At 39.8% G+C, this 288,358-nt stretch overlaps 1 protein-coding gene across 1 annotated transcript; it reads right to left on the bottom strand.

The window, feature by feature from the left end:
* Positions 1 to 240,209: 240,209 nt before the first annotated feature.
* Positions 240,210 to 251,428, bottom strand: INHBA (inhibin subunit beta A). The gene is made up of 2 exons (XM_052639129.1): positions 251,041 to 251,428; positions 240,210 to 241,154 (listed from the first exon to the last, which is right to left on the bottom strand). Exons 1-2 carry the CDS (start codon positions 251,426 to 251,428, stop codon positions 240,265 to 240,267), a joined length of 1,278 nt encoding a protein of 425 aa, XP_052495089.1. The 3' UTR covers positions 240,210 to 240,264.
* Positions 251,429 to 288,358: the final 36,930 nt, after the last annotated feature.

The following is a 288,358-nucleotide window of genomic DNA, read 5'->3' as shown; positions in this document are numbered from 1 at the left end:
GTGAGTGATCACACCATCGTGATTATCTTGGTCATGACGATTTTTTTGTACAGTTCTTCTGTGCATTCTTGCCACCTCTTCTTAATATCTTCTGCTCCTGTTAGGTCCATACCATTTCTGTCCTTTATCGAGCCCATCTTTGCATGAAATATTCCCTTGATATCTCTAATTTTCTTGAAGAGATCTCTAGCCTTTCCCATCCTGTTGTTTCCCTCCATTTCTTTGCATTGATCACTGAGGAAGGCTTTCTTTTCTCTTCTTGCTATTCTTTGGAACTCTGCATTCAAATGCTATTTCTTTCCTTTTCTCCTTTGCTTTTTGCTTCTCTTCTTTTCACAGCTATTTGTAAGGCCTCCCCAGACAGCCATTTTGCTTTTTTGCATTTCTCTTCCATGGGAATGGTCTTGATCCCTGTCTCCTGTACAATGTTACGAACCTCCATCCATAGTTCATCAGGCACTCTATCTATCAGATCTAGGCCCTTAAATCTATTTCTCACTTCCACTGTATAATCATAAGGGATTTGATTTAGGTCATACCTAAATGGTCTAGCGGTTTTCCATACTTTCTTCAACTTAAGTCTGAATTTGGCAATAAAGAGCTCATGATCTGAGCCACAGTCAGCTCCTGGTCTTGTTTTTGTTGACTGTATAGAGCTTCTCCATCTTTGGCTGCAAAGAATGTAATCAATCTGATTTTGATGTTGACCATCTGGTGATGTCCATGTGTAGAGTCTTCTCCTGTGTTGTTGGAAGAAGGTGTTTGCTATGATCAGTGCATTTTTTTGGCAAAACTCTATTAGTCTTTGCCCTGCTTCATTCCATATTCCAAGGCCAAATTTGCCTGTTACTCCAGGTGTTTCTTGACTTCCTGCTTTTGCATTCCAGTCCCCTATAATGAAAAGGACATCTTTTTTGAGTGTTAGTTCTACAAAGTCTTGTAGGTCTCCCTTACTACAGACAAACTTCTGTCCTAGGAAAGGGGCAGGTGCTCTCTGCCTTTATTCATCTATATCTGAGACAAGTCCACCCTGGACTTCTGTCATAGACACGGTTTCTGGAAACCTTCATTTGGAGGTACATGAGACACTTTTGGTCCTGGGTTTGTATCTGAGGAATAAACTCAGACGTCTAGGCCAGCATAGATCTAAAAAGAATGTAGCAGAGTTCTGAGGCCTATGAAGATGAAAATAAGAGTGTCTCTAAGAGCAGTGGAGCTGGGGAGAATTTAAGTGAAGATACATTTAACTTCTGTGAAAAATGAACTGTAGCAAAATCAGAAATTCCATAGGAAAACAGGAAAATAGTTAGGTTCAAGGTAGAGGCCATTTTCTGATGGCCAGGAAAGGATGGAATAGCACTGAGGTACAGATAGCTTTCCTAGTGGCTCAGCTGGTAAAGAATCTGCCTGCAATGCACAAGACTGGGGTTTGATCCCTGGGTTGGGAAGATACTCTGGAGGAGGTAATGGCAACCCACTCCAGTATTCTTGCCTAGAGAATCCCCATGGACAGTGGAGCCTGGCAGGCTACAGGCCAAGGGGTCGCAAAGAGTTGGACATGACTTAGCGACTAAGCACGCACAGGTAATAGCCCTGTGGCCCTCATATAAAGTGATAGTCCTGATTGCATTCTGCCCCACCAGGCTTGCCTGGTGGTTCAGACAAAAGAGAATCTGCCTGTAACGCAGGAGACCCAGGTTTGAACACTGGTTTGGGAAGATCTCCTAGAGAAGGGAATGGCTACCCACTCCAGTAATCTTGCCTGGAGAATTCCAAGTCAAGAGGAGTCTGGCAGACTATAGTCCAAGGGATTGCAAAGAGTTGGACATGACTGAGCGACTAACACCACCACCATCTGTAAAGGATACATCAATCAGGGCAGGCACATCTTCTCGGCCCCAGGGAGCCATGATATGCACTGTGGACCAAAATGCAGTTATAACTAATGATCAGGGAGCAGAGTGTCCCTCTGGTGGGGAGAGATTAGCCAGTTAGGTTGACCACAAGCCAGTGGCTTCAATGGTACCATTCTGTAACCAGAGACATTTTGTAAAGTGAAAATAAACTACCATTGGAACAAGGGAATTGGTAAGCATATGGATTCTTGAGAAAGATAGCCTGGTGGGTTCATTTCCTGCCTGCACCATCATGTGACTGAGGCAAAGTCCTCAACATGTCTGGGTTCTGGGATCCTCATTTCTCAAATGGGGCCATGTCACAACCTTCTTTCACAGTTGATATGAGAAATATCAAATTATGATACGAGAAATATATGAAATTATGTATATCAAGACTTTGGCGCAGCGATTGGCATTTAACAAATACTCTTCAGGTATAAGCCACCACCATATATAATTAATCGTAACATTAGAGAAGAATGGATGCTTTTCTGCTAAGCCCAGGGACTGCACATATATGGTATCTAAGATACTTATGATAATCAAGTTCCTTCCTGGAGTTATAAGAAAGTGCTTTGGCCCTTCTGTGGGCACAGTTTAACTCTCTGCTTCTATGGCTTAAGATGTCATCAGCCTGCCTCCAAAGAAATTTAGTAGGGAGACCTTTATTATCTCAGGGAATTTTCCATGGTTCCAGGTCTAGCCCAAACCTAGGCAGAGACACCTGATTTTGTAAACACTGTGGTCATGTATTCACTTCTTTTGGGCAAAATCACCTGAAACCAGATAAGACTGACCTAAATATCAGAATGTCATGAAGAGAGGTACTCAGAATCTCTCTGACTCCATGTATTTATTATTTATCTAACTGTAATCACACAGCAATATGAAGAGAATGCCAACATAGTGATCTGCAATGCAAATGATGCCACAAACATTTCCGTGTTCAAAGTCTGTAGGGCCAGTGCACAGTGACACTGTGGGCTGAGTTTCACAGGAAAAAAAAGAAATCATCAGAGAGAGATTTGGGATAAACATGGAACTAAACAAAGAAGAGTAATTTGAATGGAATGTTTGAAAGGATCAAGCTAATCCATTTCACCACAGGGCTGGGCTTCCCTGAGGCACAGTGATTATTGGTTACAGTGCTCTGCTTCTGTCTCACGTGAAGGGTCATCTTGCCAATAGGTCTGAAATCTTTGAAAGTCTCTGGTTACTACTCCCTGCCCCCACACATTCCTCCAGTGGGCACTGGATATGTTTTCTAGTAACTCATTCTTTCTTGGCTAGTAAGTTGCCTCATCACCCCCTCTGGATGGACTTGTCTTCTCTTTGTTGTTATTGTTCAGTCCCCAAGTCGTGTCCAACTCTTTGTGATCCCAGGGACTGTAGCACACCAGGCTTCTCTGTCCCTCACCATCTCCTGGAATTTACCCAAGTTCATGTCCACTGAATCGGTGATGCCATCCAACCATCTCATCCTCTGTTGTCTTCTTCCAATATCATGAGTCAGGTGAAGAGTTCATGAGGATGAGGGCATGCAACATCTTTTTCTTTAAGATATTCATATCATCTCTGAATTATTCTACATTCTTAATTCCAATGATTTCCAAGTTATTACAAGAAAATCTGTAGAACCCTTCAAGTGCTGACAATAAAAACTAATCTGTTTGGAGTCTTCATTCATTTTTCCCTCATTTCCTCTCAATTTCCTCTTTATTGTTTGTTCAAATCTCATGTACCACAAGGTCACACTTCTCAACAGAGCAACTTTGGGCCAGAAGTGGAAAAGAAATCTTTGCCCTTCCTTAAACCCTTTCTCACCCAACGTGGGCTGCAACGACTCCCAAGGGGATCTGATGCAGAAAAGAGCAGATAATATTCCTCAAAGCAGCAAATATCGTTTAAAGTTTTGTTTTTGAAAAGAGTTAACGTAGAACTGAGACACTAGCCTTATGCTAACACACTTTAAATTTTATCAAGTTAATAAATGAATTTCTCAGGTAAAAGTCAGTCATGGCTCTGACGGTAAAGAGTCTGCCTGCAATGTGGGAGACCAGAATTTGATCCCTGGGTTGGGAAGATCCCTTGGAGAAGGAAATGGCAACCTACTCCCGTATTCTTGCCTGAAGAATTCCATGGGCAGAGGAGCCTGGGAGGCTACAATCCTTGGGGTCGCAAAGAGTTGGACATGACTGAGCCACTAACACTTTGTCATGGAAGAATGGAAGAATGTAACAAAGGTATCTGTCCATGTCAGTAAAGGTTCTGCTGATCTCAAAAGAGAATGTGGTTCCTGTCAGAGGACATGCAAAGTCATCACAAATATGCTTCACATTTGTGTTTCTAGCTTAATTGCTCACGGTTAAATTGAAAATAATAGAAATGAGGTTTTGTTTACATAAAGCATGAAACTTTGTCCTGGGAACTTTTGTCCTCCAAAGAATTCCCAGCAATGTAGACTTTGGAAGGTGCCCGACTGTGTGGAGTTTTAACAGAAAGAGCAAAGAGAATCAATGTAGAGGTTAAGAAAATGTCACAATGCCAGTGGGTATGAGTGATTTCCGCTATTTAATATCAAAGGGGGAGGAGATGTAACCGCTCCAGTGAAGAAACAGATGCACTTTCCCATTGTTAATATCTTTCCTTTTGAAAGATTTTGTTGTTCTGGTAAATCCAGTCAAAGACTCCATTGCTCAACACTATAGTTTCAAGGACCACTGTCTACTGAAAAACGGGGTCTTCCAGAAAACTCCATTTCACAGTACTGTACTATCAGTTTTGAAATTGATGTAATAAATTTACTGAAAAAAACACTCTCTGCCTAAGTAATTGTGTCTATAAAATCATCTAACTGTGCTTTTCTTACTAATGAACATAAACTTTGGGCCATGCTCATTAAAGGCAAAGTTACTAGGAGGGTATTTAGAGCTGTCTTCAGGTCAGACCTATGGCTGCCTGTTTTCCTCATCGTCCTCTGACGTACTGGATCACTTTCTCTCCCATATACTCTTAATTGTCTTGGCTGTCTTTAGGTTCTGCTTCCAACTTGCTTGAAACTGCTTGGGACATTTTCATGTCCTCTCTTTCTCAATAAACCTCCCCAAGCTCCTTTTCCCATTGCTTCTCTCTCAGTTAACCCCTTGTCCACTTTCCTCTTCCACCAATTACCACAATTTTCTGCCCTCCCAGTAACCCAGATTGACTATCTTCTAATCACTAGGGCACAAAAGTGCTTTCCTCATGTTGTCAGAGACTTAGCTTCCCAGGCAATCCCACCCTTCCTCATCTACCTAGAGTTCACAAAAAAGGATTTCAAAATAAGGCTTTAGAATCTAAGCACAGTAAGATGTACAGGGGGTTGAGATCAGTCAGAAATGTCTTCTTAAAAGGAACAGAGGCAAAATAAACATTTGAAGAATTTATGAATGAGTCAATAAAGAATGTGGCACATATATATAGTGGAATATTACTCAGACATAAAAGGAAAGAAACTGGGTCATTTGTAGTGATGTGGATGAACCTAGACTCTGTCATACAGAATGAAGTAGGTGAGAAAGAAAAATAAATATCATATTTTAATGCATATACATGGCACCTAGAAAAATGGTACTGATGAACCTATTTGCAGGGCAGGAATAGCGACACAGATGTAAAGAGGAAGGGGGGAAGAGGACAGTGGGGTGAATTGAAAGAGTAGCATTGTCTTATGTACACTAGCATGAGTAACCCACCCTATCTAGTGTGACACTGCTGTATAACACAGAGGGGTCAGTTTGGTATACTTATAGCTGATTCACTTTGTTGTATGGCAGAAACTAACACAACGTGATGGAGCAACTATACCCTGATTTTTAAAAGTTTATTTGAGCAACAAACTAGATGTTGGTAAGTGTTCCATTGACAGGAGCTGGGGAAAGACTTTTATAGAGAAGAGGCAAAAGCAAAATGAAGAAAGTATGTGATTGGCTATAGCTGAAACGTCACTCTCTTTAGGAAAGCTTAATTGGATATTTGTGATTGGTAGTCTTAGGGTTTTGATTTCTTAATCTTGAAGCATTCAAACTTAGTTTTGGATTTGCCTGCTTGCTCCCAGGGCATTAGAGCCACCTCAGTTTCATGGCCTCCATGTTTAAGTAACTTAACAATTCGCCTCTTTTTGTCATCCAATCATATGTAACAGAGAGAAGAGGCAAGTAGTGAAAAAGCAAAAGAAAATAAAGCTTTCATATTGTGGTAAAGAACCCCTCTGCCAATGCAAGAGACGTAAGAGATGCAGGTTGGATCCCTGGGTCTGGAAGATCCCCTGGAGGAGGAAATGGAAACCAGCCCCAATATTCTTGCCTGGAAAATTCCATGGACAGAGGAGCTTGATGGGCAACAGTCCATGGGGCTGCTGAGAGTCAGGCAAAACTGAACAACTGAGCACATAGACACACACACATTACTGAAGGTGAGGCTCCTGGTCTGTGATCTTGGGGGTGCTGTCCCTTTCAAGATGTCGTTTGCTTTGGAAGAGGGACCTCCCTGGTCCATTTTAATTTTAGATCTCTAGCTGGTGTGCAGTTCCAAGACTGCGGAGGAGAACTTTTTGGCAAGCATATGTGGATGAAGGTTCAAGGCCCTCAAAGTTTGGCTGCCATCTGAGTAGTCCCCTTGGTATGGTCCCTTCCAAAGAGGTTCAAGAGCAGTCTTTGTTCTTTGTGATTCCAAGTCAGAAGGGTGGGAGAGATTTGGATATATTATTATAGAGAGTTGTAGCCAGATATTTGAGAAAACAAGAAGATTTCAAGATTCAGTCCAATTTACAAGCAGATAACAAAAATCTCAAGTCCTCAGTGAATAGGACTTGAATTTAATACCCACAAGAGTTGCTATATTCTTCCATCAAAATACAATATTTTTCTTGATAGTTTCTTCTATTTTTATAAAGGTTAATTGAAGTTAGACTAGTTTGTTTGCAAAATAAGTCTAGTTTTATTAAACTTGATTATTTACACAAGTGCAGCAAGAACAGCAATTGACCATACAGGCTCTTTTAAAGTTAGTTTTGCTGGACCTTTTCATAAGGAATCCCTCATGGGCTTTCAAAGGGTTCTCTCGGCTAGGAAGCCAAGCTCAAAACACCATCAGATTTTGCTAGGAATTTCTATAGATCTGGGTGAATTCCTTTCTTTTGGAGGGCCCCAAATTTCCTCATGCTCCTCAGGGTGTCAGGAAGTGACCTTGTTACCTGGTAAGGCTTGGAAACTTTTCAACAAGGTATCAGGTGATTTTTCCAAGAGGCTTTATTGATTCTGTAAAGTCAAGCTTAGCGCTTTTAAAACTATCTGATCAGATGTGATTTTATGCACATGACTCAAACATGACATTCCAGTCAAAGACTTGGTATGTAACCGATGCTTCCAATTGTGTCCTGTTATAAGAACAGATTCTTATTGAACTTATGCCAACAATTATATTGCCATGAAAATAAGAATGCTCAATAGGTTTTCAAATTCTGGAGGGATCAGGTTGGGAGAAAAAGAAAATGTTTCAATTCTGTTTACAAAGACATACTTTATTAAAGTGCCGTAGGTCACAGATAGCTTCAGGGAAAACTTCCTTAAACATGGAAAATCAAAATGTTAAAGAATCAGCAAAAAAGTCATTAAAAACTATAATTATTCTCATCAGTTTATTCAATCTTGCATTATTAATTCTTATTTTGCTTGAATCCAGATTTTCCATTAGAGCTTTGGAAATTCTTACCCAGTTTAGGGATCCAATCTAAAATTATCAGAAAGCTATATTCTAGAGTACTTGTCACAGTCTTTTCCACGATTCTCTCTGAAAACACTTGCAAGCATCAAAGTAAAAACAGCAATTATCTATGAATTACAAAAAGTTTAAAAATGGCTGTAAAGATTTGATAAAAGTTTATTTGGTAAGAAAATTTAGTTATTTCTGTGGCATATACTAACAAGATAATAATTGGACAATAAAAAAACTGATAAATGTACATTAGCTTCAATTTCTGGAATAACTATATAAGTAACATATCCACCTATATAACCTAAGAAGATTTTATCATCACTTCTTATTTGATATGCTTCCCACATAATTTAGCATGAATATCTATCATGTAACTTAATTTAGTAGAACTGTATGCTTTTAAGTTGCGAAAAAGATTTTGGTGACTATTTTTAAGGTGACATAAAACCTAATTATTGTTGAAGTTCATAAACTTTTATCTTGCTTACAACTATTTGTTCTTAAAAATTATGTTTAGCTAATTCATGAAGATTTCCCTATACATTACATAGCCCACCATCATCTTAAGTTCTTTTTCTTGCTGACAGATTTTGAAATAGAGATTACATGAGTTTATTTGACTTTTAGTAAACCCGGAAGAATAAAATGTGTATGCCTGAATTATGTAATATTGATAAATCTAAAGTGCTTATTTTAACTAAACCAACAAATCTTGCACTGTTTTTATTTACCAAATATTATCCAAGACCATCCGAACTTGAAAAACATCTGGGTTAGTTTCTATAATTTCTGAAAGAATATATAACTTACATAAGCACTTATTTTTCTTTCAGCCATTTAAAAAGAGGTTTTTTTACAAATGAAGTTTGGCAATACCATTTGGTGGTAGAAAAAGTCACACATCTATAACACACATATATAGACATACATAAATGTACAGACAGATGCAAGCAAATATAATAGCTTTCATTTTTTAAAATTTTAGCCATGAGACTGACAAGATAGTACAAAACTTACTAGGGTATAAAAGAACAGATGAATCCAAATTGTGTTTCTGGCAAATGACTTCTGGAATAAGTTAAGTTTACCTGTGTAGATGACTTAAAACTTTTACTGATTGTATAGAAGACTTTGAGGGTTTAAGATCCTTGTTTCCAGGAAGTTTCCCCACCCTGCCGCACCCCCCCCCCCCCCCCATCTTCTAATAAGAATTATCTCCCTGAAGTTTGCATTTCAAAGAGATTGTCTCTTTGGGTTCCAGGAGAAGACTAGGAAAGCATATGTACATCTCAAAGTCACAGGATGTAAGTTTTCTCCCAAGTTTTGTTTCTACTGTCCTGATCTTTTATAGTATCTGCAAGCATTTGAGATGGTATAGGAGTTCTGGGGATTACTTTAAAAAAAAAAAAAAAGGGGGTGAGCTTTGAGTTGCTTCTGGAGCCACATATCTGTTCTTATAAGGACTAGATTTCTTAAGCCACTACAAAATGACAAGTGTTAGTCGCTCAGTTGTGCTCGATGCTTTGCGATCCCGTGGACTGCAGCCCACCAGGCTCCTCTGTCCATGGGATTTTTCCAGGCAAGGTTACTGGAGTGGGTTGCCATTTCCTTCTCCAGGAAGGAGAAGATCCAGATTCTTGGATCTTCCTGATCCAGGAATCGAACCTGGGTCTCCTGCACTGCAGGCAGATTCTTTACCATCTGAGCTACCAGGGAAGCCACCAAGACACTACTGTTATTTTTAATTTCTCAAAGGATTGGGTTGAAACCAGAATGCTATCCAGAGGCTGACTCATCCATCTGACTTTGTTGCAGGAAGGGGGACCCCTTCCAGGGCCCGAAACTGGGCTCTTGTCTAACACTCGGAAATGAATTGTCTGAGGAGACACATGTGCTGGCAAAGCAAGAGATTTTATTGGGAAAGGGCACCCAGGTGGAGAGCAGTAGGGTAAGGGAACCCAGGAGAACTGCTCTGTCATATGGCATGCAGTCTCGGGTTTTATGGTGATGGGATTAGTTTCCGGGTTGTCCTTAGCCAATCATTCTGACTCAGAGTCCTTCCTGGTGGTACACGCCTTGATCAACCAAGATGGATGCCAGAGAGAAGGATTCTGGGAGGTGGTCGGACAGGTAGTGTCTCCTTTTGACCTTTCCCGAACTCCTCTGGTTGGTGGAGGCTTATTAGTTCCATGTTCCTTACCAGGACCTCCTGTCATAAAACAGCTCATGAAAATGGTTACTATGGTGCCTGGCCAGGGCAGGCGTTTTCAATCAGTGTGCTTCCCCTAACATGACTACACTGTATTCAGTTTGCTTCTTCATATCAGGGAGAAGATTTCCAGTGAAGATGGAAATCAATAGACTCTTATGTTCATTTTATTTTAGAGGAGGAGACCTATTTTTTTTTTTTCTATCAGCTTCTCAATAGCAATTTCCAATTTAGTCAACTTTTGACCACAGAGCTCATTTTAAAAAGTCTTTTCAGGGATCCCCCTAGTGGTTTAGTATTTAAGACTCCTGAGCTTCCATTGCTGGGATGTGGGGGACTCAGGATCAGGGAACTAAGCTCCCAAGTGTCCCGTGCAGCCAAAGAGTAAAAAAAAAGGGGGGGGGGGGGAATAAAAGCTAAAATAATCCTTTCAAACATCTTATTATCAGAGTTTAGCCTGAACAAAAATAATATAGGTACTGCCCACTTTTCAAAAGTTCACCTCACACCATTTTGCTTTCACAAAAGACTGACATTAGTACCTGTTTTTGCTAGCTAAAAGAAATATGAAGAAGAGTTCCACTTTTATGAAAAAAGCAAAAAGCAGAAATAATGTCCAGCATGTGTTTTGCATCTAGCCAGTACAGAGGCAGCACACACCCTGATCAGTGAGACTGGCACGGCCAAGTTCTTCCCCCAGAGCTACGCTCAGCACTTCAGCGTCAAGCCGCCATAGCTTAAAACTGTGTCTGTGAGCTTCAGCGGCTTTATCGAGATGGATTTTGGGCAGCCATTAGCAAGTTGCAGCTTAAGGTAATTACTTCTTCACCTTCTGCCATTTTAGCTCACGAAAGGTTTCCTAGAAAAACCTCTACTTTCAGATACCAGGGGAAAGCTGTATTCCTGCCAGTATTGAACTCCTTTCCCCCCCCCCCCCCCCCCCCTCTTTTAAACCAAAGAAATGCCTATGAAATGACTCAAACCCAAAAAGCCTTTTATGGCTTACAGACACGAGAGGCATCCCCAGGAAGGGTGCAGAAGATACAGCCCTGCCAAGATCCAGAGCAACTCCCAAAGAGAGCCAACAGAAAGAAAGATTTAGACAATTCCCATGGGAGCTGCCAACCTTCAGCAGCTGCTAGCTGAAAATGGGTGCAACTCACGTTTCTATCCGGTCATATTTCAGGGTCTCCAGCATGATGGTTGAGATGCCTGGACTTGTAAGAACTGACAGCCAGTGTGCTCCGAGCAGGCAGTCAAGCCAATCCCCAGGACAAGCAATGAGACAAACAAGAAAACAATAGCTGTCTCTGGGAGGGGAAGATCCACAATCAGTGAGTATCCCAGAACCAAAACTCACAGTCTTCACTGGGAAAGGAAAGGATAATGTGAAATTTTACCTTTATCTCTTGGCTGGGCACAACAGATACAGATCTTTTTTAGAAAAAAAATTCTCACCCTTCCCCAGCTTCTATCAGTTTTCCCAGGATCCTGACTGTAGGCTCCAGTGTGAGTGGGGTATCCCAATGGGTCCCATCTGTATTACCAGAAATTGTGAGAGGAAAAATTACTTTCCCTTTACATAACTGGGACTTTTTTTTCTCTCTAGGACACCTCTCATCAATGGATAAGCTTATCAGGGCTAAACGTCTCCCACTGTGGCCTCTGTAATTCAAGATTATCTTTGGTAAAGTTAATCTAATTATTCAGACAAGGTCTGGGCCCATAAATGTTACACAGCTAGTTAGCCAGAGTCCAAGATGGAAGACTCCCAGCTCTTTGCACTCAGAGGAACCCATTTCTCTTTTTCTCTTTTTTATTTTTTAACAAAAATTTAACTGAGATCTCACCCTGGACCCCGTCCAGTTTATGTCAGACTCAGTTCAGCTCTGGACTGAGGTAAAATGAATGCTCAAATAAAATCTAAGAATGCATAAATGCAAAACCTGTGGAACTGGGACATCTGAGAAGGGTTTACCTGGGACTTCTGGATGCAGTGAAAATCGTGAGTACAATAGGTCGAAAGGTACCTTTCATTTGCTCATTGCTTGCTATTCCCAGGGGCCATCAGGGTTTCCTTTGGATCCCTCTTCTGACACTAGAACTGTTTTGTGATAAATAGAGACATATTAATATATTTAAGTTTTTGGAGACAAAATTGATTTGAATTGGGCAGTGCCTAACCAGAAGTGGTTAGGAACACTTAACCAGCAGGAGTGAGGGGAAAGACTTTTAGAGAAGATGAAGTAAAGCAAGGAAATTATTTGACTGATTTAGCATAAGGGGTTGACTTACTTAGGAAAGCCAAGTTGGTTGTTGGTGATGGGAGGTCCTTATGTTTTTTTTGTTTTAGTATAATTGCTTTAGAATGTTGTGCTAGTTTCTGATGTACAACCAAGTGAATCAGCTATATGTTTACATATATTCCCTCTCTCTCGGACCCCCACCCCATCCCACCCATCTAGGTCATCACAGAGCACTGAGCTGAGTTTCTTGTACTATACAGCAGGTTCCCACTAGCTATCTATTTTACACATGATAGTGTATGTATGGGGCTTCCCAGGTAGCTCAAATGGTAAAGAATCTGCCTACAATGTAAGAGACCTGGGTTCGATCCCTGGGTCTGGAAGATCCCTTGGAGAAGTATGGCTACCCACTTCAGTATTCTTGCTTGGAGAATTCCATGGACAGAAGAGCCTGGTGGGTTACAGTTCATGGACTCACAAAGAGGCGGACATGATTGAGCAGCTAACACACAATCCTAGCCATTTGCTACTTTCTAGTTTGCCTCTCCCTCCCCTTCCTCCACTGTGCACACAAGTCTGATGTCTACCGCTGCATTCCTCCCCTGGAAATAAGTCCATCTGTACCATTTTTTTAGATTCCACATACATGTGCCAATATATATTTGTTTTTCTCTTTATGACTTATTTCACTCTATTTGAGGGAATTTAGGTCCATCTACATCTCTACAAATGACCCAATTTTGTTTCTTTTTATGGCTGACTAATATTCCATTGTTTTGATTTATTAACCTTGAGAGTTCAGGCTTAGACTTTAGCTTGCTTATATAGGCTGATAAGGTATTAGAATAGCTTCAGTCCAATGCCCTCTTTTAAATCAATTTAACAATCTGAATCTTTGGTAAATCTGTTCCTTCATAAAAACAATAAAGGTGAAAAGGAAAAAATGGGTTTGGCAATAAGGACCTCAGAGTGGTGATGGTTAACACTACGTTTATAAACTTGTCTAGTTCGTCATTGACACTCAGCAAATGCTCAGCGAATATTTGTTTTCTCCCTTTTAATGTTAGTCACTAAACTTTGAAGCAGACCTTTGCTTCTTCTCATTTATTATAACTTTTTCATCTCCTGCTACTGTGTATGTACATCTTTTCAGTTCAGTTCAGTCGCTCAGTCATGTCCGACTCCTTGTGACCCCATGAATTGTAGCATGCCAGGCCTAGACTCATGTGCATTGAGTCGGTGATGCCATCCAGCCATCTCATCTTCTGTCATCCCCTTCTCCGCCTGCCCCCAATCCCTCCCAGCATCAGAGTCTTTTCCAATGAGTCAACTCTTCGCATGAGGTGGCCAAAGTACTAGAGTTTCAGCTTTGGCATCATTCCTTCCAAAGAACACCCAGGACTGATCTCCTTTAGAATGGACTGGTTGGAACTCCTTGCAGTCCAGGACTCTCAAGAGCCTTCTCCAACACCACATGTTCAAAACCATAAATTCTTCAGCGCTCAGCTTTCTTCACAGTCCAACTCTCACATCCATACATGACTACTGGAAAAACCATAGCCTTGAGTAGATGGACCTTTGTTGGCAAAGTAATGTCTCTGCTTTTTAATATGCTATCTAGGTTGGTCATAACTTTCCTTCCAAGGAGTAAGCATCTTTTAGCAAATCCATTTTCCCTTATTTTAAAGAGTTTTGTGCCTTCTCCCAAGTATCCACTCATTGTGCAGTGCATTCAATAAATACTTCACATGTCTAAACTGCTGAGTATATGACTCATAAGTCCTTTTTGGTATTTCTTGGTCCAACAGATGCATAAAATTAGTCATATGGTTTCAAAGAAAGCTGTAACTTCCTAGGAAAAGCAGTGAGAACCCTGTGTCTGGGCTGAGTGGGAACATACCTGGCATCCTCTCCCATTGGTGCTCACCCCCATCTCCAGCTCCCACTGCATCTGGCTTTATTCAGGGGAAAAATGGGTTGGGGAGATTAGGAGTTTCTTGGGAAATAATTTAAACCTTGGGCTTCCCACATATCTTAGTAGTAAAGAATCCACCTGCCAATGAAAGAGATGCAGATTCGATCCCAGGGTCAGGAAGTTTCCCCTGGAGAAAGAAATGGCAACCCACTCCATTATTCTTGCCTGGAAAATGCCATGGACAGAGGAGCCTGGCAGGCTACAGTCTGTGGGGTCTCAAAGAGTCAGACACGACTGAGTGACTGAGAAATTTAAACCTTGCTCATAGGTAGACTTCAGACCATTCATGATCATTTTTAATTTGTCATTCACTTACTCCTGCCAGGCCCTTTTCCAAGACTGTAATGGTCCATTTCATCTTGTGACCACCACCACCTGAGAGGCAGGTACTCCAAGATTATTAGGTAGAAAATAGAAGCAAGTCAGACAAAATGGCCCTTGGTGGGACTTAAGCTCAGGCAGTCAGGGTTGAGAGTTCCTGCCTTACTCTCTTTTGTTTCTGTTAATTTTTATTTTATATTGGACTATGGTTGATTTATAATGTTGTGTTAGTTTCAGGTGTACAACAAAGTAATTCAGTTTACATATACATGTATCTATCCTTTCACAAATTCTTTTCCCATTTAGGTTATTATAGGATATTGAGCAGCGTTCCCTGTGCTATATAGTAGGTCCTTATATACAGTAGAATATTACTCAGCCAGTAAAATGAATGAATGAATAATGCCATTGGCAACAACATATATAGACCTGGAGATTATCAGATTATCAAACTAAGTGAAGGCAGACAGGGAAAGACAAATATTAGGTGATATCACTTATATGCAGAGTCTAAAAGAAAATAATACTAATGCACTTATTTGCATAACAGAAACAGATTCACAGGCCTAGTAAACAAACTTATGGTTACAAAAGGAAAAAGGTGGGGGTGAGGGAGAATGAACTAAGGGTTTCAGAATTTACATATACACACTACAGTATATAAAGTAGGTAACAAACAAGGCGCTACTGGCTTTCTCTCTTGAACTGTCAGGGAAGGAGTGGAGTCAGAGAGCGGTGCACAGAAGCTAAATCATGAGGGACTCCAGAGGAATCTGGAGATCAATTCTATCCTGGGGGGAAGGAATGAGGAGTGATTAGCTATGGCCAGCAGGGCTAAAGGTTGAGAGGAGAGCAGGTGTCCCAGGTGGTAGAGGGATGTTTGATACCTGCCTCTGTACTGATCCAGGCTCACTGCCCCCCACCCAGCCCCAGCCTGGCAGGGGACATGGATATGGAAGGAGCTGTGACTCCGTGGCCAGTTGGCTTCCTAGGTCCTTGGGGGTCATATTTAAAATGCAGCATTTTGTCTAGCTGTGCTCCTACCAGGAGGGTTTGAGAAAACCTTCTTTCTTCTATCTACCATAGAGACCATTAGGAGTTTTCATTTCTGACAAGTTAGTGTAGGAAATTTTTGGAGAAGGGAATGGTAACCCACTCCAGTATTCTTGCCTGGAGAATCCCATGGACAAAGGGGCCTGGTGGGCTACAGTCCATGGGGTTGCAAAGAGTCAGACACAACTGAGCAGCTAACACACACACACACAGTGTAGGAAAAGTGTTCTCTTATGGTTTGACTTTGTAGATCCTTTTTTTGCTGGGAAGGGAGAATATTTTTCTATATGATCACTGCTTTTTTTCCCCTCTTCTCTGAATTGCCTTTCCACAACCTCTGCCCATTTTCCCCCCTTTTATTCTCTTGTCCTTTTGCCTTTTCCTTGTCATTCTGGAGGAGTTTTTTATATAATCCTGGATCATAATCCAGAAACATGCCATATGTTACACCTTGTTATATAGGTTGCAAGGATTTTCTCCCTGATGATCATTTATATTTCAGTTCAAGGTGTCCTGTGGTGGGGGGAGGTGGTTAAACAACTTAAACTTTTCCTTCAACAAAGAGAGGAGAGTCCAAATAAATTGTATGACCTGCATTCTGTGGGCTGCTCAGCAGCGGATCCAAGGAGTGAAGTGGGTCTATTTTTGCGAATATGGAAGCATACCTAAAATTTATTATTGCTTGAGAAAGCAGGTTACAGAATGAGAGCTCAATATTTACTGTTTATTAAAAATATATATGGACCTTCCCTGGTAGCACAGCTGGTAAAGAATCCACCTGCAATACAGGAGACCCTGGTTTTATTCCTGGGTTGAGAAGATCCCCTGGAGAAGGGATGATCTACTCACTCCAGTATTCATGGGCTTTCCTGGTGGCTCAGACAGTAAGGAATCCACCTGCAATGCAGGAGCCCTGGATTTGATCCCTGGGTTGGGAAGATCTGCTGGAGGTAGGGCATGGCACCCATTCTTAGTATTCCTGCCTGGAGAATCCCCAGGGACAGAGGAGCCTGGCAGGCTTCAGTCCATGGGGTCACAAAGAGTACGACAGGATTGAGTGACTCAGCACAGCACACCAAAAATACATATACACAAATAACAATATCACACATTTCCTATGAGTGTGTGTATATAGAGAGAGACAAAGAGTCAGATATAGACACAGAGAGTCACATTGTATAAGTTAGAGCTCTCTTAGATGACAGACTTACTTCCTTGGGCTCCAAAATCACTGCAGATGGTAACTGCAGTCATGAAATTAAAAGACACTTGATCCTTGGAAGAAAAGCTATGACAAACCTAGACAGTGTATTAAAAAGCAGAGGTATTACTTTGTCAACAAAGCTATGGTTTTTCCAGTAGTCATGTATGGGTGTGAGAGTAGGACTATAAAGAAAACTGGGTGTCAAAGAATTGATGCTTTTGAACTGTGGTGTTGGAGAAGACTCTTGAGAGCCCCTTGGAATGCAAGATCAAGTTAGTCAATCCTAAAGGAAATCAATTCTGAATATTCATTGGAAGGACTGATACTGAAGCTGAAGCTCCAATACTTTGGCCCCCTGGTGCCAAGAGCCAACTCATTAGAAAAGACCCTGATGCTGGAAAAGACTGAAGGCAGGAGAAGAGGATGATGGAGGACGAGACAGTTGGATGGCATCACCTAGTCAATGGACATGAGTTTGAGCAAGCTCTCGGAGATGGTGAAGGACAGGGAAGCCTGGCGTGCTGCAATCCATGAGATCTTAAAGGGCCAGACACACCTGAATGACTGAACAACAACAACTAATAGTCTCTACTCTTGGTTTCCAGATGATGAAATTAGGGGGAAATGACTTAAATTACATTCCCACTATTCATGGTGCATCACCTGTTACGGATCCTTGCCTCCCTCTGTTGATATTGCCAAGGGTCTGGGTTTCAAAATTTGCTTTGTGGACCTTCCTTAGTTCGGGGAGCAAAGTGACTGCTGGAGAGTGGATAGCAACCTTGTTTCCAACTAGGAGTACCCTGATCAACTTCCTTAGATCTTTATGATAGGTAGAACTCTATTTGAGTCGCTGTGTTTTATATACCACAGGTTACAGAAATGAAGGAAAGGAAAAGAATATTTCCAAGGTTGTCTTCCAGGATTGGAGGAACAGCAGAAATGAGAGTAACAAAAAGAGAAAGGATGTGTCTGGCTGTGGGTCCCTGATGACTAGGATGACAATGGGGCTGAAGATCTGTGGAAGGAACAGTCTGTGAATTAAGACAGACTTAGTTCACAAGAACCAGCTCTTTTAGGAGCTGTCTGAGTGTTCTTAGGTGAGTTATTTCACCTTTCTGAACTTTTGCTTCCTCATTTGAAAAATGGTGATGATATTAACCCAAAGCACAGACTTGTAAGAGTTTTACATGAGACGCTTGCATATGAAACCTTGTTCTATTCTGTCAGGAAGCAGGATCTCAGTAAATATCTTCCACTATTTCCTCCCCACAGAAGTTTGAAAACTGATAAGAAGTCTTATGAAGAAAGTGATCACAGAGTCTATCATCCAAGCCAATATTTTTGAGACTAAAAGGGACCACTGTCAGTAACCACATTAGGACAATAGGCATAAACGGAAATTGTCCCTGGAGAACAAGTCACTCTTCTAATAGAAGTGTATGGGAAACAGGGAAACCTCTGGTCCAGGAAAATCATATAGCCATGCTGCCATATACATCCAGGAGCTTCTAAGAAAGGATTTGGAAGGGAAAAGAAGTTCACAGACTCGGAAAAACAGACAGGCTTCCTTAGAGCTAAATAGAGGCTAAACAAGAAAATAATTGACTTTGGGCCTGCGCACTCACTGAATTCACACGAAGAAGAGATACTGGAGACAGAGAGAAGGAAAGGCCTGAAGGACAAAGATACGAACTGAAAGTACATAGCTCCCATTTTCCTCTCTGCGACTTGGAGCTCATCATAATGTAATAACTCGTGTTCTTACATTCCAGACAGCTGGTTATATTTTATTCTGTGGATGACTCATTTTTAAAGGGGAGTAGGGGGTGTGAGGCAGAATCATTATGAAATCAAGGTCTGCAAACCCAGGATAAGTTCAAGAAGCCCCACTCACTCAGCAGCAAGTAGCAGGCTCTGTTAAGATCCTCAAAACTTTCGTCCTAGAGATTCCTGCAATGTGGCCTAGAGAGGGTGAGCAATGGGGGGCGGGGGTGCCGGGGCGTTGCTCTTGATATTGTAATACAGCAATCCTCCACCATCAGTGGTTTTCCCTGGCAGTTTGCGGTCTAGCAGTTTTATATTTGAGCACTCTTTGCATGATGCAGTCCAGTCCTCTTAATCAAAAGGAGCGTTCAATAACCATCCCCCCTATAGTGTCCATGTGGGCAGATGGAGGGCTTAGAGGGAGAAGAAAGCAGAGCGGGTTCTACCCTCTCAGCGAAGAGGGCCCTGAAGTATGCCCATAATTTTTGAAAAGGTCAGAGAGACAGAACTCACTTTATATGCAATCATTGTTTTTTTTTTCCAAGACAAGGCACAATGGAGCAAGGGAAAATACATTCTAAAACACACTCAATTTCAAGTAGTTGGGGCCAGTTCAGAAAGCTAAAATGAGGTATCAGCTAAATAAAGAAAAATTATGGAGGAGAATCTTCCCCAGCCAACCTTGGTGTCAATGCAGTCAGATTTTCTAAAAATAGAAAGGTTGATTTTTGGTGGATTGTCTATTGGGGTAACATTTTATCATCAATATATTTAGTTTAAAATCAGTTCCTTCTAAAAGTTTTGTTTAATGTCTTTTAAAAATGTCTTTTTAAAATCCTGTGTATCCAATGTCATATTTATTATTTTTATTCCAAATTTCTATTTTCTTCAGTCTAATTTGTTGTTTTGTCAAGCATGGAGCTTTTCTGGAAAAGAAAACTCCTCCCATATTGTCGAGAGCTGACATCAGTATTGTTAAAATAAGCCTTTTGTGGTTTTAATGCTGAATCCTTGGTGCTATTTTTCACTGATATACACATGTGCACTCATATACCCAGAAGAGTCCTTCTTTCTAATAATTCTTATTCACTGTTTGGTCTCTTCCTTTATATTTACCTACAACTACAGTTCACTGGGTCCCTGCTATGCCAGGCAGTGTGCTAGGGATTTCATATATATTCTTCACTTTTTAATGAGAATTCTAAAAGTTATTATAAACCATTTTCCAGTTGGAAAAACCAAAATTTTGAGATTTTCCTTTATGTTCACACTCTCTTCCATGCTCCTGAACCACCCAATTACCACATTTTATTGGTTCATTTTCCAAATCATTTTGTACCTCCATCCCATCCTCTCCATCTCATCCTCTCTCTCAACCACTCTACCCTTGAAGTAGGAAGCCCCACGTAGGCTGTCACAGTTGCAGTGAACTTCTAACTGGTCTGGGCCTTACCTTTCTCAGGAACCTTACCTACCTTAGGAACCACTAACCTAAATCTACAGACAACTATCACTTTCTGTTTGAGCCATCTGATAGTGTCCCAGCAGTAGAAGAACAGCTATAGATACCACTTCAACTTTCAGCACTTACTCTTCATCTGACTGTGAAAGAAATCTTCAATCTCTGTTGCCTTGTCTGTAAACTGGGGATAAAGAGTGAGGGTGACACTTCCGCAGAGGAGGAACCTGTGTCGTTGAGAGGTGAAGTAATATCCCCAGTTCATGCATCTTTTTCCTGGTGGTCCTGCTCTAGGACTTGTAAGCCTACCCACTACACCATGCTATTCTCTGTAAGCACATCTTACATCATGCACTTCTTGGAGCTGTGATGAACACTAGAAAAGCTAATGTATGTGAAAATTTAACCAGAATCTGCAGTATAATCTTTACTTAACCAATCCGTGTTTTCTCTGTTTATTGAACCCAATAGGTAATTCCCAGCCCTGGAAACCATGTGGTTCTGAGCTACCTCCTAGAATCAGGGAGGGTGGTAGACAGCTCGGCTTTGACTGTATGGAAAAGGTAAAGATTAATTAAGACAGGGTGATGAATAGAGACAAAGTGGTACCTTCTTCTTCAGAATTCTTTTCCACTTCACATATTCAAGCTCTCCATCTTTGGAAGTGTCCTCAAGGCCCTACTACTTCAGAATCCTTTCTACCACAGCAATTCCTCTGCAAACTGGGTACCAGTTCAACCAGAAGGGGGAGCCACCTGTGTTGTCTCCCAGCGAAGGAAGCCTGAGGATGGAATGAGAATTGATTTTGTGAAAAGCAAAACTAGAAAGCAGAATATAGGGTCATCTATGCTGAACACAGGAAATGTTTTATGCAAGTTTGACTTTGGTTAAATCACTCAACACAGGCAGTCGATGTTGATAACTGACCAAGTGAAAAATATTTCAGCGTAACTTTAGAAACCTTTTCAATATTTTAACCTCGCTCCAAATTTGTTTTTCACTAATCTTTTTCTTCTAATTTACTGTGACGCTGTGGCAAAAAGTTCCAGTTTTGACATACAGAAAACTACGTGTGCATTTTAAATGCTCACATTGTGTTACTCATTACAGATGAGACATTGTGACCCTTTGTCACAGAGCTACTTCCTCTTCAACAAGATGGTTCCAGGCCTGGAAGGGGGAGGGATGGAGGTTCGGATGTCTGGAGCCAATAAGATGTCTCTGGAATTAGCCAAGCTTGCAGACAATCATACCCTTCTTGGATTTCATTATCTGGGGACATGTTATCTAGTTCTGCCATTCATGGGACTGTTGATGTAGAATTATGAAAGATGGGCATCTGAAGGTGCTACTGAAGACTTAAGAGGAATTACAGAATGACCTCAAATGATGGCAGCAATTTCCATTCAGAGGTTTTAGAATTACCACATGGTGTGATCTCGGAAATAAGTGACAATTGCAAAAGTGAGATGGTTTAACTGCTCTTTCACTCACTGAAGGTTCTCAGTAAAAGACTTTAGTTGTCACCCTAGGGGGAAATATGGTTCCAGAATAGTCAGCTTTTGACATGCTGAGGAAACTGTTTACTTCTCTTTCCCTTCCTTTGTGTCTCAAAGCTCACAAATTCCACAGAGACTCAAGAAAGAATGGTTAAAATGAAAGTAAATATTTTCACACATGTGGACCTTTGGGAAAAAAGCAGTAATACACTGTTCAGCTGCTACTATACTCATGGTCTTTTAAACTGTTTAATGTCATTCCAGTGTTTGATTAGTTCAAAATATCCCCATCTGCGATGCTAAAAGGAGTTTGAATGGTTATATTGTGAAAGGCAAAAATCCCTACTTTGAAAATTCTAAAATATGCTGATTTATTTATTTTCAATGAAGCTCATAACTGTAAAGACAAAACATCTTTAAACAGGTTCAAGACTGTTCCACAATGCTGGCTTGATAACCAAGTGTTTGTGGCCAGGAAAGACCCATTGGTCAGTGAAATTTTTAGTGACAAAATTTAGCCCTGATATGATTTCCAAGGGTGAAGATTTTCAACAATTAGTAGGACTAATGGGCCTCCTTAGTCATCATTAGGGGAGCAAATAGACAATATGTGGTGTTTCAGTTGCTAAGCCGTGTCCAATTCTTGCTACCCTTTCTCCAGAGGATCTTCCCAGGGATCGAACCTGGGTCTCTAATATTGGAGTGGGTTGCCATTTCCTTCTCAAGAGGATCTTCCCAGGGATTAAACTTGGACCTCTTGCTTTGCAGGCAGTCTCCTGCATCACAGGTGGACTCTTAACCAGGAAAGGCTAAATAGACAGTATTGGAGGAATTAAAATAGAGCAAAAGAATAAATTAAGAAAACTGGAGGGGGGGAGGCAAAGAGAACAGGTAAGAAATTTTATAGCATCATTCCTTGGTAACATGCTCTAATGGTAATTTTAGGTTTCCCATGCTTAGTAACAAGTCATAACCCAGTGTATTATTTATGGAACCACTTTCAGAGCAGAACCTGACTCTAAACTATAGTAAGTTGCCTTAGTATATGATCCTTCAGTCAGTTCAGTCTCTCAGTCATGTCCGACTCTTTGCAACTCCATGGACTGCAACACGCCAGGCTTCCCTGTCCATCACCAACTCCTCGAGCCTACTCAAAATCATGTCTATTGCATCAGTAATGCCATCCAACCATCTCATGCTCTGTCATCCCCTTCTCCTCCTGCCTTCAATCTTTCCCAGCATCAGGGTCTTTTCCAATGAGTCAGTTCTTCGCATTAGGTGGCTAAAGTATTGGAGTTTCAGCTTCCGCATCAGTCCTTCCAATGAATATTCAGGACTGATTTCCTTTAGGATGGACTGTTTGGATCTCCTTGCAGTCCAAGGGACTCTCAAGAGTCTTCTGCAACACCACAGTTCAAAAGCATCAAATTCTTTGGCACTCAGCTTTCTTTATAATCCAACTCTCACATCCATACATGACTACTGGAAAAATGATAGCTTTGACCTGATGGACCTTTGTTGGTAAAATAATGTCTCTGCTTTTTAATATGCTGACTATGTTGGTCATAGCTTTTCTTCCAAGGAGCAAGAGTCTTTAATTTCATGGCTGCAGTCGCCATCTGCAGTGATTTTGGAGCCCCCCAAAATAAAGTCTGTCACTGTTTCCACATCTATTTGCCATAATCTAGAAGCTTAACTTTGTGGGCAGCACATGGTCTAAGAAGACCAAATCAGAAGCATTAGATTCAGGTCTGGGGAGTTCCCAGTTTTAGGAAGGATATTGACAAGTAATAGTTAATCTTACGGAAGGCAGCTAGCATAATTAGGAGGGTGGAAAAAACTGAAGGAAGCTAGAAATATTTGTAGTGGAGAGGGTATGGAGAGGCACCATGAGAGCTGTCCATACAGGGCAACTGCAGTGGACAAAAGAGAAGAGCCCGGGTTTATGTTGCTCAGAATGAAAGAACTAGAAACAGCAATCTATACTACAGGGACTGAGTTTTCAGCTCCACCCACAGAGTCATTTTCAGACAATCAAAAGGATCTTTGGACCCTTTGTGTTAGTATATTTTCTGTAAGCATACAACCTTAGCTTATCAATGTTATAATAATAGCTGAAAACTCTAAAATATTTTATACTTCTTTTTAAACTACAGTTTAAGTTTTTTTGCATAGAAAATATCTTCAGAGTACATTCTCTGGTATGAAGGTTAGATATTTTGAGACTTTCTGGAATCTGGATTTTTCACAAGAATGTCTCACAATTTTCAAGAGATTTGGTAGTCTGGTGGACTTTTGCTATCAGAATTTCAGCTTTTGGCCTTCAAGTCAAGCCCTGTTTTTAATTCATAACAATATTCCATTAACTACAGTGGTGTCACTGAAACAAAACAAAGCAAAACTTGGCAGAACTTTTAAAAGGCGGCCAGAAACATTGTGTAAAATGAACCTGCCATTGACACCTTGGGAATATTTGAACTCTCATTCCAAATAGATCAGAGAAAGATAAGAGGTTGCTTTTTGTATATCCAGTGTATTGTCCAGAACTCATCCTTGGCAAAACCTGAGCCAGATAACCAGTGACCAGTTGTCATCATGGAGTGGTTCTTTACAAGTGGGCAATGAGCTGTGCCAATCCATTGTGAGGCAGATATTACAGAAAAAGCAAACTTTGAACTGATCTACTTTCCATTGTCTTGGCTGTGACATTTTCTTCATAATATCCAAGGACTTAAAAGGAAATGTTGTACAAATATCAAATGCATGTATGTGTCCTAGGTCATGTCAAACTTTTTGTGACCCCATGGACTGTAACCTGCTGGGCTCCTCTGTCCATGGGATTGTCCAGGCAAGAATATTGGAGTCGGTTGTCATTTCTTCCTCCAGGGGCACCTTCCTGACCCAGGGATTGAACCTGCCTCTCCTCTGTCTCCTTCATTGGCAGACAGATTCTTTATCAACAAGCCACCTGGGAAACCCTACAAAGATCAAATAGACGGCTGCAAAATTGGATGACATTTAACCTTTTCCTTCCCTATCCCAAAATAAACCATTTCCCAAAGAGCTTTTACAATGAGGGAAAAGTAAAATCATCATCATTAACATCATCATAGTTGTTTCAGTGGTGTAAATTATGTGAGTCCCTCCAAGTGATGGAACATTCCACGAACTTCTACTAGATGTCTTACAGGTGGGATCAAGTTTTGAAAGGATACCCAAGGCTGATATGAACCACCTCCCCCAGAAAGCCAAGAAAAGCAACAAGGCTTGTCAAGAAAATGGCAGAGAAAATCATGGACCCTACGACTAGCTTAAAGTTTAAAGAATTTGATATGGTATTGGGGTCAGATACTGACAGAATCCCATGGACAGAGGAGCCTGGCAGGCTACAGTCCACAGGGTTAGGCAGAGTTGGACATGACTGAAGTGACTTAGCACACACACAGTGATATAGATATTTAGAAATATACATATGAGTGTATCTTAGTAATAATAGTAGTTGAAAGTTGGCCTGTGTGCATTCTTATTGATAGGCAATGGATTCTTTTTTTTTATTTTTATTTTTATTTTTACTTTATTTTACTTTACAGTGCTGTATTGGTTTTGCCATACACTGACATGAATCCACCACGGGTGTACATGCGATCCCAAACATGAACCCCCCTCCCACCTCCCTCCCCACAACATCCCTCTGGGTCATCCCCGTGCACCAGCCCCAAGCATGCTGTATCCTGCATCGGACATAGACTGGTGATTCGATTCTTACATGATAGTATACATGTTTCAATGCCATTCTCCCAATCTTTAAGTATTCAAATTCAGGTCCTTCTCTAGGACAGGAGAGTGCTTTTTCTTTGATACCTCTGCTTTATTTCTGTTCTATTTTATATGGGCCATTTTCCCCCCATGAGATCTCTCCTGCCTATCCTTTTAAATAGTCAAATTCTCTTAGTTTTTCAACCTGGTCCTCCACATTACTGATTATATTTTCCAATTCCACTGATATTCTAAAGACCTTCCATATGGGTTCACTTGGTCAAGTCTCAAGCTTCCTAGAACAGTTTCTCCCCCATCTAGCTGGTTCCTTCTAAGTGATGCTTCCCATTGTGTCAAGAAAGTTTCTGTCCTTCCTCATCCTCTGTCAAAGAAATGCTGCCAAAGCCCTTCTGTTCCATTCAATGGGTGAATACTGAATTCTGACCCTGTTGTCATCAGCTCTTCCAGTTATGTAGAAAATCCAAAAGATTGGCCAAAGAGCTCCTGCTATTACACATGATCATAGCACCATTGCAGTATACAAAGCTAATATTAAAAAATCTTCTCTTTCCTATGTACCAGCAAGGAACACATGGAATTTAAAATTAAAAGCACAGTACCATTTACCTCAGCACCTCCCTTCCAAAATGAAACACTAATGTATAGGTCTAACAGAATATGTGCCAGACCTATGAGAAAACCTCAAAATTCTGATGATAAAAAACTAAATAGAAAGATATTGCATGTCCATGAATAGGACACCTCCATATTATCAAAATATTAGTTCTTCACAAGTTGATCTATAGGTTCAATATTTCACTTAAAATCCCAGCAAATTATTCTGTGGATATTGATAAATTGATTCTAAAATTTTTGTGAAGACGCAAAAGCCTCAGAATAGTCAATACCTGTTGAGGGAGAAGTAGTAGGGTTGACACTACCCAAATTCAAGATTCACTATAAACAGTAATCAAGACAGTGCCTGAAACAATATTTCTTTTTATTCTTACTCTTTTATAAGGGTAAGTCTCTAAACTCCTCATGAATGGAAAATTTCTCATTATGACTACTTAAAGGAGCTCAAATCACAATTTCCCACTGTACTTCTTCCCTGCTTTCTATCTTTGGCAACATCTATTGTCCCTCTGCTTCAGCCCCCAAAACAATTACTGACTTCTAAGTCAAGGTCAACAGTATCTCTTTTGTTGCTTGTGTGGTCCCACTGTTTTGTGTCTATGTATTTGGCTGCACAGAAATCTTTGCATCACAGTAATGGCCTGTGATGGCTATGTGGCTAGCTGTAACTTGTTATACTGTACAAACATCGTGTACTGAAAGGACTGTTCCACACTGATAATGACTTATTGGTTGGAAAGATGCATAGATATTCCATGTTCCTGGGTAGGAAGAATCAATACTGTGAAAATGACTAAACTACCTAATGCAATCTACAGATTCAGTGCAATCCCTATCAAACCACCAATGACATTTTTCACAGAACTAGAACAAAAAATTTCACAATTCATATGGAAACACAAAGACTCTGAATAGCTAAAGCAGTCTTGAGAAAGAAGAATGGAGCTGAAGGAATCAACCTTCCTGACTTCAGATTATACTGCAAAGCTACAGTCATCAAGACAGTATGGTACTGTTATGAAAACAGAAATATAGACCAATGGAACAAGATAGAAAACCCAGAAATAAACCCATGCACCTATGGGTACCTTATTTTTGACAAATGAGGCAAGAATATATAGTGGGGCAAAGAGAGTCTCTTCAATAAATGGTGCTGGGAAAACTGGACAGCTACATGCAAAAGAATAAAATTAGAACACTTCCTAACACCATACACAAAGATAAATTCAAAATGGATTAAAGATCTAAATGTAAGACAAGAAACTATAAAACTATTAGAGGAAAACATAGGCAGACCACTCAAAGACATAAATCAAAGCAAAATCCTCTATGACCCACCTCCTAGAGTAATGGAAATAAAAACAAAAATAAACAAGTGGGACTTAATTAAACTTAAAAGCTTTTGCACAGCAAAAGAAACTATAAGCAAGGTGAAAATACAACTGTCAGAATGGGAGAAGACAATAGCAAATGAAACAATTGACAAAGGATTAATTTCCAACATATACAAGCAGCTCATACAACTCAATACCAGAAAAACAAACTAACCAATCAAAAAGGACCTAAACAAACATTTAGGGAAAAAGACCTAAACAGATGTTTCTCCAAAGAAGACATGCAAATGGCTAACAAACACATGAAAAGGTGCTCAACATCACTCATTATTAAAGAAATGCAAATCAAAATTACTATGAGATATCATCTCACACTGGTCAGAATGGTAATCATTAAAAAGTCTACAAAAATAAATGCTGGAGAGAGCGTGGAGAAAAGGGAACACTCTTGTACTGTTGGTGGGAATGTAAATTGATACAGCCACTATGGAAGAATGTATGGGGCTTCCTTAAAAAACTAGGAATAAAACCACCATATCACCCAGCAATCCTTCTCCTAGGCATATTACCCTGAGGAAACCAAAACTGAAAAAGACACATATATCCCATTGTTCATTGCAGCACTCTTTACAGTATCTAGAACATGGAAGCAACCTAGATGTCCAGCAACAGATGAATGGATAAAGAAGGTGTGGTGCATATACACAATGGAATATTACTCAGCCATAAAAAGGAATGCCTTTGAGCCAGCTTTAATGAGGTGGATGAACCTAGAACCTATTATACAGAGTGAAGTAAGTCAGAAAAAGAAAGATAAATATTATATTCTAATGCATATATAGACTCTAGAAAAATGGTACTGAAGAATTTATTCATAGCACAGCAATGGAGAAACAGAGAGAGAATAGACTTATGGACATGGGGAGAGGGGAGGAGAGGGTGAGATGTATGGAAAGAGTAACTTGGAAACTTACACTACCATGTGTAAAATAGATGCCAACGAGAATTTGCTGTATGCCTCAGGAAATTCAAACAGGGCTCTGCATCAACTTGGAGGCGTAATATGGGGAGGGAGATGGGAGTGGGGTTCAGGAAGGAGGGGATATATGTATTCTTATGGCTGATTCATGTTGAGGTTTGATAAAAAAACAACAAAATTCTGTAAAGCAATTATCCTTCAATAGAAATATAAATAAATTTTAAAAAATAAAAAATAAACCATGCATATGATAATGTGAATAATGGCACTCCTCCTTTTCACATAGATCTATAAATCTATATCACCTTGCTTACTTCTGGATTTAGTTATACGATTGATCAACACCAGATTGGTAAATCTTCAAAATAGGTTATATTAAGATTTCATTATTTATCACAAGTGATAAAAGCAGGCTAATTTTAAGAGCTACCTAAATTAAAATTAGACTTAGCATTTATGTGTTTAACTGATAAAATCTATTTGGGGCATATGTCTCCTGTGATGAGATTCAAATGTAAGTTTCCTATGTCGGCAATTTACTGATTAACCAATTAGAAGTTTTTAAAATCCACTATCTATAGCAAATAGGAGTGATTGGAAATGCTGATTAATGTCTGACTTATCTTCAAAATAATTTCTCTTTATTCCAGTGTATCCTTTCTGGCAATATGGTGGAGAATTTCTGAAGAGAAAATCTCAAGTTATGCCACTGTTAAGCAGGTTTTGGTCCGATGCTAATGCCCAACTTTTATTGCACTGTCAGACAGTAACAGTTACACTGTCTGAGAACATTGTGAACTTGCTCTTTTAGCCTTTGGAGAGCTTTCTGTGCTGCAGACACCATTTATAGGGTTTTCCTTTGGTAAGGCTTGGTTTAGCTAATTTTCAACCACAAGTAAGGAGGAATTTTTAGTAATAATGCACTATAAATGGCATGACTTATGTTCCCTATTTCAATACGGTAGGAACTAGTTGTAGGTCAGGCCAGCCTCGTCCTTGGATCGCTCAAATATCTTGAACTGCTGCTCAAATGTGTTGGGTTTGGCACAACCTGCAAGACCCTGGGCCAGGCAGTTTCCTCTTTGATTTTTAAGCCCCTGTGTATTTCAAGGGAAACTTAATCCATATGTTTCTGATTCATTTACACTTAACTCATCAAAATGTTGTCTTGAAGGAGCTATTTGATATCCAACAAATCTTTGGAGCCCTTTTCTAGAGGACTTTGAAAATCTTTATTTTGATCCCCATAGAACAGAAAGTTAGAGTTACTCTTTTGGTGTGTGCGTGTGCATGAGTGTGCTTCAGCAAGCAGTTTCAGCCACCCTCAGGCATGAGTTCAATGTAAAACTAACAAATAAGATGTCAGCCAGAATTTTAACATGGTCTAATGTCCTACCTACTAATTAGAGCCTCTTGTTGGGGGAGGGAAAGATTCTCACTCTGATCTAAACTGGTCCCAAGTCCATGAAAATGTTCACCATCTGTTAGCAATACAGGACCTAGCCGTGGCTGACAGTCATTGCCCTGTTCTTGGGTTCCAATCCATACTGAACTAGTTAGAATTATTTTATTGTTATCATGGGTTCTTTTTTAAACTTCTAAAGTCTTGGTTAAATTTTTATTTCCTAACCTTAGAGGAGGATAAAGAAATGAAACTGCCAGAGTCTGATAGTTATCTTGCCAATATCCTGGGTTAAGACTGCTTAACTAGCTTAATTTATACCCTTAGAATCGACCAGATTGTTGGTTTTAAATTCTTTCACTAAACCCTTTCGCTGTTCATGGAAGTGGTTCATTTTTCCTTTCTCCAAAAATATACAGTATGACAAGTTGAGATGGTATTTTCTGCCATTCAAATCAGCCAAAGGGAGGCTGATGTCAGAAAGGAAAAAGCACTTATGTTACAATCTCCTAAGTGACAAGCACTTTATGGATTTATTCATTTAATATTCAATAAGATTTTAATAAGGACCCATTAAATCTCAGTGTTGGAGGCACTGTGATAGGTGAGGGGGAAACAGATGAATGAGATGAAGGTCTCCATGTGCCAGAGACCTGTGAGACGGATGGTGTTGCTGATAAGCACAGTGAAAGGGGAACAGAAAGAGTGGTACCACCTAGTAATGATACCTGCCAGTTACTGGATGTGAACTTTGCATGAGATACTGTAGGAAATACTTCATAAGCATAATCTCAGTACTCTTTACAAGAATATTGTTACTTGCCCTGTTTTAAAGGTGAGAAAGCTGGCCACCCCAGGCTTTGGGAACAGGCTCTGTGAGCCTGTGCTCTTATTCTTCATATGTGACTGCCATGCCCATGTTACTTATTGAGTCAACTCTATGAAGCCAGCCACAGTACTTGTCCATCTTTACTCATCATACTTATATTTTCTCATTATCTGTTTTATTATCTGTGAGCTAAGTTAATTCTAAATAGGTTAAAAAAGCTGAGATTCAACAGCTAAGAAACTTGTTCAGGGTCATCTACTGGTGGGTGGCAGAACCAACATTTTAACCCTCATCTGCCAGGCTGTAAATCTGGGAAACTTTCTCTACTACATCACGTTATCTTGCCTACTGTACTCAAATCACCATCAAATGTATCAATTTTGCTCTTGAAAGGAGTGATTTCCAGCCATAATGGGTGGGTAAACATACCCTTCCTTTTGCTAGCCAGTTTCACAATTCACAAAATAAAAGACAAGCTGTTGCAAACATTTTCATCTTTTGTTTTCATTTAACTCACTTGCCAAGACCTCAAGAGGGACTCGCGCAGCGCTTCTAAGGACCCGTTCTTTCTGAGTCTGTTAGTCATCTGTCTGGTGTCCCTGGTCAGCCGTGTTTGGATTGGGAGGTGTCTTTTTCGGTTCATTTCATTTTGCATTCCTATCACCTGAACACAGAACTTTCCAGAGTCCCTTAAAAAATGCACATCAGTACGTCTTGAGACTTCATGGAGGTTATTAAATAGCACAAGTGCAATTCTGCCTTTGGGGTATGGGGTCTGTCAAGGGGGACATGGTAAGCTGAGGTACCTGAGCAAGGGCGATGACAAGCTCTGGGGGAAAGCCCAGTATTTCATCCCATCCAGTCTTGAGTAATCCTGGAATGCTTTGACATATTCCTGGCTCCAGCTCAGGGAGCCTTCCCCCCTACCTTGACATGCTTATGTGCAAATAAATGCAAGCATTGCCCAAGTATAATAATCACAGAGAGTTCTGTGTAATGAGGAAAATTGCCTGTAAATATCTGACAGCTGATTTAGGCTCCATTTGAAGTGCATGAAAATCAACATGTTCCATGAGCTTAGCCTTGCGTCAGAATCTCCTAGAGTAAAAGCTATTCCCAAGGTAGAAGCGAGGCACTTTTGGGAAGCTCTGTTAACCACTTCAGGGCCCAGAGATGAATGAAAAAGTTAGCTAGATACATAGAGACGTGGCATTCCAGGGGCTCCCTCCAGGGCACCTTTTCAAGGCACCAGGCTATCATATTCTCTTTTCCTGTGGGCCACAGAGTCACTAATAAAAATCAAGCCTTTTCAATAAAACTCTGACGGTAGGAATGAGTCAAATATAGCCTTTTTCTTTCCCTCCCCAGACACTCCTCAGGCTGTCTAGAAGCTTGCCCAGAAGCAACAAGGAACACGCTTTAAAAGCAATAATTAGCAATAATTGCAGCACATCTTTTGGAGAAGGCAATGGCACCCCACTCCAGTACTCTTGCCTGGAAAATCCCATGGACAGAGGAGCCTGGTGGGGTACAGCCCATGGGGTCGCTAGGAGTCGGATACAACTAAGCGACTTCCCTTTCACTTTTCACTTTCATGCACTGGAGAAGGAAATGGCAACCCACTCCGGTGTTCTTGCCTGGAGAATCCCAGGGACGGGGGAACCTGGTGGGCTGCCGTCTATGGGGTCACACAGAGTCAGACACGACTGAAGTGACTTAGCAGCAGCAGCACCAGCAGCAGCCACACATCTTTACATTTTGAGTCTCAGACCCTATCCTCTTTTTCCTAAAGGTTTCAGAAGGCTGGAGGAAATTGCTCCTTTTCTTGTCCATCCTTTCTCCCCACCATGGTACAGACACTTCTTCCTGCCTAAGTTCTTCTTCCTGAAAGAGCTGTGCATCTTTGCCCCACCCAACCCCGCCCCCTGTCTGTGTGTTCTTAACTCTGAAGTTCAAAACTTTTCAGGAACATTGTTTAAACCCTTCATTTTTTACCACCTTTCATGGAAAAACAAAAACCATTGATCTCAATCTTTTCCTTCCTCCCATCTAGCTGTTCTTATTTTTGCCTTATCTCTGCTTTTTCTTTCAGACCTGCTTCTTGAAATGATCAGAACGTTAAATGAGTTCTCTGCTCCCTCCCCCACTCCCAGCCCCCACTGCTCAGCTGAACCTGCATGGCCAGAGTTACTGTGAATCTCTCTCTAGCTGAATCCAAGGAAAGATTTTCCCCTTAAAAAAATTAATTTGTTTTGGAATATAGTTGCTTTACAATGTTGTGTTAGTTTCTGCTACATATATATATATATGTCCCCTCTTTTGTGGATTTACTTCTCATTTAGGTCACCACAGAGCATTGAGTAGAGTTCCTTGTGCTATACAGTAGATTCTCATTAGTTATCTATTTTAGACATAGTATCAATAATGTGTAAGTATCGATCCCAATGTCCCAGTTTATCCCATCCACATTTTCCCTCCGTGCTGTCTGTCCATACATTTGTTCTCTACATCTGTGTCTCTTGTCTGTTTTGCAAATATGCTCATCTTTACCATTTCTCTATATCCCACACATAAGCAATATTATTCAATTTTTTTTGTCTTTCTGACTTCACTTCACTCTGTATGACAGTCTCTAGGTCCATTCACCTCTCTGAAAATGACACTGTTTTGTTCCTTTTTATGGCTGAGTAATAGTCCCTGGTGACTTAGTGGTAAAGAATCTGCCTGCCAATACAGGAGACACAAGTTTGATCCCTGGGTCAGGAATATCCCCTGGGGAAGGAAATGGCAACTCACTCCACTGTTCTTGCCTGTGAAATCCCATGGACAGAGGAGCCTGGTGGGCTACAGTCCGTGGGGACGCAAAAGGACTAGACTTAGCAACTAAACAACAGCAGTGTTCCATTGTATATATGTACTACGTCTTCTTTATACATGCATCTGTTGATTTAGGACATTTAGGTTGTTACCATGTCCTGGCTATTGTAGATAGTGCTACAATGAACATAGGGGTGTGTATATCATTTTGAATGATGTTTTTATCTGGATATATGCTCAGGAATGGGGATGAAGGATCATGCAGTAGCTCCATTTTTATTTTTTTAAGGAGCCTCCATACTGTTCATGATAGTGACTGTGCCCACCTTTCCAGCTTTGATTGCCATCCTGGTGGCATGTCATCCTTCCACCCACTCCCTTGAGAAAGGTCTGATTCAGTGAATTCTGTCACATTCACTCTCCTTGTTTTTCCTTCATCCTTCTAGACATATTTTCCATATTTCTTCTGTGGATATGAAACCCCTTCTTAAGGGACCTCCATCATTGGTGTTTTAGGTCTTGTAAACCCCCCAGGTACAGATTCTCTGTCTTTTTCTCAGACTCTTACTGGATATATCTGGACTTAAGCATTATATATACAATCAAATGTATATTTGGAAAGATAAATACACCCACACAATTTTGGAGGCTTGCCCAGGACCATGCTTTCTAAACAAGCACTCCAGTTAATTGTGATACTGGTGACCTGAGGGTCACACTTAAGCAAACTCTGCTTGAAAACTGAAGCCCCTTATTTCATCTTTGGTCCATGCTCCTCCTGGGAGTAACTGACCAATGGATTAAACACCTACCTACCCACTGATGCCTCTTCAATCTTTATTTAGACCTCTCTGTCTCTCCACCTCTCTCTTTCTCAATTTATAGATTCAACTTCCTACTTGGTATTTCTAAATGGATGTTACACAAGATACTGAAACTTAATATAACCAAAACTGGTCTCACTGCCTTTCGACCCAAACAACCAAAATAAACACACACACACACACACACACACACTCATACAGAAATAAAACCAAAGACTGTGTTCCTAACTTTTATTAATGCCTCAAGCATTGGTCAATGACCATCTTCACTCTATGAGCCTATGAACTTAACATGAAGACTTTTAGTCCCACAGCCAGTGGATTTCAAGATCTCTTGATTCTATTTCTGTGTTAACTCTAAAATCAACCTCCTATGCTACTGTATTAATGCCTCATTTTTAGGTAATTGCATATTTATAGTGCTTTCCTCATTTTCTGCTCTACCTTGGCCCTTCCATCCATTCTTCATGGTTCATCAAAGTGCCCTTTTTAAATGGAAATCTGATCACATCATACCTTTACTAAAGTAGAGGCTGCTGCAGGCTGATGGCAAAATTCCTTAGGTACCTGGGGTCCTTTCTGATGTATGTAGCCTGTTCACCTTTCTCAATCCTATCACACACCCCAAAACTTGGAACTTGCAGTTCCTTTGGAGCACTCTTACCTTTCCCTATTTTCCTCACATCTGTTTCCTTAAGTTATTGAATAAAATGACATTTTCTACTATTTCCCCCTCCCCAGGACCTCTCTTGTTAACTAGTAATAATAATGATGAAATAACATCATTTCATAACAATGAAATAATAAGTAATATTTAATGATTGCTTACTCAGTGAAAATCAATATTCTATACATACATACATCTTACTTACCCCTCACAATCTTTGAGTTAAAAATTACTACTATCCTGTTTTTACTGTAAGGACATTTATCACTGAGAAACCAATTAATTAGCCTAAAATCACACAATTGATAAATGGTGAAGTAAGAGTTAAAACCCCAGTAGATGAATCTAGAGCCAATCCACTTAACTATGGCCTTAGATCTGGGATCATTTCCTCCAAGGAGTTTTTCCTTATTATTTTCCTGTCCTAGCCCCAAAGTACCTTTCTCTCTGTCTCTCTGCTCCTGTGATACTCTGCTGTTAGCTAGTAGACAAATCCACCTTCTCCTATTAATTTCCTTGAAAGCAGAGCCTCTGTCATTTATTTTTATATCCCCAAAGCCTAGCACAGGTTGCGTGTATCACAGAGGCTTAAATAAAAATTATGGGGTGGGAGAGAGATAAATTAAGAGTATTAACCTACACACACTACTGTTTATAAAATAGATAAACAGGCACCTACTGTATAGTGCAGGGAACTATATTCAATATCCTGTAATAACCTATAATGATAAAAATAAGTTAGAATGAAAAAGTATATATATATGTATATATATGTGTGTATGCATATATATACATACTTTTATATATGTGTGTATATAAACACATATACATAATTGAATCATTTTGCTGTATACCTGAAACTAACACATTTTAAATCAACTTTATTTCAGTTCAGTTCAGTTCAATTAGTCACTCAGTCCTGTCCAACTCTTTGTGACCCCATTAATTGCAGCACGCCAGGGCTCCCTGTCCATCACCAATTCCCGGAGTTCACTCAAACTAACATCCATTGAGTCACTGATGCCAGCCAGCCATCTCATCCTCTGCCATCCCCTTCTCCTCCTGCCCCCAATCCCTCCCAGCATCAGAGTCTTTTCCAATGAGTCAACTCTTCTCATGAGTACTGGAATTTCACTTTTAGCGTCATTCCTTCCAAAGAACACCCAGGACTGATCTCCTTTAGAACGGACTGGTTCGATATCCTTGCAGTCCAAGGGACTCTCAAGAGTCTTCTCCAGCACCACAGTTCAAAAGCATCAGTTCTTCAGGACTCAGCTTTCTTCACAGTCCAACTCTCACATCCATACATGACTACTGGAAAAATCATAGCCTTGATTAGATAGACCTTTGCTGGCAAAGTAATGTCTCTGCTTTTCAATATGCTATTTAGGTTGGTCATAACTTTCCTTCCAAGGAGTAAGCGTCTTTTAATTTCATGGCTGCAGTCACCATCTGCAGTGATTTTGGAGCCCCCCAAAATAAAAAGTCTGACAGTGGTTTCCACTGTTTCCCCATCTATTTTCCATGAAGTGATGGAACCAGATGCCATGATCTTCGTTTTCTGAATGTTGAGCTTGAAGCCAACTTTTTCACTCTCCTCTTTCACTTTCATCAAGAGGCTTTTTAGTTCCTCTTCACGTTCTGCCATAAGGGTGGTGTCATCTGCATATCTGAGGTTATTGATATTTCTCCCGGCAATCTTGATTCCAGCTGGTGCTTCTTCCAGTCCAGCGTTTCTCATGATGTACTCTGCATAGAAGTTAAATAAGCAGGGTGACAATATACAGCCTTGAAGTACTCCTTTTCCTATTTGGAACCAGTCTGTTGTTTCATGTCCAGTTCTAACTGTTGCTTCCTGACCTGCATACAGATTTCTCAAGAGGCAGGTCAGGTGGTCTGGTATTCCCATCTCTTTCAGAATTTTCCACTGTTTATTGTGATCCACACAGTCAAAGGCTTTGGCATAGTCAATAAGCAGAAATAGATGTTTTTCTGGAACTCTCTTGCTTTTTCCATGATCCAGCGGATGTTGGCAATTTGATCTCTTGTTCCTCTGCCTTTTCTAAAGCCAGCTTGAGCCTCTGGAAGTTCACGGTTCATGTATTGCTGAAGCCTGGCTTGGAGAATTTTGAGCATTACTTTACTAGCATGTGAGACGAGTGCAATTGTGCGGTAGTTTGAGCATTCTTTGGCATTGTCTTTGGGATTGGAATGAAAACTAACCTTTTCCAGTCCTGTGGCCACTGCTGAGTTTTCCAAATTTGCTGGTATATTGGGTGCAGCACTTTCACAACATCGTCTTTCAGGATTTGAAATAGCTCAACTGGAATTCCATCACCTCCACTAACTTTGTTCGTAGTACTGCTTTCTAAGGCCCACTTGACTTCACATTCCAGGATATCTGGCTCTAGGCGAGTGATCACACCATCATGATTATCTTGGTCGTGAAGATCTTTTTTGTACAGTTCTTCTGTGTATTCTTGCCACCTCTTCTTAATATCTTCTGCTTCTGTTAGGTCCATATCATTTCTGTCCTTTATCGAGCCCATGTTTGCATGAAATATTCCCTTGGTATCTCTAATTTTCTTGAAGAGATCTCTAGTCTTTCCCATTCCATTCTTTTCCTCCATTTCTTTGCATTGATCACTGAGGAAGGCTTTCTTATCTCTTCTTGCTATTCTTTGGAACTCTGCATTCAGATGCTTATATCTTCCTTTTCCCCTTTGCTTTTTGCTTCTCTTCTTTTCACAGCTATTTGTAAGGCCTCCCCAGACAGCCATTTTGCTTTTTTGCATTTCTCTTCCATGGGGATGGTCTTGATCCCTGTCTCCTGTACAATGTCACAAACCTCCGTCCATAGTTCATCAGGCATGCTATCAGATCTAGTCCCTTAAATCTATTTCTCACTTCCACTGTATAATCATAAGGGATTTGATTTAGGTCCTACCTTAATGGTGTAGTGGTTTTCCCTACTTTCTTCAATTTATGTCTGAATTTGGCAGTAAGGTATTCATGAGCTGAGCCACAGTCAGCTCCCGGTCTTGTTTTTGCTGGCTATATACAGGTTCTCCATCTTTGGCTGCAAAGAATATAATCAATCTGATGTAAGTAAAAATTAAAAGTTGTTTTAAAAATTGAAAAATATATTGGATTTAAAAAGACTATGACTGAACAAATAAGACTGAGAAAGAAAAAGAGAGAAAGAGAATTCCGCAACAGATCTATTCGTCTTCGCACCCTCATAGTGCTCCATGCACAATGTTGCCTTGCAAAGATATGCACAAGTCTCTTGACTTCTTGCAATAGGATGATGCTGATAATTTGATTTTGTTTCAGTGATTTCTTTCCTTAGGTCTTCCCTAAGGAAAGACAGAAAGTGGGGAGCAAGGCCTCATGCCTTATTTATCTTTCTACTTGCACAGTATTGCTCACTAAGCTGCATACAATATCTCCTCAAACAATTGAAAATAACTTTAAAACCATTGTGCTTACATTTAAATGCACTATATTAACTACACACAAATGTTCTTTTTAGTGGGAATTCATTTATTCAAACATGATTTTTTTGGAGGGGGCAAATACCTTTATTTGAAAATCAGTCCTAAAGTAGATGTAGCAGTCTAGTCTTAAAGTTCTAAAGAGATAAATATATGGGATGGAAAAGTTGGAATATATGGCAAAGTATATGAGGCAAAGTGCATATATCTATCTATCTATATATATATGTATGTATATGATGAATGTTCCAGAAAAGAGTGGCTTATATAAAATTTTTCTTATATGGGAGACATGGAAAATCTTCGACCAAAAGCATGATGTTTCTTATGCTGAAGCTCTATGCTTTCACCATGTATTTTTGATTACCACTTCCATTTTTAAACATCTCTTCCATTAGTTAATTAAATCTTTTATCTATTTCATCAATAAACATGTGCTGAGTACACCCTCTAGGCCAAGTATCATGAATACATTGTTGAGTGAACTAGGTTTGATATCTTCAAAGGGTTTCCGCTTTATGGTATACTAAGGGAGGAACATAAAAAGCAGACAATAAATAAATATCTCAATATACATAATTTGCCTTTCTCTGATTTACTTCATTTAATATGACTATCTCAAGGCCCACCCATTTGCTACAAAAGGCATTATTTTGTTCTTTTTATGGCTCAGTAACATCCCACAGTATATATGCACAGCATCTTCTTTCTCTATTCATCTGTTGATGGACATTGAGGTTGCTTCAATGTCTTGGATGTTCTACATAGTACAAGAATGAATATTGGGGTGCATGTATCTTTTCAAACTATTGTTTTTATCTTTTCCAGATATAGTCCCAGACAAATACAAATATCATATAATATAACTTCAGTCAGTTCAGTCACTCAGTCGTGTCCGACTCTTCGCGACCCGATGAATTGCAGCACGCCAGGCCTCCCTGTCCATCACCAACTCCTGGAGTTTACCCAAACTCATGTCCATCGAGTCAGTAATGCCATCCAGCCATCTCATCCTCTGTCATCCCCTTTTCCTCCTGCCCTCAATCCCTCCCAGTATCAGAGTCTTTTCCAATGAGTCAACTCTTTGCATGAGGTGGCCAAAGTACTGGAGTTTCACTTTTAGCATCATTCCTTCCAAAGAAATCCCAGGGCTGATCTCCTTTAGAGTGGACTGGTTGGATCTCCTTGCAGTCCAAGGGACTCTCAAGAGTCTTCTCTAACACCACAGTTCAAAAGCATCTATTCTTCGGCGCTCAGCTTTCTTCACAGTCCAACTCTCACATCCATACATGACTACTGGAAAAACCATAGCCTTGACTAGACAGACCTTTGCTGGCAAAGTAATGTCTCTGCTTTTCTATATGCTATCTAGGTTGGTCATAACTTTTCTTCCAAGGAGTAAGTGTCTTTTAATTTCATGGCTGTAGTTGCCATCTGCAGTGGTTTTGGAGCCCAAAAAAATAAACTCTGTCACTGTTTCCACTGTTTCCCCATCTATTTCCTATGAAGTGATGGGCCCAGATCCCAAGATCTTAGTTTTCTGAATGTTGAGCTTTAAGCCAACTTTTTCACCCTCCTCTTTTACTTTCATCAAGAGGCTTTTTAATTCCTCTTCACTTTCTGCCATAAGGGTGGTGTCATTTGCATATCTGAGGTTATTGATATTTCTCCCAGCAATCTTGATTCACGACCAAAATAATCATGATGGTATGATCACTCACCTAGAGCCAGACATCCTGGAATGTGAAGTCAAGTGGGCCTTAGAAAGCAGCACTACAAACAAAGCTAGTGGAGGTGATGGAATTCCAGTTGAGCTATTTCAAATCCTGAAGGATGATGCTGTGAAAGTGCAGCACTCAATATGCCAGCACATTTGGAAAACTCAGCAGTGGCCACAGGACTGGAAAAGGTTAGTTTTCATTCCAATCCCAAAGAAAGGCAATGCCAAAGAATGCTCAAACTACCACACAATTGCACTCATCTCACATGCTAGTAAAGTAATGCTCAAAATTTTCCAAGCCAGGCTTCAGCAATACGTGAACCATGAACTTCCAGAGGCTCAAGCTGGTTTTAGAAAAGGCAGAGGAACCAGAGATCAAATTGCCAACATCTGCTGGATCATTGAAAAAGCAAGAGAGTTCCAGAAAAACATCTATTTCTGCTTATTGACTATGCCAAAGCCTTTGACTGTGTGGATCACAATAAACAGTGGAAAATTCTGAAAGAGATGGGAATACCAGACCACCTGACCTGCCTCTTGAGAAATCTGTATGCAGGTCAGGAAGCAACAGTTAGAACTGGACATGGAACAACAGACTGGTTCCAAATAGGAAAAGGAGTACTTCAAGGCTATATACTGTCACCCTGCTTATTTAACTTATATTTAATATAACTTATATGTGGAATATTAAAACTAATACAAATGAACATATTTACAAGACAGAAAGACTCATAGACATGGAAAACAAACTTATGGTTACCAAAGGGGAAAGTGGGGATAGGGATAAATAAGGAATGTGGGATTAACAGATACATACTACTATATGTGAAATAGATAAACATGGAAGTACTGTCCAGCACAGGGAACTGTATTCAGTATCTTGTGATAATCTCTAATGGAAAAGAATCTGAAAAGTATATATATGTATATATGTATATATGTATATATATATATATATATATATATATATATATAATCAGCAGCACAAGAAACGCCCCCTGGACGCAGAGTCAGAGTTGACCCCAGCAACTAAAATACTCCCCTTTCACCAAATTTCACTCTTAGTCTTTGGGCAACTCCTGCGCAATTCAAGTCCTCATGCTCTAATACTTTTCAAAAGGGTTTATACAAAAAGTTTCATAAATGAATTTAAATATGAGTCTAACACAGAATAGGCAGGTATTTACTCAGATGAATATTTGGGTTCATCTCTATGGCACAAAAACTTAAAGAGAGTTCCTTAATGTAAGAATATAATAAGATTAGGATCGACTTCCTTGGGTTGGTGCTATGGCTCTGTGGTGTCATCAGGATCCCCAGTTCCTTCTATCATTCTGCTACCTCATCCTTAGCACGAAGTTATCATCGACATGCTTGTGGCCCCATGTTTATATGATCACTGGATCATTGTTCCATGTCCAGCTTCCCATCTGCACTCCAGAAAGAAAAAGAGAAAATGGAACAATGAATGAAACTCTAAGGACACTCTAGCTGCCACGGAATCTGAGAAGTTGCACATTGCCTGGGCACATTCCCTCAGCAAATAAAACTGAGCTTCTGTTACTAAAACATAAAACGGTAGATATTGAGTAAACAACTAAGAGAGTCTAGGAGAGACCCATTCAATCATTTACTCAGCATGGGGATATGATGGCAGGCAAAACAGACATGATGCTTATTTTCAAGAGGCAACCTCCTGGGGGAAAGCTAAGTGCATTAATAAATACAGAATAATTTACTGAAAGAAATGTCCCAGGAAAAGAATATGGTCATATAAGTGTGCATGTTCATAGGGTTATTAAGAAATTTCATTGAGAATGGATTTAATAAACTGAAATCTAAAAAATCAGAAAAGTTGGAACATATGGCAAAGTATATGAGGCAAAGCACATATATATATATATATATATATATACATGTATATATACATATATATATATGATGAATGTTCCAGAAAAGGGTGGGTTATGTATAAGTTTTCTTATATGGGAGACATGGCAAATCTAAGAAATGAAGTATATTTATATATATAGATACAGGTCAGAGGGGGAGTAGACAATGGTATGAGAAGGTGTTACAAGGCCTCACATGGGAAACTAGAGGTATGGAGCATCATCATGTTTGCAGCGTGAAAGATCACTCTGCCTGTGGAGCAAAGGATGCATCAATGACTGATACTGAGGAGTTATGGGGTCCAGGTGAGAGGAAATGGTGACTTGGACTAAGGTGCTGGCGGTAGAGAAAGGGAAAAATTCTATAGAGCTTTATAAGGTATCAGGAGGCAAAATGAGTAGAACATGTTGCTAATTACAAAAGAAAACTTCAAAAGAAAAATATAGTAGAAAATATTGGGATCCACGGAACATGAAGGGAGTTTATTTTTTAAAGGAGGAGAAAAAGATTCAGAAAATAAGAAAGCTCTTGGAGCTTGAGAATATGATAACAGATACTAAAACATTCAAAGGAAGTATCAAATATAAAGTTGAGAAAAATCGCTGCAAAAAGGTAGCAATGCAAAGCAAGAGAGAAAAGGAGAAAAGAAAAAGAGGCTGTGATGGTTAATTTTAGGTGTTAACATAACTGAACCAAAGGATACCCAGATGTTGGGTCAAATATTATTTTGAGTATGTCTGCAAAAGTATTTCTGAATGAAATTAATATTTGAATGCGTAGACTGAGGAAATCAGATTGTCCTCCATAATGTGGGTGGGACCCACTCAACCAATTAAAGACATAAGTAGAACCAAAAGGCTGTGTAAGAGGGAACTTGTCTTGCTTGACTACTTTGAGCTGGGACACTGGTATTTTCTTGCGTTCAGATTCCAAATGAAATATCGGCTGTTCTTGAATTTTGAGATTACCTGCTTTTGGATTAATACTTACATCATTTGATTTCCTGGTTCTCAGGCTTCTGGACTTGGACTGGAACCACACCATCCATCAACCCTCCTGAGTCTACAGTTTGCTGACTATAAGTCTTGGAACTTCTCAGCCTCTATAATCACTAAAGCCAATTCCTTATTATATATGTGTGTGCGTGAGTACGTGCATGCGTGCGTGTATATGTGAACATCTGTACATAATCTTTATTATCCTATTGGTTTTGTTTCTGTGGAGAATGCTGACTAACACAGAGGCCATAGTTGCATCATCTGAATAGCAAAAGGTCTAAAAAAAGAGAGACTACAAACATATTGAGAAGAAAATTGTCGAAGAAGTTAATATAAGAAAAATTCCCAGAAACCAAACATGAGTTTCTAAATTTAAAGAACCCAATGGAGACCAACAATATGAACGAAAGCAAAATCACACTAAGACCCTTTGGGAATATTCAAAACACCGGGAATTAAGAGATGATCTTAAAGCTTCCAGAGAGGGGGAGAAAAGAAAAAGATAAGAAAAAAAAAGGCCCCATACAAAGAGTCAGAATGATGCCAGATTTGTCAGCAGTCAGCATAAATTTGAAATCAGTGTATCTGTACCTTATAAAAATGGTGCTTTCTAGGACAAGTTGACATTTAAAGCAGACTCAGGAATTGCTTTGAGAATTTTTTTTTTATAAATAAATTGAAACAATTGTATCATTATTGAAATTAGGGACATGGATATCATACATGTCCTCAGCAAGAGCTGTTTCACCAGTGTTGGGTGGGACTAATCCAGATTAGAATGAGTTGAGAAATGAGTAGGAGGTGAGGAAATATAACCCACAATTATAGACAAGGGAGGGTAAATTAATTAGCTAATGAGTAGGGAACTAATGAAAAACATTTTAACTAATGAGAAAACAAATCTGAGCATGTTTCATGCTAATAGAAATAACCTAGTGGAGAATGGCAGCTGAACACACTGGAGGGAGCAGAAGTTATTGAGTAGCATCCAGGCTAAGACAAATGATAGTCCCACCTAAGAGAGAAGGGAAAACATGGAGTCCAGAACAGACCTTGATTGATTTCAGTTTGGGCAACATGCTGAAGCATTTCTACTGGAGTAAGAAAAGTCTGAAATACTCCTGTAGAAAGTGAGGGAACAAGAAGACTAAGAAAGAGAAGGTGAACATCTTTCCACAGGCTTTACTTCACTCTTGAACTTGGCCTATAGCCATAAAGCAGTAATTTTTTCCCACTAACCTTTTGTGAGCAGGATTTAAAGCCAGGGCCTCCTCTTAATAGAGCAGAAAGTGAAGTGAAAGTCGTTCAGTTGTGTCTGACTCTCTGTAACCCCATGGACTATGCAGTCCATGGAATTCTCCAGCCCAGAATACTGGAGTGGGTAGCCTTTCGCTTCTCCAGGGGATCTCTCCGGTCCAGGAATTGAACCGGGATCTCCTTCACTGAAGGTGGATTGTTCACCGACTGAGCTATCAGGGAAGCTGCAAAGCAGAAAAGAGTTATCTAAAATGCTGAGCCTTTCTCTATTTTGATTCATGAGAGAGAATTTGAACATATACAGCAAACTTTGAATGATGGTGAGCTTTTTCAGGGCAAGTACCATGTCCTGTATTTCTGTGTATTGAACACCTACTGTTCTATAAGGTAACTGCTTAATTTATCTTGCGTGAATAAGGGAATGAATGATTAGATGAATAGCTTTTTTGTCTCCTTTTTGGCAAAGTCTCAGGGTCTTTCTTAATTTGGATAACTGAACATTTGGCTAAGTATTACTAAAGGCAGTGGGTGAATGGAGACTTGGAGATAAATACCTCTACAAATTTAAGACAGAGACAGAGATTTTCAGCATGCCAAGAGAGATTCCTTGTCACACTAAACACATATCAAACACATTAACCATGCTGCTGAACATCCCAGAGTCACAACTGCTTATGTTTAGTCCTGTTCATTTAGTTTTCAGTTAAACAGGGTGAAAAATATTTATTACAGCGGCTAAAGATTTAGTAAGCAGTCATTTCCGGGTTTTTTAAGGCAACAGAATAGAGCAATGGTGCAAATATTTAAATAGATAATTTATTTTTTTTAAATCACTATAATCTTGATTTAGAAAATATTACTGGTTATTCTACTGATTTCCTCCCAAGTTGAAATTAACCTATATTCTCCTACCCCCCACCACTGAAAGTACATTGAATGTCAAGAAGAATCCAGGCTGGAAGTAGATACACCTTTTGAAATATATATTGTAGAATTCCAAACTAACATCCGTAGCTAAGTGATTCCAACAGTTCAAAGAATTCAGTTGACTTTTTTTCTCTCTCACATCCAATTTTCTGTAGCAAACTGTTGTCAGACATCTGATCTGAAACAAGTTTGAGTTCCTCATCAAAAGGAAGTATCTCTCAAAAGGGGTCACTAAAATTAAGAAAGAGGTATGTGGGGCATGGTAGGAGTGAGAGGGAGAACAGACAAGCAAGAAGGAGAAGACTCAGATGCTTCTAACACCACAGGGATGGGAGAAGATACCTGACGGTAGCCTCAAAAGGCCAGTGAAGAATGAGCAAAAGTGTGGTCTGGCATGGGGGCTGAAAGAGATTCTTGTCTAAGTCTTTGCCCGATACTAAGAGAAGTGAAAGTGAAAATGTTCGTCGCTTGGTCAGGTCTGGCTCTTTGTGAACCCATGGACTATAGCCCACCAGGCTCCTCTCTCAGTGGAATTCTCCAGGCAATAATACTGGGGTAGGTACCTAATACCTCCTCCAGGGGATCTTTCTGACCAAGGGCTTGAACTCAGGTCTCCTGCATTGCTGATAGATTCTTTGCCATCAGAGCCACCAGAGAAGCATGCCTGATACAGAAGTACCAGTTAAATCTCACTAAAAATTCTCTGAAGATATTTCAACATGATGGAGGGAGAGGGAAAGTGTTGTTCCAGGGCGTTGACATCAGGGTGAGGCTAGCGTTGGGAGAATGTGATGTGAGTGAGTGAAGCTGAAATAGGAAGGACCAGCCTAATGGAACATGACTGTCCAGTTACTGGCTTTGGGGACAATTCCATGGAATGCAAGGCGGGTGGTCACAAGAAACCCAAGCTAAATAGACTCCAGAGGCTTTCAGTGGAAGGAGAGAACCTGGCAAGCCTGAAACCCACGTTGTCACATTCACCCTCTGGCATTAATTACCATCAAAGAAGTGTGTCTGCAAGAGTGGTACTAGTTTTACACTCGCCATATTTACCACAGTGCCTCACCATGGGCCGTGGGACTGGGGCTCTGAAGGAGATTCCTGTCTAAGTCTTTGAGCTTTAATGTTCTTTGCTTTATTTCTTGCCAGCCTGGAACTGAAGATGTGTTGAAGATGACTGTCTTGCTACAGAAAAATGACTCTGTGAAGAGGAATTCACTGCTCTGGGCCAAACCCAAAAGGCCATTAATTTATACCATAAAACGGACAACCAGAGAAGGCAAGAAGTGGCACTGCTCTGCTCAGAAGCTTTTCGCAAGTGTAAACAAAGCCCTGGGTTGTTGCTGGTGACTGCCTTTTTGTGTGTTTTTTTCCAGAATCTGACCATGTTTTAGAATGGAAAAAATTGAACACTGCTGTCAATGTCCCCATGGGGTCTAAACATCTTTTCTAACCTTGTTTCCACCCATCACTTGGCTCTATCTATATAACGGAGTATAGCTTGATTTCTGAGAAAACAAGTGAAACAAAGTTCAAAGGCATTTGCACCATAATTGATAAAAAATGGAGTAAATAGTTGGTATATGTGTGTGTCTTAACTCTCTACTATGCTGCAAAGGCCCATGCCTTGGTGGAAATTTTTCAGAAATAATCCTTGCTTTGTGTCCCATGATCTCACAAAGGTCCTCCAGAGCCACCCATATGCTCATGAAGCTTACAACCCATAGCCCTTTTTCCAGAGTTCTCTGCCCTGACTTCTTGTCACTGACCATGAAGCCTGTATTACAGAAAACTAAAATTGTGCCTATTCTCATGTGTCATTGGAAAGAAAATGGAAAAATAGCCTTTGACCTTTAAATAGAAAGTTATACACACAAACCTAAGAAAGAGTAGGATAGTGGAATATTCTTGAAAGGAATGGTATCCTAGAAACCAATAACCACTTTAAAAGCCATCAAGAAGGGCAGATTATTGCAACTGAATTTTCTTAATGTTCAAAGATCTCCACTGGCTAATGTCTCCTTCTTTGATTGTTGTACCCTTCAGTGGGATGGCATTTTGTAGGACCCCTCATGCAGCTGCAAGAAGCAGAGAACATGCTAGACACACGAGCAGATGTACATCTTTATATTGGGTTGACCAAAAAGTTCATTCAGATTTTTCCATAAGCTGTTAATGGAAAAACCCAAGTGAACTTTTTGACCGACACAATATTTCAAACAGAGCACACTCGACATGTCATGGGGGTGACCAGACATCTCAGTTTTACTCCATCAGTCCCACTTAATATCTTTTGTCCCAGGATCCCAGGCACCTGGATTTCCCAGGCAAGAATACTGGAATGGGTTGCCATTTCCTTCTCCAGGGGATCATCCTGACCCAGGGATAGAAGCCACGGCTCCTGCCACATCTCCTGCATTCTAGGCAGACTCTTGACCGCTGAGCCACTGGGGAAGTCTGTGTATCCTGCTGCTGCTGCTGCTGCTGCTAAGCTGCTTCAGTTGTGTCCGACTCTGTGTTACCCAATAGACAGCAGCCCACCGGACTCCTCTGTCCCTAGGATTCTCCAGGCAAGAACACTGGAGTGGGTCGCCATTTTCTTCTCCACCTGTGTATCCTGGTTTAGATGATAAATAATATGGGCACTCTCCTTCATCACCACACTGATTTTCTTCCAAAGCCTCAAGTCTCTGTGCTCTGGAGAAGGATATCATGGTGCAAGACAACATGAGCTGACCATGAACTGTCCCAAATGCCTGAATACTACAGTCGCAATCAATCATGAGAAGTAGCTTGCTATCAATCATGATAGCAGCTTGCTATCAATCATGATAGCAGCTTGCTATCAATCATGATAGCAGCTTGCTATCAATCATGATAGCAGCTTGCTATCAAGAAAAGAAAAGTGGTATCAATAAGACCTGATCCAAAATCGAAAAAGGCTCACCTATGAGGCAGTGAGGGAGCATCTCACTTGAAAGCACTCAAGCAGGAGGCTATCTGTTGGGGATGCCTTTGAGGGATGCCCAGCAGTGGTTGAGAGTTTGTGGCACATCATTGGCTACCAAATTATTTTAAGTCTATAAGAATCCATTGAAGGGCTTAAATAAACAGGCCTCATATACAGAGATTCTGCCTTGCTGGGCTAGTGTGGGGCCAGGAATATGCATTTTTTCCACAGTCATAAAAATCAAATATGGAAAATATTTTAAAATAGAAGGAAGCTAACATGATCTGAAATCTCATATACCACCAGTGTTCAGCAGCCACCCTGTCATATATTGCTACACATATATTTATGTTTTACACTATTTATAATACTTTTACATCAACTCAATCATACCAAGGGAAATGGGTTTACTGTCACTGATATTAATATATGTGCTTTTTTTATCACTTACTTCTTCCCCTTTCTACCTAAGTGTAATCAGGATTGCCCACCTGATATATATTCTTTTATAAATCTACATCCATGTACTCATACACAAAAGTATACACATATATATGTGTATGAATAATGGATTTGTCTATTTTTCAAAATGGAATCATATTATACACACTTCTTAGCTTTTTGCTTTTTGTTCACTTATGTATGGAAACCTGCCAAATCAACTGGTATTGATCTCACTCAATTTAATGTCTTAAAAGTGTTCTCTGGTGTGAATATCCCCAAGTTATTGATTAATATCCTATTTTTGAGCACTCACTTCGAAGTTTTTTAGCATTACCCACAATTCTGCAATTAATGTCTTTGTAACTAATTTTTTAAATATCTGCATTAGTTTCTATGGAATAGAGCGTCAGGGTTGGAATTACTGGATCAAAGACTGCATGTGCTTTTACCCGTAGTAGATTTTTACCAACCTTCACTGTATGAATGGGCCCCCTTTTCTACATCCCAACCAATACTATGGGTTCCCACCCTTCTTCATGTTTTCCAGTTTGGTAGATGAGCAATGGTGTTTTAGTGTTACCCTAATTTCCATTTTTCGGAACTGCAAAGAAGTTGAGCATCTTTTCATATGTTTATTGACACTTAGATTTGCTATTTGTAAAGAGCCTATTTATATTCTTTGCCTACTTTGGGGTTGTTTGTAAGAGTTCTTTGTATATTATAGACATAAATCCTTTATCTGCCACATGTTTGGAAAATAATTTTCTCAGTTTATAGTTTATATTTTAACTTTGTTTATGGTTTCTTTTAAAATTTATTTATATTTAACTATGTTTACTTTTTTAAAAATGGACTCTGTTTGCTTTCTTAGTCATAACTTGACAGTGAGTTTTGTCACTGTGATGGAGGACCATTCGTCTAGATGATCTCAAAGTTCCCTTCACACTCAGGATGGTCAGTCTGAGACACCATGGAGTTTTTCCATCTCTCAAGTTCCAGTGCTGTGGAGTGAGATTTTAAGGTAGACAATTAAAGTCTAACGAGAAGGTACTTAACTCATGACTTAGCAGGATATCTGTAAAACTTTAATATAATTTTCAGAGCCTAGTTATGTACCATATTATCAGAATTCTATGGGACATTTGACCTATAGAGTTGCCTTACATTCTTGGGGGTATTCATGACCTGGCACTCTATTTTCTAGAACTTTCTTTAGGCCTGCTAGGGCCAAGTTGGTAACCAAAGAGGTGGGGTTTCTTTGGCTCATAGCACCCAATACTCAGCCAAGAGGGTGTTTACCTCCAAAGGAAAGTCTGATGTGAACCAACAACCAGCAAATGAAATCCTAGTTCTGGATATGATTTTTTTTCCTTAAAGAAGTCTAAAAGATTATTTCTTGCTAGTTTTTCACCTCTGGCAGAAAATATACAGGGCTTAATTGATTCCTGCAGAATCTCTTAAGCTGATGAAAGGAATACATCTCAGAGAAACGAACTTGTTGGCTGTTTGACATGCATGTGCCCACACACACACACAGGGCCACATCTCTGCCCAAGACTTAACAGCCAGGCTCCCAAGCTCATGGATGTACTAAACCAAGTATGAGTCATCAGTTTTCCAGACTCTGGTCCCTCAGGGTAATTGAGATACCAGTTGGCCACCTCTTGGCTATCTGTCTAGCCTATCCTCAAAGTGATCTGTTTACTTTAACAAGTGCAGTGAAATTGAAAAGCAACACTCTTCTGCTAAAGTTATTTAGTGGTTTGCTTTGGGAACCTGATTTTTCTCTCTCTCCCTCTTTTTTTTTTTTTTTTTCCTTAAGTGTGAATTTGCCTACGGGAACTTACGCGGGGTAAAGACTTTCTAAACACTATGCCAATGTCTGCTCCCAGTTCATGAACTTTTATCTGATGTATCCCCATATCTAAATCTGTGTTTCCTACAAACAGATAGTAAGGCCTCACTCCATAAGGTGCCCCAGTCTCAGAGTTCCTGAATACAGAAGAAATTCCACTCAGTTTGAAATAGTCCAAAACCCCTGTCTTGCTTCCTCTCCTAAGGAAGCAACTAAATATTTTCTTAGGAATTTACAACCCCGTGTTCATCGAAGTCACTACAGCCTCAGGATTCTCTGGGTCTGCAGTCCTTCTCAGCCATCCTCTTCCACAATCAACTTTATATTTCATACTCACATCCCCCTTTCCAAGGGTCCAGCACTGTCCTCAATTAACCTCTCAGACATGGACACGCTCAGGGTTATGACCCCCACAAATTATAAACAAATCAGTAACTTCATTGAATGCTTTCCTCACTGCCTCAAGGAAGGACGTACCCCATCTCTTCACCGAAACTCTTCACTCTGTCTGTGCTCTAGACTTCCCATCACCACCACTACCATAACCTAGTAACTGATTGAATATCTCTACTGCTCCTATATCTTGAATCTGTCCAGTCCCCTATCAGTCCTTTTCAATCACTGATTAACAAGGGCTGGTCTCTCCCATGTGTTGAAAGCTCATTTTGTTTCCCTCTTGCATCCCCTCTCTGTTTACCTTGGAAGAACAGATTGCTCCTGCTACTGCCCTTTTATCTCCCCATTAACAGTCCCTCCTTATTCATTTCTGTCCTTAGGAGAGTAATTTGTTTACTCAAGAACTTCTGTCACATCTCGAGTATTTTTCTGGTCCTCATCTTACTTGACCCATCTCACCATTTTATTCAGGAATTGCTTTTTTGTTTTTCTCTTCTAGGATATCTTTCTTTCCCTTGGATTCCCTGCTAGCTCTCTTGGTTTTGTTTTTTGTTTTTTTTTGTTTGTTTGTTTGTTTTGTTTTTAGGATCCTGCCTAGAGGCTTCTTTCCTTAACAGCCCTAAAGCATAGTATCTCATAGAGTTCTGTCTTCAGACTTGAATCCTAGTTTTTCTCTGGGTAACTTAGTTCAATACACAAGGTGTCAACTGTTACATGTATGTTTGGTCTCCAAATGTATGGCACGTAAGTGCATGTATGTGTATATGTGCTAAGTTGCTTCATGTCCAACTCTTCGCTACCCTATGAACTGTAACCCCCAGATTCTGTCCATGGGATTCTCCAAGTAAGGATACTGGAGTGGATTTCCATGCCCTCCTCCAGGGATCTTCCTGACCCAGAGACTGAGCCTGCATCTCTTATGTCTCCTGCACTGGCAGGCAGGTTCTTTACCACTAGCGCCACCTGGGAAGCCCACTTAAGTGTGTAGGTTACTTCGAAGTTCCTGTCCAGGAAGGAATTATTATTTCTCCTCTGACAAAATGGACATCTCCCTATATTTTTCCCATTTGATCAGTTGGTAGTATAGTTTGTCTAGTTATCCCGAGTCAACCTGGACAACTCTTGCTTTCTCAGCCACCACCCTCACATAGCTCTTACTCTCCCCCCGACCTCTGTTTGGTCACTACATCCAAATCCCTCCCACTGTTGCCACCTTGGTTAAGATTGAATGGTCCACTCCTGACTCTGCAAAGGATCTCCATGTCTCCATAGTCAGCACCCTCCAAGCATGCCCAGCTCCCTGTATAAGGTCATCATCTTAAAACAGAGATCTTATCATGTGACCTGGCCTCTTGGATGCCTTCAGAAAAACCTGACTCTACAGGATCTTCTTTTGAGGTAGCAGACCTAAGAGAAGACTCACTCCGTGTCCCTTGCTGGCCTGTCCCTTATGCTTCAGCCACAAAAATCTGCTGCTAATTTACAACCATTCATGATCTTTCTCCTCTATGTGACTTTGAATAGAATATTCTAAACCCTGGTATATCCTTTGAATTTTTTTTTTTGCAGAGTGATTGAATGAATGTGAAAGTGAAAGTCACTCAGTTGCATCCGACTCTTTGCGACCCCATGGACTATACAGTCCATGGAATTCTCCAGGCTAGTATCCTGCCTTTCCCTTCTAGAACCAGAGGATCTTCCCAACCCAGGGATTGAACCCAGGTCCCCTACATTGCAAGTGGATTCTTTACCAGCTGAGCCACAAGGGGAAGCCCTGAATGAATGTATACATAAGCAATTGTGTATTTATGTATACAAAGTAGATTTATTTTCCCTTCAGACCTTTGTTATTTTTCTTCCCATAGGTAGAAGTAGGTTTTCTGGACCTCTGGGACCTTGAAATTCTGGTCATGCTTAGAGATCAGTGTCATCAAAGCAGATTTTGGGCTCTTGAAATTCTGATCATGCTTAGGGATCAGTGTCATCGAAGCAGATTTTTTTTTTAATCATCTAGTCTTTTTTCTTACGTATGTATATTGTTAGATATGGATGTGGTGAATTTACGTACAATTTTGGAACTTTCTCCTCTATCGTGGTGTTAAAAGGTGACATTAACGGATAGTTCTATGAGGTACTTTTGTGTGTAGTGGCAGGACATGAGGGAGAAAAGGGACATACCTGTTACTCCCATTTTATATATATATATTTTGGTTCCCACTAGTTATCCATTTTATTCGTAGCACTGTATATGTCAATCCCAGTCTCCCGATTTATCCCACCTTCCTTCCCCCCATTAGTGTCCATACGTTTGTTTTCTATGTTCTGTCTCTATTTCTGCTTTGCAAATAGGTTCATCTGTACCAGCAGTTTTTTTTTTTACTTTCCCCTAAGAAGCTTGAAAAGATGTACCAAATGGTAAGTTATAGTGAGTCGCTTAGAGTGCTTTTTAAAACATTGACCATCCAGCAAACCCATATCTCTTCTCCAACTCCCTGTGGCATCCTCTGTCCCGCTTTGGGTTTCTGTCTTCCACTCCTTTTCTTCCTCCCTCCTTCTTTCCTCCTATCACCACCCAATCTTAGCTGGAAGATGCATTCAGTTTGTAAGTAAATTTAGCTGTTTCACATTTTCCAAATAAACTTTAGAAAATTTTTTCGTGTATTGTCATGAAGAAATGCCCTTTAAAAGTACTTTGCTCGCTTGCACAACATCCCCATCTTTAGCAAATGACAGCGTACCTTCCCTGCCTCTGCCGAATTTTCTCATCTTCCTTTGCCCACTCAGCCACCCCCACCGTACAGCTCCTCACCCGTCCTCCCAAGATGTAAAAAGAAAGATTTCCAGCTCCTAACAATAAGATCAGTGATTTGCAAGGTTTTAAAGCTCCTTGTAAATGCAGGACTTAGAAAGCTGCCTTGGGTGATACTCCTATTCAGCTCCCCAGGAAGCAGAGTCCAAGGGAGATTCTATAGGACAGATGGACAAGCGTAAGCATGGCTTAGAGCCAGAACAAGGACCAGTAAGAAGGAAAAAGCTTTGGCTTTCCTAAAAAGTTGAATGGGCTCCAAGAAAACCTGGAGGGGCTCTGCAACTCCTGTGCCCTGATTATAAATAAGGGCTGCTAAAACGTGTGTACCCCCAATGTGCCAGGTAGTGGTCAGAATCATATATACACTGTAGGATTTAGGATACCAGCTTCCTTGGAAAAAAAGAAAAAGTAATATTGGAGTAAGAAAGAAACTGAAAGTGACTGTGGAAATCCTTCAATGGGACCCCACCATCTCCAAGACAAAGGCCAAATTCTCATCTCTTCAAATTGCCCCTCTCAGATACCCAGATCCTCATCACAGTGAGTCACTGGCACGTGTACTCACCTCGTATTTCTGGATCTTTTCACATACCTTTCTCAATGCCTGGCATTTCCTACCAATGCCTATTCATCCTCCAAGACAAGAAAAAAAAATTGTCCCTTATTTTGAAGCATAGACTCACTCTGCAGTTGAACGTTTGTCCTCCCTCCCTGTGGACCTCACTCTGTTCCTAGCTCTATAGTGTCAGTGGCCCTATTGCACGGTACTCAGATCACTGCCTTCACATCTTCCCAGCCAGGTCTCATACTCATTAAGTCCAGGAATGTGTCTTCTTACCTAGTAGGCAAGTGTCCAATAAATATTTATTGAAAGAATGAACAAACAAGTGAATAAACAGATGTTCCTTGGGAGCAGAGCTTTTCACACACAGCTCTCATTTTTGTGTCCCACAGTGGGTGTTCCATGCTGGTCCTGTCCTCTGGAGGGATTTCCAGCTGGACTTGCACTAAGCAAACCTGGGGTGTCATGGCCACCTTAGATCAAGCTTGCTGTTGACATACAAAGCTATGGCAGCTTGTTCCATTCCCAAGAGCAAGAGATGGCAAGACTGATCAATGTCTTTGTCAAGGGAAACTGCTGAAGGGGAAAGATTGGATCAGTGGTAACACACCCCTAGACCACAGACTCAGCTGCATTTCACCTGCTGGAGAGAGTGAAGTCTGATGGACCCTAATGAAGAATGGGACTATACCCTACTTGTTTTAAAACTACCAATGGGGAATCCCCAGTTCTCAGTTTCATGGGGAAACTAACCAAGAGAAAATTTTACTGAAAGGATATTGTGTGCCTCCCAGAAACACTGGAAAAATCAAAGAACAGCCTCAAAAACCTGGACACTAAGAAAAAACAGTTAGGCACTGGAACTAGAAAAGGCCACTGAACTGTGATGGCTTCCTCAAAATGAGGGCAGCTATAGCTTGCACCATCCCGATCCCTGATGACTGACCCCACAGACCACTTCTGCTCTTGGAAACTGGAAGTGGCTGCTACACTGTTGCTCCCTCATCGTGTCAAAATACTAGAGATGTGTCCAGTTTGCATACCCATATCCTGATTGCAAGGCAAAGTGAGGGAGGGTCAGGCTGCCTTTGCAGCTTCTAGAGCAGAAGGTCAATTCAACTTTATAAATTAGGAGTCTCTCACAAAAAAAGGGAGAGCCAAAATGATGACAAATAACCACGACACACACCAAGCCTGTCTTCCCATGTTAATGATTTCATGAAAGAAGTAAGATTATTTCCTGTTTACATTGTTTCATGTCACCTCACATCATAAAAATAAAAAATAGACCATTAAAAATTATGAGATGATTTTATGGAGCATATACTTCTGTAAAGCACAGGATGGGTTAGACTTCAGCCTTGCATACTAAAATCTTATTGAAGCAAGAAAATTAAAGACTTACACAAAAAATTAGGAATCCATTGTTAAGTGCCATTGGAGTGGGGCAGCTTAGGGCAAAAAGCCATCTTCCTGGTGAGGAATGATCAGGGAAGACATAGCAAGATACAGTAGCTAGAGGAAATAATAACTAGGTAGGAGGAAGACATAGCTAGAGGAAGTAATAACGTGAGCTGGATTTCTAGTTATTTTTCTATTTTCCTTATTTTACCTTTCTTCTCCTTATTTTGTGACCTTCAGATCTTTGTTGATGTCAGCCACTGTACTTAGAGTGTCCTCCATGACTTCTCTGCTTCTGAATTCTAAGACACTTTTGGTTTTTATATTTGTTTGTTTCTTTCTTGTTTTTTTTAAATTTTTATTGAAGTATAGTTGCCTTACAATGTTGTATCAGTTTCTGCTGTATAGCAGAAGTGAATAAGCCATCCATACATATACATATATCCCCTATTTTTTGGATTTCCTTCCTATTTAGGTCACCACAGAGCACTGAGTTCCTGAGCTATACAGTAAGTTCTCATTAGTTCTCTATTTTATGCATAGTATCAGTAGTATATATATGTCAACTCTGCTCTCCCAATTAATCCCACCCTCTTTCCCCCTTGATATCCATACATTTGTTCTTTACTTCTGTCTCTATTTATGCTTTACAAATAGGTTCATCTGTACCATTTTTCTAGATTCCACATATATGTGTTAATATATGATATTTGTTTTTCTCTTTCTGACTTGCTTCACTCTTCTTGAAAGTCCCTTTCTGACTTACTTCACTCTTCTTGACAGTCTCTAGGTCCATCCATATCCCTGCAAATGGCACAATTTTGTCCTTTATATGGCTGAGTAATATTCCATTGTGTATATATGTGCCAATAGACACTGCATAAAGGAGTGTGTGTCTATGTGGCTTTGTACCTGTTAGAAAACAAATAGGAAGGATTTTTATGCAAAACATAAATATCTTAATTGCAAGGGAAGCCTTCTAGCAGGGAGGGGTTTATCTATACATGCAAGCAGGTAATGATAAACCTGAAACACTTTGAGCTATTACCCGAATTATAATTCCACATTGCCAATGATTTACTGTGACTTTTAAATAAATTTCCTTAAACTTGTGATACCATATTCATCACCTTCCTTGCTTTGCAATTACCTGTTAACTGAAGCTCCTGCCCTTAGTCTTAAAACCTTTAAATGATCCTTGACTTACTCTCCCCACCAGTTCCCTGGGACTAATGAGTGATCACATTCTACTTTCTTCATGACACTTCATGTCCTTCCTCTCTCTCCCTCCCACCTCCATTGTGCATTCATGGTCCACACTAGGGAGCTCAAACTGGTTTGTAGTGGCTTCCCTGATTCCCAGTCTCTGTTTTCTTGTACACACTTCACAGGATTTCACAGGTTAATCTTCCCTAAATATTTATTTCAAAGACTTACTCTTCTGCTGAAGGAACCTACTGACTTGCTATTTCCTGCCTAATTAGGCTGAATTCCTTGGCCATGCTTCTAGAGAGTCACTGTTGTGAAATCACGCAAACCCTCCAATGTCAAGGTCATGAAACTCTCCAAATGCCAATTCTAATGGAGTTCTGCTGATCTCATCATGCTCTTGTTTAATTTTCCTTTTAGAATTGAGAGTACTTAATGACCAAAAATTCAGCCTGTATCTCATTTCTACTCATCTAGGTCATTCTCAAAGCCTCTCTTCACAGTGCACTTTCCTCCACTTGGAATAATTTCCCATCTCTGTGGATGCTGAAGCATACCCATCCTGGAAGGTTCTGAACCAGGGCCTACTGACTGATAACTTCCTTCTTGGAATGACTATAACATTGACAATTTATACTACAGAGTTGAGCATTTCAATATTTTTCTACTTCATCATTCTGGTTATCAACTCAAAACATGTTAGTCTTGGCTCCCTACCTAAAATTTATATTGCTTGAGTTTAGAGATCATGCCTTCTATTTGAATATCACTTCCAGTGTTCCATTTAGCACCAACTGAGAACATTGTAGATGATCAAGAAATATCAGTGTCAGATTCTATATAGAGCTCAGTTTTTATAGTGTCTAAATTATGAGACTGAATCAATTCACCTTTTAAGTGATCGTGAGTGTAGCGGTCTTTAATATTAATACATTCTGATACATTCCTGGATTTTGCAGGAGTACTGGCAGCAGCAGGTGTCCCGGCATAAGTTCTCTTATGAGGAGGTCAGCATTATCTTAACATAAAGCCAATATCTTACCTTAGAGATTGCAGACTCTAGGACCGGGCTGCCTCAGGCTAAACTACAGGAAGGGAGCACAGCCCCACCCATCAGCATAAATTTGGATTAAAGATTTAATGAGCATGCCCCTGCCCACCAGAGAAAGACCCGTTTCTCCCCACAGCCAGTCCTCCCATCAGGAATCTTGCATGAGCCTCTTACCCTCATCTATCAGCGGGCAGAAAGAATGAAAACCACAATCACAGAAAACTAACCAAAGTGATGACATGGATCAAAGTCCTGTGTAACTCAATGAAACTATGAGCCATGCTGCGTAGGGCCACCCAAGATGGACAAGTCATGGTGGAGACAAAATGTAGTCCAATGAGGAAGGGAATAGCAAACCACTTTTCTTGCCCTGAGAACCCCATGAACAGTATAAAAAGACAAAAAGATGTCACACTGAAAGATGAACCCCCCCAGGTTGGTAGGTATCCAATATGCCACTGGAAAAGAGCAGAGAAATAGCTGCAGAAGGAATGAAGAGGCTGAGGCAAAGTGGAAATGATGCCCAATTGTGGCTGTGTCTGCTGGTAAAAATAAAGACCAATGCTTCAAAGAACAATGTTGCACAGGAACCTTGAATGTTAGGTCCATGAATCATGTTAGGTCCACTTCCATAAATAGGACGTGGTCAAACAGAAGATGGCAAGAGTGAACATCGACATTTTAGGAATCAGTTAACTAAAATTGTTGGGAAAGGGCAAATCTAATTCAGATGACTGTTACATCTACTACTGTGGTCAAGAATCCCTTAGAAGAAATGGAGTAGCCCTCATAGTTAACAAAAGTCCAGAATGTAGTACTTGGGTACAATATCAAAAACAACAGAATGACCTTGGTTCATTTTCAAGGCAAACCATTCAACATCACAGCAATCCAAGTCTATGCCCCAACTATCACTGACGAAGAAGATGAAGTTGAACAACTCTATGAAGACCTACAAGATCTAGAACTAACACCAAAAACAGATGTCCTCCTCATCATAGGGGGCTAACAGAGTTTTTCCAAGAGAACACATTGATCATCACAAATACCCTCTTCCAACAGCACATGAGATAACTCTACACATGAACATCACCAAGTGATCAATACTGAAATCAGATTGATTATATTATTTGCAGCAAAAGATAGAGAAGCTCTATAGAATCAGCCAAAAAAGACCGGGAGCTGACTATGGCTCCAATCGTGAACTCCTTATTGGCAAATTCAGACTTAAATTGAAGAAAGTAGGGAAAACCACTAGACCATTCAGGTATGACCTAAATCAAATCCTTGACAATTATACAGTGGAGGTGACAAATAGATCTGATAGACAGAGTGCCTGAAGAACTATGGACAGAGGTTCATAACATTGTGCAGGAGGCCATGACCAAAACAATCCCTAAGAAAAAGAAATGAAAGAAGACAAAGTGGTTGTCTGAGGAAGCCTTACAAATAGTTGAGAAAAGAAGCGAAAGGCAAAGGAGAAAAGGAAAGATATACCCATCTGAATGCAGAGTTCCAAAGAATAGCAGGCAGAGATAAGAAAGCCTTCTTAAGTGAATAATGCAAAGAAATAGAGGAAAACAATAGACTGGGAAAGACTAGAAATCTCTTCAAGAAAATTAGAGATACCAAGGGGACATTTCATGCAAAGATGGGCACAGTAAAGGAGAGAAATGGTAAAGACCTAACAAAGCAGAAGAGATTAAGAAGAGGTAGCAAGGATATACAGAAGAACTGTTCAAAAAAGATCTTAATGACCCAGATAACCATGATGGTGTGATCACTCACCTAGAGCCAGACATCCTGGAGTGTGAAGTTAAGTGGGCCTTAGGAAGCTTTGTTACAAACAAAGCTAGTGGACTTAATGGAATTCTAGCTGAGCTATTTCAAATCCTAAAAGATGATGCTGTGAAAGTGTTGCACTCAATATACCAGCAATTTGGAAAACTGAGCAGTGGCCACAGGACTGGAAAAGGTCAGTTTTAATTGCAATCCCAAAGTAAGGCGATGCTGAATAACATTCAAATTACTATACAATTGCACTCATTTCACATGCTAACAAGGTTATGGGCAAAATCCTTCAATCAAGTCTTCAACAGTATGTGAACCAAGAGCTTCCACATGTACAAGTTGAATTTTGAAAAGGCAGAGGAACAAAAGATCAAATTGCCAACATCTGTTGGATCATAGAAAAAGCAAGAGAATTCCAGAAAATCTTCTACTTCTGGTTCATTGACTATGCTGAAGCCTTTGATAGTGTGAATTACAACAAACTGTGGAAAAATCTTAAAGAGATGGGAATACAAAACCACCTTAACTGCCTCCTGAGAAACTTGTATGCAGGTCATGAAGCAACAATTAGAATAGGACATGAAACAACAGACTGGTTCAAAATTGGGAAAAGAGTATGTCAAGGCTGTATATTGTCATCCTGCTTATTTAACTTACATGCAAAGTACGTCATGAGAAATGCCAGGCTGGATGAAGCACAAACTGGACTCAAGATTTCCAGGAGAAATATCAATAACTCCAGATATGCAGATGATACCACCCTACTGGCAGAAAGTGAACAGGAACTAAAAAAGCTCTTGATGAAGGTGAAAAAAGGGAATGAAAAAGCTGGCTTAAAGCTCAATATTCAAAAAGCTAAGATCATGGCATCAGGTCCCATCACTTCATGGCAAATAGATGGGGAAAAAATGGAAACAGTGACAGATTCTTTTTTTTCCCCTTGGGCTCCAAATTATTCCAGACAGTGATTGCAGGCATATAATTAAAAGATGTTGCTCCTGGGAAGGAAAGCTATGACAAACCTAGACAGCGTATTAAAAAACAGAGACATCACTTTGCTGACAATGTCCATATAGTCAAAGCTATGATTTTTTCCTATAGTCATGTATGAATGTGAGAGTTGAACTATAAAGCAGGCTGAGTGCCAAAGAATTGATCCTTTTGAACTTTGGTGTTGGAGAATACTTGAGTGTCCCTTGGACAGCAAGAATATCAAACCAATCAACCCTAAAGTAAATCAATTTTCATTGGAAAATTGGAATTTTCATTGGAAGAACTGATACTGAAGCTGAAGCTCCATACTTTGGATACTTGATGAGAAGAGCTGACTCACTGGAAAAGACCCTGATACTGGGAGATATTGAGGGCAGGAGGAAAAGTGGATGGCAGAGGATTATATGGTTGGATGGTATCATCAGCTCAATGGACATGAATTTGAGCAAACTCCTGGAGATAGTATAGGACAGGGAAGCCTGGTGTGCTATAGTCCATGAGGTTGCAAAGAGTTGGACATGACTCAGTGGCTGCTCAACAACAAGAACAAGATTAAGATGTTTTCCCCCTTGTTTTCTATCACTAACAGCATTTGTCATTTTAGCTTTCACAAAGTTCCGTTCAGTTCAGTTGCTCAGTCATGTCCAACTCTTTGTGACCCCATGAATTGCAGCACACCAGGCCTCCCTGTTCATCACCAACTCCCGGAGTTCACTCAGACTCACGTCCATCAGGTCGGTGATGCCATCCAGCCATCTCATCCTCTTTCATCCCCTTCTCCTCCTGCCCCCAATGCCTACCAGCATCATGGTCTTTTCCAATGAGTCAACTCAACACATGAGGTGGCCAAAGTACTGGAGTTTTAGCTTCAGCATCAGTCCATCCAATGAACACCCAGGACTGGTCTCCTTTAGGATAGACTGGTTGGCTCTCCTTGCAGTCCAAGAGACTCTCAAGAGTCTTCTCCAACACCACAGTTCAAAAGCATCAATTCTTCAGTGCTCAGCTCTCTTCACAGTCCAATTCTCACATCCATACATGACCACAGGAAAAACCATAGCCTTGACTAGATGGACCTTTGTTGGCAAAGTAATGTCTCTGCTTTTCAATATGCTATCTAGGTTGGTCATAACTTCCCTTCCAAGGAGTAAGCATCTTTTAAGTTCATGGCTGAAGTCACCATCTGCAGTGATTTTGGAGCCCCCCAAAATAAAGTCTGCCACTGTTTCCACTGTTTCCCCATCTATTTGCCGTGAAGTGATGGGACCAGACACCATGATCTTTGTTTTCAAAATGTTGAGCTATAAGCCAACTTTTTCACTCTCCATTTTCACTTTCATCAAGAGGCTTTTTAGTTCCTCTTTACTTTCTGCCATAAGGGTTGTGTCATCTGCATATCTGAGATTATTGATATTTTTCCCAGCAATCTTGATTCCAGCTTGTGCTTCTTCCAGCACAGCATTTCTCATGATGTACTCTGCATGTAAGTTAAATAAGCAGGGTGATAATATACAGCCTTGACATACTCCTTTTCCTATTTAGAACGAGGCATCCCTAATTATTTATTGGCAGTCTAATTATTTAGTGCTTAAATGGTGTCTAGGAAAAATTTAGTCAATTGCTACTGTTTCTTAACAATTTCATGGTAGTTACTGAGAGAAAAAAATACATGATTTTATACCTCACTAATCACAGTATATTAGATACGTAGAGAGGCCATTGTTCTGTTGGACTCAAAACTGTCAAATCTATAATTCTAATCCATTAATCTTATAAATAGTCACAAAGTAAAAGAAAGGAAGAAACAAGATGGCAGAATTGTTGAACTATTGGATGAGACACAAAGAAGGGACCTTTTAAGGAGGAGATGGAAAATGGCCAAAGATAATTTTCTGCTGAAGACGATTTTAAGTCTTCCATAGGGAAAAGGGACTAGACATTACTGATGTGGATCCGAAGGTACTCGATATTGGAATGAGCTATGTAAGCCAGAGAGATTCAAAGGACAATGAATCAGTCTTCACAGGAAACATTGGAAAGAATTTTCACACTGTCTCTGTGGAAGGATAAGTGGCCACCAGGTTATCCTCAATCAAATCCTTCTTTAGAGGGAGGATTTTGCAAAGCTGTGGGTAGCTGACAGAAGTTACTTCTTAGTGTTTATAGTAGCCTTTACAAGTGCTGAATTTACTTTGAAACTCTAGGTGAAAGAGCTCAAATTCTCGAGGGAGAAAAAAAAGGAAAGAAAGACACCTCATTTTAGGATAGCAGCACAGGAAAGCAAGAAGAATCATTTAGCCAAGATCTAGCAGGCTGGGCTGGCTAGAAAAGAAAAGCCAGATTTTTCAATGTGTCGGTGATGCATCCATTTTCCTCACGTATTTGAATAATGGTGAGTCCATTTCCCAGCCAGTTGTACATTTTCATGAGATTTCAGAAAAGCACAACTGGTTCTGCTTTTGCATGAGTATAGTTTTATTCAACTATCAGATAAATAAGAGACTCTTAGACCAGTGCTTACCATAGTAGTATAAGCACAAAGACTCTTCCAAATACTTTGCACATACAATAAAATTTAATCAGTGCCCCAGTGTTCATTGTAGCACTATTTACAACTGCCAAGACATGGAAACAACCTAAATGTTCATTGACCAATAAATGGATAAAGAAGATGTGGTATGAATACACAATGGAATATTACTCGGTCATTAAAAAAAAGAATAAAAGAATGCCATCTGCAGTCACATGGATGGACCTAGAGATTATCACACTAAGTGAAGGGAATCATAAAATGACAAGTATCTTATGATATAGCTTATATGTGCTATCTAAAAAGATATAAGTGAACTTATATGCAAAACAGAAATAGACCCACAGACACAGAAAACAAACTTAGTTACCAAAGGGCAAAGGTGAAAGAAAGGGATACCTTAGGAGTTTGGCATTAATTGATTCACACTGGCGGTGCTGCTGCTGCTGCTGCTAAGTCACTTCAGTCATGTCCGACTCTGTGCGACCCCATAGACGGCAGCCCACCAGACTCCCCCGTCCCTGAGATTCTCCAGGCAAGAACGCTGGAGTTGGTTGCCACCTCCTTCTCCCATGCCTGAAAGTGAAAAGTGAAAGTGAAGTCCCTCAGTTGTGTCCGATTCTTCGCGACCCCATGGACTGCAGCCTACCAGGCTGCTCCGTCCATGGGATTCTCCAGGCAGAGTACTGGAGTGGGGTGCCATTGCCTTCTCCTACACACTATTATATATAAAACAGATAACCAACAAAGACCTATGGTGTAACACAGGGTACTATACTGAATGTTTTGTAATGACCTACAAAAGAAATGAATCTGAACATACACACACACACATGCACACACACAAATACACACACACACATATAATTAAATCACTTTGCTGTACAACCGAGACTAACACAACTTTGAAAGTCAGGATACTTCAGTTAAAATTTTTAATCAGAAGCCCTCAGAATTGTTTTTCTTAAAACAAAAGGAAAATCAAGGCAAGGCAATTATTCATAAAGAAAATTCAATGGAGCCACATTAAAATAGTTATATCTAAACATAAAAACCTTATAGTTCTTTAATATTGGTATATTTACAAGTAGTATAAAACAGGCATATCAACTCTTTAAGCCCTGAAGTGCATGCCCTGGATCATCCAAAGGAGATAACATTTTAAAGACTTGTGGGCTTTCCCAGTAGCTCAGCAGCAAGGAATCTGCCTGAAATGCAGGAGACGTGGGTTGAACCCTGGGTAGAGAAGATGCCCTGGAGGAGGGCATGGCAAGCCACTCCAGTATTCTTGGCTGGAAAATCCATGGACTATGGTCCACAGGGCCTCAAAGACTCAGACATGACTGAAACGAGTGAACACAGCATTCTGCTATAGATCCGAGGAACTGGGGTCAGACAGTCAGAGAGGTCAAAGAGTTCAAGCAAGGTCACATAACTGAGTGGCAGGCTTGGACTCTATACCCAAGGCTGCTGCTCTCTTGTCCCAACCTCACCCACCGCCATGTTGCTTTTGAGGGCAGCTCCACATATAGGGATGTGGTGCAGTGACGGCAAGTGGAGGAATCACTTGGCATTTCCAGGCCTGCTCCTGACGTTAGCCCTGTTTTCCACAAGGTGAGATGGTTTTCAAAGGTGCCAGAGCCAGTCAGCTCCCCACGGTCTTGTGCCCCTCGCATACGTTGGAGATCAACGTATATTCCTTTTGTCCACCAGAGAGGACTGCCAAGCTGTCTCTCTCTATTCCCTTGGCAGAATGATAACATAATTTATTTTTCAAACCAGCACACGTTTTCAAAGGGCTGGAATAAGAGGTCGAAACACAGAACCATCTCAGGTATATGGGAATATACAGTCACAATACCACTGGCTTTGGTTTGTCCTCCTGATGCTGGGATCACCTTTTCTGAACAGCTTTGCATCAAAGAGCTACTCACAAGCACATCAATCATATTTGATTATTCAGCTTTATCTTAAAAAATACAAAATTGAACTGCCCTTAAAAAAATTTTTTTTTTCTGGAAAATTGTTTTTGAAGTATTCTGTTTCTATAGTATTTATTCACATTTTCCCCTGAGTTTAATAGATGTTATCACATTGATTTATTAGAGATTTAAACATTGTACTTTTCCATCCTTTTTTTTAAATTTCAAATTATCTTTTACATTTGGGGGAAATCTGGGTTGTTGAAACAAATTATTTTGTGCCTGCTTTCAGTACGCAGAAGATTTCTCAGATTCTCTACTTGATCCAATTCCTATGGTTTGATTTTCTAAAAGGATTCATTTTCCTCCTGCATAATCAGATCCTGAGTTTCACTTTGGATATCCTAACATGGCAATATATTAAATATGAAAATAAAGTATGAGGAGCAATCATTGTAAGAAGTAATAGTAGTCCTGGAATGGACATGACCTATGGTACTAGGGTAGCTGACATGGTTGGTTACTTCCCAGCACCCATATCCCTTCATCCCTTCCTCCTTCTAACTCTGTGCCTACTGGAAATCATTCTTGAGTCCTCAATCCTGCTCATCCCTCCATGCAGTGGGTAATTCATATTTCCTGGCTGACTTTCTAAATACCTCTCAAATCTATTGCCTCCCTCCAGCTTTCCTGCTGCTATTTTGGTTCATCTGGACGGTTACACTGCCTCTTAAAAGATCTTACTGACAAACATATAAATCCCCCACACTAGAACACACCTTCTAAAACCTGTATCTGATTACATTATTCCTCAGATAAGCCTATTAACCCTCTGTGGCCAGCATAAGCCATTTTTAAACCTTGAGTCTCACCCAAGAAGCCCTGCTTACCTCACCCCCCTACACCTCCGGTCTTCTTTCCCACCTTCCTGGTCACTCATAAGGCTGCAGGAATGCATGATCTTTCACTGTCTTGCTTCTCTGTGTACCATCCACTCTGTCTGAAATCCCCTCCTGTCTTGTCCATTCACATGGGGCTTCCCACCTCTCCATCAAGAGTCGGCTAACGAAGGCTGAGTTCCCCTCTCCCTGGCAAGCTGATCACACTCACTACAATCCTGTTTCACTTCCTGTGGCCTCTTGTCAGTCTCTTTAATAGGACAAACATTCCATGAAGCCAAAGGTCATCTTTTATTTTTATTTATTTTATATCGATCTTTTTTTACATGTTTTTGGTGTGGACTATTTTTAAAGTCTTTATTGAATTTGTTACAACATTGCTTCTGTTTTATGTTTTGGATTTTCTTTTTTTTTTTTTACCACGAAGCAGGTGAAAGTCCCTCAACACTTACCTTTTAGGATCCTACATGTGACTCCCTTCCTTAACACTGCAACCAGCCCTCTATCCTCTTTCCCTTGTCTGATAATGCTTAGCACCTTCTCACATCCTACATAATTTTATTACGTCTTACATTTAGTGTTTATGGTTTGTCTCCTTCATGAGGACAGTGATCTTTGTTTATTTCATCCACTACTGTATCTCAAGTCCCTAGATGAGTGTCTGGCACAAAGTATGTGCTCAGTAAACATCTGTTGAGTAAAAGAACACACGTTTGTATCTTTGAAATGTGGCATAGTTCCTGGAAAATACCAAGTTCTCAAATAAATATTTAATACTATCCTATAGGGATAGGTGGAGAAGGAAATGGCAACCCACTCCAGTATTCTTGCCTGGAGAATCCCATGGACAGAGGAGTCCGGTGGGCTAGAGTCCATGTGGTTGCAAAGAGTAGGATACGACTGAGCGACTACAATTACTTACTCACTCACTTATAGGGATAGGTAATATTTACTGAGCTCTTGCCATGTGTTAAATGATTTAAACACGTCATCTCATTAAATCTTCACAACAACCCTATCAGATAGGTTACTCTATTTAGGAGAAATCTGAGGCTTGGGGGAACTAAGGAAACTTGTCCAAGGTAAATAAGCAGTAAAGCTGAGATTCAAATACAAAGTGTGATGCCAGTGCCCACAATCTTAACAAGTATATTGTTCCACCTCAAATAATAAATCACATGTTTATTTTTATTGCCATTATATACACTTCCAGTCTAGTACCATTTTAACTTCAAACCTCAGGTATATAAGACAATAACAAGGTGATTTGTGTTGGAACTGTGTTGTTAGACATATTTTATAGTTTAATATTTTGGATGAAAGTAAAAACAATGCCAGTGGACAGGGTGTTTACTTGTCTGGAAGGAGTAAAACTCTTAGGTGGACATTACCCTCACAGGCCCAGCACCATCCCTAAAATAATGTTCAACACAGACGTTGAGTTTAACATTCATGTGCTCTTCAGGGGCATGTGGCAGAGAACAAGTATGATTATATATCATTATATATTATGCCCATTATATATCAGCAGTTGGCAGTGACAACTCCATACTCCTACACACACACACACACACACACACATAATGCATAACTGCACAGTTACCAGGGTTTCATATTCTACCCCAAAAATCCTACAGGAGCAAATTTCATCTCCCAACATTATTTTATTTTTTGGTTTCTCTGCACTCACCTTACTGAAATAATTTGTACCCTTCTCGGGTCTAGTGAGTTTTTGCAGAGGATGAGTGACCAAATCCAGAATCATGAATGCAGTAAATATTTTGCTATCCTAGTTATCTTTTCCTTTTTATCCTGTTCATGCCTTTTTACACTGTCCAAAAGAAGAGGAGAGCAGCAAAGGATGAGATGGTTGGATGACATCATCAATTCAGTGGCCATAAACTTGGGTGAACTCTGGGAGATGGTGAAGGACAGGAAGGCCTGGCGGAGAGTTGGGCACAATTTAGTAACTGAACAACAACAAAGTCATCTTTGATTTCACAGAATGTTCTCAAAAATAAAATTTGGACTGTACATCTTTCATAGAAAATAAAATGCATTTTGCATATTTTCAACTAATAACATCATATTTTCTCTTAACACATCATTAGGATTTTTTCCATCTTAGTCACTGTCCTTCAAAAATTCCAGCTTTGATGGGTACTCTATGTGTCATCTTAAGGATTTACCATTTAATCATTTTTGGTGTGTTGGAATTTGAAATTTTTCCATCTTTTTTATTACAAATAATTTTCTAATGAATATCTTTACATATAAATTTTTCTTGCGCTGTTTGTTAGAAGAGATTTCCAGAAAGGCAATGGGTCTAAGAGCAGGGTTTTTTAAAGACTTATATATAACATATTGCCAAATGCTTTCCAAAACATTTATGTTAATCTAAATTCCCACCAACTGACATGAGAAAGATCATTGCAAGACCCTCTTACAAACATTGAACAGTAACATTTGAAAAAAGAAATGCTAGATAATAGATGAGAGAAATCTGATTATAGTTTTATTTGCATTTTTGTCATTAATGATGGGCTTGAAGTTGTTGCTCGTGTGTAAATCATTTGTATTTTATGTTTGATATATCATTAGTTTATATATTTTACTCAGTTTTAGCAGCATTTGTATGAGTATTTTTTAATTAAAGATATCTTTGTGTAATTGAAATGTCAGCTCTTATATTTGCTGCCAGTGTTCTTTTTTTCTGTTTGCATTTAATATTTAATTGAATTTATGGGGTTTTTGTCATAAAAATCATTTAAGTTCATGTCATTAAACACACTGATTTTATGATTTGAAAGTATTATTTAAACATATAGATCTTTTTTCTTTCCAAGATCAGTATTTGGATTTTTAAGAACATTGAGAAGTAGTATATAATCTATGAATTATAGTGACTCATTTTGGAGTAGTTTCCAAATTACTGATCATCTAAAACCCAAACTGATACCTTTTCCATAATTGTAAGTTGAATATAGCCATTTATTTTGCAGGCATTGAAAGCAGATTTATTACATCCCTTATACCCATTAATGACATTACTCTTGCTGCGAATCAGAACAGGAAGGGACCATGGATTCTGAGGTGCCAGCCTCAGCTTCTAGTGAGCCCTCTCTGGGGCTGTCCCCTCCCTCCCTTTCACTTTTAAAGATGTTGGATGTGAAGTGACCTTCAAGGCTCTGGCTTCCATCCCACCAGAGCCCTTAAGCCTTTTTTAATAGCACAGGTCACAACATCACAGTCTCCTGAGATCTGAAAGTCTCGTGATTGGGTTGAATCATTTTCAGAGTTATCAGAAAGAAAAGGTCTAATTAGCTGGCAGAGCCTGCTGCGAAGCTCCTGCTAACCAGCTGTGAAATTCTGCACAGGCGGTGTCAGAGCCCCAAAAGCAGGGCTGATGTCCCCAGTAGGACTTCTGTTCAGCATGTCAGCCCCCAGATGGGTCAAGGTCAGGTAGAGTGGGCTTCCGGAGGAGATGTTGGATCAGGCCTATTTGCAGATAATAATTTTGAGGGTTCATGGAAGTGTGGTTATATAAATGCACACATGCAGATAGCCAGACAAAACTAGAGAGGCATGGAGGACTTTAAGAATTTTACTTCCAATGCAGGGCTTGCAGGTTCGATCCCTGGTTGGGAAGCTAAGATCCCATATGCCACAGAGTCAAAAAACCCAAAACATGAAACAGAAGCAATATTGTAACAAATTCAATAAAGACTTTAAAAATGGTCCACACTAAAAAATCTTAAAAAAAAATAAGTAAAAGGAAGAGCTCATTCTTGTGGCAATTTGGTTTGAACACATAACAGCTGCTCATTTTAAATATCTACATGCCTTGCCACTTTGGAATGTGGACAAATGGGGCTCAGCTTTCATAGATAAGAGTAATTAAAGAGCCCAAGAATCAGGCATTTTTGTACTTTGCCCTTCTTAGCTTCAAGGTCATGCACTCACACATAGAACCTTGGGCAAGATGATGCCTGACACTGGGAACAGGCAGGGCAGTGCAGACATGTATTTATATCTGTGCCCTCCACCTGGCTGAAATGTTCTCCTGGGTGAGCATTTAATCTCTCAGTCCAGAAGCTTCCTTATCTACTTAAAACAGAATGATCACACCCACATTTAAATTATATGAGGATGAATTCAGATCAATAAGATGTCTATCACATACTTAATATGAGTTGATTGGTCCTTAATAAATATTAATTTCTCTAATATTCTTAGCCCTTTCTAAAGACCAGTTCTTCTGCTTTGTTTCGACTTTATCTGGTGAGTGGCTCTGGCAGATGGAGAGGTGAGGAGGACTTTGGGAGTCTTGTCCAGTTGAGTCCCACTAAAGAGAGGAATAGAACCCTGTAGTGGCACCGGCTGACTTCACATTCTGATCAAGAGCATAGCTACCACTTGTGGCCAGGGTTTTGGCTTTGTGTCAACCTGGGTTTGGAGCCTGCTCCCCAAGCAAATCCTTTACAATCTCTTAAAAGATGGAAAAAAGTCCTTTCGTGAGATCCATCAAAAATAGTGAGCTCCCTTTGAGATTAACAGGAAAAATTTTGTTACTAGATTTCTGGTGAACACTTCCTGCTCTGGAAGCCTCTGCCCACATTTTACGAGGTGGGCACAGTACAGAAGAAATTCAAGAGTCTTTGAAGTCTTAAGTGGGCGCTTCTTGAAACCCTGAGCTCCCAAGAACTTTCTCAGACTCAGTGCCTAATACGGCATGCTCATTGTATGAGCTCGAGAAAGTATGACAAAGGAATGAAGCAAGGGGAAAATCAGGGAGGGAGGAAGAGAGGAAAGGTTAAATGGGTGACAGAGAGGAGAAGAAAAGGAGCAGGAAGGGGAAGAGGATGAGGGAGGGACAGAAGAAATGAGGGAGGAAGGAGTAGGGAGGAAAGGAAGGAGAAAACTAAACAGTAGATGCATGCTCTCAAGAACAGTCTTACACTGAAATGAAGCTGGAGTGTGACAAAATTAACTAAATTCTACAGCAAAGCCTCTTGAATGTCCCTGAAAAATGATGTTTACCCCAGGGACTGAATTTCTGTTTCAGAAGAGGTATATGAGGAAAGAGGAAAGCAACACAGCTAGACTAAGGGGTGTCTTTTATAGGGAATTCGAACTCAGCAGATATAGGATCTGATCCTTCCCCCCACCCAACAAACCCATAATTCTTATTCCCAGCAATTGATCCTTTCAATACATCCATCACTCTTCTCTGATGAGGTTTTTAGTTTGTCTATCTCCTTTAATGTCTTCACTGGGTCCTCCTCTGAAAGCATTATAAATTTTCCTTGCCCTCTCAGTGCCACAGAGGAGCAGAGGAAGTTAGAAAAGGAGGACATGGAACAGGTTCAAGGGAATTGAAAATGAGGAAAGAAAGTACAAAAAGTATTCTCTGCAGAATGCCCTGTCATATAGGAGGCATCTGTCACCTTGGCAACCCCAGCCAGGCATAAACATAGGGGTACCCTCTGTGGGGTTATTAAATGTGAGACCTTCCAACCAGGGCTTCTTTCCAAAGATACTGCAGATGGAGAGTCCCTCAGAATGTTCTAGGATAATACTGGGCTCACAACAATGCTCAGTAAATACTGACTTTTGCACTTTTCACAATAGCCAAGACCAGAAAGCAACCTAAGGGTCCATCAACCAATGAATGGTTAAAGAAGAGGTAGTACATATATACAATAGAATATTACTAAGTTATGCAAAAATGAAATAACGCCATTTGGAGCAAAGTGGATGGACTTAGAGATGATCATATTGCGTGAAGTAAGTCAGACAAAGAAAGACAAAGATTATAAGATATCACATGTAAAATCTTAAAAAATAGTACAAATGAATTTACAAGTAACATAAATGAATTTACAAAACAGAAACAGACTCACTGACATAGAAAATTAATTTAAGATTACCAAAAGGGAAAGGGGAGAAGGATAAATTAGGATTATGGAATAAATAGATACCCCAGTATATATAAAGAAGGTAAACAACAAGGATTTACTGTATAGCACAGGGAACAATGTTCAATATGTTGTAATACCTATAATGAAAAAGAATCTGAAAGAGTATAGCTAGCTAGATAGATGGGCTTCCCTGATGGCTCAGGGATAAAGAAGCCGCCTGCAATGCAGGAGGTGCAGATTTGATTCCTGGGTCAGGAAGATCCCCTCCAAAAGGAAATGGCAACCCACTCCAGTGTTCTTTCCTGGGAAACTGCATGGACAGAGGAGCCTGGCAGGCTATAGTCCATGGGGTCACAAAAGAGTTGGACACAACTTAGTGACTAAACAACAATAACAAGATAGATAGATTTTTTTTTTTTTTAAGTAGTGGGACACAAATCCATTATAAACAATAGTGACTGTTTTTGAAGGCATGCTCTCCCTTCCTGCCTGGCTCCAAATCTCCACAGGTAAATAGAGGAGAGTTGCCAAGACTGTGAGTTCACAATCTCTGGAGAATTTACTTGCTCCTTTGAAACCTTGAGTCGTCATCTCTAAAATGGGGCTACTCATTGTCCTCCCCTCTCGGAGGTGGCCTTGACTGTTACATGAGGCCAGACAGGCAAGGCCTTTAGTCTGGAGCCTGGAACACCCAGTCACTGAGTTGTCACCAGCTTTGTTCCCATCTACCTTCTCAGACCCACACAAATCTCTCCCTCCCAGAAAAGTGCCCACAGCCCCAGAGCCCAGCTTCCTGGGCATCACCGTTTGACCCTTAGTTACTCTTTCACTTATTTTTTCCTGACTTGGTGCCCTTGGGATAAGTCACAGCCTCTCAGCATTCTAATCATACTTCTTGGTGAACCCATGACAGATTTCCAACCAGAGTTTTCAGAACTGGCTTGTTACAGCTCGTGGCCCAGAAATGAAACATCCAGGTGGCCCCTGACCTCCTTCCCACATCTGTACTCTGGTACCATGTGCATCCTCTCCCACGGATCCCGCTTTAACCAAAACCAAGATTTTCCCTAAGAGGATTTTTCTGACAATCTTGGCTTCCACCCCCATACTCTTTTTCTTCAGTAATTGCCAAATTGTGCAGGCTAGAGTTGGCCACCCTGCTCTCTCCATTGTTTTCACTATGGCATGGTTTGAGGGTGGACCAATTTCAGAAAATTATTCCTTTTTCTACCCTAAAGCCTCTGAAACAGCAATGTAAACAAGGGATTTTATTTATATACAAAAATAACAACGTCAAAAGAACAAAGAACCGTATAGAATCGCTGAGAACATTCAGAACAATTTGTATACAGGAAACGTGACGCAAATATTATTTTTGCTCTAGCAAAAAATTAACCCTGCACCTACTTTTTGGCAGTAATAGATAATTAAGTTTTCTTGTAAGGTTGGTTCAGCTAGTTTTCACTTTTCCGATATATGATTTCTGACACTTCCTGCGTTCCCGTAAGTCACGCATTCACAAGCAGCGGGAACTAGCGTTCTTGGCTTGAAACCCATCTTAAAAGTGAAAGTGAAGTCGCTCAGTCGTGTCCGACTCTTTGCAACTCATGAACTGTAGCTTACCAGGCTCCTCCATCCATGGAATTTTCCAGGCAAGAGTCCTGGAGTGGGTTGCCATTTCCTTCTCCAGGGGACCTTCCCAACCCAGGGATCGAATTGAGTGCAGGCACACGCTTTACCATCTGAGCCACCAGGGATTCTTGAAAAATTCTAGGATAAATTTTGTGATGACATCTTGAAGAGAAAACCTATTCTAGTAGCATGTCTTGTTGGGCCAAGGCAGCAATGCGTCATTTAGAGCAGGAAGATCTGAGATCAAGCCTCAGATTTTCATTCCCCAGCTGTAGACCCTGGGAAAGATGTTTATTTCTCTAAATTTTGGTTTCCTCATCAAAACACGAAGCATACCTAACCTACTTTGAAGAGTTCTACGGAAATTGAATAACATCATATAGGTAAAGCATTTATCTTAGACCCAGCACATAATAAGCATAAAATTACTGCTAGTTGTTATTTTTAAGTCTGTGCAGTATAATTTTTGCATGGAGACCTTGCTAAATAAGACAAAGATAGTGGGGATAATTTATCTTAAGTTTAATGAGCATCCTTTTGTAGGTAACATTCATCACCACCTCCAATGGATTTACTCTCTTTGTCTTTGACATTGTGGTATATGTTCCACAGGGGAAAAGAAGATTCTTTTTACCTTTACCTACATATATGTGCCCAGGAAACCCTGGGCTCCACTAACATGAAATATGTCTCATGGTTCTTTCTAATTGGAACATTCTGCTATCTTCCTCATTTCGTCCTGGGGCACCTGCCTTGGAGGAAGCTGGTCATCTCATGCCAGCCTAAACTGTGCCAGCCTAAACTGTGTCAGAAGCATCACTAGGGTTGCCCTTATGCATTTTTACAATGATGTTCCTTTCTAGCTGACGTTACCACATACCACATCTCAGAACTTGGCCAGATTAACTAGAAGAGACAGTGTAGGTCAGGTGGGTCACAATACAGTCTCTGAGTTAGAACAGTACTGATCTGAATGAAGCCACAACATAGATCCTAGGAGGAAGTCCCCTGTAACAAGCAGAAGCAAGCATATAAAGGAAATGGCCATAGGAAGCAGGCAAAATCAGTGTTATTGAGCCTATTGGAGAAAAGGGGTGTCCTTAGAAGTTGGACATACCCAGAATCAAGAGTCTGGGAGTAGGTGGCACTCAGAAAAATGGGCAACCTCAGCAGGTTCTATGATGGGAAGCACAGCCCAAAGCATGGTAATGGGGACTCGGGGGCAGACCTCCAGTCTGGCAAGGTCTGGTTCCTCCCACTTGGCAAGGACCATCAATGATCAGGACCCAAGGCATAGAAGGCCTTGACATGAGCATAGGTGCATATTTACTACCAGGATTGGGAAAATGGGTGGTGATCAGGCCTCAAGAATCAAGGCAAAAGGCCAGAAATCCATACACAGACTGAATGTCCAACGTTGGCTCAGTTTCTCTAAATCCATTTCACTGAGGTTAAGGTTTTGTCTTAAAGGTAGGGTGAGGTCTAGCTTCCAGGCTAAGAGTCCTGGCAAGACAGACACGAAGATAGTGGACAGGGAGAAAAGCAAGATCTGATGGGTGGAAATCGTTGGGCATTCAACTATGCTATAGTGGTGAAGAACTAACTCAAATGACAAAGTGAAATCAATATCAATATGATTGTTAAAAGTGAATGATTCTATGTGTTCTGTCTTTCTGAATATATGAAAAAATTAGGTTGGTGCAAAAGTAATTGTGGTTTTGCATTGTTGAACTTTGCCTTTTGATACTGGAATACATTCTGAAATAAAAGTGGTCATGTTATACTTCATTTTAATGCATGTTTCTTGCTTTATATATTTTCTGTTAATTATTTATTACTTGCTATTTATTTTATATGTATTTTAGACTATGGAAATGATATTAGACAAAAAGCAAATTTGAGCAATTTTTGTATTCAAGTTTAAAATGGGTCATAAAGCAGTGGAGACAACTCACAACATCAACAACGCATTTGGCTTGGGAACTGCTAACAAATGTACAGTGCAGTGATGGTTCAAAAAGTTTTATGAAGGAGACGAGAGCCTTGTAGATGAGGAGCGTAGTGACCTGCCATCAGAAATTGACAATGATCAATTGAGACCCATCATCGAAGTTGATCCTCTTACAACGCTATGAGAAGTTCTGAAGAACTCAGCATCGATCATTCTAGTCATTTGGCATTTGAAGCATATTGGAAAGGTGAAAAAGCTCAATAAGTGGGTGCTTCATGAGCTGACAAAAAAAATCAAACAAAATTGTCATTTTGAAGTGTTGCTGTCTCTTATTCTATGCAACAACAGTTGATCATTTCTTTATGGGACTCTGATATGCAATGAAAAGTGGATTGTATATGACAACTGGTGATGACTAGCTCAGTGGCTGGACCAAGAAGAAGCTCCAAAGCATTTCCGAAAGGCAAATGTGCACCTAAAAAACGTCAAGGTTGCAGTTCGGTGGCCTGCTGCCAGTCTGATCCACTACAGCTTTCTGAATCCCAGAAGATTCAGTAGATCTGAGAAGTATGCTCATAAAATTGAAGAAATGCACTGACAACTGCAGTGTCTGCAACTGGCATTGGTCAACAGAAATGGCACATTTCTCCATGACAATGCCTAACTGCACACTGCACCATCAATGATTCGAAAGTTGAATGAATTGGCTATGAAGTTTTGTCTCTTCCTCTATCTTCACCTGACCCCTCCCTAACCAACTACCACTTCTTCAAGCATCTCAACAAGTTTCTGCCAGGAAAATGCTTCCACAACCAGTAAGATGCAAAAAAAAAAAAAAAAAAAAAAAGCTTTCAAAAGTTTGTCAAATCCCTCCCAAGGCATGGATATTTACGCTACAGGAATAAACAAACTTCCTGGAGAAGGGAGTGGCTACCAACTCCAGTACTCTTGCCTGGAGAATCCCATGGACAGAGGAGCCTGGCAGGTTACAGTCCATAGGGTCGCATAGAGTTGGACACAACAGAGCAACTAACACACCACACAATAAACAAACTTACTTCTTATTAGCAAAATTGTGTTGATTGTAATGGTTTCTATTTTGAGTAATAAAGATATGTTTGAGCCTAGTTATAATGATTTAAAATTCATGGTCCAAAACCACTATTACATTTGCATAAACCTAATGCTTGTCACCCTGCTTATTTAACTTATATGCAGAAAACATCATGAGAAACGCTGGACTGGGAGAAACACAAGCTGGAATCAAGATTGCCGGGAGAAATCTCAGTAACCTCAGATATGCAGATGACACCACCCTTATGGCAGAAAGTGAAGAGGAACTAAAAAGCCTCTTGATGAAAGTGAAAGAGGAGAGTGAAAAAGTTGGCTTAAAGGTCAACATTCAGAAAACGAAGATCATGGCATCCGGTCCCATCACTTCATGGGAAATAGATGGGGAAACAGTGGAACAGTATCAGACTTTATTTTTTGGGGCTCCAAAATCACCGCAGATAGTGACTGCAGCCATGAAATTAAAAGACACTTACTCCTTGGAAGAAAAGTTATGACCAACCTAGATAGCATATTCAAAAGCAGGGACATTACTTTGCCGACTAAGGTCCATCTAGTCAAGGCTATGGTTTTTCCTGTGGTCATGTATGGATGTGAAAGTTGAACTGTGAAGAAGGCTGAGCACCGAAGAATTGATGCTTTTGAACTGTGGTGTTGGAGAAGACTCTTGAGAGTCCCTTGGACTGCAAGGAGATCCAACCAGTCCATTCTGAAGGAGATCAACCCTGGGATTTCTTTGGAGGGATCATGCTGAAGCTGAAACTTCCGTACTTTGGCCACCTCGTGCGAAGGGTTGACTCATTGGAAAAGACTCTGATGCTGGGAGGGGTTGTGGGCAGGAGGAGAAGGGGACGACAGAGGATGAGATGGCTGGATGGCATCACAGACTCGATGGACGTGAGTCTGAGTGAACTCTGGGAGATGGTGATGAACAGGGAGTCCTGGCGTGCTGCGATTCATGGGGTCGCAAAGAGTCGGACACGACTGAGCGACTGAACTGAACTGAACTGAATGCTTATTAGGTTCATGATAATCTAAACTCTCTTCCTTCTGTCTGGTATTATTCAGGGCAGTTAAGCCAAAGAGCCTATTTCAGTTGGGAACTGTGTTCTGACAACCATGTGTCCCCAAACATTCTTTTCTTATACTGTAGACCAAGGGATAAACCAAACACCTGTCGTGCTGTGAGGCTCTTAGGTATCACCTTATTTGGTGACTATTGGGAATTATACCTTCAGGGAATTCCCTCCCCAACTATCAGTGAGAGAACACAGTTTCTTAACATGAATCCAAAGGATTCCCTGACCTCAGAAAGCCTAGAACACAGCCTCCAAGGACACGCAGAAATCCTAAACCTTCCAATAAGGAACAAAAGCTTTCTACTAAGGCATTTCTGTTTGGCATCGGTTTATGTGTGTGTGTGTGTGTTTTTTTTTTTTTTTTCTTTTTGCGGGAGGGGGAAGGCTACATGATGAAATTTAACCCATTTCACTTGTGGAATCTTTCACAGAAGTAGACAAGACCATAAATGGAACCACTGACAGTGATAATTAAACTCTTCCCTATGGAAGGCTGTTCTCTCACACATTTTGCTGGCCACGAGACCTCTTTGACAAATGGGTAGAGAAAACCTCTTCTGCATGAGTGGCTGGCTGAACAAGCCTCCTATCACGAATCATGCATCTGTGTCTGCATCTCTGGGGACACTGGATGTTCCCCTCTGAGGTCAGGAGGGAGGGGGGCAGGATGAAGCGTTTGGGAGCTAACTGCCATCCCTCACCTCTGGTTCATCAGGGGTGAATTCCATTTCAGACCATACCCAGATGGCATAGCTGAGTGCTTGCTGGCATCTTATTTTACATTCTTTCAGAAAAAAAAAAAAAAACCCAAAGGCTGTACATAAAAAGAAGGAGAAAAGAAACAACAGAAGAATAAACCAGGGACCGATGGGACATGAGGTAAGTCTTGCATTTGTGATGAGTGGATTGAATAAGACATGAGCAATTACCAAGTTGCGATCAGCAAAATGTTTTTGAAAAGTTCCAGCAAAGCTGTGTGTGAGAGAAAGCAACTAATGCTACTCAGCTAAACATGCCCACGTGAACTATAATTGGGCAATAAATGGAGTCACACAACATGCTATTATGCTCAGTTTATAAGACATAGTCTCCACAAAAAGTAGCACTAATTACCATGATTTCTATTCTACCAGACCCTTGGGTGGGTAAGTTATGAGAAGAGCTTAATATATAGGACTACTAACCAAAGCATTGAAAAAGACTGATTGAATTTTACTCAGCACTCCTAGATTTGGGATAATTCTTTCCTTTAGGAGAAAATGAATGGGTATATTCTGGTACTTTCGCCTGGAGCTGGAATAGAGGACATTATTTGGGGATTTTACCAACCCTTCGGTTCTTAGACCTTATACATCTGCCTTCTGCCGTCAATCCCAAACCACAAGCTTTTAATTTTCCCTGAAGATTAAACCAATATTTACTAGTAAGCCTGCATTTATCCTAAAAACTCTTTACTGGAAACTATTGGTTTCAAGTAAATGTTAGATCTTGTTTAAGAATAGTTGCTCCTCCTTAGTGAGAAAGGCAACAGGAAAATGTTTGATGAGAAAATGAATAAGAAAATGTCCTTTCACTTCTATCAATGGAGCAGACTTTTCAGTTGGTTCATTTGTGACTTGTTTTCCAGGATTTCTCACCAGTTATCTAACCCAGGAAGGCCTTAATGTTGGCAAAGACTCACTTCTGGTGGAGGAATGGCAGTAGCATCAGATATAAAGTTGCAAGGAATTCAAGAAAAGATTAAAAAGACACACATATGGGAAAGAATCTAAAAAAGAGTGGATATACCTTGTTGCATAGTAGAAACTAACATAATATTGTAAATCAGCTATGTTTTAATAATTTTTTTAGAAAGCTAATTCTGATGTAGATATGCAAATAAATGAGGTTTAATAGAAATGCAGTACTTCAATGCAATCTAAAAAATGACAGAATGATCTCTGTTCATTTCCAAGGCAAACCATTCAATATCACAGTAATCCAAGTCTATGCCCCGACCAGTAATGCTGAAGAAGTTGAAGTTGAACGGTTCTATGAAGACCTACAAAACCTTCTAGAACTAACACCCAAAAAAGATACCCTTTTCATTGTAGGGGGCTGGAAAGCAAAAGTAGGAAGTCAAGAAATAACTGGAGTACCAGGCATTTTGGCCTTGCAGTACAGAATGAAGCAGGGCAAAGGGTAATAGAGTTTTGCCAAGAGAATACACTGGTCATAGCAAACACCCTCTTCCAACAACACAAGAGAAGACTACACATGGACATCACCAGATGGTCAATATTGAAATCAGATTGATTATATTCTTTGCAGGCAAAGATGAAGAAGCTCTATACAGTCAGCAAAAACAAGAACCAGAGCTGACTGTGGCTCAGATCATGAACTCCTTCTTGCTAAATTCAGACTTAAATTGAAGAAAGTAGGGAAAACCACCAGACCATTCAGGTATGACCTAAATCAAATTCTTTATGATTATACAGTGGAAGTAACAAATAGATTCAAGGGATTAGATATGATAGACAAGAGTGTCTGAAGAATTATGGATGGAGGTTTGTGACATTGTACAGGAGGCAGTGATCAAGATCATCCCCAAGAAAAAAAAATGCAAAAAGGCAAGATGGTTGTCAGAGGAGGCCTTACAAATAGCTATGAAGAGAAGAGAAGCAAAAGGAAAAGGAGAAAAGGAAAAATATACCCATTTGAATGCAGAGTTCCAAGGAATAGCAAGGAGAGATAAGAAAGCCTATCTCAGTGATCAGTGCAAAGAAATAGAGGAAAACAGTAGAATGGGAAAAACTAGAGATCTCTTCAAGAAAATTAGAGATACCAAGGGAACATTTCATGCAAAGATGGGCTCAATAAAGGACAGAAATAGTATGGACCTAACAGAAGCAGAAGATATTAAGAAGAGGTGACAAGAATACACAGAAGAACTAAAAAAAAAGATGTTTGTGACCCAGATAATCATGATTGCATGATTACTCACCTAGAGCCAGACATCCTGGAATGTGAAATCAAGTGGGCCTTAGGAAGCATCACTACAAACAAAGCTAGTGGAGGTGATGGAATTCCAGTTGAGTTGTTTCAAATCCTGAAAGATGATGCTGTAAAAGTGCTGCACTCAATATGCCAGCAAATGTGGAAAACTCAGCAGTGGCCACAGGACTGGAAAAGGTCCGTTTTCATTCCAATCCCAAAGAAAGGCAATGCCAAAGAATGCTCAAACCACTGCACAATTGCACTCATCTCACACACTAGCAAGTAAAGCTCAAAATTCTCCAAGTCAGGCTTCAACAGTACACGAACCATGAACTTCCAGAGGCTCAAGCTGGAAAAGGTAGAGGAACCAGAGATCAAGTTGACAACATCCGTTAGATCATGGAAAAACCAAGAGAGTTCCAGAAAAAACATCTATTTCTGCTTTATTGACTATGCCAAAGCCTTTGACTGTGTGAATCACAAGAAACTGTGGAAAATTCTCAAGAGATGGGAATACCAGACCACCTGACCTTCCTCCGGAGAAATTTGTATGCAGGTCAAGAGGCAACAGTTCGAGCTGGACGTGGAACAACAGACTGGTTCCAAATCAGGAAAGGAGTATGTAAATGTTGTATATTGTCACCCTGCTTATTTAACTTATATGCAGAGTGCATCATGAGAAATACTCGACTGGATGAAGCACAAGTTGGAATCAAGATTGCTGGGAGAAATATCTATAACCTCAGGTATGTAGATGACACTACCCTTATGACAGAAAGTGAAGAGGAACTCAAAAGCCTCTTGATGAAAGTGAAAGAGGAGAGTGAAAATGTTGGCTTAAAACTCAACATTCAGAAAACTAAGATCATGGCATCAGGTCCCATCACTTCATGGCAAATAGATGGGGAAACAATGGAAACAGTGACAGGCTTTATTTTGGGGGGCACCAATACAGATGGTGACTGCAGCCATGAAATTAAAAGACACTTGCTCCTTTTAAGAAAAGTTATGACCAACCTAGACAGCATATTAAAAAGCAGAGACTTTACTTTGCCCAACAAATGTCTGCCTAGACAAATGTCTGTCAAACCTTTGGTTTTTCCAGTAGCCATGTATGGATGTGAGAGTTGGACTGTAAAGAAAGCTGAATGCTGAAGAATTGATGCTTTTGAACTGTGGTGTTGGAGAAGACTCTTGAGAGACCCTTGGACTGCAAGGAGATCCAACCAGTCCATCCTAAAGGAAATCAATCCTGAATATTCATTGGAAGGACTGATGCTAAAGCTGAAACTCTAATACTTTGGCCACCTTTTGGGAAAAGACCCTGATGCTAGGAAAGATTGAAGGCAGGAAGAAAAGGGGAATACAGAGGATGAGATTTTTGGATGGCATCACTGACTCCATGGACATGAGTTAGAGTAAACTCTGGGAGTTAGTGATGGACAGGGAAGCCTGGCATGCTGCAGTCCATGGTGTCGCAAAGAGTTGGACATGAATAAGCAACTGAACTGAACTGAATAGAAAGTAACCTCAGTATCAAAATGCATATTGTTTCCAAGACAACTTGCTAGAAATTTTGTGCTTGCCTTTTATTGCTCATCATTGGAGTAAACAGATGTTCTTCACCTCTTGCAGGCTAGCATCCTTCAACTCCCAATCACAGAAATCTTGCAGAATATCCTCACTAATTCTTAATGAGGTTTTATCTCTTATTTGGTAAGAAATTTTGATAACCAGTGGAGTCTTTCATTGGTATGATCCAAATAATTTCAATAGGTAGAAATTATAGACAATATAGGTAGAAATAGGTAGAAATATAGGTAGAAATAGGTAGAAATCAATAGACTATATATGATGTCTAAGATGTATGGGAAAAAACCATGTCATGGATTATCAATACAGATCATGCTAAGACAGTCCAAATGAGACCATATGAAGTCATTAAGGTTTCTTTAGCATTTCTCAGAAGAGGTGGAGTATATTAGCCAAATTCTAAGTGAGCAGCATACATGAGGCCTACCATAATAAAAGCTGCCTGCTCTATTGCTGGGCCTTTCTTTTTCTTAAGGTAGCTATAAAACAACCCTTCAAAATGAGGAAGCAGGGTGGAGAAGTGTCTGTTCTCTTTGCTGATCTCTTGGTGCAGTTCTGAAACTAGCTAGCAATAATGATAAATTGTGGGGCACAGAGAAGACCAATTCAAGTATTTTGATTGGAAAGTGAAGTCACTCAGTCATGTCCGACTCTTTGCAACCCCATGGATTTTAGCCTACCACGCTCCTCCATCCGTGAGATTTTCCAGGCAAGAATACTGGAGTGGGTTGCCATTTCCTTCTCCAGGAGATCTTCCCGACCCAAGGATTGAACTTGATTGGAAGGCTGCTCAATTAATGAAATAGGGTTGACCCCATAATTCCATAAAAGCCTAGTTTAGGGCAATGGAAGGAAAACTCTGCAGAGCTTCCCACAGACTTCACTGTCTACTTTTCTGGGTAAAAATCAGCCAAGCCTAACATTGAAGATTGGGCCAGAATACACAGACTCCAGAGGCCAATATGACACTCTGTCTCTCAACCAGGCCTAATGCTTCTCGACTGTGGGTAGGGATAAGTAAAAGGCAATTAGTAAAACCTCATCCACTGACTTTGGGGACCCATTCCCTAAGGGCGTAAGAGGCCTGGTAGACCATGTAGTGAGGTCTGGGAGAGCAGAGTCTGAGGTTCAGTCCTGACTCTGCTCAGATGCACTGTGTTAGATTCGAAGTTGGGTATGTGGGTTTTCCTCGTGGCTCAGACAATAAAGAATCTGGAATGTGGGAGATCTGGGTTCAGTCCCTGGGTTGGCAAGATCCCCTGGAGGAAAGCATGGCACTCACTCCAGTATTCTTGCCTGGAGAATCCCCATAGACAGAGGAGCTGGGCGGATTATAGTCCACAGGGTGGCAAACGGTCGGACATGACTGAGCAACTAAGCATACATGTGGGTTTCAGATTATCTGATTGTGCTGCATTTTGTTTTGTTTGTATTGTGAGAGTTGGCTCTTTTCTTGAAATAAGGTTTTAGGAGGATCCATGTGATACAAAAGAGATAAAGTCAATACAGTTTTGGATGAAACTGGGAGAAGGACCCACATCCATCCATTCCAATGGTTCCAGTGTTCCTTTGCAGCCACAAGAAGTGATTTCTCACAGGCCTCAAACCAGAACCAGCTGATCTTCAAACATCCTTTATCCTCTACTCTGTTTTTCCAACTTTATTACCTTCTGAATTTCCATGTGATGAACTGCCTCTCAGAATTTATTTCCTCATGAGCAAAAATGAGGTCCCTCATGCCAATAGGAAAAAGTGATAATAAAAAATAAACATGAAGTTATAAGAACTGTTCCAATCCCAAGATTGCCATTTAATGAGTGTGAGACCTGGAGAAAGTCACTTACTGTCTCTGAAGCTGAATTTTATTTATCTTACAATGTGAACTCGACAAGGCACTAGTAAAACGCTAGATAAGGTAATGCAGTTATCTCTCACTAGCCAAACTCTCACTCACGAATCTCGGGAGCAAACAAATTTGGAGAGATATTTGTAATCCAAAGATTCCTTGTAAAATTTGAGGAGATAATTTTATCTTTTAATAGCAAAGAATTATTATACTGCCTCAAACAATTTTTACAATGGCTTGATGAACAAAAAGATGTGAATGTGCTATGCCATTATTGAAGGAAGCTGATACAAAATTACAACCTCTAAGCTACTCTGTTGTAACTTCTGTTGTAATACAGGTCAGGCTCTGTTATAAAATCACACCAGTTTATCAAATGGCCCTGACTCCAAGTCTTGGTAATTTTTTTTCAAATGACCTATGGCCTTTCATGAGAATTGGCTTTGTATTCAGGGAATAATTCATGAAAACCAATTGCCTACAATCAAACATTTAATTACTTATCAAACAAAACTAAAACGAAACAAACAAAAATCTTAGAGCTAACCCAAGGAAATACAGGGGCTTCCCTGGTGGCTCAATGCTGGAGACATGTGTTCAGTCCCTGGGTTGGGAAGATACCTTGGAGAGGAAAAGGGCAACCCTCTCTAGTACTCTTGTCTGGAAAATCCCATGGACAGAGGGGCCTACAGTCCACAGGGCCGCAAAGAGTAAGACACAACTGAGTGACAACGCACATAGGCACACACAAGGCAAACCAGAGAAGAATAAACTATGATTCTCTGTAGTCAAGGAGCTTAAAATGCAATGTTGCAAAATAAGATTAATATAATATCTATGAGGTACCATAACAAGAAAACTTCCCAGGTGGCTCAATGGTAAAGAATCTGTCCACCAATGCAGGAGACTCAGGAGATGTGGGGGTTCAATCTGTGGGTCAGGAAGAGCCCCTGGAGTAGGAAATGGCAACCCAGTCCAGTATTCTTGCCTGGAAAATTCCATGGACAGAGGAACCTGTCAGGCTACAGTCCATGAGTTTGCAAAGAGTTGGACGCAACTGAGCCTGGCAGCACCACCATGAGAGGACAGTAGAAGCTGCTATGAAATGTGCTGTGTAACACTTTCTTCAAGCTTGTGTGTCTGGAGAATCATCTTTCCAATTACATAGGTTACCCTTGAACTCACGTGTGTGTACATGTAGCTGAGAATCAGCCATCTAATTTGTCAGTGATTCCCAAGTTGCTTGTCATGCAGCAGTCTCAGTAATCAGCCTCCTGATGCTTATAGTTTAACAGGGAAGATATAGCCTTCTGGCTGTATCAGCTTCCTAGGGCTGCCATGGAACAAATTACCACATACTCAGAGGCTCAAAAGCAATATAAATTATTCTCTCAGTTTTGGAGACCAAAAGTCCAAAACCATGGGCTCAACAGAGCTGTAGGCTCTGTAGGCTCCAGAGAAGACTCCTTCACAGCCTCTTCCAGCTTCTGGGGACCCATGGACCTTCCCTAGCTTGGACTACATCACTCTAAACTCTGCCTCTGCTTCCATGTGACCTTATTCTTTGTGTCTTTGGCTCAAATCTTTTTCCGCTTCTCTTTTTTAAGGACTCTTGTCATTGGACTTATGGAAACCCCTGCTGTCCAAAGGACAGCAAGAAAATCAAACCAGTCCATCTTAAGGGAAATCAATTCTGAATACTAGTTGGAAGGACTGATGCTGAAGTTGAAACTCCAGTATTTTGGTCATCTCATGCAAACAGCTGGCTCATTGGAAAAGTCCCTGATGCTGGGAAAGATTGAGGAAAGAAGGAGAAGAGGGCATCAGAGGATGAGATGGCTGGATGGCATCACTGATGTAATAGACATGAACTTGGGCAAACTTAGGGAGACGATGAGAGACAGAGGCCTAGAATGCTGCAGTGCATGGGCTTGCAGAGGCACAACTGTGCGACTGAACAACAGCAACAGTTTCAGGATGAGTTCATCTTGAGATCTTTTTTAACTTTAGGTCTACAAAGACTGTTCTTCCAAATAAGGTCACATTCACAGATTCTGGGGACTAAGACTTGGGCATATCTTTTGGGGGGCCACCATTCAACCCATCACACTTGTCTTGAAAGAAGTAAGTACAGTTGTGCTAAGTACTGAGATGAAGTATGGAATATGGAAGCATCTCAGGAAGTGACTGGCCTGGAGTTGGGGATCAAGAGAAACTTTTCTGAGGTCATTGTGGTTAAGACCTGAAGGATGGCAAAAGGGGGAGGGGAAGGGAAAATCACCCCAGGCTTAAGGAGCATCATGGGCTCAGATAGAGCAGGGAGATGTGAGGGATGCAGGAATTTAGAAGAATCTAGGGTGGATGGAACAGAGAGAGTAGAGCAAGTAGATTCTAATATTTTTCTGAAGCGCAATGTGAGTTCAATATAACAGTTTGATAAGGGAATTTGTGTTGTCTAAGGATTATTCTTTGCTAAAGAATACTATATAAGGAATAATCTTTGCTAAGTTGTTTCTATGTCACAATCTTTTTCTCATGTCTGCATTTTGAGCTGTTTCCTGTTGCTACCTCTTCAGTTCATTCTAAGAACTGTTACTCTGATCATTCACTTGTAAAACTTCTCTTGATATTTTACCAATTCTCTTCACTGAAAATCAGATCAACATCTTCTACAAAAAAAAAAAAAAAAAGACAATAACAATATCTGATTCATCTTCAAAATATATGGGGCCCTGGATCAAGGAAATGACATGTTTGAAGTCGATTCTTAGCCAGTGAAAGCAAATCTATTTCTAATTCTTCTCTCCCAATAGGTCTAATCATAATCTTATCCTGAAGTGACAAAATTTCTAGAGAGTGTTACCATTCTTCATTTTTCTGTCTGGGGCCTGCCATAGTTCTTACATACCAATGATTTTTATAACAAAACGTGTTTATCCTCTAAGATTCCGTCATAAAGAATACTCTGCTTGCAAATATGACCAGAATTAGAAAAAAAAAACAACAACACAGGGGTTAGGGAGGGTTTACAGGCTAAATTTAAGGAAGTATTACTTTATCTTCAGAGAAAGCTTTGATTACTCAGCTAGTTATTGTCACCATGCTTTAAAATCATTTGTCTTGCTATTTGGTGCTAAGCTTTGTTTTAAGAGGGCTCTGCTAAGAATCTGGGTGGTAGTGACTCTGTCCAGAACACCAAGACTTATAATTTTGTAAATTCCTGAAGCCACGGCTATATAAAAATATGTCTTGTATTTAGATTCATATCTTGATGGCCTTTATAACTTTAGTAATAGTTTCTTGGTTTCCATAATATAAGGCGGACAAGGGTAAGATGACCTAGAACAGCTTTTAAACCAAATTGTTTGGATTGCCAGATCATTACCAAAAACACAGGAAGATTTTAAAATTATACAATGCCTTACAAGCTGTGGGCTATGAGCTCTGCCTTCACTTGGCCTGTACAGTCAGGGAGCATTACTAATACATAAACCAGACATAGGACTGCTTTGGGCTATAAATTTCCCTCCATCCCAGCCAGAGCAGTGGGAGAACACTAGGATGAAGGCAAGAGAATGACTATACAACTCTCATGTTTTGAAATAAGCCCACTTATGCTAACATTACTTCCTCCTACACAAAATCAAACAAACAAACAAAAAGTCTTGGGGAGAGAATGAAGTAGAATTTTCTGTTTTGGTTTATTACAGAACGAGCAGGATTCCCATAAGCTACATATGGCCAAAGAATAAATATGATCTTTGAAATAACACTATAGAGTAATATCAAAGATTCTAACTGGAACTATTTCTTGACCTAATGCCAATTATATTTCTGTCCTCATAGCCTACCTCATCACTGAACTAGAGTTAAAAGGTGCTGCAGCGACTTTAGACATGTTCCTGCTAATGACCATGTCTCCTCCATGGCACCATATAAGACTGCCACATTCACATTTTTTCCAGGTTCCCTGACTCCAGTTCCCTGCTCCCCACCAAGACAGATAGGATGCCAAGATGGAAATTGAAATAAAGCCCGTTTCACTTTCTTCTCTTACAGATTGGAAGCTATTTTGACCTTAAGGCCTATTCTTTCATTGTATTCTTATTATTATAAACTACAAGCGTTAAGCCAGAAATTAACTAGCCACTAGGCCCCAACTTTGATGGACTAGAAAAGACCCTTTGTAGGAGCCAGTCTTGTAGGGAGGGTGCGGGGAGGGGGAGGAAAGGGGAAGAAGAAGATATAAACATGCACTCGTCGATGGCCTCATTTTACCCTCTGTGTCCTTCCTATTATGACATCTCACATGGAAGTCATGGAAAAAAGGACAGTGTTGAAAGAGTTTTTGTCAGTACTTGGCCCCCTGCTTAGTTGCAAGATACATAAGAAGACACTGGAGCCAGGCTGTAACATTATCTCACTTGAAATGGCTTGGATTCATGCAAATGGATCTAGATACCAGTTCAGAATGTGCAAAAAGGTCTGAAACCCCTGTAAAGGCAGGAAGAGAAACAGAAGCTTCTGGAGGAGCATGCTGGTAGAGCTTTTCCCCAGAGCCTGCTTGGTCCATGTTTATAATGCCAACCATTGGCAGGTTGGGGGGGGCTGGAGGAAGGCAGTCTAAAGGTACACTTGTCCAGTCATAAGATAAACAAATACTAGAGATGTATTGTACAACCTGATAAATGTAATCAATACTGCTGCATGTTATCTTGTTCAAGGAGTAAATCCTGAGTGTCTTGTCACAAGAAAAAACTTTTTTTTATTTCTTTAATTTTGTATCAGTATGAGATGATGGCTCTTCACAAAACTTACTGTGATAATCATTTTACAATGTCTGTAAGTCAAATCACCTTAAACTTATACAGCTCTGTATAACAATTTGTCTCAGTATAAGTGGAGAAAAAAAACAAACCTGATGCATAGAAAAATCAAGAAAGCCCCAGAATTAGCAATTAGAGCCAGGATTTGAACCTGACTGAATGAATTACGTCGTGCTCTTAAATGTTGATATAGCATCGTCTTCTTCACAAAAATAATTATTGAATGATATCAAAAACATATTTTTCTAAACATGCCAAATCAGACACTGTCTAATCTGTTTAACTATTTATACCCCAAGATGGCCAGTGTACAAATGAAAAAGTAGTGTGTAACCAGAGCCTGTGTTGCCCTCAACAGCTTGCTTTACATGATTGTGTGAAATTAAATAAGTGCAATAATTTTTTTTAAAAAATGAGAGAGTGCCAACTCAGGTAACTTCCTGGGACAGTAGTCTCAAAATGCGGCTGCCCAATGAACAGCATCAGCAGCACTTGGACATTTATTGGAAAAGCAAATTCTCAAGCTTCACCCCAGACCTACTAAAGGAGCAGCCCAGAGTGGGGTTAGCAATCTATGTTGAAACCAGTCTCCCAGGACATTCTGATACACACACAATTCTGGTACCCTGGACCAGAAAATTAAACTAGGGATTCTGCTTTTCATTCTCTTTCTCCCTGTCCACCTCCCATCTTTCACCCATCATCACCTAATCCCAATGACTGGAGCTTCTACAGCTTATCCGGGGAGCAGCATGCAAGGCATTTTACCTCTCTGCTCATGTTTCCTCTTCTGCGACATAAGGAGAAAAATACATCACCTCATGGGGTCATCTTAAGGATGAAATGTCTAAATAGTTGGGAAGTTTTTAGAACAGTGCCTAACATGTAAACGCATCATATTGTTATTACAGTTGGCCCTCAGTATTTACATCTTCCCTATCCATAGATTTGACCAACCGAAGATCAAAAATATTCTGTAAAAATGATTCCATAAGTTTCCAAAAATCAGCACTTGAATTTGCCATATGTTGGCAACTACTGACACAGCATTTACACTCTACCAGGTATTATAAATAATCTACAGATGATTTAAAGCATATGAGAGGAGATGCACAAGTTAGCTGCAAATGCCATCATCTTATATAAGGGACTTGGGCATCCATGATTTGGGTATCTGCAGGAATCTTGGAACCAATTCCCCTCAGATACCGAGGGACAACTGTACTAAGATCTAAGAGCATCATCGTTTAAAATCAGGCAACATCATTAACTGACATCATCCACTCAATATCCACCTAGTTATATATAAGTGGGTATCTAAGATCCTTCTTACAATTTCCCTAAGGTTCTCTTTGGAGAGCAGTGGCACTCTGTGCCCAGCAAGCACAAAGGAGGAAACAAAAATCATAGGGCAGCCATTTAGGGTGAGAATAGGGAAGCTGGGTGATCAAAGTCTGTGTGGCCCTGGGAAGTCCTCTGCCAGACTGTCCATTTCTAAGTGTCTCACTCAAGAAATGCAGAAGGGGAGGGGCTGAAGGAAGAAACAGGAGGAGGCTAGAGCTTGGAGTAGAGTGGCTGTGGTCCAGGCCGTCTTCAGAGGGGAGCCGCTGCTTTTTTGTCTGGACAATGCCAACTGCAGGGCTGTAACCTGAGTGGGAACAGGGCAGGGGTGGGGTGGGGGGACACAGTCAAAGGACTGAGGCTCTGCTAGGGCTGTTCCTTTCAGCATCAGCTTACCGTGTGGCTCCCTTGGGCCCTGCCAGAGGAGTCAGATGGAAGGAAAAGAGGCAATGGAGACAGATTTTTGGAAACTTAGGTTTCTAATTAATTGTTCTAAATTACCTGACTAGGACTCAGAATTTGCTCTGACATCCCAAATTTTCTTAAAAAATGCAAGAATGTCTTCTCAGTGGAGATTTCTCCTTAGGCCTTTGCTTCTTCCTCCCTGTCTTTCTGGTTGCCTTGTCCATTCAGCTTGAGATTTGGACGTTGGGACAAGTTCCATTTTAGACAAACTCAGCAGCAAACCCAACACTTTTGGTTTCCTCTCCATGGAGATATACATTGCAGAAATATTTTATTTTATTCTTCCTCTTCAAATAGTTCTTTCAAGATTTTTGAGACATCTTAATTAAATAAGAGCAAAGAGTTGAAACGGAATAAAGAGTTTTGTGAAAAGGCTACAAACATGAATTCTGGATTTCCAGAATAGTCTGAGGCAAACCATGCATTATACCCTCTGACTGGCGAACACATCACTAAGTATCTCGGTTGGGCTTCCTTTGTATCAGATTTTCTTGGCATATATACCAAACTATGCCTTTTTAGCTAAAACTGTTTAATAAATGGAAAGGCAGTTGGCTCCCCTTTCTCCAATCCTCTACTAAATATGCATTTTATAGCCTGCCTAATTTCATTTATTTTGTTATGGTTCTGGCAGGGGTTATTAGTGTCTGGAAAAATAAATAAATTTAAAGATAAGTCTAAGATGGACTGATTCAAAATTGGGAAAGGAGTATGTCAAAGCTGTATATTGTCATCCTGCTTATTTAAGCTATATGCAGAGTACATCATGCAAAATGCCAGGCTGGATGAAGCATAAACTGGAGTCAAGATTTCAAGGAGAAATATCAATAGTCTCAGATATGCAGATGACACCATCCTTATGGCAGAAAGCAAAGAGGAACTAAAGAGCCTCTTGATGAAGGTGAAAGAGACGAGTGAAAAAACTGGCTTAAAACTCAGCATTCAAAAAACTAAAATCCCATCGCTTCATGGCAAATAGATGGGGAAACAATGGAAACAGTGACAGAATTTATTTTGGGGGGCTCCGAAATCACTACAGATGGTGACTGCAGACATGAAATTAAAAGACTCCTTGGAAGAAAAGCTATGACCAACCTAGACAGCATATTAAAAAGCAGAGACTTTACTTTGCCCAACAAAGGTCCATCTAGTCAAGGCTATGGTTTTTCCAGTAGTCATGTATGGATGTGAGAGCTGGACTATAAAGAAAGCTGAGCCCTGAAGAATTGATGCTTTTGAACTGTGGTGTTAGAAAAGACTCTTGAGAGCCCCTTGCACTGCAAGGAGATCAAACCAGTCAATCCTAAAAGAAATCAGTCCTAAATATCCTGATGCTGAAGCTGAAATTCCAATACCTTGGCCATGTCATGCAAAGAGCTAACTCATTAGAAAAGACCCTGATGCTGGGAAAGATTGAAGGCAGGAGGAGAAGGGGACAACAGAGGATGAGATGGTTTGACGGCATTGCCGACTCAATGGACATGAGTTTGAGAAAGTTCCAGGAGATGGTGAAGGACAGGGAAGCCTCTCGTGCTACAGTCCATGGGGCTGCAAAGATTCAGACATGGCTGGGAGACTGAACAACATGATGAAGACTGAATCACTGCAGTGTCCAAATCACCTAAAAGTATGTCACTGTTTTTGCACGGTTTAAACAATTTGCTTAGAATTGTATATGTCAAACAACTCAATTTCCCTCTCATTTCTATACGTTGATAGGTGGATCAATTTACCTTATCTCACTTTGGTTCTGAAAATGAATGTCGTGAGAACTTTGAAGTCCATTAGAAGTCTCTAGGATATCAGTGAATTGGTGCAATAGTTCTCCCCAAAGACAGAAGCAAGTCGGTTTAGTTGTGTCCGACTCTGTACGACCCTATGGACAGCAGCCCACCAGGTTCCTCTGTCCATGGAATTCTCTAGGCAAGAAGAAAGCATCTCAGAAGCGGCTATATCATCTGTACACCAGAGTGGAAAATGCCCTCTCATTATTGATTCTTTCTTCTGCCTCTCCCCTTTCCTCTCCCCCACCATTTCCCTGACAAGGCAGATGAATTTTACTGCCAAATTTCTCCACAGTCCAGTGGTTTCTCATCTTACCCACTGGACCACCATCTTCTCTCTCTGGAATCACTGCTTAATTATTTGTGTGTCCAGCTGGAGCATGAACTCTATGTAAGCTGGGCCCATATTTTTCTTATGGATTTTTGTTTCCCTCCCTCCAATTCTCCACAAGGGCCTTTTGGAAATGTGCTACACACCAGGGGAACCAGTCAAGTGCACAGCAAATTGTTGAAGTCACTATGTGTGATGTCTCAGCCCAGCTTTTCCTTATTACTGAATCTAGAGACAAATGTATCACCTTCTGGCTCCAGAACAGCCTGTGTTCAACATGTCTTCAGTGTCTGCTGCAGAAAGGGGGCTTAAGACAATCCCAGAACTATTATTACAGCTCCCTTGAATCCCCAAAGGGGGCCAAGATTGGATGACAGATTTTATGGTCACCATATGTATAGTTCAGGTATGTTCCTCAAATATTCAGGCAAGTTTCAACCTTCCCGTGAAGCAGTGATATGAAGGAAATCAGTTAAAGAAATGTGTGCGTGCTAAGTCACTTCGGTCATGTCCAACTCTTTGCAACCCCATGGACCACATCCTGTCAGGCTCCTCTATCCATGGAATTCTCCAAGCAAGAATACTGTAGTAGGTTGACAAGCCCTTCTCCAAAGGATCTTCCAGATCCAGGGATCAAACCCATGTCTTTTAAGTCTCCTACAATGGCAGACAGATTCTTTACCACAGCACCATCTGGGAATCTGAAACAATTAAGCTTCTTAAATTAATTAATTTTCTAGGGCACCCCTCAGAGTAGCCTTCTGAGGGACAATTTACACACTTATCTTTTGATAAAATGCGCATATTTCAGTCTAACTATAAATGCTTATTTCAAACTCTTTTTCAATTGCCTTGGATCTTTTAAAGAACATAGAACAATCTAGTGAAACAAGTATAGGATCAGAATATGCTGACCATATAAATGCATATCCAAAAGATTTCAGAATTGTCCTAACTCTCAGTTCCTCTTACTTACCTTTGATGCAGGGCCCAGGAGACTTCTGGTTTTGTGTATGTGAGTTTTGTTATTGTTACTCCTATTTCAGGAGATTTTCCCCTTTGTTTTAGCTCCCCTGACACCACCACCTTTGTCCAAGAAACCCACTCCAACCACTACCCCACCCTCATAGACTGCAACTGAGGGAAAAATCTTTTAAAACAATTATCAAGATTGGCTGCTTACTGTGATCAAATTCATTTACATAATAGCTAAATGCTACATTTCACTTGGTGCACAATGTTTTACTCTTTTTTCCTCTGCCTTTCTTTCTCCAGTATTCACAGGGAAATAATGCCATAGTTGTCTTGGGATAAATTTGAGGTGCTCTCTGAGGACCTGACTTATTTCGGCAAGCACAGGCAGAGGGTGGATAGGTGTCTGGCTGCAAAAGAGATAGGAAAAAAGAAGACAGTAACTCTTTTTTAAAAAAATCTTTAAAAAAATGAATATTACCACTAGTGATTATTACTAAGGACTATTCATAAAGAAGACTTAGAAATACTGAAAAAGTATAAACAGCATTTAAAAAATAAATATACATATTATACTATATGTTCTACAAAATTAAAATTCTAGCAAGTAAATACATTTGTATTTTAAATTTCACAGTACACTGAGAGTAATTTCCAATGGTGTTGAATATTATTTTAAAACAGTGTTTTGAAAGAGAGAGTTTTCATCAGCTTCCACTGGAGATTTATGTAAAAACTTTGACTCCCAAGTCCTATACCGGGTTTGAAAATTCAGAGAGATTCTTTGGGACATAAGAAGAGGAACACAAAGAGTTGTGTATTTTTAAAGATCATCTTGGGTCTCAGACTGTAAATAATCTGCCTGCAATGCAGGAGATTCAGTTTCAATCCCTGGGTCGTGAAGATTCCCTGGAGAAGAGAATGGCTACGCACTCCAGTATTCTTGCCTGGGAATACTCTATGGAAAGAGTTGACTGGTGGGTACAGTCCATGGGGTCACAAAGAGTTGGACATGACTTAGCCACCAAAAAGAAAGCTGAGTGCTGAAGAACTGATGCTGTTGAATTGTGGTATTAGTCCCTGGGACTGCAAGATCAAACCAGTCCATCCTAAAGGAAATCAGTCCTGAATATTCATTGGAAGGACTGATGCTGAAGCTGAAACTCCAATACTTTGGCCACCTGATGTGAAGAACTGACTCATTGGAAAAGACCCTGTTGCTGGGAAAGATTGAAGGCAGGAGGAGAAGGGGACGACAGAGGATGAGATGGCTGGATGGCATCACCGACTCGAAGGACATGAGTTGAGTAAGCTCTGGGAGTTGGTGATGGACAGGAAGCCTGGTGTGCTGCAGTCCATGGGGTCACAAGAAGTGGGACATGACTGAGCGACTGAACTGGCTGACTGAGCCACTAACACTTTCACTTGATGGATGACACATTTTCCCATTTTAAGAACTGTTAGAAGCCATGCCTGATAGTGACATAATATTTCACACATGATACAAAAATTTACCTAATTTCCTACTGCTAGTCATTTGGGTTGTTGTATTTACTGGGCCTTAGAATTTTAGGATTTTTAAAGCTACTGATTTACTGCATTCCAGAAGATTTCAATGAGTTGAACAGTGTATGGGACTATCCATCTCATTAACTTCTTTATACTTTTAAACTATGAAAACCTTTTGTCAATGCAAAAGATGAATAATGATTTTTCACTCTCTATTTTAACTGATTTTTGTTTTGTTTTCCACTAAGTTATTTAATTTCCAAGTGTTTATTGAACATTTATGTTTTAACCTCTCGTTCTGTTGAGAGTTCATGCTTATAAGATCTCTACATTTGTTGAAAGTATTAACATTCATTTTTTTCACATTTTGGTGAAAAAAAATTTTTTTTAACCTTTTAATTTTGTCAGCTTGTTTTGATATGAGGAAGTATAGATTGCATATAATCAGATATAACACTACTCTTTTCCTACTCTTTTCATTATTTCTTCCTTATGGACATCTCCTCTTGTAAGAGTCAGTTAAAACTCCTTTTTTTTTTCTTCTCACTTCTATAGATTAATTCTATAATCCATCTGAAATCTATTTTCATGTATAACTTGAGCTAAGAGTTCTTGCTTATTTTCTTCCAAAATATTTATCAACCTTTCTAGCAGCACATTAATAAATAACCCATTTTATTCTCATTACTTTAAAATGCCACAATTATCATAATAGAATGTTTAGATACTGAAGTCTTTTTTCATTGTTTTCTGTTCCTTTGAAACTTTATGCCACATTTTATATTTTAAAAATGCACCATTTTACTATTAGTTTTGTTACTCAAAAATTTCTCAATCACTTTTTCAATTTCAAGTACATTTTGATTCCAATTCCAATTGAAATTGAGTGAAATTTAAGGAGAAATCATATTTTTCAATAACTGGTATTCCTATCAAAGAAATTGTATGTTTTCATTTAGTTAAATTATGTTTTATGCCACTAAGTAAGATTTTTTGCTTTTTTATCACATCAGGCAGTTCAGTTCAGTTCAGTCGCTCAGTCGTGTCCGACTCTTTGCGACGCCGTGAATCGCAGCACGCCAGGACTCCCTGTCCATCACCAACTCCCGGAGTTCACTCAGACTCATGTCCATCGAGTCAGTGATGCCATCCAGCCATCTCATCCTCTGTCGTCCCCTTCACCTCTTGCCCCCAATCCCTCCCAGCATCAGAGTCTTTTCCAATGAGTCAACTCTTTGCATGAGGTGGCCAAAGTACTGGAGTTTCAGCTTTAGCATCATTCCTTCCAAAGAAATCCCAGGGCTGATCTCTTTCAGAATGGACTGGTTGGATCTCCTTGCAGTCCAAGGGACTCTCAAGAGTCTTCTCCAACACCACAGTTCAAAAGCATCAATTCTTCGGTGCTCAGCCTTCTTCACAGTCCAACTCTCACATCCATACATGACCACTGGAAAAACCATAGCCTTGGGTAGATGGACCTTAGTCATCAAAGTAATGTCTCTGCTTTTCAATATGCTATCTAGGTTGGTCATAACTTTCCTTCCAAACAGTAAGCGTCTTTTCATTTCATGGCTGCAGTCACCATCTGCAGTGATTCTGGAGCCCAGAAAAATAAAGACTGACACTGTTTCCACTGTTTCCCCATCTATTTCCTATGAAATGATGGGACTGAAGGCCATGATCTTCATTTTCTGAATGTTAAGCTTTAAGCCAACTTTTTCACTCTCCTCTTTCACTTTCATCAAGAGGCTTTTTAGCTCCTCTTCACTTTCTGCCATAAGGGTGGTATCATCTGCATATCTGAGGTGATTGATATTTCTCCCGGCAATCTTGATTCCAGCTTGTGTCTTCCAGCCCAGCGTTTCTCATGATGTTCTCTGCATATAAGTTAAATAAGCAGGGTGACAATATACAGCGTTGATGTACTCCTTTTCCTATTTGGAACCAGTCTGTTGTTCCATGTCCAGTTCTAACTGTTGCTTCCTGACCTGCATACAGATTTTTCAAGAGGCAGGTCAGGTGGTCTGATATTCCCATCTCTTTCATAATTTTCCACAGTTTATTGTGATCCACACAGTCAAAGGCTTTGGCACAGTCAAAGGCTTTGGCGTAGTCAATAAAGCAGAAATAGGTGTTTTTCTGGAACTCTCTTGCTTTTTCCATGATCCAGTGGATGTTGGTGAATAACTTTATTAATCATTGATATATGGTTTATATTTTGTCCAGTACTACTAAGTTCATCTCATTCAATACAATTTTAAAGTGAAGAATAGAAAAATAATTGATTTTTGTGTGTTTCTTTTGTAACTCACCACCTACCTAAATCATTATTTATTCTAAGACTTTTCTATTTATTTACTTATACTTTAGAGGTTGCAAACTATATCATCTATGAAGTGAAGTGAAGTGAAAGTCACTCAATCATGTCTGACTCTGAACCCCATGGACTATACAGTCCATAACAACAATCTATCTCCTCCTTCCAAAGATATATATTTCTTAGGACTTTTTATTGGTTCACAATCATTAGATCTTTTATAAAAACTATGAGTAATAGTGGTGATGGAAGATGTCCTTTTCTGAATTTTAATGTCTTTGGTGTTTCACCATAAGCACGTGATTGGCCTTTGGTTTGTGATAGCTATAGTATTTTTAAAAATCTGATTAAGGAAATACCCCATATCAAACTGAGGAAATCACTATATTCAAAAAAAACCCCTCACCCTGCATTTCTTTTGTAACTGTATTTTGAACTACTTTTAGGCTTAATAGAAAAGCTGAAAAATAACACAGACTTTCCATATATTCCTCTCGCAGTCTCCTTCAATGTTAACATGTTACAAAACCATAAAATACAGATCAGAGCCAGGAAATTAATACTGGCACAAAAAAATGCCAGGAACTCAAGACTTATACAGATTCCATCAGTTTTGTTTTGTTTAACTAATGCCTTTGTTGTTGCTGTTGTTCCATAATCTAATTCAGAAATTTATGTTACTTTAATCTCAAGCAGTTTGTAATAGTTTCTCAATCTTTCTTTGGCTTTCTTAACCATGACATCATTGAGAATCCATTGAAGAATCTATTTACTAGTAGAGGAGCTAAATGTTGCTCCTCTTGAGTTTGTCTAGCATTTTCACATAATTGTGATTACGTATGTTTGGTGAGAATTTCACAGGAATGATGTGGTGTCCTCCATGCCTTGTATCATTTTGCATCACAGGGATCACAAGGGCTCACAAAGCTCGTGCCAGGCTTTCTCCACCAGAAACTGTCTTTCCTTCTATAGCTAGCATAACTTGGGGAAGCTACTGTGAGACTGTACATCCTTTTTTTCTCAACCTTTCTCCCACTAATGCTAGCTTCCATCAGTGAATTTTGACTATTTTTAATTAGAAATGAATTTTGAACTTTGCCAAATGCCTTTTGGAGATTGATCAAGATAAGCACGTGCTTTGTCAAGTGTAAAACATGTTGCCATTGAAATTTGTGTTAGAATTGCATTACATTTTAGGAAGACTTTTTATTAATTTGTGCTTAGGAGTAATCGATTTCTTCTTTTTAAATTATTCCTTAAATACACTCTACTGGTTAGTTTTCCTTTAAGATTCTGTTGATCTAATTTGTCAGCATTTATTTTGACCTGTAGAATTGTGGTTTTGTGTTATTTATTTATTTCAAATTGCTAAATGCTTCATTCTCAATAAGCCAAAATCTTGAAAATTGAGAGAAATTATGATAATGCAGGGAGTGTATGAAGATTTTCCAAGGGCTGCCCAGACTTTTGGCAAATGGAGACTTCTGAATGGACTCAATGCAATCAATGGCTACATTCTTAATTTCTCCATGATATTTTTCCTACAATTGATCTACCTGAGAATGGGTCTGGGGTCGATGTCAACTTTCGTACTAAATCCTTCCTTACCTAACTTTCACAATTGCCCTTTTCTCACTTTTCATAAGAAAGTTCTCCCACCCCAGCTGGAATCTTACTAATCCCATTGCCTCAAGGAATAGGAATCTCTAAAGAAATTCAAATCTTTAATTTCTAAGTAAGATTCAAAATATTGCTGTAGGTGTTGAGAAAATTAATAAAGCTGATGACTGAGTAACAAATTTCTGTACATGTCAGGTGGCTTCCAAGTCTTTGCTGTCAACAGAAATGAAGGAGAATCTAATGCAATTATTGATATTAAATCATTAAAAATATAACTTGGAAGGCCTTCAAAAAATTAAGTGACATTTCCACAACAAAACTCCTTCCATTCTGAAATACGCTTTCTGTGATCCAACTTTGTCAGAAATACCAACTATCACAAAAGAAAATCAGGAATAGAAATTACAGTCAACCCTTGTCACATTCTAATAATAAGTATTACTCATCCACAGGCACATGAACTCATAATTCCATCCATCTGCTTAAGAGAGGCAACTTCAATAAGATTCTGTTTTTTTATACTTAATAATTATCAATATGTCTTTGTGATTGTTCATCCACTTTGACTATAATTATAACTGCAGAATTTTTACATTCAAAATAGCATTTAAAATTTTTAAATAATAGGCATTTTTTGCAATGATGTATGACGAAAGTGAAAGCCAGCAAACTGGACAACTCAGCAGTGGCCACAGGACTGGAAAAGGTCAGTTTTCATTCCAATCCCAAAGAAAGGCAAGGCCAAAGAATGCTCAAACTACGGCACAATTGCACTCATCTCACACACTAGTCAAGTAATGCTCAAAATTCTCCAAACCAGGCTGCAGCAATACGTGAATTGTGAAATTCCAGATGTTCAGGCTGGTTTTAGAAAAGGCAGAGGAACCAGAGATCAAATTGCCAACATCCACTGGATCATCGAAAAAGGAAGAGAGTTCCAGAAAAACACCTATTTCTGCTTTATTGACTACGCCAAAGCCTTTGACTGTGTGGATCACAATAAACTGTGGAAAATTATGAGAGATGGGAATGCCAGACCGCCTGACCTGTCTCTTCAGAAACCTATATATATGCAGGCCAGGAAGCAACAATTAGAATTGGACATGGAACAACAGACTGGTTCCAAATAGGAAAAGGAGTACATCAAGGCTGTATATTGTCACCCTGCTTATTTAACTTATATGCAGAGTACATCATGAGAAACGCTGGACTGGAAGAAGCACAAGCTGGGATCAAGATTGCTGGGAGAAATATCAATAACCTCAGATATGCAGATGACACCACCCTTATTGGCAGAAAGTAAAGAGGAACTAAAAAGCCTCTTGATGAAAGTGAAAATGGAGAGTGAAAAACTGGCTTAAACCTTAACATTCAGAAAACGAAGATCATGGCATCTGGTCCCATCACTTCATGGGAAATAGATGGGGAAACAGTGGAAACAGTGGAAGACTTTATTTTTGGGGGGCTCCAAAATCACTGCAGATAGTGATTGCAGCCATGAAATTAAGACACTTGCTCCTTGGAAAGAAATTTATGACCAACCTAGATAGCATATTGAAAAGCAGAGATATTACTTTGCCAACAAAGGTCCATCTAGTCAAGGCTATGGTTTTTCCAGTGGTCATGTATGAATGTGAGAGTTGGACTGTGAAGAAGGCTAAGTGCCGAAGAATTGATGCTTTTGAACTGTGGTGTTGGAGAAGACTCTTGAGAGTCCCTTGGACTGCAAGGAGATCCAACCAGTCCATTCTGAAGGAGATCAGTCCTGAGTGTTCTTTGGAAGGGATGATGCTAAAGCTGAAACTCCAGTACTTTGGCCACCTCATGTGAAGAGTTGACTCATTGGAAAAGACTCTGATGCTGGGAGGGATTGGGGGGAGGAGGAGAAGGGGACGACAGAGGATGAGATGGCTGGATGGCATCACTGACTCGATGGACATGAGTTTGGGTGAAATTCGGGAGTTGGTGATAGACAGGCAGGCCTGGTGTGCTGCAATTAATGGAGTCGCAAAGAGTTGGACACGACTGAGCAACTGAACTAACTGATGATGAAAGTGAAAGTTGCTCAGTCGTGTCCAGCTCTCTGCGACCCCATGGACTATACTGTCCATGGAATTCTCCAGGCCAGAATACCTGGCCTTCTCCAGGGATCTTCCCAACTGAGGCATCGAACCATGTCTCCCACATTGCAGGTGGATTCTTTACCAGTGAACTGCAAGGGAAGCCCAAGGATAGGTGATGAATAAAAACTTTCAAACATGAGAAACAGTATATTGCAATAAAACATATAGGGAACAGAAATATACAATTAGAGGGAAAAAGGAAAGATGTAGAATTTTGAAATTTACAATAAAAGTTATATTTCTTTATTTTTAAATGATTGATAATGGTTATCAAATTGCTATGATACTTCATTGAATAATCTCAATGATAAATTTGTTTTAAAATTACAGCATTTCAGAAATTAGATTTTTTAAGTTATATCAAGCCTGATGAAAATCATCTAATTCGAATTTAGATGTCAACTTTGAAATAAATAAAGATGTATAATCATATATATACATTTCTTTTATGGGCATACAAGCAAAAATTTGATAACCATTGAAAATCATCTACACTGTAAAGATTAAAATTTATTCAAATGTGAAACACTCTATCAGTTCACTAGAAACACTAATCAAATGGGTTGCTTGCAAAGATTATTTAAATGAACAAATCCATCTATTCAGGGAAAAGTGTTTATCTATACCCCACATACCAGCCTAATTTTAATTTGTTTAAACAATTGCAAAGGCTGCCTGTGTATAAACCATGCCTCAATTCATGTAAGCTATATTTAATGCATGTCATTACGTGAGCTATAAGCTCTGATTTCTGTAAAAAGAAAAAAAATCTATGTTTCTCAATTACAAGGTATTGAATAACCTCAGCTAATGAGCAGGAGCCTGAGATGTTTAGTTAGCATTTTATTCTGGAAGGCAGTTTTCATGATGTACATTTTGATTTGTGTTATACATTTTCAACCACGAATACGAAATCTTGGATTTACTTTGCATCCATAGAAAAGAAGATATCAGCACTTATTTTTTAAAAAAGTAGTTTTGCAAAAATAAAATAACAATATTAAAAATACACAGTGGACTTCTGGTCCAGCATATAAAGAGCTTATAAGGCACCACTCCCATTTTCACCCTGGTGGCTCAGATGGTAAAGCATCTGCCTGCTATGTGGGAGACCCGGGTTCAATCCCTGGGTCAGGAAGATCCCCTGTAGAAGGAAATGGCAACCCACTCCAGTACTCTTGCCTGGAAAATTCCACGGATGGAGAGGCCTGGTGGGCTATAGTCCATGGGGTCAAAAAGAGTCAGACACAACTGAGTGACTTCACTTTCACTTTTCACTTTCCCATCTTCACAACAAGAAAAAAGCTGAACAAAATGAAATCCAACAGCTCCTTCTAGATCCCTCATAGAATTGAGGTCACAGGATGAACTGCATGGAGAACATGCAGGTGAATCACAACCTACTTGAGCAGTGGCCTGGGAGCCATTATAGCTGGCATATGAGTAGGGAAACTTTGTCAACTGCACTTGACAAATTACTACCAATGTGGTGTGGACAGACTTAACAGTTAAAAACTCCAGAGAGGGGCCAGTCCTAAGGGGATTCTCAAAATATCATGAGTGTCACCCCCAGAAGCTCCACCGGATTCCAACAGTGAAAATCAGAGAAAAATCTCCTTGTGTTTCTGGCAAGGGAGGGTGAAAAGTGCCATTTCAAATATATCCTGAGTGTTCTGTTCTTCTTAACAAGACCTACCCTCAGGAAAGTAGTAGTCATAGGCTAGTCACTAAGTCGTGTCCAACTCTTGCGACCCCATGGACAGTAGCTTGCCAGGCTCCTCTGTCCGTGGGATTTTACAGGCATGAATACTGGAGTGGCTTGCCATTTCCTTCTCCAATCCTCAGGAAAACCAGACCCTGATCCACTATGGCTTTGCCAGAGGCTAATGGGAAATAGATGGGGAAACAGTGGAAACAGTGTCAGACTTTATTTTTGGGGGGCTCCAAAATCACTGCAGATGGTGATTGCAGCCATGAAATTAAAAGATGCTTACTCCTTGGAGGAAAAGTTATGACCAACCTAGACAGCATATTGAAAAGCAGAGACATTACTTTGCCAACAAAAGTCTGTTTAGTCAAGGCTATGGTTTTTCCAGTGGTCATGTATGGATGCGAGAGTTGGACTGTGAAGAAAGCTGAGCACTGAAGAATTGATGCTTTGGAACTGTGGTGTTGGATAAAACTCTTGAGAGTCCTTTGGACTGCAAGGAGATCCAACCAGTCCATTCTAAAGGAGATCAGCCCTGGGTGTCCTTTGGAAGGGATGATGCTAAAGCTGAAACTCCAGTACTTTGGCCACCTCATGGGAAGAGTCGACTCATTGGAAAAGACTCTGATGCTGGGAGGGGTTGGGGCAGGAGGAGAAGGGGACGACAAAGGATGAGATGGCTGGATGGCATCACCGACTTGATGGACACGAGTTTGAGTGAACTCAGGGAGTTGGTGATGGACAGGGAGGCCTGGTGTGCTGCGATTCATGGGGTCGCAAAGAGTCGGACACGACTGAGCGACTGAATTGAACTGGACTGAATGGACCTATGGGAAAGGAAATACTCAAGTCCGACTTCTTCTAGACTTCCTGTCTCACCTGGGGGAAAACAAATAAAAAACCTGAGGAGCACTTGTGAAAGTCACAGTCCAGTGACACAGATGCAGTAAAAATCTGAGACTGAATCTTGGGACTATACAATTCTTACCCTCCCCACACGCAACTCACCACCATGTCAATAGGGTTCCTGTGTAATTGTAGGGATTACAACTGAAGTGCCTGCCTTAAACTACCTACCAAGTCTCTAAGGAAACTCAAAAACAACAGGAGAGCCAAACAACGGAGACCAATGGAGATTTTAGTCTCTGGCACTTAACATCTACAGCATATAATGAACACTGTCTAACTCACAGCCGGATAAACATAAAACCTCATAGGAAAACCCTATCTACCTCTGTTCTTACTAACCAGGATGTCATATCAAGCATCTAGCAATACATTACAAGACATACTAAAGGTGAAAAATACAATTTGAAGAAACAAGAGTCTTTTGTAGAGACATGGATAGACCTAGAGACTGTCATACAGACTAAAGTAAGTCAGAAAGAGAAAAACAAATGGTCTATTAACATGTATATGTGGAATCTAGAAAAATGATACAGATGAACTTGCTTGCAAGGCAGAAATAGAGACACAGACAGAACAAATGCATGGACACTAAGGAGGGGAGGAGGTGGGATCAACTGGGAGACGGGAATTGACATGTATACACTAATATGTTTAAAACAGATAAATAATGAGAGTCTGCTCTATAATACAGGGAACTTTACTGAATGCTCTATGGTGACCTAAAATGGGAAGGAAATCCAAAAAACAGGGGATATATGTGCACATATAGCTGATTCACTTTGCTGTACAGCAGAGACTAACACAACATTATAAAACAACTATAGCCCAACTTTTGGAAATCCTTCAAAAGTGAAGGAGAAATCAAGACTTTCTTAGATAAAAATGGAGGGAATTTGTTTCCAAGAAACCTGACTTATAAGAACTGTTAAAAGTCTCTCAGAAGAAATGTGGTAGAGGTCAGAAAACTAGACCTAGTTACAAAAAGGAACAGTTTTATATAAGAAATAAATGAATGCAAAATAGAATCTTGTAGTTTTAAAAATTCTTAATTGGCTTAACCAGTAACAGTTTGTTCTACATAATAGTTGCAACATGTATTTAGCAGTTGTCAGTTCAGTTCAGTCATTCAGTCATGTCTGACTCTTTGCCACCCCATGGACTGCAGCACACCAGGCTTCCTTGTCCATTACCAAATCCCGGAGCTTGCTCAGATGCATGTCCATCAAGTCGATGATGCCATCCAACCATTTCATCCTCTGTCATCTCCTTCTCCTGCCTTCAATCTTTCCCAGCGTCAGGGTCTTTTCAAATGAGTCAGTTCTTCGCATCAGGTGGCCAAAGTATTGGAGTTTCCGCTTCATTATTAGTCTTTCCAATGAATATTCAGAACTAATTTCCTTTAGGATTGACTGGTTTGATCTCCTTGCAGTCTAAGGGACTCTTCAGAGCCTTCTCCAACACCGCAGTTTAAAAGCATCAATTCTTCGGCACTCAGCTATCTGTATGGCCTAACTTTCACATCCGTACATGACTACTGGAAAAACTATAGCTTTGACTATATGGAGCATAGTTAAAAGTGAAATGAGTAATGTTATAAAAAGTGGACGGGAGGAATTTGAATTATTCTCTTATAGATATCTGTGAAGCTACTATTGAAAGTGGATTTGGCTTAGTTGTAAATATATATTGTAAATTCTAGGGCAATCACTTTAAAAGTCTTTTAAGTATATATGACATGCAAAGAGAAGAGAGAAAATGAATCATATATAAAACACTGAAGAGCAGAAAAGGCCAAAAAAGAATGAAAAACAACAATAACAAAAGAAAGGCAAAGAAATAAAGAATAGGGTAACTAATAGAAAACAGTAATAAATAAACCAGATATGAGTTCAACTATATCAATAGTCACTTTAAACATTAGTGATCTAAAGAGGTCAGTTAAAAAGCTGGAGATTGTCAGACTAGACCAAAAAGCAAAATGCAATTATGAGTTATCTACAAAAAAGCCATTTAAAATATAGAGATACATAGATTCAAACTAAAGTTCCACAGAAAGATGTACTGTGCTAATGCTAATGAAAAGAAAGCTGGAGTTAGAGAGTCAGACACAGTTGAGCAACTAAGCATGAGCACAGCTACAACTAAAAGTAAGAAAATGGAAACTCTAAAGCCAAATCATTATAATTTATAGTCACCTTTCACTAAAACACCTAGTAGGTCTTTTCGGTCTTTTTCTTCATCAAACTAAGCGTGTTTATGCCCTTTATGATTTAACCTATCAATAGTTATGATACAGTGTTTAGAATGTTCTAGAGTTATAAGTACATGCTATAGGTGAGGAAAGTATCTGATAGGAGGGTAATCAAGATCAGGAGGGCTGAACGAGCAGATAAATGTAGTAAAACCTGATCAGTAAGTACAGACAATTTTCTGTTTCAGTTATCATGGGCCAGTCAATATACTAACTAGAAGGCTTTTCTTAAAAAATAAAATGAAATAAAAATTTTATCAATTGCATGTCAAAAATTACAATTTTTACCTTTGGGAAATATTTTTGGATTTGGATTTGATTGAAAAAACAGTTCTGCTCTTCAGTTTCCTTTAGTTAGTTTATGAGAAGCAGTGTTTTTGCCAACTGGAAGGAATTAAAGGTACTGGTAGGTCCCCCAGTACTTCTGGGCTCCCTCTAAAAGATGCACATGAGGGATCTAGATAATCCCAAGAGTTGGGGAACCACTGCTCAAGATTTGAGCTCTCTATTTAGAATGGATGCCCACGACTTTCAGTTTAGGGAATGGATATCTAAACATCATACGTAAATACTTAGGGCTTGACAAAATCAATGTCAAACACATTTTTCTTTGATTTTTCAATTCATGAGTATTTTGATATAAATAAATTAATCATAATCTATGTGCTTTTAATTAATTTATAAATAATTCATCCAAAGGCTATGAGCAAGAAAAACTTTAGGTCCAAGAAGCTTATTTGGCTTTTTGGTCTGTTAAAGTTTTCAAATTATCTTTTTTTTTTTTTTTTTTAAATTTTGCTTTTGGAACAAAAAGTTGGCCAAGGCTAAAAGGCTAAACTCTAACTTCAAAGGGTTGGAATTGTGTTTAAAACCCAGACTCTTAGAAACATTTCTCTCTCTCGTTTGAGTCCTAGTGTCCACCCTCTTTTTTGTTATAATGTCTGATTCTGGTCAGGGAGACAAACAGGGAGTCTTTGATCAACTCCTAGATCAGGATTGGAGGCTCGACTGCAGGCTCTCCATTGAATTTCATTCATGCTGTGGCTTCTGAGCAGAGGTAAGCCTGAGAATGTGATCAAGAGACCTAGGGTTGGAACAATTGTTTTTCTCCCCAAGCACTGGAGACAGAAATTATTTCTCTTGCATCCGAAAACTACAGTTAGCAGTGGTTGACTTTCAATAAAAATCCATAACTGTTTTCATCAGAGAAGTAATTGACAAGGCCCCAATCAGTGTTGGTTTAGGAATCGCCTTTGTGGTCTTTACCTACCTGTTGCTGCAGCATTTAAATGCTAGGCTCCCTCAGGCTTATGCACTGCCTGTCCTTCTTCCCAATCTATAGCTTGTAAATTCTGCCTCAACATTTATATTTCAGTTCAAAGGGTACTTCCTCCTGGAAACAGGCTTGGTGCCTTCTACCACATGACTATTCTCAGTCAATATCAATAGCTTCTCATTGTACTTGTTTGCCTCTCTCTTCTCTAAAATGTAAGTCCTTGAGACTTTTGCCTCTTATGCCTCCAAGGCCTCTCAACATGTTTGGGATAAATATATGAGTAATCATGTCCATATACTAATAAATGAAAAAAATGAAGATTTATACCTTATATAACTCATTGCTTTCTTCACACACACACAAACACAATCTCAGATGTGGCCACAATAATCTCCCAATATATTTCTTCTGAAACCATACCAAGGAACAAATCACTTATCTACTAAACAGTTTTTATTAAGCACCTCCTTGGTGCTGCTGATGCTGTACTATAGAAGACAGGTGTGACTCTCATGTCAAAGACCACATTCTTGGCCATATCTTCCTGGGAAACTCAGGAATTTCCTGGGTGTCTGGAATTCTTAAGATGAAAATTTCTCTTGTAATTTTCCACGTAACTTTCCTGTAGTTATCTCATTCTATTATGGTTCAATTATAACTTTTATCATTATTCCTGACATAACTTGAGCACTCTCTAGATTTTCCTGGCAACTGCCTGGCATTGACATTTTAATAGCAAGATTGAGCACTCCACATCTGAGGAAAAGTGGAAGAGGTTCATAGCTGGCCATGAGCTAGGAAATCCCTGCCACTGGCTTTTGACTTTGTTGGCTCGGAATTTACCTCTTCCTTCCCTGAAACGATGGATCATCCTCTTGCAGTGCTGCTTCTGAGCTGTTTGTAGGAGGAAAGAAGAAAGAGTCTGGGAAAGCAAATACTGACTCCTCAGATGATGCCTAGACCCATTTCAATCAGCCAGTGAGGCCGCTGGGTCACACAACAGTGGTACTGAGACAGCCAAGTAGTATGTGTCTGGCTCTTGGACTTTGCAACAGGTTATGGATGGACTGCTTCCTCTTGTCTGGGAATTTTAAGTAAAGCCTCAAGCTTAGTTTAATGGCTTTTTAAGTACCACTGCATTCCAAAGGGAGGCACTAGATTAGCTACTCCCCACAGGGCTTGCTAAACAGTATCTAAACTATCCTAAATCACCCTGATAGTCTCTTAAAGAAAACAGTAGGGTTTCAGTAGAGAGGAGGAGAAGCCATTTCTTTGAAGAGAATCCAGAAGAATGCAGAGCACTCTGACATCTTGCTTTTCCCCCTTGCATCCTATGTGCTTTCATCCAAGCAGCAGGCTCCTGGAGGTACAGCCATTGGGTGGTCTGTGAGAGCAGAGATTTGTTTCTCTGTTGGCTAGATACCAGCTTAGCACTGATATCTATAGGTCTTCTGCCAGAGCAGTGTGAGATTAAAGAGAGATGGACTCCTATCCCAGGATTGGGTGTCTATGTGAGGATAAAGACTGGTCTCTCCCCCTCCTTTATGGACGGTGAGTCAGAGGTGAGTTATACCTTTCTTGGGAGCAGTGGATGGCAGAGTTTGGTGGGGTGAGGATTCCCCTAGACATAGATGGTGTAGGCTCAAGGCATCTTGGAAAATGTTCAAGAAGGCTTTCTGCTGAAAACCAAGGATACCCTGAGGAAGGCATGACTTCAGAAATCAATAGCAGCTGTGTGGGAGGTGGTAGGAGCAGATCAGAGGAAACTACCAATAAACCTCTGTAAAAAAATGGTGCCACCATCCCAGTAGCATCCAAAGGCCTCCTCCTCACGGGAGGGGGACAGAGAATCCTGGGTAATTATAAAAAAAGAAAGCACTTTGGCCCATTTGCCCTAACTACCCTCCTTCTCTCTCCCTTCCTCTCCCTCAGAAGGGTAGTGATCGAAGTCAAGAACCACAGGTGAAAAGAATTTCAACTCAAGCCTGAATCATGGAGACAGATGACATTGGAAATGGAATGTGAGGTTAATTTATAAAATTTTAGTTTGTACTGGATTTATAAAACTTGAAAGTAATGGGCGAGTGTCAGCTTTCTACAATGCTGCCAAATTGACATGAACAACTAGGGGCTGAGGGAAGCAGGCTTTGTAGTATCAAGAGGGTGAAGTGTCCCCTGGTTCCCACAGAATTATGCAATTGGCCTATTTGGATAATTCTGTAGACTGACATGCAGTTGAAACCCACTCCTTAGGGTAAAGTAGAAATCATCCCTGGTCCCCTCTACTTTACCCTGAGTGGGTTTCAGTTCTTTGCCAGTCTACAGAATTATCCAAACGGGCTCTGTGGCAACCAGGGTGTACTACACCCTCTTGATACTACAAAGCCTGCTTCCCACAGCCCGTGGTTGTTCACTTGTTACTGAGGGCAAACCTTGTGTGGCCCAGTGTGCTGTGCAGTGTCTCCTCCCCTGGGCTGTGAGTATATGTGATTAATAAACTGCTACGAATCTCATCTGCCCAGAGCCCATCCTTACAGCTCTAGAGTAAGAATCACTTCCTCACCTATAGGGTGAACAGGAAGCGATTAAAACAGCGAGATGTACAATCCACAGGCAGTATTTGAAACTCGATAAGAAGGAGAATAATTCAAAGAATAAAACATAAGTTTATTTCAACAACTTAGAATAGTGCATACTGCATAGCCTAGCTTTAGTAAACTAAAGAGGACTGGACAAATCGCACCCAAGCAGAATGATTTAAACTATGTGTTTCGGTGTCAGACAGAAAGGAATTGACATCTCAGCTGTGTCACTAAGTAATTGAATGGATTCTGACAAGTTACTTAAGCTCTCTCAGCCTCACTTTCAACAACTGTACAATGGGAGAAATAATAACACCCATGTCACAGAGGTATGAAGAATAAACAATGCCAGGTAAAGCACCTAGCAAGTAACACAGCATATAATGATAAAAGCTCAATAAATGATAACTGGCTGTTGTTTGTCTTTCTAAATGTTAAAAAAAAATTCTTATAGAAAAAAGAATATCTCTGTAAGAAGTAACCATGATACCATCATTTGTTTTAAATCAACACGTGAATTAATTCATCAAAGCTCTCTCCTATGGTTGGCACACCTAATAAACATGGATTCTCTCATTTGGGGAAGAGAACAACAAATAAGGAGGAATGATATGCCTCTATATGAAAGCATATTCCACCTACTGATACAGATATAAATATAGACTTGCATATAAATGTAGGTATAAAGATAGACATTAGTTGTTCCAGGTGGGACCTAAATGAACTCTTGTTGTTCGAGTTCTTGTAGGATACTGATTTAACTGGCATCTTCAGGGCAAAGAAACTAGAAGCCTAGGTATTAGTTCACTGTGTGAAAGAAAGCAGAGCTGTGAGAAAGAGGATGGGAAAATATCCAGGTGCTAGCAGAAAGATCTTCAGAAATCATGTTAATGAGTGTGAGGGAGTAAAACTAATCCAGCTTATGCTACTTCTTAGGAAGTTTCTAGAATTGGAGTACAGGTTCCAGAAGCAGAGGGTTGTGAAGGTAAAAAGGGGCAAATATGACAGGATCAGATACATTCCTGGTGGATACTTTAGAATGGACAGCACTAGCTTACTTGAGCATGTTCAGGGTCAAGACTTCAAAAGAGTGAGACAGTAACTACAGTCTGAGAATGAATAGAAACATGAAAGGTAGCCAAGGTAGGAAAATGAATTTTCTTTTTAACTAAGAATCACCATTTGATAAAATAAACAGAACTTTTATGAAAGAAAGAGATAAATAATACCACTTCCAAGAGAGATGGGAGGGAAGGTGAAATTGGAATGACATGGGGGAATATTATGAACTATTGTGATCTAATAAAAAAGAATTAATACAATTATTTCCAGTGTTCAAACAATCTTTCTAACTGATGGAGCTCAGATTTGCTCATCTCAAAGTTCTTCTGTTTAATTATAGGACATCTGGACTGGTCACACTGCTCTCCTTTAATAGTTAATGATGTTATTGATAAACAGAACTGAAGTTTAAGATGGCTATGAGAAATTTCTGTCTGCTTCTATACAGAACATCCATGTGAGATTTGCTATTCAAATCACAGGTAGTTTTCTGTAGGGCACACCAAACCCTGTATTTCTGAACTATTGATCTGCTTGGTTTGTTAGTTTTCTGGAAAAAGACAGAGCTGTTTCTTTATAGAATCCATTTATCAGCTGTGTTCCCTATAATATATTCAGAATAGGACAGTGGAAACTAACATGTTCTTGGGTCACTGCTATACTGATTATGATAAATGTTAGAGTTTTGTAATTCCTTCTGTTTTGTTATATCAACTTTTCAGTATTCATTTGCGTATTTTTTAAAAATTATGACAGTCATAAAAAGAAATCATTTCTCATAGCAGATGAAAATTAAGAAGTGAAAAGAGTAGTTTTGTAGTTTTTCTAAATTTTTTTGTAATTCCTTTTATGGAGATTAATTCATACCAGTTTTATCTCATTATTAAAGACATTAAGTACAATAAAACAAAGTTTGAACACATTACAAATTTTAAGAGTTCTGGAATCCCTACAGACTTCAAAATCTAGTATATTAAATAAAATCTGATCATTGAATTTAGACTATTTCTTTAAAATTACATGCCTTGAGTTTAAAATCTTGTCATGAGACTTCCAACTTTAGACTTGGGTAATGATGCATTTTGTTACTAATTCACAAAATGGTGACGTAGAAACTTTGGAGGAATTGATTTATCTTTCAGAACACAAAACACAATCTGAACAATAACCTGGCTGTGATGTTTCCCTAATCTGAAGTGTTTATACAACATTATACATTATATCCTTCCTCACCTCCTTTTTTATCAAGGATCCAAAGGAGTAAGAGGTCATTCATTCATTTGATCATTCTTTCACTCAAAAGACATCTATCAAAGACCTACTGGATACAGGGCATAGGAATAGGTATAGGTATCTGATACCCCTCTCACCCCAGCAAAGTATTCTCATTGCCTGAGATAGTCGCTATTTCATTAGGAAAGGCAGTTCAGCGTGATGGGCATACCATTAGGAACCCAGGAAAAGAGTGGCTAACTCTGTGTAGAAGAGCCTAAGAGGACGGCTCAGAGGGGACAGCATCTAAATTGGAGGAGAAATTCACTTGTCAGCAAACAAGGGAAAAACTACCCATTCCAAGCAGAGAAATCTGCATGTAGACTGCCCAGAAGTTTGAAGAGCCAAACATTTCAGAGTGAATGGAACACAGGGTGCTTGTGAAAAGAGGGAGGTGGAAAAAAAGGTGGCGGGTATATTGCAAATGATTTGCAACAGATTTCCTCTCAAGGATTTTAAGCACGGAAGTGACAAGATTAGATCTGTCTTTTGGAAAGATAATATTTGAAGGAAGTTGAAGTACAGACTAACATAGTAGCAAGTAGAAATAGGAAGGCAAAGAGGCTGTTACAATATTCTAGATTAAAGATAGAAAGTATTGCTGAACTAAGCTCTGGCAGAGGGATAGAGAGGAGGGAATGTATTTGAAAGTTTCAGGACATAGACTTATGTCTTAATGATCTATTGGATGTGGGGGCTGAGGGATGGTAATTTTGACAGCTGTGAAAATACGAATATCCTTAACGGCACCCCACTCCAGTACTCTTGCCTGGGAGGTCCCATGGACAGGGGAGCCTGGTGGGCTGCAGTCCATGGGGTCGCTAAGTCGGACATGACTGAGCAACTTCACTTTCAGTTTTCACTTTCATGCATTGGAGAAGGAAATGGCAGCTCACTCCAGCATTCTTGCCTGGAGAATCCCAGGGACGGGGGAGCCTGGTGGGCTGCCATCTATGGGGTTACACAGAGTCGGACACGACTGAAGCGACTTAGTAGCAGCAGCAACTACATATATACTATCAGAAAAACAGATTAGGGGAGAACCAAAAGTTTGCGAACTGAGGAGAGCTTTATTGGACTTGAAATTCAGGTGATAAGTTGAGTTTCAGATGATAAAAAATTACATCCAATAGCTCTGTGCAATGAAGAAGAAGATCCAGGAACAGAAAGAATTATGGATGCCGAATTAGGGATTCATTCAGACCAATAGAAACTGACATAGTGAACGAGGTCACCCATAACGAGTCCATCACGTTTGAAGATGGTAGGACCAAGGATGCAACTCATTAATTCCAAAATCTAGGTCATCTGGTTTACAATCGTGAATTTGGGAGCAAATTATATTTCAATGGCCTAAACCATTGTCTAGTCAATCATTGATATTTGATATTACTATTAACAAGATTGATATCACTAATACTAGTGAAATATGTTCATAATAGCTTCACTAAAGATAACCTAATTCTCTTCTGTTTGTAACAGGAATTTTGTTAATGTCAGTTAAATTTTCAAATGATGTGTTAATGGCAGAAACAATAAAATCTAGCAAAATGAACAGAGAGATAAAGATACAGCAGATGTGAGTATGTACACACAGATATAGGTGGACTATAGAGATAAAATCCAATGTTTGTATCCATGAAGTGTATCCCCGTTCTAAGGTCTTAGCTCACCTTTCAGTCTTTGTGCTTTTAACCCAAAGAGATGAAGTTTACCACCATCAGGTAAGTCCCTTACACGTTCACCTCGGTATTTCTAGCTTTGTTTATCCAGTGAGTGTGACTCGTGTGATTGACAGAATCTTTTAGTTGCAAGTGTATGTGGGCACTGTAACAATGTCATTTTGACAAAACGTGTTAAAATGACCCATAGCAGAATTCCCAAATGCATCTGAGACTAGAACATGGAAAACCTTTCAGCATCATTCTTTGGTTAGACTTATGCCAAATTAGAGTTAACTTGGGTCTCCACAGTCGGTTGCCCTGCAGTTTCCATTAACTGTGCCATTTTGGATGATTTTATAGCTCTGACCCCAAACTGAAAATGGAACAGATTTTATTTTACTTCTCTCTTCGCCCTACAGTGCAGTACAAGTTCATGCAATGACATCCCCATGCACACAGCCTAGGCAGATGTATATATGAGCCGTCACATAAAATCCCTGCACATTTACACAATGTAGTTGGATAACATACACACATAATAAAGCTTTCCATAGATACTTTTTCATTCGACGTCCTCACTTGTAAGTGAAATGAAAATCAATGTGAGCGATCACTAGAATGTTTCAGCTAGATGACATTATTGTCATATGTGCCATACCATCATTCATACATTAATATGTAAAAATGACATTTTTTTAATAAAATGTGTCACTTTAATTTAGAGCTGAAGGAGAAGACATAGGAAAATATTTTCCAATTCATTAGGCCACAGGCCCAAAGAAATAAATCCTTCTGATGAATCCTGTCATCACATTGTAATTCCAACACTTCAATATTCTGAAATTAACCAGACCCATGCCACCCTCGACTTTACTATTTCAGCCTAAAATGCTTCCAGAAAGTTCCCCAAGCACTAGCTGTGAAATTACATTGTATACTAATGGAAGTCACCAGGCAGGGGGTAAAAGAGGGTGTTTTGCAGTGTGTAACAGATTTCAGATAAGTGGTGAGCTCATGTATCAGGAAAATGACTTGTTTCCTTTTCCCATTTTACATTGTGAAGCAGCCAAGGTAATTGTACAAGCAAGGAATTTGCTTTAGCTGTTGTGACTGTAAATGTGCATAAGCAAAGGTCCGAGGGTTTATTTATTGTCTTTGGTGGGGTTCTTCTCCCTTAGGATGCCTTCTGGCAGAGGTGTTTAAGAAAGCTGTGGATCCAGTCTCCATTGCAAGAAAACAATGAATCAGTCAGGTGGCTGCCATTTTTCTGAAATTTTGATTCCTCAGCACTTCAGATTCTATCTGTCTCCTCTTTGGCTCAGCGGGAAAGAATCCGTCTGCAATGCAGAAGACCAACGTTTGATCCCTGGGTCAGGAAGATCCCCTGATGGAGGGCATGGCTATCCACTCCATTATTCTTGCCTGGACACTCCCATGGATAGAGGAGCCTGGCAGGCTACAGCCCATAGGGTCACAAAGAGTCAGAAACGACTGAAACAACTGAGCAAGTACATCTGCTCTGGCCAGCAAAATGCTGTAAGAGACTTAAGGTCTTTTCGTATAAAGCAGTGGACTTCTGGAACCTGCCTGCTAACGATGTTCAAGACAGTGTCAGCTTCTTAAAACTAAAGAACGCTTGATCCTGCTATGTGTCAGAGAATGTTCATTATTGACAGAATATGTTCTTCCAAACATCTTACAAACATGGGGCTTGGTCCAAAATTTGATTCATTTGTAAAGCTTTGGTTTCTGCTCAGTTGTGTCCAACTCTTTGCGACCTCATGGACTATAGACCACCAGGCTCCTCTGTCCATGGGATTTTACAGACTAGAATACTAGAGTGGGTTACTATTTCCTCCTCCAGGCAATCTTCCCGACCCAGGGACCAGACTGTGTCTCCTATGTCTCCTGCACTGGCAGGTGGATTCTTTACCACTGAGCTTCCTGAGAAGCCCTGGTTTGATTTCTAGAGAAAATCAAAGTCAGCACAAGCATGCTTTCATCTCCTGGACACTCTCCTAGGTATTCTTCCTAAAGGCATCCAACAATATTTCCAGAGCATCTGCTATATGCTAGTGATTGGGTTATATCTGTGAATCAAATGAATATCCTCCTTGTTCTCAGATTGTATGACGAAATAGGTTGAGAAACCCTATGTGGAAACACTTAGAAATATTTCTTCTCTACAGAGAATTATCAGAGGTGTTAATATGTTAATGAGCATTGTCTATATCTAAAAGAAGGAAAATCTGTAGATTTCCCTACATTTATCTTATCAAGGGGCCTTTTTTAATTTGTTTTGTTTTCTTTTAATGGGAGCATCCATCAGAACTAGTTGTTTGGAACAAATTGTTCAGTGTTGATAATGGTTTTCATTCCAATATATCTCTAGGTCTTTACCTTGTCCCTTTAACTGATTATTCTACATTAAATCCATCAGCCCAGAGGCTAAGATGTTGTCTGACATTAATATTTAAGAGGCCTAATTAACAATGGGCATTCTGAATTTCACATAGCATAAAACAGACTAAAACTGTCATTAGTATTTTCAGTGCTTCACTATTACAAAAATAAAATGAGATGATGTTGACCTTGAGATGTGTCTTAACACATATGTTAGACACTCTGGTGAGTACTTTTTGTGAAAGGCCAGATTCAAATCTTAAAACAACCATGAGGGCAGCAACTACTATTATCTTCACTTTTTTAGACAAGGAAAGTGTAATACAGCTAAGTAACATGCCCAAGGCCACATAGCTATGAAAAAGTGGAGCTGAGATTCCCCCACACTTAGGCTTCCTGGTGTCCTGATTCTCCCAATGAGGAAAAGTCCCCTTCCAAGACACCATGTTTGCTATTTGTTGGTGTTCAGTCGCCAAGTTGTGTCCGACCTTTCATGACCCCATGGACTGTCCCTCACCGTCTCCCAGAATGTGCCCAAGTTCATGTCCATTGAGTTGATGATGCCATACAACCATCTCATCCTCTGTCACCCTCTTCTCCTTCTGCCTTCTATCTTTCTCAGAATCAGGGTCTTTTTTAATGAGTAAGCTGTTCACATCAGGTGGCCAAAGTATTGGAGCTTCAGCTTTAGCATCAGTCCTTCCAAAGAGTATTCAGGGTTGATTTCCTTTTAGATTGACTGGTTTGATCTCCTTTCTTTCCAAGAGACTCTCAAGAGTCTTCTACAGCACCAGAGTTTGAAAACATCAATTCTTTGGTTTGCTGTTTATTCCATAAGTTTGTAGATGACTCCCCACCCTACCCCACCCTTCCAGTCAATTAAATTGTTCTCATTTGGTCAAAGACATTCTTGTCTTTTAGGAATAGGCTGTTCTGTGTGTTTTTCTAGTATTAAATTAGTGAGTATATAAACACTTTTGTGCTTATCAATGATATAGCATATATAGCTCTTACTGTCCTGGACTTTATTCCTTTTTATTTATTATATCTATGAAAGCAGACAGCTGAGTAAAAAAGATGGCAGAGATCATAGCAGAGAAAGGTGAGTGCACAGATGGAGGGTAAAATTGAGTTCTTGTTTGTTTTGTTTTTAAATATAGTGATTGAGGATGGAATGCATAGATATATTAAGGACTGAGAGAAGGAGATACCACAAGGCATCAACAAGGGCAGGAAAAAAAAACATGCTCCCAAGTATCTATGTGCTCATCTTTCCTTCCCAGCATCCCTTATGTTTAAGTTAGAGCCATGTGACCAGTGCCAGCAGGTGAACTGTGAGAAGCCAGAGGTGTAGCTTTTAAGCCCCAAGAAGTGTGTCTCCTCCATATTTCTGTTTCCCGCTTGTGACAACCTCAGGAGCCACATGCTCCAGATACTGTCACTACAAGGTGGAGGCAAGACCACCGGACCTCACATGGGACTTAATGAGAGCAAGCCCCTGGTTGAGCTAAGTCACTATAATTTAGAGAGTGATCTGTTATGGCCACTGGTATTATTTATGGCAAGTCACATACCAGCCTAGAGGATCCTGATGTTTGAGAATGAATAAGCTGTTCTTGAGAAGTTAAGAGAGCGTTGACAAGCAGGGCAAAGTTTCCATAAGGGAGGATAATCCGCCTTGCCTCAACCCCAAACATGCTCCCTCAAAACTGGTATCTTGTTGGGCCTTCACCCTCAAGTCACGAAGATACCTTGAAATACTTTAATAAATACATTTCTTTTTTTTAAGGTATGTTATCTTTGGAACACAAGATGAGGCAATCTAGGCAGGGACAGGGTACTACCCCAGCTCATGCCCTGTTAACCCATCCCTTGCAGTAAGAAAACAGCAGATATTTCTTGTTTCAAATTCTGCTGTGCCCTCTGAAATACATGTAACAACACTGAAGAAATTTTACCTGCAAATGTTATTTTGAGGGTCTCATGTTGACTGCAATGTATGTGCACACTACAACAATAATTCTGTTTTTCCACTCCATTATATGGACACCAAATACTTCTCAGATAAAATTCAATACTTCAGTATGTGGAGGACTTCTTTTGTTTTAAATGCTACTTTTTTTTTTTCTGATGGTAAGTTATTGATGGAGATTTTTCTATGCATACATATGTTCTCCATAGAAACAGTTCTTTTCTTAAGGGGAGTAAATATTGAGGAGAGAGGAATTATTTAGAGGTTTGAAGTCAGGAATGTCTGTTTGGAGTTAATCATATTTTCTTTCCCAACCCCCATAAATAGCTGAGGTTGCATAAGCAATGTGTGGTGTGATTAGGGTTTACTGAGCAAAAGGCATACGATATTTACAAAGTTTTGGCATGAAATATACTCTATGCTAACATTCTATACTTTTTCCCACACAAATCTGGGGGAAATGGCATCTGGTTCCTTGTTTTGTTTGTGGATGGGCCCTTTGCTAGTCTGTGGAATTCTTACTCTGTTACAAGTCAGAGTTCAAAGATACAACACACAAAAAGCTCAATTCTTTCCATATTTAAGATTGATCACAACACCACATCTACCCAATCATACTGTTAGAGTGGCTAAGTCGGCTCTTCAATTCTCAGAATCATCTAATAAAATCATCTCTGTGGTTCAGATGATTGAGGGATCATCCTTTGAGAAGATAACTGAAAACAAGGGTCACTTGAGATACAATTGATTTAGTCTCTGAAGGTAAACATGCAAGAAGCCCATGATTTTGGAAGCTAGTGAATTTAATTAGCTCCCATAGTTGGTTGGGGGAAGAAGTTAAGGAACAGAATACCAGAAACACCGTAGTCCTCTAGCAGCAAGCAAGTGTTTGAAACATCAATTTTATTCTTAAATGACCTGTTTGATTGTTAAACAGAAAAGTCAAGAATTATCAAAATGAGCAAGGTTCAAATGTAACACAGTGGCAACGTAGTAGTTATTTAACTAGGAAAAATGAGCAAAAGCTTCTTTAAAAAATTGACGCAGGAGGAGTAAAAGGGGTTTTACTTTATAGTTTTCAATGATAATGATCTGAAAAACACATACCCACTTACCCTGCAGGGGTTCACTCTTCTGTAGAGCAGAGATCTGGCCAGATGTGTTTCACTATCTCCCCAGCTACCTTAGTGCTCCAAAGCCATGTGTCTACTAATACCCCCCAAACAGCTCCTGAGCTAATGCTCATGGGGGCCAAAGGGACTAGGTTCAGGATAAAATTTCATAGATAATGGTGGTTTGGTGAGGGTAGGAATGGAAAGACAGAGACCATTGATGTTTAGGCAAAGTTCAGTTCTGTTCAGTTGTTGAGTTGTGTCTGACTCTTTGTGACCCCATGGGCTGCAGTACGCCAGGCTTCCCTGTTCATCAGTAACTCCTGGAGCTTACTTAAACTCATGTCCATTGAGTCAATGATGCCATCCACCATCTCATCCTCTGTCATCCCCTTCTCCTCTCACCATCAATCTTTCCCAGCATCAGGGTCTTTTCAAATGAGTCAGTTCTTCACATCAGGTGGCTAAAGGATTGGAGTTTCAGCTTCAGCATCAGTCCTTCCAATGAATATTCAGGACTGATTTCCTTTAGGATGGATCTTCTTGCAATCCAAGGGACTCTCAAGAGTCTTCTCCAACATCACAGTTCAAAAGCATCAATTCTTTGGTGCTCAGCTTTCTTTATAGTCCAACTCTCACATCCATGCATGACTACTGGAAAAACCAAAGGTTTGACTAGACAGACCTTTGTTGGCAAAGTAATGTCTCTGCTTTTTTAATATGTTGTCTAGGTTGGTCATAGCTTTTCTTCCAAGGAGCAAGTGTCTTTTAATTTCATGGCTGCAGTCACCATCTGCAGTGATTTTAGAGCCCAAGAAAATCAAGTCTGTCACTGTTTCCATTGTTTCCCTATCTATTTGCCATGAAGTGTTGGGACCAATGCCATGATCTTAGTTTTCTGAATGTTGAGTTTTAAGCCAATGTTTTCACTCTCCTCTTTCACTTTCATCAACAGGATCTTTAGCTCTTCTTCGCTTTCTTCCATAAGGATGGTGTCATCTGCATATTATGGATATTTCTCCCAGCAATCTTGATTCCAGCTTGTGTTTCATCCAGTCCAGTATTTCTCATAATGCACTCTGCATATAAGTTAAATAAGCAGGGTGACAATATACAGCCTTGATGTACTCCTTTCCTGAATTAGAACCGGTCTGTTGTTCCATGTCCAGTTCTAACTCTTGTTTCTTGACATGCATACAGATTTCTCTGGAGGCAGTTCAGGTGGTCTGGTATTCCCATCCATTTAAGAATTTGCCACAGTTTGCATAGTCAATAAAGCAGAAGTAGATGTTTTTCTGGAACTCTCTTGCTTTTTTGATGATCCAACAAATGTTAGCAATTTGAGCTCTGGTTCCTTTGGCTTTTCTAAATCCAGCTTGAACATCTGCAAGTTCAGGTTTCACGTATGGTTGAAGTGTGGCTTGGAGAATTTTGAGCATTATTTTGCTAGCGTGTGAAATGAGTGCAATCGTGTGATAGTTTGAGCACTCTTTGGCATTGTCTTTCTTTGGGATTAGAATGAAAACTGACCTCTTCCAGTCCTGTGGCCACTGCTGAGTTTTCCAAACTTGCTGGCATATTGATTGCAGCACTTCCACAGGCACAGTTTGTGCCAAGAAATTTTTAAGTACTATATAAATCTTAGCTCCCTACTATTCTAAAAATTCCCATAAGAAGAGATGTCTCCCTTTTACTGATGATGGTCAGGGTCTTTGAGGGTTAATTAACTTCATCCTTAAAGAGAAGTGATAGGACATGACTGGACTTATCAGGCTCTAGGCTGGCTCCCTTCCCACCTCTGTGTTTCCCTGGACACCCAAGTCTAGCTACAGCCCCTGGTCACCTGCATGCTAATTCCCCACACCTTGCATTCCTCCAGTCACCTACACACACACACACACGCGATTTTTGAAAGACTCAGAGACTTGAAATCCAGGCAAAGGCATATTCATTTCTTACTCTTGGCCTAATTAACTTCAGTATCCTCTCAGTCTTGGTCAGTTGTGTCTGACTCGTTGTGACCCCATGACTGTAGTCCATGGAATTCTCCAGGACAGAATTCTGGAGTAGGTAGCCTTTCCCTTCTCCAGGGGATCTTCCCAACCCCACATTAAAGATGGATTCTTTACCAGCTGAGCCACAAGGGAAGCCCAAGAATACTGCAATTTGTAGCCTATCCTTTCTCCAGCAGATCTTCCTGACCCAGGAATCAAACCATAGCCTCCTGCCTTGCAGGCAGATTCTTTACCAACTGAGCTATCAGGGAAGCCCCTAAGCCTTGCACCCTGCCAGAAGCCTAAGCAGCAATGGAGGCTCAGCCATGCAGTCGTGGCTCCTGTTACCTATTCTTCACCTCTAGTCCATCCTTACACCTCAACCACTAGTTAGAGACATGCATAATGGAAAGACTCCAACAGCCTCTACTGCCCTCACCTGTCTTTATGATGACACCCTTGCTTTCCATATCCTATCTGTCAAATTGGGCTTCCAGACATTGGTAAGGATTAGAAACTTTCATGAGCTTGAAGGGGAGCCTACAAAGATCACAAAGTCTCCCTCACTGGAGGCTACTTCTGCAATTAAGATAATTCCCCTCAAGACTACCCATGGCCTAAATAGCATATTACCACACATACTTTGCTCCCTTCCACCTTCTGACTTTTGCAGTATGCCTCACCACTAAGCAAACCATGTTTTATTAACCCAAGAGCACCAGCAAGTACTGCCCAGCAGCAAGTATAGAGGTGTTCATGTATATGTGCAAGGGTGTGGTCTCTACCCTGGAAAAATCCAGCATTTCCTTTTAGGCCATTGGAAAGAATATTAAAACAGGATAGCTTTCATTTGTTTAACCAATACATAGTTCCTTACAGACTGGCTGCAAAGATGGCCACCAACAATCTCTCCCCTGCCTCTCCTCCTCCTAAGAAATGGAGTCTATTTCTTCTTTCCTTGACTTTAGAGTGGCCTTTTGATGTACTTTGATCAATAGACTCTGTGCCAATTTGGGGCCTAGCTGTTAAGAGAACTAGCAGTTTCTCTTCACTCTTTTGGAGCCTGGAGCCACAGTATAAGAAAGGCAATTACCTGAATAGAGAGAGACAGACAGATAGGCAGAGAAAGAGATACCCAGCCAGCGTGTACCTATTTCAGTCACCCCAGATAAGGTGTCAGACATATAAATGAAACCATCTTGGATCTTCTGACCTCAGCTGACCTCCTTACCGAATTTGATGTGACCCCCTGCTGACACCACATGGAGCAGAAGGACCATCCAGCTGAGCCCTGCCAAGCCATGGAGTGATAAATGTTAAATCATTGCTGTTTTGAGCTGTTATGTGTTGGAGTGATTTGAAATAGAAAAAATGTAACTGAGACAAGTACATAGCATGTACCTGGTGTCCTGTAGGCACTCAACACATACTGATTTCAATCAATACTGGTAAAGATTTTGACTCTCATTGCTGAGGGTAAGAGTTCCAGAGTAAATACTGTTAGGAGAAGATGTCCTGAATTCTTTAATTAACACTCCCCAGCCCCCATCCTTGGAGCAGTTTCAGGAAGTAGCTGAGATGGATTAGGAAGGGTCAGGGCCAGCCATGAACTTCTTCTTGGAGATGACTTCTGGGAATGGGGAGAGGTGACTGTCAATCCAGCTCTTGACAGAATAATTCCCACTCAAGAGTGGGTTCAAGAGTGAAGCTGTCTCTGTGTTTTTTATCTAATGACCCAACACCATGTTCTGTCTGAAGTGCCATTATGTACATCCTGTTTTCATGTCAAGTACTTCCCATAACTAGTTGCCTGTCTTCAAATATTTATAAAAACTCCACAATAGCCTGGCAGGACTTGGACATGGCAATGACTCTTGCTGGTGGTTAATATTCTCCATTCTCATCTCTGGATTAGGCTATAGATTTTAATAACAACAAAAAAGACAAACATTCCCCTGGGAGGTTGTTAAAAAACAAACCTCCAAATAGGATAATTGCGTGTGCTTTCAGAGAGAACAACTAACAGACATGTTTTATAGTGTCATTTTATTTGGGAAGTTTCTCATTAAAAGGTATATTTATTCTTTCTTTTGAAACAACAAAGCCCTTCAGTGGGTACATGAAGGAGGCCTTTGGATAGTCCTTTCAGGCCTCCAGGAAGGGTTGGGATAAATTGCTAAGTCACTATTCAATATATGATGTTTTGATGGCCTAGAGATCATTTGAGTTCCTACAGGTAGACAGCTGTTAACTATCCCTGAGCTCTTCTGGCTCCTGGAAATAAACTGAAGATGAAGCTGTTTGCAGCTGCAGTTGACAGAGCTGCCATCTGCCTTGCTCCCTGGAAGCTCTGAGCCAAGGACTTTGCATCTAACTACTTCACAGCAGAGCAGGCAGTTTTCTGTAGGGAGCTGACTTGAAGGTCACCTCTTCCCATCTCCATAAGGCACTTCCAGAAAGAAGCATGCAGAATCCCTGACCCTTTGTCATCTGTCTCAGCCACTGTTCTGAAACTGCTCCCAATGCAGGGGAAAGCAGAGAACTCAAGAGAACTTCTCTTTGGCACTTGGGCAATGTGACCACTTACTCCTACAAAAAACTCTTTCCTTTGAAGTCTACATATTCTGTGTCCTTTTGGAGCTCTTCCCTTCAGGCAAACACCTCTCACAGCAATACTTCTTTTTTTAACCTTCAAACATAGTAGTACTATGGTGCTGTCCAACCCGAGTTCATGAGTTCCCAGTGCACAGTGAAGTCAAACAAATGGGAAAAATGGAGTCTGGGGCAAAGAAAAGTTAAATGCAAAGGCCAAGCAAGGAGAATGAAAGAGGGGCTCTTGCTCAGAAGACCCAAACTAAGTTGGATGGGGAGAGGGCTAGAGGATGTGTGAACCTCTTCTGATTGGTTGATGGTAGCAGGATGGTATTTCTGGAATTTCAATCATCAACCCTCTGGTTCCAACTAGTTTGGGGTCCTGGGTTTGTGCTCAGCCTAAAGTTACCACTCTCCACCTGAGTTGGGGGGGGGGGGGGTCTTAATTCCTGTAGATGAACTCAGAGATGTGTATCAGATTGTTAGGAACATATCCGAGGAGGAAATGCTGTGCCATCTCCGCAATTGTTTCTGTCTGCATTCCCTCTCTCCCTATTAGCAATAGTTTGAATCTGCCCTTTGGAGTTCAGGGAAGGTCTAGGGGACTGAAACCTTTTTCCTACAAGCCAGAAATGGGGAATATGGAAGAGCATTTGTACCTGAAAGGGCCTTCAGGATCCTCAATCTCCTCTTTTCTTTGATACTTTACAAGGTGTTGTTCAAGAAAGGTGTTGGACAAGAAAACGGATAACATTTTGGATAAGAAGGTCAATTATAAACTCAGCGGAGAAACTCAGTTTTAGTGGGACTCAGTTTCAATAAGACAGTCCTCCACTGTTCTACTTTTTTGTCTAAATCTTCATTGTTTGATATACCCTTTCCAATCTCTGCACTCCATCTACAGCCCAAGCAAACACACTCATATTTTTGTAATGTATCTCCAGTATATCTGCCAAATGAATGCCTCCCACTAAACTTCCGGCATTTCCCAAATTAGCATTTCTAAAGCAAAAACAATCACATCTACATAAATGATGGCCAGCTTTGAATTTCCCTACCTGCTGACTAAAGTTTTTGAGTTTTGACCTTAGACATCTATAGGCTATTGGCCTACTTACTTCCCACGCCTAATATTACAACCATAGACCAAAAACTTTACTATCTAAAAGCTGAGTCAGTGACATAATTTTCTAGTTCTTCTTCCTGTCTCTATTATTTTGACCTTCTAAGATATCCTATGCACTGCTCCCTGGAGGAATATTTCTATTGCAATTTTTCCCATTGTATGGCTCTGTTCAAAAATCTCTAATTGTTCTTCATGTTCAGTATAAATGCCTTCAACTTGACATTCGAGGGGTTTTTCATATGGCCCCAACCAATCTATCTGACCTCATCTCCAGTCCATGTCTAGTATTAACATAGATACTGACTGAACCATTGTATTGAAAATTCCAGAGGGCACTATTGATATCAACTCTAGTGCGATGTGGTGTTGTGCAGTGCAGAGGACATGGTAAGAAAATGCCGCATACACTTTTTCCTCTGAGCTTTTGCCTACTCTGTACATCCCCTTTCTTTTGCTTCCTCCTTGTCTTCATTTTCCCTTTATCTTCTCAAACTATGCCCAGTGTTCTGTCTTCTGGGAAGACCTCTCCCATTTGCCCCCAGCTCAGAGATCTGGAGCAAGGTATTGCTTAAATCATTCTTTGGCACTTACCCTCTATCCAACACTTGTTTCAGTTTGGCCATTCTTCATATGTCTGATCTATTTCTGGGACTAGAATAAAAGTTCCTAGATAACAAGAACTTCTCTGAAATTATGTGTAGCTTCAATGTTTATTGATAATGATGGTTGTGATGACAGTTCCTAATGTTTTCTCACACATAGACCATAGCTCTAAGAAAGCTTTCTTTGTAATGTCTGAAGGAAAGACTTGAAAAAAGAATAGATAACTATGTTCTCCATAATTATACACCCCCTTTCTTTTACTACTAATATCTAACTTCATATTCTAATCAGTTGATTCACATAAGTTATAAAGCAAATGCTACTATCAGCCAGCAAATTTAAGACTGCAGAAAATCACTTATGGCCTATGTTGCTGTCCAGCTTGTTGAAATTCTCCCCTCTCTTGGCACTGCGTTTACCTGCTTATTCTGTTTCCATCCTTCCCTCTTCATCTCCTTGTTTGGATAATCTTTCTCATCTTGAATTTTACCCTCAGACTTTTCCTTTGGCCTTCTTATTTTCTCACTCCATTTGCTCAAGGAAGGATGGTTCCCAAGCCTGTCTCCAGCAATGACACATTTCCTAAATGCCAGACACACATCCTCAACTGCCAGCTGGAAACTTCTTCTTGGATATTCTTTAGACAGTTCAAACTCACCACCTCCTCCTTTCTCCCCATTCCTTCACCTCTGCCTTGGTTAAAGGCATTGCCATCCTATTACGCTCGGAGCTCAGGATCATCATTCTCTTCTCACTGTTTCTCATTCCCAACACACTAGTCTTAGTCTCCTACAATTTTGTTTTTTTTATCTTTTAATACACTTTTTCTCCTTCTAATTCCTGCTGTTTTGTTTTGATCCAGGTCTTTTGTATTCGTCAGGATAATTAACACTATGTGCTATGGCTGTCAAACTTTGAAGTCTTAGTGGCTTAAAGGAACAAAGGCTTAATGTTATGAATTCATTCAAATCTAATACAGATTGAGTGGTCTCCAAAGAGGCTCTCCTCCGGGTGTGGTGGTTCAGGATTCATTCTGCTTTCATCCTATGACGCTGCCATCTCAACACACTCTTCTGTGACCTCTGAACTTAAGTGACGTAACTTAGAAGGGAAAGGATAAGAAGTGGCAGATTGTTGGTCAGAACTAGTCATATAATCTAATGAAACTATAAGAAAGGCTGTGGAGACACATGGAATTTGTGGGGAGCAGTAAGTGTCTGCTATACTCTTTTCGTTTCGCATGTGAACAATGGCTACTTCTCCTAACTAGCTGCTTTAGTTTTAGTTTTCTGTTCTACTCTGTCTATACACTTTCAATGGAGAGATTTTATGTATTAAATTTTATTGTTATTATTATTACTAATTTTTTTGTAAAATACAAACTCATCATGCCACTTTCCATTCAAAATCCATTTATGGCTCTCCACTATTCATGGACTAAATTTTATAGTCCCACAAAATCTGGCTTCAATCTACTTTTCCAACTATACCTCCACATCTATAAACCCTCAGCTAGAACCACACCAGACAAAATATTTCCTGAACATTCTGTTCATTCTCTCACTTTCATGCCTTAGTGCATATGGTACCCTCTTCCTGGAATATGTGAAAAATGTAATTTAAATGTGTTTTGACGTTGCTTGGAATTGTTATGTTAATGTAAATATTGAATGTGTATCTATACAGAAAAAATATCTATATGAGTAAGCAAACTCAATCTTACAGCTCCCCTTATCTTAGGAAAACAGACTTAGGGTTTAGTTTACTTCTTTTCTCCTTAAATTAAGAATGTAACTGCACTTGGCTATAATTCCTACTCTATGTATACACTAATCCTTCAAAAAGCCAGTGGTGAATGATGCTGCTTCTTTGAAGACAGGTTCCAGATCCCTAATGAGACTATTAGAGGGAAGTTTGGAGACACTTAACAGCTGATGAATTTCATATAAGAACTGGAGTATTTCCCTTCTGGTTTAATCCATGACCACACCAGCCAGCTTTCTCTGCCAGGAATTACCTCTGGGACCAGGTTTGTATCTGAATGTAGAGATCTTTGCTGCTGACAGCCTAAGCCACTAGGAGCTATGATTATTCAAACACAGAATGAGGAAAGTTCCCTTGGGAGGCCAGGCTGCATTAGCAATAGTCCAAGGAATTAGTGAGAAGGTAGTGTAACCTATTGGAAGAAGCCAGGTGTCTGAAGGCAGAAAAATCCAAGGTCAAATCTACTAAGGGTTTCTGTAACCACCAGAGGTTACTTAATTCCTCTAAACTGTAGGCTTCTCATCTACCTCTTTTTCCTGGGGTGTTAATTTCAGAAAACAACAAATGTGGGACAGATTAGTTTTTAAGATGTTAATTTGTATTTCTCTCTCCACTTCCCCCACACATATACACGATTCACACACAATCCAGTCTTTAGACTGAAGGACTTTTTGCTGCTCAGAGAACTGATTGTCTCAGTAGGAATACCCTTTTCTTTCCTCACTACTGAAGTTCGCAGAAGAGATACCACTTCAGGAGAGGTGAATAAGAAGAGCTCAGGAGGGCAGAGAAAACTGGAGGTCAGAAGATGAAAGATAAATTAATCATGGACTTTTATATGGTGGTATCCTGAAAGGTGGGAAGACTTCAGAGGGTGCCCAAAGGAAGTCTGAACAAAAGAGTATATCTGGGCCTCAAGCATACTACCAGAAGCCAGAGCTACAGGAATTGAAGGTCTCCAGTTTCACTTGAAGACAGAGAACTGAAGGCATCTTTTATTATATAGGATAACCACAGTCATGACTGAGAATGAATTTCCCTACAAAGCAGGTAGTGTGGAGGTTGAAAATCTAATTTCAACTGTTTTAAAGGAAATTCTGAAATACAGCGTTTCTTATGCCCCCATGATTTAGGTGAAAGAGTTTCTGTGCTACTAGGATAAAGCCCCTTGCTTTGGGTCAGCTTTCAGTGAATGTTCAGGCCCTCCTCCCCTTCCATCACCTTTTTCCTGCTGCTCTGGACATGATGACCAGTGCTCACACGGGTCCTCATGTACCACCACATTAGCCCAGATCTGTTCCCCTGAAATGCCAGTTCTTATCACAGACAAAAATCTTTCTATCAAAATCACAGTGAAAGCTTATGGTGCCACACACCTAAGATAGTGCAACAATTCAAAGCTCTCAGAAAGATAAAACGATAAGAATACACATTCAATTCTCAGGTTCACTATTAGGGAGAACTTGGCAAGTTTCTTTGGAGTAAAGAGATTTAATTTTCTGTTTACTTACTTTGGCATTTTGCCCAAGGTTTTTCTTTAAGGCAGTGCTCATGATGACCAGACTTGGAGGAGAGAGACAGAAAGACCCCCAGGTTGTCATTACCTGCACTGTCCATTTCAGTTCTAGATCAGAGGTTAGCAGACCATAGCCTATGGGTCAAATCCAGTCAGTGAAAATTTTGTAAATACAGTTAATCAGGACACAGACCTGTCCAGTTGTTTACCTATGGTCTCTGGCTTTTGCTGTACTACATTAGCAAAGTTAAATAGTTGAATAGTGACAACAGAGACTGTACAGCTCACAAAATCAACAATGTTTGCTCTCTGGCCCTTTACTGAAAAGGTTTGCTGACTCCTGTTCTAGATTATGAACGCAGTGGGACTAGTCACACAGAACAAGGCAGCCGTGATGGCTACGTGAATAACGCTGGCTACCATATTTGAAGTAGAACGTGTTTCAGTATCTCCAGCCCTCTGTTAACCCCATCTGTTAACCTCTGTTAACACTCCTCTCTGTTAACCCCATCTCTAGCCCGTTACCCTACAAAACTCATTCCCAAAGAACCATGATATGTCCCTCCTTAATTCAATCAGCATTGTCTGGGTACACACTGTCCCATTAAGTCCTACTAGGTATGATTGACATGGAAGTTAGTAAGTATGAGACTGACCCTGTTCTCAAGGGGTTTACAGTGACTGTCAGGAGATAAACACCAAAGAGATCATGTGTTCTGTGATAATCCAGGACACTGTACCCCATCACTGCAAGGACTTAGCCTGGAAGGTCTGCATTTCCACACTTCTAAATTAGAATGGAGAGTAACTTGAAAGTAGAAATCCTCTAATGTGAGCTGATGATTCTCTTCTAACCTAGATGATGCCAAGAGAGGAAAATAGATCTCCTGTCTCTTTGTCCAGGGTTTTCTCTCTCTTGTATATTTCTCATTATGACATGAATAAACACAGTTTATTCCAGTTTATTATTTACAAACACAGAAATTCCAGTCACATGTGGAGTGGATGAAGAAGACAGAAATTTAAAGTTCGAGGTGTATAACATGATAATTTCATATTTGTTTATATCACAAAATGAGACTATATTATTTTTAACTGATAAAAATGAAGACTCAAGAAAATAGTCTTTGCATTATGATCTGCAATAATAATTGCACGGCACAGTCTTCTTTGGAAAGCCTTGTCTAATTCAATAGCAGGAGCCTTTTATGGCTTGTTACATTCCTGACTTACTTGTTTCTTCTCTGCCTGCACTGGGGACCTTGAACTTCTGGTTAGCTGTAATAACCCCAGAGTTAATACAATGTCTCCCTCATAAGTAAGTTCATTGGAATTTCTCATAGAATATTTACTGTCTGTTGACAAATTCCTGAGATATAAATTAGCAATAATGTCTCACCAAATAGGCCAGAAAAAAACTCCTATCACTGTTGTTATGATTATTGCTGAAGCTTTTTTCTTCCATGGATGATGTTTGTGCATAATCATGACCCCTTAGAGAAAGATGTGCTCTAGACAACTCAGTGTTGGAAGGGAGCACAAAAATTGTGATTGGAATCAACCAGGAACCAAATATTTGACAAACAAGAAAAGAATCAGACCTGATTTCTCCTTAGAAAAGAAAATGGTACAAATCAACTGATGACTGGTTATAAAGTAAACAGGATGGGGCAAATAACAACAAAGGTCAGTCTAGTCAAGGCTATGGTTTTTCCTGTGGTCATGTATGGATGTGAGAGTTGGACTGTGAAGAAAGCTGAGCGCCAAAGAATTGATGCTTTTGAACTGTGGCATTGGAGAAGACTCTTGAGGGTCCCTTGGACTGCAAGGAGATCCAACCAGTCCATCCTAAAAGAGATCAGTCCTGGGTGTTCATTGGAAGGACTGATGTTGAAGCTTAAACTCCAGTACTTTGGTCACCTGATGCGAAGAGTTGACTCATTTGAAAAGACCCTGATGCTGGGAAAGATTGAGGGAAGGAGGAGCAGGGGACAACAGAGGATGAGATGGTTGGATGGCATCACCGACTCAATGGACATGGGTTTGGGTGGACTCCAGGAGTTGGTGATGGACAGGGAGGCCTGGTGTGCTGCAGTTCATGGGGTCACAAAGAGTCGGACACGACTGAGCAACTGAACTGAACTGAAAGTTGAATTGCAGCTGTTTGGCTTGCCCTCCTGAGATCCCCCACCAAAGCCCTGTCCTGTTACTGAAGATTTCCCAAATAAGAGCCATGGAGGTAATAAGTTCTTGTCCGGACATCATTATGATCCCTTAGTGGCAATGAATGTGAGACATTTGGCATCTTCTATGAACAGACACCATGGAATAAAAACTGGGATCCACCAGCCTTTCCTCTCTGGAGAGAAGAGAATCTGTTGGAGGAATCTGAGACAGGATTGGCCCATATCCTACCAAAAGGCATACAGCACAGAGGATGGATCCACTTCCAGGATGAATTTTCTTAACCAGAAACAGCTGCCAATAGAATGAAAATGGTCCATCCAGCTTTAATTAATGAGAAAGTGGTCAATGTTGGAAAGAATTTTGCTAGAAACCCAGAGTGAGTCGAGGAAGAAGGAGAATTGTTACAGAAAATGTTACATAGGCAGAGGTAATTTTCAGAGACCTATAAAGCCCTATTGGAACAGGCAAGAAAGGAACATATTTTCCATAAGAAGACTAATGGCAAACTATGAAATAAAACCATAAGTTAAAAGGAAATGTTAAATCAGAAGAGACCCAATGGTGGGCATTTACACAGGGTTAGGAAAAAAAAAGTCATAAATGGAATGATTCTTCCCAAGCACGTAAAATGTTTGTATACACATGCTGGCCACCCCCACTCACAAAGTCCAGAGACATTTGTTGACTTTATGGTTCAAGGTTAACATGCCCACTTTTCAAAGGCTGTGCATTTCAAACTATTTGTATCATCGGGACTAGGTTCAACAATTAGAAAATTTTGTGTGATTTAAGCAAATTATAAATCTGTGTGTTTGGGTCACATCGAAAGAGAGACACAAGGCTGCAGGACAAGGCTGGATTTTGCTCCATGAAGTCCTCAGGAACTCAGCATCCTACCAGCTTACCTCTCTGCTGTCTTTAGTATAGAGTTCCCATCCCTTCGGCTGACATGGCAACTAGAGCCACATTTCTAGCCGCAGGATTAGGGAAAAGAAGAAAAGGAAATACTCGTCATAATGGAGTCCAGCCCCACCACCATCCTATGTATGACGATTCAGGCCCAGATCGAGCAATGACCAGGCTAGACTTGGCTGGCCTCAGAGGAGAAAGTTTCTCTCTCACACAAGACTTGGTGCACAGTTCATTCTTTAGCTCTCAAGAAGGAGTGGTGGTCAAGGACTCAGCCACCCCTGTCCCTGCCCCTGTCCCTCGATCAGGCAGGCCAGGTTCAAACTGCATCAGAACTCAGGTGCTTCCATTCAGAGGTCCCTTCTTTGGTTGAGACTCAGTAAGACGTCATTCATTATCAGCCAACTGCCTTGGCTGAAGCTATCTTCCCACAGTGACTCAATGCTTTCCAGCTCTTTATCTTTTCTCCCCCTCTGTGTCCCTGGCTCCATGAAAAGGCAGGAGCAGGTAGTTCAGTGGTAAAGAACCTGCCTGCAATGCAGGAGATGAGGATTCCATCCCTGGGTTGGGAATATCCTCTGGAGAAGAAATGGCAACCCACTCCAGTATTTTTGCCTGGAAAATCCCATGGACAGAGAAGCCTGGTGAAGAACAGTTCATGGGGTTGCAAACGAGTCGGATACGACTTAGCAACTAAACAACATTTTGTTCAGGGATCCTGGTCAGTGTGACAGTGGCCCTTTTGCCCTGCATGCCGTCCCTCACTGATCTGTGGGGAAAGTGCAGCCCTGCAGAACTGGTGCCTTGGCCTTTCTCCTCTCATGTGCACAGCTGCATCACATGCAAGACGCTTGATCAGCACTTTCAATATGGCTCTATGGCTCAATGTCCTACCTGAACACCCTGATACCTGGCAGTCAGATAAGTGTCTTTACTGAGGCTCCAAGATTGCCTTAAAACTGTTTTCATTAATCTCATTGGTCAGAACTTGGTCACATGGCCATTGCCAGCAACCAGGTTGGCTGGAGAATCCATCCTATCCCTGATTACCATGGAAGAAGAAGATACACTATATCAGAGGGAAGCCAGCAGTATTTGTCATACCCTTGTATGTCAGTGACTTATAAAATTAGGTGCAAATAAATGTTGTATAACTCACATGTGGGGGATCTTTAAAAATACAATAAACTCACAGACCAGTGGTCCCCAACCTCCTTGGCACCAGGGACAGGTTCCATGGTAGACAATTTTTCCATGGACTGGTAGTGGGTAGGGGGTGGGGAGGGAGAGTGGGTGGGAGGATGGTTTTGAGATGATTCAAATGCATTACATTTCTTGTGTACTTTATTTCTATTTTGATTACATCAGTTTTATTCAGACCATCAGGCATTAGATTCCAGAGGTTGGGAACCCTTGTCAGAGAAAACAGATGGGCATTTCCAGATGCAGTGGCTGGAGGTGATGGAGGAGTTGGGGGAAGGTGATCAAAAGATACAAACTTCCAATTATAAGATAAATAAGTTCTCGGGATGTAATGTACCACATGATGACTATAGTTAACAATACTGTCATGTATCTTTGACAGATGTTCAGAGCGTAAAAAAAAATCTTAATTTTTTTTTAATTAAAAAAAAATCTTAAAAGTTTTCATCACAAGAAAAAAACTTGTAGCTATGTGTGGTGATGAATGTTAAATATTAGTGGTAATCATGTTGCAATATATATATCTCAAGCATTATATATGTATATATATAGTATGTCAAATATTGATACAATGTTATATATGAATCATATCTCAATTAAAAAGAAAAAGAAAAAAGAGTAGGTGCTGCTGCTGCTGTTGCTAAGTCGCTTCAGTCGTGTCCTACTCTGTGCGACCCCATAGACAGCAGCCCACCAGGCTTCCGCGTCCCTGGGATTCTCCAGGCAAGAACACTGGAGTGGGTTGCCATTTCCTTCTCCAATGCATGAAAGTGAAAAGTGAAAGTGAAGTCGCTCAGTCATGTCCGACTCTTCATGACCCCATGGACTGCAGCCCACCAGGCTCCTCTGCCCATGGGATTTTCCAGGCAAGAGTACTGGAGGGGGGTGCCATTGCCTTCTCCAGAGTAGGTACAGCACTACTAAAATAGTAGTGTCCTATTATTTTAAAGACAGTACTGAAGATCTAACGACTTGCCGTTCACATCTGATTTATGCTGATGAAGGACAGGAATGGAATTTAACAAAGTGGAAGACCACCTTTAAATAATTTTTCCCCACTTATGAGCTACCACTCAAGGTTACTGGCCATTTATTTGCCTTAGTTCTCACCTTGCAAATTGCAATAGAATGACTTTCTGTTAATGAGGGAACAAGACAGATGGCCAATCCTGAGACATCTGAGACAATACAATACCAAACCCCAGCAGGACTAGAGGAGAGATGGAATTCAGACTTCAAAGGACACAGATGCCAAACAAAATACAGAAAATATAACCCTTTAAGAGTCATTAAGCAAGCAAAGCTGGGAAGATAATGTAAAAACTCTCTCATCCACAGAATACTTATGAAATCATTTCCGGAAACAGTTCTCAAATTTCAAATTTATTTGTGAACTCTAGCTAGACAAGACGTTCATTCAAATGATATGAAAGGCCCTTCCACCATGAAGACATGTGCCTTGAATTATCTGCTGCTATTCTGCCCTCCTTCAATCAAAAAGTTTTGGTAGGGCTTTCTGCAGATGTCTGTCTATAATTTTCTATTCTTCTGTAAATGAAAAGGAAGATTGTGGTTCTTCAAGTGAATCTTAAAGATTCATAAGTGAAATGTCAGGAAATATATTTGCCAAGCAAACTTCAACTGCTACATTTTGACGATTTAGTTCTGCTAAAAACACAATAGAATTTTTATTATTTGTTATTTTTTATTCTGCTAGTTTTATAGTGTATTTTACAAACTCATTTCCTGTTATTATGCAATAGTGTATATTCATTGGGCACCAATAAAATGGTAACATTGGGCAAGTCATTCAACTCTGGATATACTTTTAGTTCTTCTTTCCCAAGACTCTGGTATACATCCTTTACACGAAGCACACCTCAATCCAGGTTAAGAAGCACAAAACAGGATGCATAACCACTATATGAACAATTCCATGTTATGTGAAGATGCTTTATTACAATACTGCCACCCTGTTTCTTCTGTTTTATTTAATTATTATCTATTGAGTGCTTATTACCTGATAGCTTCTCTGCAAAACACTGGGGATATAGTGGCAAATAATTGAGTGTATTCCCTACTTATTTCAGAGACTATTTTTGCCCACTCTGTGTCCATTATCCCTCCTTCCTTCCCCATAGAACTCTAGTTCTGGGTGAGTATGGCAAAGAAGTGGTACCTCCTTTCTTCAGCTCAACCCTCATTGATGGAACAGAAGTTCTAACTTAGGCACAGCACACTGAGAGTATTGAGGCTCAGTCATCCTTGCCAAGTTCATGAAGTGGTGGTTTCATGTTAGAAGAGGCAAGCTGAAAGGACCTCAGCCTGCTGCCACCCCTCACTGAGCATTTAGTTCCTGGGTTGTGTATCTCACACAGAGAGAAGCTTTTCATATCCCCCATCCCAGCTCCAAGGTCCTGGCTCAGAGATTTACCTGGTTGTACAGGAAGACAATAAAAATATATAACTCTTAATCTCTTCCAAGAGAACTAAAAAGGCAAAATTTGCAAAAAAGCATAGAGAAGGTCAAATCTAAGGGCATTCTCAAGGACAATGGCAATTGTGTGAAAAGCAACTGGAAGGAGATTTGTGAATGTAATAAAGATACAGCCTATCTGGTAGGCAAGCTGGTAGGAGTTTGTGTCCTGCAAGCTGGTAGGAGTTTGTGTCCTGCAAACTGTTCCTACAATTTGCAGGTGGCAACTGGAGAATAAGACACCTATGAGGATCACTGGTCAGAATAAATTTAAACATGGACCTCAGAAACTATTCCTTCAAAGGAGCTGGAATTTGACTGAATTAGCATGTAGAGTAGTTTGTGCCTCTTGGGTATTGTTGAAAACACTAGAGCAACCCTCTGGTGAGATTTTGCGGTTCTCAGGTGGCTCAATGATAAAGACTCTGCTGTCACTGCAGGAGATGCGATTGAATTCCTGGGCTGGGAAGATCCCCTGGAGGACAAAATGGCAATCTACTCCAGTGTTATTGCCTGGAGAATCCCATGGACAGAGGAGCCTGGTGGGCCACGGTCCATGGGGTCACAAAGAGTAGGACACACGTGAGTGACTGAGCACACATCCATATTGGTGAAGTTTAGCAGCAATTAGTGGGTTTAGCAGCTGGAAAAGAAAGAGAGAGAACCCTTCCAAAACTGTGAGCATACCCAAAGCTGAGCCTATCTGAGGAAGAATATCAGGCTGAATACTATATGGTAGAAATAGACTTCACTAAAATAAAACAATGGTTCACTAAAAAGCAAACAAGCAAATAATGATAACAAACCTTGGGAGAGAGGGGGATTAGTACCAAGTGTGGCTACAATAAATCATTTAAAATAACCAGTTTCAACAAATAATTACAAGGCATTTAAGAAAGGAAAATATGACCCATACACTGTAATAAAAAGAAAGCATCATAAACTGCCTGCAAAAACTATCAGGATTAATAGGAAAATGCTTTATAATAGCCGTTATATATATATATGTTCATAGAGTGAAAATAAAGCATGTTTAAAGAAATAAAAGTATGATGATTATCTTATATCAAATAGAGAATATAAATAAAGATATAGGAATTATTTTTTTAAATGGAGTGGAAATTCCTTAGTTAAAAAGTACCGAAATGAAAACAAATTCCCTACCGAAGAATTCAACAGCAGACTTGAATTGTCAGGACAAAGAATTATAGAATTTAAAGATAGATCAATAGAGCACATGCAAGCCAAAGAACAAAGAGAAAAATGGAAGTGGAGGGAACATTTCCCAACTTATTTCATGAGGACAGTATTATTCTCATACTGAAACCAGATGAAGACATCCTAATAACAGAAAACTACAGACCAATATTTCATGTGATTATGTATGCAAAAATCCTCAAAAATTGTACCAAACTAAACCTAACAGCATATAAAATTATCAAATAGAGTAACCAAATGAGATTTATTCCAGGAATGAAAGGTTTTTTTTTTTTTTTTAACATCCAAACATCAGTTAATAATTATATGTTAAAGTCATGAAATAAGAAACAAAAAAAACACACACTATTATTTCAATAGACAAAAATAGTTTGATGAAATCTAACATATTCCTTGATAAAAAGACCAGCAATCTAAGACTAGAAGGGAATTTTCTTAGCCTAATAAAGGGCATCTACAAAATATCCATAGCTAACATTTTACCTAATGATGAAAGATTGAATGTGTTCTTCCAAAACACTATGTTTGTTCATGAGGAGTCTATTCAACAATGTACTGGAGGTCTTAATCATGATGAGTAAGCAAGAAAAAGAAATAAAAGGCACCAGACTGGAAAATAAGAAATAAAGTTATTTCTATTCATAGATAATATAATCTTGGAAAAGAAAAATAGAGGGGTTACATAGTTATTTAAAAACTTGGGGAAAAAAAAGAAAAAAGATCCCAGAGTAGAAGTAAAGCTTTAATAAAGAATGAAGGCCAAAACAAAAAAATTAAAAGCACAGAAGCAGTAAAATTAAGAAATATATCTAAGAATTTGTTCTTTATAAACACTAAAAAATAAACACATGCATGTGAATAAATTGTATATCAGTAACTTGGAAGTATGTAGATTAACCATGTTGAAGAGAAAAAGAAAATCCCATTCACATTTGTCTAATATACTTGAAAACTTCAAACAGAAGTCCTTTATTTACACCAGGGATTAAAAGGCAAAAAAGTTGCAAATAAGTAGTATAAACCTGAAAACACCTACCAATAAAGACATTAGAAGAATATATCAAAGAATTTAAATATGTCCCAGTCTATTTAAACATGAAAAAGAAACACTTGGAGAGACCAAGCTGACAAATAAGTCTGGACTAGAAAATATAAAATGTGTGTGCTTACTCGCTCAGTCATGTCCAAATCTTCGTGAACCCCATGGACTGTAGACTGCCAGGCTCCTCTGTCCATGGGATTCTCAGGGCAAGAATATTGGAGTGGATTGCCATGCCCTTCTCCAGGGGGATCTTCCCAACCCAGGAATCAAACCCAGGTCTCCCGCATTGCAGGTGGATTCTTTACCATCTGAGCCACCAGGAAAGGCGTGAAAATATAAACTAGAAGTCAATAAAGTATAATGCAGATATGTATTAAAACATTTTATCTCAGCAACCTAATGGTGAATTAACTAGGACATACACACGAAGTTTCATTTGTAAAATAATATAATTCATTATGAAAGTATAACTCCTAGATGTTTGTATACTAAGTAACGTAGTGTCAGGGTATGTAAAGCAAAATCTATATACAGGAGGGCTTCCCAGTTGGTGCTAGTGGTGAAGAAACCAGCTACCAGTGCAGGAGACATAAGACTTGCAGATTTGGTCCCTGGGTGGAGAAGATCCCCTGGAGGAGGGCATAGGAACCCACCCCCAGTATCCTTGCCTGGAGAATCCCATGGACAGAGGGGCTGGGCAGGCTACAGTCCATAGGGTCGCAAAGGATCAGACATGACTGAAGCAACTTAGCATGCATGCATATACAAGGAACAGCTAACAGAAGCTGAATTAGAGACAAAGATTTTTAATGCCCCTCTTGCTTTTTGACATATCAAATCATCTAAAATAATTGACGATGTAAAGAATATCAAAGATTAACTGACAAGGTTGAGTTAATCAAAATAGATTTTTGCATTCTCAAAAAAGGTAAAACTGTGCTTATTTTAAACTTTGCTTATCTATTCACTAGTAGTATCTTTACTGAAGCTATTAGAATAAGCTGTCATATTTTATTTTTAAGTCTTGCTATGATTTTTTTTTAAATTGTACCAAACAGATTATTTTGGAGGCATTGAATACAGTATATCTCAGAGGTATCGTGAGTCTGGTTCCAGACCACTTCAACAGTAAATATTGCAATAAAATGTGACATGAAGGGTTTGGTTTCCCAGTGATTATATAAGTTATGTTTGCATTACGTCATAGTCTATTAAGTGTGCAGTAGCGTTATGTCTAAAAAAATATGACCTTAGTTGAAAAATACTTGATTGCTAAAAAAATGCTAACCATCATCTGAGCCTTCAGAGAGTCATATAGTAACATCAAAGTAGTATCACCAACCACTATAGTAAATATTATAATTTTAAAGTTTGAAATATTGCAAGAGTTACCAAAATGTGACACAAACAAATGAAGTGAGAAGATACTGTTGGTTAAATGGTGCTGACAGACTTACCTGACGCAGGGTTTGCCACAAATTCTCAATTTGTGAAAAGTGCAGTAACTGTCAAGTGCAATAGAGAAAAGAGAGGTAAAGCAAGTCATGGCTTTGCTCTCCATCTTATGCCTTTCTCCTCGTATTTGTTAATTCCTTTATTTTATTCACTTTGTATTTTACTCTTATTTACATTTTTCTAACTTCTTCAGTTGGACACGTAGTATGGCAGTTTAATATATCCACAAATTCTTGTACACTTCCCCTTTCAAAAGGTAGAGTGCTAGCCAGAAAGAGAAAAACAAATAACATATATTAATGCATATATGTGTATTCTAAAAAAAAAAAATTTAAACAGATGAACTTATTTCCAGGGCAGGAATAGAGATGCAGATAAAGAGAACGAACTTGTGCACACAAGGGTAAGGAGAGGAGGGGGCAGAACAAACTGGGAGTTTAGGTTGACATATCTGCACTACCAGGGCTTCCCAGATGGCACTAGTGGTAAAGAATCCGCCTGCTAATGCAGGAGACATAAGAGGCATAGGTTCAGTCACTATATAGGGAAGATTCCCTGGAGCAGGAAACGGCAACCCACTCCAGTATTCTCGCCTGGAAAATTCCTTGGACAGAGGAATCTGGTGGGCTACAGTCCATGGGGCCACAGAGAGTCAGATGAGACTGAGCATATCTATATATATATATATATATATATATACACTATCATGTCTAAAGCAGAGAACTAGTGAGAAGCTGCTGTATGTCACAGGGACTCAACTCAGTGCTCTGTGATGACCCAGGTAGGTGGAATGGGGAATGGGGGAGGCAGGTCCAAGAGGGAGAAGATATATGTATGCATATAGCTGATTCACTTAGTTGTACCAACTAAGTTAGGAGAAACCGACACATTTTTTATAAAGGTAGAGTCCTTCCCTTAATTCTGGACTTGACTTATTGAATCACTTCTAATGAATGGATTATAGCAGGAGTGTGTGATTTCTGAGGCTAAATCGTAAAAGACATTGTGGCCGACTTCTTGCTCTCGTTTGGATTACTCACCAGGGAGTAAGTCAAACAGCCCTACAGAGAGGTTAGGGTGACCAGTGGTCCTGGTTTGTTTGGGAGTTTCCCAGTTTTTGTGTTGAAAGTCTTGTGTCTCTGATTAAACATTTAGACCTGGAAAACTGGGATCTTCACCTAACAGCAGGCTCACATGGAAAGAAATTGAGACCTCTAGCTAATGGCCACATGAGTGAGCCATCGTGGAAGCAAATCCTTCAGCCCTTTTCAAGCCTTCAGATGACTGTAGCCCTGGCCAGTATCTTGAATGAAACTGTATGAGAGAGCCTGAGCCAGAACCATCAAGTCAAGTCATGCTCTGAGACCCACTGAAGCTGTAAACCATAAATGATTGCTGTGTCAGGTCATTAAGTTTGGGATGATTTGTTACTCATCAGTAGTTTATTATCTTTTAGCTTGTCTTTCTTTTTAACAGAAACATTTATACTTATATAGTTATAATTGTATATTCTCTAAATTTTAAGTTGAATTCTACAGTTTTGAAATTATATTTTCCTTATCATTCAAAATTAAGTAATTTCATTTCTTCTGTGATTCTTTCTTCACACCGTATATATTTGGGAAGTATTTTAAAACTTCTAAATGCCTAGATTTTTCTAAGTTATCTTTGAGTTACTGATTTCTAAAGTAATTTCATGAGGACCACAATTTTTGAAATTATTCTATATAGTGCTGATTCTTTGATATTTATTGAAGCTTGTTTTACCAAGCCAAGCATGTGGTCAATTTTGGTAAATATTAATATGTTTGCTTGTAAAGAATAAATTTGGGGAGATACAATGTTCGATATTTGTCACTTGGATCAAGTTTCTTAATTGTGCTGTTCAAATCCTCTGTACCCACAATTTTATATTTGTGTGCTCGATTGTTAATTACTGAGAAAGACAAGTTAAAACATTCTTGTATAACAGTAGTTTGCCAGGTTTGCCTTTTATTTCTGTTAATACTTTGATGTCAGAAGCTGTGCTGTTATGTCCATATAGTTTGTGTGTGTGTTTAATTGCTCTCATGTCCAACTCTTTGTGACCCCATGAACTGTAGCCCTCCAGGCTCCTCTGTCCATGGGGATCCTCCAGGCAAGAATACTGGAGTGGGTTGCCATCCCCTCTTCCAGAGTATCTTCCCAACTCAGGGATCGCACTCAGGTCTCCCACATTGCAGGAGGATTCTTTACCGTCTGAGCCACCAGGGAGGCCCTCAAATAATTTGAGAACTATAAATCTTAAGAATGTTACTTTTATCAACATGTAACAATAATCTTTAACCTCAGTAATTCTTATTTCCTTAAAAACTATTTTGTCTGCTGTTAATAAATCCATACTACTTCTGATTATGGTAAGTATGTACTTATCTCCTTACTTTTAATCTTTCAGTGTTCTTATAGGCCAGTTGTATTTCTTTATAAAAGTAAATTGTACCTGGATTTTTTAGGAGAGGAGGGGAGGTCAAAACTATATTTTAATCTAGTCTAATAATTTTTGTTTGAACTGGACAAATTAGTTCATTTATATTGATTATAATAACCAATGTTTTGGATGCATTCCTTTCAATTTATTTTAAACTTCTTAATACTCTGGACACCTGATGTGAAGAGCTGATTCATTTGAAAAGACCCTGATCCTGGGAAAGATTGAGGGCAGGAGGAGAAGGGGATGAAAGAGGATGAGATGTTTGGATGGCATCACTGACCCAATGGACATGAGTTTAGGTGAACTCCAGGAGTTGGTGATGGACAGGGAGGACTAAGCGACTGAACTGAACTGAACTGAAACTTCTTACTCTCACTATTTTTATTGTGATAAAAATGCATTACATAAAATTTACCATCTTAACTATTTCTAAGCACTTGTTTTAAACACTAAGTCATGTCCAACTCTTTCGTGATCCCCGTGGGCTCCTCTGTCCATGGGATTTCCCAGGAAAAAATACTAAACTGGCTTGCCATTTTCCTCTCCAGAGGATCTTCCCAACCCACAGATTGAACCTGGCTCTCCTGTCCCACAGGGGGATTTTATACCATTAAGCCACCTGGGAAGCCCAAGTGTACATTTAGATTGGCAATCTGTTTTACAACAATGTGAATATATCTCTATCCAAGATATATCACTATACCTTAATGATATCACTAAGGATGTAAGGATTTACCATTTATTACTATTTTATTTTACTTTCATCTTGGTGAAATTACTAAAATACAGTGATTTATCTTCAGTTCACTTTAGTTCAGTTGCTCACTAGTGTCCGACTCTTTGCGACCCCATAAATCACAGCACACCAGGCCTCCCTGTCCATCACCAACTCCCAGAGTTCACTCACTCATGTCCATCAAGTCGGTGATGCCATCCAGCCATCTCGTCCACTGTCTCACCTTCTCCTCCTGCCCCCAATCCCTCCCAGCATCAGGGTCTTTTCCAATGAGTCAACTCTTCACATGAGGTGGCCCAAGTATTGGAGTTTCAGCTTTAGCATCATTCCTTCCAATGAACACCCAGGACTTGTTTCCTTTAGAATGGATTGGTTGGATCTCCTTGCAGTCCAAGGGACTCTCAAGAGTCTTCTCCAACACCACAGTTCAAAAACATCAATTCTTCGGCACTCAGCTTTCTTCACAGTCCAACTCTCACATCCATACAGACTACTGGAAAACCAAAGCCTTGACTGGATGGAACTTTGTTGGCAAAGTAATATCTCTGCTTTTCAATATGCTATCTAGGTTGGTCATAACTTTTCTTCCAAGGAGTAAGTGTCTTTTAATTTCATGGCTGCAATCACCATCTGCAGTGATTTTGGAGCCCAAAAAGTAAAGTCTGACACTGTTTCCACTGTTTCCCCATCTATTTCCCAGGAAGTGATGGGACCGGATGTCATGATCTTGGTTTTCTGAATGTTGAGCTTTAAGCCAACGTTTTCACTCTCCTCTTTCACTTTCATCAAGAGGCCTTTTAGCTCCTCTTCACTTTCTGCCATAAGGGTGGTGTCATCTGCATATCTGAAGTTATTGATATTTCTCCTGGCAATCTTGATCCCAGCTTGTGCTTCTTCCAGCCCAGAGTTTCTCATGATGTTTTCTGCATATAAGTTAAATAAGCAGGGTGACAATATACAGCCTTGATGTACTCCTTTTCCTATTTGGAACCAGTCTGTTGTTCCATGTCCAGTTCTAACTGTTTCTTCCTGACCTACATACAGGTTTCTCAAAAGGCAGGTCAGGTGGTCTGGTATTCCCATCTCTTTCAAAATTTTCCACAGTTTATTGTGATCCACACAGTCAAAGGCTTTGGCATGGTCAATAAAGTAGAAATAGATGTTTTTCTGGATGTTTCTTGCTTTTTCCATGATCCAGCAGATGTTGGCAATTTGATCTCTGGTTCCTCTGCCTTTTCTAAAACCAGCTTGAACATCTGGAAGTTAATGGTTCACATACTGCTGAAGCCTGTCTTGGAGAATTTTGAGCATGACTTTACTAGCGTGTGAGATGAGTGCAATTGTGCAGTAGTTTGAGCATTCTTTGTCATTGCCTTTCTTTGGGATTGGAATGAAAACTTTTCCAGTCCTGTGGCCACTGCTGAGTTTTCCAAATTTGCTGGGGAGGCAGCCAAGAGGAGCAACCTCATGTCCAAGGAGCAGTGGCTACGCAGGTGCAGGAAGGCCAAGAGGAGCTACTCCACCTTCAAGGTCAGGAGGGGCAGCCGTGAAGATATACACTTCATCCAAGGTAAGCAGCAGCTGCTGTGCTTTCTGGAGCAGCTGTGAAGAGATACCCCATGCCCAAGGTAAGAGAAACCCAAGTAAGACGGTAGGTGTTGTGAGAGGGCATCAGAGGGCAAACGTACTGAAACCATAATCACAGAAAACTAGCCAATCTGATGTCACGGACCACAGCCTTGTCTAACTCAGTGAAACTAAGCCATGCCATGTGGGGCCATGCCTCCCAAGATGGGAGGGTCATGATGGAGAGGTCTGACAGAATGTGGTACACTGAAGAAAGGAATGGCAAACCACTTCAGTATTCTTGCCTTGAGAACCCCATGAACAGTGATATATCTTAGATAGTGATATATTCAGATTATTGTAAAACAGATTGCCAGAGCTTTTTCATCTTGCAAAACTGAACCTCTGTACTCATTAATCAACAACTTCACTTTTTTTCCTTCTCAAGTCCCTGGATACCACCATTCTACTTTATGTTTCTATGAGTTTTACTATATTAGATACTTCACATATGCAGAATCATACAATATTTGTCCCTTTGTGACTAAGTTGTTTCATTTAGCATTATGTCTTAAAGATTTTTCCATGTCATAGCATGTGATAGGATTCTCTTCCTTTTTTCAGTTCAGTTCAGTCACTCAATCATGTCCAACTCTTTGAGACCCCATGAACCGCAGCATGCCAGGCCTCCCTGTCATCACCAAGTCCCGGGGTCCACCTAAACCCATGTCCACTGAGTCGGTGAGGCCATCCAACCATCTCATCCTCTTTTGTCCCCTTCTCCTCCTGCCTTCAATCTTTCCCAGCATCAGAGTCTTCAAATGAGTCAGCTGGTGACCAAAGTTCTGGAGTTTCAGCTTTAGCATCAGTCCTTCCAGTGAACACCCAGGACTGATCTCCTTTAGGATGGACTGGTTGGATCTCCTTGCAGTCCAAGGGACTCTCAAGTCTTCTCCAACACCACAGTTCAAAAGCATCAGTTCTTCAGTGCTCAGCTTTCTTTATAGTCCAACTCTCACATCCATACATGACCACGGGAAAAACCATAGGCTTGACTAGATGGACCTTTGTTGACAAAGTAACGTCTCTGCTTTGTAATGTACTGTCTAGGTTGGTCATAACTTTCCGTTCAAGGAGTAAGCATCTTTTAATTTTATGGCTGCAGTCACCATCTGCAGTGATTTTGGAGCCCAGAAAAATAAAGTCAGCCACTGTTGGATAATATTCCCTAATATGTATATACCACATTTTGTTTATCCATTCATCCACCAATGGACACTTGAGTAGCTTTTACCGCTTGGCTACTGAGAACAGTATTGTTATAAATATGGGTGAGCAAATATCTCTTTGAGATCCTGTTTTCATTCTTTGTGATATATACCCAGAAGTGGGATTTCTAGATAATGTGATAATTTTATCAGTTTGGGGAGAAGCTGCTGTATCTTTCTCATAGAAGTTGCACCATTTTATAGTTCTACCAACTGTGTACAAGGGTTTCAATTTCTCTGCATGCCCACATTTTTATTTTCTATTTTTTAAAAGTAGCCACAATATTTGATGTGAAGGTTTCCCCTTTATTACTATTTTATTTTCCTTTCATTTAAAATTTTTTGATTGATTGAGATACTCTCTTCTTTCTTTCTAGTTTGTTTTTCTCTTGGTTTAGAAGTTATTCTCAATTTATTCTTTAAGAGATTACTCTAGAAATTTTAACTTACAGGTGTGCTGCAGTCCATGGAGGGTCACAAAGAGTCAGATATGACTTAACAACTGAACAACAACAACACAAAAACCTTAAAATTTACCTATAAATTTACTTTCTGCTCCAAATTTTGCTGGAAGTTCAGAATATTATAACTCTAGCCATTGGATTTTAATTACAACGTGATTTTTTAAAATTCTACCCACTACACATTACTATCACTATTTTTTTAAATTTATTTATTTTAACTGGAGTCTAATTACTTTACAATATTGTATTGGTTTTGCTGTACATCAACATGAATCCACCACAGGTGTACACGTGTTCCCCATCCTGAACCCCCTCCCCCCTCCCTCCCCATACCATCCCTCTGGGTCATCCCAGTGCACCAGCCCCAAGCATCCTGTATCATGCATCGAACCTGGACTGGCGATTCGTTTCTTATATGATATTATACATGTTTCAATGCCATTCTCCCAAATCATCCCACCCTCTCACACAGAGTCCAAAAGACTGTTCGATACATCTGTGTCTCTTTTGCTGTCTCACATACAGGGTTATTGTTACCATCTTTCTAAATTCCATATATACGTGTTAGTATACTGTATTGGTGTTTTTGTTTCTGGCTTACTTCACTCTGTATAATAGGCTCCAGTTACGTCCACCTCATTAGAATTGATTCAAATGTATTCTTTTTAATGGCTGAGTGATACTCCATTGTGTATATGTACCACAGCTTTCTATCACTATTTTTTCAAGTCAATGTTAGTTTCCATTTAGTACTCTCTTCTTTATTAAATATATTGAAGCTACATTATTAGGTTGATATACACTGAGTTATTTTTTTCCTAGCTTGACCCCCTATGAATTTATGAATATGTCTGTTTATTTATCTTTATGCTTCTTGCTGAGAATGTACTTTGTCTAATGTTAATAGCTTCCCTAGGTTTCTTTTTGTCAGTGTATATATGGTGAATCTCATTACAGCTTTTTATTTCCACTTTTTGTATTTGTTCAATGCATCCCATGTAGGCAGCATAAAGCATGGTTTTCCTTTTTAATTTATTGCATCTTGGTGTTTTAGCCAATATATTTGATCTATTTACATTAAAAAAATTATTGATATACTTGGGTTTAAAACTGCTATTTTCCTGCTTTATTTCTAATAATTTTACCTACTGTATGTGAAATTTCTCCTCTTTGTTGCCTTGTGTATGTGTGTGTTAGTTGCTCAGTTGTATCTGACCCTTTGCAACCCCATGGCCTATAGCTTACCAGGCTCCTCTATTCATAGGATTCTGCAGACAAGAATACTGAAGTGGGTTGCCATTGCCTTCTCCAGGGGTTCTTCCTGACCCAGGGATCAAACCCAGGTCTCTTGCCTTGTAGGCCATTTCTTTAACTCTGAACCATATTACATTCCCTTATTTTGCATTAATTAAGTGATTTTCAAATAATTCCATTCTACCTCCTATTAGTTTATTAATTGTATGTTCTTTCACTTTTCAGTTGATAGTTAACTTGCTGCTGCTGCTAAGTCGCTTCAGTCGTGTCCGACTCTGTGCGACCCCACAGACAGCAGCCCATTGGGCTCCGCCGTCCCTGGGCTTCTCCAGGCAAGAACACTGGAGTGGGTTGCCATTTCCTTCTCCAATGCATGAAAGTGAAAAGTGAAAGTGAAGTCGCTCAGTCGAATCCAACTCTTAGCGACCCCATGGACTGCAGCCTACCAGGCTCCTCCATCCATGGGAGTTTCCAGGCAAAAGTACTGGAGTGGGGTGCCTAGAAATTACAATATGCTTACTGGAGTTTAATTCAAATAACTAACTTTACTACTTTATTACAATGCAGATGCATTAAAGCACATATCCTCTTTCTACCTTTTGCACTATTATTGTTTTTTTCTACATGTGCATAAACTCATATATGATACTATTATGCATAGTCAATCTTCATTTGATTTGGGTATATATTTCTTTTCATTGCTCTTCATTTCTTCCTTTCTCCTACATGGGACCATTTTCTTCTCTGCCTGGAGAATTCTCTTTGATTTGGGGGTGGGTTTTTTTTTTTCCTATTTTGGATTTTTTTTTAAAGTGTGCTTGCTGATGATAATTTTTTCCTGAAATGTCTTTATTTGACTTCATTTTATGAAAACATTTTGGCTGATAAAGAATTCTAGTTCACTTTAAGGAATATTTTGCTTAGTGTAGAATTCTAACTTGGCAGTTATTTTTTGTCAGCACTTTGAAGATGACATACAACTGTCTTTTGGCTTCCATCATTTCTTTTAAGGAATCTGTTGAGGAATCTGGTCTTAAAAGTAATTGAAAATGTTTTATTATTGAAAGTAATGTGTCTTCTTCCTTCTCTGGCTCTTTCTAAGATTTCCTCATTGTCTTTGATTTCCATGAGGTTTGCAATGATATATCATGGTATATTTGCTTTGTTTCTTTTTTTGCTGCTATATTTTTGATATAGTTGAGTTTTGCAATACTATTTAAGCGTGCAACTTGATGCCATTCAACAATTTTGAAAATTTTTTTATTTAGCTGATGACTGCTTGACTCTTAATTTGTCTGCTGAGTTCTTACTTGTACTAATAATATTTTTCTCTTCTAGAATTTTCACTTTAATTATTTTTTAGAGTTTAGTTATCTACTAAAATTACATTTATGTCCTCAAACATACAATAATCAATACACTAAAATCTATATCTATTTATTCTGTTATTTGAGAAGGGATTTGATTTTCCTGTCTACTTTTTCTTCTAGCTTTTATTCAGTTATTTTGTCTCATAGAACATATGATAATTTTTATATGGAAGTCAATCATTGTGAAAAATTAAATAAATAATTTTAAACTTCTGATAATGTAATTTTTCTCTGAAGAGGATATATTTTGGTATTTCATGTGTCAGGATAAAAGCAGATCATCTGATGTAGTTTGGTACTGAGTTAATTTGGAGGAAGTTTTATTAGTCATGAAGGCTTATCTCTTGTCATCCAGTAATTTCTCCTAGTGTATAGCATTTTAGAATTCTTAATTCAAAGTCTAGAATGTTTAATGGTGTTCCCATGTTACTGATAAGTCCCCTAAAACTGCTGAAAGCTCCAGAGGAAAGTAGTAAGTCAACCCAGAAGATGGTAAATTTCAAGAATATAAACAGGGAGGGGAGAAAGTAAGCGGGACAGGAGACTGAAGACATTCACGGCTAATTAATCAGAGAAACAGAATAAATAGAATAAATATGCATTAGCTACATAATCTGTAGAGATATATCTCTATCTGCATATCTATCTACCTACCTATGTCTCTATTTCTGTGCCTATACATATATTGGGAAATAAAGATTTATTTGTAAGAAATTGGCTCACGTGTTTGTGAAGTCTTCTGTGCCCAAAATCTAAAGAGGAGTTCAGCAGTTTGGAGACCCAGGGCATAGTTGATGCTGCAGTCTCAAGACTGAAGGCATGATTTGTTCTTCCTCTAGGGAACCCCCACCACTATCCCCTCTCTATCTCTCTCTTTCAGTTTTATTGAGATATATTTGACACATAGCACTGTATACATTTAAGATGTACAGCATGGTGATTTGACACACACACACATATATATATCATGAAATAATGACCACAATTAAGTTCAGTGAACATCAATCATACATAAATATATATGTGTGTATATATATAATAGAAAAAGTATTCCTTTTCTGTTTGTGATAAGAATTCTCAGAGACCTCTCTTAAGGGCTTTACCTGACTAGATGAGGCCCACCCACATTATGCAGAAGAATATGCTTTACTCAAAACCTACTTATTTAAATGTTAATCATGTCTTTAAAAATGTGTTTGTAACTGGATACCATAGCCTAGCCGAGTTGATATGAAATAGCTAAGAGAAACTTGCATACTCACAGGTTCAATCTCTTTAATTGTTTCTTTTAATTATGTTCTTTCTCAAATCTTCCTTTTCCTAAATACAGTTCTGTAAACCCAATCTCTATATTCTCACCAGCACTCTCAGAAGTAGCTTAGCTTAGCCTTTTCCAGACAGTCCCTGAAACAAAATTCAAAGTATCCCTTTCCTCTTCTCTAACCTCTTCCTTTCTTCTTTTTAATTTTTGGGAAAAGATGGCTTCATATATTATCTTGGAATATAGAGATATGTAGCAATTTAAGTGACAAGTAATAGAATGAAAAATGTGGAGTAGAAAGAGAGAGATGAAAGTAGTAACTCCGAGAAGAACTAACACCTTATTTAAAAGGTGAAAGAGGATTTGTAGATCTAAGAAGGTCAGCAAAGTCTTTCCTGGGCTGCACTAGTTAGGAAAGGCTTTGACAGTCTGGGGGTGTCTCAGTGTACACTGGCCACTGAGCAGTTCACAGCTGGAAACGTTTGATAATTTGATAGAATGGGCAGTGCTAGGGATTCTGAAATAAGGATTTGGCGTGTCTATGGGAATCATTTACTATTACAACATGTGTAGAGAATATTTGCCATTTAGTGAGCTTCTTTTCCTCTGTAATTAAACAGTGAGATTGTAGTCAGTTCTTTTGAGGACCTAGCCCCTGTTGAATTCAGTGCCTTCATTTTCACAGCAAGTACCAACAATAAGAGCTATAATGAGCCTAAGCCAATCAATTGTGTCCTACTCTTGTGGCCCCATGGACTGCAGCCCCACCAGGCTCCTCTGTCCATGGGATTTCACAGGCAAGAATACTGGAGTAGGCATTCATCTCCTTCTCCATCAGTCAGCAGTTTGATGTAATATAGTTTCCTATATCAAGATATGCAAATACTACCCAACAAATGAATCTTGCACCATGGAAAATAAACCAGCTTGGGTCTGATATAGTGGTTATGATTCATGATAGTCCGTAGACTGTAATCAAACCTATATTTTCTTTCACCATGTAAATGAATTTTGTAACATTCTCTACCAAATTGTAGTTTGATTTATGCTTGAATGTCTCTACTGGTGGGGAACCCACTCTTCAGTCTGCCCATCTGAATTTTGGACAACTTAGACTTTATAAGCTGTAACTTCTTTATATGGAACTGGAGTTTATCTTTCTGTGGATTCTACTCTAGCTCTACACTTGAACCCAAATAAAATAAATGTTATACCTTTGACTCATAAACCCTTAAAATATTTGAAGAGAACTTTTGTTCCCTCCTTACCATGAATTTGCAGTCTTCAGATAACCCCACAATATCTTCAACTGTGTTTCATGGATAGTTGTCAAGCAAGTTTGCTTTACTGATTCCTTTCCAATAACAGATCTGAAACTAGGCAACTACTTGATCTCATCAGCAGACAATGGTGGGAGAAGCTATTTTGAAGTGTTTAGCACTTCTATTATTCTATTATAATATCCCCAACTTTTTTGGTCTATTAAAACTCAACAGTCATTTTATCACATGCTGCTATGCTACATACCTCACTCCCAACTGCATTTGGGCAATTGGGTTTTTGGACCCAAGTGTAGGATCTTATGTTAATCCCTGTTAATTTCTCTTTTTAGAGATTCATCCCATTGCTACAGACTGACAAGATTTTTTTTTGTTGTTTCAATTCTGGTTCTGACATACAATGTGTTCATTCTCTTGCCAGGCTTCATGTCATCTACATATTTGATAAGCATGCCTTCTGTAGCTTCATACAATTCAATCTATAGGATTATACAGTCATAATTACATCTTTTGAGAACTTTCCAACCTTCTAAAGTTGTATTTCCTTTCAAAACTTCATGTTATGGAGTAATAAAAACTTTTCACTAAACTTTTAGAAGTTCTACTTTCTAAACCTTGGAGTATATTTTTCCTTTCTTTGGATACCACACATTCTTAGATGACAGGTTCTCAAAAATCATCCATTTCCTTAACCTCTGACTATGATGGTTGATCCTATGCATCAACTTGACTGAGCTGAAGGATGCCAAATAGTTGGCAAACATTATCTCTGGGTGTGTCTGTGAGGGTGAAGAGATTAGCATCTGAATCAGCAGACTTTTAAAGATCATCCTCCCCAGTGTGGGTGGTCATCTTCTAATTAAGGTCCTGAATAGAAGGAAAAGGTAGAGTAAGGGCCAATTTGCTCTCTTTGTTTGAGCTGAGGCATCCGTCTCCTCCTGTCCTTGGACATTGGCGCTCATGGTTTTCAGGTTTTCAGGCTCAGACCAGGACTTACATCATCAGCTTGAATGAATTATACCACCAGCCTTCCTGATTCTCCAGCTTACAGACAGCAGATAGTGGGACTTCTCAGCCTCTATAACTCCATGAACCAATTCCTAGAATACATCTGATTTTACATCTCTCTCTCTCTCTCAATCCTATTGGTTATATTTCCCTGGAAAATGCAAACATACACTAACCTTCTTTTTATCATCATTGCTTTTGCATAACTTTATTTTCATTGTAGGTAAGGATTTGTTTAACACTGTATCTGTTTCCTGTTTCTGCTATAATAAATTATCATAAATCTAATTGTTTAAAACAGTATAAAATCATGGTCTTAAACTTCTGGATGTTAAAATCTTAAATCAGTCTCACTGGGTTAAAACTCAGGTTTTTGGTAGGGCTACAATCCTTCTGAAGGTTCTAAAGGATGATTTGTTTCCATGTGTTTTCCAGCTTCTAGGGGATGCCTACACTCCTAGGATGTGGTCTCTTCTTCCATCTCTAAAGCCAGCAGCATAACATCCTCTGATCTCTCTCTGATTCTGACTTCCTCTTCTGCCTCCCTCCTCTATCCTAAAGGTCCTTTGTAATTACATAGCACCTATCTGGGTAATCCAGAAAAATCTCTCTATTTTAAGATCAGCTACTTAACAACTTTTAATTCCATCTGCTTTTTAAATTCCCTTTAGCCATGAAACATGACATATTTAGAAATTCTGTGGATTAGTATGGGGACAACTTTGGGGGCCATTATTCTGCTTATCACAAAAACACAAGTCAAAGAGTTATTAGATACTTTGTTTAGCAATAAGTAACTCATCAAGCATATATGCGGATAGTCAATCACTAATCATGACTTTGTTGTAGGATTACAACTCTTTATTTGGTTAAATGGCTTCATGTGTACTCTTAGAATAATGCCATTTTCGACCTCTCCTATAAGTCAAATACATATAAACATTTAACTCAAGGTGTTCAAATGCTTCTAAAGACATACATTTTCTCTAATGGTGTATCATTTACCTTAGATCTCTCTACACTTTTTTTAAAAAAGTATTTCTACTGTTTTACCATTTCCCAGACTTTGCTAATACCTATCAGTTTTACCAACACATAACATATTGTTGGTGGAGAAGGAAATGGCAGCTCACTTCAGTATTCTTTCCTGGAGAATCCCATGGACAGAGGAGCCTGGCAGGCTACAGTCCATGGGCTCACAAAGAGTTGGACATGACTGAAGCGACTTAGCAGGCAGTAGGCAACGTATTGTTAAACTTGACTATCTGAATAAAATTAGCTTGATATTTAAAATAAAATGCAATAACTATAGGAAAGTCACTAAAGCAAAGTAGAAGACACTGTCCAAAAGTAAGCTCTGTGAAGAAGACAGGTTGAATTTTTTTAAAAAAGAGCAGAACAGACTCTTGTTTCCTACTGAGATAAAACTTCTAGTTTGAGTTTGGTTTAATCACCTGAAAGATGAGACTCTTAAAAAAACTTAAGTGTATCAAACTCAAAAGGATGTTGGGAAATTTTTCCATATTATTAATCTGTGTCTGCATGCATGTATATTTACTTGTGTATCTAAGATGACAAATTCACTTTGACAATGAAGAAGAATTTGAGGAGTCTTTTGTTTGTTTTTTCTGTAGGGATCATATGATACTCAGTTCAGTTCAGTCACTCAATCATGTCCGACTCTTTGCAACCTCATGAACTGCAGCACACCAGGCCTCCCTGTCCATCACCAACTCCCAGAGACTACTCAAACTCATAACCATTGAGTTGGTGATGCCATCCAACCATCTCATCCTCTTTCATCTGCTTCTCCTCCTGCCTTCAATCTTTCCCAGCATCAGGGTCTTATCAAATGAGTCAGTTCTTCACATCAGGTGGTATTGAGGCTTCAGCTTCAGCATCAGTCCTTTCAAAGAATATTCAGGACTGATTTCCTTTAGGATGGACTGGTTGGATCTCCTTGCAGTCTAAGGGACTCTCAAGACTCTTCTCCAACACCACAGTTCAAAAGCATCAATTCTTCGGTACTCAGCTTGCTTTATAGTCCAATTCTCACATCCATACATGACTACTGGAAAAACCATAGCTTTGACTACATGGACTTTTGTTGGCAAAGCAATGTCTCTGCATTTTAATATGCTTTTTAGGTTGGTCATAACTTTTCTTCCAAGGAGTAAGGATCTTTTAATTTCATGGCTATAGTCAACATCTGCAGTGATTTTGGAGCTCAAAAAAATAGTCTGTCTGTTTTCACTGTTTCCCCATTTATTTGCTATGAAGTGATGGGAGCAGATGCCATAATCTTAGTTTTCTGAATGTAGAGTTTTAAGGCAACTTTTTCACTCTCCTCTTTTTCACTTTCATCAAGAAGCTGTTTAGTTCTTCTTTGCTTTCTGCCATAAGGGTGGTGTTATCTGCATATCTGAGGTTATTGATATTTCTCCCAGCAATCTTGATTCCAGCTTGTGCTTCATCCAGCCCAGTGTTTCTCATGATGTACTCTGCATATAAGTTAAATAAGCAGGGTGACAATATACAGCCTTGAGGTACTCCTTCCCCTTTTGGAACCAATCTGTTGTTCCATGTTCCAGTTCTAACTGTTGCTTCCTGACCTGTATACAGATATCTCAGGAGGCAGGTCAGGTGGTCTGGTATTCCCATCTCTTTAAGAATTTTCCAGAGTTTGTTGTGGTCCACATAGTCAAAGGCTTTGGCGTAGAAAGCAGAAGTAGAGGTTTTTCTGAAACTCTCTCGCTTTATGATACTAGTTTACCTTAAAAATCACTAGGACAAAAGAGCCTCACTTTCGCAAAAGTAGGATGTCAGTTCACCAAACAGAACAAAGTACTTGCAAGATTTGGAGAACCCACATAAAATATGTGATAAAGTTGTAATACTTCTACCATCCCATGGGTTTTTGTCTAAGTTAAATTTCTATTTTTCAGTCTTATCCTCAGTGCAGTTTATTTAACCATTAACACAGTTCTTTTTGCTTATTGTCTAAAATGGGTTTTATCCATTTTAACTTATACTTGTTGGGCTCACTCTATCCAGATTCTTTAGAACATGAAACTGTCCTGCCACCTTCAGCATTATGGTGAAGCTAAAAGAACACTTGAGTGAGTTTCAAATATAGAATTTATTCTTTAGGTTAGCTACCACCAACTCTGTAAGCTTGGAGAACTTTTTACGTTCAACCCCAGTTTGTGTGCTTAGTCACTTCAGTCGTGTCCCACTCTTTGCAACCCCATGGACTGTAGCCCACCAGGCTCCTCTGTCAATGAGATTTTCATACAAGAATACTAGAGTGGGTTGCCATGCCCTCCTCCAGGGGATCTTCTTGACACAGGGATTGAACCTGTGTCTCCTGCATTACAGGTGAATTCTTTACCACTGAGCCACCTAGGAAGCCTCAACCCATTTAGTTATATGTAAAATATATCCTTAAATTGAGGGTATTGGATACCTTCAGTGTCAATTGTTCATGAATTGTGTTATGTAGATCCTTGAGTCATAGAAATGCCTCAGGCACTCTTAGAGTGAAGAAGAGAAGGTGAGAGAGAGAAGACAGACTCCCTTGCACCTCATTCTATGACAGCAGTGATCTGATTACTTACTGAAATTGGCAACTTAGATCATTGGTATTCATAAATAACTCAAAAATCATGTTAGATTTGCCTAAGTTATCAATTAAAAAAACAAATTAAAAAATAGGCACATGAAAACATTATATAAATTGGTTTTCTTTGATTTCTGAACTATTTGTCTTTGATATGGTAGGTTAATCAGCAGAGCTCTAACCTAAATATGGTTGTATATGGAGAAAGAAATAAATCCATTATCTTTACACTATTTAGCACTGTCTGAGATTTAAGAATCAGCCAAATCTTTCTTTGACTATAAAAGATGACTTTCAGTGCTAGGTCATGAAAAAGATAAGAGGAACTTGGAGCTGCTTGTGGAATCAGAGAGTAAGGATGTGTTCACATGGATGGAAGATGGCAAAGAACAAAGGAGCCAGCCTAGACAAGCTCTCACTGGCCAAAGCTGACACAGTTCAAGAAACCAAATAAATAACAGTGGTATTGGATTATAATCCATACACTAAAATAAATATCCACATCACCTCCTTACTGTTATAAATAAATAATTGAATAAATGAATGGGGAGAGGGAGCAACTCATTCTCACAGCAGAATTCCAATCAATAAGTGTAGAAGGAATGAAGGAAGTCACCATTAGGACATCACAGTAGTAATCATTGCACTCAAGCTCAAAGGGATGCTAAAATTATTGAAAAAAAGTTTGAGGATAAACAGAATATATTCATAGTATCAATGTGTTGGTCCCCAAATAGTTGCTAATTATGGGGAAAAAATAGTAAGTTAACAGTAGAGAAATCTAACAGACTACACTTTCACCAAATGATTATCTTATATTAGAACCCTGAAAATTGTAATGAGGGTCACTATTTCTCCACTTAAAATGATGTTCAATGCATTTTAAGCCAGTCTTAATGGTATTATTTTAGAACTTTGTTAACATTAATTCTATGGGCTTTCCTAATGGCTCAGTGGTTAAAAAAAATCCATCTGCCAATGCAGAAGGTGCAAGTTTGTCTCCTGGGTCAGGAAGATCCCCTGGAGGAGAAAGTGTCAGCCCTCTTCTGGATTCTTGCCTAGAAAACCTCCGTAGAAAAAGTTCATAGGGTCACAAAGAGTCAGACACAACTCAGCAACTGAAGAACAACATAATTCTACAGTCTGCCTTAAAAATTTGGAGGAATCAAAATTTTAAAAAAGAAAGCTAAGAGCAATGTTAAACCATGTTATAAAATTTTAATAATTTCAGCAGTATCTTAAGGAAATGTGGAATAGAATAAATAACCTAGAATCATCTATAATAAAAAGAAGAAATAGAATAAATATTGAATGAATTTGTAAATCTTAATACATTATATACAGAAAAAATTTCTTTTAAAAAATACTCTATTTAATTAGCTCACATAAGTGATAAGTTCCAAATATAATAAAGGATAAAAAGGAAAAAAATAAAACCATAAAATCCTTGAGGAAAGCAGAGGCGTGAGTGTGTCTAACAAATATTTAGGTCAGGAAGGACTTTTGGGATGAGTGCATTTACCAAAGAAAAGACAAAATTGATTGCATAACAACAAATCCCTATTCCACATAAAAATTATAAGCCAAATGTGAAACCATGAAAAATTCTTGCAATAAATGTAGTAGTAAAATGGAATAATTTTTTAAACCCACACAAAACCATTCATTTGTTTACCCATTCAACAAATATTTATTGAGAAACTCTTCTTTGACAAGCTAGAATACAGTGACAAACAAACTGGATTGCTCCCAATTAGAAGCTTAGATTCCAGTGGTGGAGGTTGGAAGCTATTAGCCAATAAGCAGACAGTACCTAAGATCATGGTAACATCTTAAAGAAAGAAATACTGGTTGAGAGAAAAATGAGGAAGGGCAAGGTTACTTTGTGCCAGGTGGTCAGGAAAGATGCTGATGCTGTCATCTGAGCAAAGACCCTGGGAACATAGGGAGAAGCTGGGGAGATATCTGCAAAAGGAGCTTCCTAGCAGCCAGAGCAAGAAGGAGACAAGGGCTCAGGTAGGAGCTGCCTTGCCCACCCAAGACTGGTGAGGTGTCCAGGGTTGAAGCCCCTGAGAAAGGGAAAGAGGAGCATGGGCAGCTTAGGTGGTAAACTGGCTCACCAACAGCCTGGTAGACCTTACAAAGACTTTGGTTTTGACTTTGAATGAAGTGTGAACCATTCGGAGGGTTCAGAATTTAAAAATTAAAAATTTCATTTGTTCAGCAAAGATGTACTGAATGCTTTGTACCAGCCATTAGTCTGAGAACAGCTGATACAGAAGTCAATAAATCCCTGACTTCACATTCTTATATCCTAGTAAGGGAAGACATGTAAGAAACAAATAAATAACTGATTGAATTATACAGGCCCTTGGATGGAGCAAGAGATGTGGAATAAAGCACAGAAAATAAAGCAAGTTGGGGTGGGGATTGGCCAGGGAAGGCTTCACCAAGAAAAGATGGCAGGGTGTGACCTAAGCTTCTGAAAGTCATTCTGCCCCCCTGTGGGAAATCACATGGGCATGGGGCAGGGCAGGGCAGGGCAAGGGAGGGGACAGTGAAAGGGATTAGGGGGGCACCTGCAATATCCAAGCAAGAGAAATACTGTCCCAAATCAAAGTAAAGGGGGCTTTTTGTATGTTTTTGTATATTTCTGAGATACAACCAACAGAATGTTTAAATGTGTTCATTTTTTGGCCTTTATTGACTTTCTTACAATATATCATCTTTTTTTGTTTTGGTTTTTTGGCCATGAGGCATGTGGGAACTTAGCTATCCAACCAGGTCCAAACACGAACCTCCTGCAATGGAAGGCAGTCTTCACCACTGGACCACCAGGGAAGTCCCTGAATGTGTTCATTTTCAAGTGCCTAGTTAGATAGACAGGAGGTGATGAAAGCAAGAAAGCAGGCAATGGAGCAGGTTTTTAATGCAAGTAAGAAACTAGACATCAGTAACCTGTTTTCATTGCCAGGGAAGCTGAGAGATCTAACTTGAGTCAGATGTAGAGTCATGTGGCTTCTTGGCTTCTTGGATGCTTCTGGCTTCCTTGAACAGACCTTAAATTGACTTAAATGAGGATGTGTATTATTTCACATAACAGGAAGTCCGGAAGAGGGGTAAGGACAAAGCACCACTTCTTTCTGGTTCCTTCCTCTGCTCTCAGGGCATCAGTTTCATCCTATCACCTGTTTCTTTATGGTCCCAAGATGGCTGCCAGCAGCAGCAGAGCAACATGATTTCTTGTTTACTGTGGTGGTGGGAAGGGGTTGAGGGTAGAATCTCTTCCTAGTTGATGCAGGGTAAGCCTTTTCTTGTAGAGCTAGGTCCCAAACAGCCTGGAGCCCGCTCATCTCTGCACTGATATTAACAGGGGGATGAAATGTCCCCAGTGGGCTTGGGCCAGTCATGTACAGTGAAGAGATGGCAACCACAACACCCATTACAGAATACGACAGGAAGTGGGCCATGGAACATGAGCAGACTGCAAGACAAGCCTGAACCAGGGGAGGTCAGTGAGCCAAGTTTTCTCCCCAGGCAGTGAGACTCTTGAAGGAGTTAGGTGATAAAATGAAAAACTGAGTGTGATTATCATCATCACCATCATCACCACCTCCATCACCATCATGGTAACCATCGTTAGGAAGGTATAGGCTAGACCCAAGAATCCAAGTGCTGCCTACTTGGAGTATCAGGCTGTTTTCCTACTTTTAGTTACTCTGTGGAAATTGTTGTTCTTACTCATGTTATATTATTAAATCTTGAATTTGTTTTTAAAAAATTAGTTTTTAAAAAAAAAGGAAGAGGGGCCAGTATAATATCACTGTGGTCCATTGTTGCCCGTGTTGAATAAAGTTGGGAACATGGGGATTGATCCAAGCCATCAGCGCTAAAGAGGGCTCCCAACCTTGAAGTAGCATCTCCAGTCTAAGCAACAGCTGACTGCAGTGTGTAACTTTGAATATGTAATCTTCATTTATCTGGAAGAAGGTTTGGAGAGATTTTGACATATGTCTGTGCAAGTCCTTTGCAGTTGGCTTCTTTAAATGTTTATATAAAATACCTGCGTTGCTCTCTGTTCCTTGTGGTACAACAGGAAAAAGAGAATGGGAAAGGATAAAGGAAGACAAAAAAGAAGAACGAAAGGAAAGAAGGAGGGAAGGTAGGAGGGGAGGGAGGAAGAGAAGAGGGAAAGAGGCAGCACTGGAAGATTCCAGAGCGTTTCTGAGACCAGAGAAATGTCAAAGTCCCAGAGGAGATGACCCAGTTCTCCTATTCCAGTGGGTCCCTCGCATCCTTCTGGACAGAGGAGCAGCTGTAAACTTGGGGTGTCCACATCTAAAATAGAAGAGGACTGTTGTCTAGATTGAAGTGAGAATTCCTTGCTATTTTTTAAAGTGTAACTTCCTAAAACACAGAGAGAAAATTTCAGAGACTCCCGAGGGTTTTTGTAATCGGAGGTAGGCTGTAATTATATTCTTCATGCTCCCTGGAAAATGCCTCCTCACGCGATGAATGACTGAAGAAAAGCTCAGAAAGTTCACCAACACCAGAGAGCTGGAAAGAGGTGCATAGGGAACGCTGAACGTGGGAAGTGTTCCGTGCCAACTCCTCTGCAGACAGAGTACTTTCATGTCTGTTATAAATTGGTTTCAAATGGTTTTAAAATATATAATGACATTAAAAGGGGCTCACTTGTTCAGTGCTTTGAGGAATTTCAGACACACAACTCCTATTTATTTGTGGGAGTAGGGTGACTTGCTTCCTCTGGAGCCCTTTGAAAATGAGCTCCTGTGTGTTAATATAATGTTGAGATGGAGAGAATTCATAACAGATTTTATCATACAACCGGCTTGGCGTAAACTTCCTTCCCCAAACAACAATAGCCCCTTGCTCTTGGGGGCTTAGTTACAGTTCCTACTCTAATGTCCAACAGCAGGTCCCCTCGGCATAATTTTAAGTTAAGCACTTTCAAAACTATTTATTCCCACAAACCCCCCTTTGGCAGCTCTTTCTTCTTTTATCTTTTTCCTTCTGTGGCCCTTTGTGTCATCTTTCCCTTTCTGCTGGCACCTGTCACCTCTAGGTTGCTGTGCCCTGTGAACTGCGACCTAAGTTTTCCTTCTGTGTCAAATGATGCCCTCACTTATTCCCATAGTCTTGATACCTCTGTTTATTCTAGAACTATGTAAATGAAAATGGGAAGGCAGTTATCTGCCCAAGGAAATATCAAAATAAAACTATACATACATACACTGTTCAAGTTTGACCATTGGGAGGCTAAGCTCAGAAAACCATTTCCACTATTAGGAAGAAGCAGTGACTATTTGAATGTAGCAGCAACTCTCCTTGTCAGTTTCCAATTTTCACGCTATCCCAAACTAGCTTTCTCAAGAAACTGAACTTGCCTCTCGCTTATTTGAAGCTCCAACACCTCTGAATTTACCTCTAGTGTAGCACTCAAAACTTATGGTTAAATTCACTAGCTTTATTAATATATCCACCTGGTGGAAATTCCCCAGGAGGCCTTTGGGTATAATTATTACTTTCAGTCCTAAAAATCTGTCCTAATGCCAGGCACACTGTAGGTATCTAATAAATATCTGTTGAATTAATGAGTGATTTCATCAAGTAAGTAAAAAGTAAAAAATGGGGGGACCATGCCTGAGAACCTTTATAATTTTCTACAACTCAAAAACTCCACTTTAGTCTTACGGCTTTTCAAATGGGACCCTGTGAAGCTAACAGTACTGATTTTAATTGTTACTGGAATTTGCATTAATCTTTTCTGCTTTCTACTATATTTTTCATGGTGTTTCTTGTTCAGTTCAGTTGCTTAGTCATGTCCGACTCTTTGCGACCCCATGAATTGCAGCACGCCAGGCTGTTCATCACCAGCTCCCGGAGTTTACCCAAACTCATGTCCATTGAGTCGGTGATGCCATCCAGCCATCTCATCCTCTGTCATCCCCTTCTCCTCCTTCCCCCCATCACTTCATGGCAAATAGAAGGGGAAACAGTGGAAACAGTGGCTGACTTTATTTTTCTGGGCTCCAAAATCACTGCAAATGGTGATTGCAGCCATGAAATTAAAAGATGCTTACTCCCAGCATCAGGGACTTTTCCATTGAGTCAACTCTTCGCATCAGGTGGCCAAAGTATTGGAGTTTCAGCCTCAGCATCAGTCCTTCCAATAAATACCCAGGACTGATCCCCTTTAGGATGGACTGGTTGGATCTCCTTGCAGTCCAAGGAACTCTCAAGAGTCTTATTCAACACCACCATTCAAAAGCATCAATTCTTTGGCACTCAGCTTTCTTCACAGTCCAACTCTCACATCCATGCACGACCACTGGAAAAAACATAGCCTTGACTAGACAGACCTTTGTTGGCAAAGTAATGTGTCTGCTTTTTAATATGCTGTGTAGGTTGGTCATAACTTTCCTTCCAAGGAGTAAGCATCTTTTAATTTCATGGCTGCAATCACCATCTGCAGTGATTTTGGAGCCCCCCAAAATAAAGTCAGCCACTGTTTCCACTGTTTTCCCTTCTATTTGCCATGAAGTGATGGGACCGGATACCATGATCTTAGTTTTCTGAATGTTGAGCTTCAAGCCAACTTTTTCACTCTCCACTTTCACTTTCATCAAGAGGCTTTTTAGTTCCTTTTCACTTTCTGCCATAAGGGTAGTGTCATCTGCATATCTGAGGTTATTCATATTTCTCCAAGCAATCTTGATTCCGGCTTGTGCTTCTTCCAACCCAGTGTTTCTCATGATGTACTCTGCATAGAAGTTAAATATTGTAACTATTTCTATTTGTGTATTATTGGGCATTTATAAGTATTTACTAATATTATATAGGTAATATACTAAAGAATTATAAACATAAGTATTGTATTATGTAAAAAGTTGATCACGACTTAGTGACTGAGCAACAAGAAATTGTATTACACACATACTTATATATAATTTTGAAAAGAAGTGTTATATCCTATCTAGTAGCCCAAGCTCCCTGATATTTCTAAAATATCTTACTTTCTCTAATGAGAGTGCATTTCTTCCTAAAGAGAGATAAGTGCTTTAAAGCTGCAATGTTGCTGTTAGCTAAAGGACTTCTCACATTTTTTTTAATATATTAATAGATATTTAAATTACAAATCAGTGTGGTTGGTTCTGTCAGGGAGCTTTTGAATCTCAGGGTAAAATTAGCAAAATTAGCATTTTGCCTCAACAGCACAAGCAAGGTGGTCAAAATGCTCATGGTGTTAAATCCATCTGGAAGGAGCCTCCTTTTTTTTCTGCCTCTGCCAGTTCTGTAAGAGGAAATACAGAGATTCTCTCAGTTCAATGAAAATAAAACTGTAAAGTCATTTACTCAGTTTTTTCCTTTCTTTTTCTTTTTTCCTTTTTTTTTTGAGGATGACCAAACAGTATTTGGTGACAGTCTCCTCTGCCATCAGTGGCAAGGACAAGAATGAGAAATAGAACACAGCCCTGGCCAAGTCAATACAACAAACTGTCAATTTGTCAAACCCTACAGACCAAGAAAAAGCCTACCAAGAAGATGGTTTATAACTTTAGAAGTGGTTACTTTGATGTCACGTCTTTAAAAGCAAATAATGAGTTAGGAGGCCCTTAGAGAGTCACTAGTTACTTGGCCAAAAAATTAAGGACCTAACCAAGCTATGATTTGGAATGTGAAAGTCTGACTGAATTAACCAATAGCTTTGGTGTCCACATAGCTCTTTTTTCATCACTTTTTGCTTTCTCCCCTTCTTTCTCTTTCCTCACACCCATACCATTTAGGTACATAAGTGACCAAAAGTCATACAAACCCAGGTTCCTTCCTCTAAAGCTTATTTGTGCTCTCACTTCAGGCACCAACATGACAACACCTCCACCCAATTTCAACAAAATATCAAACCATCTCCTTTGGTACCCCACCCACACCCCTGCCCATAACCAGAAACAGTGACAGGGTTATCTTGAAAATGAAGGAGCTGCCAGATACTGTTAGACTTTCCAGATCTTGAAAAAATGCATCTTCTCGGCAAACTGTACATTCAGTTAGCAGAGCATCCATGTGACCAATTCCATGTGTTCAAGTTCTGACACATCCGGATGCTGCCTGCAACTCTTTGTGCTAAGGGCCATTTATTCATCATACAAACAAATTTATCATGTTATGAACTCTAGGCAGACCTCTTTGTCATGGTCAGACTTAAGACAATGAATTTTAAAAACTACCTTTTGCCTCCCCAGGTTCAGACTTAGAATATGGTCTCAGAACCTGATGTAGCTTGTCAAAATGAAAGAAAAATTTCCAGTAGATGAAAAGTTACTATTCCCAAAGAAAAGCCACCAAGATGAGACTCTAGGCTCAGAAATAACGGATTTGAGGCTTTGAAACAAAGGAGTGAAACTGGTTCCAGTTACTTCCTGTAATGTGTTCATTTTCACTTGTGGAAAATGATGATTTCCAAACATAACAGTCTGAATCCAAGAACCTTACTGAATATTTGTTCAACTGTTGTCTGAAAACAGTTTGGCTTTCACACATCACTTACCACCCATGGATTCAGGTGGGACTAAACAGGCGATTCAAGTGTAGTCCAGTTTATGAAGGAATAGATTGCACCTTGGTGACTTTCAATCCCTTCTCCTTCCAGAAGTGTCTTTGCTAAAGGTATATTCCTTTTCTAAAAGTTCAAAAGAAGTTTGCATACAAATGCACCAACATCTATACCAATATATATGGTATTTTCAAAGTCCATTTTAAAGAAAAGAAAATGTAGACTTTTTTTCTGATTGCATAAAATTGGTGATACTCCCTGCTATGTCATGGATATGTTGGGCTGCATTAAAGTCTGCTATTAGGCATAATTAGTCAAAAAGTGACTGTAACATCAACTCTTTATTCTGAAATTTAAGCTGAAAATTGAGAATTAAAGGAAACAAATAAACATAATCCTGCCTTTCTTTTTGAAGAAACTGTAGTTCATTTCTAGCTGATCAAACAAGGCTCTTTTCTCATAAGAGAATTCTAGCTAACAAGTGAAAATTGTAGAATTTAAAAATAATTTCTTCACAATAAATGAAAGAATAGATTTCAACCTGTTGACTTTCAATCTATCTTCCACCTAACAGTTGATAATTTCATGAATTATCTGTGCGAGTTCATTACATTAATAAGTGAAGAAATGGAATTGTCTGCAACCTCCAGTGATTCAGGCAAGGAACATCAGTGGATGCCAAAACTATTAGGTGAAAATTGTTGGGGGCTAAGATACTCATAGATGCCAAAGAATTATCCCAAAGAGTGATTCACTCATCACGAAGAGGAAAATGAACTTTAAAACGAGATCAGTCACTGCCAGAGCCAAGGGATCAAATTTAGCAACACTGCTAGAGAGAAACTAGGGATTATGGTAGCTCCTGTTATGATGTAACATAGGTACAGAGTCACTTTAAATATTCTTGCAAAGAATATTTACAAGAATCTAGTGAAGTGTTTATATATAACTATTATCTACTTCACAGGAAAAACAAGGGGTAGAAAACCAAACTAGGCAATCAAACAAAAGGAAACACCCAACCAAATCCCAGATGTCAAACCACTAGACTGATCTCTTAAAAAAATGTTTGGAAGACTAGCCTAGATTTTAAAGGCTAAGAAAGAAAACAAATGTGACACAAAACTTAATTGGACTGTGGTTCAAAAGTTATAAAAAAAATTTAGGGTACAATGGAGAAAATCTGAATATAACTCAGTACTAGAAGATATTAACGAATCACTGTTCATTCTTTTAAGAGTGATATTACATGGTGGTCATGTAGGAGAACATCATTTTGGGAAATGCTGAAGTATTTAGGAGTGAAAAGTGAATATTGCTTTGAATTATTTTCACATATCAGGGTCTCTTAACTTCACCATGACTGACATTTTGGGTTGGAAAAATCTTTACTGAAGGAGACTGTCCTGTCCATTATAGGATGTTCAACAGTATCCCTGACCTCTGACTTCTAGGTATCAGCATCCCATACTTACTTTGCCCCCAAGTTGTAACAACCGGAAGTTTCTTCAGGCATTATTAAATGTCCTTTTGAGGGCAAAATTGTCCCTGATCAAGAAACACAGATTGATATAGAGCAAAAATGTGTAGGTAAATAATTACAGCAAATTGTTAACAGTTGTTGGATCTAGGTATATGGGTTTATGAGTAATCATCAAGCTATTCTTTCAACTATGCTGCATATAGAGGCAATCAGTAGACTATTCTTTCAACTTTTCTGTAAACTTGAAAAGTTTTCTCATAAAAAGATGTGGAGAAAAATGATGTGTTGGCCTCACTCCCAGAAATTCTTAATTGGCTTTGGGTAGGGGAAAGGCATTTGTAGGTTTCAAAAGGTCTCCAGGTGATTCTAATGTGCACCTAGGGCTGAGGAATACTGTATTTAAATGATTTAATAATATGCCATCAGAGTTTTGATATGACTGTAGGAAATATAAGAGGACTGAAACATAATGAAAAATAATGAAACATAACATTAATTCATACCTCATGTACATGAAATAAGAAAAATACCTTTTACCAGTTTGTATCCACAGAAGAATGTGCGATTAAGAGCAGGCAGTGATGTCACACTTGCTACTCAAAGTGTGGTCCATGCACAGTATGACATGGGAGCTTACTGCAAATTCAAAATCAAGTTCCCATCCTCAGACCTACTGAATCAGAATCTGCATTTTGAAAAAAACACTATGCGTCTTTAAGTAGTCACATCTCTGAGAGTTCAAGAGGCAAACAACTAGTTAAAAGGTTACAAAAAAAATTTTAGTCAAGTAAACCGTAGCATATAAACACTAATTTAACCACTCGATGATTTTTATGTTGTATGCTGCTGCTGCTGCTAAGTCGCTTCAGTTGTGTCCAACTCTGTGCGACCCCATAGACGGCAGCCCACCAAGCTCCTCTGTCCCTGGGATTCTCCAGGCAAGAACACTGGAGTGGGTTGCCATTTCCTTCTCCGATACATGAAAGTGATAAGTGAAAGTGAAGGCGCTCAGTCGTGTCCGACTCTTCGCGACCCCATGGACTGCAGCCCACCAGGCTCCTCCATTCATGGGAGTTTCCAGGCAAGAGTGCTGGAGTGGGGTGCCGTTGCCTTCTCCATTATGCTGTATAGTACTAGCTCAAGAACCTAGTGCTCTCTTATTCCCTCTGGAAGAGTACTTTCTCTTTAGACAACTTTCTTCTCACGATCAAAGCTACCCTTAATCATTTTCTTTCTCAAAATGCATGACTACTTTTCTTTCATCCTCCATAAACTAACTGAACTCACTATCAATAAATTAAAATTTTTCACTTACTTTTCTAGAACTAGAAATACCTCTAGTATTTGCAGCAGAATCATCAGTTAAAGGAAACCATGTAGCAGAAAAAGTCAAGAACATTTATTCTTTCACGTTAGGCACAGAAGTAAGATTTATCTCCACCGCTTCACATCTGAAGATTTGATCTCGTATAATGATATGGTTTATGTGTCCATACTGTCACTCTTTCCACCCTATTAGTTGAGGTAGAAATGAAGGCCAGGAAGATGGATGATCTCCAGTCTTACCCAACAGAAAATAGCTCTAAGATATACTTTCTATTCCTGCATCCTTTTCTCTGTTAAATGTTTCAAGAGATGAAATATTCATTGCATCCCTTTGACTACTTCAGAGCACAACAGGCTTCTCGTTAGGAAATATTTTTGGTAACTCTAACAAATTTTTTCCGTGTACAATTCCATCTAATTATCCTGTACTACAACCATTTAGAGTACCCAAGCCAGCCCTTCTTCTCTGTTGCTGCAGCCTCCAAATATAGCTCCTGTAGTCAGAGTCAGCTACCGCGCCCTCTCTTAGTCATAGTCCAGGTGCCTTAGACAAGGAGAATGCATCTGTCAAAATGAATCAACAATAGAGATACTGAGTAGGTGAAATACTCTTTTCTCTTTGCCCCCTACATTTCATCTGAAAGATGAGGGGGAGAAGAGTTCTCTGTGATTTCTCAAGAAGAAAAGGAATTTACCTTTTACATTGCTCTACATGACTCAATATCTAATCTGCTCTTCCTTCTTAGGGATTTAAGGAATTTTTTTTTTTTTTTTTTTTTTTGGTAAAAGCAGCATTATTTGAATCTAGACTTTGCTTTCTATCTTCCAGTTTTCAGAGAAATGCTGTCAATTGCATGTAAATTACTACACTATTGTTACCATTCAAAATACCAGCCATCTCATTTAGCTGGACAAGAGTAAATGTGGAGAATGGAGAGCTTCTCTTTGTCAGTTTTTTTCCCCCAATTTCTTCTATGGGATGCCCTCTTAGACCTAAGGGGTTAATTTCCTTTTAGAATCGAAAGAAACGCAAATGACGCAAAGCAAACAGAAGTAAACATTTAAATCTTCTGGTTGGAAAAGGCTGTGTAGTTAATTGAAAAAAGAGGAAGCAACCACTGGTTTGCATGAGAATTTGTGGGAAGGCTGCCCATTGTTAAATTAGGATCATCCATTCAGTGCTGAATTTGATTTCACCACACTCCTTGCTTTAGTTCTTGAGTGGGAGCTAAGCCAGCTTTGAGATTTACAATCTTTCCCATCTGCTTGTGCCAACACATGGATCTTGGGAAGGTGTTCCATGGTGTTTAAGATGTTTTCAATAAGAAAAACCTGTCAGTGGGGTAAGTGCACTTTTTGTCCCCTCCTTTTAACTTTCATTTGGCTATGAACTTGGCTTCTTTGTTCTTTCATGACTAATATTACCATCTGTGACATTACATATCAACAGAACAATGTAACATATTAAGCACAGGAAAGCTTCGGAATGCTTGAGTTCATCCAAGCATTTGTTGCTCAAAGTTCCAGGCTGCTTTCTAGCCACCTGAAGCATTTCCCAAGTTCCTACTGACATAGTATCATATAATTAATCAAAGCATTTTTGTCTCATTAAGAATTGGAAACACAAAGCCTCTGTCATAGCAATGTTTGGTGAGCTGTCTGTAATAACAACGCTTAACCAAAAAAGCTTTGGCCGTCATTGGCTGTCTCAGCAGGAAGGACTTTCTGGAGCTCTCTCAACTCCAAGGAGAAGCAGCTACTGACAGGATCATCTTGATTCCCTTTTACAAATGAATTTAAAGTTCTGCAGGATAATCATCAATCATAGGTCAGAACCTATGACATCTTTCTCCACAGATCATGAATTTATCCAAAGCAGGGCTTGAGACCAGGCTGGGAGACTGATAGTGAGCAGCCTGGGGAAGAAAGACACAGGGAGCTAAGGTAAAGAGTGTGAAAAATTAATTTATTACAGTAGATTGAGCTTCAAGGATCCAAGTGAATAGCCTTGTGCTTAACTATGTATCTACTTTTCAAATTCATTTTATTAATTTGCACTTATACAACCTAAGCTAAATGAAGAAATTAATCAATCTTCTTTTTGTGTGCTGACACCACGGCACCAAGCACAGGTTTCTGTATTGTTCCCGCATTCTTATACTAATGGGTTCCTTCACTGGTTTGGGTTTGGGTTTAGGTTTACTTGAAAGTGGGCTTCCCAGGTGGCATAGTGGTAAAGAATCCACCTGCTAGTGCAGGAGATGCAAGAGACACAGGTTCGATCCCTGGGTTGGGAAGATCCCCTGGAGAAGGAAATGGCAACCCACTCCAGTATTCTCGCCTGGAAAATTCCATGGACAGAGAAATCTGGCAGTCTACAGTCCATAAGGTCACTAAGAGTTGGACATGACTGGGCGAGCCACATGCATACACACTTGAAAATGAAAATGTGATGGGAAATTTGGTTGCCATCTAGAAGCACTGTTGGCTCTTACTGTTAAAGCAGGTGGATCACACACATGGGATATGACAGAGTCCTAAAAATGCCACTGATGAAAATTGCCAGATCTGGAACATTCCTGATAGGACAGTGACTTGCCATCAAAGATTACTATATTGTCAAAAATGAAGAATTGCATAGCTACTGGTGGCAGGCTAACATTTTCTATGACTAGATATTATCAATGTTCTCATTTTATTTTTTGTTTTGTAAATGTTCTTATACATTTAGTTTCTTCTATTAAATGTTTATTTGCTGTTCAGATGAATGTGATATGTCTGAATAAAACATGTAAATGGCATTTTCTCATCCTGCCAAAGGAGTGTTTTCCAATTTGTGGGGTTTAATTCATTGATGGATCATGAAATCAATTTAGAGAGCCTTGAATAGCATTTTATAAAGAAATAGAATAGAGTAAAAAATATCCATATGTTTTGTACACAATAAAAATAAATAATATTTTATGCAAATGTTAATTCAGTTTATTATTTTCTACATACATACATTTTAAAAAATACATACATATACTGAGTCATGCTAAAACGTGTATTTCTTATTTTGGATCTTGGTCACGGTTCAGAAGCCACTGCTGTAAACTATACTTCTAATTTTTCCTTCGTTTCTGAGAAAATTCAATGTACGTATGATGCATTTTATTGAAAAATAACCGTAACCTCAATTGAGAGGTGGACTAGGTGATCATGCAAATGTAATTCAGCCTGTTCTACTGCCTTGGAACAAAACCAATCCTAACCCTGAGGAAAGATTGTAGAATGCAGAAAATAACATGATTGAACCATTTTTCTTTTACTGACCAGGTAATCACTGAGTGCCTAATATGTGCTTGGCGGTGATTATGCATGCTCACTCACTTCAGTTGTGTCCAACTCTTTGTGACACTATGGACTATAAATCTGCCAGGCTCCTCAGTCCATGGGATTCTCCAGGCAAAATACTGGAGTGGGTTGCCATACCCTCCTCCAGGGGATCTTCCTGACTCAGGGATCAAACCCCAGTCCCCTGCATTACAGACAGATTCTTCACCTCTGAGACACTGGGGAAGCCTGCCTGGAAGTGTGCCTTCAGCCAAAGACACCTAGATTTAAAAACTCTCCCTCCAGCCCTGAGCAATTGCTTTCTGTCCTCAGTGTTTCACTGGCATGAGAAGCCTCAGCATCCTGACCAGTCTCCCTGTCTCCAGGCTGCCCCTGACTCCCAAACTCCATCCAGACACCAGAAATGTCTTTCTAAAATGCAACCTAATTTTTTCACTTCTGTCTTTAAATACTTGAAACATCTGGTTGGAGAAGTAGAGTGATTGTGCAGAGTCATGTGACAAACCATAGTGAGGCATCGTCTTAGCTTTTTACTCTCCACCTCATCATCTCCTCATCTCAAAGTCTTCCCTACTCTGTCATGCTCTACTTGTAGGACACTTTCCCACCTGTCATAAAGTTTTCTCTTTAAGAAGCCTAGAAGACCTAGGAGAGCACTACCATCCAGCCTAATCCTTGCCTGTTTGTCTTAGAATGGAGGTCTTGAGTCCACCATTAGTGAAGTCAGTCCACTTTGGTTTTTCCTATTTACTTCCTATCATATTTCCTACTTATGATAGCAATGTGACAGATGCTTTCCAGGGACTCTTGCTTATGTTGTTATAGTTACTAGCACCGGAGTGCTGGTGAATATTTAACAGTTGGTGGGGAGGGAGTAGGGTAGATTAAGAAAAACCTGATTGGTAGCATTTGCCAATTTCCTTGGTGTACATATTTCCACTGTGGTTAGTTTCAACTTCCATCATGGTGTCAGAGAACGTAGAGTTAGGAAGAGGTGTACCATAGCACATCGTTAGATAACATATCCATCTTATAGGGCTTTGCTGGTGGCTTAGTGGGTAAAGATTCCACCAGCAATGCAGGAGATCCAGGTTTGATCCCTGGGTGGGGAAGATCTCCTGGAGAAGGAAAAGGTGACCCACTCCAGTATTCTTGCCTGGCAAATCCCATGGACAGAGGAGTGTGGCGGATTACAGTCCATGGGGTCTCATGAGTTGGACATGAGTTACCAGCTACACCACCACCACCATCCCTCCTACAGATAAAATACACAACAGTAAAATATCATCATATAATTAGTCAGGGATGCACTTTGAGTATTTATTACATTTGTCTCTAATGTAATTTAATTCTAAGTTTATATAATTTAATTTTTAATAATGCCTGTGTTTAACAATTAATTTGCAGAACTCTCTGAAGTTCTCCCGTGCATAATCATCACAATTTATGTTACTCTGCCTTCCACTGGGATCTCCCTATAGAAATAGAAACATCCTTAAAGATAGGCTTTCAGAAGAGTAGTCCTTTCCAATTTATTTGTTACAGAAATTCAAGAGTGGGAAGAATTTTTGTATCCTCTAAAAAAAAAAAGAACAAATCTTTCTTTCTTCAGGGCATATTTTGTACCATTTCTATTCTCTCCTCCTTCTCTTACCCTACAATCCCAAACACACTCTTAAAAAAAAATAAAGCTTATTTTAGTTTAAAGGCATTCAGGAACATGTTTTTATAAATATTATAAAAACAGGAATTTTTACGCAAATCAAGAAAAATCAAGCTCATTTCAATATTTAAAATTAAAAATGCACCTTACTCTTGCATTTATAATTTCCTACCCCCAAATCTTTGAGACCCTTTTCTACTTAGGATGAGGTTTTAAAGGCAATTATAATTGCCTGGAGTGGTTTATTTCAGCGGCTGCCATGAGAAGATAGAGAGGATTAATGACAAGAGCTGTGTATACTCTGAGCTTGAGGTGTTGGATTAATGAATGAATGGGGCTGTTTGTTAATCCTGCCTCAGATAAACACATGTCAAAATGTGAGCAGTTGGGAAACCTGAACAGGTTAGAGTCAGAGATGAAGCATTCAAGATCCCTTTAGAGCTGGAAGCATTTTCTAGATGCTTGCTCTCTCCTGACACTTGGTTCCTGTCTATGGCAGCAGAGAAAGCCCAGAGAAAGTGGCATTTGGAAGACCACCTGATGTCAGTGAATAAATAATCACTAAGAATGAATCGGACTGAAATGCTAATTTCACACTTTATTCTGAAATAGTTTATAAAATGTGTCCAGCACATTTTGTAGTTCCCCTAATGCTTGCTGTATGCAAATTCTGAATAAATTCCTAGACAACAGAGAAGCTGCGTCCTGCTTTCTCTCTCTCTCACTGGTGATTTGACACAATATTTTTTCTAGTCTTGGTGGAAAAAGAAAGATGTGTGGGAGGCAGGGAATCTGTCCTTCCTTGATGTTTCTCCAAAATATTTTGTTTATTCTTAACTTTCCTAAATTCCCCTGAGGCAAGGTCTATGGCCATTCTGGGCCATATACCTCTCTGTTGTAGGGCTGCCCGGAGCACTGGAGAATGTTGGACAGCATCCCTGGTCTCTCCCCACTAGAAGCCAGTAGCATTCACTCCTTCTCCAGTTGTGACAACCAGTCTTCCCCTTCTATTTAGTTGAAACCACTGTCAGAGAGCTTAGGCTTTGGGGACACCAAGGATGCCACATCCATCCCCAGGACCAATCACCTCCATCAAGTGAGAGAACCGCAAGAGACTATGCAGAAATAGAAAAGGATTGCCGACCGGTATTTCAATATTTTTGTCATGACATTTATTTCACAATTCTATTTAGGTCAAATCAAAATTGCTAGCATTGAACCATTTTGATTCCCAAATTGGGAATTTCACATGACTGAAACTGGTATTTTATAAAAACATAAAATTATGGACAAATATGGGTTTCCCTGGTAGCTCTGCTGATAAAGAATCTGCCTGTAATCCAGGAGACCCTGGTTAGATTCCTGGGTTGGGAAGATGCCCTGGAGAAGGGATAGGCTACTCATTCCAGTATTCTTGGACTTCCCTGGTGGCTCAGATGGTAAAGAATCTGCCCGCAATGAGAGAGACCTGGGTTCAATCCCTGGGTTGAGAAGATTCCCTGGAGGAGGGCATGGCAACCCACTCCAGCATTCTTGCCTGAAGAATCCCCCTAGACAGAGAAGCCTGGAGGTCTATAGCCCACGGTGTAGCAGAGTCAGACATGACCAAGCAACTAAGCACAGCACAGCACAGCATGGATAAGTGTCTTTACAAACTAGCCCTGGGGGCTGAGCACAAGGGGAAAAACGCAATATAAAAGATAGATACACACAAGAGAGTCCTCATAAATAAGTTACAGAAATGAAATAGTCATTAACATCCAACTAAATTCAAGTGCCTCTTTAGAAAGATCAATGTACCTCTTTTTTTTTTCTTACAAAAGAATTCCACATTTATTTACCAAAAATATTACACCCACCTTCTGTATGTATAACATGAATCAGTTTATAAGAGACTTGAGAAAAAGTGAAAGTGTGAAAGTGTTAGTCGTTCAGTCATGTCTGACTTTGCGATTCCATGGACTCTAACCCGCCGACTTCCTCTGTCCATGGGATTTTCCAGGCAAGAATACTGGCTAGAGTAGCCATTCACTCTCCAGGGGATCTTCCCCACCCAGAGATCAAACTCGACTCTCCTGCATTGTGGGCAGATTCTTTGCCATTTGAGCCACAAGGAAGTCTTAAATGTTATTAAAGGTACCATATTGCATCACCTTCAGTTGTGGTTTTTATGGAGTGTGAAAGTTTATAAAATATACTTACCTAACCTACTCAAATCTCTTATCATTTTTTGCAAAGGCTGTTAGGGTTTTGATTGGGGTATTGTCTTGCATTGAATTTTATTAGCTACTTCTAATACCTTAAAGATGAAGTGATAATATTTAGTAACCAATCCACTGACTGACTCATTAAGATCCAAAAGAAATTTCGTCACTTTAAGGTAGAAGCAACACACTCTGGGAATCTTATAAACTAGGCTAAGATAGAAATTGTTATGCACCTAAAAATTCATATGTAATATTTTTTGCAGAGATTTTTTTTTTCATTGAACACCAGTTGGTAATTTAGAAGCTTCATCATATTTTTAGGAAAATTTTAGAGTGAAACATGTGTTACTCTAAAATTAGTAAAATAGTAAAATATGTTGATTAGTTGTTTCAAGCAGCATAATTATCAGCTTTTTTATGGTAGAATTTCAATGTATCTCTTTTTTAAGCTAGACCTGTGTGAATGGTGAGGGCAGCAGAAATATTGGTGGGAACAGAAGGCAGACACCCTGGTGGCCATTTCTTGGACAGTGTTGGAGTAGGTAGGTGGCAAACTTCAGAGAAGTCAATTTTATATCCAATTGCTTCATGCTGCTTGTGCAATGCTATGGCACGGTGGTATATGCAAGGTGGTCCAGGCCCCACTCATCAGCTTAGTGTTGGTAATATGTAATGATGCTATCATATGGTCCAGTCACTTCCCACAGTAATACACACACACACACACACATTTACATGTTATGTAATATATTCTTTTTCAGGTTCTTCTCCATTATAAATTATCACAAGACATTGAATACAGCTTCTGTGCTATGTACTAGGTCCCAGTTGTTTATTTTTTGATACAAAGTAGTGTTGTTGTTCAGCACCTAAGTCATGTCTGACTCTTTGTGACCCCATGGACTGCAGCATGCCAGGCTTCCCTATCCTTCACTACCTTCCAGGATTTGTTGAAATTCATGTCCATTGAATCAGTGATGCTATCCAACTATCTATTCCTCTGTCACCCCCTTCTCCTCTTGCCTTCAATCTTTTCCAGCTTCAGGGTCCTTTCCAATAAATTGGCTCTTTGCGTCAGGTGGCCAAAATATTGGAGCTTCAACTTCAGCATCAGTCCTTCTAATGAATATTCAGGGTTGATTTTCTTTAGGATTGACTAATTTGATTTCCTTGCAGTCCTAGGGACTCTCAAGAGTCTTCTCGGGCGCCACAATTCAACAGCATCAATTCTCTGACTCTCAGTCTTCTTTATGGTCCAACTCTCACATGTGTACAAGACGACTGGAAAAACTACAGCCTTGACTATGCAGATTTTTGTCAGCAAAGTGATGTCTCGGCTTTTTAATATGCTGTCTAGGTTTCTCATAGCTTTCCTTTCAAGGAGCAAATGTCTTTTAATCTCATGGCTGCAGTCACCATCTTCAGTGATTTTGGAGCTCAAGAAAATAAAATCTGCCACCATTCCCACTTTTTCCCCTTCTATTTGCCATGAAGTGATGAGACCAGATGCCATAATCTTAGTATTTTGAATGTGGAGTTTTAAGCCAGCTTTTTCACTCTCCTCTTTCACCCTCATCAAAAGGTTGCTTAACTCTTCTTTATTTCTGCCAGTAGAGTGATGTCATCTGCATATCTGAGGTTGTTGATATTTCTCCCAGCAATCTTGATTCCAGCTTGTGATTCATCCAGGCTGGCATTTCACATAATGTACTCTGTACATAAGTTAAATTAACAGGGTGACAATATACAGCCTTGTCATACTCCTTTCCCAATTATGAATCAATCCATTGTTCTATATCCAGTTCTAAATGTTGCTTCTTGGCCTGCATACAGGTTTCTCAAGAAACAGGTAAGATTGTCTGGCATTCTTGTCTCTTGAAGAATTTTCCATAGTTTGTTGCGATCCACACAGTCAAAGACTTTGGCATAGTCAATAAAGCAGAAGTAGTTGTTTTTCTGGAACTCTCTTGCTTTTTCTGTGATCCAACAAATGTTGGCAATTTCATCTCTGGTTCCTCTGCCTTTTCTAAACCTAGCTTGCACATCTAGAAGTTCTTGATTCATGTACTACTGAAGCCTAGCTTGAAGGATTTTGAGCATTACCTTGTGAGCAAGTAAGATGAGCACAATTGTATGGTAGTTCGAACATTCTTCAGCATTGTCCTTCTTTGGGATTGGAATGAAAACTGACCTTTTCTAGTCCTGTGGCCACTGTTGAGTTTTCCAAATTTGCCAGCATGTTGAGTGCACTTTAATGACATCATCTTTTAGGATTTTAAATAGCTCAGCCGGAATTCCATCGCCTCCACTAGCTTTGTGCACAGTATTGCTTCCTAAGGCCCACTTGACTTCATACTGCAGGATGTCTGGCTCTAGGTCAGTGACCACAACATCATGGTCATCTGGGTCATTAAGACTTTATAAGACTTTTTTTGCGTAGTTGTTCTGTGTATTCTTGCCATCTCTTCTTAGTCTCGTCTGCTTCTATTAAATCCTTACCATTTTTGTGCTTTATTGTGCACATCTTTGCAGGAAATATTCCTTTGATATCTTCAAAGATAGAGATCTCTTGTCTTTCGCATACTATTGCTTCCCTCTATTTCTTTGCATTATTCATTTAAGAAGGTTTTCTTATCTCTCCTTGCTATCCTCTGGAACTGTGCATTTAGATGGGTATATCTTTCCCTTTCTCCTTTGCCTTTCACTTCTCTTCTTTTCTCAGCTATTTACTAGTGTGTATCTGTTAAAGCCAAACTCCTAACTCATTCCTTCCACTCCCTTGCCCAGGTATCTTAATTTCTCAGTTTCAAATTCCAGGGTGTAATTGTGCTATCAGAATTGAGAATCCCTTTTCATCTCTCACAATCTAATCATAAAGCAAATATCCTAGAAAGGAATTCATCTGAGGGTATATTATAAGTGTATTTCATCTAAGACTTGTGGGAGTGATCTAACAGTGAATTGCTCCTGGAGAGGTAAGTGGCTGGTGTCTGGAGCAGGGAGCTGATTTCAGGAGAAAGAGGGAAGGAGGAGCCTGGGAGAGGACACAGGGATCCAAAGCCTCATTTCAAACACAGGAGCCAAGAAACCTTCAAGTTTCCCAGTGCTGAAATCATGTCTCCTCGTTGATGGAATGCTCAGGGTAAGGAGAGACCACAGCAGATACCATACAGCACAGTAAGAAGGTAATGATGTTTTCCTATGAAGATCAGGATAGTAAAGAGCCATAACCTCTGTCTAGAAAAATAAAATCTTTTCTAGTCATTCTACAGGCATGAGAAAAATGCAGTCAAGATTTCAGTTGGATTATTTTTTTCTGAATATATAAAATTATTCTAAATTCTTCTAATATTTATCTGGAAGATTTCACAGTTGAGATTCACAAAGAACATTAAAACAAATAATAATGTGGGAGGTTTTGTTCTAAAAACTATAAAGATAACATTTTAAAAAATAGTCATGTGGAAACTGAAAAAAATTATTGAAAAAGAAGAGTCATCCCCAAACATTATATAAATGCAAACTTATGTTCACTCACACTCATTCAATGAACTTTGCACAATCCAACACTCACCATTTTCTCTACATAGCAAAATGATTGATGCCTAGAATCTAGAGCACTCAAGGACTGAGATACATATGCATTATACACACACACTCTGTTGCACTAAAAGTCATGTTTTCCAAGTCAGCCATGTGTCTACAATCTGTTTATGCAGTTGATTTGTATTATAATTACTTCATTTTATTAATAATAATAATATTTTATTATTGTGAAGAACAAATGAAATATGGGTGTGTAAGGAGTTCTTGCTGTATTGAAAACTGTATTGCATGCTATAGAAAGACTACCAAACCAAACCACTAAAAATAAAAATCATAAAAAATATACAAGGATCTTGATCTTGATTAGTTTATGCAACTTGTCTCTCTCCACCTTAAAGTAACTAAATCCAGAAGATATCTGAATGTAGTATGGGTATAGTTAACATAAGAAGGAAAACTGAGCACTCCAATCAATGGACACATACCCTGGAATCATGTTGAAAGATTGACAAATAAATTCAATGAGTGAAGTATTCAAGGAGGGTAAGTACCACACTTTTCATCATGCTTTCCTTTAATCAGTTTTTCTGATTTTCCAATTAACTGATAAGTATCAGGAAATTCAGAAAAATAACTTGTCTCTCTCAAACACACACATATCTATATAATAGATAAAACACCACAACCTAATAAGGAAAGAATAAATTATTCACAAAACCACTGAGGGAACAATAGATTATTTTCTAGAGAAACACCATAAAATATCATTTTATACTTTATGAAAAACTCAAATGTCAATGAATTTAATAAAACAAACTATAAAAACAAAATTGTGCTTAGATGACAAATGTAAGGGTATTGAAATGGACAAAGTTTTTCATACTATAAAAGCACAGAGGGAAAATTATTAGAATTTTAAATGTCTGAGTAAGACTCAATAAACAAAATTAAGTAATAAAGTTGCAAGCCAGATGGAAAATTGTAACAAGTGGGCAGGCAAAGGGGTAATATCTTTAATTTGAAAAAGCTGTTAGAGGTCAATTATATAAGTATCAACTTCTCAATATAAAATTGAAGAACATATACTAAGAAAACATTCAAATAAGAAAAAAGATAAGCCAATAGAAAAATATTTAGTCAAAAATAATTGTATATCTTTAAAGGAAACAGACAGGATAACATTTTGCCTGTGAAGTTGAGAAGGAAAAATTATAATGCTATCAAGAAGGCTATATGATACTCTCATGACCTGTCAGTGGGAGTAAATTGGTGTATCTATTCACAAAACTAATCTGTCAATATTTATCAAGAACTTGTAAAAAACTGCCATATACTTTGATTCTACAATTTAACACCAAAAACTATCTTAGAAAATAATTATTTAGATAGTCTGTTATGAAGATATTTACTATGAATACGTGCTATTTATGAAAGAGACAAACTAAATGTAGCTTAAAAGTCCAATCAAATGGAAAGGATCCATCTAATCCATCATTAAATGGTTTCATGCATCACTAATTTATGTCCATCTATTAGGTAATCACTTTAAAATGTCATATTTTTAAATCCTAAAATTCCTCTCTTCTTGTTATTTTTTTAATGGGCATGAAATATGTAGACAATAAGATTCCAATGCACTAAAGAAATGTGTGTATTTGTATGTATGTGTTTGTGTGAATAGAAAGCATACCAGAAGAAAACACACAAAATAACGTTAATTATTATCTCAGTAGTCTTATTAAGGGTGTGTTTCCTTTTTGTTTTCATTGTTATTTTACATATTTTTTAAGAATTAATTTTTGAAACAGTTCTATCTTCACAGTTAAATTGAGAGGAAGATATAGAGATTTTCCATATACTCCCTGTCCCTACACATGAATAGCTTCCTAACATCTCCCACCAGAGCGGTACATTAGCAAATGGAACAGCAACAGATGAACCTACATTGAAACATCATTATCACCCAAAGTCATCCATCATAGTATAAAATAGAGTATTTTCATTGCCCTAAAAATTCTCTCTACTCCATCTGTTTATCCCTGCCTTCCCATCCATGGGTGCTGGCAATCTCCAAGGTCTGGCTTTTCCAGAATATCATATGGTTGGAATCATGCAATGTGTAACCTTTTAGGACTGGCTTCTTTAATTTAGTAATACTCATCTAAGATATGTCTTGATGCTTCATTTATTCTTAGTACTGAGTAATATCCTGTTGTCTAGATATAACAGTTTATCCATTTACTACTGAGGGACTTCATGATTGGTTCCAAGTTTGGGCAACTATGTTTTTTTTTTTAATTTATTTATTTTAATTGGAGGTTAATTACTTTACAATATTGTATTGGTTTTGCCATACATCAACATGAATCCACCACGGGTGTACACATGTTCCCCATCCTGAACCCCTCTCCCACCTCCCTCCCCATACCATCCCTCTAGGTCATCCCAGTGCACCAGCCCCAAGCATCCTGTATCATGCATCAAACCTGGACTGGCGATTTGTTTCATATATGATATTATACATGTTTCAATGCCATTCTCCCAAATCAGCCCACCCTCTCCCTCTCCCACAGAGTCCAAAAGACTGTTCGATACATCTGTGTCTCTTTTGCTATCTTGCATACAGGGTTATCATTACCATCTTTCTAAATTCCATATATATGCATTAGTATACTGTTTTGGTGTTTTCTTTCTGGCTTACTTCACTCTGTATAATAGGCTCCAGTTTCATCCACCTCATTAGAACTGATTCAAATGTATTCTTTTTAATGGCTGAGTAATACTCCATTGTGTATATGTACCACAGCTTTCTTATCCATTCATCTGCTGATGGACATCTAGGTTGCTTCCATGTCCTGGCTATTATAAACAGTGCTGCGATGAACATTGCGGTACACGTGTCTCTTTCAGTTCTGGTTTCCTCGGTGTGTATGCCCAGCTGTGGGATTGCTTGGTCATGAGGCAGTTCTATTGAATAAAGCTGCACTAAGCATCCATGTGCAGCTTTGTGTATACACGTAAGGAGTGCAATTGCTGTATCGCATTGTAAGAGTATGTTTACTTTTGTAAGAATTTGCCAAACTGTTTTCCTGAGTGGCTATACTATTTTCCATCCTCACCAACAATAAGAGACCTTCTATTGTTCCACATATTCTTCAGCATTCAATGAAGTATTCTGTCTTTTGACCATATTAATATGTATTATGTTATCTCATGATTATTTTAATTTACATTTCCTTGATGGCGTATCAGGTGGGGCATCTTTTCATATGCTTTCATGCCATCTGTATCTGTTCTTTGGCAAGGTGTCTGTTGAGGTTTGGTCCATTTTTTGATTGAGTTATTTGTTTCCTTATTGTTGAGTTCTTTGTACATTTTTTACAGCAGTCCTTGGTCAGATGTGTCTTTTGCAAATCTTTCCCCCAGTCTTTGGCTTATCTTCTCCTTCTTTTGACATTGTCTATCACAGAGCAAAAGTCTTTAATGAAGTCTAGCTTGATTGTCTTATTTCTTTCATGGATCATGACTTCATTGTTATATCTAAAAAGTAATTGCCACACCCAAGGTCATCTTCTAGGAGTTTTATACTTTTACATTTTACGTTTAGGCCTATATTGTGAGTTAATTTTCATAAAAAGCTTATGTCTACATCTAGATTTTTCATGTGGATTGTTTTATTGCATTGTCTTTGCTTCTTTGTCAAAGATCAGTTGACTGTATTTATGTGGATCTATTTCTGACCCCACTGACAGTTCCATTGAGTTATATGTCTATTTTTCCCCCAATAACACATACTTGATTACTATAACCTTATAGTAAGTCTAGATGTCAGATAGTCTCATTCTGCCAACTTTTTTATTCCCCTTCAATATTGTGTTTGCTATCCTGGATCTTTTGTTTCTCCATATAAACTTAAGAATTAGTTTGCCAATATCCACAATTACTTGCTGGGATTTTGATTGGGAATGCACTGATTCTATAGATTAAGTTGGGAAGAAGTGACATTTTAACAACATTGAATCTTCCTATCCACAAACATGAAATATCTATTTAGTTAGTTCTCCTTTGATTCCATTAATCAGAGTTTTATTGTTTCCTCACAGATTTTATACATATTTTGTTGCATTTTTATCTAAGTGTTTCATTCTGGGGGGTGCTAATGTAAATGATAATGCATGTTTAATTTAAAATTTTACTTGTTCATTGTTGGTATTTAGGAAAGCAATTGACTTTCGTATATTAACATTGTGTCCTGACATCTTGCAGTAATCATTTATTAGTTCTCGGACTTCTGTTTCTTTTTCTTGTCTTACTGCATTAGCTTGTATGTCCAGTATAATGTCAAAAATGAATGGTGAGAAGGGATATCCTTACTTTGTTCTTGATCATAGTGGAAAGTCTTTAAGTTTATCACCATTAAATATGTCAGTGTCTAACCCCTTCTTGATTACTCTCTGGAACCTCCCTAGTCATTGTCCCAGGATGGAGAAGTTGACTCTTTGGGCCACATAAATGAAGCTTTGAAGTGAAAACAGCATAGGGTCCTACCAGTTTCCTCTGTCCTAAGGCTGTTGCCATTCTTGAATGAATCTTGAAAAATGCAAGTCCATTTTTCAGCCTCTCAGACCAACTTTTCCAAATATTCTTTGTGGCAAGTTTTACTCAGCTAAAATTCCAGCTCTCTGCCTTTGCTGTGTGGTTTCCTTGAGTCATTTTCCAGATATCTGTCATCCCATCACTGTGTCTCCCTGATGCCTATTAAGATCACATTTGAAAATGAAACAGAATCTCCAATAATAACACTCTGATAAGAACAAACATACTCTATGCTGCTCTCAGCATTTTCTCATTATGCATGTGACTAGAAGGGAGGTTGGGTGGAAAAAGAAAGGATTTATTTTACTGTGTTTAGTAATTGCCTGAGGATTAAACAGTAGTGGAGATACATTATCTCCTTTGTTCAAAAGTCAAACATTTTAACTGATTGCACACGACCAGGGTTTCCTACATTGACATTTTCCTGAAAGGCTGCTGGTGGGGGAATAGCAGGACATATTAAGCCCCTGGTGCTGTAAGATGAAGAGGTTCATTGGCCTAGCAGTTTAGCCATGTAATAAATCTTTAGAAAGTGTGTGTTTGGGTCATACCCCTCCCTTTGGAGTGTATAATGTCACGTTAACTTGGTATGGTAGCTGTTAGCAGAAACATGGTGAAGAAGCCATAAAATGTGATTTATACCTTATTACCAAAGCAGCTAATAATTATAGTGTTGAATGGGGACACTGAGAGGAATGGTGGAAAGGGCAGAGTGAAAACAAGATAAATGTGAGGTATGACATACATATTCATGAAATATGGGAACTGTGGAATGTTGAACCTGACAGTGGGCTTCCATTAATAAAGGGGCAATTGGTGATGATAGTTGTGGACAATCAGAATTTCCTAAAGGGCATGTGGACTTAAGAAAAATTATCAAGAGGGCATTGAAGAAGCCTTAAGCGGTATGCAATATATATATTGCAACCTAACAAAATCCTTGCTTTACATGAGTTAAAAGAATAGTCTGTCAGTGGGGAAAGATTGGAGGTTAATTGTTATCCTGCAGTTTGGATGCCTACAGTGGGGCTGCCTTAAACAGAGATGTTGATTGCTGTGGCCCTTTTACTTACTTGCATATAAAACTAGCAGGAATGGTAGGCAGGTTATACTGCCTTCCTTTACCAAAACTCACATGTTTGTGAATTTCACACTGTTTCCTTATGTCAGAAGGTGATAGAGCCTCTCTAAACCTATCTCCCTTACACACATGTACACACACACATACGCATGTTGTGAGTATTTTTTTTTATTATTTATTCTTCTTTTACCTTTCTACTTTCAACAATTTTCTTCCCTAATTTTTCCTTCACATTGTCATCCTGGGTAAAGATTAGATGTCAAAGGTGGAAGACACCACCTTGGGAAATAAGGAAATCCTAAATTCAGTAGGATTTTCCTTTGACTGTGTGGATCATAACAAACTGTAGAAAATTCTGAGAGAGATGGGAATAGCAGACCACCTGACCTGCCTCCTGAGAAATCTGTATGCAGGTCAAGAAGCAACAGTTAGAAGAGAACATGGAACAACAGACTGGTTTCAGATTGGGAAAAGAGTACATCAAGGCTGTATATTGTCACCCTGGTTATTGAACTTATATGCAGAGTACATCATGTGAAATGCAAGGCTGGATGAAGCACAAGCTGAAATCAAGATTGCTGAGAGAAATATCAATAACTTCAGATATGCAGATGACAATCACCTTTATAGCAGAAAGTGAAGAAAAACTAAAGAGACTTTTGATGAAAATGAAAAAGGAAAGTGAAAAAGTTGGCTTAAAACTCAACATTCAAAAAACTAAGATCATGGAATCCAGTCCCACCACTTCATGTCAAGTAGATGGGGACACAGTGGAAGCAGTGACAGAGCCTATTTTCTTGGGCTCCAAAATCACTGCAGATGGTGACTGCAGACATGAAATTAAAAGACTCTTACTCCTTGGAAGAAAAGCTAGGACAAACCTAGCCGCTGCTACTGAAGCTAAGTCACTTAAGTCGTGTCTGACTCTGTGAGACGCCATAGATGACAGCCCACCAGGCTCCTCTGTCCCTGGGATTCTCCAGGCAAGAACAGTGGAATGAGCTGCCATTTCCTTCTCCAACACATGAAAGTGAAAAGTGAGAGTGAAGTTGCTCAGTTGTGTCCGACTCTTCTCAACTCCATGGACTGTAGCCTACCAGGCTCCTCCATCCATGGGATTTTCCAGGCAACAGTACTGGAGTGCAAGAACAAAGCTAGACAACATATTAAAAAGCAGACATCACTTTACTGACAAAGGTCCATATAGTTAAACCTATGGTTTTTCCAGTCGTCATCTTTGGACATGAGAGTTGGATGATAAAGAAAGCTGAGCACCAAAGAATTGATGTTTTTAAACTGTGGTGTTGGAGAAAACTTTTGAGAGTCCCTTGGACTGCAAGGAGATCAAACTAGTCAATCCTAATGGAAATCAGTCCTGAATATTCATTGGAAGGACTGATGCTGAAGCTGAAACTCCAATACTTTGGCCACCTGATGTGAAGAACTGACTCATTGGAAAAGACTCTGATGCTGGGAAAGATTGTAAGCAGGAGGAGAAGGGGATGACAGAGGATGAGATGGTTGGATGGTATCACTGACTCAATGGACCATGAATTTGAGCAAGTTCAGGGAGTTGGTAATGGACAGGGAAGCCTGGTGTGCTGCATTCCATGGGGTTGCAAAAAATTGGATGCAACTGAGCAACTGAATTGAACTGAACTGAACTTCAGTAGAGTAGAGGCACATGGCACATGATCAGGTCCAGAGGGCAGAGTTGAGATTGCCGTTCTTTTCAAACCAACAGTAATGTGTTGTTTGCAGAATAAGTAGTGGGTCAAAATGTTGGCAACTTAGCATGAATTAAGGTAGTGACACCAAACTGCACTCTTCCACACCAGACATGATACAAATAATAATAGAAATTTAAATATGCTTAGTGATGCAAAAAAGTATTACTTTTATGTATCTTCATATTTAAATACATTTCAAAAATATTTTGTATAAAGAAGTAGGAAGTACACTTTGATGCATACTTTATTTTTATAAAGCAGCATTTTCATTTGAAAGAATACCTGAGAGATAGCAGTTATTCAGACTTGGATATATGGTAGGCAGGTTCTCAAAAATACATTTGTCACTTCAAGGAAAACAACTGGCAGTCTTGTTTACAACAAAATTTGAGCATTTAAGCCAAAATTAAAATTTTGGAAAATGTGTATCTGTCACAGTGAGCTAGACAACATCCCCAAATTTACAGTGATTGTAGGTAAGATTTGATGGTAATATTAAGAGGAAAGATTTTTTTATATTTGATAAAACATGGCAAAATTAACTCAGTAAGTCAATATTTCCCAAATGACCAATGCATGATGCTACAAAATCTTAAATTGTTAAAAGTCTATTTAAAATATCAATTAGGTCAGATCATGCAACTAACCTTTAAGAAACTATCACTGATCAAGTTTTGGTACAATATCAAAAAGAGCCACAGTTATCCAAAAAGATGAAAAAAACTCCTCTGTCTTTCTACTACCTATCTGTATAAGGCTGGGTTTTCTTTATATATGTCAACCAAAACAACACATCAGAACAGATTTTATACAGAAGTAGAAGAAAAGATTCCAGCTGTTTTATCTTAAGCCAGACATAAGATGTTTGCAAAAATTAAGCCAGTAACACTTTCTCACTATTTTTTTGTTCCATAAAATACATAATATTTTTCATGATATATTATTTTTGTTAATATGATATGCTTCTCATTTTACATTAGCTTAATTAGCAAAAAAATGTTTAGATGTCATTTTTAATTATTAATACTAATATGGTACCTAATGATAGACATTGTTCATATAAGCAAAAATTTGGGGGGGTCCTTAATAATTTTTTAAAGTGTAAAAAGAGCATAAGATAAAAAAAATTTGAGGACAATTGAATTATATGAATAAATGATGAAAATTGAATTTTGACTTATTATTTTTACTTTAACTATCATTCATATAAAATGTTTAGGTTAACCAAATTTTTAATTTTAAAAATTATAATAATAACAAAGATAATAAATGTTCATTGAGCCAGCTTCTAGCTAACAACTTTATTTATATTGCGGGTATATGACTGTCTGAATGTTTCTGTCGCCCAGTAAATTCATATGTTAAATCCTAACCCCTAATGTTGTGGTATTAGGAGATGGAGACTTTGAGAGATGATAAGAGCATAAGGGTGGAGCCAACATGAACGGAATTAGTGCCCTGGTGAATGAGATCCCAGAGAACCTCCTCTCCCTCCTCTGCTCTATGAGGACATATTTAGAAGACATATTTAGTCTATGGACCAGGAAGCAAGCCCTCACCAGAAACAGAATGTTCTGCCTTGATGTTGGACTTCCCAGTCCCCAGAAGTATGAGAAATAAATTTCTGTTGTTTATAGGTCTCTTGATGAAAGTGAAAGAGGAGTGAAAAAGTTGGCTTAAAACTTAGCTTTCAGAAAACTAATATCACGGCATCTGGTCCCATCACTTCATGGCAAATAGATGGGGAAACAATGGAAACAGTGACAGACTTTATTTTGGGGGGCTCCAAAATCACTGCAGATGGTGATTGCAGCCATGAAATGAAAAGATGCTTGCTCTTTGGAAGAAAAGCCAGGACAAACCTAGACAGCATATTGAAAAGCAGAGACATTACTTTGCAAACAAATATCCATCTAGTCAAAGCTATGGTTTTTCCAGTAGTCATGTATGGATGTGAGAGTTGGACAATAAAGAAAGCTGAGCACCGAAGAACTGATGTTTTTGAACTGTGGTGTTAGAGAAGACTCTTGAGAGTCCCTTGGACTCTCTCCAACCAGTCCATCCTAAAGGAAATCAGTCCTAAATATTCATTGGAAGGACTGATGCTGAAGCTGAAACTGCAATACTTTGGCCACCTGATACGAAGAAATGACTCATTGGAAAAGACCCTGATGCTGGGAAAGATTGAAGGAGGGAGGGGAAAGGGATGACAAAGAATGACATGGTTGGATGGCATCACCAACTCAGTGGACATGAGTTTGAGCAGGCTCCAGGAGTTGGTGATGGACAGGAAGCCTGGCATGCTACAGTCCATCGAGTCACAAAGAGTTGGACACAACTGAGTTACTGAACTGATAAGCCAAGTCCATGGTATTTTTGTTATAGGCTGCCTGGATAGATTCTTAGTGATCCCCAAAACGCAGTTGAAAACTTATTATTCTATACCCACTGTACAGAGAACAAATCTGTACCATAAGGGAGTCAATAACTTTAGCAAGCTCACAGCTGACTGGTGACAGAGCCAGTTCTGAAAGAAGCTGGCCTGTCTGGTACCAAGGATTCCATTCTAAATCAGTCTGTCACCTGAACAGTCTCCCAATGGCTGACACACAGATGCTTATCATACTCTAACCTTGTGCTAAGAGCTCACTGTACTTTACCTCATTTAATCCTAATTTTAAAGAATGATAAAGATTTTTCATCACCTTTTACAGATCTAGAGTCTAAAGCTGTGAAAGATTAAGTGACTTAACCACAAAGAATGCAGTTGTAAACAGTGGAGCAATGATTTGGATTTTTCATCTTCACTCAAGTACAGAGATTTGAGTTCATCTTATTGTTCAATTTGTGGTTCACTAATTATCAGTTTAGCAAGACCTTTCTTGTGCTTTACTTTAGTATTTTCTCAAGTTTTTCCCATCCCTACTGCCATTAATTTCTCTCATAAAGCCACCATTTTAATGTGTTTCATTGATACAGCTCCTTGGATATACGTTCCCTAAATTAGTAGTTCTCTAATGTATGTATTTAATTTGTCTAAATGTTATTATATGATAGGTATAATTTTCTCAGGTTGCTCTAGTGGTGAAGAACCCCCTTGCCAATACAGGAGATTTAAGAGACTTGGGTTCGATCCCTGGGTTGGGAAGATCCCCTGGAGGAAGGCAGGGCAACTCACTTCAGTATTCTTGCCTGAAGAACCCCATGAACAGAGGAGCCTGGCAGACTACAGTCCTTAGGGTTGCAGAGTCGGACACAACTGAAGCAATTCATGCATGCACACATAATTTTATCTTGTTCCATTTTTAAAATTTGCTTTTTAAGCAGAGACATTACTTTGCCAACAAAGGTCCATCTAGTCAAGGCTATGGTTTTTCCAGTAGTCATGTATGGATGTGAGAGTTGAACTATAAAGAAAGCTGAGCACTGAAGAGCTGAACTGTGGTGAGTTGAACTGAGCACTGTGAGTTTGAACTGTGGTGTCAGAGAAGACTTTTAAGAGTCCCTTGGACTGCAAGGAGATCCAACCAGTCCATCCTAAAGGAGATCAGTCCTGAGTGTTCATTGGAAGGACTGATGTTGAAGCTGAAACTCCAATACTTTGGCCACCTGATGCAGACTGACTCATTTGAAAAGACCCTGATGCTGGGGAAAGATTGAAAGTGGAAGGAGAAGGGGATGACAGAGGATGAGATGGTTGAATGGCATCACTGAGCCAATGGACATGAGTTTGGGCAAACTCTGGGAGTTGGTGATGAACAGGGAGGCCTGACTTGCTCCATTCCGTGGGGTCGCAAAGAGTCAAACATAACTGAGCAACTGAACTGAACTGAACTGAATCCTACATTGTTTTCATGATGCACGAAGCTTTAGATAGTTTATGGATTCTGATAGCTGCATAGTATTCCATCATATGTGTCAGTGACTTTTTACCAGACATTCCTAACCAGGAATCTCCTAATCACTGTTATCACCACAATGCAATAAACAAGCCCAAACATCAAATATTATGAGCCACAGTTTTTTAAAGGTCTATTTTCAGGAAGATATTTCTGAATCAGAAGATGCATCATGATCAATGTTATTAAGTATTACTAGAGAGATTTTCAGAGTGGATATAAAATTATGGACTATTACCAGTTCTTACATAAGGATTAACATTGTTGGCATTTCTCAGCAACACTGGGTATTGTACATCTTTCCAGTTTTTCCTACTATATTAGATTTAATCATGATTTTAACTTGACTTCTGCTAATTACAAAGGTGGCTCAGTGGGTAAAGAATTCGCCTTCAATGCAGATGTAGAATACAAAAGTTTGATCCTTGGGTCGGGAAGACCCTCTGGAAGAGGGCATGGCAACCCACTCCAGTATTCTTGCATGGAGAATGCCATGGACAGAGAGGCCTGACAGGCTATCATACATATGGTTGCAAAGAGTAGGACACGGCTGAAGTGACCGAGCATGCACCCACACATGCTAGTTATTATAGATATGGAGCATATCTTTCTCCACCTGCTAGCCATTTGGATTTCTCTTTCTTTGCCTTGTCCATATTCAAATTGTTTCCATTTCTCTACAGCATTTTCTTTTTCTTATTGATTTCCAAGTGTTACTTTTATGTTGCAATATTAATTTTTTATGTTTTAAACATCTTCTCCTAGTCTATTATCCATTTGTGTAAGATTCCTTCCTTGAAGAATAATCCTTACTTTAAACATAGTGAAATTCATCAATTTTTCAGGATGAAAAATTCCTAATTTTTGGATCTGGGGTATAAATTTTCATCCAAAAAACATAGAAATGAAGATATTTTCCTACAATTTCTGCTACTAAATTTTTTTTTTAATTTTGCTTTCTACATTTAATTCACCTGGATTTCACTTTTATATGTAATGAGTTCTATTTTTCCCTATAGACTGAGCCAGTTTCCAAAAGACTTTCCACTAATCAATCCATTCTTTAGCCACGGACTTGTACTGTTTCTTTTATATCAGTTTTCATATACATCAGATCGTCTATTTTACTGAATGGGTTCTATTTACTCCTGCACATTGCTTTTTAATCATTTTGATTTTGAAGTATTTCTTAATATCTTGTGGAACAGTTATACTGCCCACCAACCATCATCAAATTATGGGATCACTTTGATTTTCTTTTTCAAAATTTGGTTACCATAATTGGCACATTTATTTTTACATATCAATTTTGAAATCACTTTTATAAATTCCTTTTAAATATCTGCTTAAATTTTGTCCAGAATTGCATGGAATACATGGATTAATCTGGGAAGAACTGATATCAAGACAGGTTAAATTGTCCCATCTGTGGACATGATCTCTAGTTCTTTATTTATTCAGGTATTATTTTATGAATTTAAATAAGGATTTATATGTTTCTCAATTAATTTTTTTCTCCTGTGCTTTAAAAATAGGTTAATTTCTAGGTATTTTATAGGTGCTGTTGTTTTTATGAAACGAGTCTTCTTTTCTAGAAAGTTTTCTACTGACTTTTAGTATTAAGAGGAGCAATTGATTTTCATGTGTTGATCTTACATTTGGCAACTTGTTGATACTCATAATATCCAGTAAATGTGTTAATTCTTTCAAGGTTTCTCTATAAATAATTTTAGTATCTGAAAATAATAAAGTACTTGAGTCTCTTTCTTCTCAGACCACCTGACCTGCCTCTTGAGAGACCTATATGCAGGTTAGGAAGCAACAGTTAGAACTGGACATGGAACAACAGACTGGCTCCAAATAGGAAAAGGAGTACGTCAAGGCTGTATATTGTCACCCTGCTTATTTAACTTAGATGCAGAGTACATCCTGAGAAATGCTGGGCTGAAAGAAGCACAAGCTGGAATCAAGATTGCTGGGAGAAATATCAATAACCTCAGATATGCAGATGACACCACCCTTATGGCAGAAAGTGAAGACGAACTAAAGAGCCTCTTGATGAAAGTGAAAGAGGAAAATGAAAAAGTTGGCTTAAAGCTCAACATTCAGAAAACGAAGATCATGGCATCTGGTCCCATCACTTCATGGGAAATAGATAGGGAAACAGTGTAAACAGTGTCAGACTTTATTTTGGGGGGCTCCAAAATCACTGCAGATGGTGACTGCAGCCATGAAATAAAAAGACGCTTACTCCTTGGAAGAAAAGTTATGACCAATAGATAGCATGTTGAAAAGCAGAGACATTACTTTGCCAACAATGACCGTCTAGTCAAGGCTATGGTTTTCCCAGTGGTCGTGTATGGATGTGAGAGTTGGATTGTGAAGAAGGCTGAGCGCCGAAGAATTGATGCTTTTGAACTGTGTTGGAGAAGACTCTTGAGAGTCCCTTGGACTGCAAGGAGATCCAACCAGTACATTCTGAAGGAGATCAGTCCTGGGATTTCTTTGGAAGGAATGATGCTAAAGCTGAAACTCCAGTACTTTGGCCACCTCGTGTGAAGTGTTGACTCATTGGAAAAGACTCTGATGCTGGGAGGGATTGGGGGCAGGAGAAGAAGGGGACGACGGAGGATGAGATGGCTGGATGGCATCACTGACTCGATAGACGTGAGTCTGAGTGAACTCCAGGAGTTGGTGACGGACAGGGAGGCCTGGCCTGCTGCGATTCATGGGGTCGCAAAGAGTTGGACACGACTAAGCGACTGAACTGAACTGTCTCTTTCTTCTCAAGCCTTAATCTTTTTATTTATCTTCCATGCCTTATTTCTTAAGCCAGGACTTCTGGGGTCTATGGTAAGGGTAGGATCATATGAAAGCAGGTATGCTTGACTTACTACCTATATTAAAAGAATATATTCAACATTTATTAATTAACATTGGTATTTATTGTAGCTTTTTTTTGGTAATAGATTGTGTCAGGCCTGGAAAATGTCCTTCTAATCCTTTTCTTAAAATTTTATCATAGACATTGAACTTGAGCAATGTCTTCTAGAGCTCTGAAGATAATAATGTGATATTTTTCCCATTGGCCCATTTTTCTGCCATTGATAAGGTGAGTAAAACTGATACACTTTCTCATGTGAAACTGTTTCAAATCATTGACAAATCCTTCTTTTTAAGTGAATAAGCTTTTTTTTATGTATATAGCAGCTTTAGGTTCACAACAAAACTGAGTAGAAAGTACAAAGTTTCCACAAATCCTCGTCTCTACATACCAAAACCTCCCCCATCATGGACAACCTGTACTGCAGTGGTACACTTGTTGCAATCAATGAACCTATGCTGACACATCATTATCACCCAAAGTCCATAGATTACATTTGGATACCCTGGCTTCCATGGTGGCTCAGATGGTAAAGAATCTGCCTGTAATGCAGAAGACCCAGGTTCAATCCCTGGGTCAGGAAGATTGCTGAAGAAGGGAATGGCAACCCACTCCAGTATTCTTGCCTGGAGAATCCCATTGACAGAGGGGCCTGGTGGGCTACAGTCTGTGGGGTCACAAGGAGTCAGACACAACTGAGCAACTAATACTTGATGTATATTTGATGTGTTTTGACAGATCCCATTGCAGTGTATCCCCCATTGCAGGACCATACAAAGTATTCTCACTCTGAGGGTATAGTTCAAGTGGGAAACCTACAGCATTCCAACCTGGTCATATCCTCTTCTCATTTCCCTCCTCCCTAAAGAACCTTCTTTTGCATTTGCCTGCGAAAGAGCAGCCTTTCCCTGTAACAGAAACCTTTTCCAGGGTGTGTGTTTTGGGGGTGAGTATCCAGAGACTGACCTCATTGTTTTCTGCTCACCCCAGCACCCAGAGCTGCTGTTTTATACCCCTCAGAAGTAAAATCCTTGCTCATTTTCCTCCCCTCGAGTACTTGGTCCACTTCTGCTCCTGCCTGCTGTTTCTTTTCCCTTCCATATTTGTCTCTCCAAGAGTTTTTCACAGTTTTTAAGATCTGAGAGCAATCAACTCCTGTCTTGTTTTTGTTTCATCTCTAGAGTTGGTTTTGGCATCAAGAGCCAGCATCTTATATTAGTTCTCTTCTTGTCAGCCAAAGTAGAGATTTAAACCTTAGTTTGTTTGACTCCAAAACTCATGCTCTATGATGTCATAAATAGAGAGAGGACTCGGGGCATTAGAACAACTAGAATTCCAGATGCTATTTTGAAATGAGAAGCAAATAAGCAATAGACTCTCCTACAGAAATTCAAGGACACATATTTTTATTCTCTGACCCAGATGTAGTAAAACTTCATTGCAGAAAATTTTGAAAACATGCTCTTATAAACTATAGATAACCATGATTTTATGGTATATTTCCTTTCAGTTTATTTGTATAAAATTTTTAAGGCAGAAGGAAAATCAATTTACATTTTTTCTTTAAAAAAAAGAACAGCATAAAGAGAAAAGAAAAATCTGAGGACAGTTCAAAGGGAATCTCACTTCAACCTCAAATGCAGAGTGATATCCCACTGAGATCTTGGCAAGAATAGCATCCAGCTCCTCTGAAAAGTTCTACCTCATGCCAGTGATTAAAATAGTCATTCAAAATCCATGTCCTATGGCAATCTAAAATGAGTTTAAAAGAATCCCAAAAGTTTGTCTACTGTTAGGAGGCCCTTCTAATTTGTCCCCAGGTACATAGACCATTCCAATTTTATATCTATATATCTAGAGTCTGTTGCCTCATGTTTTGGAATTGATCTCCATCAGGACCTAATTTCTTTGTACAGTTGCACATCCCAGCATTATACTTAGTTGCTTAATAGATAAATCCTACCTTTTTTAAAAAAAAAACAAACTTTAACAGTGATTTGAGAAACTTTCTACTGTAAGATTACAGAAAAAATCCGAATGAACTTTTTGGCCAACACAGTACTTTAGAAGAATTGTGATTCAGTATGTAATTAAAATATAAAAGAAGCCACGAATGGTTGTTGACCTTAACTCGTTTGGCACTCACTCACTGAACAAAATCCAAAGGAAAATCCAGGCCTCGGTGGCGTGCTAGAGGATTCACAACAAAGGTGGCTGAACGTCTTCTGAAAGTTTGATGTAGATGGTTGTAGATTGTGCGTACCTTTATACACTTTAAAATTATGTGACTCCTCCTTAATCTCCCCTGTGACTATGATATAAGCAAATGGTGAGGCAAAGATATGCAAAACACAATGCCGATGATTTCATGTGAGGCTGACCCAGGATTTTTTGCAGCTAAAAGGACAAGCAATAATGTGATTTGACTGATCTAAAATTTGATAAACATTATTTTTATTTTCCTACAGGAAAATGGATTTCCAAGGAGCCCAAGGCAGAGGAAACCAACCCCTGCTACTTTTTCTACAGGCTTCAACTAAAGGACTCTGTGTGATTAATGAATCTCCCAGAGTTGCTCCCATTTCTCTTTTTCATTTTTTTAAATATAAGAGTTTTATTGAGATTTGCATCCCATACCATTCATCCACTCAAAATGTTGAGTTTAATGGTTTTTTGTATATTTATTGTTATGCAAGCTATCACTACAGTCAATTTGGGGACATTTTCATGATCCCTAAAGGAAACCCTATATCTGTTATTAGTCACTCCCATTTCCCCAGCTTCTTCACCCCAAGTTCAGACAAGCACTTATTTACCTTCTATCCTTATAGATTTGTTTATTCCGGACTTTCAAATGGAAAAGAATTGTACAGTGTGACATTTTTGCATCTGTCTTCTTAGCTTAGTTCTGTCAAGATTCATTCTTTATTTTAGCACATGCAATACTTCATCACTTTTCATCACCAAGTAATATTCCATTGTGAAGAAGGCTGAGTGCCAAAGAATTGATGCTTTTGAGCTGTGGTGTTGGAGAAGACTCTTGAGAGTCCCTTGGACTGCAAGGAGATCCAACCAGTCCATTCTGAAGGAGATCAGCCCTGGGATTTCTTTGGAAGGAATGATGCTAAAGCTGAAACTCCAGTACTTTGGCCACCTCATGCAAAGTGTTGGCTCATTGGAAAAGACTCTGATGCTGGGAGAGATTGGGGGCAGGAGGAGAAGGGGATGACAGAGGATGAGATGGCTGGATGGCATCACTGACTCGATGGGCGTGAATGTGAGTGAACTCTGGGAGTTGGTGATGGACAGGGAGGCCTGGCGTGCTGCGATTCATGGGGTCGCAAAGAGTCGGACACAACTGAGCGACTGAACTGAACTGAACTGAATATTCCATTGTACAGGCATAGCACGTGATTTATGTATCCATTCATCAGCTGATGTGCATCTGAATTATTTCCACTTTTTGGCTATTATGAATAATACTGCTATGAATATTTGGGTATAAGAATTTCTGTGAACAAATGCTGTCATTTCTCTTGAGTATATACCTAGTTGTGGAATTGCTGTGCCATACAGTAACTCTGCCTAAACTTTAGAGGAGCTGCTAGAGTTCCAGATTTTTTGATCTCGTTAATTCCTCATCCTTCAAGACACTTACAAAGGATGTCTCTGCAGCCCTCCCTCTCCCACAACCCCCTGCTGACTACTTCAATTCTCCTTTTATACCCTTACATAGCACTTGGTACTTCATAGCCACTGTGAAATTTGTGATAAGGGCAAGGATAATATCTGTTTAGTTCATCATTGGCCACCCAGCCTGTGGCTCAGTGCCCACAGGTATTTATTGATAAAACTCAATACATATCTACTGAAGGAATGACTGAATGAAATCAAAGTTACTATTTTCTCTAACCTTAAGGAACTGATACACCAAAACATTTTATTTCTTAACATATTTGTTTTCTTTTTAAGCCTGGCATTTTCCAATAATGACATTTTCTAGCTAACCTTGCCCAGTAAGTTTGAGATACATCATCCAGGAGTCATCAACTATAATGCCTTCAAAAATCAAGATGTGTAAGGAAATCACAGAACTAAAGAGTGAAACCCATGGATGATAGAAGGGTCAGGCCCAGGCCACACCTACATTAAAAAAAAAAAAAAAACTTAGAATTTTTATTGAAGAATATTTGATTTACAACCTTTCACCCTACCTTATCACATACCTACTTCAAGAACACAATAAAATACAGACAATCCTATTCCATTAACTTTCAAAGTGGTAAATCAAGATAACTAGATACTATTGCTTTTCATCTTGCAATTGCACATGGTGGATAATTAAATATTATTTAGTCTGAATATAATTTATCAATATAGTAACTATTTCTCTCAGTTAAAAAATATTGGAATTCACTTGCTATTGCTTGTATGCTGCTGCTGCTGCTAAGTCACTTCAGTCGTGTCCGACTCTGTGTGACCCCATAGACGGCAGCCCATCAGGCTGCCCATCCCTGGGATTCTCCGGGCAAGAACACTGGAGTGGGTTGCCATTTCCTTCTCCAATGGATGAAAATGAAAAGTGAAAGTGAAGTTGCTCAGTCGTGCCCGACTCTTAGCAACCCCATGGACTGCAGCCTACCAGGCTCTTCCGTCCATGGGATTTTCCAGACAAGAGTACTGGAATGGGTTGCCATTGCCTGTATAAATTAGTACAATATTCTTAGAGGGTGATATGGCTAGATTTTTAAGTGTGCATGTTTTTTGATCTGATTATCCACTTCTGGGACATTATTTTTGAGAAATAAACCAAGAATTACGTGTGTGTGAATATGTATATACACAAAGATTTTTGTTGCAATATTATTTTTACTAAGAGAAAATTAGAAATAAACTCTCACTCCAATAATTGATTAATGGAATAAATATTAACACAACTATCTAACTGAATATTTGTAGCTTCTATGACTGATGCTCTAGAAGTATAGGCATTGGCATGGAAACAGTCACCATACTGTTAAGTGAAAAATGTAAGTTACCGTGAAGTACACAGACATTTATACTCATAGTCTATAACAATTTTAATTTTTAAAAATCCCATAAGGATTTTAATATGAAAACTGAAGTCAAAACATTCCTTTACTCATATGACTTTAGGAATTTCATGGTTTTATTAGCAAAATAAATCATGTGAAAAATGAGCATGAAATTTAAAACGTAACAGTATGTTGTTATAATATAATATATAGGCAGAAGACAGCATTTGGTTCTCAAAGCATTTCCCCTTCCTGATTATATCAGCGAGTTTTGAGAAACTTTTAGAGATGCTTCCCTGACTGCTTAGAAAATTCATCTTTGATTCTGGTATTTTGCTTTCTGAAAAAAATAAAAAACCTATTTTTATTGAAGATATGTTACTATTAAGAGTTGAATAAAGAATTGGCATGCTTTGATGATTTTTAAGTCTTCAAATATCGAGGGGGCACAAATATGACTATGTTTTATTAAGATCTCAGTTGAGATTTTCTGGTTGAAGTGATAACTACTAGTTCTGACAACCAAAGACCTTGTTAGGGTTCCAACTGCCCTGCCACCCTAGTTTCACCCGTCAGTGAAGGATGAGGATGCCTACAAGGGATTTATGGCAATCTGACTCCCTGATTGTCAAGTTCATCACCAGGTAGTAAGAAGCAGAAGGAACAAGTGCCCTCAAATTATCAATTAAAATGAGGTAATGCACCTTAAGATGACTTAATTGAACAGGAAAAAAAAATGGAATATTTGCAGAATTAGAACCAGTCTGAGCTCTCCTATAACCTGTAATCCACGATGCCATCAGAATGCCTCTGATGTAGATTGGGTTGGAACATGGAAACATACACTTCAAATAATAGCAAATAGTATTTAGGGACTCAATGATTTGAAATTAAGTTGCCATTTAGATGGACCCTTTACCCTGAAGCTATCAGAACGGTGCAGCCAACAAATTTGTCTGTGAGGGGAAGCAGAGGAAATGCATGGGGTCATTTGAAATTAAATCCCTTGCAGCTGACCCATGAGAGGTGCTGATGACTTCCAGATGGAGCTTTGTCCAGTTCCCATTGGCCAGATGTCTGGGTCTGTCCTGCAGGATTGTTTTGTATGTTGAGTTGGGGAACCATGGAAATAGCATCAAGATTGACCAAAGGTTTACCCTTGACATAAGAGCATTCCAGTCAGAGGTGTGGTCTATAGCTTGAAGCTTTTTCAGTGCACTGACTGGTTTCAAACTCTGGCTCTGTCTCACCAGAGCTCTGTGCCTTTGGGCAAATTATTTAAACTCTGAGGATTAGTTACCTCATCTATAAGATGGAGGTAATGAGAACACTGCTGTGAAGGAGCACAGAGATGATCCATGTTATGAGCTGACTCAATAGGACTTAAAAAACACTAGCCACTTCTAATTATGAATACCATTATCATCTTTCTACACAATGACTGAGCACCTGTTATGTACCCCTAACTGCGTTCACTGCTAAACATACAAAAATGCATAGAGCATCATTTTGACCTTCTGGAATGTTATTCAATTATGGAAGATAGAAGAATAAATAAATAATTGCCTAAAGTGAGTTTGAATGTTAATAGGAATACGAACACAGGTGCAGAATAGGGGAGAGGAAAGCCACATTTACACACACTCACCATTGCCACACCCTGGTCTTATGCTAGACAATGCCATCTTACTATGTTTAACGCAGCCCCATAGACAGCCAGGATTCCCCCCACTCTAAGGTTAAGAAGCAAGCCAAAATAATTTACCCATGCTCATATAACTTGAAGATGGCAAAATTTGGTTTGTCTTACCTTGTCCCCATTCTGTTCCACAAGCTACCTTCTGAGTACCAAGAAAGTCCGGATGGCAAGAAGTGGCAAAGAAGAGTCAGAGAAGGTTTTGTAAGTGAAGTGAAAATTGCTCTTCTTGATGAGTAAACGAATTCTCTAAATGGGTAAAGGGCATAAAAACACAAAGCAGTGGGAATACTATGTTTAGAAGTATGCAAGTATGAAATAACAACATAACCAGAGAACTACAGTTCCCTTAGGTCTAGAAAACAAGGTTTGGTGTGAAGGTGGAGGTCTGTGAAGAACCAGAAAAAAATGAGTGTGATACTGTGAACATCAGTGGGAAGCAGGTCACAAAAGGATACTGTTGGGTGCTCAGAAAGAGTGTGTTTCTTTGAGCCTTTTGTCTAGTTACCTCCTGGGCTTAGCACAAGCCAAAGGATGGCCGATCAGTGAATCTACAGCAGAAAGGAGAGGTGAGCTAGAGTTGATGTGAATGATGCAAAGATCCTGGCATCTCCAGTGACCCCAGAGGCAAAGAAAAGTGGGTTATCTGAATGCAATTCTTTCACAAATACATTCAATTCCAAAGATAGTTATCAAGGGCTTCAGGGGTGGTTCAGACAGTAAAGAACCTGCCTGTAATGCAGGAAACCCAGGTTTGATTCCTGGTTCAGGAAGATCCTCTGGAGAAGGAGATGCCTACCCACTCCAGTATTCTGGCTTGGAGAATTCCATGGACAGAGGAGCCTGGTGAGTTACAGTCCATAGAGGTCGCAAAGAGTTGAACATGACTGAGCAACTAACACTTTCACTTTTTTCTTTTATTACGTGGCATGGCTGGTTCTGAGTGCCAGAGGTGTATATGCATGATCAGAGCAAATTTCTATCTTCATGCACTGCACATCTTAGTCAAGAGAAACACAGACTAAATGCCCTAAGCAAGTAAATCATGCAGGATGGTGACAAGCGCCATAGAAAAGTAGAGTAGAGTAAGTGAGATATATATGGAGTGGTTCAGGGAGGCCTCACTGAAGGAGACAGGAGAGCAACATTTGAAGGATGCAAGAGATGAGGCATAACTGGGAAAAGATGATTCTAAGCAGAGAGAATTTCTGAGCAGGCAATTCCTGAGGCAAGAACTCACCTACTGTGTCTGAGGAAGAGAAAGGAAGTGACTGAAGGAACGTGAATGTCAAGGGGTCGGAGGTGCCCCTGAGGTAAATGCAGAAGGCGTTGGAGGGATCTGAGCCAATGAGCGACATGGTCTGGCTTAGGTTTGGAAAAGTCCCCCTTTGACTGCTGTGGTGAGAATAAACATGAATAACGATTTAAACCAAGAGTAGCTGGATGTCTCAAAGTTCATACTTCAATGTCTAAATCAATGGCTCTCAAATGTTTTGACTGTGATCCATGGGAAGAAAGATGTCAGATATGATGACTAGTATCAATGCATACACCTGTGTAACTGACACAGTTACATACAAAATTATATATATACCTGGCTAGATATATATTGTGAACTCAACCAAGTTACTGGATGCTGTTTTTCTTTCTTTTATCATGGAAGGAACATTTTCAATTACAGCTGACATTTTTTGTGACTTTAGAGCACACCTATTGACCAAACCCTACACCCAGCTCTGTGCTACTGGAGACACCCAGGCAATGCTTACATGGTTGGACCCATAATCATTCACTTCTTAATTTATCCTAGGAGCACATTATTTATATAACATTGAGTGACCCTTTTTCAGGCTCTTAGCCACCCTTTGAACCCTTGCCCATGTATATTATCAACCTTTGGTTGATATGCTGAAATATTTGGATGCAGAGTTTATAGCAGAGACTAAAGCTAGGGGTGTCAAAACATGACAAGAAAGGCTTTTTCTTGTTTGATTTCTGGCAGGGATCAGAGTGGAAGTGATGGAAGGCTTGGGAAAGAGCCCAATCCTGTCAGTGATTCTAGCCAACTTGGCCGACTCCATAGGTTTAGAGGGTTCAGATGAGCTCTGTGTCCATAAACCTTTGAATACTTGCACAGAAACTAATCTTACTATGTGAACTTTTTTGAGGTTCAACACATCTAACTGCTACGGAGCCAAATTCCTAGTTCCAACCAGACTCTACGCCCACCCCCTAACCCCAACAAAGGCACTGAACTCTACTCATCCGAGCCAAACCTAAACTCACAGAAAATGGCAGGAAGGTTGACAAGATTTCAGCCTGGACCTCACCTGCATTGAGACTGTTAATTATCTGCTCTACTTTGGAGCATGCATACCCACCAAAACATCTGGAGGTGTTATTTGTTTGTGTTTTGTTTTCATGCATTTACAGCTAGTAGAGCTATGCAAGCTAAAAATGATCTCTATACCATATATCCTTTAAATGCAGAAATGTTTACCCTAGAAGAAGATTTAGGCTGATTTTTATTATTATTTCCAAAAGGTGAGGTTTTTGATTAAATTTTATAAGTGAACTGTGTATACTTCAAATAACTTGTGATCTACATCCACCCTATATAGCAAAATAACTTATGATCTACATATACTTTACATAGTAAAGCATTTTATGATTCAATCTTGATACCTGTATTATAATTCATCCCAGGCAAACCCTCAGTAAAAACAAGATTTTTCCCTTGGAGGGGACACATGTATCTATGGCTGATTCATGTTGATGCTTGGCAGAAACCAATACAATTCTGTAAAGCAATTATACTTCAATTAAAAAATAAATTAATTAAAATAAACAAGATTTTCCAGAGAAAGCATGCTATCTGACAGTGTGTCATGCTGAGTAAAGAGGGAGATGATCTAGGAAAGAAGATGAGCTTAATTTTTTTTTTTTTCTAAATTTCTTGTTTTACATTACATAGATCTCAGATATTTATCTTAGGTCTTTGCAGAGGTCTGTGTAAGCACACATTTCCTTGAGAGTGTTCTTATTGAAACCACATTTCCATTTTTTATGTCCCTGGCATTACTGTGCCCATGAGGCTGGCTCAGGATCAGGAATATGTCACATATCCCTGCCACATTTTCTGAGTGAGTTCAGGGTCCCAGTTGTAGCTGTAGTTTCTCTAAACTGTAGACACATTCAAGAAAGACCACATCTGATGGCCAGAGCATAACCATCCATGTCCTCTTATTCTGGCAGGCACTTCTTTGAGGCATGTCTTAGATGCCCAGTACTGTCAAAGAGTCCTCTGGATTTGTGTATCTTCCAACTTTGGTCAGCAGGACGGTTGGCCTTCATTCCCTAACACATCCCAAATGTAGAAATAGGTCACAGGAAGTGACCCCGCCTGGCTAAAAGCACAAAGCATTTACTAGAGAAGAAAAGTAGGAGGATAGTTTACTGGGGCTTCCTTGTCTCCCATATTCAGGATCTCTGGCCAATGCAATCTCTGCAACACTGAACTTCATATGTTTAAACACATTTTATCTTATTTTACTTATTTTGGCTGCAGCATATGGGAATCTTAATTCCCTGACCAGGATGAAACTTGTGCCCCCCCGTATTGGAAGTGCAGAGCGTTAATCATTGGACCACTGGGAAGTCCCTTAACTTCATATTTCAAGTATCAATAATGTAAAAAGTGTACTGAAACTTGCAAGCTACAAACATCTAAGAAAAATCAAACCAAAGAATCAGGGTAAGGTAAACACTGTGTGGATCACAATAAACTGTGGAAAATTCTGACAGAGATGGGAATACCACCTGACCTGCCTGAGAAATCTGTATGCAGGTCAGGAAGCAACAGTTAGAACTGGACATGGAACAACAGACTGGTTCCAAATAGGAAAAGGAGTACGTCAAGGCTGTATATTGTGACCCTGCTTATTTAACTTCTATGCAGAGTACATCATGAGAAACGCTGGACTGGAAGAAACACAAGCTGGAGTCAAGATTGCCGGGAGAAATATCAATAACCTCAGATATGCAGATGACACCACCCTTATGGCAGAAAGTGAAGAGGAACTAAAAAGCCCTCTTGATGAAAGTGAAAGAGGAGAGTGGAAAAGTTGGCTTAAAGCTCAACATTCAGAAAACGAAGATCATGGCATCTGGTCCCATCACTTCATGGGAAATAGATGGGGAAACAGTGGAAACAGTGTCAGACTATTTTTGGGGGCTCCAAAATCACTGGAGATGGTGATTGCAGCCATGAAATTAAAAGACGCTTACTCCTTGGAAGAAAAGTTATGACCAACTTTAGATAGCATATTCAAAAGCAGAGACATTACTTTGCCGACTAAGGTCCATCTAGTCAAGGCTATGGTTTTTCCTGTGGTCATGAATGGATATGAGAGTTGGACTGTGAAGAAGGCTGAGCGCCATAGAATTGATGCTTTTGAACTGTGGTGTTGGAGAAGACTCTTGAGAGTCCCTTGGACTGCAAGGAGATCCAACCAGTCCATTCTAAAGGAGATCAACCCTGTGATTTCTTTGGAAGGAATGATGCTAAAGCTGAAACTCCAGTACTTTGGCCACCTCATGTGAAGAGTTGACTCACTGGAAAAGACTCTGATGCTGGGAGGGATTTGGGGGCAGGAGGAGCAGGGGACGACAGAGGATGAGATGACTGGATGGCATCACGGACTCGATGGACATGAGTCTGAGTGAACACCAGGAGTTGGTGATGGACAGGGAAACCTGGCGTGCTGTGATTCATGGGGCCACAAAGAGTCGGACACAACTGATCGGCTGAACTGAACTGAAAAAACACTGTATTGCTGTATTTCTACAAAGCTAGTTTGTTTTTTTTAAACAATCTATTTTTGATTTCAAAAAGGAAGCCTCCATTTTACTCCAGCTGTGACTCAGATGGTAAAGAGGCTACCTGCAATGCAGGAGACCTGGGTTACTCTCTGGATCGGAAGATCCCCTGGAGAAGGAAATGGCAACCCACTCCAGTATTCTCATCTGGAAAATCCCACGGTCAGAGGAGCCTGATAGGTTACAGTTCATGGGTCGCAAAGAGTCGGACTTGACTAAGCGACTTCACTTTCACTTTTCCCTTTTCATTCAGTCTTTGTGTTTGTTTCCTTCTGTTTCTGCTCTGAGATAGCTTTCTAATGTGTTTATAGGTTTTTACTATCCTTGGGGACCTCATGAATGGAATTCACACATTTTAATTTAAATTTGAAATTAGATCTACCATATGAAACAAAATTGCCAATATTTATTTTTACATCAAAAAATTCTATACTTTTGAATGATTTTAGTGTATACCAGACATTATTAGAAGGTATTTATATCCTTTTCATAAAGCTTTATATCTCTATAGTTGCAAGAGTCACATGTAGTATCTTGTGGATATTCTTATTATGGCCAATATACAAATAAAAGAAATAAATTAATACTATGCCTTATAGAAGATCACATTTTTAAATGTGTATTTAATTTGATAAACTCAGAGCCTGTATTAGAAACAAAGTAAAAAATACTCATCCATAAGTTAGGAGATCTAAATTCTATTTCCATTGGTCTTTGATTTCACTGTACTGACGAATCCCAAGAGAACCTATATATCTACATTTTATTGTGGGAAAAAGGCTAATAGAGTCTTGGCAGATTAAAAAGTCTAGATTCAAAGGAATTAAATTTTAATAATGCCATTTCTGAAACTGGGCTGGCAGTTGGGCAGAGGTGCTGGCAGCTGGTACATCTGCCCAGTGGAAAGGACAACCATGTCTGTTTCTTGGCAGAGAGAACTATGGCATTTCCCCTGCCCCCACCCATTCCACCCAACCAGAGCTAGCTTCTAGGAGGGTGAGTGAGTGAAGTCACTCAGTCGTGCACTTAATGAACAATTTCTCCACTATTCTTTCAGGAGGGCACCAGCCACCAACCTAAGAAGTTTAGAGAAGTCTTCTCCTTGGATATATTTTAGACCTTCCAGACTTAAGTGTAGATATTCAAAAGGGTCCCCATTCATCTAGAGCATGAAGAACAGAGAAGAGCAGCAGGAGCTGCATTCTTTTCCTACTGAGGAATGCAGCTCGGGGAAAGAAAGTCATGTGGGCAGAGACCATTTTGCCTGAGGGAGACCTGAGGAAAGAGTGCTACCTTCCAGGCTAAAATACATCCTAGGAGTTACTGCATTCCCTACTCTTGGTATTTACTCAGCAGATAACCAACTAGGGTGGTGCAATGGTAAAGAATTCGCCTGCCAGTGCAGGAGACTCAGGAGACATGGGTTCAATCGCTGGGTCAGGAAGATCCTCTGGAGTGGGAAATGGCAACCCACTCCAGTATTCTTGCCTGAAAAACCCCATGGACAAAAGAGCCTGGTGGGCTACAGTCCATGGGATCTCAAAGAGTTGGATACGACAAACTCAGGTTATGTGAGGAAGGAAAAGAATCACTCTGGCAGGTTTTTTTTAAGATTTTTTTTTTTTTTTTGGTGTAGACCATTTATTTTAAAAGTCTTTATTGATTTTGTTACAAATTGTTTCTGTTTTATGTTTTGTTTTGCTTCGTTGGATTTTTTTTTTTTTTTTTTGCCCATGAGGCATGTGGGATCTTGGCTCCCCTATCAGGGGTAGAATCAACATACCCTACCCTGGAAGGCAAAATCTTAACCACTGTACTGCAGGAAAGTACCACTATGGCAGTTTTAATCTATGGATTTTCCACATCTGTATAGACTATAACTCAAGGCTCAGCTTCCATCCTGAGCCTGGTAGGGATCTGGATCATCCCACAGAGTCATTCAATCAGGCTGAGCATTAAATGCTTAGATGTATATAGTAGAATATACTAACGAATCCTTCATAGACTCGATGCTCTCAAGAAACGAGCTTTCAGGAGGAACATCATGGGCAAACTTCTGTGATCTACCATCTGTAATTTAACCTGCTGTTATAAATAGTGACTGAAAGAAAAAGAGATGGATGAAAGGAAATACTGGTCATACAGCTACCTGTTGCTATTTTACATTTCTTTGGACTTAGGTTTCCTAACCACTCCTTGCCTTATTTCATTTTGTAAAACTTTTTTTCTTCTGAAAAGATTAGTCAGTAATATCTAGTAGATTTTCAGTATCAGATTCTCTATAAACCTTTGGGGAAAGAGAGAGATCTTTAGAAAACTCATTTGAAATAGATAATGAACTCAATCAAAATTCTCTTCCCACAATGAATGCCCTCCCCATCATGCTGTTGTGGTCAAGTTGGGGTGGACAGATGCATGGAGGATCTTTTTTTTGGCTCATTCCATACACGGACAACCTTGTTTTCCACTTTATCAGAGGTCGCTTTCACTTAGGCAATCTGGTGGGCCAGGCAGGTTCAGAATAGAGTGGTGCATGACGACTACCCTGCTGAAGAGAGAGGGCTCCACCTTAGGAAAGAGGTCCAGGCAGCCAAGAGGAAGTTGAACCCAATAGCATGATCAGGGAAACAATGGGTTTTAATTCCAGTAAGAAGGAGAGGGAAAACGATCTTTCCTGAGTGAGCTAGGACACCTTCATGATCAAGGCAACATAAAATTGGTTTTACAGTGGAAAAAAAATGAGGTTGAAGAGGTGATAATGGGGTATGGACCAAGCTCTCTGATGATGTAAATTGCGGGTGGGTACACAACAAAAACACAAAACTATTTCTCCCAAGGGTGAGACTGAGCGAGCCTTAATAGTAGAGTCATTATGATTATGTAATTTATGGGAAAATGACACACCAAACCTATAAAATGAAAGTGAAAAAAAAAAGAAAGCAGGGAAAGAAAAAGCGTGACAGCAAAACGGAAGAAAAATAGGATATGAAAGCATTTCCTGGGCCTAAAGTAACCTTTCCCCCATCTTCATGGTAGGTGAGAGATTTTTTAAACAATGTTTCAAATAACTGTTTCATATACTCTTAAAATTCTGCCTCAGGGGACCCCAAGGGAGCTGGAGCTGGAGTGGAGGATAAGAGAAATGAGTTTCCAGGTCCAAGGTTCCACTACCTCTCAAAACCAGTTTTCCACTATAAATATAAATGGTTCCCATAAAAGTAAATGGCTTCTGAGGCATGAAATAGCTTGAAAACAACCTTCTAAATGCTCATGCATTATGGTAGTCTTTTAACCCTATTCTTGAGAAAATACCATGATGGGTCTTCCTTGGCATTCCTTCAAGTCAAGTGAGAAAAAAAAATGAAAGTCTTAACTCACCAAACAATTTCTGTCTCATTCTTCTTAACACCCAGTTACAAGGGTATATTAACCCAGGCAACCACCATGGTCTCAATCTCCTTGCCTCTCTTGGAAGGGCATAACTGTCAGTGGAAATTATTTTAGCTATTTTAGTAACTATAGGAAAAGGTATAAGAACCAATAAATCCAAACTCCTGGAGTTCTAACCTCACCTCAGTCTTCAACTTGCTTTATTACTAGAGGGTCTATGGATTGATTTTTAGGTCTGGTTCCTAGAAGATCCCTGCCACATCACCAAATTTCCATCTCTGCATTCTCTGTGGGAACTGTGCCAAGTTCCATAAAGCAACAACTTGTCTAAATTCTAAATAAAAGGAAAACTAGTAGACAGCTTTCTTTTGCACTTACATGGAAAATTTCAGGCAATGCCACAAGGATTTGGTTATTAAACATGGTTTAAATGAAAACATTTTTCATTGTAACTCAGACCTAAATCAGTGCGACTAAACACAGTCAAATATATTAGTCAGAATTAATTCATACGGATGGGAGAGGAGTGTTCCAAATCTCCTCATTTCTTGAACTAAATTGCTTTCTAGTTCCTTGTAGAACACACCATGTTTATGTGTCATTGAGACGTCTCAAAATCCTACCCATTCTGCCATTTCTAATTCTTAATAGATTTATAAGTTGTTTCTGCACTATAATTAGAGTATTACTATACTTCTAAATCAAAAACACTCTTCAATTTTATGTCCTTTTACCAGAATGTCTACTTATAATAGAATTGCTTAGAAACCCCTAGATCTTTGCTAATCACATTAGTAAATTCTTCCTTGGTACCCTATCTTACTATGGCAACAACATGTGCTTCAAATTTTGGCCACTCAAAAGTTGTTTCTTACAGAAGGAGTGCATTGCACATAGCTAAATGATGAGCACATGTTACCACACAGACACACACATGAACATACTTTGAATCAAAGTCCGCTACTGGGACCATAACCCATCTGGCCAATGAAAGTTAAAGGTGTGCATATGAAGGTTGCCTGTACTAATTCACATAATTAATAAAGCTTATTCAAAATGACAAGCTCGTATTGCTTTATTTACTTATAGTATCTCCAGCTTAACTAATAGAGTCATGTGCTGCTCCTCAATTCAAGTTGTGGTTTTCGGTCCTTTGAAAGTTTTCAGTCTGAATCAATTTCAGATTATGGTCACCGTGCCCTTGTATTCTGTAGCTGTCATTTGCCCAGTTACAATCCTTCTTTGATGTATTGAAGACACCCAACCTGAAAATATTTGCTTTCAAAGAAATCTCATCGTTCCCTTGGACAAGTGCTAACCTGATCACCTATTGTACAAATGGTGAAATTTCAAGTATTTTCGGCTCCTAAAAAAATAGGAAATGTAAAAGGAGAAGTCTAACCAGCCATTGATCTCATTCTTAGGTATACAATTTAGCACTCTATATTCCTCTGTTCTAAAATATTACAATGAAGAAGGACTATTTGTGTTTAACCTATGATGGCTTAACTGCTCAGTGAAGAATAACTCATACCATAGCTGCTCATCCTGGAACCCAGTGAAATCTGTTTCTTTGATGAAATTCACATTGGCAACATCACTTCTGATAACCAACAACCACTACGGTAACAAGGATCTCTTAGTAGAGAACAGTCCCCCATGACTAAGTGCAGTGAGTTAAACTGTGGCCTCTAACAGATATGTCCATGTCTAATTACTGAATAGCATATTGAAAAGCAGACATTAGTTTGCCAACAAAGGTCCGTCTAGTCAAGGCTATGGTTTTTCCAATGGTCATGTATGGATGTGAGAGTTGGACTGTGAAGAAAGCTGAGCACCGAAGAATTGATGCCTTTGAACTGTGGTGTTGGAGAAGACTCTTGAGAGTTCCTTGGACTGCAAGGAGATCCAACCAGTCCATTCTGAAGGAGATCAACCCTGGGATTTCTTTGGAAGGAATGATGCTAAAGCTGAAACTCCAGTACTTTGGCCACCTCATGCGAAGAGTTGACTCATTAGAAAAGACTCATGCTGGGAGGGATTGGGGGTAGGGGGAGAGGGGGACGATAGAGGATGAGTTGGCTGGATGGCATCACTGACTCGATGGACGTGAGTCTGAGTGACCTCCAGGAACTGGTGATGGACAGGGAGGCCTGGCGTGCTGCGATTCATGGGGTCGCAAAGAGTCGGACACAACTGAGCGACTGAACTGAACTGAAATGAATCACTGAAACCCACATGAAAGTCACCTTATTTGGAAAAATAAAATATCTTTGTAAATCAAATTAAGGACCTTGAGGTGAGTTCATCCTGGATTATCAGAGTATGTCCTAAATTCAATGACAAGTGTCTTTTTATGAGAAAAGCAGAAGGAAATTTTAGAACAGAAGACATAGACTAGAAGGCCATGTGAAGATGGGGCCAAAGGTTGGAATTACACCACAAACTAAAAAATGCCTGAAGTCACCAGAAGCTGCTAGAGATGAGAAGCATTCTATCTTTGAGTCTTCAGAGAAGTGCAACCTTGTTGACACCTTGATTTTGGACATCTGGCCTCCAGAGCTGTAAAAAAATACATTTCTCTTAAGTCACCAAATTTGTGGTAAATTTTTCCAACAACCCTCATAAACGAATGTACTGTGACTTCCTATCTCTCTGAAATAGCAGATAAAATATATGATCATTTAAGTGTCCATAAGTGTTACTTTTCATTTTAGGAGGGAAAAAGCAAAGCCTGGGTATAAATATGAGGTTGGAAAGAGAAGACTTTTGTTGAATGATATAGAATTGATGGCATGATAGGCTGTCCCATTTCAAAATCAAAATGATTTATTCTCAGTTTATGTTATTAAGTAGAATGCTTAACTGTAGATCTTCAGCCTTTTCAAAGCTATAGTCAATCCCCAAAATAATAAGTGGAGCCTTACATTACATTGCTTCCCCTGTGGCTCAGCTGGTAAAGAATCCACCTGCAATGCAGGAGACCTGTGTTCAATCCTGGGGTTGGGAAGATCCCCTGGAGAAGGGAAATGCTACCTACTCCAGTATTCTGGCCTGGAGAATTCCACAGACTGTATAGTCCACGGGGTCACAAAGAGTCGGACATGACTGAGTGACTTTCATTTACATTACATTTGCCTGGCAAATATAAAGTATTGTTTATAAATTAAATACCCCAAAAGTAAACTCAAGTTTTTACCCATTGGAAGCAAGAACTGCTGGCTTGTTTTCTTTCCCATATCTTCAAAATTCTTGGGATCTAGAAGGGTAGGGTAACTTTCAGATAAATGTTCTTTATAAACTTCAGTGGATATTTAGGATCAGAAAATATTTTCCAGGAAGGCACCTTTTATTTTGATTTTTAGCTATCCGAATCTTACTAAATTGTTGGCTATTACTGATAGGATACATTTTTCCCCTCTAACAGAGCATGAAAAAATAACCATTGCAGTTCTCGTCACATTTGATTTCTTACCAGAAGGCCTCTTTAGTTCAGCTCCTTGGATTTCAGGTCAGACTTTCAGTGCATCTGTTTTTCCTATTCTTGGGTTGTTTCTAGGATAGCCTAGCTGACGTTACAGATCTCATTAATAAGATAATTTCAAAAAGAAAGCAAAAAACTAACAAAGTCTTCTTTCCAAAAGCTTGTCACTGCTCTAGAAACCTCAAAGATATTAAAGACATTCTTATAAGAAATGGTCACAGCAAGTTCTTTACTTAGCTAAATGGCTTGTGCATTTGTTGCCTGCTAGACTTACAGGTCTGCCTAGTTAAAAATCCAACTCCATAAGGAGGAAACCCATGCTCTCTAAGATTCCACTAAAATGGGATTTGGTATATTTTTTTCAGCCCAAGAGAGACATACTTAAGACAATATGTGAAAAGAAAGGAAATAAACAGTGTTTACTGAGTTTATTATGACTCCAATGGTGGGCTAGCAATTTTCAAATACTTTCACTTCATTTTCACAATATTCCTAGGAGGTAGTTATCACCTCTTCAACCTCATCACCATCTTTATATATATTAGAAAATTGAGGCACATGAGGTTAATAGCTGGACAAAGGTCACAGAGTTGGGGAATGACAAAGGCAGGATTCAGAACCACATATAGTGTGCTTCCACAGTCCCTGTTTTTCTTCCCCACTATGGCAGGGAACGTACAGTCCCAGTTATATGACTCTTTCCTGCCTTAATTTGTGCATTTTTAAGTTGGTAATGAAGCTTAAAGTATAGCAGGAAGGAGAATAGAAAAAAACAGCTCTTAATCATATTCATACTTAACATCTACATTTTCAAGAGTTTATGATGATCTGCTGTAGATGTGTAGAAGTGGTACCTAGTGAATTTCAGATGAGGGTCATAAAGGGTTCATGGGTGCCACAGTCAAAGGTTTCTTTCCTGGGAATTTCTTAACTCCTCTTGTTTAATTGAAAAGGACTTTGCCAATAGAATTTATGATTCTCTGGAACTTAACCACTATATATACAGTATAAGGAAGGTTCTTGACTTGGTTCTAAACAAAATATTAATAGCAGTATGGTTTAGAGCAACTCCTTTCTGTATATGTAATATTTTGCTTCAGTCACAGGAGAATGAGCATAATACATTTATCTGGCCTCCCAAGAAGTTAACAGGATACAGTGAGATGGGAGATGAGAAAATGTTTTCAAAAACATGATAATAAATTTATTGAGTGATATCATAGTAAAAATGATAGAACTCAAAAAATCAATATTTTAAACTTATCCTCGTGAATGGACTAACTTGGTCAGTAAGTCCCCTGTTGTTCCTGCTGCTTCTATCTATAATAACAACAGTCATCATAATTAATCCTCACAAAAGCAAGGAACCCAACATCACTCTCATTTTCTAGGTGAGAAATAAATGGTTCAAGATTATCTAGGTGAGACTCAATATTGTATCACCTAGCTGTAAACTGTATACTTATTTTCCATACTGTAGTATTGAGATTATAGTGGTCTATTTCACACATCTATACATAAAAATCTTCATTTAAGAGATAGGATTTGGGCGGTGCCCCAGACTGGGAGAGCACCCTCCACCACAGCCATGGCTCATGGCTGGAGACCTCAAAGGTCCCAGAGAAAGAATCTCTTTCATTTGGAACAGACAGTGCATCATTAAACCTCTTAGCTACTTTAGCTATTCTTTAGCTGCTTGGTTTAATTGGTTTGTCTCATTAGCTCGTTGCTTCTTACTGCCTCAAAGGAAAGAAAATGAGACATTTAGTTTTTAATCAGTATGAAGTTCAGAAAGGCCAGAATTTAGAATAAGCACTAAACCTCAGCTCTGTTAACACAAGAGCCTATGTTCGCTCCTGGAGGTTATTATCTCACAAACTGTGATAGATGAATTTATAGGAAGATCGGTGAAGAGAAGACTCTACATTAGACACTTAGCTGGGAATCAGCACAGACTTTGAAGAAAGTTTGGTTTGGATAAAATCAGCCTCAAGCGCTTCTTTATTTTAACAAATGAATCTCACATGACTTGACAAGGCAAGAATGTATAGAGTCATAAGGGACATGATGAAGTGTGATAAGACAAAAGAAAAGATACTATGAATTGAGAGAAAATGTTTTTTGCTCATAAAAATATAGTAAAAACAAAGGGAAATGAATGAAAACCAGTGTGACCATTTGAAAATCTGGTTTTGCCTATAAGGCCTATGTGCATAGATCAGTATTTTAAAATAAATCAGAACATTTACCCAAGCCTAAATTTAGGTTCCCTGTTATTTGTACTGCCTGTCTTTATCATAATTCAAGCTTCATATTTCATTGTGTGGAAGAAGTATGTGGCAGGCTAATGGCCTAAATACCTAAGTCTCATTTTATAAATATTTATTGCCAACTGATGTGTTCCTATCTTTGAAGTCATATGCATGGTTCACTGTGAGCCTGTACTTCCCTTCTCTCCTTGTAGAGAATAACTACCCAGGACCCTTGTTTACATGAGGATCACCTCAACACGGAGTTAATTTTTTTTATCCACATCTTCTCACATCACTCATCTTTGCTTTGTTATGTTTTCTCCCCTCTTTCACTTCACATTTCATGCAGCAAAGGCCAGAAGTACAATAATAAACCAAACAATGTGATCTGTACTGCCGTTGAATTAAAGCAGTGGTACAGGCTGAGCTGATCATTCATAACCTGCCTGGGGTCGCCGCAGGGGATCTACCAGATCCAGGAGAGGAAAATAAACAAAACCCAGAAAAGAAACTCAGAATAAATGAACTGAGCATGGGAGAGCTTGAACATCAAACCAAAATCCCTGGGCATGATTCTTCTGACGATAGAGAAATTTTGGAGGTCTTGAACCAAGAGAACCAAGTTAAGAAACAGCTTAAAATTAACCAAGCATTGTACCTAAAGAATTGCCATAGGCTGGTGGTAAGACAAATGAGGAGACAACTGTAATAATATAGATGAGATGAGATGAAAATATGGACATAAACATAGTTTCAATAAAATTTAGGGATTGGACAATGACAGTGGAAATATATACAAAGATGCTGATGGGAGAAGTGTGTGTGCGTGCTAAGTCATGTCCAACTCTTTGCAATCCTATGGACTGTAGCCCACTATAGGGTCCTCTATCCATGATATTCGCCACGCAAGACTACTAGAATGGGTTGCCATTTCCTTCTCCAGGGCATCTTCCTGACCTAGGGATCAATTTCATATCTCTTATGCCTCCCGCATTGGCAAGCAGGTTCTTTACCACTAGCCACCTGGGAAAACCATGTAGCACCACAGAATTGACAAAATTTGGAAATATTGGATATGGGGTAAAATTGAGTAGAAAATATGGTAAAAAAAAAAATTAACTATAAGGAATAGGCAAGTGAGGGTGGCATTAACAAAAATTCAACAAGAAGCATAATTAGAAGAGAAGATGATGCAAATTGTTCATTTTAGGACATCATAAATTTTAAGTGTTACTGGAGCCTGAATAATGAGATCCGCAGAAGGAATAGGTGATAAAGGCAGGCGTGAGTTAAATATTCAGATGACTAAAACATGGCAAGTGAGAGGAAAAAAGGTACAGAGGAATGATTTCTGGTTGTTGATTTACATGGTCATGTGGTGATAATAACCAGGGTAGAGTTATTAAGGAGAAGGGTTAAACAATGGGGGAGGGAGCCCACATATTCATATTGAATTTAAATTTCTTGTGGGATAGCCAGGTGAAAACATTCAGAAAGGTGAACTCACCTGCTTGGAACTCAGTAGGTGAGCAATCTAGATTTGGGGGTAGCAACAAGAATTTAAAAACACTGTTCCACAGGAGAACAGAGTTCCACTTTGGGAAGATGAAGTAGACATACCTTTTATTATTGCTGCCACTAAATAGAACTAAAAACCCTGTACATTCTTAGAGGTGGAAAGAAGAAGGAAGACCCATCAGGGCCTTAGGATGAGTGGAGAAACATGGTGGGAAGTTTCCAGGATTTTTTTTGTTCTTATGTGTCTCAGACTTGGAGCTGAAGCAGTTGGCAACCAGGAAACAACAATGACATAGGCAACAAAGCCCAGCAAACCCTGCTTTTTCCAATCAAAGAACCAGGAGAGGGGAAGCCGAGCAGGTCAGAAACTTTTAGACAATGACTGATCTACTCCGCCTACACCATAGAAAAAAACTGTAGCCCCTCCCCAGCTCATGCTAGCTAAAGCCAAGTGAGGAGCCTAGACTTTTACTTTCATGCAGGCATAATAAGATACCTCAATACCTTTGACAGGGTGGGATCACAGACAACCAAGTAAGGAACTAGGACTTTCATCCACGTTCAACCAACAGTTAGCTCCATCCATCTCTGTTTTATCGGTAGACACCACGTGGGGAATCCTGGACATCTGATCCCACTGGGCAGTAGTGAGGTATCCCTCTCCCTCTCTGCTACAGGCTTGTGTCATAGGAAGCCTACTGGAAAGTGAGGACTGTCACCATCACCCAGAAGTAACAAGGCCACCACGCAATTGAGTCTCAGTGAAGACTACATGTAGAGATGGAGCTGTTATCCTAAGTTGGAATAACAAGGAATTTCCACCCTGGGTATTAGGCTGAGTCAAAAACCTGGACTTACACATCCACCTGGCAGTAGCAAAGTAGCTTCCTTTCCTCTCCTTCAGAATGTCAGTGGAAGCCAGCAAAACCAGATGATTTAATATCCAGAGTCTTATAAGACAATATAAAATTGTCCTCGAGCCAGGAAAATTTCAAACTAAATGAAAAAAAATAATCAACAAATGCCAACATCAAGATGACACAGACATTTGAATTATCTGACAAAATTTTAAAGAAGCTATGTCAGGTAAGCATCTGGATAAAAACTCTCTGAATAAATAGGAATAGAGGGGAATGTCCTTAATTTAATGAAGCATATCTAAAAAAACCCTGTAGTTAAAATTATAATTTTAATGGTGAGTGAATACTTTCCCCTAAGATCAGTAGCAAGACAAAAATATTTGCTTTTATTTGACTCAGTCGACATATAGCTGGAAGTTCTAGCCAGTGCAATAAGGCAAGAAAAGAAAATAAAGGTATACATATCATAAAGGAAGGAGGAAAAGCTGCTCCTATTTGCAGATTACTTGTCTGTATACATAGAAAATCCCAAGGAATCTACCAAAATATTTTTAGAACTAAAATGTATGCTCATCAAGATCACAGGATACAAGATAAATATTCTAAAATCAATTGTGTATCTATGCAGTAGCAAAGAATAAGTGGACAATGAAATTAAAAATATAAAACCATTTACAGTCAGTCAAAAAATAAAATACTTGGAAGAAATCTAAGAAAACCTGCAAAGGACTTGTATGGTGGAAGTAATCAAAGAAGATCTAAATAAATGGAGAGCCATATTGTGCTCATGGATCAGAAGACTCAACAGGGTAAAGATGCCAATTGTCCACAAATTGATACACAAGCTTAATGCTATACTTTAAAAATCCAAGCAAGATTTCTTTTTAGATATAAATAGGATTATTCTGAAACTTATCTGAGAAGCAAAGGAACTAGAATTGCTAAAACAGTTTTAAAAAAAGAATAAAGTGGGAGGACTCAGTCAACTCAACTTTAAGACTTACTATATAGCTACTGTAAACAAAATGGAGAGGTATTTGGAAAAGGAAAGGCACATAGATCAACGGAACATTACAGAGATCCCAGAAATAGACCCACAATTATATGTCCAACTGAGTTTTGAACAAGATGTAAAAGTAATTCAACAGAAGATGGATAGCCTTTTCAACAAATGGTGCTAGGACGCAAACATAGGCACTGCTCAATCTAAGTATCATGCCTTATTCAACAATGCATTCCAAATATTTATAGACAGTAAACAAATATATCATGTAAAATTAAAATTTTTAAATATATAAAAAGTATGAGAAAGTCTTCAAGAACTATGGATAAAGGATTATTAGACTTGACACTAAAACCATGATCCATAAGAGGAAATTTGATATCTTGGGCTTCATCAAAATTAACATCTTTGTTCTGTGAAAGACCTCACGAGAGGTCTGAGGTACCTTATCCTCTTAAGAGAATAAAAGGACAAGCTACAGAATGGGAGAAAATGTTTTCAAATAATGTATCTGCCAAAGGACCTTCAAAATTCAAAAATGAAAAAACTAAGAATAAAATTAGAACATGGGCAAAGACAGGAAGAGCTATTTAATCAAAGCAGGTTATATATATGGCAAATAAACATATTGAAAAAAACTAACCATCAAAAAAAATCAAATTAAAACTACAATGAAATACCACTACAAATCTATCAGAATGGCAAAAAAAGAAAAAAATGACAACACCAAATGCTACCAGGAAGACAAGGAACCTGGATGACTCATATTTCTAGTAAGAATGTAAAGTGGTGCAGTTTGCCAGTTCCTTATAAAACTAAACATGTAACTAACACATGACCCAGCAACTGCTCTCTCGGGTATTTACTTCAGGGAAATGGAAGATTCATTTTCTTACAAAATGAACATTAATTGCACCTTTATGCATAAAAGCCAAATTCTAGCAACAATTCAGATATGCTTCAGTGGGTGAATGTTTAAACTAATTGTGGTACATTCAGGAAATGAAATAGTCCTCAGCAAAAAAAAAAAAAAAAATCTGAACTATTGATACAAAGAAAAGCTTGAATGAAACTTCAGAGAATAATGCTGAGTGAGGAAAAAAAAAAAAAAAAAGCCAATCTCAAAAGGTTATATCCTGTATGATTCCATTCATATAGCGTTCTTGAAATGACAAAACCACCGAAGTGGGAAACAAGCTAATGGTTGCCAGAGGTTAAGAAAAGGTAGAAATGCAAGCTAAGTGGGTGGCATATAAAAGAACAACAGGAAAGATCGTTTTGTGAAAGAATTGTTCTGTCTTGACTGCTGCTGTGTTCATATATCCTGATGTGTTTTTGCCCATAGCTGTGCATACCCTTGGCAGAATCTGGGTAAAGGGTACTTGAGAATTCTATTTGATTTTTTACAACAGCATGTGAATCTATAAATATCTCAAATTTACAACTTTGATTTAAAAAATACTGTGCAGGTCAAGAAAAATCTTGTTTAACCTGGATATGGTTTGCAGAGTGATGGTTTACAAGTCTCAGGTAAGGAGTATGAAAGAGAAGGCAAACATGGCCAGCTGAGAAACACCAATATTCAAGGGGTTACTGGAAGAAGAGGAGCATAGGAAATAATGTTGACATTTATCATAATAGTAAGTGAAAGTGAAAGTGAAGTTGCTCAGTCGTGTCTGACTCTTTGCGACCCCGTGGACTGTAGCCCACTAGGCTCCTCCGTCCATGGGATTCTCCAGGCAAGAATACTGGAGTGGGTTACCATCTCCTTCTCCAGGGGATCTTCCCGACCCAGGGATTGAACCCAGGTCTCCTGCATTGCAGGCAGACGCTTTAACCTCTGAGCCACCAGGGAAGCTTATCATAATAATAAGGTCATGTATAATCAAACCCAAAGATGACTGAGCAAGGACTTCTCGTTAATGTGTAGAGCCAAAGAAAGAAAGAGAATCTTAGAAAGTAGAACTTAAGCTTTAGGAATTTAGGCTTATTTGGGAAGTACAAAATGGGTAATAGCTTACATTCAGCAATACCCCTTAAATGCCAACATATATAGATTTTAACGAACGTAAAGAAGGGCTAAGTTTCCAGTTTGGTCAATTCAGTGATAACTGAGGAAGCTAAGAAAGATATGAGGTCAGATTCAGAGGACATCATAAGAATATAAACAACCAATAATCTCTCCCAACAGTAACCATGACAATCACTAGGGGATGGTCTTCAAGTATATCTTGTTTTGATCTCAAAAGTCAGGGAAGTCCAATTGGATATTTGGGTGAAAACTTCAAACATGCTGAAATCTTTCATTAAAAAAACTCTCTCATTTTCTGCTCCTCTCTTAAGGCTGTCTGGTGGTTTTCCTACAGTTGAGCTCATTAAAACAATATTTTCACTGTAATCATCTCTTCATTTTCCATTGCTTTCTTAAAGCAGAATAATCTAATTTCTGGCTCACTACTCTAACAAAATGACTCTCTCAAAAGTTACCAATGACCCCCTTGTTGCTAAATTCAAAAGATATTTTTTTGGTCCATATCTTCCATAGTTGTTGTTTTTTTTTTTTTAATTTTTGGGAACTTTGCCCCTTTTGAGCACTCGCTTCTTCAGTATGTGGTTTCTTCACCATTCTTTTCTAGCATTCTTTCTGCTTCTGCATCCACACCCTTGGACCTTTCATGTCTTCTCCTTCTCCAGGTCACTCCTTGAATGTTGATGCCCTTTAGGTTGCTGTCTCTCGGTCTGTCCCTGGAATTTTGTTTAAATCTTTGATTTAGTTACTCCCAAGTCTACACTGGGTCAAGATCTCTTTCTTTTGTGGTCAGACACAGATATAAGATATCCAACTCCATGCTGGACAGATTCATAAAGTATGCTATTCATTCAAGTATTTATTGGGCTTTCTGTGTCAGACACTCTTCAACGTTAGAGCCAGGTAAACAGAGCTCCTGTTCTCAGGAAGTCACACTGGAGAGTGAATACAGCATTTATTGCATCTCATTTCTGCTTCTCATTTGGGTTTCTGAAACTCTTTCTCCTTCTTCTTCTTTGTCATCTCATCAAGGTGTCTCCCTATTACCTATCCTGCTAGGTCCTCCCAGAGAGTATCGCCCCCACCAGGTATAGCTGTCCTCCACTGTGGGCTGTCAGCTTACTTGCAGGACACCAGAGTGAACAGTGGCTGGTGACCAAGTACAGAGGAGGAAAAATGATCCTCTCCCAAATTCTGTACCACTGACATCAGATGCCTTTACCCCAAGTCTTGAGGATATCTTACCCTATTCAATTCATTTAAGAGTTTTAAGTACACAGCTAATTTTTTAAACCATATTTGGGTTTATGTTCCTTAAAGCCAAAAGAAAACAACTAGTCTCCTGAGACTGATCACAAGACCAAATGTAATTATTCAGCAGATCCTCCTGGGCTCTTCATATTACCCCATCCCTCTGCTTCTTTCCGTCTTTCCTCTGACCTCTCTCTGTTGGGAGCACTGCTCATTTTGCTCCACTTACCTCGTTTCTGCTGCTGCTGCTGCTAAGTCACTTCAGTCGTGTCCAACTCTGTGTGACCACATAGACGTCAGCCCACCAGGCTCCCCCGTCACGGGGGCCAGCGTGAGGAGCTCTGCCCATGGCACCTGGGATTCTCCAGGCAAGAACACTGGAGTGGGTTGCCATTTCCTTCTCCAATGCATGAAAGTGAAAAGTGAAAGGGAAGTCGCTCAGTCGTGTCCAACTCTTAGTGACCCCATGGACTGCAGCCTACCAGGCTCCTCTGTCCATGGGATTTTCCAGGCAAGAGTACTGGAGTGGGGTGTCATTGCCTTCTCCATACCTCATTTCTATCTCCCAACTAAGATGAACTCTTCCAATTTCCCATCAGTTGGGCTCAATTTCAACAGTTTTCCTAGCCCTAACTCCCTCACTACAAACCTGGCCACTTCCCACACTCCGGGTTCAAATACACAGAAAGTCCCTGGTTGATTTTTCTCCTAGTGATATACATCAAGATCTTGTCTGTTAACAGAGGAATGAATAAAGAAGGTGTAGTACATATACACAGTGGAATATCCTCAGTCTTCAAAAAGAATGAAATAATGCCATTTCCAGCAACATAGGTGGAGCTGGAGATGATCATACTAAGTCAGTCAGGCAGAGAAAGACAAATATCATATGATATCACTCTTATGTGGAATCTAATTTTTTAAAATGATACAAATGAACTTATTTGCAAAGGAGAAACAGACTTACAGGTATTGGAAACAAACTTGTGGTTACCAAAGGGGAAACATGGAGTGGGGCAGGATAAATCAGGAGCTTGGGGTATACAGTATACATACTGCTATATATATGATAGATAATCAACAAAGACCCGCTCTATAACACAAAAAACTCTACTCAATATTCTGTGGCAACCTTTGTGAGAAAAGAATCTGAAAAAGAATGAATATATGTATAACTGAATCACTTTGTTATATACCTGAAACTAACACAGCACTGTAAATCAACTCTACTCCAATAAAAATTTTTTAAATGATCTTTATCCATATTGCTAATCAAAATCACTTCCCTAGGCAAGCACATCTGGCTTCTCTCTCTCCTTGCAACCATTCACCTACCCCAAATCATTTTACCCATCCCCTCTTTCTTTATTCAAAAACTTTCTAGATGGCATTTCTTCCATTCCCTTCACTTTGAGTTAATATGTGCCATATTTCTTTTCTCTTTCTCTTCTTGCTGCTGCTGCTGCTAAGTCACTTCAGTTGTGTCCTACTCTGTGTGACCCCATAGATGGCAGCCCACCAGGCTCCCCCATCCCTGAGATTCTCAAGGCAAGAACACTGGAGTGGGTTGCCATTTCCTTCTCCAATGCATGAAAGTGAAAAGTGAAAGTGAAGTCGCTCAGTCGTGTCCGACCCTCAGCAACCTCATGAACTGTAGCCGTCCAGGTTCCTCTGTCCATGGGATTTTCCAGGCAAGAGTACTGGAGTGGGGTGCCATCTCTCGCTTCCTATGAGAATGTAATTCTGTAGAGATTGCCCTGTTCTTTCATTTTCTGTCTCTGTGTTCCCATGCATCCCCTTGACCCAACAGGAGGTCCATTCTCTGCAGGTGTCACTGGAGGAGAATTACAGGGATAGCTGTAATCCATGCAAATGTACAACAAAGAGAAAAATGTACCCAAATTTCATATGGGCATCAGTTGACACCAGTGTATAGCAGACAGGCAATGGATTGACGATGTAGACACACCTGTTCTGAAAATCTATCGCTGCCACCTACTAGCTGAATAATTTTGGTAACTTTAATAACTGCATCAGTAATAGTAATGATAAGCTGTGATTGAGGGTCTATTTCTTATTTTGAACTTTATATATTTTATATCTAAACTCAAGGGGAAGGTATAATTATCTAAACTTATTTAAAAAGGAATGAGACTTAAAGAGGTTAGCAGGAGGCTCTCACCATGTGTGCCTCTCCGAAGGGCTTCTCCTAACATGGCAGCTGGCTTTCCCGAAGTGTGATCTTAGCAAGAAGGAAAGGAAGAGGGAGACAGAGACAGAGAGACAGAAGCTAAGGGCTCTTTTATAGCTTATCTCCAGTTTTATACCAGTACTTTTGCAGTATCCTACTGATCACACAGATCAACCATGGTACAATGCGACACATGGGGGTGGGAGGGAATTACACAAGAGCACAAATACCAAGGAGCAAGGTTCATTGGGGGCTATGTTGGAAGTTGGCTGCCACATCAATAAAGACAGGACTGGTAGGTGTTCCTGGATAGTATTTTTATATTCATAAGAATACATTTGCACACTATTAACAAATCAGAATAAGAGCATAATGCAAGCATTAGTTCTCCATAGGTAATCCCCTCTCCACCAACTATTACAGTCCTGTTGTCCAGAGATAAATGCTTTTCAACATTATTAGCTCTTTTTGTTGGAATAGCTATTCTTTCTTTTCTTTTCTAAAAGTTTTGCCCTCACTGTGCAACATGTGGGATCTTAATTCTTCAACCAGAAAGTGAACCCACCCCTTGCTTTGGAAGCACAGAGTCTTTACCACTGTACTGCCAGGGAAGTTCTTGAATAGTTTTTTTGAGGTGATCAACAACATGCATTTGTATGATTTGTGATTAACTCTAGAAATTGTCGTGCTACTTTGGTTACTCCTATAACCCAGTGGCTGCCCCATTCCTGCCCCTAACCATGCATATGCACGTACCTCCGCCAATTCATCCCTCCTATAGACCATAAGGGCTTCCCTGGTGGCCCAGACAGCATAGAATCTGCCTGCAATGCAGGAGACCTAGGTTTGATCCCTGGGTCAGGAAAATCCTCTGGAGAAGGAAATGGCAACCCACTCCAGCATTCTTGCCTGGAAAGTTCCAGGGACAGAGAAGCCTGGTGGGCTACAGTCCGCGGGGTCACGAAGAGTCGGACACGACTGAGCGACAAAGACGCGCACACACACACTGTAGACCATAAAGTCTTCTTGCCTGACGTGGAGTTGGTTGAGTAACAGAAGAAGTTGGTTAAAGAGGGTAATTACACAAAAGAACATGTACTTTTAACATTTGGTTTTAACTTAAAGTATGTCATTGTACATTCATTCCCAAGCTGTTGATACACAGCCAAGGCCTTTTCTTGGCGAGTGGATTTGCTGATTGGAGATTGCCACCATTTTCTTGTGTGAGTTGTACTTAAAATGCATCTTCTACTATTTTCCAGTTGTGGATTCTTTAAAGAAGAATAAGAACTTAAAGGTCCCTGCACAAAATTCATGACTGTAGAATCTTTTCATCTTTTATCATTTTTCTTCACTCTTCTGTGGCTGTCTCTCGCCTGGCTAATTTAGCCACAACATGTTTTTAGTAATTTTCCTGTAACTGTACAGAAACAATTAATTTGATTGTTAGCCCATCTTTTTTGTTTGGTTGGTTGGTTTTCACTTTTCTCAGATTTCAAGTTTTTATGTCATACAATCACAATTACAACTGGCATAAACAGATTTGGGAACAAACAAAATTAAGCCTTCATAAGGATAGAGCTCATATGCATACAAATTTGTAAGCATGCAGTGAGGGCAAAATTGCACACGTAATGTAGAGTGACCTACTGGCCACATATAGTCAATATTCTGAGAGAATCAGACACTGTTTCATACAGAACATCGAGATCATTCCTCAGTCTCAGAGTCAGTTAAGTGAGATCCATTAAGAGATTTTCTGTGTTATTTCTTCTCATGGCAAAGTAAAGTTGGGAAAGGATGGATTTCTGCCACAAAAGCTTAAGTTGTTAGCATCACAGCAACTCAGGATATGAAATACTCGGAAGAACAGCCATAAAATTCAAAAAGAACCAGAAATTAGTTAGTTTAAGAGCAAATCAGCTCTACCCACCTAAACAGTAGTTGATAAGATTACCACTGAATGATCATCTTTATATATTATCTTCCGAAAAAAGAAAAGGCTAAATTATGATCAGTGTAGTGTATTTTAGGATGTGGAAAGTAGGGACACATATAAAGATTTTTGTCATGAATATGGGAATAAAAGTTTGGTGCTTTTGCTTTTTGAATCTTTACCATTCACCTTAACAACCCCACATACCCAGCAGCAATGCAATTTAGGGAACTGTCCATTCTCAAAAAGTTGGTTCTGATGTGTCTTAGTCAATCATAGTCTCCCGTCCTTGTGATTGGCCTGTGTCCATTTGGGCCAAAAAGTCACCAGAAAACATTTACTCACTCAGTAACTTTTGTGAAATTTCTTCATTGTTTTTAAAATAAAGTTATGGGAAGCATTCTATGCTGAATGCAAATGAAAATGAATAATGCCCAGGTTTTTGCCAAAGGCTGTGTTGAGACCAAGAGCTGGATGAAAAAGTCAAAATACTGATATGGGAAGTGATTAGAGAATTATAAAGAAATGGAGCTGTGATCATACTATGCCAGAAAACTTGGTTCCAAGTTCCTTGAGTAACAAATGTCCTTATTATTTATACCTGCTTATCAAAGGCTTACTTCTTATATCCAAACTTACATTGATTTCTTTTTCAATATTTAAAAGATTGTTCTTCAATTATGAAAAAAATCTCTCTGGGGCACTTCAGTTTCTGTCAATTCAAGGAAACTACGATGTGCTACTTTAATTTATATGTTAAACTAATAGAATTTGTTACCTCAAGAGGTAGACTAAGCTGAAAATGTTAGTTATAACAGGGTTATTAAAGAAAGCTCTTTGGGTTAAAAACAATAATAACCCTCTACAACTGGTGTCATAGCAAGCAACATCAACTCTCAAAATGCTCAGTGGGGCCACTGCCAGAACTCAAGTTCTAGAATGTATGGGCTAAGGGTCTGACTGAAAGAGGTGTTTCTGATCACTCTTGGAGGATGCAGGCATAAAAATACTATGATGTTTTTAGCAGGGGTCCACATCAGACCCTGAGCTCTATGATTTAGGTATCTTTCCACTTGAAAAATATCTACCTAATATTATTTTTGTCCTAAATGTAAAGAAGAGAAAGAAACTTGGTTGTTGAATTTAAATAACTTGTCCCACTGTCATACTGCCACTAAATAGCTGTGCTAAAATTTCTGTTATCTAACATAGAAGTTATTCTGTTCACCACTATGATATATACTTAATTGAATTAACTTCTTTAACTCACAGGCTAAAAAGAGAAGAAAAAACAGCAGTGAACTTTGGAAGCCAAGTATTACAGGGCATGCATAACTATAGTAATTGGAAATATCTTCCAACACTTTTCTCTACTGACAGCTAACTCAGCTTCCTTTGTTCTAATAGCATGTACCCTCTCAATGGGCCTCTCTCTCCTTTTTCAAACAGAATAGTTTTCTGTTGTGGGTTCCTGGTAAGTGGTACAATAAAGGCATTTCCATTAGTTATCTATTTTATGCAGAGCATTGATAGTGTATATGTGTTGATCCCAATCTCCCAATCTCCCTCTTCCTTCTTGATAACCATACATTTGTTCTCAACATCTGTGTCTCTGTTTCTGCTTTGTAAATAGGATCTTCTGTGCCACTTTTCTAGAGTCTACACATGTGCATTAATATACAATATCTGTTTTTCTCTTTCTGACTTACTTCATGCTGTATAACACTCTCTGGATCCATCCATATCTCTAAAAATGACCCAATTTCTTTCCTTTTTATGGCTGAAAGACATTTGTTCCTTTTCATGGCTGAATAATACAATAATAGTATTGTATATATACACCACATTTTTACCCATTTCCCTGTTGCTGAACATTTAGGTTTCGTTTTTGTTTTGGCTGTTGTAAATAGTGTTGCTGTACTGTATCACAGGGAACTCTCTGTAATGCACTGTGGTGATCCAAATGAGAAGAAAGTTTAAAAAGAAGAGGATATAGTGTATGCATGACTGATTCATTTCACTATAGCTTAGAAACTAACACAATATTATAAACCAACTATACTCCAATAAAAATTAAAAATAAAGTAAAATAAATTTGGAGTGAAATGGTAAATGTATAGTGCTTCAGTTCAGTTCAGTTCAGTCGCTCAGTCTGAACTGACTCTTTGCAACCCCATAAATTGCAGCATGCCAGGCCTCCCTGTCCATCACCAACTCCCGGAGTTCACTCAAACTCATGTCCATCAAGTTGGTGATGCCATCCAACCATCTCATCCTCTGTTGTCCCCTTCTCCTCCTCTCCCCAATCCCTCCCAGCAACAGAGTCTTTTCCAATGAGTCAACTCTTCGCATGAGGTGGTCAAAGTACTGGAGTTTCAGCTTTAGCATCATTCCTTCCAAAGAACACCCACGACTGATCTCCTTTAGAATAGACTGGTTGGATCTCCTTGCAGTCCAAGGGACCCTCAAGAGTCTTCTCCAAAACCACAGTTCAAAAGCTTTCTTCACAGTCCAACTCTCACACCCATACATAACCACAGGAAAAACCATAGCCTTGACTAGACGGACCTTAGTTGGCAAAGTAATGTCTTTGTTTTTGAATATGCTATCTAGGTTGGCCATAACTTTCCTTCCAAGGAGTAAGCATCTTTTAATTTCATGGCTGCAATCACCATCTGCAGTGATTTTGGAGCCCCAAAAAATAAAGTCTGACACTGTTTGTACTGTTTCCCCATCTATTTCCCAGGAAGTGATGGGACCAGATGCCATGATCTTTGTTTTCTGAATGTTGAGCTTTAAGCCAACTTTTTCACTCTCCTCTTTCACTTTCATCAAGAGGCTTTTGAGTTCCTCTTCACTTTCTGCCATAAGGGTGGTGTCATCTGCATATCTGAGGTTGTTGATATTTCTCTCAACAATCTTGATTCCAGTTGGTGCTTCATCCAGCCCAGCATTTCTCATGATGTACTCTGCATATAAGTTAAATAAGCAGGGTGACAATATACAGCCTTGACATGCTCCTTTTCCTATTTGGAACCAGTCTGTTTTTCCATGTCCAGTTCTAACTGTTGCTTCCTGACCTGCATATAGGTTTCTCAAGAGGCAGGTCAGGTGGTCTGGTATTCCCATCTCTTTCAGAATTTTCCACAGTTTATTGTGATCCACACAGTCAAAGGTTTTGGCATAGTCAATAAAGCAGAAATAGATGTTTTTCTGGAACTCTCTTGCTTTTTCCATGATCCAGCGGATGTTGGCAATTTGATCTCTGGTTCCTCTGCCATTTCTAAAACCAGCTTGAACATCTGGAAGTTCATGGTTTACGTATTGCTGAAGCCTGTCTTGGAGAATTTTGAGCATGACTTTACTAGCGTGTGAGATGAGTGCAATTGTGCGGTAGTTTGAGCATTCTTTGGCATTGCCTTTCTTTGGGATTGGAATGGAAATTGACCTTTTCCAGTCCTGTGGCCACTGCTGAGTTTTCCAAATTTGCTGGCATATTGAGTGTAGCACTTTCACAGCATCATCTTTCAGGATTTGAAATAGCTTCACTGGAATTCCATCACCTCCACTAGCTTTGTTAGTAGTGATGCTTTCTAAGGCCCACTTGACTTCACATTCCAGGGGAAGCCCAAATGTATAGTACGTCAATCCAAAGAGATTTTGCGATTGATTTTACTACTTTATGGAGGGATATCTTTTCACATTTCTAAAATAAAGTGTTATTAAAAATCCAGCTTAATGAAACTTGGTCACGATCATTCTTTAAAAACTATATTTAAACTGACTGGGTTTTTCATCCACTCATCTCACAGCAGAGTGCTGAGTGGTTTGGGTACAACATTAAATTATTGAATTAAAGTATTTAAATAATTAAATTATTTAATTCAATAATTTAATGTTGAATTATTGAATCTCCCAAGCCATTTGTTATAAACAAATGAATGGTTTGGGAGATTGTGTTTGTTGATTAAATCAAATGGAAAAAGAAGTCTCATCACTAAAACACTTTGATGTACCTCCTTCTCATAGCACCTCAGGTATGTGAGCAGAATAGGCATCAATGGCCTCACCATACAGAAGAATAAATTTGGAATCAGAGCATGTAGTTCAAGGTCACATTATGAAGTACAGGAAAAGCAGTCTGGACCGAATACATTTGGTGCCCACTTCATGATCCACTCATCTTCTATTTTTCCATGCATAATCAATTTCCAGCAAGGTGAATGCAGTGTGAAACCAGGTTGAATTGATCATATATAAATTTATATGATTATTAAAATTACCTTCATAGTAAATCTAAAGAGAAAACAAAGAGCTAGGAAAAGTTAACTAAGCCCTATATATACAGCTTAAAGCCATATCTAGCTCTAATTAGATAACAGCTACTAATAATCTTTTGAAGCAAGTGTCTTTTTCTTCACTATGGGCTCACCTTTCCTACCCATATCTGGAAAAGATTATTAGAACAGAGAAAGAATCCAGGCTGGGTAGGTATGATTTTTAGCCACTTTGTGCTAAGGTACCACCTACTTATTCTCAAAGATGAGTTCAGGGTCACCGATACAGTGTGGTAGGTCCCAATGTTTCTAATTTGTATACCTCCATTCACTTGGAATTAGCAACAGACTTTATTTTCTTGGGCTCCAAAATCACTGTAGATGGTGACTGCACCCAGGAAATTAAAACACACTTGCTCCTTGGAAGGAAACCTATGGTAAACCTAGACAATGAATTAAAAATAGAGACATTACTTTGCCTACAAATGCCCATATTTTACAAAATATGGATTCCTGGATCCTATTCCTCACCCATTGTCTCAAAAATCTCAGTGAATGGATCACAGAAATACATATTTTTAACAAGGTTTCCCGGTGATTGTATACACTAAAGTTGGAGAATTTCTGACCTTGGGCATGAAGCCCCATTTGAAACTTTCTTTGCCTAAATGTTTTATTCTTAATGATCTTACCTCTGACTTTCAGAAAAAGCCAGAAGAAATGAGGAATGATAGAAAATAAAAACATAAAAATACACACTCCTTATAGTGAAAAAAAGGTAGAAATCCAATGATGTGTAGAGTAAAACATAGTCCAGAAATATATAAATGCATTAAAAAAATAACTAGATAGGCTAAAAACGTTAAGTTGTACATGAATATATCTGTCATGTAGCCAAACCTTATCTCTTTGCTTTGACCTCTTCTTTCAAAGCAACACGAGTAATTCTGAAGCAACAGCTAGCCAATTTGGTTGAGTGCTTTTGACAATTGTTTTTTCCACAAGAAGTAATTAAACCAAATGTTTTACTGTTGTTGCCGTTACAACAAAAGCAGTGAATGGGACATCAAAAACAGAATGACATCCATTTAAAAAATATATCTTTTGCTACGTCCTTAGGGTAATATCTATTACAGGTCCTTTGGCTAAACGGGAGATGTAGGTCCTTTGGTCAAAAGATATGTGTCTGACCCTGATCTGGGCAGTTTGAATGTTAGAATCTTGAGGCTGAGATGCACTTGGGGAGATTCTAACTCTGTTCTTTTTATAGATACGGACAATGAAAGCCAGAGATGTAAATGGGGCTGAACATGACAGAGTTACTTAGTGACAGAAGCAGCCTAAAGCCTGGATTTCCTGACTCATGCTCTGGCATGTTTTCCTCCTCGCCAAAATGCCTCCACTCTGCAGGTTACCTACTGGCTGAAGAAGTAGTTGGTGATAACAACTGTTAATACACAATTCACATGCAGAAGTAGAATAAGGCACTTGTGTGGCATCGGCAGAATTGGGTAAAAGCAGTTGTACTCTTGGTCGAGAGGCAATAAAGCATATGAGGGTGCAATAGAGGGTTCAAAGCTTCCCTGGACGGAAACCCTACTGCTGTCACATGCTAGGAGTTTCCTCTTAAACACGTAATTTAACCATTCTGTGCCACAGTTTTCTCACCTGCAAAATGTGGCTTTGGTCCATCTTTGAAAAGGAAGGCCCACCTCCTAGAGTTCTTATAAGGAGTTGCTTTTAAAGACTTTCATTAGTAAGACAAATACTTTTTGTGATTTGTTTGAATTGGGGTTTAAAAATAGTTCTTCTGAGGATCTACCACACTTTTCTGTGTCACTATAAAACCAGCATAAACCCAGTTTTCTCCACCCTAAAAGAACTATAAAAGCAGAGATGATGGCATGAAATAAAATAGAAGTGGCATGAAATATAACAGAGATGGTGGCATTAAATAACTTCACATCCTTCTGTACTATTTGTAATTTACAGAAACAGTATGGATTATTTGCACTAGTAAACAAAAAATGTACTAATGAGGGTTTTAAAACTAAACAAACAGACTGAATTTAAAAAAAAATTAGCTCTTGCCTCATTTTCTCGAAGATGAATTTAGTCAAGTCTAGACTGCACAGTGCTCAGCTGTGTCCAGCTCTTTGAGACCCTGTGGATTGTAGCCTGCCAGGCTCCTCTGTCCGTGGGATTTTCCAGGCAGGAACAGTGGAATGGGTTGCCAATTCCTCCTCCAGGGAATCTTCCTGACTCAGGGATAGAGCCCACATCTCTTTCTTGTGTCCTCTGCATTGGCAGGCAGATTCTTTACCACTGTGGCACCTAACCCATCCCTAAATGTTGTCCACTTATGCCTGGGAAACCTCAGTTGTTTCACATGTGCCATAAATTGCCCATTCAGCTTTACAAGGTGGCTCCTGGGTTCTTCCACACCTCCAGTGGAATACATCACAAGGCTACTGCTTCCAGATGCCACCTTGCCAAAGCCAAAGTCTGGTGAATGTCCTACATCTCACAGCTCTCAAAGCTTTTGGACTGTTTTCCAAGTGTTACCCATAGAGACATTTTCAGTGCATAATTGGGGGAAATGGTTTCTTTCCATATAGTACCACAATTTGTTACTTGGGGACGAAAGGAATGGTCCCTTTACATTGAGTCATTGGTGTAAAGACTTATTCTTTTTCTGCCTGCAGCCTCTTCTCTCCAGTGATCAAGACCCAAGTCCTGGAAGTCTGACAGGGGGAGGTTGCACCTTTCCCCACTCTGCCTTCCCCTAGGTACCTACTCTTTCTTCAAGAAAATGAGAAAAAGAAAGCTCAAGCAATCTGATTCCTAGAGCCCAGCATGTGCATTGATCCAATCACTTCCAAGGTGAGGCTAAGTCACACTGACCTCATTCTCAGCACCCCTGAGTTTCATCTCCTTCTCTGCCACATTTTAATAGTCTCAAAGGTTCTTTTTTTACAGTAATTTCCATAGAATTTATCTTCAATGGTTAACCTATGTTCTCCCAATTCTGAACTGACTTCTCATGGAACATCAGGCTTCCGAACGATGGATGGATCAGACCAGAAGCACAATTGGGTACTTGTTTCATATTAAATGGGTTTAGATTTCATTTCCTGTCTTGTGAAATGGTTAAAGCCCCCAAATAAAAGCTATTAACTTTCACCCTACAATGTCTGGTTGTGAAGAGTGAGCTGGAGGGCCCCCAGGTACTGGGATGAGAACAAGCTCTCTTAGAAAGAGGAAGCCATGCTGACCCTGGTTCTCCATACCCTGCTGACACCTGCCTTCCTGGAACATTGATGGGGCCATGAAGCATGTGCTTTTGAGGAGTCACAAGTCACAGGGCCATCCTACCTCCTGGCCAACACTGAACTTGGAGAAAGCTCTTGATTCCTCTGCCCCAGACTGCTTTTGTATAGTGCCTAAATAAATGATGATGCACATGCTCAGTTGCTTCAGTTGTGTCTGATTCTTTGTGAACTTATGGAGTGTAGCCTGCCAGGCTTCTCTGTCCACGGGATTCTCCTGGCAAGAATACTGGAGTGGGTTGCATGACCTCCTTCAGGGGATCTTCCCAACCCAGGGATCAAACCTGTGTCTCTTATATCTCCTGCATTGGGAGGCAAGTTCTGTACCACTAGGGCCACCTGGCAAGCCCAAATCAATGATTGCTGCTGATGCTGCTAAGTCGCTTCAGTCGTGTCCGACTCTGGGCAACCCCATAGACGGCAGCCCACTCGGCTCCCCTGTCCCTGGGATTCTCAAGGCGAGAACACTGGAGTGGGTTGCCATTTCCATCTCCAATTCATGAAAGTGAAAAGTGAAAGTGAAGTCGCTCAGTCATATCCAACTCTCAGCGACTCCATGGACTACAGCTTACCAGGCTCCTCCATCCATGGGATTTTCCAGGCAAGAGTACTGGAGTGGCATGCCATTGCCTTCTCCAAAATAAATGATTAAATCAACTTAATTAGCTAGAGTCTTCAATATAATTCACATCTTATTATCCTAAGTCCAAAAGGAAGAGGCTGTGTCTGCTCATTTCATTTTTTTAATCTGAGGCCATTGGTAGTAGCTTCCTTGGCAACACGTCCCAGCCTATGATATTATGGAGACTGGTGAAAATTCATCATTTTGAGAACATAAGGGTTAGTTGATTTCAGGATCCTGAATCCCTATAATAACTTGGCATAATAACAGCTACTGAGTATATTGTTGGATACCATTTCAAGCCATTTCTCTAGTTGGCATTTGATCATGTTTGGGATATGATTACTCAGATGGAAAATTAGTTATATCTTTTAAAATAGCCTATTTAATGACAATTCTACTTAGAGTCTTTGAAGGATTAAAAAAAAACTGACCATGAAACACAAACATTTGTTGCTGAGATCAATGGTGAGAAACCTCCCTGGTTCCATTTAGAAGGGTTTGATGATTGTCTTCAAAGTGCTTGGCAGCTCTAGGACAATAAACACTTTGAAGCCCAGTGCTTTGTCATCCCCCTGCCTCAGGCCTGCCATTTCTGGCATAGATTAGCGGTGTTTGCTGTTTCTTTCTTTCTTTCTCTGTTTCACAATGGAACAGTTTCCCCATAAAGATTGTCTTTCTCCCCTGTGAGTACCAAGCTTTTCAAACAGCTTAGGCTATGGCCCTGAACTGTGTGGACAACTTCATTAATGAAAGACGTACTCCATGGGACCTCTGTTGCCACATTATAGAGTTTGTCTTAGAACACTGTGTCCCCCATATGACAATGATGCAGGCAACACCACCACCATGATAGTCAGAATCACAGCTGCAAGTTAACCCTAGCCTTGGGTGGCTTTTTCGATGCTCTTTTTCTAATAGTTTTAAACCTTCCCTCAACACTTCCTCTAACTGTTTCCTGATCAGAAATCAGTTTTTTTTTTTTAAAGAAGATCCTTCATCATTTTTATTCAGTCAGTTGACCTAATGTTTCCCAAAACGCTTTCAGATTTTATCTGCCAAGTCTCCTGCAGGAAAAGTACTTCTCTATCCCTCTGAATTCCCCCTAGTGAATTAAAGGCATGGTAGGACTCCTAGGATGACAGACTTTTCTCAAAAGTGGACATGGTCAAGTGGGGCAATTAATTTTCTATTTCTAAGAAGTCTTGAAACAGCACTGTGATGCTGGGCTTGTAGATAAACAATTTGTCTTCTTTTTTTTTTTTAACTGTAGGCACTGATGACATGACAATTAAAGAAACCCTGAAAGGGTATAATGGAGAATTTCTATGGATCCTACCTTTTCATGGACCAAAGAGAGGAAAACATCAAAATTATTTTAAGATAAATGCAAAAACACTAAATTTTTTTTAAGGAAGCTGACACTAGCTTTGATGCAGGAAGGAATTATTGTGCTTCTCTCTTCCCTTCAGTTCGGACAACTCCTCAGACAACTGATTTCTGAAAAAGGATCAAACCTCTGTATGAAATGGATTTAGATGGTCCCTTTAAATAATGACATATTCTCTCTCTTTCTGCCCCAAATATATCTTTGTGTGTGTATTAGATATGTAATATATATATATTACAAATACATACATGTTTTTATATATACACATATATACATAATTACATAATTTTCTATAACAGACTTTTGTTTTCTCTTAGTTTCTTTTTCTTACTTATGATAATGTCCATAATTTTAAAATGTCTATTATAAATTTCATAATAGTGCTACTCATTTGTAGTTCAGTGGGATTTTACTCAGTTAATATGCATTCATTATTAAATTTGGCAGGAAATGAAGGCTAATGCCTGTGTTCATGTGTGTACACACACACATCACTAGGCCTGTAAAGTAAAATACTTCTGACAAAAGGTTTCCTCCAGCAAAATATAAGCAGAAAAAAAAGAGAGAAATTAATAAATGCAAAGGAAAACTATAGCAATTCTCATTTTCCAATTTTAAAAAATTGGAACTTTCCCAGGTGGCACAGTGGTAAACAATCTGCCTGCCAAGGCAGGAGACACAAGAGATGCAGGTTCCATCCCTGGGTCCGGAAGATCCCTGGAGTGGGAAAGGGCAACCCACTCCATTATTCTTGCCTGGAAAATTCCATGGACAGAGGAACCTGGAGGGCTACAGTCCATGGGGTCACAGAGTCAGACACAACTGAGTTATTGAGCACTCACACACACATGAATCTACATGAACTGGGCATTTTTCTTGGACATAAGTAAATTGTCTGGCAGTTGTAAAGTATTTGAGTTAAAAAAATATATATATAAGTGTGTTCAACACTAAATCTCCACCTCCTCCATCAGCTTTTTTTCCCCTTGGAACATAAGGAAGTTAACCAAAAAAGAAAAAAAAACTAGAAGTATAAAACAGCAAGAAAAGATTAATCTGAGACTTGAATACAGATCTGGCTTGGAATCCTAGTTCTAATTAATGTTATTTAATCCCAGTGGCAACCCACCCCAGTACTCTTGCCTGGAAAATCCCATGGACAGAGGAGCCTGGTAGGCTTCAGTCCATGGGGTCGCGAAGAGTCAGACACGACTGAGCTACTTCAGTTTTGCTTTTCACTTTCATGCATTGGAGAAGGAAATGGCAACCCACTCCAGTGTGCTTGCCTGGAGAATCCCAGCGACAGCAGAGCCTAGAGGGCTGCTGTCTATGGGGTCGCACAGAGTTGGACACGACTGAAGTGACTTAAGCAACCATGTCTCAGATTCATCTTTAAAAGCAGGGTCATCAATGTCTAGTGTTCTGGTTGGTTGAAACAATGAGGTGGGAACCACAAGTAACATGAAACATGAAGTCATGCTTATTTGTACTGGCATTCACGGAAGTTAGTTTCTCCATATAATCTCTAAGATGGGCACCGACACCAATGAAAACAACAGTGAAGGAAAAGGATCAGTTCATTTGGGACTGTACTTGTGTGATTCTGAATGGGTCTGGTTGGTACCAGTCTGTTTCTTTCCTGTGTATGTAGTTCTTGAGACCTGGGAGTTCCATGCAACTCCAGATTTTCATCCAGAAGGAAAGGAGGAAGAAGAAGGAGGGATGGAGGGAAGGAGGAAAGTTGGAGGGAGAGAAAGAGGAAATGTCTATTTCCTGTTACTTATTACTACAAGAATTTTGCCATTGAGAAATGGGAAGTTAACAAAATGTATCTGATTTAAATATTTCTGGTCCAAGTACCTGCCTTGGTGGCTCAGATGGTAAAGAATCCACTAGTAATGCGGGAAACCTGGGTTCAATCCTGGGTTGAGAAGATCTCTTGGAGAAGAGAACAGCTATCCACTTCACTATTCTGGCCTGGAAAATTCCACAGACAGAGGAGGCTGGCAGCCTGCAGTTCAAGGAGTCGGATATGCAAAGAGTTGGATATGACTAACCAACTTTCACTTTCACTTCACAAAGATTTCCCTGGTGGCTCAGATGGTAAAGCATCTGTCTACAACGTGGGAGACCTGGGTTCGATCCCTGGGTTGGGAAGATCCCATGGAGAAGGAAATGGCAATCCACTCCAGGACTATCGCCTGGAAAATCCCATGAACAGAAGAGCCTGGCAGGCTACAGTCCATGGGGTCCCAAAGAGTTGGACACGACTGAGCAACTTCACTTCACAAGTACCTATAATCCATTACAAACCTCTGCCTGCCACAGCAATATACATTCTTTTTCTATTTGAGCTCTCTTAGTTCAGTTTTTGTTCTCTCTCTCCCATGTGATCTATTTTTCTCATACTCTTCCAGATAATTATGGTAGAAACAAAATTATCACCCAGCAAAAGACATGGCAATATGTGTGCAAGGTTGATCTTGGGAAATCAATAAGACAAAAAAATAAAAATAAAAATAATAAATCCCAAACAGGTCTTTTTATTTAACATAAGGCCAAAGAAGCTATCAGGCGTTGCTGAATACTGTCCACTAACTGTACAAAATATTGACTGCATGCCTCGCAAACACCAAAATATCCGCTGGAATGCCATAGAAATAAATAACTTCTGCTATAAACACATGAAAACATATCAAACTGTTATCTCTTTAAACATATCGTAAATAAAAAAATTACCAGTACTTCTACACAATAAATATTAAGAAATCATTGACATAGTTGAAATGCACTCATATAAATTAACAACTTTAATTACATTAGCCAAACAGACATTGGTTAAAGAACTGCATGTAATATGCCAAAAAAAAAAAAAAAGAATCAAAATAAAACAAACAAACAAACAACACCAACCACAGAACATAAAAGGTTTTAAAACAAAACAGGCTTCAGATTATCTTGGCTTTCATAATTATATTTTTCTTTTAAAGAAAAATATCAACCCATTGTCAATGCACTGTTTCTCAAAGCATTTAAATAGAGGGTAAAGCCCACTGGAAATTAATACAGAAGAAATGATTCACTTTATGCATAAAAAATAAATAATAATATAGCTGAGACATGTGGTTTGCTTCTGCTCTTGAAGATGTGAACAGCTTCTAAGCATTCATTTTCTCTGACCCATACAACAGCTTCTCAGTGATAAAGGGTTTAATTTAAACATACACAGTGTCCACCCCCAAGACTTCTGCCCACATCTACAAGTTCCATTTATTGTGTAGGATTTCAGGGTGACTAAGTTTTTCTCTGTATTGAAAAGAGAAGTTGCCAAAAGGCCCACAGGAAATCATTTTTTCAAGTAAACATGATCATTTTAGTCTAAGCTTAATAGCACTAAGGCATTTGCCTTTTCTGATTTTAGAGTCACCTTGACGTTCAATCTCTCGAGGGTGACAAAAAAAATTCACTTGTTCTATCTAAGAGGAGAAGGCAGGTACTCTCCTTAAAATCAGAGTGTGGAATCAATCTTAAATAAGTATGAAATTGATTGGTCTTCAGAGACAAGAAAATCTCAACTCAGTGTTCTGGAATTCACCTTACTTTTGGGGCGAAAAAAAAAAGGAAAAGAAAAAGTCAATCAAATCTACAACATATTTAGCATTTTTTTAAATTATTTGGGAACACATGCTTTTCAGATCTTCGAAGACTGGATGTGGGTAGACTTTTAAGAGCCTAGAGATGAGCCCTACAGAAACAGCACAGATCAGATGAAGCTAAACTTGCTTTAGGAAAACAGACAGGGAAGACATAGTCTGGTGGAATTTAAAAGCTTTTTCTTTTGACCTCACACTGCTCCATGAACAACATGGCTGTTTACAAAGTTGCATAACTTCCAAGTTATCAAAGATAGTTGTAATTTATCATTCTATTTCAAGGTCATATACATTTAATAAAATATTTTAGTTTAAGTTTGGAGATGTGTAATTTAATAAATGAAATCTTCCCATTAAAACATTGTCATATGTAATTTCATTTAGCTCTGCTACTAATTACTGTGGCCACTTATCAAACTCCATTGTACCCTCAACACATCCAGGATTTAAAGGCTTCAGTAGATGGCATACATATTTGAGATGAATGGGAGCCACAGAGAGAGATCAGCTGTTTTTTCAACCTCTTTTCACTTTGTCTATTGCCTGGGCCATCTCTGCTATTACACAGTGAACTAGGACTTGGCTTTCCATACTATTTTCGTAGGTTCCTCTATTCGTTCCAATGCAAAATAAGAAGTTCAAAAGGCCCTCAAAGTTTTTCATGAAAATTTCATGACACTCAGCTGCCCAATTTCCTAGTCAATGATTAAGGGTGAGGAAGTATCAATGTTGCATGCACTCCATCTCATACTTAATTAGAATCCATTCTTAAGCACTCGTGTGGGGTTTCCTGCATAACAAAGGATGAACCTCTAGGCTGTAGTATGTACAGCCAGGTAACAACATTAAATCTGCCTACATACAGCCCAGTAGATAGCAGACTGATTTGGTCTATTTCTCAAGAAGAGCTAAACCACCTTGGCAATGATTTCTCACTGATACTTTATTTTCCTACTATTAATTAAAAAAAAATTCTACAAATTGGCAAAGGGCTGAAAGCTTCAATATTTTACAGAATTCTAATAAACATAATTTCCCCCATGAGACCTTTTTTCCCCCCAACTTTCACAATTTTCAACAAGTCAGTATAAGTAAGGCTCTGTATTTTAAAAAGCACATAAATGAATAACGTATGACCTAGGCAAGCTAAATATCATAGGATAAATCAGTAACAATTTAGCTTTAAGCATGTACTTTGATAGTTATAAAACCAAGTGGTTTTCTTTTTTTTCTTTTAGTATCTGAATCAATGCATACCAATTTGTATGTCAAGAATTTGGGCTATAAATTAAAATATCAGGGATTTTTACTACTGCCCTCATTCCTGTTTCCCATTCTTTTTCTTACTCCCATGCTCTTAAACACCTTCCCCCAAATTATTTATCGTTTAACTAGTGACAGCAACATTATTGAGTCCAGCTGCACAGGTAATATTTCTCACAACCAGACCTTAATCATAAAAAAAATTTTTAAATGCACCCACTTATTTTATCCTGGCCTACAGGTTAATATTTTTTTTTCGGAAAAAGCTTCTGATTTAAGATTGATTCCAACAGATAATACATACGTTATCCAAATAATCAGCCTAGATTGAACACAAGTTTCCTGTTTTGTTTTCCCTGTAGGGAGTAAGTAACTTGTAGGATGGGGTTGGAGGACAAGAAAGAGGAGGGAATTGGATCCCTGTACATTAAAAGAGGATCTTGCTGAATATTCACTGGAATTCCCAGGCTTTTCCCATACAAATTTTTGAAATGTGCCCACCTAGTTCAGAGTAAAAGCAAAAACGATAGCCTATCCTTCTTAAAAATACTGTGTTTTGCACACAAACATTCATTGCCTTAAGAACATTAAAAAATGACAGCCTGAAGTGCTTAAAATGTGTATGGACACGATGCGCCACATGTATACATACACACAGACATGCATGTGCCCGAGCACTGGATATATACACACACGAGCATGGAGCGTTCCATAAATCTGGTTGAACTTGATATCCAACAGTGTACAACTACTGTACATCCAGTATGAAATGTCCTGTTTCATGGATGTAAAAGGAGTCAAAAAAAAAAAAAAACAAACAAACTTTTCAGGTCTTTCAAGCCTGAACACAATCCACCTTACTCAACCTTGAATCCCAACCCCTGACTCATTGATGGTGAATGATACCAACCACAGACAGACTGTTTAAAGGCTCACACAAATGTCTTTGGTGTATGTGTCTATTTTTTAAGGTACAAAATAATAATAATAATTATAATTATAATAATAAAAATAGCTATTTTGTGTGCTGTAGCAGTTCTTTTATAGCTCACATTAAGTGCAGCTCTGAACCCCACCCCACCCCCACCCAAAGAAAATACTTGTTAAATAAGGATTAGACAGGTCGAACACCATTGTAGTGCAAATAGTAAACGATAAAAAAAAACAACATTTACAAAATATAGAAATGTTTGGATCCAACAGATGGACAAACATATTCCTTTCAAGTATCTCTCCTTGAAGAAAATAAAAATTAATCAGGTTACTTCCAATACAAAAAAGTCTCTCTTTTTGTTCTCTCTCAGGTAAACAGTTTCAAACCTATTAGGTTGCATAGTTCTAAGATCATAAGCACCTTAACGAAATGTAACTTGGTATTCTTTTTTCCTTGATCTTTCATGCTTCCCATTCTTGTTCTCAATTTTTTTTTCATGTTGGTTATTGTTTTGTTGCGGAAGTGGTGCAGAAAAAGGTGTGACCACCTGCACACTAGTGTTCTTTTACCAGAATATGTGTATGTGTGTGTGTGGTGTGGGAATGCCTTTGTGTGTGTTCGATGTGTGTCTCTGTGTGTATGAGGTCTGTGTGTGTGTTCATGTGTACATATGGGGTGTGTGGTCTGTATGTGTGTTCATCTGTGTGTAGTGGGGTGTGTGTGTGTGGTGGGTATGTGCGTGTGTCTGCGAGGGGTGTGTGTGTCTTTGTGTGTGTGCATGGGCTGATATACACAGAGAGAGGGTCACACAGACATACCTTACGACCTGGGTTACTGGGTGGGAAAGTGCCTATAAATGGCCCTTTCAAACTCATGGCTTTCTAGATGCTATTTGGGTTGTGTCAGCCCACATTACTGCAGACCAGACAAGTTGACTTCGAGGCTCATACAGAAAGGGAACTGAAAAGGAGAGGATGATATTCCCGTTTGAGCAACTGCTGTCACCCCTTGGATGCTGGAGGAAGAAGTGAACGGTACCCCACTCTCCCTCTCCCCCGCAATTCCCATCTCCTTCACTGTTTCATCTCTGAGCCCTGGCTAAAGAATTTCTCCACATCTTCCTTCATCTGCTTCAGGTTTTGCTTTTAGTTTTTTTTCTTTTTTTTTTTTCCCGGTTGTCTCAGTCAGAAACCTTAAACATGCCTTCGTGCCACCACTGTCTTCTCTGGGCCATCTCGCTCCCATTCCCCCTGGGCTGGGCGCTCTATGAGCAGCCACACTCCTCCACGATCATGTTCTGGATGTCCTTCTTGATGATGTTCTGCCCATCATCATAGTACAACATGGACATGGGTCTCAGCTTGGTGGGCACACAGCACGACTTGAGGTTGGCGAAGGGGCTGTGACCCCGCATGCGGTAGTGGTTGATGACTGTCGAGTGAAAGGAGAGGGATGAGCCCGACGTGCCTGCTATGTGGCTGGGGCACTCACCCTCACAGTAGTTGGCATGGTAGCCGGAGGGAGCGATGATCCAGTCATTCCAGCCAATGTCCTTGAAACTAACATAGAACTGTTTCTTACAGCAAATGTTGACCTTGCCGTCACACTCCAAGCCCCGCCGCCGGCGCCGGTGAGGATGATCTTCAGACTGGCGGGCCTGCAGCATGAGGAAAGGTCTGTGCGACTGCTCCTTTTCCTCGTCCCCTCCCGCCCCTCCTTCTCCATCCCTCTTCTTTCCTTCCCCTTCCTCTTCTTTCCTCTTCTTCTTGCCCAGGAGCACCAGGCTTGCGCCGGTCTCCTGACACTGCTCACAGGCAATCCGTATGTCCAGGGAGCTCTTGCCCTGGTCCAGCAACCGCTGGATGCAGCTGGAGACGGGGAAGATGTGCCAGGTGCTCTTTCGAGCATCCACCACCTTCTCCGATATCAACATTTCACTCTTCTCCCCCTTTAAGCCCACTTCCTCAGCCTCCTCCCCTGCATCCAAGCTGCCCTGCAGGTGCTTCTGCTGTTGAAAGAGACGGATGGTGACTTTGCTCCGGGTCCTGTTGGCCTTGGGAACCTTCAGGAAGAGCCAGATTTCTGCGCGCTCCACCACGGACAGGTCACTGCCTTCTTTGGAAATCTCAAAGTGCAGCGTCTTCCTGGCTGTGCCTAAAGATGAAACACAGCACAAAAGAAGGCAGGGATACGTTAGTATCAGGTTCAAGGCCACCTCCTAATTTCTGGCAAGCATGGCAGCCTCTGTTACAAATCATCTCTAACCAGGCTCTGCGAATGAAGGCCTATGTATCTTAAGGACAGTTTGGACATTGTTAAATGGCTGAAGAAAAATAGGATGCTGTGACATGTGAAAATTATATGAAATTTAAATTGCAGTGCCCATGAATTGTTACTGAATCCAAGCTAGGCTCATTTCTTTACAGGTTGTCTGTGGCTGCTTTGCATTAGAACATGGATTTGAGTAGCCGCGACAGAGTCCATTTGGCCCACAAAGCTTAAGAGACTTACTCTCTGGCCCTTTTCAGAGAAACTTCATCAACTATTACTCTAGAAGGAAGAGAGACTGGATCTGAGCATATATGGGAGCCTGGGTATGCTGACTAACTGCTTAACCTGAGTCTTACCTTTTATAAAACGGGAATAATAATATAGTAACATTTGGCCCATTACCTCATAGGTTTGGAAGGACCCAACAGGATAAGATACATGAAAACATAGTATAAGATCTAGCAAGCTGTGGAAACACTATTATCCCCGAAACAAATATGCAAACACCCCTGCTATGTAAGACTGCCCATAGTGTCTGGTGGCTAAGATGGTAAAAGAGTTCACCTGCAAATGCAGGGGACCTGGATTCCATCCCTGGGTTAGGAAGATCCCCTGGAGGAGGGCTTGGCAACCCACTCCAGTATTCTTGCTTGGAGAGAGAAGCCTTGCATGGACAGAGAAGCCTGGTGGGCTACAGTCCATGGTGTCACAAACAGTCGGACACGACTGAGCAACTCAACACACACAGCACTTCCTGGCATGTACCCATGGGGCTTGCCTCCTCCACGGCCACAGCCTGCTTCACACCCCACCGTTCCTTTCCTGGGTCACTGCAACAGCCATTTCTTTTATGTGCAAGCTGTCAGGCCAGCATGGAGTCAGGCCCCTCTCCCGTCATTTCTCCATTAAGCAGATAAAGGGATCTTTCCCAAAGGTGGATTCATTCCCATCACTTGTTTCATCCAGTCCTGCACTGAGTTCCTATTGTCCTCAATATAAAACAGAAACTGCATGGAACTCTGGGCTCTACCTGAACTTCTCCCACCTTCCAGCTCAGTTCTCTCCCACTACCCCATCTTTGTGATCCAGCTTCACAGCATGAACATCTCATACCATCTCTCATCTCCAGGCACTGACAGTTGCTGTTCTTTCTACCTAGAAGACCCCTGCTCCCCAAACACCATCCACAGTGACTGCCCTTAATAAAGCTTTGACTTTTAGATTGGATGACCCTTCTTCCCCTAGAAGTGACCCTCTTCCCTCCACCTCCACCCCCATTCTCCTGCCAGTCCAGCCTAGGACACCCCAGGTCTGAGGTCCTGTCTATCTCATTCACTGTCATAGCCCAGGATTTAGCAGGAAGTAGTCAATTACTTGCTTCTTTATTAACAAATGGAAGCACCTTTAGCACTTAACTAGAAGAGAGCCACCTCCTACCCCTGTATCCTGCAGTTTTGCCTCCTTTCCTTTAGAATGCAGTTTGTAGATTTAGTCACTAAGCTGTGTTCGACTCTCGTGATCCCATGGACTATAGCCCACCAGGCTCCTCTGTGCATAGAATTTGCCAGGCAAGAATACTGGAGTGGTTTGCCATTTCCTTCTCCAGGGCATCTTCCTAACCCAGGGATCAAATCTATGTCTCCTAAATTGCAGGCAGATTCTTGACTGCTGAGCCACCAGGGAAGCCCTTGAATGCTGCTTAGAGAGTCCAAATATAGCAACAGTTATTAATAAGAGAGGAGACCCCTACATTGGCAGAGCAGCTGAATGCAGGGACCACTCAGTTCTTGCCTAATTCTAAAATGAGAAAAAGTCATTCATTTCCTTCTTTTACTACAAGCTCCTATATTCCTGCAACAACACTTACTGTAAGAAGTGGGTGTCCAGACTAGAACTCTTTGATTGATCAAAGTGAGGTCCCCTCACTTCCCCTGCTACCACTTGGTGGTATCTGAAACAAGTTCTCTTTTCTCAACTGCTGCCTGTGTGTACCTGGTTCCGACTGTTCGAGTACATGCATCCGGAGGAGCACAAATCTGAGAACCATCTGAAAGTTCCTCTTAGAACTCGCAACTCCCTAGGGGGTCTCCCTGCCTGGATTTCTATAGCTAACGGAAATCCAGCCATACTTATCACTCTCAGCCCTGAGATGTTTACGGTACTATAAATTTTAGGCACGGTTTCAAGTTCTCTTCAGCAGAAAGGCTCTTCGGTGCAGGGAGAGCTGTAGATTCTGTTCTTAATTTAACAGTGTGATAGTGCTGGTGGTAAATTCACTGAGGCCGGGGCCCCAGCAGGGCTGCATGTGTAAGGAAAGGTTGTCTGGTATCCCTGTATAAACTTGAAAGGGCATTGGCTCTGATGGTGGTGGTGGTGGCGGTGAGCAGCATTCCTTTGCCTCCGACCTCGCATCTCTGGCAGGAGTTGAAATGAATCATGAAGTTAGGTTTATGATTAGATCACCGGAGCGGGGAACAATTAGAGGAGAAAACTGTCATTTTTAAGGAAGCATGAGGACTTTTTTTTTTTCAAAATGGGAATCCAGTACTCTCCTTTGCTAAAAATTGGTGGGGTTTGGGAGGTGGTGGTTGTTACTGTTTATCTTTCAAGAAAACAAAAGAGAAGAGACCACAAAGCAGAGCTTCATCACTTAACTCTCAAAAGATCATCAGCTGTAGATTCTGAGCTGTAGAGTCCTCCGGAGACGAGAGGAAAAGGCAGCTGGAAGCTGCCCTAGGCTCCGTGAACAGGCGTGGAGGAGCCTGTGGTCCCCTCCAGTGTGGGTACAGCTGCCCTGCCCTGCAGAGAATGTTAACAAGCTCCCTGCTGGTCTCCCTTCTGCCTCCACGTAGGCCAGCTTCTGAAACCCTAAACCGCACAGGGGGCCACTCTAAAGACAGAGACAGAGTAGCTGCTAAGTTAGAGGAGCCAGAGGGCACAAGGTTCTGATTTGCTTTTCTAGGAAAGAGTGTGAGACGGGAGAGTCTGACTGGCCCCAGGCTGGGAGGGCACTCTGGGTTTCAGGTAACTCATTTCCACAGGCTCTGCTCTGCTACAATCCTTTCTCAACCAGTGGGGAAGAAGGGGCTGAGGGTGAAGGTAGACGGTCCCCGGTAAAGAGAGGGTCCAGCTGGCAGTGCGGACGCACCCACGTTGGACTTTCCTTGAATAAAATCCAGAGAAGTCTACAGATGCTGGGAAGAGGTGGTGAGACGCTAACTGGCTGACTTGTACCAGTGAAAGCACATGTAAATTGCCTCCAGAGGGTCCAAGGAGCCAAGGCCCCTTGCTTCCAGGGACAGCCTACAGGGCAGCCCCTCATTTCTCAAAAGGTGGTTTCTGATGCACAGTATAGCCCCACCCCTTCTCCACAGGCAGCTGTACTTGGAAGCAAATGATTTAGTGTTCCTGAGAGAGGATTGTACAAAGAGAGTACTCATTAGAGGGGACTCAATCTGTCAGGTGCTGTTATATTAGGATCAGAGAGTCATCATAAAATGACTTTCATCCTGGTCCTGGCTGATAATTAACTGCATGGCATCGCCTGCGTACTGGGAAGAGGCACTGAGCTGAAATATGCATCAGTTTAATGATCTGAGCAGAAAGACTTGGTTCCCTGTATTTGCCTCCATTGCCTGCATGCTGGATCTCTCCCCCAGATTTCTGACATTTGGATTTTCCCCTACTAATTGACATGCCTGTCGCCTCCTTCTCCCGGTGTCCATTTCTGGAACTGCTATTTGTATATTGCATGATATTTTATCAGGGAAAAAAAAATAAAACTGAGATTCAATTTCACGAAAATGCCGTTGCCATAATGCTCAGGAGAACAGGGGGAAGAGAGAGATTCAAGGCTTCCTAATGTCTACCTTATTTGCAGGTACATTTTCAAAGTTCTATTATATTCTGACTTATTAAGCAGTGCGTTTATTTTTTCTTTTACATCTAGCTTTCATTGCAGAAGTGGTGGGGGCATAGAACGAGAGAGCTAGGTGCTGGATGGAATTCATATTTACCAGGGCTGTAGGTTTCAGAAAGATATTACAACCCTCAAATTTCTTAGGCATGAAAAATATAAGTAGTCACTTGATTACATTTGCTTTATCTGTGTTTTATCTGTGACAGATGGCTATACTGCAATGATGCTTTCAGGATGCTCCAATCCTCAAATCTCCACGCACAGCAATTCGAAAAATGGAAGGAGTCTGCCTAAGGCTGCGGTGTTTAGGATCAATTACTAGTCAGTTTCAGGCTTGACTTAAATATCTCCTGCTATAAAATCCTGGAATGGAAATCTTCCCATAGTGCTTTGTGGTATAGCATTCGTTTATACTGGTGTGTACCGGGTTCCTACACTATTACCTACCTAACTAGATAGAGCTGCTGGCTTTGCTAACCTTTCATTACCTACTCTATGATAATATTCTTTTCATCCTCTGTGCTATTTTTTCCCTCCCGAGGCTTGTGAGCAACACTTGTATCACAGCCTGCTCTGCCTGAGTAATTCACTAAGAAGTCCCACGCAAACCCATGTGGGTGATAATATTTCATCACTTAAACCTCTCTTGAGTTTGGTGGACACATACCAAAGGGAGAAAAAAAAAAAAAGTGTCTAAAAATGGATAGGAGAGATGATTACCGCACCTTGTAGGGAACACCTCAGAAATGTTTCTGAGTGGGAGGCATTGAATGGAGGAATGAGTTTGGAAACCTGCAAGTGAAAATACCTGAAAGCACATTTTCCTTTGCTTTGATGCTTTCAGAATTTTTCAAATGTGTTCATAACTCACTCAAGGATATAGGCAGGCATGCCAAGCAAGGGTTAAGCAGCCAACTTCTGGGTTGTTCCCCCTCCCCCACACTAGGATACAAAATGCTGCTCCTACCCCACCCAACCCCACCAGCATCTCAGGTTCATGGGTCCACGAGCAACTCCAATGAAATAAATGATACTAACATGCAGTGTTTCATTTTTGATATGTTTTGTTCTCCTCACCAGGGTCCTACTTAAAGCATGCTGCCCTTCTCCATGTGGGTAATTAAGTCTCTAATTTAAGTTAATGTAAAGAGCCTTGTTGTTTATGGAGGAGTTAAACTCACCACGTGGGGGTGGGGGGGCTCGCTGTAAAATACAGCTGTTACTTTCATTTTCCATCTCTTCATCAACGTTTCCCTGTGCCTAGACAGGGTGCAGTCACTGATGGGAGAATACAGCATGTGTGTTCCCTGAAGCACTAATTTTGCATCTGGACTGTTTCCAGGGATTTCTGCTAAAAGCAGCAAGTGAGGCCTTGAAGGTTACGCCTCCTTTAACCTGCAGGAGAGGGTCTTGCCGAAGCAGAACTTTGGTTATAAATTATCTTGTTTTTTTTTAAGACTTAATATCTTTGCTTAGGATCTGCTATTGAATTGTAAATGCTCGGCCACATTCCTGCATCTTTCATTTAAATGGCAATTTTAAAAAAGGTTAAATATTTAGAGAGGAAGAGATTTTAGATGCCAAAAAGGAGAAAAAATTTCTGAAGGTTTAACCCTCGGACTTTCAGAGACTTCTTCCAAAGTTCCTGAGAACTTTTACACTTTGGGTTTCGGAGCTAGGAACCAGTCGGGTATAAAGCATTCTAAACTACAGCTAAGACATCGTGCCTGAGTACATTTTAGCAGAAGAGGGGCCAAGAGAAACACGTATTTTTTACACAAAGTGCCTGGGAAGGTATGATTCTGGGTTTTCCAAATATGAAAACTGAATTTCTACCCTGATTCTCCCCCACACCCACTCCAATACACCTCCTCCTCTGGCCCAAACCATCTCTTTTCACATCTTTTCTCCACCATTTCTCTCTACACTCTCAGTGCAGAAACAAACGCATCCTCCAAAGCCTTACGTGCTGTTCCCACAAGGCATTAAATAAATAGATTTTCTCCTCCCTGTCTGAAGTCACTTGTCCTTTGTCGCTGGTAAAAACTGCTGATAAAACGGGCCAACTGGGCAACCACATCAGGGGAGATGGAAGTTTTTTGTCAAAGCCCAGGCAGCCGTATTAGGGAGAGACGTGTGAGCAAATCAGGATTGCTGATGATTCACGGTCACACTTCTCCCCGCTCCGCTTTGTTTGCTTCTGAAATTTATCATTCCTCTGTCTTCCATAGAGCTGTGGAATGTCCATATGTATCACTAGAATTCCTATTACCTTACCTTCTGTCTCCTGTAATATGTTACAGGTAGTCATGTTCCTCTCAACCCATAAAATCTTAACTTTTCCTGCAGGATGAAAGGAAGGAGGGAAGGGCGGGGAGGGCGGGTTGTTAATCAGCAAGATTAGGGCAATGCAGGGCTGGGGCTTCCAGTAGGTGAAATTGTTTCCCTGGAAGATTAACTGGTAAGGAGCAAAAGTCTTTGGAATGCGCCCTCTTGTGGCCGATTATTTTCATTATTCAGAGAAGAGAGTGTATAACCTCTGTGAGGGTGAATTCCCAGCAAGTTCAGAAGATGGGCATGGGGCAGTGGGAGTCATCTCCACCTTAAGATGGCTTTCCTGGGGTGGAGGAAAACAGTCATCCTAGCAAGCCACCTCAGACCTCTGTCTGGGAACATTTGTGTATGTACATTTTAACTCAAATCTGTTAACTAGAATGTTCTAAGGAAGGAAATGTAGGTGTTGCTTTCAACAACACCTGGGCTGTGTGCGTATTTTCTATTTCTTGGTGCTTGATTTGTCTTTCTTTCCCTATACTTTCTTCAGTAAGTGCTATCAATTGCTAACCTCATTACCAGAATCAGCATGTGACTCAAATATACCATTATCCTCCTTTGACTGACTAGCTTTTGTCACAAATCATAAAAAGAGAAAATAGAGAAGTCAAGAAGACCACTAATTTGGCTTCAATGATAATTATGGTGATAGTTGGCTGGACTCTACCCATCTCTTCCTCCTGGTCCTTAAGGTGTTAAACAACAAAGGATTCTGTTGCCAGCCTTGCAAAAAATGCATTCACCTTGGTAAGCAATCTGGGGTTACAGATATAAAAAGAAAATCATTGTTATTTGTGAGAATACATTTCAGAGAAGCTGAGGGCAATGCTTTACCGCTTAGTCAACAGCAACTCATATCAGCTTTACCAAGGCGGGGTGCTTTCCACCTGAATACAAGGGACAGACTCAGTTCAAAAAGTTCCTGGCACCTGAGTTTTGGGAGTCCTTCAACTGTGATGGCCTTATTCAACCGTCATAATGAGTAGAGGTAACAATAAACATGACTCCTCAAGCGAGGAATCATGAGGCTGAAGAATGCATGTATGGGTGAGCATTTGTGACACGCATGCAGGTGACACTGAATTCTATGCTGTACAGAATGGTATCTAAAGAAAAAATCTGAATGCCCTTTGCCAATCTTAAAAATCTTGATGTGTGACGTCATTTGAGAATTACTAAGGTTGAATTATTCCAAGAGCAACAAGACATTTTCATATATTCACGACAATTTTTCTGATAATAAATCTCTCTTCTGGGTTAGCTAAAGGAGCAGCAAAATACTCACATAGTACTTGCTCTACTTGGAGAGTAGATTGTCCATAGAGCAATCATTTTTGTGAAATCATACTAAATCGACTTAAAGTTGGTGCGTGAGACTTCTCAAATGAGAAAAATGAGCAAACGTCAAAAACCTTTTCTAAGAAGCCAGCAACTTGCCCAAAGTCAAGCTGTAAATTCAATCCGGAGGAGTTTTCTATCATAGACCTTAAACTATAGTCAACACGTGAGTTAAATGAATCCACCTTTTCAAAAAGTAGCTCAATTTCTTTCAAACCAAACAGGTACCAGAAAAGGTTTTTTTGAAAAATGAGGAGATTTCATATAATTGACAAAAAGATTGGCACTGAGATGAAGGCCATAAGTAAGAAAGAGGGCAAAAACTCAAATTCTTTCTCTGCAAAATCTCTTAATGCCAAAGGAGTAATTTGCTTTACAAGTTGGAGAAGTCAGGAAGCGGGTGCACTGCTAGCATCAGGTGTACAGTTAAAAGTGGCCAAAGGCATAGGTCTGCTCAGTCATATGATGTGGGTAAAGCCAATTGAGGAAGAGCTGCAATTAAGGCCATTCTGTGTGGCAATTAGTATATAAAAACATATACAGGGTCCCTATGGTGGCAGAAGAAGGAGCAGCGCCTAGACCACTGGAATCCATTTCCCCGCTCAGGACCTCAGACAATGTTAAGAAAAACTGGGTGGCAGCTCAGAAAGACTCCAACCTGCCTCCTTCCCTCAGTAAGCTTCACGAGATACAGTGAAAAGTCCTTTGGGACTGCATCAAAAAGAGCTTTAAGGGAAGAAAGTCAGACCTTTTGGAAAAGAAAGAAGCTTCTGGTGAGAGAGCTAAACTGCCCGCGGGACACCAGAGCTTTTCCTAGGAGGGGGAGCCAGCAAGTCACCAGGCTATCTGCTCCACTCCCCCCGCCACCCCCCCCACCCCCAGAAGGATGCCCTGGTCTCACATGGTTTTCTTGAAAATATAACATCTGAGTCAACAGGTTTTCAGGATTGGAAATTCTGAGTGTTGCCTTAATTGTTTATACTGCTGCGGCAAACTTTTAAACAGCAATGCTGGGAGTCCCGGCACATACTTTACTGGCCATATGCTCTACCAAACAAAACAATGGCATTCCTTTCAAATGGATTTGGCAAGGGATGCAGTTCTTTAGCCTGGCATTACCATGAAAGTAACATGAAATTAACACATCTGTGTGTGCCCAGGCGCAGCACGGGGCTTGTAGGCAGGCAAAAGGATCTGGGTCACATAACTGTAAAAATAACCTGACCCCTGGTCTCCAGCAGGCCCTTTTGACAGGTATTGTTTTCTTCAGCAACAGGTTAGTGTGGTCCTCAGCCAACGATTAGAATCTATTTATTAAAGTTCTTCCTCTTAAGGATTGAGTGGGAGTTCAGTGTAGTATCTGAGAGCACTTTGTCAAGGTTGCATTCCTTGGCAGAGAGCTCTTAGTAACTTTACAGAGAACAAAACTCTTTTTTTTTTTTTTTTTTTAGTTCAGAGAGCAAAAGTCAGTGTTCCAAAAGTGACTGACGGTTCAATGTCATCTGTTCCCTAGCCCACCCCACCCCCCAAAGTCGTTCTTCACTGCCTAGAATGTGATGCTTGTGTCTTTAGAGGCAGAGTTTCTAAAGGTAAAAATGACTGTCACTAATATGCCCTGCTCCTCGATGTGGCCCCTGATTGGACTTTTAAAGAAAAGGGGATGTTTTTAAGACAATGACTTCATCTGGGCCATGCCATCCCGCTCCTGCGCTTGCCGCCATCCCCTCACCCACCCCACCCACCCCACCCACCCACAGTAAAAACTTTAGATGGGGTACGGAAGCCTCCGGGCTTCCCCTCAGCACCAGAAAATGCCCCGACTTTCCTCCGGCTCCTCTGATCTAGTTCCCCGGGCAGGCAGGGCGAGGGAGCCTCTCTCTCAGACTGCCTTCCTGCTCCACATTGGGCTGAGAGCTTCCTCCGGGACGACCGGCTTAGTTGAGCAAGTGTAAGCTAGCCATCTCCTGCCAGGGCTCAGCCCAGGACCCCACCACCCCAGCTCTGGGAGGTCCTCTCCCCTGTTCCCCACCCCCCTACCCCCGCCGCGGTCCATCCGCTACCGTCACCTAATAACTCATGACCTTCCCAGGCAGGGTGCAGCTCGAGGGCAAGAAGTTCCGCCGCCGAGGGCTGTCAGAGCAGTGTGCCCCCCACCCCCATCCCCGGGCAGGCACCCACCTGATTCCGCGAACGTGATGATCTCCGAGGTCTGCTCCATAAGCTCATTCATTTCTGCCCTCCGTCCGATGTCGTCCTCTATCTCCACGTACCCGTTCTCCCCCACTTTTCCCACATGAAGCTTTCTGATCGCGTTCAGAAGCGCTGCCTTGGGTACCGGCTGGGTGACATCGGGTCTCTTCTTCAAGTGCAGCATGTTTAAAATGTGCTTCTTGACGGCCTCCACCATCTCCGGCTGAGAGTTGGGTACATCCTTTGGGAGGGTGGCCAACGCACAGGACGGGCAGTCTGGGGCCGCGCTGTGCCCCTCGGATCCCGGGGTGGGGGAACTCCTCACTATAATCCAGCAACTCGCCAACAAAAATCCTCTCAGCCAGAGCAAGGGCATCCTGGCAGCAAAAGTTGTTGTGTTGCCCTTTTAAAAGGCTCTGCTTTTCCTCCCCCCTCACGCACAGGGTGTTTTTTTTTTCCTTTTTGGTTTTTTTTTTCTTTCTTTCTTTCTTTTTTTTTTTTTTTCCTTTCTCCTCTTCAGTCAATTCTCTGGAACAAGAACAAAAAGTTTTCTGTGAAGTTTTGTTTGCAGGTTCCCTCTCTGAATGCAGTCAGTGCTGTAGGTTTGTGGCTGTCAGGGAGGAGAGTTCTGACTGTCTCCGAGTAAGAGAGAGGGAGGGAGGGAGGGAAGGAGGAAGGGAGGGAGAGACAGGGTGGGGGGGGGAGACAGAGACAGAGAGAGGACGGGAGGGAAAGAGAGACAGGGAGAGAGAAGAGAGAGGGAGAGAAGGGGGAGAGGGAGGGAGGGAGGGAGAGAGGGAGAGAGAAAGAGAGAGGGGGAGAGAGAGAGGGAGACAGAGAGACAGAGCGATTGGCCCTAAGTGAGTGAGTGAATGGGAGAGGGAGGGAGTTTGTCTGTGAGTAAAGGCTGTGATTAGGAAGGGGAGGGACAGCTCTTTCTGACAGGCTGCCTGCCTTCTGCTCCCTTACACACACACCTCTCTTCAAATATCACCATTCTCTGGAGTTCTACTTTCCCTTCGGAAGGAAATTCTCCTGATTCGGTTCTACTACTTCTTCATTTCCCCCTCACCCTATTTCTTTCTCTGCCCAGGCCCCTTGCTTCACCTTCTTCCTCTTTTGGAGGGACGAGCAAAGCCCCAAGCAACGCCCTGTCTCCATCAGCAGGGAGGACCAGGCTGAAACAGCCTGCCCCAGTACCCCTCCACCCTGCCTGGCCTCTGCCTGGAAGGTGAGGCTCGGGGTGCCCAGAGGTGGGCAGGCAGGTGGTGAAGGTCAAGAAGAGGGGCCACTGTGTCCCTGGGACCAGCTGACTGTTCTGGCCTGGAGGGAATCCTGCAGACCGTCCTTTCCCCCATTCATTCATATTTCAGTGTTCAGGGCCATCAACACTGGCAGGCGATCAGAGGGGAGTGCAAACAGAACTTTTGTTTGGGGTCATATAATACACTCTACTTTTTCCAACTGCAAAAGGCAGCGGGGCATTGAAAGATCCACAGGCAGGCAGCAGGTTACACACTTGTGTCACGTGAAGTGAGCTCTGTCCCCTGTCTTTAGCGGCCACCCTTCCTGCCCGGCACACACACTCACAGGTGACAGCTCACCACCACTGGCTCTGTCTTCACAGGTAAAATGCAGAATTCTGCTGGCCTTTCCCACATTATTGTATACAAACAGTGAGCTCCTATGACTTGAATAACTGGTCCTAGCAGGGGAAGAATCTCTAAAATATACTGGTAAATAATTTTCTCTGTCATGGGGTAGTTTGTTCAGCCTGCCCCCTATCCGCATCCCAGACCAGTCAACAGACTGGCTTCTTTTTCTCTCAAAGGAACAGCACAGATGAAATCATCATGGATTTCAGTGTTCACAGAAAAAGAAAAATGTGAATTTTTAAACAATGCCTCTCTGAGTTTTTTTTTATTCTCCTCCCCCCGTCCCCCTCCTTTTTTTCATTTTTCTGTCTTATTGCTTTTATCTTGCAGAAGTATCTTTAAGAGGTCCATCTGTTAAAGCTTTCCTTCCCTCTCAGTTTCTTTCCCACACATAAGCAAGCCCTCTCAGTTTCTGTAGATACAGTCAGCTTATATCTGACACCTAGTGTGTTCAGAGCATTATAGTCAAGCAATGCACTTTGGCTGGGAAAAGTTAATAAATAACATTATTAGAAGCATAAGAATTGAGGGCGAGGGGAGGAGGCTGAGACCAGTGCGTTAAAATTACAGTTTGCACAGGTAACAAAGCTTTTCTGAATTGGTACCCCATCCCCCTTTTCTAAAGCATCTGCCTGTGAGACTTTCTCTGTGACCAGCCACCTTTAGGATTTTTACCTCCAGGAACATCAGTTACCCTGCTATTACTGTTCAGATTTTGTCAACATTCCTTGAAGAGTCTAATTTTTTTCTAGTGGGGGATGGTGGAAGAGAATGGGGAAAGGGTGGCATTGGTGTTAATAACTGCTTAATAAAGTATCTTTGAAACTGAAGATTTATAACATAATCTACCTATTTGGCATCCCATATGCAGTACCCAAAGCATTTTGCAGTCCAATTAAGTTTTACAAGAGAGGTTGAAATAGAACTCAAAGTTTAATGACTCCAAACAACTTGAGAGTCCCAATACCTGCATTTAGATACATGTAAGTCATCATCAGGACCCTCTCTGTATGTGAGTTTGTGTGTACTCCCTGAATTTACCATTTGTGAATATAACTTAAAAATTAGCTTTCTCTTTGACACAAGTCCTTGCCTAGAGATGCTGAATTGGGTTGTAGAAACACATAATCTATCTGCATGCTCTACTGTTAAAAACACTATTCACTTGCTTGAACACATAAAAAGATACAGATCACAATCTGCATGGAAGTGCCAAGAAGTTGTAAAATCCTGCTCACCATCCTGCCTAGGAATGTGGAAAGAGCTCAGAAGTTAAGTTAAAAAGCATTACCTTTCCGGTCCTCTCTTTCACCAGCAGACTCTTGTCTCATGTAGTAAGAGCTGTCCGGGTTCCTCTTCATGGTATTGGCACTGAGGAGTTTTATACTGTACTACTTATTTGTACAGTCACACATTGGTACCAGTCAAGCAGAGGAGGGCTGGGGCTTTGTTTGGGATTGGTTAAAATCAGCATGACATCAGCAGATGACTGGTTTTTCCAGTGTGAGACATATTTCATAACTCATTATCTAATGGAAAGCCTTTCTTGGCTTCAGTAACACTACTGGGCAATCAGTAAGCCAGTGAAATGTCTGACTGACTGGACTCCCCTTTAGAACAATCCTGGAATCCAACAACTCTGTCTCACTGAGGGTCCAACTTTCAACTTTTCTTTGACCGATTGAGCACACACTTCTTATATTCTGGCTCAGTTTTATATCTTCACATAAGCATCTGTTACTTCATGAGGTTGCCTCTATTTACAAAGTATTTTATTGTTTCTTACAGGGAAGAAAGTTCACAGTGCTCTTCCTAGAGATTCTGATTTTACTTTTTTAAATAAGATATTCCAGGGAGGAAAAAAATAAGAAAATACGTATACCTATATGGGATGATCACCTCTCCCCTGATTTACAGCATTATTTAACATCTTGAAAAACTTAATTTTTTAAAATAAGATGTTTTATTGAGAAAAAGCCAAGGGAAATATGTATCCCTATGGGATGATGTTCTTCCCTCTCCTGACTTACACTATTATTTTACATCTTGAAATTGAATACCTGCTTTATAAATCATTTATCATTGAGAACTTTGGAAATAGTCACTCTCTGCTAGTGAACTTTATAAGTATGCTTCCCAAGCCTTTAGAATCCCAATCTAACTAGAACAAAAAGAATAAGAATCTCCTACATGATTCTTCTTTATCAGAACTTCAAGTCCTATGATTTCTAAATTGTTACAAATACAACATGAGATTAAAGAAAAAAAGTGAACATTTCTTGAAACTGGAGTTAAGTTGGTCAGGGTGTTTTGTGGGAGGGAGGAGACAGTGCTAGCTAGTCAGGGATAACACAGGAGGAAGGAATTCTCAGAGAAGAATGCTGGTGAAGGGTTGTTAGAAGAAGCATAGCTGAAGCCTAAGTCGGGTATTCATGACAAGTTGAATAAAATGTGCAAAATTGGGAGCTAATGAAAGCCATATGACCAGATATGTTGTTTTGTATGCAGGATTTAACATGCATAAAATAAACTTTTCACTGTGCCCACAAGCAAAATACAGAGACTCTGGTCTCCTGATGTACAGTTTAAGCAGGTTCCTTTAGGACACCAGAAGTTTGTCTCCAGGGGTCTGTCTTGGCTAAACACAGAGCATGTGTAGGTGCTGAACTGTGTATTGGGGTGGGGCAGTGTAGTCTGAGAATTGCATATTCAGAAATGAAGTAGGAAATAAAATGTTAGGTTGTAGAGAAACTGAAGGAATCTGAAGGAAACAGGATCAGTGTTAGTTAACTCCAAAGCTGCCCATCAGGTTTGAACTGGATGGATCCAACCTCTCTATAAGAAAGGAACTTCCCCATCCTTTTTGGATGAGACCTAGGGGTTGGGGTTGGGGGGCATCTAAATTCACCCCTCTTCCCCACAGGAACCCTGGTGTCCTGGAAATAGCACCATGTTTATGAGTTTCGGGGCACAAATCAACCTGGATGAGACCCCAGTTCCACAGCTTAGTAACCAGATAACCTCAGCCCTCAGTGTACTCATCTGTAAAGTGGGATCCACCTACTCCACTGCAGGATCAAGCACGTGCTCAGAAAATACTGAGTGATAAAAATTTCCTGGTGCCTCTCTCTGAACATATGTGTCACAGGAATATGCAGCACCCCTACCAGAGAAGCCACCCTCTCTCTCGGGTGATTCAGATCGCGTTGGCCACGGATGCCACCAAAGTGCCCACCTGCCTAGGTCAGCCCACCAGCTGTGATATCATTCTCCACCTGAATCCCCAACCTCAGAGCTGAGCCACGCGGGAAATGCCTCCTCACTCAGTGGAAATGAGGTGGAGGTGGTAGAGGAAGCAGGCAGGTTAAAATAACTTCTGTCGACTCTTGTGGATGGGGGAATGATCTTTTCCCTGCCGGACTCCAGGGCTCTGGGGAGTAGAGGAGCTGGTCCGCCCAGCTCCTGATCAGCATCTCCAGTTCCTTCCTCGACTTGGTTTCTCTTTCACTTCCTGCCCCCTCCCCCCGCGCCCCAGTTCCCCCACCCCGGCCCTGCGGTCCCGCTGCTCGGCCTGCTACTGTACCTTGAGCAACACCTGCTGGCAGCTCCCGGGGATCACGCCGGATCGCGGCCGCTGCTCGAGCTCGGCTCGCGGGGCTGGAGTCTGGGCCAAGCCTTGCGCAGCGGCCGCCTCTATTTTTACCCGGAGCACCAGCAAGGGCAACTTCTTTTAAGAGCAGCTCTTGATTTTTCCCCCCTTTTGGCAGCTAGAGAATTCAGAGAGGGAGGGGGGAGGGAAATCACTGATCAGTAAGTGCAGCTGGGAATCTCTGAACCCAGTTATCACTGCCAAGACTGAAAGCCACGGCCAATGTCAGGGACCAGGAAGGGGACTTGCGGGCTGGCTCCCAGGCGGACAGAGGCGCGCGGGGAGCGCTCCCGCCCCGCCAGCTCTGTCCCCTTTCGGATCGCAGAGCCCGGTCCTCCCCGCCACTGCGCTGGCACGATGGCCGGCTGCCACCGCGCTTTTCACCTAGTGCAGGAGGCCTGATTTACTGACTCCTTCACAAAGCTCCTCGTCTCTTCGCTGGAGCCTTTTGCAGGGCTCTGTTCTCGCCTGGAGGAGCGGCCCCTGGAGAACCCGGTGGAGCAGCTTGCTTCGAGGAGCCGGGAGGGAAACTGTGGTACCTTATTTTACTGTAATTGCAAAAGGCGCGATGTGCCAGAGATCTATATTTAGAAGTTGTATGTTTCTCCTTTTATGTAAATGGAGCAATTAGGGCCTGTCTTGCTGCTGCTAAACTCCAGGGCTTGTGCCTTGCTGGGAAAGCTGGTGTTTTCAATCACAATTAGTGAGCTGGTCAAAAAACCAAGTTCGTTTAAGGATAAGAGCTCAACGGTGCAAGCGAGGGAGAGACCAGAGTCCCTGTGCCATCCTGGGACCGCGGTGACACACACCTTGCGGCACGGCTAACCTATAGTGGAGTTTACCCGTGGCAGCAGCTGTCCCCGTGCAAAGTTGGCATAGATCAAGGAGCGAGAATGTTCATTTTCCTTCTCAAGCAAACCGTCTGTCCTTCGGCTTCCATCCATGCTATTAATTGGTCTCTTTGCTCACTACTCCTGGAACAAGGAGACAGGCCTAGAAAAGGGGACTGGTTTTTTTTCATGGCTCTGTTGTTCTAGCTGCTGCTCACGCTTTGGCTCTCCTGTTATTCTGTTTAAAAAAAAAAAAATCCCGCTAGGAGGCGGGAACGCCCCAAGCAGGTGACTGGGACCTTGTCCTCTGATTCAGTCGAAATGGCACGAGGCTGGGGGGTTCACAGCACTAGGCTGCTGACGATTCAGGGTGTTTTAGTTCCTTCCTATGAAAAATCTGTTCCCCCAAAAGCATGATTTCTGGTTCATCCGCCCCGTCTGGGAGACCGAACAGAAAACGTGACTAGAGGGAGAAATCAATAAGATTCGAGGTGTTCTCAGCAGCTGACGTGTTATTCTGGGCTCCAGGCAGGAAAACCTTGCCTCCGTGGGGAGTGGTGACTCCCTCGAGAGGCAGTGCTTCTCCGGATCCAGAAAACGTGGGCGGGATCCAGAGTGGTATTTGCTGCCATTTCCGGAGTCTCATCGAATGGTTTGGGTTGAATAGGGAACTGGCAATCCCTGCCTGTTTCCTGGACAGCCGGAGCTTGCCCATCTCTTGGGCGCTGGGTTAGGAAGAGAGATTTGGGACAAGGAAGAATGAGCATTTCACATTCTAAACTGAACTAGGAAGCTGTTTGCTGGTCAAATCAATGAATAAATACAACTCAATAGAGAGGAAGAGGGAAACATGAAAATTTCTCCAAGGGATGGATTAGGAGTTTGGGATAAATAGATGCAAACTCTTGTTCTATAGAATGAATAAACAACAAGTTCCTACTGTATAGTATAGGGAACTAGATTCAATATCCTGTGATAAACCATAATGGGAAAGAATATGAAAAAGGAGGCATATATATGTATAAATGTTTCATTGTGCTGTATAGTAGAAATTAACACATTGTCCATCAACTATACTTCAATAAAATAAATTTTTAATAAAAAGTCCTCCAAAATTCACTAGAACACAACAGGATCAGAAATAGTTAATCTAAAACTCTTATTCCTAAGCATCCTGTTTTGTTTTGTTTTTTTGAACCACCAGAATATCCCACAAGGCCTTGTCCTATGTGCAACTACTCTGTTTTAAGAGTAGTTGGAAGTGCCTTACCTGAACCAAGGGAACCCAGACCCTAGAATTAAAATGATTAAGGAAAAAAACCAGAAAGAAAAACCTCAGTAAATAAACTGTTATCACTCCACCTACAGCAGTGGCTCTCAACTGTGATGATGTTGCTCCCCAGGAGACATATGGGCATGTCTGAAGACATTTTTGCTTGGTGTAACTGGGAAGGAAGGTGCTACTGGCCTCTAGTGGGTAGAAGCCAGGGATGCCACTAAACATTCTAATGGTGCACCTGACAGCCGTCTCAGCAGAGAAATCATCCGACACCAAATGGTAACTCCTCTGCACTGGAGAAGCCCTGACTTTGAGTTATTATTCCAAAGTTTCACCTAATTTCCTTCCCATCCATGCTCCAAGGGGCCTCGGCATCTATGCAAGAGAGGAATCATTCAAGTGATTCTGCCTCCTTGTATGTCTTGGGCTTCCTGATTACCAGAAGCCTGCACAGCAGAGCAGATATTGACACAGCAAGGGTGCTTCTCAAGCATCCCCACCAACTTTCCAGGGAGGCCTCCAAGTATTTGCTTCTGGCTTTGTGTTCGAACCAAAAGCAGAATCTTGGTGACTGGCAGCAAAGCGAGATGAATTAGCCCCCACCCAAGCTGTTAGGAGGCAATGGATAATGGAAGACAAAAAGTGAATGAGGAATGAGTTATTCATTTGAGCAAGTCGGTATCTGAGAAATCCACTCACTAGCAAATTCCCTGAAGTGAAATTCGCAAAAGTGAGATTACCATGCTTTGCTCCCAGAGCAAGCAAATATGATGCGGCTGATTTTATTTGTTTAATACCTTGGGGGAATGACACACAATCAATATCCACAGAGAGAAAACAGAGAGTGCTTTGCGAAATCTAATGCATGTTCCAAGCAACTTTATATTCTCCAAATTTCCTTTGTAAAGGAAGGCCATGCCCCTTCAGGTGCTACTCTCCTGTGAGGACTAGGGGAAATGTTGTGAAGGAGACCATATCACAGAAAATAATTAGCATCATCAACAAATGCTGGTGAAACCCACAAAAGGGAATTTGGCTGGATTCATCTAGCTGAGATGTGAAATGCTGATCTCTACATAATAAGGCCAGCTCTCCAGGCTTATCACTTAGTTCCTAAGTGACCTGGGTTATCCAGAGAGGAGAGGGTCAGTCAGAGAATGTTCTGAGATGAACGAGGCAAGAGGGGAACGTCTTAGACACTCAGATGCCATCTCATCAACGCCAACACCTGAATCTAGTTTCTGCAATAGATGGTTATTTTAGAACCAAAGACTTCCATCCACTTCCAAATGATTCAGAAAAGCCTGGATTTCTTCCCAAGAAGTAATCATTTAGTCCTGGTGAAAAACTCAATCTAGAGGGAGAAATACACGTTATAACCTCTAGAGAAAAATAGATATTGAAAAAGAAATAAAAGCAATACTAAAACTAAAAGGCCTTACTAACCAACATAATATTTTGAAAGTGTTTATCAAAAGTCAGTTCTAATCCAATCAGGGAACATCTGGTTGCTCTTCCTATTGTCCCAGAAGATGATGAACCATGCTTGCAAAGGAACAAATAACAAATAGTGGTAATTGTGGTTCTCACCTGGATTCCCTTGGGTTGAAAGTTCCATGTTGCTGCCTGGAAGACTCAGAAGCTTAGCCTACAGATGCCATTAGACTCATAAAAGAAGGAATCTTGATCTTAATCCAATGTTGCCCATCCACAACCTGCTCCCAAATTGTAGCTTTGGAGGGAAGACACAGAAAAGAATTGGGGAAGTCCTGTGTGTATTTTTTTTTTTAATCAGTGAATCGCTGCCTCCTTCCTGTGCTGATAGAGAGTCCAAAGGTTCTACCTTTCTATTGGAGCACCCCCAGGCCCATCCAGGCCTGCATGACAGGAGTGCCCTTGTTCTGGGCACAGTGTACTTTCACAGACACTGACACTGTGGCTTGGTTAGTAAATATTTACAGGTGCCCCACTCTAATTTTAGGAAGGTCAAGTTTGCAAAGGTGCCTTGGCAGGCAGGACTTCCGTTAGTCTTTATCAACTTAGGAAAGCACACTATAATTAAGCACAGTATTTGGAGAGTTTCACTGAACTCTCTGGAGTCTACACCTAGCCTTAGACTTTCAAAAATTAACTCAGCTCCTGTCCCCCTTTTCTGGATATTCACCAAGTTCTTCTTTAAAGATGGGATCGAATGATGGAGGAAGGAAGAGACAATGTATTAGAAGGAAAAAAAGCTTCAGAACACCTCTTTTCCAACAAGCCAAGGGTGAATTTGTGATCACTTAATAAATGGGGACGTGAAGCCAATCCTGTCCTTTTGCCTCATTTAAGTATGAAATGAGAGTAATTAAAACTGTGATCCCTGGAGAAAAAAGTTCACCCAAGAAGTTCCCCAAATTTCAAGGAGCTTTTGTTTTACTAGATGCTGTTAGTTTCATGTTAGTCACAGGGAAAAAAAAAAATGCCCACATGCACACGCACGACTAAATGTAGTCAGTTTGCTCAGCTGGTGCTGAAGTCACTACTGCCCACTAGGAGTGAGTTACTGTAATAATCCCCTTTTATTAATCATAGGCTGGAGGAAGCAGAAAGTGGGTGACATCATTAGGCAAAGGGCCGGCTAACTCATGCTCCAATTTACTCAGCTTTATTATAACATCTCTCAAGTGTCATATGAAAGCGATTACCAATTCACACTTTCCCCCTCTGAGCCATCATCCCTAACCTTCAAATTCAAACTCCCAGAGAAAAGCTTAGCTCTCAGGTGGAGGCATATAGGGGCCAAACCTCACCAAGGTTCCTTGTCCCAAGGAGGAAGGTCCTGCTCAAAACAGCTTTTCCTGGTCTTAAGATGAAGATGGAGTTGGTCTCTAGAACCATCACATCCCAATTAACTCTTGGTTTACTCTGGCCTCTGACTGGAGAGGACAGCTCATCCTGAAGAGGACCAGAAGGATGCGGGTAGATGCAGCTCCCCAGGGTCTCATGATCACCAAGGACACAATCTCTGGACCCCAGGGATCTGAATTGTGAAAAGCACCATTGGATGATGTGCTCAAAGGTGGTAGTTAAGTGGTAGGCCCTGCAGCTAGACGGACTGGGTTGCCTTCAAGCTGCAGGATGCTGGAAAGATTCCATATTGGTAACTTAGCTCTCACTGAGTGCTAATAATACTAGCCTCTCCTTCATAGGATTGTTGTGAGAAATCAATGAGTTAATACCTGCAAGGCATAAAGAAAAATGCCTGCCACAGAGTTAATGTTACTCACTAGTATTACTTCTTTCTCTAAAAGGCTCTGCTGACTGAACTGACCTCTCTGGAAACTGCTGTGTAGGGCCCTGGAAAGATGAGAAATGTAGTTTGAAAAGGCATTAAGGCAAACTGGTCCGACCAGCCCTGACTGCACATTCTGACCCCACTACTGGCTTGACCATCACAGCCAGTCTGCCTCTCTGTGGCCCAGTTTCCCTATCTCCTATTTATCAGATGAGGGACCTCTGGCAGCTAAAAAATAACATATAACTTAAGTCAAAGGGAAACTGGTTTGAAGATGCTCAAGAGTTCAAACTTGAGACACTGTTGTTTCTTTAAAACATTTTGAACAAATTGTCAGGCTGGGCAGTGGGTGCCCCCTACCTCTGCATATTTGAAAAAGGAGCATGTCTGAAATATATATACATCAGAAAAAAAAGTTTTTATCAAGGCCAAGTTATACTTCATTCTCTTAAACTTGGGCCCTTGCAGAAGCAACTTTATAGGTATTTCCACTCCTATCTTTACTTGAAGTCCCATCCTGACAGTGTTTTAAGGAGTCAAAATAAAGTTTACTTAGGCGTGTGTGAGAGTCAGAATGATAGACCAAAAGAGAAGTCTGCGGTTCTGTAATATTTAGATAGTGATGAAACTGACTCGGTGAGGCAGAGTGCAGTAATTACACAGGGCAGTTTATTACTTGGGTTCACCTTTGCTCAGCTTTAAATTACAAGCATTCTACTTGGTGAGAGGTTTGGCTCCCCAAAATTATCAGCTGATGCAGGAAAGAGCTGCCAGACCATACTCCTTATGTAAAGTAGTCATCCAATACATAGCAACTTCAGGGTCTTCAAACTGGAATTCTCCCTTAGAGTGCAAAGCATGCCAGGATATCTGCTGCCCCCTAACTGATACCATGAATAATAGCAGGTACTTTTTAAGAAGCAAAGGAAGGTTCAGGTAATGAAGTTATGTTGTAGGTGTGAATTTGGTCATGTCCACAGATCTGCTTGTGGTTGGGAAGGCAAAGTCACGGCTGAGAGTCATGCTTTGCCCTAATCTTCTCTTCCTAAGAAAAGACTCCTGATTTCTAGCAGCTGCCAAGGTGGAACCAGAGCAAAAGGATGCCAAGCACAAGTCAAAAACATTGGGTTCTATTTGAAACAAATCAGAAGAAACTTTCATGGAGGCATTCAGATAAACCTCTTCTATACAGATTTCTAGGAGTCCCAGAAAGGGACTGTGGCCACCAAGGAAAGGGAGACACCTGAAGTTAGAATCCTTACTGACCTGGGCAGCATCCCTGACCTATCTGGTGGTCCAGCTGTTATGTGAGTGGGAAGAGGCTGAGGCGCCCTCTTCTGGTGCATCAGGACGGAAAGAAAGTTTATGAAGGTAGCATTAAGAGGAGACCAATACCAAATAGCATAGGTTCTGGTTCTGAAAGTAACAGAGATTCTTTGTATAAAATGTGGGAAAAAATAGATGAATATAAAAGATGTAAATCATGGATAATCATCCCTCCCTGTAATAATCATTATTAAAATGCTGCTATTATTACACATATATCTATATATTATACCTATATAATATATACACATATATACAAAAGAATATATGCAAAAGTGATAAAGAATCTGCCTGCCAATGCAGGAGACACAGGAGACTTGGGTTCTATCCCTGGGTTGGGAAAGTCCCCTGGAAAAGGGAATGGCAACCCACTCCAATATTCTTACCTGGAAAATCCCGTGGACAGAGGAGCCTGGTGGTTACAGTCCAGGGGTTCACAGTCAGACACGACTGGGCAGCTGAGCACGCATGCATTCATATGAGTATGTGTAAAAAAAATTTCAATCAGCTTGTAAACATATATTGTCAGCATAATTTTGTATGATGGTCCTTTCCATTTATTATTTTCATTGGTCCAATTAGTTCTTGAAAAATATTAATGCCTGGGAAGTAATCTAGCATAGAAATGTGCCTTTATTTTTAAACCAGTCTACTATTATTGTACATTGAAGTTGTTCACAGAATTTTGCAATTATTGTAACAGATATCTTTACATTTTTGAATGCATCTCTGATTATTTCCTTCAGATAAATTCCTAGAAGTTGAGTTATTGCCTCTAAAAGTATTGAAATGAGTTTGCAGCCTGGAATGATAAGCGGGAGCCCCTAAAACTGCAATTTGAAGTCACCCGTGGAATGGACGCACTGCCCGGGTCTCTTTCCCAATTGGGACTCCGGATTGCTGTTACTTGGGACTTGCCAGTGCAGTTTTTAGTCTGGATGTTGGTCGGCCCAATTTGGTGATATGAGCAAATCTGAATCCAAGCAGTAAAAGTTGATCCAGACTCCAGTGACTTAAAAGGTTTGACTTAGTGGGCACACCCAAAATGTGGCCATCTGGGAGAAAAAGCAACATACAGGGGTGCTCAGGATCGAGATTATTCTTGGAAGCCTGAACGTAATGTGGATTGTCATCCATGGCTCAATACTCAAGAATATGCTACAATTAAAAGAAAAATAGGAAGAAAGTTATTAGGGAATTTTCAGCTGGTGAAACATGAGCCAGACCCAAATTCAGGTTAACTTCACCTGCCCAGCAAATAAGGCTTGTTTTCTGAAATTTGCCTTTCTATGGACAAACTTTATCTGCCTGATAGATTACACAGGACTGGTTAAAAATATAGCTAAAGCCTTGAACACTAGTATTATGTGCCAATTTCATGTGTTACTTGTAATAACTTAATTTCATGTGTTAATAATTGTACTGACTTACCGATAGACTATGGCAAAGCTATAGGGTGACTGCTATCTAGACCAACTTCTTGCATTTGGGAACCTTACTTATTGGAGAATTCCACCAATTGTGAATGGACTATCTTCCCTAAATCCTATAGTATTTTTTAAAATAGCGCCTCAATTTGTATGTATTTTAACCAATGATTTAGAAACTATCTCCACCTATCAGTTAGGAACCCCTTTTTCCAGATGCCTAACATGTGTTTGGGCTTCCCAGGTGGTGCTAGCAGTAGAGAAACCACCTGTTCAATCCCTGGGTCAGGAAGATCCCCTGGGAAAAGGAAATGACAACCCACTCTAGTATTCCTGCCTGGAGAAATCCACGGACAGAGGAGCCTGGTGGACTATCGTCCATGGGGTTACAAAGGGTCAGACACGACTGAAGCGACTTAGCACACACTCACAACACGTTTGATCATTTATATTGGAAGGAGACCACCCAGGAAAACTCAGGTATTGTGGACTCAAATGTTATTTCCCAACTCTTTCTATTCCCAGTATTAGCTTCCCTTTAGAATGCTTATGTAAAACTTTGCAAGAAGCCAATGAGTTACCAAATTTCACAGCCAAGCCTAACTGTACCTTGATAGAATATTCTGTTGTTACTACTGTTGCTGCAAATACGTTAATAGATGTAGGAGTTGATGTACAAAAACATACTTCTCTTTCATGGTGAGACTGTTTCTTTACTAAATCCCTTATTGTTCAAAAATTGTTCTGCATTGTTTAACCCATTACTTGTTTCTTGGATCACTTTATTTCTATTGACTATCTGGAACTGTTATTCAACATAGATTTAAGAAGACTGCTTTTGTTATTTTGCCTCATTCCTGTGCTCTTCAGCCTAAACATTTCTGAGGCCAAGTTAGGGAAATTAAAATGGAGGAAGTCTTGTTCAGGTTTCAGAAGCTGGAGAGCAGGCCTCTGATCTTGCTTCTAAGCCACCTGGACACTGCTTGATTCTGTGCAAAAATGTTAAAATAAAACCAGAGCTGCATTTTTGTGTGCAGGCTGATGATGCTATCTGTTTGCAGTCTGGAATTATTAGTGGGAGCCCCTGAAACTACAATTTGAAGTCTCACCCATGGAGTGGATACACTGACCTGAACTCTCCCAAGTGGGACTCCAGATTGCTGTTACTCAGGACTTCTCAGTGCTATTTTGATGTCTGGAGACCCATCAGCCTGATTTGAAGATGTATGTGCTATTACTTTTCTCTGTGGTTTCCATTTCTCTCTTCTTTTAATGATTATATATTGAAATTAAGTCAATTAATCCTCTATTAAATATTGAAGTTGTAAAAATGAATAAATAAAAATATGGAAGTATGTCAGATCTTCATATATATTGCCAAGTTGCTCCCCTGAAGGGCTTTACCTATTTACACCCAATAGTGTAAGGGCATGGCTCTTGGCTCATGATCTAGCCTGGAAGTTATCATAGTATTTCCCCTAGCCCAGATATGGTGTATGGCTTATTTTAATCTGAATGTAATTAATAATTAAAGTTGTTAATTAAAATGAAACATTTTATTGTCCATTCACACAATTTTGTTTTGAATAGCTCTTCATTTCCTTGGCCCATTGTTCATACTTTTTATTTATAAGAATTCATACAGTTTTATATTTTAAATACAAATTAATTGCATTAAATTTATATACACACAATTTTAAATATATTTTATTGTTGAGAATTTTTAATATTAAGAATCCTAACCTGTTGTCTGCTACAATTTATTTTAATTTTTATGTTTGTTCTTTACTGCTTGATTTTTTTATAGTGTTTTGGACCAAAAAAGAATTTGCATTTTAACATAGACTAATCTAGGAATCTTTTACTTTATGGTAAACCTTCTTCTCCATCAGGAAATCAAATAGATATTTATTTATATTTTTCTCTAAACTATTTTTGCATTTTATACTTTAATCCATAATATTTGGAATATATTTTGGCATACAAAAGAAAAGAGAGCTGTAAGAGAAGACTCTTGACAGTCCTGTGAACAAATCTGGCTTCTATAACTAAAGCAAGCCACATCTGAGCACAAGAGAATTAATGCTAGAAAAGATTCTTGAGAGTTTCTTGGACAGCTAGGAGATCAAGCCAGTCAATCCTAAGGAAATCAATCCTGAATATTCTTTGGAAGGACTGATGCTGAAGCTGAAGCTCCAATACTCTGGCCACTTGATACGAAGAGCCTATTCATTGGAAAAGACCCCACTCATTGGAAAAGACCCCAATCCTGAGAAAGATTGAGGGTAGGAGAAGAAGGGGGTGAAAGAGGATGAGATGATTGGATGGCATCACTGACTTAGTGGACATGAGTTTGAGCAAATTGGGAGATAGTGAAGGACAGGGAAGCCTGGAGTGCTGCAGTCCCTGGGGTTACAAATAGCTGGACTCGACTTAGCAACTGAACACCAATTCTCTTTTATGTCTTTGGGTTAAACTTCTAAAATAGTCCTAAGGATAGCTTTTAAAGTGCCCTTAGAAAGGACACTTTTTGTTCTGTGCCCTAAATAATTTGTTTTCTCCATCAGCAATTTTTCTATTTGCTCACCTTTCATACCTTTGGTTTTCCTCGTGCTAAAACAGTTGTACCCTCACACTCAAGATGAACTATGTTAATTTCCATAGCTGGCATGTTAATTATTGTGATTTTTTGATTATCATGATTTTGATTATATTTTTTGATTATCATGATTTATCATAATTATAGCCAAAGAATGATTTTCTTAGCTATAGTCTAGATAGGTCTGTTTCTCTAAAAACCTTCTCTTGCAATTCCTTTTTTTCTTTACCTTTTTTTAGAGATTTGATCCTGCTTTCTTGATGCCTGCATTTTATTTATTTGCCATGCCCTACAACGTGTGGGATCTTAGTTCCCTGACTGGGAAGCACAGAGTCTTAACCACTAGACCATGAGGGAAATCCTCCTCTCCCTAACTCTTGATGGTTGGAGACACAAACACATGGTTTTGTTTACTTTAGTTCTGTTTCTTAAGCCCTAGTGCCTAGAACAGTGCCTGGCACATACTTAGGACCTAAAAAACTAAAAAACCATCATGGCTGAAGGAATTTCTGTGTTGTACTTGACAAGATTGTTAATAGAATCTAAAGGAAGCTTCTAACGAAACATAGGCACTAACCTAAACTTTCAAGCTGATTTTTTTTTTTTTTTGGCTTGTTTTTATTATAGCAACTTCTGAAAATTAAATCAAAAATAGAATAATCTGATAATTAGTGCACTCTGCATCAATAATCAGAAAATAAGAATCCTGACTCCATTTTTATTAGTGAGATTCTGATTGTCATGACAATCACACTAAATCTTAGTTTCTCTAAATAGAGAGGCCATAAATCTTATCAAATGCTTATTTCCCAAGGCTTTGGGAAATTTGGGGAATTTAAGTAAATATTTTAGGAGCTATTTTAATCACTTAAGAAACAATATGTTTTACAAATACTCATCACCAGCCTTTATTAATAAGTTCACCATAATTGTACTTATAACTCCTGATGATACCATAGCACATATCAGAGGATGACTTTCTGGATCCTCATGTGTGGATAAAAACTTGATTGAATCAAATTGAATCAACTTGATCGAATCTGTCATTCATTTTTTAATCTTAACACTTGATTAATGTTCTTTCTTCTAGCAAATAGCCTTCTCTTTGCTACTAGAGAGATCTGATACTTGCTTGATTTTTTTGTTGCTCTCAAAGTTAGCTTGTTCCTATCTTTTTATTATTATGGATGCTCACTAACTCTGTTTTATTTTGTTTTTATTTATCTTCATAATTCAAAACCTCATTATAATTATATGACAGATAGTTTTTTTATTAACATTTCCTGAAGTCTGTTTGGTGCTTTTCACCCTACACACTGATATTTCTTTTAGCTCTAGAAAGTTTTCTTATAATTGGTCTGATTTCCTCTCCAGGGACAACTTTAATTCTTAGCTAGGATTTTCACTTTATGAACCACATATCTTTCTTCTCTCAGTGTTCATATCATGTTTTTTTTTTTTTTCTTTCTGGAAGAGATACTGCAGGGTATCACACTCATCAGTGTTAAAGTTTATTCACTATTAATCTTATTTTGTATAGTCTCTAGCACATACTTTAATTCTGTTATTGCAATTTTCGTTCCTTTATAAGACTTTTTTAAATCACTTTTAGTTATTTTTTCGTCCTTTCTTTCTAAGTTATTCTATTGCCTTTTATCACACAGCACTCTCTTTCCAGGCTACTTTTTCTTAGGCTGCTTTATAATGCCAGATTTCTAATATGTTCTCCAATTACTAAATAGTTTTAGGAAGAATCCTTTTCCCTTGAATGTTATTCATAGGCACTTTTCTTTTTTCAACTGTATATTCTTACTTTGATGTTTTCTTTTTTCCTTTTCCTCTTGCATTGCAAAGAAAGCTATCACATTTGATGTTTGCAATTAGACAGGGTAGGTGAATTCTTCAGCTTTGTTCTCTGACTTCTGTGATGTGGTTAAGTACCCTGGAAAGAGAGTTAATAAGTGATTCCTAGCATCTGGCATGCATTCTTCTTTAAAAAAAATTTATTTTGTATTGGAATATAACCAATTACCAATCCTGTGATAGTTTCAGGTAAACAGCAGAGGGACTCAGCAATACATATGCATGTATTCATTCTCCCCCAAATTCCCCTCCCATCCAGGCTATCAGGAACTGATAGCCAGTTCCCATCAGGAACTGAGTGGAGTTCCATGTGCTTTAAAGTAGAACCTTGTTGGTTATCCATTTTAATATAGCAATGTGTACACGTCCATCCCAAACTCCCTGACCATTCCTTTCCCCTATCCTTCCCCTCAGCAATCATAAGTTTGTTCTCTAAGTCTGTGAGTCTCTTTCAGTTTTATAAGTTCATTTGTATCATTTATTTTTAGATTCAACATATAGGGTATATACGATATTTCTCCTTCTCTGTCTGACTGACTTCACTCAGTATGACTCTTCTTAGAACTGATTCTATGATATTCTGTACCAACAGAATATGTGAAAACCAACAATTCCCAAGATGCCTTTTTAGAGGTACTTCCACTTCTAACCAGGAGAGCTTTACCAGTTCAGTTCAGTCACTCAGTCACGTCTGACTCTTTGTAACCCCATGGACTTCAGCACTCCAGGCTTCCCTGTCCTTCACTATCTCCCAGAGCTGGCTCAAACTCATATCCATTGAGTCAGTGATGCCATCCAACCATCTCATCTTCTGTCATCCCCTTATCCTCCCACCTTCAATCTATCACAGCATCGGGGTCTTTTCTAATGAGTCAGTTCTTTGCATCAGGTGGTCAAAATATTGGAGCTTTGCCATCATTCCTTCCAATGAATAATTCAGGACTGATTTCCTTTAGGGATTCCTTTAGTATACACTTGAAAGAATAATGCCACTCATGCTCCCACAGTCTAGAGTCTTCAGGTATGATGACACAGATCAGTAATCTAATCAACATAATTTAAAAATGTGACCTCCTGAGCTCGTTGCTCTTCAAGATCATGGAGTAGAAGAACATGCACTCATCTTCTCCTGAGAGAGCTCCAAAATTGCAACTAACCATTGAACAACCATCGACAGGAGCAGGTTGATTCCCACCCAAAAAGTACCCCATATCAAGAGCAAAGAAGAAGCCCCAGTAAGAGTGGTAGGAGAGGTGAAATCATGTTTAGAATCAAGCCCCAGAAATGCTAAGAGAGCTCAAACAAAACCTTGTGTGCACCAGGACCCAGGTATCCCATAAGAGACTGATCCAGATTTGCATTTGAGTGTGTGAGTGTCTCCTGCAGAGGCACGGATCAGCAGTGGCTTGCCCTGTGGCATAGTCCATTAGCTTCTTCTTTGGGGGAGGTCGCAGTTAGCCCCACCATAGAGCCACCAAGCAGATGACCCACAAACTGGAGAACAATTATACCAAAGAATTTCTCACACTGTTACAAAAGTTCTAGGGTACGCATCAGATTTCCCAACCTTGGGAATCCAGCAAAGGGACTGAGAACTCTCAGGGAATTTGACTTTGAAGACTGATGGGATTTGGTTATAGAATTTCCACAGACTGGGGAAACAGACTCTTGGAGGGCACAAATAAAACCTTGTGAGCACCAGGACCCAGGAGAAAAGAACAATGACTCCATAAGAGACTGAGCCAGACTTGTTTGTGAGTGTCCAGAAGTCTCTGGTGGAGGTGTGGGTCGATAGTAGCCTGCTGTGGGGTCAGGGGCACTGAATACAATAGTCCTGGGAGTTGCCTGGTAAAAGTCCTTTTGAAGGAGGTCACCATAACTACCATTACCCCTACCATGGTTTGGCCTTGGGGCAAACTACAAGGACGGAACACAGCCCCACCCATCAACAGAAAATTAGATTGAAGATTTAGTGAGCATGGCCCTGCCCATCAGAACAAGACACAGCCAGTCTTTCCCATCAGGAAGCTTCTCAAAGCCTCTTATCCTTATCCATCAGAGGGCAGACAGAATGAAAACCACAATTACAGGAAACTAACCAAACTGATCACATGGATCACACAGCCTTGTCTAACTCGATGAAACTATGAGCCATGCCATGCAGGGCCACCTAAGATGGATGGGTCATGGTGGAGAGTTCTGACCAAACATGGTCCACTGGAGAAGGGAATGGAAAACCACTTCAGTATTCGTGCCTTGAGAACCCCATGATCAGTAAGAAAAGGCAAAAAGATATGTCACTGAAAGATGAACTCCCCAGGTCGGTAGGTGCCCAATATGTTACTGGAGAAGAGTGGAGGAAAAACTCCAGAAAAAATGAAGAGGAGAGGCTGAGCTTTACCAAGGGAGTCAATGTTTCCAGGATTCATTGTGTCAATATCTGTCCCCTTGTTTTCTAGAAGTGACAGTCCCAAGATTGATGCAGACAGGTGAAAGGGACAGAAAAGGAGAGGAATGAAGGGAAGAAAGCAATGTTCTAGCCCCACTGGAAAATGAAAATGAGAGTGCTCAGTGACTAGCCAGGAGCCAAACATTGGAAAGGAATAAATGTTTTCCTTTTTTCTGTATATTGCTTTATTTCATGGCTCAGTGCACAGGTTGGCCAATCAAGCCTCAGCGAAATCAGAGTTAATGAAACTCTCCCCCAAATTCTTGGTTTGGTTGTCTTTCAGTATCGAAGGTAACCAAACAGTGAACCAGGAGCATGTTTTTTTCCTGTGAAACAATGAATCGATTCAACTGTGTTTTTATTTTCCATCCGTGAAGAGGTTCTAAAGTAAAGCGGATTCCCTGTATTCATGCCGTTTTCTGTTAACTAGTCTGTTTCAGTTCAAAATGACTCAGTAGATTGTCACAACTCAGTGGCTAGTCCCAATCACAATTTTCTCTATCAAATACCTGAGAGGAAATATTTGCCGGATTAGTAATGTTTTAAAACATGGCAACAAGTTAAGTGACACGTACAATTCTAAGTATCCTAATTATTAGAGTTGCCATAATGATCACAATAGTAATTGATGTTTCTGTGTTTGTAGCCAGCCTGAGACATGGTTTTCTGAGCAGGAGGCATCTCAGAGTTTGTCAGCTTGCCATGGAGCCTCAGATTCAGCCAGCAGGGTCTTCATGAGTCATGAGTTCCACTGCAGCCAAGGCTGCCCGAAATGCAACTCTTCTCCAGACATTTTCACAGGAACTGGGGGTGCCTCAGCATTTGGAAAGCTACTGCGTACCCTGTCCACACTCAATAAATGCTGCTTAATAATGACAATGGGGGTGTGTGTTCCATCTCCCTTCTCTCCTGAACGCCTCTATTTAGGAAGCCACAGATGTTTCCCCAAGTAATTTATTCCATGGCTTGACTGGCTGCACAGTCAAAGGAAAATTTTTCCAACCATCTCCCTTGAATGTTTCCATTTTCTTTGTGAGTCTCTTGTCTTGTACATGTACCCGCACTGTGATGGTGGTTAAACAGTCATGCTGGGAGGACCCTGCATCAAATGACTTGTTTCCAGGTATCCAAGTCCAAGAACATGTTCCTGGATCCTAGGTATAAGTTGAGTTTGGTTTGCATCCATTCATTATGAAAAAAAAAAATTTGTTTTCCACTTACTATTTTTTTTTCCTAAATTTTGGGAATTATGCTAAGACGTAAGACTGGGAATCCAGAGCGTTGGACCCAGAGACTTTCCAACTCTGTGGTTGCACAGTGGCTGAGTTTGCTGCTAGTAACAAAGAAGTCCACAAGAGAATGAGCTGGCTTTCCAAAGTCACCCTTCTGCAGAGAGAAGGCTCTTCAAAGATGCCCAGTACAGTGCACATGTTTGTGCACGTGAGCCCATGTAGAGGGATTTGAGTGTGTGTGCACTTAGGTGTGGGTAAATGCAACATATAAGCAAAGCACGTTTTAGGTGGACATTAAAGTCAATCAATTAGGATCTATTATCCAGCAGTTTCTATGCTTACTTTGCCAGCATGAGTTCTTCCTCTTACAGCATAATAGGATCAGCCTTGTGCGGATGTCTGAATTCCAAAATGATTTACCTTGGACATGATCTGGAAAGCCTTCCCTTTCCAAGGTAACTCTCCTAGTGGCTGGTAATATAGGCTAAGAGAAATTCACTTTTTCACATTTTAGGAATTTTTTAAGTAACTCCTCGATAGGAAAACATCCTTGATATTAAAATTAATTAAATTCCTACTGATACCCATTAACTGGGCTTCCCAGCTGGCTCAGTGGTAAGGGACCCACCTACCAATACAGTAGATGTAAGAGACTCCAGTTCAATCCTTGGGTGGGGAAGATCCCATGGAGGAGGGCACGGTAATCCACTCCAGTTTTCTTGCTTGGAGAATCCCATAGACAGAGGAGCCTGGCAAGCTACAGTCCATAGGGTTGCAAAGAGTGAAGTTACTAAAATGACTTAGCATGCACATACATCCATTAACTAGTGAGGTGGATGTGGGAACAGAGATTCAAAGAAAGCAGGTAAGCGCCTCTGCTTATGGTTGAGATGAGTGCCCTGAACAGGTTACTGTGTGTTCATGGAAGCAGTGTTTTTCTAGACAGAGAGACCAGAACTTTCTTTAAAAAGTTAGCTGAAGCCTGAAAACTAAAGGATGAGTAAAATTTTCCCGTAATAAAATCTTTTTTTTCACTTATGAAAGTCTATTTAATCCAACCCATACTCAAAGAAAGAAAAAATTCAATAAAATGAGAAAGTTATCTAATAAAATTTGTCAATTTTTATTTTATTTTTTTATTCAAGTATAGTCTATCTACAGTAATATGATATAAATCATAGGTATACAATCTAGTAATTCATGATTTTAAAAGTTATGGTCCATTTACAGTTATTCTAAAATACTGGCTATGTTCCTTGTGCTGCATGATATATCCTTGGAAATCTTGAGATTGCAGTAATAAATAAAAAATAGTGCATTGAATGTAGTTAAAGCTCAGAATTTTTCCAAAGCATGGGCAACATGGAGGATCTAGTGTGAGTTTTACACCAATCCTTCCCCTATCACCACCACTCTCAGGAAGTGAGTGGGTCCTAGTGTTGTCCTCATTTCATGAATGGGTAAACTAGGCTTTGGGAGCCTGCAGTGAATTACTTCTGGTAATACAGCTCTTAAGTAAAATATCAAGAAGTAGTAAACAAGCAAGCTAAATGCCTATTGACAGTTATTATTGTTCAGTTACTCAGTCATGTCCGCCTCTTTGTGCCCTCGTGGATGCAACGCCCCAGGCTGCCCTATCCTTCCCTGTTTCCCAGAGTTTGTTGAAACTGATGTCCATTGAGTCGATGACGGCATCTAACCATCTCATCCTCCGTTGCTGCTTTCTCCTCATGCCCTCAATCTTTCCCAGCATCAGGGTCTTTTCCAGTGAGTTGGATCTTTGCATCAGGTGACCAAAGGATTGGAACTTCGGCTTCAGCATTGGTCATTCCAATGAATATTCAGGGTTGATTTTCTTTAGGATTGACTGGCTTGATTTCCTTGTAGTCAAAGTGAACCTCAAGAGTCCTCTCCAGAACCACAGTTTGAAAGTATCAATTCTTTGGCACTCAGCCTTCTTTATGGCACAACTCACATCTGTACATCACTACTGGGAAAATCATAGCTTTGACTATAGGGACCTTTGTCACCAAAGAGATGTCTCTGCTTTTTAATACACTGTCTAGATTTCTCATAACTTTTCTTCCAAGGAGAAAGTGTCTGTTAATTTCATGGATGCAGTCATCATCTGCAGTGACTTTGGAGCCCAAGAAAATAAAATCTGTCATTGTTTCCATTTTCCCCCATCTATTTGCCATGAAGATATGGAACCAGATGCCATGGTCTTAGTTTTTTTATATGTTAAATTTTAAGCCAGCTTCTTCACTCTAATATTTCACCTTCATCAAGAGGCTCTTTAGTTCCTCTTCACTTTCTGCCATTAGTGTGGTATCATCTGCATATCTGAGGTTATTGATATTTCTCCCAGCAATCTTGATTCCAGCTTGTGATTCATCCAGCTTGGCATTTCCCATGATGTACTCTGTACGTAAGTTAAATAAACAGGGTGACAATATACAGATTTGACATACTCCTTTGAAATGGATAAAGATGATGTGGTACATATATATATGGTGGAATATTACTCAGCCATTAAAAAGAATGAAATAGTGTCATTTGCAGCAATCTGGATGGATCTAGAGATTGTCACACTGAGTGAAGTAAGCCAGATAGAGAAAGACAAATACCATATGATATCACTTATATGTGGAATCTAAAAAAATGATACAAATGAAACTCACTCTAAATTTTTAAAAACTTAAAATGTATTCTTATTTTCATCACTGCCATTCTTAAAACCCCAATAAATTGATGGGGTTGTAAGCCAATGAATGATCTGGAAGACTCAATCTAAAATGTTTCTGGTGAAACCAGGCTGAAGGACCTGATGAACAACAGTTGCTGGGTCCTCTTCTGTGTACCTGTGCCCTTGATCCTAGTGGGCTTTCTCTTGCTCACATTATATTGGCTATGAATTTTTGGATCCATTCCAAACAGGCAGCCACCTCTGCCCTACTCCAATGTTGAGAACAGCCTGATTCTCCTTCTGGTATTTCGGACATCCATTCTGATCATTTATGAGTGTAGCTGCTCTTCTGGCATGACCATCTCCTAGAACTTCACATTGCAGTTCCATCTCAGTTGGACTTGGTTGAGAAGGAACTCCGGCCTCATGCCAGCAGAAAAGCCTCATTTTTCTTCATGACCAGGAACAGAAATATTTCAGACAATATAGTAAAGCCAGAGGTAAAAATGGTCTTCCAAGTAATTTACTCCATCAATTTATTGGGATTTGGAGAATGGTAGTGGCAACCCACTCCAGTACTCTTGCCTGGAAAATCCCGTGGATGGAGGAGCCTGGTAGGCTGCAGTCCATGGGGTTGCGAAGAGTCAGACACGACTGAGTGACTTCACTTTCACTTTTCACTTTTATGCATTGGAGAAGGAAATGGCAACCCACTCCAGTGTTCTTGCCTGGAGAATCCCAGGGACGGCAGAGAGAGTTGTGTCTCGCTTCAGAGACACAACTGAAGCGACTTAGCAGCAGCAGCAGCAGCAGTGATGAAAATAAAGGGTGGCAGTCCCCTGACATTTATGCTGTTCAGAAATGACCCCTGGTTTCATTGGTACCACTGTTTTGCCAAAAGTTTTACTTTCCGTTCAGGTTCAAAGGATTCATTAAAAAAAAAGAAAAAGAAAAAAAGAAACCACTCATTACACACAATAAACAATTTCAATACTTAATAGAGGATTGGTGGTGGTGCTAGTTGCTCAGTCATGTCTGACCCTTTGCGACCCTACCAACTGTAGCCTACCAGGCTTCCCTGTCTGTGGGATTCTGCAGGCAAGAGTACTGGAGTGGGTTGCCTTTCCCTTCTCCAGAGGATCTTCCTGACCCAGTGATCGAACCCGGGTCTTCTGCATTGCAGGCAGATTCCTTACTATATGGGCTACAGGAAGGCCCTTAATAGAGGATTAATTGACTTAATTTCAATAGACAGTCATTAAAAGAAGAGAGAAATAGAAACAACAGAAATAGGTAACCGCATATACATCACTAAATTGGGCCAACCAATATCCACACTTAAAAACAGTGCTGGGAAGTCCTGAATAAGAGCAATCTGGAGTTTCAGTTGGGAAAGAGTCCCATGCAGTGTATCTATTCTATGGGTGAGTTTTCAAATTGCAATTCTGGGGGCTCCCTGTTATAATTCCAGGCCACAAACTGTATCATCATCAGTTTGAACACAAAAGTACAGGTCTGGTTTTACTTTAACATTTTTACAATGCTGTTTGTTTTACGTTGTGAGTCATAGGATTTCATTAAACTCCCAGGCGTGGTTGACCAGACCTCCCGGGGCTCAAGAATTCCAGGGCCCACTACCTTTCTTATCTAAAGTGCTACCTGACTAGCTGTGCTTGCAGTCAGGCATTGAATCTGGGCAGTGTCCAGGCAGGCCAGAAGAAAGGTCAGAGGCCCGTTCTCCTGCTCCTGAAGCCTGAACAAGACTTCCTCCGTTTTTAATTTCCCTAACAGTTACCATCCACAAGAAGAGAAGGGAAGACAGACCATCATGTTAGTCATGGACAAAACCATCGTGAACTAAGAGGCACCCTGAAACAGAAAGGACAGAAAATACCTCATAAAGGGTATCTTCTAAATCTTCCTGGAAGGAAATTATCCAGTGCCAAGGGCAACAATAGCCAGGACATGAAAGCAACTTAAATCTCCATCAATAGAAGAATGTATAAACACAACGTGGCACATACGTAAAATGGAATATTACTCAGCAATTAAAAGGAATAAAACTGGGCCATTTGTAAAGACATAGAGTTAAAGGCTGTCACACAAAGTGAAGTAAATCAGAAAGAGAAAAACAAATGTCGTACATGTATTAATGCATATATGTGGAATTATAAAAATGGCACAGATGAGCCTGTTTGTGAAGCAGAAAGAGATAGAGACAAGAGAACAAACAAATGAACACCAAGGAGGAAGGGGGAAATGGGATGAATTGAGAGATTGGGATTGAAATATACACACTACTATGTATAAAATAGACAACTAATGAGACCCTACTCTATAGCAGACTGAACTTTACCGAATGCTCTGTGGTGACCTAAATGGGAAAGAAATCCAAAAAAGAGGGGATATATGTGTATGTATGGCTTATTAACTTCTGCTGTACAGCAGAAAATGACACAACATACTAAAACAGCTATACTCCAGTAATTTTTTTAATGTAATTGTGTGAACTTTACCATTTGACCATGATGAGTTCTAGAAGCAACACTGCCCTTTTCTTCCCTCTCTCATCATCACCACTTAGTCAGGCTAGAGCAATAGTAAGGGAGCAGTTTTCCCCCATAATCTACATTAGGGAGTGCCATGCATTTTCAGTCACTAGTTACAAGGATTCAATTAAATTCCATAGGTGTAGGAGATCCTGCTTGAGAAATGTAATACACGCTCCTAAGTGCTTTGAACAAACTGCAAATGTATTCAAAGAGGAGGGTTTTCAAACTGTGTAGTAGCTAATGGAAGTATATTTAGTTGGATAGAAAAATCTGAAGTTTTACTGTGCTTTCAGGTTACTCTGAAACCTACAAGCTAGTGAGTCTGTATACACAGTTACATGCAAACAGAGCTTGAGAGGAATCCACAGACACTGCCCGGCTCCTACATAAGACCTGCTGCTATTGCCTCAGTGGGATACTGAACCTTGAACTCTGATTTTTCTTCATGTTCACCTTATATTCCAGAGCAGGCTGAGATTTCCTCCTGCCACAGGGGTCAGTGCTGATTGATCCAGCCAAACATGGTCATTCTTTCCTGGACTGCTGATTTGCCAGAAAGATGGACCCAATGCACAATTCTGGCCAGTAAGTAAAGTCTGGAACTTCTGGAAAAGTTTTCTTTTCCCCCAAGGATATGGAAATATCAAAAATACCTATTTTCTTGTCTCTAAATGTCACTCAGATGTGATACTGGGTACAGTCACCTTGTGACCTTGAGAAAGAAAAAGCCAAGACTGTTGCCGGACAGCTGACATCATTGATCTACTGAATCAACTGTCCTGGGATTAGCCAGTACCCAGACACCCTGTGAAATAAGATCATACACGTCTTTAAGTCACTTTCAGTTCCATCTTATGTTATTTGCAGCTGAATGTGTCCTAAGTGACACAAAAGCATTCCCAGAGGCACAGAATCTTGATATTGTTTGGGTTGGAGACAGAGTAACTCAGACTCTCAGAGAAGATGTGGCTTGTTGTTGTTGTTCAGTTGCTAAGTCCTGTCTGACTCTCTTCAGTCCAATGGACTGAAGCATGCCAGGTATCTCCCAGAGTTTTCTAAAACTCATGGCCATCGAGTTGGTGATGCCATCCAACCATCTCATCCTGTTTCGTCCCCTTCTCCTCCTGCCTTCAATCTTACCCAGCATCAGGGTCTTTTCTAGTGAGTCAGCTCTTCACAGCAGGTGGCCAAAGTATTGGAGCTTCAGCTTCAGTATCAGTCCTTCCAGTGAATATTCAGAGTTGATTTGCTTTAGGACTGACTGGTTTGTTTTCCTTGCTGTCCAAAGGATCCTGGAGAGTCTCCAACACCATAGTTTGAAACCCTCAATTCTTCAACACTCAGATGAGGCTTGCCTTTGTTATAGAAACAAGATTTGCTCACAGGACTGTGTGTTTTCCACTCTACTATGCTGTCATATAGAGAATTGCTTGCTTACTTAAATTCACTGAAATTTAATTTCATTTGAATGATTTTCTTATTATGATATTAATGTTATTTTAAATAAAATATTTAGCTTGCTTAACCAGGGAATGGGAAATCCTTAGCCAGAGGGTTAAAAACTAGATTCAAACTAGTATAATTTATTGCTTACCACTACAAATCAAGCAAATGTCAGAAAACTGAGAAAAAAAGAATAAAAAAATGAGACAGCTGCCTCCTGACCTGTCAGCAATATATGGCAAGGCTAGACATGCTCAACAGTTAGAACCAAGCCATAAAAACACATTCTATATTTAACCCCATGGTCTTAAAGTTGTTTGATTTTCATTATTGATGAGTGCACACCCTCCAGGTCTTAAAGTCTAAACCCATTATCTTGTACTGCCACTGTATTAGGAGAAGGGAAAGTACTTTTTAAAGTATCTCCACTTTGCATAGCTTCACGAGACCTTTGCCCCACTGGCATTTGCATCCCAAGCATAGGGAATTAACACATTTAAAACACAACTGAGGAGCCCCAGAGTGAAGGTACTCCAGAGGAGACAAGATTGAGTTTATGAGTGCTGCGAGGGCTGTGTGCCTGGTGAGGGTGGGGGCAGATAAAGGGGAGTTGTTTAAACAGTAAAGCTGCAGAGTCTAGCAACAAGTGCTTTACAAAATCTGTTATAAATAAGTCATAAACTCATAACATATTCTTTATAATGCCAGATCCACCGTCTCTGCCAAAAAGACTTTTTTGGAGTGAATTCTCACTTCCTTTTAGCAGACTGAACTCTACCTAAGAAGCTAATTTGTATTGATGGATCACCACCGTTTCAGGAGGCTGGGAGTGGTCCCATTCACTTCCTGCAAATAACCCTCGCTCCGACATAGGATGTGTAAAGCCAAACCAAAAGGTCCTCTGTGTTTGGAAAAGCTGCTATGTTTGGATCATGGCAGGCTTCTGTGGCAAAGAAGAGAGCTGGAGAATCATTTGACCCCAGGGTCTAACTCCTCCAGGAGAATCTTTGATGAAATGCTGACAGCTACGTTACCACTGTTCACATCTTCCACTGTGTATGCTGCCAAATTGGCAACCAGAGCCACACAAAGTTAGTCTTCTGCTTGGAAAACAGTCCCCCCTCAAGTATTCACAATACTTGCATTTTCATAACTCTTTAGAGCACAAGGTCTTCTGGAAACTTCCCTAAGAAGCTCCGTGGGCTGCTCACAGTAGGCTGCAACCTCAGTCTTAGAGACTTCGCTGATTGGTCATACAGAATTGCCAATAGGAGGTTTCTCGGGTTTTAAAGTCACTTCTCTCTAATCAGCTCTTTCTCAAATTTTTCGATGGAAGGATATTTCTCCAGTAGTCCACCAGATATTTCCAGACACCTTTAAAACCTCTCTCAAAGTCACACGAGAGTGAAAATGGAACTGAGAATCAGGGGTCCAAGGGAGACCTGAATTTAGAAAGCTCATCCTGTTTCTTAGACAAGAGGATTTCCTTTCTACTTTCAGTATGTGCTGAGTGGAAATGAAAGAAGCACGTCTGGGGAGGCACATCCTCATTTAGTCACTTCTAAGATCTCATCTCATTTTAGTGACATATAAAAGCATGACTGTATTTGCTTTATTAAATCAGAATTTCTTCTTTTTTTTCATTTAAATATGAGCTTTAATTAGATAAAACAACCATTGCTGTGAAAATGATGATATGCGTTTCTTTGAGCTTTGAGTGCCCTCTACTGGAACAAGAGAAAGTAAAAAAAGCAATAGCACAGAGTTCTTGGTAGGGCTTTGTTTTAACAACTAAAATGGAATTATTATTGGGAAAATAATAATAACTGGGAAAACTCAACCTATCTCATTCACAGTGATCTGATCATGATCAGAAATTTTTTTTTAAATGGTTTATTTACTGGAGCTCATGGTGCACATGTTGCAGGTTTTACATTTGCAAAAGGAATTCTGAAAGATATTGACAAGAAGCACTTTGTTAGCTTGTGAACGTCGACATTTTAGGAATGTCCATTTAGGGAACTAAAATGGACTGGAATGGCTGAATTTAACTCAGATGACCATTATATCAACTACTGTGGGCTAAAATCCTTTAAAAGAAATGGAGTAGCCACCATTGTCAACAAAAGAGTCCAAAATGCAGTACTTGGATGCACTCTCAAAAATGACAGAATGATCTCTGTTCATTTCCAAGGCAAACCATTCAATATTACGGTGATCCAAGTCTATGCCCCAACCAGTAATGCTGAAGAAGCTGAAGTTGAATGGTTCTATGAAGACCTACAAGACCTTCTAGAACTAACACCCAAAAAGGATGTCCTTTTCATTATAGGGGACTGGAATGCAAAAGTAGGAAGTCAAGAAACACCTGGAGTAACAGGCAAATTTGGCCTTGGAGTACAGAATGAAGCAGGGCAAGGGCTAATAGAGTTTTGCCAAGAGAACGCACTGGTCATAACAAACACCCTCTTCCAACAACACAAGAGAAGACTCTACACATGGACATCACCAGATGGTCAACACTGAAGTCAGGCTGATTATATTCTTTGCAGCCAAAGATGGAGAAGCTCTATACAGTCAACAAAAACAAGACCGGGAGCTGACTGTGGCTCAGATCATGAGCCTCCTTATTGCCAAATTCAGGCTTAAGTTGAAGAAAGTAGGAAAAACCACTAGACCATTTAGAACTGACCTAAATCAAATCCCTTATGATTATACAGTGGAAATAATTAACAGATTCAAGGGATTAGATCTGATAGACAGAGTGCCTAAAGAACTATGGACAGAGGTTCGTGACATTGTACAGGAGACAGGGATCAAGACCATCCCCAAGGAAAGGAAATGCAAAAAAGGAAAATGGCTGTCTGAGAAGGCCTTACAAATAGCTGAGAAAAGAAGAGACGCAAAAAGCAAAGGAGAAAAGGAAAGATACACCCATCTGAATGCAGAGTTCCAAAGAACAGCAAGGAGAGATAAGAAAGCCTTCCTCAGCGATCAATGCAAAGAAATTGAGGAAAACAACAGAATGGGAAAGACTAGAGATCTCTTCAAGAAAATTAGAGATACCAAGGGAACATTTCATGCAAAGATGGGCTTGATAAAGAACAGAAATGGCATGGACCTAACAGAAGCAGAAGATATTAAGAAGAGGTGGCAAGAATACACAGAAGAACTGTACAAAAAAGATCTTCATGACCTGGATAATCACAATGGTGCAATCACTCACCTAGAGCCAGACATCCTGGAATGTGAAGTCAACCATGGTTCATAGGAACCATCACTATGAACAAAGCCAGTGGAGGTGAAGGAATTTCGGTTGAGCTATTTCAAATCCTATAAGATGATGCTCTGAAAGTGCTGCACTCAATATGCCAGCAAATTTGGAAAACTCAGCAGTGGCCACAGGACTGGAAAGTTCAGTTTTCATTCCAATCCCAAAGAAAAGCAATGCCAAAGAATGCTCAGACTACCACACAATTATACTTATCTCACATGCTAGTAAAGTAATGTTCAAAATTCTCCAAGCCAGGCTTCAACAGTACGTGAACTGTGAACTTCCAGATATTCAAGATGGTTTTAGAAAAGGCGGAGGAACCAGAGATCAAGTTGCCAACATCCATTGGATCATCAAAAATGTGAGAGAGTTCCAGAAAAATATCTACTTCTGCTTTGTCGACTATGCCAAAGCCTTTGATTGTGTGGACCACACTAAACTGTGGAAAATTCTTCAAGAGTTTGGAACACCAGACCACCTGACCTCTTGAGAAACCAGTATGCAGGTCAGGAAGCAATAGTTAGAACTGGACATGGAACAACAGACTGGTTCCAAATAGGCAAAGGCTGCATATTGTCACCCTGCTTATTTAACTTCTATGCAGAGGACATCATGAGAAACGCTGGACTGGATGAAGCACAAGCTGGAATCAAGACTGCTGGGAGAAATATCAATAACCTCAGATATGCAGATGACACCACCCTTATGGCAGGAAGCGAAGAAGAGCTGAAGATCCTCTTGATGAAAGTGAAGGAGGAAAGTGAAAACATTAGCTTAAAACTCAGCTTTTAGGAAACTAAGACCATGGCGTCTGATTCCATTACTTCATGTCAAATAGACGGGGAAACTGTGGAAACAGTGACAAACTTTATTTTTTGGCCTCCAAAATCACTGCCGATGGTGACTGCAGCCATAAAATTAAAAGACACTTACTCTTTGGAAGGAAAGTTATGACCAACCTAGACAGCATTTTAAAAAGCAGAGACATTACTTTGCCAACAACGGTCCATCTAGTCAAGGCTATGGTTTTTCCAGTATTCATGTACGGATGTTAGAGTTGGGCTATAAAGAAAGCTGAGCACTGAAGAATTGATGGTTTTGAACTGTGGTGTTGGAGAAGACTCTTGAGAGTCCCTTGGACTGCAAGGAGATCCAACCAGTCCATCCTAAAGGAAATCAGCCCTGAATGTTTATTGGAAGGACCAACATTAAAGCTGAAACTCCAATACTTTGACCACCTGATGTGAAGAACTGACTCAATTGAAAAGACCCTGATGCTGGGAAAGATTGAAGGTGGGAGGAGAAGGGGACACCAGAGGATGAGATGGTTGGATGGCATCATAACTCAATGGGCATGAGTTTGAGTAAACTCTGGGAGTTGGTGATGGACAGGGAGGCCTGGCGTACTGTGGTCCATGGGGTCACAAAGAGTCAGATATGACTGAGAGACTGAAATGAACTAAACTGAACTGACTTTGTTAGCTGGTGGGCCTGCTCTCTTGTTTCCAGTGACTTCATGTCTCTATGCCATTCGTTTTTGGTCTACCACCATGGCAAACAGAGTTTGCCCCTGGACCAATTTTCTTCTTTAAACTTTTTCCTTCCAAACTGCATGATTTCAGCTTCATTTGGATGCCACATTTCCTAAGTCAGCCTCATAAACCTGCCCACTTTCTTCCTCTCTCTGCTTTCCTTCACCCGCTACCACCCCTTGACCTCTCTGTTCCACTCTGTCCTCCTTAATGGCCCCTGTGGACCACCAAGTTCGCTCTTTTCATCGCCACCCAACAGACATCATCAGGCTCATGCTCCACTGTCAACACAACCAAGCTGTAGACAACCCCCACTCCCGCCCTGTCTTTGTTTAATCAGACTCTCCACTCCCTCCACGCCCATTTCAGTTTATTTCCTTACTTGTCTGGACTTCATGGTTTATTATTTCAACCACACTGTCATCAGCCCACTCATTTCCACCAACTCTTTGATCATCTGCTGTGTAAGTCTTGCAAATAATCTATTCTACAAAAGCCTAATGATTCATTCTGACTCCAATTTCTAAGGTTTGATGCACTGCTGGAGAAAATCATATTGCTTTGGTCATTGGCTGATGATGAATTCTTTGGGCTAATCTCAGGTGAGAGCTCAGGAATGTTCAACCATGTTCTTTCTTATCTATAATTTGCGTATTTTTTCTAATCCTGTAAGGATTATTCTCACCTTGATGTCTTCCCTCATTCTTCACACCTAATTTGATTCTTAAGTTTCAGAAAGAATTGGAGGCTGGACCTTGAATTCCTGTAGCCTGCACTCCTTGATTTGTCTGTATCTCTCCTTTCTGCCATGGGAGATGAGCATTTTCTCCATTTACTTTGAATTCCAACCCCTTTCAAACTTTATTCAACTATTGCAATGATTTATTCAATTTTCTCTCTTTCCAAGGCAGTTCTTTCCTAGACTCAGAATATAAACATTCCAGATACTCCACTGTTCTGCTTCATCCCACCCAAAAGGCATGACCCTTTCACAGTTTTGACTCTTCCACAAATGGCAGCTGCATATTTCCCTGGCTTCACTGTGAAGCTTTTTGAAAGAGCAGCCTGTACTCCTTGCTTTTACTTTCTTTGACTACTCACTCCTTCATACAATTCATTTGGTTTTATTTTTCTATCATGGATCAGAAACTGCTCTCTCTCAGAATTATCTACCATGGTCTCAGCCAAGAGTTGAGGCTGTCATGCTCCAGAGCCCAGTGATGGTTTTGCTCCAATCCACTGCATAGCCAGTGGTAAAATGGAATGTTACAGAAAGAAGCAGCCCTTCCTTGGAGGACATGTACCAGAAGTAGTGTCCACTAGTGTGAGCACACTAGTGTAACTTCAAATCAATGACTTGAATGCTGTCACTCATGTAGACCTGGCTGCAAGGGAATGTTTTGGTTAGCCAAATATCCAACTAAAATTGGAAGTTCTGTTACTAAGGAAGAAGGAAAAAAACTAATGGCTGGGCGTTTAAAAATCTGTGTACTACATGCTAACCAAAGGCACAAAGACACTAAGGAGAATGGGGCTCAAAAACACATGGAAATGTACTTATTTTCTTTATAATTAACTTCCTGGAATTTTGATCTGATATCTTGCACAATCTTTATTTTGGGAAATTATTGAAGTTTTGTATCTTAATCTCTGCTTCATGTTTTCTAAATGTTTTATGAACATATAAAAAGAGAACATATTTTTATTTTCTAAGTTAAAAGTAAATAGATACATGTTAATTTATCCTTGCGGATATTATATCTGAGTTCACATGCCAAAGTTTATTTTTTAATTAATTTTATTTTACATCATATTAATGACTGCAGCACTCTTACATTTTTCTACGTTTTCTTGTTTTTGCAAAACATTTTTTTTTTGCAATATGAAAATGATTTTTTTTTTCAGATCACAAAGGTTTAGTTATATCAACATTAAGTTCTTTCCTTTCTATTCTGTAGGAAATTTCAAGTTGTGAATTTTTTTTTTTAATTCCACTTTGGTCATAGTAGAGTATCAAGCTACATATTTAAATTTACACATCTCTAAAATTCTCAGTAATTTTGGACTGATATTATTCATAATAAGGAATTTGGTGTATTTCACTTCATCTACTCTTCCCTTGTTTTACTTCTTCAGTCTAATGCTCTCCCAACTGAGCTATTTCAGCCACTTTTTACTTCTTAATTGCTATTAATTGACCTGGGATAATAGATCCATTGTATTATTGCATGATGAATTTCATGACATACCATTATATTTTTTTGACTTCTGCATTATGTTTCTAAATTTACATGGATAAATTGCATACAATGTAATCACTCTATAGGCTTTATTGATTTTAATGTTTACTATGAGTGCTTTCATGTAAGACATTTTCATTCTTTAATAATTACTGTTATTTAAAATCTCCATCTTCATCATTTAAAGTATATGTTTACATTTATTTTGTTCTACCTAGTTAGTAAAGGCATGCAGAGTTCCATTTTCTGAGCGTATTTTGAGAACTTTTGCATTGCTTCATACATAATACTACTCAGTTGAGGTATGATATTTTTGGAATGTGCCCCAGATATGATACTTAGAAAACTTAAACAAATCAGCTGTGTTATTATTAGAACCAACACGGAAGTTTCGCAACATGTTCGGTTCTGGTATGTGTATCAATGGTCTTCCCTAAACCACAGGAACTGGTTTGTTGGGACGTGTCAACTTAAAGCACTATAAATATGAAATGTGTTTTATTCGTTTTTTTTCTTAATTTCCCCTTAAACTTTGCCTTCAACCACACTATGGTAAATTTTCCATCTATATCTCTTAACATCTTGGGCAGGTTCTCTAATATTTTCATTACTAAAATGCATCTAGTTTAAAGATTCAATCATAAAATTGATTTAAGCACCTTGTACCTTCTTCCTAACATAAGTTTGATCCATAACATTAAGAATCTGAAATGTAAATGAAGACCTGGTTGTCTTTTTAAATTACAATCTCCCCTCTGTGGAGAGATTTATGGGTTTGGAGACAGCTATGCTAAAACTACAGAGGGTGGTGGTCCCAGGTTTAAGGGACTAGCAAATAAAATAAATAACAAAATAAAATACATGAAAATGTTCTCAGAAAGTAAAGGGTTTAGTGTCTTTTGCTGCTGCTGCTAAGTCGCTTCAGTCGTGTCCAACTCTGTGCAACCCCATAGATGGCAGCCCACCAGGCTCTGCCGTCCCTGGGATTTTCCAGGCAAGAACACTGGAGTGGGTTGCCATTGCCTTCTCCTTAGTGTCTTCTAGGAACCCTTAAAGGCCAAAGTGTCTAGCCTCAATGGGAAACCATCAGAAACTTTTGGAAAAAGGAAATATGTGATCTGATTTACATCTTTAAAAGGTATCTCTGACCACTGTGAGACTAGTCCAAGGGAGGCAAGAATAGAAAAAGAACAATTAAGGAAGGACGGCAGTGATCCAGACCAGAGATGCCTGGGACCTGAATCAGGGTAATGTCCAAAGTGATTGTGCATGCATTTTGAATATTCAGACAATAAGATTTGCTGATGGATTAGATATAGTGTGGGAGAGAAAAAGACAATGAAGGATAATTTCATATATTTGACCTGAACAATTGATGAATGGAGATGTCATTGACAGAGGACATGGTAAGAGGAAGAGCAAATATGATAAAAATAAGAAATCAAAAATTCAACTTTAGATATGTTTGCTTCAGATGACTATTATGTCAAAGTGGAGATGTTAGGTGGGTAATTGGTAAGTGGGTCTACAGTTGCCAGAGGAGCTCTGGTCTGTAGATATAAAGGCATAACCATCAGATATGTATGTATATAGTGTACAAAGTCATGAGAATGGAAGAAATCACCAAGCAAACAGCAAGCATATATTTAGGAGAGAAGAGATCCAAAAAACTAAGCCTTGTGGGATCCCAACATTTGATGCTGGGAAGATGAAGAGAAAGATACAAAGGGGCCTGAGAAGGAAGAACCAGTCCAATAGGAAAACTGGGGTGGTACCCTCAAAGCCAGACTTAGAAACACTTGGAAGCATATTTCAAAAACTGTGTTCATTTCTTCTTTAGTAGCCTTGACTTCATCTCAGACTAACAGCTTACTGAGAACACCCAGAAAATAAATTTCCTGTTTCCACACCAATATTATTTTAGAAGTAGATTTTTTTCCTGGAACTTACTGGACAGTAATTGCCTTTCCTTGTGTGATGTTACTTTCGCAAG

Source organism: Budorcas taxicolor, chromosome 4, assembly GCF_023091745.1.
Source record: "Budorcas taxicolor isolate Tak-1 chromosome 4, Takin1.1, whole genome shotgun sequence".
Taxonomy (NCBI): domain Eukaryota; kingdom Metazoa; phylum Chordata; class Mammalia; order Artiodactyla; family Bovidae; genus Budorcas; species Budorcas taxicolor.
The sequence above is the reverse complement of the archived record's forward strand: the minus strand, read 5'-3'. Positions and strand labels throughout refer to the sequence as shown.

Bases quoted from the DNA above. Each gene is read 5' to 3' on its own strand.
- INHBA (XM_052639129.1), bottom strand. From the start codon at position 251,428: ATGCCCTTGCTCTGGCTGAGAGGATTTTTGTTGGCGAGTTGCTGGATT. The intron at 241,155-251,040 runs GTGGGTGCCTGC...TTTCATCTTTAG, and splicing joins CATCACGTTCGCGGAATCAG to GCACAGCCAGGAAGACGCTG.